The 262,599-nt window shown below is 39.4% G+C and overlaps 8 protein-coding genes, 2 long non-coding RNA genes, 3 other non-coding genes and 1 pseudogene across 25 annotated transcripts in view; 6 read left to right on the plus strand and 8 right to left on the minus strand.

Moving 5' to 3' along the window:
• Positions 1 to 465, minus strand: part of sec14l1 (SEC14-like lipid binding 1) — a 20,425-nt gene extending 19,960 nt beyond the window's left edge. Inside the window, exon 1 of one of the 3 annotated variants that reach the window (XM_042504717.2) lies at positions 119 to 465. The gene's annotated coding sequence lies outside the window, so the exon portion shown is untranslated. Of the gene's footprint in view, positions 88 to 118 lie in introns of those variants that run through there. The other 2 variants (XM_042504716.2, XM_042504718.2) reach the window with 2 other exon arrangements.
• A 20,464-nt stretch (positions 466 to 20,929) lies between these two features.
• On the minus strand, positions 20,930 to 119,321 carry mgat5b (alpha-1,6-mannosylglycoprotein 6-beta-N-acetylglucosaminyltransferase B). The gene is made up of 18 exons (XM_042504442.2): positions 118,913 to 119,321; positions 117,429 to 117,541; positions 93,169 to 93,313; positions 86,648 to 86,757; positions 82,902 to 82,975; positions 81,090 to 81,257; positions 77,134 to 77,298; positions 70,313 to 70,482; positions 42,413 to 42,544; positions 39,682 to 39,815; positions 37,785 to 37,915; positions 35,127 to 35,132; positions 32,291 to 32,446; positions 31,534 to 31,680; positions 31,309 to 31,425; positions 28,546 to 28,620; positions 22,835 to 23,100; positions 20,930 to 21,687 (listed from the first exon to the last, which is right to left on the minus strand). The coding sequence occupies exons 1-18, from the start codon at positions 118,978 to 118,980 to the stop codon at positions 21,489 to 21,491; spliced, it is 2,376 nt and encodes a 791-aa protein (XP_042360376.2). The 5' UTR covers positions 118,981 to 119,321; the 3' UTR covers positions 20,930 to 21,488.
• A 9,774-nt stretch (positions 119,322 to 129,095) lies between these two features.
• On the plus strand, positions 129,096 to 131,503 carry LOC121957153 (uncharacterized). The gene is made up of 4 exons (XM_042505675.2): positions 129,096 to 129,247; positions 129,336 to 129,429; positions 130,160 to 130,474; positions 130,551 to 131,503. The coding sequence occupies exons 1-4, from the start codon at positions 129,233 to 129,235 to the stop codon at positions 130,913 to 130,915; spliced, it is 789 nt and encodes a 262-aa protein (XP_042361609.2). The 5' UTR covers positions 129,096 to 129,232; the 3' UTR covers positions 130,916 to 131,503.
• A 20,604-nt stretch (positions 131,504 to 152,107) lies between these two features.
• LOC121957106 (GTP-binding protein Rhes pseudogene) lies at positions 152,108 to 153,982 on the plus strand (annotated as a pseudogene).
• A 2,599-nt stretch (positions 153,983 to 156,581) lies between these two features.
• Positions 156,582 to 171,627, minus strand: LOC121956303 (phosphoribosyl pyrophosphate synthase-associated protein 1). 2 transcript variants are annotated; one of them, XM_042504445.2, is made up of 11 exons: positions 171,189 to 171,627; positions 170,948 to 171,000; positions 169,703 to 169,769; positions 169,404 to 169,576; positions 169,122 to 169,237; positions 168,974 to 169,029; positions 168,035 to 168,180; positions 167,100 to 167,141; positions 163,877 to 163,947; positions 162,740 to 162,886; positions 156,582 to 160,577 (listed from the first exon to the last, which is right to left on the minus strand). In XM_042504445.2, the coding sequence occupies exons 1-11, from the start codon at positions 171,269 to 171,271 to the stop codon at positions 160,419 to 160,421; spliced, it is 1,113 nt and encodes a 370-aa protein (XP_042360379.1). In that variant the 5' UTR covers positions 171,272 to 171,627; the 3' UTR covers positions 156,582 to 160,418. The 2 variants fall into 2 exon arrangements, with proteins under 2 accessions (XP_042360379.1, XP_042360380.1); XM_042504446.2 differs by lacking the exon at positions 167,100 to 167,141 and having other exon boundaries at positions 171,189 to 171,625.
• A 2,674-nt stretch (positions 171,628 to 174,301) lies between these two features.
• Positions 174,302 to 180,120, plus strand: LOC121957050 (cytoglobin-1-like). Its single transcript, XM_042505555.2, has 4 exons — positions 174,302 to 174,439; positions 174,527 to 174,669; positions 178,971 to 179,202; positions 179,350 to 180,120. Exons 2-4 carry the CDS (start codon positions 174,527 to 174,529, stop codon positions 179,512 to 179,514), a joined length of 540 nt encoding a protein of 179 aa, XP_042361489.1. The 5' UTR covers positions 174,302 to 174,439; the 3' UTR covers positions 179,515 to 180,120.
• Positions 180,121 to 180,606: 486 nt separating this feature from the next.
• Positions 180,607 to 185,550, plus strand: LOC148186515 (uncharacterized). The gene is made up of 4 exons (XR_015774889.1): positions 180,607 to 180,775; positions 182,580 to 182,668; positions 184,740 to 184,807; positions 184,912 to 185,550. It is a non-coding gene; the product is annotated as an uncharacterized LOC148186515 (long non-coding RNA).
• Positions 185,551 to 187,335: 1,785 nt separating this feature from the next.
• fbf1 (Fas binding factor 1) lies at positions 187,336 to 200,494 on the plus strand. Of its 9 annotated transcripts, none has more exons than XM_042505515.2 (32): positions 187,336 to 187,796; positions 187,957 to 187,987; positions 188,709 to 188,756; positions 188,865 to 188,910; positions 188,990 to 189,059; positions 189,148 to 189,198; positions 189,303 to 189,444; positions 189,572 to 189,652; positions 189,763 to 189,810; positions 191,081 to 191,221; positions 191,317 to 191,443; positions 191,654 to 191,808; positions 191,903 to 191,996; positions 192,480 to 192,938; positions 193,025 to 193,090; positions 193,177 to 193,247; positions 194,204 to 194,578; positions 194,683 to 194,723; positions 194,808 to 194,855; positions 194,954 to 195,082; positions 195,186 to 195,286; positions 195,437 to 195,643; positions 196,606 to 196,713; positions 196,923 to 197,062; positions 197,214 to 197,332; positions 197,478 to 197,600; positions 197,681 to 197,857; positions 198,427 to 198,603; positions 198,690 to 198,827; positions 198,916 to 199,015; positions 199,123 to 199,253; positions 200,278 to 200,494. In XM_042505515.2, the coding sequence occupies exons 1-32, from the start codon at positions 187,794 to 187,796 to the stop codon at positions 200,359 to 200,361; spliced, it is 3,831 nt and encodes a 1,276-aa protein (XP_042361449.2). In that variant the 5' UTR covers positions 187,336 to 187,793; the 3' UTR covers positions 200,362 to 200,494. The 9 variants fall into 9 exon arrangements, with proteins under 9 accessions (XP_042361449.2, XP_042361453.2, XP_042361450.2 ...); XM_042505519.2 differs by having other exon boundaries at positions 194,372 to 194,578; XM_042505516.2 differs by having other exon boundaries at positions 193,180 to 193,247.
• LOC121957028 (uncharacterized) lies at positions 200,119 to 202,553 on the minus strand. Its single transcript, XR_006106731.2, has 5 exons — positions 202,400 to 202,553; positions 201,253 to 201,306; positions 200,999 to 201,061; positions 200,746 to 200,807; positions 200,119 to 200,561 (listed from the first exon to the last, which is right to left on the minus strand). It is a non-coding gene; the product is annotated as an uncharacterized LOC121957028 (long non-coding RNA).
• Positions 200,647 to 200,716, minus strand: LOC121957331 (small nucleolar RNA R38). Its single transcript, XR_006106749.2, has one exon. It is a non-coding gene; the product is annotated as a small nucleolar RNA R38 (small nucleolar RNA).
• LOC121957330 (small nucleolar RNA R38) lies at positions 200,895 to 200,964 on the minus strand. The gene has a single exon (XR_006106748.1). It is a non-coding gene; the product is annotated as a small nucleolar RNA R38 (small nucleolar RNA).
• On the minus strand, positions 201,138 to 201,211 carry LOC121957332 (small nucleolar RNA SNORD49). Its single transcript, XR_006106750.1, has one exon. It is a non-coding gene; the product is annotated as a small nucleolar RNA SNORD49 (small nucleolar RNA).
• A 1,509-nt stretch (positions 202,554 to 204,062) lies between the features above and the next one.
• sphk1 (sphingosine kinase 1) lies at positions 204,063 to 226,290 on the plus strand. Its single transcript, XM_042505691.2, has 5 exons — positions 204,063 to 204,864; positions 214,389 to 214,538; positions 218,604 to 218,698; positions 219,463 to 219,578; positions 220,860 to 226,290. Exons 1-5 carry the CDS (start codon positions 204,438 to 204,440, stop codon positions 221,767 to 221,769), a joined length of 1,698 nt encoding a protein of 565 aa, XP_042361625.1. The 5' UTR covers positions 204,063 to 204,437; the 3' UTR covers positions 221,770 to 226,290.
• Positions 226,291 to 237,422: 11,132 nt separating this feature from the next.
• LOC121956055 (uncharacterized) lies at positions 237,423 to 259,174 on the minus strand. Of its 2 annotated transcripts, XR_015779695.1 has the most exons (6): positions 258,424 to 259,174; positions 256,950 to 257,117; positions 247,271 to 247,395; positions 243,803 to 246,872; positions 239,068 to 240,562; positions 237,423 to 239,019 (listed from the first exon to the last, which is right to left on the minus strand). XR_015779695.1 is itself a non-coding variant. In XM_042504138.2 (5 exons), the coding sequence occupies exons 1-5, from the start codon at positions 258,874 to 258,876 to the stop codon at positions 239,945 to 239,947; spliced, it is 4,434 nt and encodes a 1,477-aa protein (XP_042360072.2). In that variant the 5' UTR covers positions 258,877 to 259,174; the 3' UTR covers positions 237,423 to 239,944. The 2 variants fall into 2 exon arrangements, 1 of the variants encoding a protein (XP_042360072.2); XM_042504138.2 differs by having other exon boundaries at positions 237,423 to 240,562.
• Positions 259,175 to 262,599: the final 3,425 nt, after the last annotated feature.

Here is a 262,599-nt window from a genome sequence, read left to right on the forward strand (position 1 = left end):
TTAAACAGCAGATAAACCGCGTAAGCAGAAAAAAAGGGCAACCAGAGCTGGTATCTATCAAGTACTCAAAGGGATAAAATCAGACTGAGTGTAAAAACAAAGCGAGCACATCACGTACTCAACAGCGGAAAAAACTCGACGAAGTTGACTCACAGCTGTCCTGAATCCTCGCCGCTAAATTTAAGATGCGTCGCTGTAGCTTTTCACAGTCTGTGTGTTGTCCATTTTGTCAGCTGACGGGGGGAAAGTCTAGTTTCCGTCCATGAAAACCCGAAAATCCGAAAACTACAAACGGGTCCGTTAATCTGTGGCACCAACTGTTAGCCCCGCCCCTTTCAAACAAACAGGAAGTACATGTGACGTTTGTTTGATTTTTTTTTTCAGTTGAGAGTTCTAGAAGCCGATGTTTTATTGTGAAAGGTCAACATTGTCAAATTTAAAAGTTTTCTTCTTTTTATTTGTTAACATCATTTTTTTCCAAATCCTCTTTCTTTTATAATACTGACGTTTAAAATTAAGTTTTTTTTGTTGTTTCAATTTTGCTTTGTCAAGCAAAATTGTTATATATGTTTGTAAAATGTTTGCATAAATATGCTAAATAAAGTTGGAGCTGAATTTACAAAACGCCCACAAGTTTTATTTTTATTTTTAATTTAATTTAATTTTACCTTTTTAATCTCTGGCATTTCTTTTGTTTTATTCTTTTGACTTTTATTGATGCATTTATAAATTTAACTGTTTTACAACTGCAATTTTTAGTCTGCACAATTTTATTCATTGTTGTTTATTTTTGTTTTAATTTATTGTTTTATGTTGATTCCATTTTTTGCTCTGCCAAGCACTTTTGGGTATGCGTTTGTCACATGTTTACATAATGATGCTGTACAAATAAAGTCAAGACAAGACCACCTAGCTACAAACCATGGATGTATTATTTAATGTTGCTTCAATTTTGAAGCAGGACTACATGTTTGTATGTCAGACACTAAAGCTGAGTTGAAGTTGAATTTACAAAAGTCTGCTTAGTGACTGATGGTTTGACATCATTCAAGAAAACGCTGATTGCAACAGAGGACTTATTATTCATACAAACAAATCTGACATATTATCATTAGAAAGCTTATGATAATATGATCACAATCATACATACCATTACAGGTATTCTAATTAAGATACTGATTGCTGAGGCTATTAACTGTTACATTAATGACTTTGCCAAGAAAGGCAATTATGGATGGATTAGGCCTCCCAAGCACATATGTAAATTAGTACTTTTACTCAAGTGCTGTGCTAAAGTAAAATAGTATGAAGATTTTATAAGGAATTATATTATTTATGCTGTCAGCTATGAGCGGGGAGGCTCCCTTTTTTTTTGTTTCTAGCATAACTGAGGTTTAGAGTTAATTTTAAACCAATAGTTGCACTTAAGAGTTAAAGTTGACCGGCAAAATTAAATTAAGATTTTAATTGACAATGACATAGATGACTGACTTAAGACTTAAGGGATATGTGTGTGACTTCTCAAAGCCAAATTAATTTTATTTTGTTGAATAGCTTCAGTCGGCACTGCAGCGTAACCCTGCAGGTGTTAGGGCTGGTATGTGATGGCTCAACTTTGCTGTTTATTTTTTCACATAATACATACATTTTTTGGTTTATTTACAGTTACAGCTTTCAGTTCTCGGCCTGATTCCTAATTCTCTGTCATAGGAATGTGTGGTATTATTTTTGTCACTGTTTAGTTTTTTTAATGATTCATCCTGCAAATGCACTGTGTTACACTGATCCTGCAGTCCTGTCCTTTACAGTGAGTACACACTGACAGCACTGCAGTGGAACAGGGACATGATCCTGTTAGAGGTATACACTGTCTCTTTACTGCCTCACATTAGCTGTTCCAGGGAGATGCAGCTGGTCCGACATTGAGACTCCTGAAGCACCATCTGTGGGGGGTTGGTGGTGGAGGGGTGGATTCAAAGCGTCTGGATCTGGCAGCCTACAAAAGGTACTGGAGTCCAGCAGGGGACATCCTGAGAGGGGGAAGTAGAGTTCAGATGAGCTCTTTTTTCTAATCAGCCTCAGGCACAAAGGAAAGTGTAACGATGAAACAAGCTGCACTCAGAAACTGTCTCTACACAATTTAGGAGGGAGAATTGTACCACCTTAGTGCAACTGCACAGTCACTCTGGTTTTAGGTTTGGGTTGATTTCTAAATCAATTATGGCACCAAACCAAGTGGTTATTTTGTGTTTTTCTAGCTTTTTGACCTTTTTAAGGTTTTGTCTTTCACAGTCGAGATGTAACTGCAATGGTGATGGTCAAATAAATCAAACCCCAAATTAAAAATGACAGAAATGACTGTCTATATAAAATGAAGCCATGGACGGACAGTGCGTCCTTTTCTGAAGTCCAGGGATACTCAACATGCTTTGTTTGGGGGCCACTTTTGCAAAATGACGGGAGACCAGGGGCCAGTAGCAGCAGCCCAGTACACGTTTCTAGGATTTTAGGACCTTTCTAGGATTTTAAAGCTTTTCTCAGATTTTAGGACATTTTTTGGATTATAAGACATTTCTCAGATTATAAAACATTTCTCGGATAAGACATTTCTTGGATTTTAGGACATTTCTGGGATTTTGAGACATTTGTATGGTTTTAGGACATTTTTAGAATTTAGCACATATCTAGGATTTTAGGACATTTTTCAGATTTTGGGGCGTGTCTAAGATTTTAGGAGGAATCTAGGATTTTAAGATATTACAACTCTGTCACAGGGTGTGGGGGATCCTCCACTGACACTTTTTGCTAATCAACAAGCTATATTTTGATGCTGTTTTATCTCTTCCTGCTTTTTTCCTGAGTGGGTGATTTTGGTTGTTTGTCACTGAGGGTATAAAAGTTCGGGGTGTCATTTTCATTTGCTACTCTAATTATGATCAAGGGCCATGCAAAGCATCCTTGACTCTATTACGACAACAGTGATTACTTTGAAATTCATATCCTGCCATATCCCAACGCCGAGTCGAAGCACATCAAAAACACAATGACTCATCTATTCCTTCTGATTTAAATAATCACCTATTCTCAGTTGTTTGTGGTAAATGTAGTCCAGCAAAGCAAAATGCAAACGTTGAATTTTACTGACCGTCTCCTCTCAGCTTGGCTCATCATCTCTCGGAGCTCATCATCCTTCCTTCGAATCCTCTTAGCGCTGCCGTCTAATTAACTCTTATAATGACTAAAGCATATTGGATGTATTTCTCTCCAGACTTCACAGTGACTCCACACGCCTCAGACGCCGCTGAACTGAAACCTCTGGCAAAAACTCTCATGGAGATTATGCAACCATGCAGTTTTTTTATTCATGCATTGGTACTCCAGAGCATAAATAAACCTCTTTTCATCCACTGTTCAGCTAAATAATAAAAAAAAGTGGACGTAAAGTAGGATTCGTTAAATAACAGGCTATTGTGCATTACACGCAATGGCTCATGAATGAAACCTCCAAATGAACTCCAGTTAGAGATCATTTAAAAGCAGCTGTCCACAAATATTTTACAAAATCAAAAATATTGTAGTTGTTTGTTTTCTCTTTGAATGTAACTTAAACACTTAATGAGTAAAATGTGAGGTAGCGATGCTGATTAGGTTGCTTGTGGCTATTCAGCTTGAGTGATTACAGTTTCATTTGGCTCCTAAAACTTTGCTGTTTTCCTCCTTCGTTTCTCTGGGGAGTGCACTTCAGGGAAGAAGTCAATTTGAATTAAAATGAGACCATCTCAGAAAAAAAAGACCAGGCTTTGAGGAATTTAAAATGATTTTCAGACGAGCACAGAATTTGTCCAGAAGCTGCAGAGTTAAGCACTATGAATTAGACCATTTAAAATTCAATTAAAAGTACCCTCTGACCCATTCTTACCCTGAAAGATTAAAGTGTGTCTGTCTGTGTCTGTAATTCTGTCCACTTAGAGTTGGTAACACTGAAGTTATTTTAGGACATAGCTACATGGCTACTCCTTACTGAAGTAACTCAAATAAACTCCAGAAACACGACTGAACAACACTGATTGTAATTTCATTAAAATTAATACAATATACAACTATTTCTGTCATGAAGGAAATTAAATATTACAAAGGATTACAAATTGTTTTGGCGCTGATCTAACTGAGCAAGTTCAACCAGTAAGCAACAGAAACAGTTGAATAATTAGTTAAAGGTAATGAATAAACAGTTGTAACAGTTAGCTTAAAGTATTGAGGAGGAAAAAAACAGTTAAAATAGATACGTAAATAAACTGTTAAAAAAGTTTGCTAAAAGTAACAGACAAACAGTTGACATACAGAAAATAGTTGGAATAGTTCACTAAAGGTAATAGAAAAACAGTTGAAAGAGATAGACAAAAGTAATGCATAAACAGTTGAAACAGCAAAAAGTAATAGATAAACAATTTAAATAGTTAGCTTAGTAAACAATTAAAATAATTAACCAAAAATAACTGATAGACAGTTGAAATAGTTAGCCAAGTAATTGAAATAGTTCACTAAAATTAGACTTAGACAGTTGAAATATTTAGCTAAAGGCACCAGATAAACTGTTACTAGTAAATAGTTGGAATAGTTGGCCAAAAGTAATGAGTAAACAGTTGAAATAGTTAACTTATGTTAATGGATAAACAAACTTTAGTAAACAACTGAAATAGTGAGCGAAAAGTAATTAAAACAATAAAAACAACAGTCAATAAGTTTGCTAAAGGTAATGAATAAACAGTGAACAGTGAGCTAAAAGCAATGGCTGAACAGTTAGAATAATTCCCCTGACATTTTCTTAAAACAGCCTGTTGATAAAGCTGTAATTTACCAGGAAAAAAAAGCCCTGTGGTTAATTTGGCTCATGAGGTTTGTGAGTTGATCTGCATATGTTGCTTTTTAAAGCAAAGTGTACTGAGGGAGCGACACAGAGAGCTCTGCTGCAATCAAATTCAAAAGCATCACAATGCTTGAGAAAAGTATTATAGGAGCTACTTCACTTGCCTTTATTTCTTGTTGAAGTAGGCTCAACGGATTCATAAGAAAAGCTCTCTTATCAAAGCTATTGCATTGTAATTCACACACACGTTCAGCTTGTCATGACGGTATTTAAGGGAATCTGTCAACCGGCTGCAAATGTAAAAGTCTGCGATGATGTCCGACATCAGATTTTTTTGAATAACAAATAAAAACAGCAGGCAGGACTCCAGCCTTGACTGATCCATTAGCTTTCAGGTTGATTGCTGCAATAATCTATCAGACTACTAGTTTGTTTAAACTACATTTGATTGTTGATCATGGTATTATTAGAGTGATATATTTACTAAGATGAAAATCATGAATTGTCCATGCAAATATGTATAAAGAGGAAAACAAAAATGGGAGGATGTAAAGGTCAAACTACAAGGTGCAAGCATGGGAAGTCTATTAGTGTGAGAGTGTGCATGTGTTTTTTATTTGAGTGGGAAGGTTATAGGTTACATAGGATGACAGCGGCTACAACGTCAAGGCAGATAAACACCATTAACATGTCATTTTTTCTCTTTCACATTTCTCTCACAAAGGGGGGTGCTGTTCATTAACTGTCCACTTGAGGTCCTCAGTCTATTAGCAATCATTGGAAAATGAAAAATAAAACAACAGGACACTGAATTTAACATGTACTATGTGAAAATAAATAAATAAGAATGACTGACAGAATCTATATTGGTAAAACCACATGCATATTGCACCAGGATTATCTTTATACCTCATGTCTTTCAGTGCCATGGACAACTTCCCTCCCTGCTGAGCTTCCTCCATCTCATCCACAAAGTCCAGTGTCAGATTAATATTGAAGTTCAGAGCACCTCCAGTGTGTCTCTGAAGTGCCATGTATTGTAAGACACTGATTTTAATAGCTTCTATTCTTGATCTGGATCCCAGCCGGATCCCTGTGGTAGTCTGAGGGTCAAAACAAACCCCTTAAAAAATGATTGTTTATATACCGTATGTTTGAATGACTTTGCTGTGTTGGTTTTATATGCATTCGAGAGACAGTGTTTTTATGCATGAGCTGTGTGAACCTGAAGGGATTCTTTTTGTTATTGGGTATCTTATTGAAGTGAATCATGTTACTCTTTAATTCAGCTGGTGCAATACAAATGAAATGGCTGCTTGTTTTTTTTCACGGTAAAACGATTTCCTCCCCTAGTCTATTCCACCCACATGCACTAACCCTGTGTATAAGCACTGTGGTTTTTCCTCATGAATCTGATCTTAAAGCATGCTGGTGAGGAAAAGCAACCAGCACAAGGTGATTTTTTGGACTTGGCTGATAACATTTGTTAATATTTTGACCTAATTAAAGGCATGGACCTGCTTTAGGTCCATGTCAGTGTGATATAAATGTTCTGACAGTTAGGGATTCAAACCTGAAGTGGTAAAGCCATACTGTTTTTGCTTTTACTCCTTTTTTTTCCCTTCAGAAATGTTTTTGCCAATTTCCCTAAGATGGTACATCATAGACACAATTTCCACCAATGACTAAAGCTGTGTGCAAATGCTGCTCAAAAAATGTGACATCAATTGGCAAGATGGGGGCGCTATAATTAAGGCCGAAAAAATAAACTTTGGAAATGCCATGTCACGGGCAACATTTGTTGGATTGACTTGAAATTTTACACACATATCTAGCTCAATGTGTTCTACAAATAGCCACAAAACCATTAAAGTCCCCCTTGAAAATTGTTTTGCAATTTTGAATTTTTGGAAAAACACATTTTTAACATCATTATTGGAACAAGCTTATTAAAAGTTATCAAAATCTTATTGGTATCTCATTACGTTTTGAAGAAAATGTCCAATTAACCGTAGAGGTGTTGTGGCTCAGCACATTAATAGACCTAACTCCAGAGCCGCTGAGCCAATCATGAAATAACTTTTAGGAAATGTCATCATAAGTAGGCTACCAGAAGCATACCCCAAAAGTCTCATTCAAATTGACCACTAGGGGGTGCCGCAAATGCAACACACTGCTCAATTATCACAAAACTTGTAAATTAAGTTATATAGTAAAGTTAAACCATGAGAGTAAACAACTTTTTGGAAACCCGCTATTGGGGGGGGGAAGACAAGTCAATCTGTTGCAAACAAGTGCACTGGCCAAGCCCAAAATCTGTTCATAAATGACAATGACAGTTTGTCCAAACTTAAACTATTCAAGTATTCTGCAATGGATCTATATTCTTATGGTCCATGCTGACTTGAATCCCAGAATCGCTGCCTGTGGCTGTATTTTGTTTCCTACACAGGATGCCTACGAGGTACAAATTTGCCTATGTGCACAAAGAAGGAGTTACAGTATTTAGTACTTTGACATTCTTCCAAAGTCAAAAGTATTAAAAGATGATGTATTCTGTCAGGGGGTATACTGTATATCCATCTTGCTGAAATTGGCACTACAGCACATAACATACATCCCATCCACCCCCTGTAAAACCCCACATCAAACCGTGCCAGCCTCAAGTGCACCCCCAAGGATAAAATTTGAAACAAGAAAAGAGAAATGAGGTGTGATTTATGAAATCCCATGCCTCTCATCTACGAAGGAAAAAAGGAGATTCTTGAAGTGCGTACTCGTTCAAAGAAACATCAAGCAGAGCAGGAAAACTTAAAATTAGCCCTCTAAAATCACTGTATGACAGAAAATCACATTATTGCCTGGGAGCGGGCTAAAGTAATTATGTCTGAGAGCAATATATTTCAACATTGGATTAAAGAGGATATGCAGGAAACAGACCCAGCAGACAGTGAAACGAGATGAGGGAGGCAACCAGCTACCTCGCACATACAATACTGTCCTGGAAACACTAAAACAGATGCCACACTCATGCTTCTTCCAGTCAAACGGGCATATTAGACCAGGATGCATACCTCACCACAACACCTGTGACATTTTTGGAGAAAGGCTGCAGACTTGAGAGCATGCCAAAACCGTCACGGTGTGTCAACACACATGGGCGCATGGCTAGTAGAGCAAAGCTAATAGGCGGGGTGCAGGTGTTGATAAGCAGACAGCTACAATTGCCAAAAAACATTCAGTATGTATGGATTTGGCACCAAGTTCTTATCCAGGTGTAACGATGAGCTCAGAATCACAAATTAGTAAATCTATACATGTTGGTCTTGTGATATAAAGACAGATTGCAAAGCGTTGGACTCTGAGGCACAACATGACAAATGACTCTTCCCTCAATCTGCTCAGAATCATTCATCATGATGTATGCTTCCCGTGCCCTTTCATATTCAAATGAAGAAGACGTTGGAGCGCACGGAGTCCGGGCAGCTGAGGAAGGAAGAACCCATTCAGGAGATTTAAAGGAGGGATCATCATCACTTATCAGTCATCTTGTCTTGGCTCTGTCGCTACATCCCAATTTAGGGCTTCCATTATTCAGTGTCCGTCAGTTCTATAATGGAGCTTCTAGACTAAATAAGTCAGGAAATATGTTAAAATGTTGAATTTACCAGAAGTTCATGTTCAGGTGGTCATCAGTACGTATCACAGGGATAAGACTATTGCAAGTTAGGCTTGAGTTCTTAGTTACATTTACTATTACCCTGGAACAATGTTAGAGAAAAAGTTAGACTTTTTGGTAAATATGTTTATTCCAACAAGCCGTTACACTTATATGGCCAAAGTGGGTGTTTATTTCTACCCTCAAATGACTCATTTAGGCCCAATGTTTGATATTTATATGGACACAGATGGAGCTTTCTGTAGCTTAGCTTAGCTTAATTTAGTGTAAAGACTGTAAACAATGCTGCTCGCGGTAACTTCTTCAAGCGTTGTCGAGATTTTGAGGTTCCTGGACAACCAGCAGTCTCCAGAAAGTCACTATGCCAGGTCATGAAATAGTCAAATACAAGTTCCCATAAAACTGTCAACTGTCCTATTTTCTTTGTTTTTGTTGCTGGCTGGAGCTTTGTATCTACCGTACAGATGTGAGAGTGATATCTATCTTATCGCCAGTCCCTTCAAGACAGTGAGAAAGAAATTTCCCATATGTCAAACTATTTCTTGTTGAGTAAATGACTCTTAGTTCATCTGTAGAGGTTCAGAGTTTAGTGATTGAGTCAGAGTAGTTTAAATCTATAATATAAAACATGGGTTTCCTTCAAGGTCTGTTTTAACTGACAATTCTCCAGCTTCCCGATACACACACACCTCTGGCTAAAAGTGTGTTATAATCACTGTGCGGCAACTAAAAAGCATTGCCTCCCCCTCTTTGACAACCATATTCTTTTCATACTCTGTAATTTCCAGTAAAGATATCACCATGCAGAATATTGCATAAGACATCCAGATATATATTCTGTATCAACATTCTTCAGTATGAGCAGACAGCCGACTGTGTGGGAGAAGATTCAATGCTGCTTTCAGCCGCTGACTATCTTCAAGCTTCACAGGTGACGTTAAGAAAGAGAAAACCAAACTGAAAACCTCAGGTGTGCAGACATTTTTTTGTTTAGTGCCAGAGGTAGCTCGACATCACATGATAGTGGTGACACATAATTAGGAAGCTCTGACAAGGCCAGGCAGCAGCTGAGTCCGTCAGTGCACGGGGAAGCCTTAACCAGCTCAAATGAGATCAATTAAGGCCAATCAAAGTGGCAGATTTTAGCGGGGAGATGTGACGGTAACATGCAACTCTGATTTGTTCACCCGAGTGCCATCCATGCACCAATCACCGCCTGTTATAACACACTAACACACACACCCTGCTTCAATTTAGTGTGATTACGAAGATGTAGCACCTCAAGGAAGCAATTCTCTTTAATTACATTGTCAACCTGTATGAAATGACTTGCATGTACAAGTGATTGGAATAAGTATCTCCTGCAGCTCCTTTCATTAGATTTCTCAAAATGTAGTGGATATACCATGCAGATTGTTGCATGCAAGACAATTATGTCGCTCTTAAATAATTTGTACTAACAGAAAATTAGGTTACTGTCTGGAGAAACTCAGAGAAAGATCCAAAGTTGCCTGCGAGCATCCTTGGTTGCCCCTGTTGACTCATTTGGAGAGATCAAACACAATCAAACACAGAGAGGTCAGACCAAGTGTCCCACAAGGCCACACACCAGCAAACACAACACTACATTATACAACCCTTAACTGAGTCATAGTTAAATCCACAGCAACAAACAGGAAGTCAGGGGAATTTATTAGCCGAGCGTTGAATCATTTATCAAGCACCATTTTTTTTGCCGGCTAACAGTGAGCAGAGGTACTCATCTGAAGCGTTTCGGGGAGAAACAGTGTCTTTAATCATGAGTAAACATCTTAATCATTTACCACACAGGATGTGCGCTTTGGCACGGGGCCATTTGCTGCTTACGGGACGTCATCTGTGACGGGAGTCTATGCAAAAGAAGCACAGTAAATCTCACAGAGATGTTTTCTAATTTCATAAATGTTCCAGATGAACGCAGAGGTACGCGGCGCTATGCTGGAAAAGCCTGAGACAGAAATTATGATCATGTAAAGATTTACACTCATGGACAGATCATGAGGCAATGGGCCCCTGGGGACAGACACCCCACCATCTCCTCTACATAGACTTTCTGTACATTTTTATTGCTGTTTTTTGTGTGCATTTTTGTAGTTGTCAGCATCTTGTTGTGGCTTTGTGAATCTTTGAGGTATTTTTGGTCATTTTGTGTCTCTTTGTAGTCACTCTGCATGTCTTTGTTGTAGTTTTGTGGCTCTTTAAAGGTCAATTTGTGTCTCTTTTGATCATTTTGTGTGTCTTTGTAGCTCCATTACATCTTTTTGTAGTCTTTTTGTCAGTCTTTGAAGTCATTTTGTATCTCTTCAAGGTATATTTTTGTCTTTTTTTCACTTTGTAGTTGTTTCGTGTCTTTTTGAGTCAATTTGGTGTCTTTTGGCTGTTTTGTATTTCTTTGTAGTCGTTATGTCTCATTGTAGCTCCTTTAGATGCCTTAATTGTCATTTTGGGTATCTTTAAAGGTTAATGTGCATCTCTTTGAGGTATATTTGTGTCTTTTTAGGTTCTTTTGTTTCTCCTCAAAGATGTTTTGTATCTCTTTGTCATTGTTAAAGGAGTTTTTTTTAAAAAATTAGTCCATTATTGAGAGAGACTGCTAAAGCAGACAAACTTGTACACACACTGCATTCTACTCTACTATTGTAGGAACATTACGGTTGCTGGCATGGAAAGAGCCAGTACTTTAAAGCTAAGGATCGATCTGTCCAACATAAAGAAATAGAGGACAGGCCACCGCCAGTCCTCTCATTCAGTGTTTGCCAGCAAATGTGAAAGCCAAAACACATGGCATTTTGCCTTGCTGTATTTGTTTTTCTAGGCATTTGCACAATTTTTGAGCTTCCTCTTGGATGCGTGCTGCTTACTGTCTGGCACCTGATTGCCACCTTTGTAAAGTCCCGACCTCAACTGTACACTGCTACTGGCTACGGCCACACACACAAATACTGTATGTCCCAAGTGTAGCAAGAAGAAGATAAGAAAATACAGTCAGTGAGCAGATTCTCTGCAAATAAATACATCACCTCACACCTCTAGTTGCCCATAAATGATGACTGAGAGGGATTACTTTTGAGTCTATACATTGTTTTTCAGGGAAATCCTGTATAGTATACTTCATCGACTACTCCCTCACCTTTCAAGTTTCAGGGACAAACTACAAGTTTTAATGCTTGAACAGCAGTTTCTTAACTCAGTCTCTCTCTGATCTGATTCAGAGCTCTCAGCTCTCTCACCTCCTGCATCAATCCATAGTTCACTGAATAACTCATAAGAACATGCAGCATGCTGGCTGTAAAACTGCACGACACCTTTGATCTCTCCAAAAAATTTTACATCAAGGTCCTAACAACATTGATCCAAGATAACATGTTTTTCTACGATCCCCTTTTGAGACCTCATGCCTTTTACTGTATATCCTTGGTATGGCGTTTGTAGAGGATCACTTTGAAGTTGCCCGGAGAAGCCCTAATAAAAACCGTCATATACACATGGCGCTTTTTCCTTTTCTGCCTTCTCTCTCACACTTGAGTCTCTCCAGACTTTTCTAAAAACCAGCCCCCGGCTTCTAATCCCTCTGCCTTGATTCTTATTCCTACTTTTCAATCATTTGTCTTCTCATCTATGTCCTCTTCCCCTCTTTTTCTCTGCAAAAAGCCCTTTTCCACATCTCTCCTCATCCGCCCACACCGTCTCAATCACTTCTATTACAGCTTGACAGTCCACTCAGACAACAGGGTCACAGGGAGGATGGACTGTCTATAAGGATGAGGATGTCTCTCTCTCTCATCCCTCTCCCTTCACTCTCTCAGCCTCCCTTATTTGTCAGGACTGAAGGTATGCAGTCACTGAGCCTCTCAGATCTACCTAAAATCTGCACCACAGACAGCCAGCCCCTCTCTTCTGTCAAAACCTGCCACACATGACTGTGGAGGATTGGTTCTTATATGTCTAGTGTGCTACACTCTCAGCTCTATAGATTCGGTAATGGAGTGGCCTTTGCAATTGTACAGAGGCTGACAGTGAGACAGCTGTGACAGATGCAGTCTGGGTGTCTGTTGCTGGAGCTGCCAGCTGGCAGTGGGAACCACGAATGAGGATGGCTCAGTAACAGAGAATGAATGTGGAGTAGCCTCTTGACTTTTCATTGTGCTCCACACTGCCACTCAGGACATGCATTATTGAGGAAATACATGCAGATAGGTCTACTGTGAAATGTGTCCATTCACTGTAAGAGGGTGGAATATCATGCAGAATGAGGGACTGCCTGGAGGCCATAACTCTGTCAGGAGGAGGCTGGAGATGGAACAAATGTCAAGCTGAAGACGTGTGAAAAAGGATTTCCCAGGACTCTTAACTTTGAGTCTCCTCTGACTTTAGGACAAAATTGAATTTAAGTGGAATGACCACAAAATATTCACACAAAAAGGCACTACCACCTGCTTTCCAGCCACACTGTGCTACTGCTGCAATTTAAAGGAGTTGGATGGATGGATGGATGGATGGATGGATGGATGGATGGATGCACAGAAAGACAGATAGATAGAGGAAGAGCGAGAGTTACGACACTTGTTTAAAAGCACCCAGTGTACCGACACTGACACAGCACCTCTCTTTATCTTCTTACAACAACCTAGCTGGCCACAAACGTTATTTGACATTGATATTTTGTTGATTTTAGGTTTTGACATCTGGCAACCAGAGAATTTGCCATTGCAGCTGCTGCTGAGTGTGAGCAAATTTTGAGAAAAGGGGCCCACAATCATCACATATATTGGCACATTTTGCAATGACTACTACAAAACCCCTTAAACCTCCCATAAAGACATTATAAAGTGCACTACCCCTGCCCCCAAAAACCCTGCTAAGTAGCTATCATATTACAGCTGGATACCCAATCAGCCAGCTACTTGTAACTTTCATACACACAATGTTAAGCGCAAATGTGGCAATGAGACGGGGCCTCTTTGGGCTTCTTTGCCTGGGGCCCCATGTGAATACTTTGGATGACAACACGTTGCCGTATCAGATGCCGAGGGGCGAATCCAAGAGTCTGTTTGTGATAACAGGTTGACTAAAACATAAAATTGCCTGTCACACAGTTAAACAATGAGCTGAAACTTTCTATGACGCTCTGTAAAGCCGAGGAAAGCTTCTGCATGTTTATGACTACAAGCGCCCCCTCTCACATTATCACTTTGTTTTGTCATTTGATCTAGTTTTATAATGAAAATATAGATAATAATAGTGTAACTTAGGAGGAAAAACCTCCATAGTATTTAAATAATGATGCCTCTTGCTGCAGAGTTTGCATTAATGATGTGATTTCTAGCAAACTTTACATGAAACAGCTTTTAACAGCATCCATGGGAGTTGCTGCAGATCAAATTCTAATGAGTACATTGTGTATCAGGTGTGTGTGTATAGTGGTTCTTCTCAGAGGGTGTGAAGCTGAAAAATCAACACGGACCTTTGCGATTCGATTTATTTGCTCTGTTTGCACTGCCCCCTCACACCTACCTGTGATGCCTGTGGTTCATTTGAAATGAAGCAGACTTCGCTGTGGTAGACAGCAGAGCCTTATCATACAGCAGCAGAGCTCTCTGTAAGTGCTGAGCGGTAACTGTTACCTCAGGTGCTACATACACATCCAGTCCTGCAAAAAACAGGCACTAAGACCTCCGGCAAGTTTCCATATCACTTATTCATGTTGTTAAGTGCAATCGAAATGTAACTTTGATCACAGTCAAACATGCTGAATGCAAAATGCACAAAAGAAGTGAAACAAATTAAATTTTCAAACCAGCCAATTAATCTGCATAATGAGCGAGAATCCAATTAGAAGAAAGTGTTTTCAGGGAACAAAGTGATATGAAAACAAGAGTAATCAGTTGTCTTTAACAGCTGTTGAACTTTACGTTCTAGTTTTCATTCATATGATGAAGGAGGAGGAGAGAAAAAGAAATTAAAGTGGCAGAAAGATAGATGATCATTTTTTTCCCATAATTTTTGAGCTATCATCTGAATCTGACTGAACAGCTTTTAGGGCTGGGCAGTTTAAGTAATTTCTATATTTGAGCACTCTCATTAAATCATTATAGACCACTTGGGTACATGTAAAGAAAACGTATTTAGGAACAGGAACGAAAACTGGCATACAATGGAAACCCGTGCAATTTGAAATTTAATTATTGAACAACCAAAAAACAGCTTCAGTGTGCAAAGGCGTTTACTCTAACGGCCTGAAGTCTAAACGAGTGCTCGTGTAGGCCTACGCAGGTCCTCATGCCCATCTTTAACAGCCTTTTTATCAACCTGCTGGAACTCCATCATTATAACTAATAAAACTACAACACATATTTGTAATATCCATCCTGGATACACATCTGTAACCCGGTGCACAATAGTTTACATAAAATGGTCTCAAATTGAGTAATATTTCCTCCACTCTACAGTTCTTTGGTCATAACAGGCGCACTCCATTAAATGTCAGTTTTTCAGGCAACTGTTATTACGGAGAAAGCATCTGCATACAGTGTGCACACACACAAAGAGCAGGGCACAGAGTCATTGTGTGTGATGCATTTATCTTTGGGGGAGGCAGCAGCGGTCTCCGCTCTGTCACCCATACTAAAGAGCCGAAGAGACGTGAGCGAGCGCGAGAGAGAATTGATTAGAAAGGAGTATCAAATACACGGCACTTGTGTAAAAGGAAGGTAATTGGTCACAAAGAAGGTTTCAGCGTCTAAAAAAAAAAATTTTAAAAAAATAATGAAATGATATTCATCTCGAGGAGATGAGATGAGGATTGAGTTTTGAAGAGAGTGAAAGAAGAGCCTGGAGGAAAATGAGAAACGCTAGAAGAAAAAACTAGAAGGAGCACAGAGGGCACTAGTGAGGAGCTGAGTGTGAGGCAGGCGGGATGAAGACGCCCGCTGTGTGTGGAAAAAAGTGATTAATCCTGGTCTATGTGACCTCTCGCTTAAAAAAAAGGCCTGCCATGCCATGAATCATAGTGTGTCATGTCTAATTCACTATTGGAGAAAAGCTTTCACGGTGTTGTGAAAGCTTTTCTGCTGCAGCACTGAAACGGTCATCACATGCCTAGTACAAGGTCAAAACATTATTTGTATCAGAGTCCATTCATGTGTGTGATTGTGACAAAGCCCTTGTTGTGTATTTGTGGAAATAGTTATTCTGTTTGTGTTAAAGAATAATTCTTCTCTGTTACACTCTGCAGCTGGTTTTCTATATTTCTATAAACTAGCGTTATGCTAACAGAAGTTATTGCTGAGATCTGTAAATTTGGGAGAATATCTACAACAGTCTTTTAACTGATACAAAAAAATTAATGTATTTTCTTAAGGAGGTAAAAGCTAAAAAGAGAGCATGTGTGGTGCTGCACTTTACTGTGTTTGCACGCAACAACTGCAAATATGTGAGTTGCTCTAATCTCTGAGGGATGTTCACAACCAACTCTTTTAAATAATTCTACAGATTATTCAGATTCTGTTATAGTTAGGAAAAGATCATGTTTTGGCTTCAAAACAACCACTTTAACTGCTGGAATAATTATTATATTAATAACTGCTGGAAATGCAGCGACAAAAGCAACTGGTATTGGTTATTGCTCTAGAGCAATGGTCTGCAAACTGGCAACCACCATATCGACCGCACCCTCAACCTCTTCATGACAGAGTCAGCTCATGTAATTACAATTGTGTCACTTTAGAAACATTGATATGAAATAAACAAATGTAGTGTATCAGTGGTTTGCAGAAACATAAGATGCGAACATTCTTCTGGCAACTGGGCTGTATTCTTCCCATGACTCTCTCAAATTATTTCTGTAATACTGTTTTTCAGACAGAAGAGATTTTCCACAGGAAGAGCAATAAAAGGCTTCCACAATGAACTTCTCTTCTGCCTCGCTTCACCGTGTTACCTGAAATAGTTGCCGCTGAGCTTTCTGGCACTCACAGTCTCTGTCTGTGGATGAAATCAACAGGTAGGACAAAAAACCTGCCATAGGAGCGCATTTTATCTGCATGATGTAAGACCATCATTGTGAGGTTTCTGCAGCATTTAGGTTCCTCACTGGTGCATTTCTTTCTTGCAAGGAAATTAATGAAAGTGGTGATAAACCGAAACAGAGGTAAGCTTTTTTTCTCAGTGAAAAAAGAGAAATACCTAACTGTGGATACAGAATTGTGGGTTTAACTCTGAAAAAACCCAGCACCTTTTCAGAAAACGCTGAAGTGGTATATTTATATTCTTTTTTCTTTACGTCTCAGAGGTTTTTGTTTAACACCTGAATTCACACCATGAAAGCCGTGAAAGATTCAAAGCCTCCCTGACTACTGCTACCACACACACACATATATCCTTTCTCCTTTGGTGTTTGAGCGAAAGTTCAATATTAGTTCAGAGATTATGAATTGGAGAGGAGAAATGGTATTGTGAAATGGTCCATACTATCAGTCAAAGAGACACCATCATTAAATGAAAACCGGCAAATTCCAACTCCGTCTTGTGAGGATGTCTCATTAAAATCCTCTTATCTTAGTGGAGGGTTTCGGCTTCAGTGGAGCAGCAGAGGCACGATAATGACTTTAGTTACGTTGCATTGTTTCTGTGTGTATTATAATGTCCATCTGTAAAGGTGATTTAAAATTCAACTTCATACACAAACAAAACCAAAAGCAGGGGGAGAAATGGATTACAATAGTAACATGCCTGAAAAGCTCCAGTCATAAAATGTAACCGTATACCTTTAGGAAAATAAAATTACACAGATTAGAAGACTAAAGTGATGTAGGTTAGGTTCAGGGTTGGAAATTAACTTTTTTGTCGACTTGCTACTGTGGCCAGTCAATTCCAAAATCTACCAGCCACTAAATAGATTACCATTGTTTTTTGGCTGCTGAGTGCAGCAAATCTAGGAGCCACTTTTACCAGCATTACCATATTTTATCAGCATTTGGCTGCTGGCTGGTGCTAATTTCCAACCCTGGTTAGCTTTGGGAAAGAAAAGTCATGCAGGTTAGATTTAGGAAAGTAAAATTACGTAGGTTAGCTTTATAAAAGTAAAGTTACGTAGGTTAGCTTTAGGAAAACATGTTTTAGGAAAAACATGGTGACAAAATACCTTAACTCGAAGTTCACTAGCTTTTTGCAGGACATGAACACTGGTCTCCTGGGGAAAGACAAGAAAGATAAGATATTAAGTGTAATTTGCACAGAAATTCATCTTGCATCCACATGCTATAAATGATAAACAGAATGACATAAAAACAGAACAAATAAAAAACATCTGTATGGTTGCCCTCCAGCATTTGTTTGACTAATCCACCACCCCAACCTGCCACCATTGACTTTCTATCTTTGCACAACTCCCTCTTTACTTAGGTCAGCGCTCAGGTCACGTGATTGCAGCCTTCTCTACTTCGTGGGTTATAAGCAAGCATTATTTTTTGCACAAACATATATATGGAGCAGTGTGCTTTCACTATGTGGTGCACAATGACTGATGGGGGCCATGCTGAGGTTTGAAATGAGTCCTATTGTACTCTATGGTACTAAATCTATAGGCCTTTTTCCAGCAGTCTTTAGTCATTAGACCCTGCTGCATTTTCTTGTAAGCCTCAGGTGATGTTCTCTTTTTTTTTTTTTTTTACCAGCCTAGGTTCACATATTTCCAAGTCTACCTTTATACAGAACTCTCATTCTCATTCATGCATTGACACAGTTTTTGGTTGCTGTGATCATCCCTCTTCGTCAAACTAGCCGTGAGGAGATTTCTTTCTACTGTAAGAGATGGGGAACAAAATCCACAGTCCTACTCTGTGCAGAAATATATTCTAAATGTCGGCTAAGGCTGATATGAGGCTTCAGCAGTCTTACTGTGATAAATCAAACAGGTATCTTGCAAAAGTAGTAATTTTTTAGTACAGAATTTCCTCTTTGTGTTACAGTCCCTGTGCAGCAGCTCAGCCAGAAAACGCTGTCTGGGGAAACATTTAGGAGGAAACGCTGTACTGAAAAGACTAAAATTGGAAGATGTCCTTCTCATTTATCTAACTTAGACTGCTAATGCCTCGTATGAGCTGCAGCTCAAGTTCAGAATTAATTTGCGCAGGATTAGGATTCTGTTCCTGATCACTTACAGCAGAATTATATTAAGAATGGATCTCTCCATATCCAGCGCAGGCAAGAGGAACAATAACAGTAACCAAAAACTGTTCCAAATTTACATATGGACATACGAGTATTATTTCAAGGTATGCATGACAGATATGTGAAGCTATACTTTAAACACTGTTCCCCTGTCTCTCTGCCAAACATAATACAGAAACTCAGACATGAGTGATGAACCAAAATAATATCTGTGTGTTAACAAACATAAGTCCCCGTACTGTAATCTTTTCCTATAGATGACAGCTATATGCACTATTTTTCAAGCCATTTCAGATAACAGAACACCTAAAACATTATACATAATTTGAGAAAAACATGATAGTTGCTAATTGGAAAAAAATCATCATATAGAGCCAACATCCTTTGTATAGGGTCCCGTTTACACCTGTTTTTAACATGTACCTTGGGTGACCCGATCACAGGGACAGCGCTTAATACAAGTGTAAAAAACCCACAAAGACACACTATAATCTGATCACTCAAACCGCATTTGACCACTTATCTTTTGTACATTATTGCATTCTGACTACATCATCAATGCAGGATGTGGTGGTTGTTTTGTTGACAGAGTGCTAATGCTAACTTACCCCTGTTATGACGAGTTGGATGAAGTGTTGCATGATCGTCCATTGTTTGACATCATTGAAGATGTGTTGAATTATGCTGCCGGTGATAAAGGGATCCCATGACTATGGAAAACCCAGAATAGTTAGGAATTACACAATCTCATTTTCCAGACCTGGAAAAGTCATGGAGTTAGTGAAAATCACTTAAAGTTGTGGAAAAGTCAGGGAATATTATTGTGTCTAATGAAATTAATTGTTTCAGTAATCTTCTGTGGATGCAAACAGTTTGCAAACAATGGGCTGTAGAAAAGTCATATTTGTGCAAAATCAGGTAATGTTACTGTACCTTGTCAGTTGACATGGTTCTTTGGCCTCTCATGTCTTTGCCAGCTCCACATCCCTCAGACTGTCAACAAATGCACGTTATCTCTGAGGGGGAGGAGTAACAGCACTATGTGTTTTACGACAGTGGTGTTGCACTCAGAGACTTTCGGTGGATGCCAACGCACACAGAACCGAATTGCTACATTATGTGGTTTTGTATCGTAGATTGTATATAAAGATGGACAATATTAAAGTTCCCTCAAAGTGAAGCCTCAACATCTAGATTGCCCCCTGGTGTCTGTCTGCAGTATAGGTTATAAAGCCCGCCCCTCAATGTTAGTAAATGGAACATAGACCAAACTAAAGACCTCCAGTTCACGCCAAATTAAATTTTTCCCAAAGATGGTCTCTGTCACTGAAGTTAGCTCTCATTGCTTGGGATTGGTTGGACGGTTGTTTTGGTGGGACCTCCTCCACCTTTGCTACTGTGCAGTCACCAGCGCAAGATGGCAACGCCCGTATCTCGGATATTTCAGCATCAAGTGGGGGGCACCTTGTCCATCTTCATATACAGTCTATGCTTTAAACCCATGCCATGAAAATCTGGGCAGCTTTAATTGCAAATCAAGGATCCTCGAGAATGATTAGTAAATGTGGTCCTCGGTAGTCTGAGTTAATTATCATTATGCCAAAAGGAGAACTTTTGGGGAAAAGCATAGTAGTGTTTAAAAACCTGAAGGATTTGTGGCTTTTGAGAAAACATTTGGTGCTGCAGGCTCAGAAACCATCCCTCGCTTCGCCTCTGGTAATGCTGCAGCTCATCTCTGTACACAAGGTCCATGTCTGCCTCCGTAAATCTCAGGACTGGTTCTGCTGTTAAAGAAAGTATGTTAGAAAAGACAACACAACATAGTTTTCTAAGGGTTGGAGAAAAACAGCACTGAGGAATAATGTCATATGAACAATTATTTGCTTCAGTTTGAGCAATGGCCAAGCCAAAAATATCCAAAACATTGGTGCAGGAATCTGCATACTTGATGAACACAAACACTTTTGTCACCTTGTATCCGAAGACTGCTTTATAAACAAATGAGTCTGCGCCCGCAGCCCTGTTAGCACATAAATCACGATCTGAAAGAAGTAATTAGGATATTTCCCCAAATGTTGCTTTGTGAAATTGACCATAAAAGATTAATGATGTCTTATAATTTACAAAGAATCTTCTAATTTAAAAGAAAATGAATTATAATAATTTCCACCCATATCCTATTATAAATTATGGCAACAACTTTTCCCCCTGTATTTTATTAAACAACACTTATGTACAAATATATTCATTACAGGACATGTAAAATAGTACATCTTAACATGGTGTAAATGGCTTTGGGTGCATCTAGTACAAATATCGAAACTCCACTATGATACTGTAGATTTTCACACAACACTGAGTAAACACACTTGTGAATTTCAAGCATTTGCAATATTTTTTTTTTTAATCAAAGCTTCCCTTTTGATTGCTCATGATTTTACTTCACTAATCTAACTGATCCATCAAATGACACAGTTCATCATGACTGTTGTAAAGACTGTGGTCCTAATGCAGCCATGTAAACCTTTTAAATAAGGCTTCAGACCCACCAGATTCAAAGTACAATCATGCAGTTCCCTGAGAGGTAATACCGTCTTACAATTTTGGCAGCCAGTTCCTGGTCAGAGGTAAAGGAGTAAAGTTTGTTTATTACAGTATTTCTCCTTTTTTTAAGAGATCTCAGGATCTCACCAAGAGTTAGAAAAGAGTCTCCATCCACAGATCCTCCTCTGGTCATAGGCAGTCTCTGCACAGTGCCACCTGGCCGTTACGAAAGTCCCTGCAGGGGCAAAGGCGCTGGTATTTGGCACTGGAGCCGGCGCAGCTGAACAGCAGCGGGTCCTGCTGCAGGCTGCATTCAGCATGCTCCACTGAGAAGGCAGGGAAGAGGTGGTTCATCTCAGACTCCAGTCCGTCACACTGGAAGTCCAGACTGGGAACAAAGACAGAGGAGAAGAAAGAGGGCACAAATTAGCCTTTTTTTCTCAAGCTGAAAGGGCATTTCAATCAGGAGAGATGGGTGAATGAAAAAAGATGATCGTTTAATACAGATTACAGGTGTGCAGATTAACTGATGATATGTAATGATTAAGAAAGAAAGACATTTAGACTCTAGAGGGAGATTTAATAATCGAGGGCCGTCTGCCCTGAGCAGCAGAGAGATAAATCCCCCCGTGGAGTCCAGACACTGGTGGTGATCATGGCTGACGACTCTGCTGAGGATGATGAATCTGGGTGATGATGGAGAGGTGGAGGGCGCACAACAGCAGCACGAACGTACTATAGGCAGAAAAAGAATAACATTTAAAATATGCTAACAATGAAGGTGTGTTGCCGTGCCACCGGATAAACATAATCAGCAAACAGAACAGCTGATATCCCATTTAACAGCCCCAGACAATGACAGCAGCAAATGATAAGTGAGCGTGCATGCAAGGGGAGACTGGCAGATGGTATGAGAAATAAATTACTTTACAGTCTTCCTGATTTAACTTTCACGAGAGCTTCATTAATTATCATTCCACAAATACAACACAGTAATATATTTTATATTAATCTTAGCAGCGGTGCCAGGAGGTGTTAATGATTATTCCAAACATACACAGTGACACGGTGAGCTAAAGTCTTCTTCAGTTCTTTGTGCTGCAGCATCATTTTGAAACTCAAAATGCAGATGAGGCATTGTTTTGATGAGCTCTTTGAGACACATTGTTTCCTATTCAAAAAGGTCCTGACAAGGCGTTATACATTTCACAGAGTCATCAGTAGTGTGGATGATGTATTGGGCGCAAACAGTTTCATTTTGTATTCAAAGAGGGTTAATGTACTGCATACTGCAATCATGGATAGAAAGCTGACATCCAGCGATCTGTGACACGTTTTTCACGTCATTGAAAACAATTATTGTTAAAAATATGAAAAACAGCAAGTGTTTTATCTGCACATTTAACTAATTTTTCCTCTAAAGCTGTGGTTGTTATAATTCAGTGTTATTTTTGTGTCAGCTAGAGCAAATGAAAAGATTTTGGGTCAAACTGCACCATCATTTAACAAATCATCCCAGTGAGGAAACATCTTACGCGTTGAAGGCCTCCTTAATGTTGATGAAACGGTACAAGGCAGGTTCGCAGATGAGTCCTGCACTCTGGCATGCCTTCACACATGACTGGCCCTCCAGCGAAGCCAACAGCCGGAGCGCGCTGAGCGGTGGCCAGGATGTGTAGGAGCTGGCGTTGGCGGCCCAGGTTAGGAAGCTGGAGTTAGGCAGGAGGATGAAAGGACTGGGAGGGCTGCTGAGCCAAGACGAGTTTACTGGAGGAAATGGAGCTTCAGGGGAACAAAAGTCCTGCAGGTGCAAAGATAAAGTGACCCAGATCAGTAATATGTTCAGCAATATATTGCAAACACTTTGACCTGTCAGGTGGAATAAACTCGACACCACTACAGAGCAGTGACAAATTATACATTCAGCTCTGCAACACATACATCCGGACAGCTGATAGAGGATATAATAAAGGAACTGTTAGGATACAAAGGTGCTTATCAGAGCTGACAAGTCCTCGTCAATCTTCCAGGAAATGATATGAATGCAGTTATGCCACCCTATAACAAATGAGGTTTGGAGGCAGAATTAGGCTGTGGCAAGAGCCCTGATTAGATTCCCCCTCCAGCTGGGCCTATTCATAAGACCCAGGTAATAACATTTCTCTGACATGTCCCACTGGCCTCCAGACCCGTTTATTAAACAGGCTCAGAGCGCTCGCAGGCAATAACAAGGCTTCCAATCTCTCCATCTCTGCTGCACTTCCACTCCTAAACACGGACATCTCTGACTGACACACAGCCACACACAGCTCATCATGAATGTAAGGAGGTATGTAAAGGGGCGAGGTTAAGAGACAGAGATGGATAGCAGGGGTTTATGGATATGTTACAATTTATAATTACATATCTTTTATTCACTGAGTTTCTTTCCATCTGTGCATGTATTTGTATGTGGGGCTTGTGAGAAATTTCCTAGGATTCTTATTTTTGTAATCATGTAATCCATTTTTGAAGAGGTTCTTCCAAACAAAATTATTATTATTATTAATAAATAAAGTCAAAATTACAATAAAATGACTATAAAGAGACAATTCAGCTACAAGGAGACATGAACAACCACAAGGAGACCCACAATAACTACAAAAATGGACAAAACAACCATGAAGAGACAGAGACACAAAACAACCACAAGAGACACAAAATTACTACAAGAATGGGCAAAACAGTCTTTAAGAGACACAAAATGAATACAAAGGGACACAAAACAATCACAATGACATGCAAAACAACCACAAGAAGATACAAAATTACCAAATAAAGACACAAAATGACCTTAATAAGACACAAAATTACCTCAAAGGGACTTAAATGACTAAAAAAAGAAACCAAACACCCATAAGGAGACACAAAATGATTACAAAGACACACCAAACCACAAAAAGTCGGCTAACAGCAAGTCTTTTTGTCTTGCTTCTATGTAGGAGAGGTGATGGGGCCTTTTGCATATATGTGTCCACGGTCCCACTGTCTCATAATCTGCTCACGAAACAAACCTGGGTCTGATTTTTGTAGATTTCAGAGTGTCTACAGGTGTAACACCCTTAAATTTAACTCTTTTGAAGATGATTTCAAGAATATTTTTAAATTTATGACAGATAAAAGATAAAAAGATAGTATTGGTTCAGGGGTAGGTTTTAAGATTTGTAACATCGTAAATGTGAAATTTTATGCAGAAGAATATTACTCAGTTTGACGAAAATAAATTAAAAGATGGATACATGAAATTATATCAAATCTAAGACTTTTTAATTACTTTTTTTTGTACTCCACAGCTCAACTGTTGCGATGTGGACGAGCAAAACATGCATAACCACACATGTCACAGGGACATTCAGCCTTGTCATGTACTGTACATATTATGTGCTTAATTAGGCAAGAACATGTAGGCGAGTCATTAACTAAACTGTCTGTTTTATTTATACATGAGACCTTGTTACGTCCTTATGTAACCACTTGCTGTAGTTGTGCACAATTTTTCTTATCTTATTTGCAGCTCATTTTATTGGTGTTTTTAGAGTAAATGATACAGTTGAATGGGGAGAGGTATTTTAATTACAAGTTTTCAGAGGACATTGAGAAATAAAATAGAAGAAAACAGGCATAAGAACAAACAAAACCAATCATTATGCAGGTGAATTATCGTGCGCACATGAGCAATACTTTATTTTATTGGCAATACGTTCAAGTGTAGACGTGCACAATTTTTCAGTGGAATGGATGACTATAATGGATGTTTTGGACAGTTCAGGAACCCTGAACCTAAAGCAGCTAAATGGAATTCAGCCATCATTAATCTTATGATTCACACCTGTACTTTTCCTGCTGTGACATGTCAAAATGACTTTGGTAAAATAGGCCGATACTAATGAACATCCATTTCATAAATCAAGCTTTTATATCGGCTATTAGCATTTATCCCATTTCACTGGAGCCACCATTTATTGTTGGTCTGTCGTATACTGGACAGTGGTGACAACTTGAGAAGGTTTCATGTTCATCCATTCAGGTATCTCAGATCTATGTTGTCGATAAATCTCCTGCTGCGAGGGACAGCTGGTCATTCTTATTCTGGACCACCACATGCCGATCGATGAACCCACAATCTATTTTAAAGCTGGAGTACGTGGCTTAATTCTGGCTTCATTGGGCAAATTTCCCATTATAAGCTTTGGGCATATTTTAATTCATTTAGACAACTAGAAAACTAGACATCTGCACCTCTTCGCTCTGTTTTAATGTTTTAAAAAACTTATCTTGTGACAGGAAACTTTGGCCAATCACAAGTCATTTTAAGGAGAAGGTATTCTTATTGGCTGTTCTGCAAACGCAGATGCCCGCCTCCTCCATGTTATTAAATGGGACATAGGCCAAACTAAAAAGTACACGCCAAATTTTTCCCAGAGATGGTTTCTGTACTTTAAGGTAGTTTTTTTTCACACAGATGTTTGTTCAAGTGATTGTTTTTCTGATAAGTTCAGTTTTAATTCTACAAAAAGGGGATTTTCAGAAATTATTGATAGCTGTGTATGCCAAGGTTAAATTCCCTTCAAAAACACTGGAAAATGGCAGTGAGAAAATTGCAAGAAATTGGTAAAAGGTGACAAGAAAACAACCAAGAAACAAACCACGAACAACAACAAGAAAATAAATGCATAGAAATTGTCAGAGACACATGTTAGAAAATATTTATGTAAAAATGTATATGTATAAATGTCCAGAAACTATATTTATGATTATCAGAATTCAAATATTCAAACTATGTTACCAAATGTATGTTTTTTCTTTTTTTTTTAGCACTTTTTAAAAAGTAATTTACTTGTTTGTATTTGACTTTCCTGTTCTTGATCATTTTTAGGTAGTGTTCTAGTAATTTTCTACTAGTTTCTTCTCAATTTTAAACCTTTTTCTTGGCAAACTCCTCCTCGCAATCTTACCATGTTTTCAAAGAAATCAAGGCAATTTGCTCAGGTTTAAAAGGGTTAATAACCACTATACTCTGCTTGGTTACCATCTACAAAGAAAACACACATCTTGGTCTGTTTCCTCTCTAAATGTGTGCGTGTGTGTGTGTGTGTGTGTGTGTGTGTGTGTGTGTGTGTGTGTGTGTGAGACCTCCGCCAGCATTAAATGAGAATCTGCCTTCACACAATCACACAGTGTTTACAGGAGAAGAGACTGAGCTGCCATAAGAGTACATTGTGTAAGGGTCAGAGTGGAGCTCTGCCAGCGGCTGGAGGTAAGAGTCGAAGTTATTGTGGGAGAAAACAAGAACGATAGAGGTTCAGCCAGACGGTAGAAAAACAAGTGTAAGAGCTGTGAGTGGCTCGGGAAGTTTGGAAACGGTGGAAGAGGAGGCTGAGAAAAGTGGAAGAAAAGAGAGGGAGGAGAGTCTGATTGGGAGTCTGACAATGTACAAGCCAGGCGGGCAGTCACAGTTTCAGCCAGTCACGGCACGCTGAGTGTGTGTGTGTGTGTGTGTGTGTGTGTGTGTGTGTGTGTGTGTGTGTGTGTGTGTTTGACAGCCTGGGAAGAGATGGTGTCAGCAGAGGCTAACACATTTCTTTAACCTGCCACTGCTAGAAACTATACAAACCATCACAACATGACGGATGTATCAGGGGGCAACAACATCCATTAACAGACAGTAAAGAAATGTGTGTGTATGCGTATAAATGGGCGTGTTTTGGGGCGTTTTGCTTTGGTTGTACTCCTCTCTAAGTACTCACTGTGGATTTCAGTAAAATGCACAATAACATCATGTCTTGATTACTGATGAATCCCCATTTTGATGTGTGTAAAAGGTTAGATAACAAGTCCATTTTTATGTATGAGCGTTGCTTTTCTCTTCCATCAATGTCCTCCAGGACCATCGTTGAAGAAAAATTAGTCACCGTGTTAGTCTATTAAGCTTGCAGCTGCAGCCTGCAAAGAATTTAATAGCTGACCAAGGCAGTGCAGCCGAGTAATAAATATTGTGGCTAAGCAACAAAGAAATCCCAGAAAAGGAACCTAGATGGGAAATAATAAAGGAATAACTTCAATTTATTAGTTGGGTTTAATGGTCATTTGTGAGCTTTAAAGAGAAGAAACCTTGAGCAGACTTTAAAAATCCAACTACTATTTTAGTTATTAAAGGGGCAGTTCACCCCAAATAAAAAACACATGACCCAGTTATTCAAAATAATTGGCAGACCTTGTTGTGAGCAGTTTCATGTTGGAACTATTTTCCCTCTACCCAACTACACCCACCAACCGTATCACTGCATAAAAGGAAACATGCGTCCACTCATGGACGAGAGGCTTGCTAGTGAGTTTTTCAAACTTAATTTTTTGCCGCTTTGTGCTCCACATGCCAAGTGCCATCCAGTTCCATTATATTGGAGAGAAGGCAGGCATCCCTATGGCCGATATCTCCAACACTCTGCAACTCACACTAAAACAAGATAGACTGATAAACAGCACGACAGGTAAGAGGTAAAAATGCATTTCTGATTTTGGTTTGAACTGCCCCTTTGAGCTAGTAACAGTCATTTACCCGTTTGACATTTCTTAAAACCAGAAGCTGGTAATAAATGCTTTCATCACCACACATTTGACCAAAAAATGCAACCGTCCAAGTAAACAGCAGGACAAAAGATTAAAACAAATGCAGAGGCTGAATACTGACTGGTTTAGATGGTGGGTAACTGCTCCAAGAGATGGACACGCGATAAACGACTAAAAACACTTCCTAAACAGTTGGCAAAGTGAGACGGCTTCTTTTTTTTGTTTACTAATTTTCAGGTTATATTCTTGTACTTTTTCCTAATGTCTGGCTAATTTTGAGATAATTTTCTTTCATAGCTCACTACCTTGCAAAACCATGTTTTGGAAAGAAATCAAGCAAATTTGCTCAGGTTTAGAGGGCTCATCTACACTCTTTGTATCAATGTTTACAATGTTATTTCATAACATTATGTATTAATCAAGCTGTATTAGATTCTGTAACAAATTACTGCTGGTCTTTCATCAACACAGGCTACTTTAGGTCATCGCGTCCTGCAAGAGCTACGGTAGTTGATCTTGTTTCTATTTATATGTTGTATTCACACCACAAAACTGTTACCGACCTAATCTGCTGGGAGGCAACATGTGCACCCACAAATAACTCCTGTCACATCATTATGACCTCACCCAGCATGCCCACCTGGTTCTGTATGTAGGCGTGAACTCTCTCAAGCATCCCCTCGCAGGTGTACTCATAGGGCAGGAACGGCTCCACCTGCAAACACAGATGTGCACACAGATGAAAAAACAACGGGGGAGTGTGTGTGCGTGCGTGTGTGTGTGTGTGTGTCCGCAGAAACCAAGCCATTGTAATTACAGGAAGCGAGCATCTGATGGTTAATCAAAGCTGACATATTCATTAGCGTAATTGTGAGAGGCTTATATCATGCCACAAGCCACACATGAAAATCAATGACCTCATGCATCACAGGTGACAGCTCTGAAAATTGATTTCATTATTTTTAGTGACGACTACATCAATATGTCAAACAATGGATTACAGTGACAGCGGACCACAGGTCAGCCAGCACCGAGAAGGGTTAAGGTTTTTGTACGTTCTGGGTCCTTTGGGTGCTGTTATCAGTGTCGCTGTTAAGGCCTGTCACTCAGTGTCTGACTCTCTGATTGCTGGAAAGTGACTCAAATTTACTCAGAGGACACGGATCAATAGCTTATTCTCTTCTTTTTTTAGTGTTTCAAGCTAACAGTGTTGATGCAGAAATTGCTACAGTTTGATGTCTTTGGAGATAAAGTTTATATTTCTGTAATTAGTGCATTTTTAAACCTATTGTATTTTTGATGATTTCAATAATTATGGGATATATCGGGACACATTGTCAGAGCAGAATGTAAATGTGCAGTGAAGATCTCCCACGGTAGCTAAAGTAAGATCTCAATGTTTACCATCAGCCCACTAAAGCACTCAGGCTTTTAAATTGATAAATGGTTCCTTTTAGTGTTGTGTTCCTTTTAGCACTCTCGTATTACTTTATTTCATCTGAGTTTAATGAAATGTATCTGGCACTTCATCAGATATTCTGCAATGCAATTTGCCTTTTGGGCATCTTTATATAATAGAATCTGAACGAGAGAGAGAGAGAGAGAGAGAAAAAAGCCTCATAGAGGGTGATTTGAATTCAGAAGCGGAAAACATTTTTTAAAATGACTGTGCAATTTATATGCCCTAAACTGATTGCATTGCTTGGCCACAAAATATGTGAGCAACAGTCATTATTTCATGCCATCATCGATGACGATAACATCAAACGTCCTCTGCGTCCCTGAGGTGAGTTATGCCGGCAGCAGCCGTGTCCTGGAACAGGCACACAAACGCAGCTGGTGGGAAAGATCGGGCAGGTGTCGCAGACATTTTAGTGCTTCTTTATCAGCTGCCTGTTTCCTCATTTCCATCATGCACTGTTGCCATGGTGCCATTAAAATGCGAGGCAACAGTGTGTCAGACAGGCAGGCAGCTCCTGAGTTCACTGAAGGAAGAAACTATCCGACATCAACAACATGAGCAGCAGCACTGCAAACAAACCTTATCCAAAATTGTGTGGAGTAACCACATCGTGGGATAAGCTCTAAATATGTGTACGTAAACTAGGATGCATTCTCATTAAAAACTGCATTGCATAAACTGGACCTCTATTATCCAGATACAGAATAAAATACAGGAGCAGTTTGACATTTTTTGGGAAATTTGCTTGTTTGGTGTCTTACAAAGAGTTAAATTAGGAAATGATGCCTCTTTCATATTTGTACGGTCAGTATGAAGCTACGCCAGTAGATGGTTAGCTTAGCTTAGCATAAAAACTGCAAGCAAAGGGAAACAGCTAACCCTAAACCTATCTGGACAATGCACAGACGAGCAGTATGTAAGAATGTCCAAATCAGCTGGAAAAGACACGAAACAGACTGCCAGCTCCCTAGTATAAACTTTGTGTAATGTTTGAGGCCATGTGTGAATAGAGCAGGCAAATGCAAAGAAAATTCACAGTGGGCATGTTGATGACATTTCTATCATGCAACCAAAGTACAAAACTGGAAGAATCAGGCTGCCAGGAAGTGCGATCGAGATTGAAAAGCTACACCTTTTGGGGAGCTAACATGTTGTCCATCTTTATATGCTCTTATGTTTTAACCACGATAACAAATGACAGATGGTATGGATTTTGTTTTTAACTGCGCCTGAATTAAATTCAGATGTGCGTATTCAGCATGCTCATCACGATCACTGAAAATAAAGCTGCACTTACTTTAATTTAATCTTTTAACTGTGAACTGAAACTTGCCCATTAAGCCTCTGTGATTAGTATGGGTTTTCCTTTCCCAAAGAATCTCTTTTTAAGTATTTACCAGCGCCACAACTGGTACTTCATTTTGCCTCTATCAGCAGGAAACACAAGGTCTATTTAACGCACCTGGCAGGTAGAGGCACACATGCATCTTGGCACTGCAAGAGGTTTGGCTGTGGCTCGGTGTTGCTCTGGTGACAGATTGAGCACAGCGTGATTGATTAATATGATCTGCCGCGGACAATGCTTTCTGCTTGTGGGGCTGGCCTCTGGAAGGCTGCCATGTAGACCCAGGTGTGGGCACAGTTTACCTACTGAGCCGCTCAATATCTCAAGCAATTAGCAGCGCGGAGAGCGGAGAGGGAGCCAGCTAAGCATTTTGCTGTAATGCAGGACGCTGTGATTAAGAGCTCTATTAAAGGCTGAGGGCTTCAGAAGTGGGTCAAAGCAGACGATAAAGCGTGCAGGAGCAAACTCTTATCATCATCATCATCATTATGCAGCAGCGTAAAGCGCAATGTGAAAGACTATAATATTAGAAGACCATTATTTTGTTGAATGAGTAGTGCTGAGTTTGGATGGCAAACACCATTAAATCAACATACATTGATCCTCATAATCTCGCGGATGGTCGCATCAAACTCTTCAGAGTTATTATAGTCGATGGTGATGACATGCGGCCTGCCGATATACTGCTCTGCATACGGATGCTGAGAGGACACCTGAGGGAGGAAGAGATGAGATATATTTACCATCACAATGCACAACAATTGAAGTCTGTGCACTCAGTGCATATTTATTTGCTGTTATATCATCACAAATGCGCCCACCTTCCTGGAAGTTGGCTTCCCTCTGAAGAAGTCATGATTGAGTGAGCTGTGAGGGGGATTAAACTTTGGTTGCAGGAAGATGCAGCCATTGGCTATGGCCTCCAAAGGAGCGGGACCTTCGTACGGGAAGCCAAATCCAATGAACAGCTTGACAGGAAAATAAAAAGGAGGAGGAGAGCACGAGTCATTACTCTGAACTGCTCATATCCAGGTCAACAGTTGTATAAGACTTAAAGGTCCAGTGTGAAACTGCCTCATTCAGTATTTTTATTGGTCAAAATCATCCAGTTTTGGAGAGGTGGAGAACTCTGTGGATAATTCGGCTCACAGTAAAAACCTCCTGAATGTCTGGATCAGAACAAAGGTGAGCACACGTTAGCAGGTGCTAGTCTAGCAGCCCGTCTCCAACATGGCAAACAGCATAATAGAAACATTGACTTGTAATGTGGAATTGTTTTTTTCTGTGTTTTCACTGGTTTAAATCACTGGATTCATTTATTTTGGGGGAGAAGAGACCCCTGCAGATAATTCGGCTCCTGGTATAAAAAATGAACAATTAACACTCAAGGATTTTTTTTACCGGGAGAAGTTTCAGATGGTTCAATCTACAATCCACACTGCTAGATGCAACTAAATCCACATAAATTTTACACACGTCTTTACCCTACAAATAAATAAATAAATGAAAAAAAACACTTTGTGTATGAAAATATCTGAGCATTTTGTAAAATCACGAAAGGCTCAGTGATGTTCCCACCTTGGCCTTTCTGAGGAGCTGCTGCAGCTCCTGCTGAGGCAGCAGACCGTGGTTCTTGACAAAGGCGGGCACCTCTGGAGGACGCTGCGTCTCATAGTACACTGTCCCGTGGATCTCCATGTGGCGATGCAGGATAGCCAGGAACTTCTCCTTTCCCTTTGAGACATACAGGTGCAAAATTAGTTAAAGGGAACTTCAGTATTTTTCAACCTGGACCCTATTCCACAATGTTTTGGTGTCAAAGTGACTAATGGGTACAATTTTTGAAAAGGGTCTTGTACTGAGTGAGAGTGCCTGCAGCTGCAGCAGCGAAAAATACTGCAATGAAATCCCGATGGGCAACTGTGCACTGTCAATTTACGTACACTACAAGTGTTTGTTGTGTTGACTACAGACAGTGTAGCTGGCTGCGTGAGCAGCATGCATCAATTGCAAAACCTTTTTGATTTCCACAGTTATAGTTTTTAGTCACTTGGACACAAAAACATGGAAAAATAGGGTCATGGTTGAAAAATACAGACGTTTCCCTTTAAAGCATATCATATTCCTATTGATTAGTTATATCCAGTGAATACTAACTTTATGTACAGCACAAATTGCCGTAGAGTTCCTGTTGACATATCCAGTAATAACTGACCTGCAGTTTTTCAGCACATTATTTATTATCTTTGTGGAGATGTAAGTTGTCTTTTATTGCTTTGAAAACTCACATATAGTGCGGCTCTCGATATCAGCTGACAAATGTTGCCAATACTAATTTAATCAAACATGAGCCATCTCTGAAGCAGCATTTGCCATTTGATTCAGTTCAAAGTTAAAGTCTGTTTTTTATGAAGTGATTGCCTTAACATGAAGCCAGCTGTCTCATTGGACTGCACAGACAGAATATCTGATTCCAGCTACGCTTTTATTTGCTGTTTCTTGTTTAAATAAACTTATTTCACACACTGCAGTTTCCCCTGCAGCACCATGACCAGTTGGATTAACTAAATAGACTCATCAGTATTACACACCACCACTCTTAAAAGGGCACAGGAGAAAAGTCCAAAGGTGTTTGGGAGGGGACGAGTATCACTCCAGCCTAAAGTAAAGTATTGGTTAATGGAAATGAGGCAGATCTAATGAGCTGAGTCTGCTCTTGTTAACACTAACATCCTCATCTTATCTGCTAACTATCCAGTACCTGTGAAGTTATGAAGAACTTCAATCAATGTATATCCTCTGTGTTGCTCTGTGGAGACAATTTGCTTGAATCACTTTACTGACGTGAAACTGAATTAGTTTATCTCTGAAAGTGTTTCTGGGGGAAGGTAATGAATTATTCACTCATGCGATGTCTTCAAGGCATAAATCATTTTTCATCTTGGGCCATGTTAATGTCTTCGAGCAACACACAGATGAAATCACAACTTTCTTCTACTTGAAGAAATATTCCTCCTAAAATCATTTGGATTGACATTCTTGGATTGATGTGGGATACAGTGAAATACAACTGGGGACCTATTTTGCTTTCCTGTGTTATATATATATATATAATCTCCTCTTTTTCCAACGTTTTTCCAGCTTTGACTACAAGATGGTGTCTCCAGGCATGCTACTGTAAATATTTACATTAAGTAGCCTTAGCCCGTTCTCACTCCAATTCCCAAATTCTGACGCTTTGTCAGATCTCGACGTCAGACCCCGACGCAAAGAAGCCCCTTATGTGACAGTGTGACATGCACAGGGCTCGTTACTTTTATAGACAGCAGGCAACAACCCAACTCGTCAAATACTGCCACTTTGTCAGTGGATGTCAGCATCAGACACGAATGCGCCAACGCACCTTTCAACTTGGAATGATGCCAAGTGGCCGGCAGCAGTTCGTAACACAGTCAGCTGCAGGAAAGTTGTGTTGGGAGGGCGGGAGTGGTGTTGGATGAGTCAAACAATCTCTGGACCCTAACCCGGGAGCCCGCCGTGTACTTCCTGTGTGCATTTTAGGCTGAACCATGATGTCTGTTTCTAGACCTAACCACGCGCGTTTGTTACCTAAACTGAGGAAAGTGTTGAGGAAAGTGAGGAAGTGTTTAACCTAACTTGTAAGTTTATTTTGAAAAAGTGTAAAAACAGTGTAAGTGTATTTAGAAAACACAATGCATGTAACAATCTTAAATTGACACACCCTCCGGGAACATGTAAAACAGATCCAGGAGTAGACCTACTGCATCGTATTGACAGTGCATGCCCTCTCATACTGGCGTCTGCCCAGCCCCACCGGTCACCTGTGTCCATCCTACAATCTCCCCTCCCCCTTCTGTACCAGCTCCACAGGTGGATGTTTTATTTACAAATTATACTGGAAATGGCTGATTCATATGAATAATAGTACTATAACTAAGTCATTCGCCGTTTTTGGGACGGGTGTTTAACGAGACAAGCACTAAAATGTGGCATTTTAGACAGAGACTGAATACAATTGTCCCAGCACAGACAGTATGAGGAAAATAAAGTTTTGTTTTGTTTTTTTTAACATTGATGCATGTAGATATGATGTAGAAGCAACCTTAAGTATGAATCTGAACATGAGCAAAATAGGTCATTTTTAAATATATTTTAAATTTTAACATGCTCCTTTTTGCACTGTTACAAAGGAAGTTTATATTCTATTAACAGACCTTCTACATATTTTAAGTCAACGGAAACGTCTGTTATTTTTTAATCTGATTTCCGAATGTTCAAAGGTTCAGCTCTGACATATGAAATCATGCCAACACAACTGAAATGGAAGATACAGGTCTTTTTTTTTTTGGTATTCGTAGAATCGATAATGCCAACGAAAAGCAGGTGTACTTACTTGAAGCTGTGTGAATCCCATCAATGATGCATCATGGGAGGATGGATACAGAACAATGCAGTGTGAGAACAGAAGTACGAAGTGGGGGGAAGTGGAGCAGAGAAAGGCAGGTGTATAGAGAAAAAGAGAGAATATGACATGAAGGATTAGTCATTTTTTCTCTCATAGGACCGTACAGATCCCAAATCTCTCATGTGAACCTCAAAACCTCAAAAGGAGGAGGAAGAGACTCTCAACGAGAGGGGATTCATTGTCTGGAGAGACCGCAGCACTACCGGCTTTTACGCTGCAATCTGTCAGATGCACAAATGTTACATCGCAGCTCAAGTTGTTCTCAGAAACAGGGAATGTAATGTCAGTGTAGGAACAAAGCTGCAGTCAGTGAAGTGAACCAAACCTTGTGGGAGGCTGCAGCACACTTCAAAGTTACAGTCGGAACGAGAACCCTCGCCAGCAGCTCGAAGGGAGAATTTACTCTAAACAAAAACAATTGTTCATCTACCATCACACTTCAGGCCAGATTCCTGGAGGAGTAACGTGTTTGGAGAAAATGTAACATCTAGTGGGTGTTTCACAGTACACGTTAAGGAGGTTTGATAAGTAAGTGATACTTAAAATTTCTCCAAACTTTACATTTTTCCTGATTTAATTTGATTCATAAAAAGTCCTGAATGCAACATTTATAACATTAAATCTGTGTGTTTGAGTCACTTGTCATGTGTAGGGGTGTAATGACTCTCCTACATCGAGGGTTTTCTCTGTGGGCCTCCCCTCAGACATAACCGGGACCACTGTGGAGCTTTGGAGGCGTATAAAGAATTATAATGATACCATATGAGCTAGCCTCAGTTCTATTTTTAGCCTGTATTTGTTTACATTTTAGCAAATTGAGAGATTTAAAAGTATGCTGAATCACATCCCATTGCTACAAGAAAATGTTGTTATTGTATGTTTCACCATGGATGCATTGCATCTGTGTATCTTCGCATCATACATATATTTCCAAAGTGACGTAATTCAGTTTACATCTTTGTTAAGCTGACTTTGTCATCAGGAGGTGGAGGGGATAGTGTGACCCCTAGACTAGAAACCTTCCAAGCTGCAGAAAACTGAGACCAACAAATGACAAAACAGGTGTTTTTTTTAGAGAGTCATTAGTGAATTTTAAGCAGGTTCTTAGCCACCACATGTGGCTGTTTTTTAGTGACCCGTCACTGTAGTTCCACTGGGGATAATGGTATAAAAAGCTAATGTTTTTATGGAGACATTGCTGTGTTTTCAGTCAGCATAGTGCCACAAAAAGCGCTTGTTTTTACTGAAAAATTGCAGCGTTTTCTGCTGTAATAGTTACATGATAAACCTTATTTTTGGTTTTCTAACCAACCCATCACTACATTTCCTGCTGGACTAATGCCACGAATAGCAGTTGTTGTTTACCGTGACATTACTGCATTTCCTTCAGGGAAAGTGCCATGAAAAACATTTTTCTGAAATATTACAACAATTTCTGCCTAGATAGAGCCAAGAATAGCAGTAGTTTTTTCACTAAGACATTGCTACGCTTCTTGCTGAGATAGTACCATGACAAGTGCATTGCTGCATTTCCAGCCAGGATAGCGCCAGAAAAAGAGGCTGTTTTTTTTAAAGAGACATTTCTGCATCTCCTGCCCCAGTAGTGCCAAGAATAGCGCTTGTTTTTATGGAGACATGTCTGCATTTTCTGTCAGGATAGTACAATGAATAGTGTTTGTTTTTTTATTGAGACATTGCTGCATTTCCTCATGGGACAGTGCGTCCAAACACACTTGTTTCAACATATATGCTGCATAATAATTACATAAATGTTGCAAGTTGTCCATGGTTTGCAGATACACAAAATGACAACGTTAATTGTGGCGATTGGGTTGCGAATTAGCTATTAGTAATGTCTTTTTTTAATGTAAGGATCGATATGCAAAAACCTGGACGACTTTGATCCTAAAAGAAAAATGTAAAAATGTTATTGCTGAGCATTTTCTGAATGTACAATAATTTCTCAATGGAGGCTTATATGTGATGGACGATGAATAATGGCATCATCTGGAGGTGTAAGTCACACTGTATCTAAAAATACATGTATAATGCGTGCATGTTCAGACTTGGCCTGACATTATGAAATTCACCTCATGTAGTATCTCTGCTTTGTAGGGAATAATACAATATCACACATGCACATGGCATCTTGAAAAAGGAATGGGACACGCTATCTCTTAAAAACCTTTTATGACTCATTTCAGAGGCTCAGCCTGTTCCAGTGAAACATGGTGAGAGGACATCTTCACAAGAGTCATTAGAGTCACTTGAAACCATTTAAGAGGTAGTACGAAGCCTCTCATGTGAGTTGTGAAATGTCCTGTTGCTCATTTTTATTTATGATCTGCCTGTTTGCACCCACAGTTACACAAAGTGGTATCAAACAGGATCATGTAGGGTTGATCTATTAAAGCCACATAGAGTAAGTGATATAAGTTCTTAAACTGCAAAAAAGCATTAAAGATCAGAGGTTCTCCGGTTGGAGTCTTAAAAGCTAACCTCTCTGTCTACTTATCTCAGAAATTAACTACAAATGTTTACTGAATTTATTGACAGTTTTTGTAGGGGTAATTGTGTGATACTGACCTTCCACATGCTGGCTTCTTTGCCGTACACAACTGCCATATTGTTAACCTTGTTCCGCTGAATGTTCAGTCGCTCCGTCTCATTCAACTCCTCCGCCACAAAACCCATAAAAGAGTTATCTGGAGTGTGGGCTGTCAAGGACAAACAAAGCAATTGGCAGCACAATGTTACAAGTCCAATTTCATGTCTCAAAAAATGTGATTAAAGTAAAAGGAGATGCTGTGGAGATTCGGACTGCTGTGCACGTAGACAAAACGCAACAAAAATAGAACGTGAGGATTCTGTAAAGCTGGAATTCAAAGTTTTATGACGAGTTATTATTGCATTTATTTGTTTGGCAGTGCTAACGTCATAAGTTAAACAAACAATATTGTGTATTTGCATTCAAATTTTTTTTATCTATCTATCTATCTAAATCACCTGACTGGTTGACTTTTATTGCATGCCAACAAAAATGTCAAACAATTTCAATTTCGTCACATTTGCTATAATTTTAACCTTCAAAGTGTTTTTGATTGCAGCTTTAATGTGCCACAGCTTACAACTTTCAGGACACAAAACAACACTGAGTGGTTGCTTACACAAAGGAAATCTACAACAGCAGGGAGATGTCAAGTGGGAAGCAGAGAGAAATAGTATTTTAGTCAATTTTCAAACCTTAGATGAAAGCTGACATCTTTCACGGTGTCAGGCTTTGTGATAACTGCAAGTATTTTGGAACTGCTGAATTAATTGGAGACTACACAAACAGTTTTTTCCATCACCAGTTTCACCAAATGTGCTGTTAATGCTTGTGGTTTTCTCTCTCTGTGTGTGTGTGTATGTGTGTGTGTGTGTGTGTGTGTGTGTGTGTGTGTGTGTGTGTGTGTGTGTGTGCGTGTGTGTGTGTGGCTGGTGGTGCTCGGTTGCAGCAGGTGGCTTTAGGCATCTGTTGGGGCACAGCTGCTCTGAACGGGTTCTCTGACCTGTTTGTGGCCCAAAGCCTTGCCTGTTACGGTCTGAAGACTTTATAAACTCACACAAGCTGCTCGTACTCTCAGTCACATAAACACAGACAAACACAAATCAAACACTTCATGTTTTTGATTTCGTCTGTAAGAGTTTATGCGGAGCATTTCCCATAAGCAGATGTGCTAACTCAGTAAGTAACTGTGTTAGATAAATTATAGTCTCACATAGCCAGACCTTTCTCCACAGCACTGTGTTGAGAGAAAAGTCTGGAATAACCATATTAGCATTCTGCTCTGGGGGAAAAAACTCTTTGAATTGTTTTTGTTTCTCTGAACCAATCACAGTCATCCTAGGTGGCGATAAGCCCAGGATACAGCGATGCTGCCCTCGCAAGATAGTGTCGGGGGAACACACACAGTAGCCCTTTTTACACAGAGATTGTGCTTTATCCCGCAACAAAATCCTTTCTTCATGCTATATTTTTACACAGAACCAAAAAACTGCTTCATCATGCCGCTCCAATGAGTGATTTTAAACAGTGTGCCAGCACTGTGAAAATAAAAGACGCCCAACATAAAATGTCTCAACTTTAGATATCGTTTGACTGGAGATGTTTTAAAAGATGTGGCGAATCAACTCTAACTGACCACGTCAAAAAACAGAGAGAACATTATACTTGAGAGTCCTGTAAGTTTCGGCTTTCCAAGGTGCGTTCACGAGTTGTTTTATTTGTTGTAGGTCTCTTCAACAATTTACCAAAACAATAAAGCAAGCATGCCTTATTCCACAATCAAAATCTTCGTACAAATTGCCATTTTCAGCATGTAGGTTGTTAGCTCGGAGGTTGTTGTTGTTTTAGGGGATATTTAAAATGTTTACATGCAGACAGCAAAAGATCACAGTTCAAATCTGGTGTATCAGAATAGAGAAATGAAAGTCCACATACGGAACATGGTCATGTACTGCTGGCCGTGGAGGTTCCAGTAGCCCCAGTTGGTTCTGTAGCCGTGCAGAGTGGCGTACTCCTCGTGGTTGTAAGCAGGCTCCGTGCCGAAGGTGTCAATCACTCGGATGTGGCACCTGGGACGAAATAAGAAACAGGCTGAGCTAAAATTAGATCAAAGTTGTCTCCTGCTTTCAAATAATACAGTCTCCAGTTGATTGAGTGAAACAAAAAGTGAAAAAAAAGGAAAAATTCTAACCATCTTTGTTTATTCCACCTAATGTAGCACATATATGCAGAGTCTGTCAACAACATGATGGAGAATTCTCATTTTGAGCTGTGAGGATTCATCCCAGAGCTATAACTGTCTTGTTGTGAGAGAGTTTGTAAAGCTGTCAGTGGTGATGGATATCCATGTCCCCTGCCAGTCCCCCCTCACTGAGCGGGGCTTACACGGACCTCAAGGTGAGACGTCTGAGACTTAAATCACAGCCTTGTTTCACAGCCACCACAGGGCCCTCTGCTGGGACAGATCACCACGCAACCTGGACAAATCTCACAGGAACACTATGACCAAAACTGTTCCCTGAAATGCATTTTAAGGAGATGTTAAACTCTTTTGCCGTGAGAAATACTCTTTATATTGACTGGAAAATGTTTAAAATTCTCTCTGATAACGTGAAGGCAACTATTTAACAGGGAATAGATTACACCCCTCATCCACACTCAAATCTGTTGTCTTCTCAGATCAAACTCAAACAGAAAAACCAGGGTGGAACAGAGGAGACGTAATCTGCTGGAGAGAAGAAGAAAATTACATCGCGCTTTATCAGCAGTGAATTTTCACTCTGGTACGTCCAAAAAATCAATTGATGTAATCCAATCTGAGATTCATCAATGCCTCGCATCTCTAATCAGTGTCGGGGCGGGAGGGTAAATTAAAGTATCGGCCTTTCTCTCTGTGACAGCTGAGGAGCGGTGGTCGATCAGCTGACCTTGGACTGAGGTCTTCACTCCCGCCCTGGATTATTACCTTCAAAACCTAGCACAATCAGGATGAATCATTGTGAAGAGTTTTTCTTAAAAATAATTATCTTCAACATTTTCATTCAAATAAATGTCTGTTATGTCACTGTCTTTCTATGAAGGAACACAATGGTGACTGACCCTTTGGCCCACTGATATAACTATTGTTCAAGGTTTATGCAGTTACTCGATGCTTTAATTTAATGCTTTTTTTAATACTTTCTAAATATAACATTTTTCAAGGAAAATTTAAAATGCAAATAATCCTCTTCTAATTCAAGCATTGCAGGTAATATAAAGGTAAGTACTATACATGTTGTCCTGCACAAAAGGTAGGTTTTATGCAGGAATACGGTCAGAGTAAATTCAATTAATGTCCATTTTGCGAAGCATTAAGTAAAAAACATTGTTGGTAAGTTACCAGTACATTCAGTGAGTTACGTGATTAAATTAAAAAATTAAAATAAATGTAATTCTCATTAGTGACAGTTACTGAGAAAAAAATGTATTCCAGTTACTAACCAATATGGTGATTACAAAAAGTTTGGATGAAGAATATAATCATTCTGTTGCTTTGCATTTTTTCACTTTACAAGAATGCCAGGTGTAAAACCAAAATCTGTGACCCATTAGATTCTGTGACACAGCATCCAGTACCCAGTTTCTGAGTAATAAAACAGTCAGGAGCAGCCACAGTGAGCTGTTGAATGAAGGCTGCACACCTCCAAGTTGGCGAGGTAACTAACTCCTTTCTGTGTCCTGCTGCCTGCAGACTCATGCAGAGTAAAGCCAGATCAGAGTTACTCACAGAATGATAGAAAATACCAATTATTGCCCAGCTTCTTTATATCAAAACAACAATTTGTTTTGCTGCTCCTAGAGCTCTGTGGCCTGTAGTGTTAAACCGCATTTTCTGACAACACCAGTCACTACAGGTGTCGCCAAACAGACCGGGACTAAAATCCTTGAGATTGCCACAAATGTACCATTTCATTCTCCTCTCGTGCATTCAGAGTAAAATTAGACAAATAAAAACAGACTACAATACAGCTACGTAATGTAATCTAATAACTGTTTCACACTGCTATAACTTGTTTTATTTTTAGTCCTTTTCTTGTACAGAAAAATATTTTCTTCCCTGAGTTGCATTAAATGTGTTTGTTTTTCCTTGTTTGGATAAAGAATAGAGGATTTGTTTCTACACTGTGACTGCTTCAGTGCTGCCCAGCTGGAACAAAAAAGACCAAAAAAAAAAAAAAAAGGAATTTTACAGCTAGAAAACAGCTTGGCTCTGAACTGTTTGTTTGAGCATTTACAAATACATGGGCTGGTTTTATTTTAGCACATAACCATGCACATGTGTTTAGGGATGCTCATTCATTTTAGGCAGACAGACGACTCCAACTTTCCTACAGTATGTGATGCATTTAAAGAGCAGCGTTTGTGGGGAAGGTGGCAACTTGATTGATCACTGTGTAAAGAGGAGGCTAAATTGGATCCCCCCCTAAAGGGAGATTTTTTGCTGATGCTCAGTGAAGTTACTGGCTCTGTGTACCAGCCTGTTACAGCGGCCAGTCAATAAGCCAATAGTGAAGTATTTCATCAGAAAGGCAATTACTGGTAACAAAAATGGATGCAACAAACAAACAAACACCGCACTTAGAGCTTACTGACACAAAGAAAGAAAGAGAGAGAGCAAAAGACTGACTTGTGCTTCCGCAGTGACAGACCCATGTGCTGCTTCATTTGCTGCAAGCCGTGATAGTCGGTGTAGATGAGGTCGAAGGGCAAAGGTCCTGTCAGAGGGCAGCTTCCTCTTCCTGGAGGGACCCCCAAAAACCTGTAAACAGTTGCGACTTTAGTGCTGAACTGAGCAAAACAGTGTGCATACTGAAAAACCCAAAACAAACATTTCAATCTTGAAGGAGACACGAAGCACACAAAACTAAGGGGGGTTGTTTCCTGAGAAAATATGAAGAATTTTACAGTATTGACAGATAATTCAATCAATCAGACTTTATTTGTATAGCACTTTTCATACAGATGAACTAGAACAGAAAGTGCTTTATACGTATTATCTGAGACACGCAGCATTCCCCATAAAAGAGCTGTAAAACAATACAAATCAGACCCTAACAACTGATCAGGTGACTTTTCATGGCTGCGCTGTTCAGTTTCTCCCATTTCTCTGCAGCCTTGACTTTGGTCAGGAGTGACAGGGGAATGAAAGAGCCCAGTTTCGTTGTGAAGCATGCCAGTGTTCTCAGCGAGACGGCTGAGCCATTCAACCAAACAATACAGAATTCAACGCCACCAGTCAGCGATGTCTCACAATGGGGAGTTGCCCCACTTCGACTGCACAACTTGTTCAGTCTCACACCTGAAAACACACATATTATCTGAGACATACAGCATGTTCGTTTAACCACACCTCTTTGACAGAAGCGGAGGGATGGTTGCTTTCAAGCGCTATTTCTGCTGAATCCGCCTTTGTAAGGATGCCATCCCAGCACTTACTGCATAAATATTGGCCTCCAGTGTACCACAATAGTGACTTTTTCATTGTATTTCTTCTCTCTTGCATTGATAGCTTTCTCATCAAAGGTTTTTTTTTTTTATTTATTTATTTTTTTTTTTAGCAATTTTAGTGGCACAATTATGGATGACAATGTCAATAGTCAGTTGGTCGATACATCACTTTGGTCCAGACTAAAATGTCTAAACTACTATGTGATTGCCACTACATTTAGTGCAGACATTCATGGTCCAGTAATAATGAGCAGATGTTAGCAGGCCAAACCACTAAACTAACACAGTGAACATGGTAAACAGTACACCCATTTCAAGGAGTGCAACGTTCATTGTTTTTCATTAATATAGCAGCACACCACTATTTGTAAAAATAAAGTTATGGTGAAGTAATGGTGTCCTAAACAGAGAATGAATTCATGCTACTACTGTTTGCGTTGTAATCCGAGCTTCTCTGTCCTTTGTTGTGGCAGACGGTCCAGCAACCTGTGTATGTTAGCGCATGTGGGACCCTGTGACCCTTTTTATAAAGAGAACCGAATGCAATGTTAGAGGTGAAAAACTGCTCACTGTTGCAAGAAGCCTGAAAAGTTTGACCTCCATGTGTAAAATCACACAGGTCTTTCGCATTGTGGTTCCCACTATGTGAACTACAGACTTTCGCCGGCCACGCAGCTAACATTCGCTTTAGCTTAACCCTTTGAAACCGGGATAGACATCAGTATTCTTGTGCTGCGTTCGGGCAGAAGAAGTTAGCAAAAGGTGACAATTACCTGAAAATTTGCTTTATAAAAGGAAGAGAGAGAGAGTTTTAGGAAAATAAACCAAAAATAAGTGGGGAAAATATCCATAGAACAACAATTATTATTTTAAATTCATACAGTATTTCAAATAATGCTGTTAATGTTTTTCTTTTTCTTTTAAATTTATTTTCAGTTCATTTCATTGTTTGTTTGTTTATATATATATATGTGTGTGTGTGTGTGTGTGTGTATATATATATATATGTATGTATGTATGTGTATATATATATATATATATATATATATATATATATAATTTTTTTTTTTACTTCAGGTAATTCCCTTATACGTTTTTGCCAATTTCTTGCAAATTTTGGTGTAAATTCTCTTTAAGTTGTTCCGAAATCAAGCCAGGTTTTTCTCAGGTTTTAAAGAGTTAATTCTAACTGCATAGGGATAAAATAATTTAATTGTGTTGCTCTTTTAGACTTCAAAAATGTTATGGGACTAAATCCTGATGGTGAAACCAGTCATTTTGCAGAAGTTCTAATGCTCAAAAAAATGTATCCACTGATTTACAGATGCCTCTTCAAAAATATAATTCTATGGGAAAAAGTATTTTTTGGGCCCCATGAAGTCTCATGAAGACCCAGAAGGTGGCGGCAATTCTTGGGATCTTGGTGTGGCCCGCTAGCTGGCTCATCTCTGCCTCTCTGCACTGCGCTCATACAACGGTTAAGCTGGTATCCGAAAAAATTAGACAAAGCCTATTTGATGGTTACAAAACATCACAAATTGACACATATTAGAGTGACGTATTGCCAACATCTACAGAAAATAAATCTGCCGTCATGTTACATAGCATGGAAGGTTATCGGCTGAAGATAAACGTAAAAATTTCATAACACACACACACACAACAAACTTCCATGACTTTTCCAAAACTTTCAAGAATTTTACCACTTCTATTACTTTTTCAGGCCTGGAAAACAAGATTGTGTAATTCCACGACTTCTCTAATTTTGGCTTCTTTAAAATGTGAGGCATTGTATTGTTGGCTTGTTAGCAGAAAGAAGTGTACATACTTTAGTTTGTACACTTTTTGATACAGATTGTGGACACTCAACTAAAGTGGCAGAGAGTATATGTAGTGCACTGTATAATTAATAGGGAGTGATTTGGGGCACAGCCATTGATTACAAGGCTGGTGTGGTAATTAATCTAGTTTTAGTATCTTTTTGATATTATTTTCCATGCAGGGCTCATGTGTGACTGACAGTAATATTCTCGCACAGTTATTATATAATTAATATTTGTGAGATTGCGAGTCAGTGTTGTATTGAAATAATTTGCCCTTGTTACTTACTGCTCCAGGCAGTGAACCAGACGGGCTTGATCAGTCATGATAAAGCATCTGCTGCCTGGAAAAATAAGGCATAAATAAAAACCAGATGAGAGCAGTAACAAAAGAGCCTTATGTTACCAAAAGCAGGAAAGACAGCAGATATAAATTTGTTGTCGGTTATGACAAAGTACAGCGCAGCTTCAGAGCGCACTGCTTTCAGTTGGGATCGAGGTAGCACTTTGTTTGAGAAAAAAATGTAATCAAGTGTGTCTGTTTTCATTACAACAGAAAGTGTTGCTTTGTCAGACTTTAGCAGTTCTAAAGAGCCACGCCACAGAACAAAAACAGTCCAGCTGAACAAGAGTAAGTGGATGTGCAGATCTGTACACATCGGGTACTAAATGCAGTTTACTGGCTGTCAGGAAAATGTGACATGAGGCCGTTTTAAAAACGTTTTTATAAATACAATAATGCAGCTCCGTGGGACTACCACACACACAAAAACATACACTTACACAACTATATTTGTGGGGACATTATATGCAGCAATGAGGAGCAGGGGAGAATTAAGACATCATACCTATGGACCAAACCTATGGGGGTGCGGGGCTTGCTTTAATCTCCAATATGTGCTGTATTTCAAGCTATTTGCAGAGTTCCTGCAGCTTAGGTAAAGGTAGATTTAAGACTTTTTAGGACTTTTTAAACACCAACTGGAATTTAAGTTTAAGACCAATTTACAAATAACCAAAATTGAAGAAGGGCAATTTATTTTTGCCCGAAAGTTTATTGTAACATAAAACACGACTTTAGTCAGTTAGATCATCAAGTTCATCAAGTTAGATCATCTACATCAAATGTTAAAAACATGACCCTTTTAGAGTGGAAGACAATGAAAATATTATATTATCATAAAAGTATCTATTTGGTTTACCAGCAGGAGTGGAAAATACCTGGCATTTCTGTGCAAATTTGTGTTTCTCAATCGGCATGTAAGATTCCACTGCTTGGATTTCCATTATGACGGCTTTAAATAAAAAAAATTATCAAATAATCTAAAAAATGGTGCCAATTATTTTGAGATTTGGGAAAAACATGATAGTCACCAAGGAAAGAAATCATCTTTTAGAGCCTATGTCCCATTTTGTATCTAATTGTTTTCCAACTGTCTTCATCCTTCTAAAACACAACAAATGTTGAGGATGACTAATTTTCACTTCTTCCACTCCCAGCTGACAAATCTGCTACATTTGAATCCATGCCATACAAATCTGGGCTGCTCTAATTACAAATCAAGGATCCCCAACAAAAGTAAATGTGGTCTTCAATACTCTGATGTGAGTCATGGGCAAACAGAAGAACATGTTCTCTTGAAAACAGAATAATAGAATAAACAACATGGACTTGTAACACACATATGCAGTGGTGGTTCTTGTTGCAGCCACTGTTGTAGGTTAAAGCTCTGAATCTCTGCTTGAGAATCGATTGAACCTGATCCTCGGGCTTGAATCAGGTCTGGTTCTTGTCAATTTACCAGTGTTGTTTTTTTGTTTTTATTTTTAAATATTTTTTTTTTAAATGACTCTGGCAGTTCTGGTGCATAAATGGCAGGATTTTTAATGGACTGAATTGAGAGGAAAAGAGATAAACAGGAGGGTAGAGCGGACTGCGACTGCGAGAGGGAAAGAGACGGACCAACGGAGCAACATAGTGGAGAACTGGGGGAGAAAGATAGAGCACGAGAGAAAGAGGAGGGCGGGGTGGTGACAGTGTTTGCTTCTGCCTCCCCAGTGGTACGGGAGATGTGCGTAACATCACCACAGACTACTGTGCACAGGGGAAAGTTGTCTAATTCCGGCACTTCACATGCACACACCCCACCTCCCCACCACCCACTGACACATACCCTTTTAGCCAACTGCCATGAACAAAAACACACACCTTTACACTCTACCTCCATGCAAAATTTCAGCCTCCTAGGGTGAAAACTGTGGCCCCAAAAGTGTTGGGAAATTTTTGAGTACCAAGCAACCAACTTACAGAGACAGACGTTAAACAGACATACTGAGTTATGGAGCTGTTGGTCCAGTCTTCGGTATAAGATCTTAAAGTCAAAAGCCACTTTGCACGTCTGCATGAAATACCACTCAACGGCATCAGCAGAGAACGCAGACGGACAGAACAGTTCACAGCACTGGTATACGTGCGACGGCCCCCTCCGCAGCAGCACGGGTAGCTTAAGACCGCAGCTGAACAGAACCTGTCGCGTCCACATGATACGCCGCTGAATGGCGTCAGGTTGAAACGCTACTTTAACGACGTATAGGGCTGGTGGGAGAGGTGGTGGATGGATCCAACTAACCGCTGCAATTCATGCGGGAGTCTGGTGTTCGCTTCGTGTCTGAATGTTTTTTTTCACACATGATGCAGCACATCATGTACACATGGAAATCCACTGACAAAGTGGCAATATGTGACAACTGTGGATGAGAGCATGCTGGTTGTTCGCAGCAAAAGACCTAAAAATTCCCCATGCCTTTGACAGAAAAATGTATCAAACGTGAAAAGCCATAGTTTCCAGCTAAATTTCCAGCTACATCTACTGTAGCTTTCTCATGTAATGTTTAACTGATATGAATAGATACCACAACCTATTTACTCGCAACAGAAAACAGAAAACAGACTGATGACAACTGAAAGATTAATATTTCATACTTGGAAAATTTAAACTTTCTGTGAGGGCACTGTCAAGGTTTCTGTTTGAGCATTATAAAGAAAAGCAAACCAATAGCGATGAAAACATCTTTGAAGAGGATAGAGATGATTAAACCTGCATATGAAGCAGTGGAGAAAGGACTGTTCACTCACTTTCTGTCGGAAAATGTGAAAGCTTTTAGTGTTGTCAAAACTGCATCCACTTCATGGAAGTTTTTGCAGCGCTAGTCACAGACACATGACCTTATACTCCCCCTTCCTCTCGCTACCTGGGTCAGAAACACATCCTGCACAACCCAGAGTCAACACACACACGCACGCACGCACGCACGCGCACACGCACGCACGCACACACACACACACACACACACACACACACACACACCCGCACACACACACACACACACACACACACACACACACACACACACACACACACACACACACACCTGCCAGACAGGAGCCTATCGATCTTTCTGTGGACAGTTAACATATTCAGTCAGCGCTGCTGCCTTGTGGAAACAGGCCGGTTCCCCTACAGCAGATGGGATAATGAGCAAGAGCGTGTCAGCCGACGGTGCTTTAAGCTGCAGTTTCATCAGTCAAAGGTACACAGCCTGGCAATTCACTGCTGACATAAACAAAAGTGCTCTTCACTTGAGCTGTACTTGTGTGATCTATAGTGTGTGTGTGCAGTGTGCCGCCAGGTGATACAATACAGTCCTGCTGCCAGGTTAGATCATAATACAGGCAACTGTTTTATATAGATTATAGATTAAGACCTTTACAGAACGCAAAAAGGAGATAAGCGAACAGATGATGAGTCAAAAGACAGTGTATAAATATATAAGTATAAAAACATGGACACTATTACATAATGTAAGATCAGGGAAAATAAAAATAAAGATTCAAGTATTTTATGTAATCTCATATCTTACACCTTTCTCTCTCACTTACTTTCTCAAATGTTCTTAAAATGACAATGCAAACATGCTGATGTTAAGCAGAGGGCTGTATCACGAAGCAGGATCAGCGTCTTAAGTGGGCTTTATTGAGTCTAAAGCCAGATTTTTTTTTTGTCTCACAAAAGTGGCTGTTATTTTTTTTTTAATTAAGGCTGACGAGTTTCTGTCTTTGCCCCTGCCTTTTATTAAATCAAATATTAATTAATTTTAGCTTGTTTCGTTTATCTTATCCCTAGCTCTGTAATTCAGTTTTTAATAGCATTTAAATATCCTTCTATTATATGTTTCTTTTGCACTATGTCTCTTAGGTCAAGCACTTTGAAAAAAGCGCTATATAAATAAACTTACCTTGCCTATATCGCATTTCAAACTTATGCCTTCTGGCAGCGTAAAAAACTTATGCCGGTGCCTTTTTGGGTTGGTGTCTGATACTGTCATCACTGACCAAGCTGTGGTGTTTGATGAATCAGGAATAAAAATGTGCAAAGTTGTGGACCAACGGACCAGCATTGCAATCCAAAGACCGCTAGCATGGCTAAAAACACTAAAATTAATGTTCGCACATCAAACTGAAATAACTTCTACACAAACAGTTCATACTCCCATGCTATGATGAGTTATGTGATATATTCAAATATAGGATATATCCCTAAGGCCCACCCTCAAACGCCATGAGCCAATCACAGTTTGTGCAGCTACACGATCTACTCGGACATCCTGCTCATAGACCTCCGTAGGAAAGCATCAGAAATTTAGATTTTCCTGCAGTTTTACTTAAATTTCTACAGTAATAACTTAAAAAAACGATGTACATGAAGTAATTGCAATCAAGATACAAGATAGTATATATAACCTTGCACATTATGTCAGCAACATCTTGTATAACCTCACTTTGCAGCAACTCTGAAGGTAACGTTACATTATGCTATGGCCAACTTCAGATTCATAACGTGAGCTCATCATGTCATCTGTTCAACTTAGTCTTAGTATTTTTTGTTCTTTGACAACCAAACAATAGTATTAATACACCCAGTACTTGCCAGTACTGGGTGTATATAGCATAAATGAGTGTGTGTGTGTGTGTGTGTGTGTGTGTGTGTGTGCGTGTGTGTGTGTGTGTGTGTGTGTGTGTCTGTGTGTGTGTTTAAGTTTAAATTATGGCCTGTATGGCCTCTCATAGTTTAATGCTGACGGGCATTAATGTGAGAGCAGATGTATTACAGTGACTGAGAGCAGAATCGTACGTGACTCCGCTCCTCACAGATCCACTGAAGCCGCTGCTGCTCAGAGGTTTAATTGGATATATGCAAATCCAGACAAACTTTAGGGAAGAGTAAAGGGATTAAAGTGCATTAAGGAGCCAGGAGTGTGGAAATGGGACTACGCACACACACTGTTTAACACACATGCACACACACCAATACAGTACAAAATGCACACACAACCAGGCACAAACAACTCTATCCCTCGTTCTGTCTTTATCTCCTTCACATTTGCACACAGACACGAGATTAAAGGATAAGGCTGGCATTATTTTATCTTTTTTATCATTATCAACAAATCCCATGAAAAGACCACAACCAACAATGAATGTGTCGCATTAACAAGTTCTGTCTGTGTAGCCAGAATCTGATACAGCCTCTGTGATTTACAGCTCCTTTGTCATCCAAAAAACTGTTAAAAAGACATAAAAGAGCCATACCAGTGCATAATGGGGATATTGTGCTTTACTGTGATGAACATCGTAAATGAAGTTTATTTCTCTGCGCTGCGTTAACACGTCCATGAGCATGCTCTTTGATGTGTACGACAGACAGCTGCTCCTCAAATATTGTAAATGCAATTACAGAGCAGACTCATAATAAATCACACTGGCTGGTCCATTGTAATAAAGGATTATGTCACTGTGTACAACTTTATGTTTCTAAATGTATTTTTAACAGGTTTTATATGACGGTGGCGTTGGCACACAGGCAGAAGGTATTTCGGGCTCCGGCTACACAGACAGTAATTCTGAGTAGAATAAATTCATCTTTTATATTTCATCCAATTAGAGAATGAAAGTAATCTCTGCACAAAGCCCAGAGGAAAAGAAATGTTCGCATTGTACTTTTCTGCAAACCACAAATATGTGGAAACAACGGTTCAAAACCATCAATCAACACCGACTTTTGGTGACCTTTTCAGCATTTCTACCAATGTTTGTCCACAGAACTTCGGTGTTTTAAGTGAAACTTTGCAGCATTTTGAACACACCAGACCTGAGTGTTTCTTACATGCATATCATAGCATTTGAGCCACCAAGCCTCTGTGTTTTTGTCATAACATCGTGGTGTTTCCAAGCTGTGTTGAGGCACCGAACCTGTTTCTTACTGAAGTTCAGTTGCATTTCCCAGCTGTGTTTGAACCTCCAAACCCAGGTGTTTTTTTACACATACATCATGACGTTTTCTAGCAGCGTTTGAGCTATGGAACTTGGCTGTATTTCACTGACTCATCCCTGCTTTTTTCAGCGATTTTAATACACAAAACCTTATCTCTTCCTAACCACAAACAAGTGTTTTTTGTGCCCAAACCTAACCACACCTTCACCACAGGGCTGTTAAAAGCATTCAGTTTGCATGTTCTGCCCATGTCAGCATACGTTCTCCGGCTTCTCCCCACAGTCCAAAAACATGCAGGTTAAAACAGTTTGAACGAGAGACTGAATACGAGAGAAGAAACCACTGAAACGTTTTCAGAGACCTCTGTTCCTGCTGCTCTTTGCCTGTTCTCTGGCCTGTCTGTGACGTCACACGGACACACCAAAGCCGACAGACTCGTGTGATGCAGCTGTGAGTTCACTGGTAGTGGGAATGCAGTATTTAGCAGGTTTACCCGTGCTTAAAAAAAACTGTGTGCACATGCTAATTGTGTTGGGAAAGGGGTATGTGTTAGCCCTGTGATAGTCTGGCCACCAGACCAGGGTGGACCCCGCCTCTCACCTAATATCAGCTGGGAGAGGCTCCATCTCCCTCACAGTCCTGAATAGGATAAGCAGTTACAGGTGATAGATGGATGGATGAAAGTTTTAACATATCTGCTACAAGACAATATACAAATGTAATATATATCTGTGGTTTTAAGAAATGTTGATTGGGTTACTATTAAAAAAAAAAAGAATGTGTTTTAATGGCCTGCTCAGACTTTAGAGGGGAGAACAAGTTGTGAAAGCACTGCAAAAGAGAAAGACAGCGAGATGAAGAAAAACGGTGCAAGACTTGCACAAATTTCCTGAAAATGCTTGACAACCACCATCGGGCACTATTTCTGTGTTTCACAGCTGGCCATTGGCACCATAGCAACTCCTCAGTTTGGGGGAAAGGGAGAGAGCCAGAGAGACAAAAGAGTGTTAGACAGTCCACAGTCACACCGCATTGCTTCTTAAAGGAAGGGTGCATACGTCCAGCAGTGAGGGGAATTGGCTGTGGCAGATTTCCAGGTGCATATGAGGAGGCTGAGGCTGGAGGCGAGGGGTTTACAGGCAGCTGCAGGGCGGCTGGAGGGAGAGCTCGCAGTGTGAAGGGAATGACATGGGCAGAGAGGAGAGCCGATGTGCCACTGTGTGTGAAAGCCGGCCTGCTAGAGGGAACAGAGGCTGGCATGCTAATCGACCACTTGATACTGCAGGATAACAAGAGGAGCAAAAAACTCAGATGTTGATGCTGTTGTGATCAGATACAGCTGATGTGCCACTTTGATGTTCAGAGTCTGGCTCAGATTTCATGTTGAAACAGCTTTTAAAAACCATCTCGGTGCACAAGCATCCTTCTTACTTTGTGTTGAGCATCTAAAGAGCTACGAGGGCTCATTATTTTCAGCTCTAATTGAAAAAGAAAAACTGGAAATATATTACTTTATCGGGAAAAAATATCAATAATCCAAACATCTGGGTGTTGTCTGATTTTAAACTTGTTCTGTTTTTCTCATTAGGGGGGACTGAGGTGCTAAATCAGCAGCTCATTTGTGTTCTCTGTGCATTTTTCTCTTCAGTTTCTACTCTGGAAGCAGTTTTAGAGCTGTCAACCTCACAAAAGCACTTCATTTTCTTACACTGAGATAAACAGAGTACTTGTACTGCAGAAGTGTAATAATTTTGGGTGTGTAGTGGAATCTGTGGAAAAACTGGTTTAAACCTCGGCGGTCATTAAAAAAAAATCTGTAAAAATCATGAGGTTTCTTTTATCAGTTATTAATGGCTGATGTGGAGGTGTCCGCAAAGACTTACACCATGGTCCCTTACTGAAGAAGTGAAAAGGGAGAATATTCATTTATATTTTGATGCTTTTGCATTTTGCTTTTAAAGTTTTTCTACAAGCCATAGCTTGGTTTCCCTGGTAACACCTAAGGGTTTACCTAATATCTGTCGTCCCATAAGGTTCTTATGCAACTGAAATGTTATTCACTGCTCCAGTAAATAGGACGAACCTCAGATATGACGTAGCGACAACAGATATCTCTAGTCGGCTCAGTTCATAGAGCCCTTTGTCTCAGCTATTTGCCAGTTTTTTTAACAACAGGACGAGCTAGCTATCCAGCCATGCATTGTCCCCAAATCAATATCGAGATTTTCAAAAACAAATGAATTGTTGGCCACAGTCTGAAGTAGTGAGTTGAACAGCGAGCGGGATCTGAAATGACTGCTTAAGTTCAGAGGGGCAGCGTGGTGCCTGCAGCGTGTGCTGTCTCCACCCTGTGGTGTACAGAGGATGAGGAACTGAAGGCCGACACTCAGTGTGATAAATAAATTGTAAACAGAAGCTTTGACTGTGTCCCTTACTCATATTAGATATAGGATGATAATATCTAGGCAGCACATTATTTCAGTCTGTTTCACCTGAACTACTAGGTAGGTTTCCATTATCAGTTTAAACAGACACTGGGCAGCGAATCAGAATTGGGTATTCACCCAGACCATGGAATTATCCAGATTGTTTTGAGTTGCGGAGGGTTGGAGATATCGGCCGTAGAGATGTCTGCATTCTCTCCAATATAATGAAACTAAATGGAGAAAAAAAATAAATCTAAAACTCATCAGCAATGTCTTTTTCCAAAAGTCATGACCCTGTTACTCAAGGTAATCCACAGACCTTGTTGTGAGCAGTTTCATGTAGGAACTATTTTCTTTCCACAGAACTACAAACACCAACCACATCACTGTGCAGAAGCAAGTGTGCATCTACTCATGAATGAGAGGCTCCTGCTCGTGACAGAGTGAAGCGTAGCATTAATGGCATCTTCTTCGGCTAAACTGTAACGTTAACTTGCTCATTGGTGCTCAACAAGTTAGCAGTAGATGCACGCGTCTTTCTGTGATACGTTTTTTTGGTTTTTATTGGCAATTTGAGCGCCACAATTCGAGTGCCATCTATTTCCATTATATTTGAGAGAAGGCAGACATCTCTATGGCCAATATCTCCAACACCCAGCAACTCCCACTTAAACAATCCAGATTGGTAATACAAGTAAGAGGAAAAAAATGTGGTTTGGGATTTTGTGGTGAACTGTCCCTTTAAGAGTAACATACTTAGAAACAGTGACCATAGTTGTATTTTAGGCTACCTAATGCTCCCATGATCAAAATTAAGGAATCACACACTGTTATCCTAAAACTCTGTCAACTCTGTTCTGAAGACTCTTACGACGTTATTTTTCCAATGGCCTACACTGGCTATTTTTATTAGTGCTGCTTTCGTTTCATCTCAAAGCACGGAAACAAAAGCACATCAATCAGACGGCTGCAGGGTGAGAGAGCATCAGCACTTATGGAAAGGCACAACCTGAGACTGGCAGCATAATAAGGCTCTTTGTAGGAGCTTTGAGTAAAAAGACAGCTTTGATTTCAAGTTTTATACACCTCAGAAGGCCCTGCACATGGCTGTCATTACTTCCACCGCTCAGCCAGCTGCATTACAGACAAAATTGACCCCGAGTTTGAAAGTTGTTGAATAATTTTTTAAGGTTACTGATCACACAATTCAGGCACGTCTGTGTGTTTGCAAGGAGAAACAAGGTGAAATTACCTGGTGACTGTGTTAATGTGCTCTGTCAAGTGAAACCCACTCGACATAATTGGTATATAACCACCATTGTTGTGCACAGCAGCACTCCGATCATGTTAAACCAGAGCCTGAGATACAATAATATGTAAGAACAGTAAAGATAGGTCAGCATGAGTAAGAAAGAGAAGGTAGAGAGTGTGAGAACCATCTCTGGATCAAAACTACTAGATTGCAGTGTGTGCATATATTACTTCTCCACTCTCCTGACAGATATCGCAAAACCTGACAGGCTGCAGCTTCCTCTGCCCTCCATATTCTCACCCTCCCCCTGTTTTCTCACTGCACCCCTTCCCACCCCCACCCCACCCCACCCCCATCCACTGCTCCTCAGGTGTTGTAACGCCATGCTCTGTCGCTGGCTAATTACCCGTGTCGCTCTGGGAGGGGATGAGATTCCCAAGCGGAAGTGACAGCTGTCTTTGCTGCTCTGCGAAAATGCCATAGGGCGGCTAGAGCCCTCCCCTGAGCGTGCGACAAGTGCCGAGTCTGACAGGAGCGATGCCACATCCACCGCTATTAAAGTAAACCCAGGACTGTATTTCTTCTCCTGTTCTTCTACGACTCTACATGATTCTTTCCTGTCTTCATAACTGAACTTCCTTTCAACAAACTTGAGTATTCAAGTCTATTCTGCTACTATTTTTCCATTTGTGAATAATGCTATCAGTTTAAAACAGTACACAGAGGATTAATGAATGAGAAATGATATTACATGAAGTGGTTATACTTTAAAATGTGTAAGTTTCAACCATAGACTGTATGTGAAGATGGACGACGCGTCCCCACTTACCCCTGCTCTGCTTATGTGAAGCTAAAATATCCTGGATATCCTGGCCCATGTCCCATTCACTAACATGGAGGGGCGGGCTTTATGACCTAAAGTCAGCCAGACACCAGGGGGCCATCGAGGTTGAAAAGCTACACTTCGGGGGAACTGTCATGTTGTCCATCTTTATATACAGTCTGTGGTTTCAACATATATTCGATTTTAAAGTGAGATGCACTTACTTTGACCACAAATTGCTGGCTTGCAGACCTTTGTTCAAACAACATATTGTACTTCCACATATTTGTATGGCAGCCACCACAGACAAAAATGCAAATGCAGGCAAACCTCACATGAAACTGTAAATATAGGCAGTGCTGATCTAATATAAACCAAGATTATCTTACTGTATTGCCTATTGCTTGCCTATGATGTCTTCAGTAACATATTTTAGCTTATCATTTTACTATAATTTAAGAATGTTTGTTACCAGCCTGTCACCATAAAGTTGCCACAGGAAAACAGCCAAGTTCACATAACACCGCTCACCAGTGAGAGCATTTATTGGGACACAGTGCATTATGGTAGTTGTAAGTTTTCTACCTCTTGAGCAAAATCACATATCCCAGTCCTTTTTCTATCATAAATCTGCTCAGGTGGCACCAATGTCAAAAGTATGTGTGTCTGTCTGCTGCACAGACAGTCCAGTTTTGTGAAAAGATCATCTTTCCAGCAGTGAAATACTTAAGATAGTTCACTCAAAACCACAATGTCAACTTTGCGGTGAAGAAAAGTCAGGGGGAAATACATCGTCTGGTAACCTTGAATGTCTGCACACAATTTAATGACTTCCATCCAAAAAATGTTGACATATTTCAGTGTGGATACTAACTGACCGTCACTGACATCGAAATAGAGTATAATATTAGAACAAAAGGCAGAGCTGATTCTACGATAAAAAATCTTGCTCTACCAGCAGCGACAGGAGAGTTAGCTCATCATCATTCATCATCATTCATCAAGAAGACATGTTTTACTGCTTTTGGATAAGATCTGAATGATTTACATGGACAGTTAGGCCAATGCATTTTGATTTCATCTGTCTTTTTGAGAAAACACTTGATAAACCCTTTTTGAGAGAAGTACTGCTTAACAGAAGTCAGTGTTGCAAAAGGCTGATGTAAAAGAATTAAATACAGCTATATAATAATTATAATAACATTAACTGAACAATTACAACTACAGTGCTCCCAGTAGTGTGTGAGTAGAGCATCCCCTGAGAACATTTTGCAGTGTGTGGAAAGAGAAAAGACTGGTACGTCTTTGTTCCTCAGTGGAGCATCTGCAGGATCTTGTGGAGAAAAGACTCTGGCTGCATGTGGGGGGGGTGTGAGCATAACTGATTTGTCTGAGCAGTACAGCAAAGGGAAGATGACGCCAGCCAAAGTGACTACTCACTAAAGCCACCAGAGAGCGCGGACGTTGCCAATTAGAGGTAATTATGTAATGCAAACCAACAGCTTGACTCCCACTGAAACTAAGCTCCCGATGTGGCTAATCTGTCTGTCGGCAAAAAACGCTAAACATATCAACAATTCTGTCCACGTTAAGAATCCACAGCAAGCCATTCAGTGATATTAAGCTCCTTTCCGAAGCCGGGGTGGGAAAGTGAAGAGCAGAAAGTGTAAATAGATACAAGCCTGAGGAAATCTGTGGAAGCACAACTCACATAACGATCTGTCAATTTGATAGCATGTGGGAGAGTAAGGGATGGAGAAATGTTGTATTTTCAATTCATTATTAGTCACAGAATGAGGGGGGGTTTAAGGATGTTCAGCATCTGCCATTAGCTGGCCAATTTAAGACAGCCATAAAAAGAGTGGGATGTGTAAACTGGGTTGTGTTTCGTGGGGAGAGGGAATACGGTTTGAGTCTGATAAATCCACTTGGCTTCAATTTTCGGCCCTCCATTATGTTTCCTCTAAGGCTGAACATTTAATTTCCTGATGAATAGAGACCGATATCAGCCCTAATGGAACGGCACTGCACACTTATATGAATGTACATATAACCATAAAATCTCTGCTGTGGCATAAAGACTCACTGCGCGCGCACACACACACACACGCATGCGCACGCACACGCACGCACACGCACACACACGCATACATGCGAACATGAATAATAGGGGACTATCTAAGTGTACTATCCAAGAGGGAACCTTTATTAGCAGTCATTTTAAAAATACAAAACTAGAATTGAAAATTTACTTTTGAGGTCTTCTTTCACAATATTACTGCAAATGTGATTTTTACAATTTTTTAAAGAAATTGCCAAGAGGGGACCTGAAGCCTTGAGCGACGTCTGCCTATCAAAGGGGGGACATCCATATACTGCAGTCAAACTGGTTTATCCTGGTTCTCTCACCTATAGAGTGCTTCTTTTTCACTAAAACTTCATTTGTATCTTTAAAAATGGGTATGTAAACTTTATTGCTTGCAATATATCAACATTTTTTGTGATAATAAATATTACAGAAATAATACTTGCCAAAGCAAAGTATATCTTTTAAAGAAGGCTCCCATAATCCTGTGAATTCAGTTTTATCTTACTTAGTATTTACTGTTAATAACTTTATTGTTGTCTTTATATATATATATATATATATATATATATATATATATATGTATATTTAGACCAGACCAATTGTAACTACCAATGTATCACCAAAAATTCAGAAAAATAAATCTATAAACGAGTAACATTATACATAAAATGATCAGCAATATAATTACTTATTTTAATAAATAATATATTTATTTTAATTAATTAATCACTATAAAATGATTTAACACAAGTCTGTGACTAGACCTTAAAAGCTGTTTGCTTCCAAAAGAAAGAAATCAAACTGTGACATGACAGTTGAGCTCAGGTCCAGAGAAGTCAGTGGTGTTTCTGGATTTTGTTGAATCTGGCTTTCACTTAGCATAGTAGAGTCTTAACTTGCATTTATAGATGCAGTGATGAACTGTGTTCACTGTCAGTGGTTTTCAGTGTCCCCAAGCTCATTTTGTGATATCATGTTGGTATTTAATGCAGTGCAGCTTTATGGGTCAAAGGTCATGGCCATTCATTTTTGGTTTTTAGCCCTGTCCCTTTTATGCAGAGATTTCTCAAGGTTCTCTAAATCATTTCATGCTATTATGGCAGATAGTTAATGGATTTGAACAGCAAATATCTTGTTTTGTAATGTATTCCTTTGTGTTCACATAGTTTTTCAGTGATGGATGAAACACCTGTGTTTGTTAGTGTATTTTAGCATTATCTAATCTAGACCCCATTCAAAGATGTTTGTTTTTAATGACTACAGTCTGTAACACATACTACACACACTGGCATGCAGCATTGTCACAGTGCACAGAGAGTGTGCGTGAAGTGAAAGGCACATAATAAATGTTACGATAAGTTCACAATGACACTCAGCTTTACAGGACTTTACATTCCAGTATTGTAAACTGAAACTTTTCTTTAGCACTTAAAGTTTAACTGGTATGTTAGTGTTTTTGATGGGCATTGAAATGGTGATGAGCCACCAACTACTCATCTCAAAACCATCACAACAGGATACACATCTATGAATGGGCCTTCATAAGACGACTTCTGTTTGTACTCTTTGAACTTTGCACTCTAAAAAAAGAAAAAATGTCCACACTCCATTTCCTTTTGTAAGAAAACTAAAAAGGAGTTTTAAATTAAAATTATGTAACATCAAACTTTGACTTGACCTTTAAAATTGTTCAATTTCCAAAATACTTACCTGACCAGTTTTCACAAGTAGTGAATGTCAATCAAGTTTTCAATATACTTGTGTTCTCAGTCTGTACTTAAAGAAATGCAACTTGTTTGTTGGTGCACATTACAGAAGAAGGTCCACCCTTGAGTAGGATATAATGACATGAGTCCACTGTTGGCTGGTACATAATGTCACAAGTTCCTTCTTAGATAGCACGGAGTGACGTTCACACTCAACCATGTAAAGCACATACAAACATATTTAATAATACTTGTGAAAAAAAATCTCATCTGAATAATGTTACATTTCTTCTTCAAATATGATTTGTTAGTATGTTTGTGTAACAGAATATAAAGGCTCAACTTTAGTGGCTGGCTTAACCTTTTTATGGCTTGATACTGTATTAATGGGAAATTATGCCCATTTCTAAAATACATACATATTATTTCTATGATCTAAGGCAGTCTAAAAACATTAGTAAACATGGGCAACTCGCTCCCATATCCAAAAACTGGAGTGCTTGTGATGTCATGTGATATAAAGTGTAGAGTTGCTCCATTGATATGAAATTGTGAAAGATTTTCTAGATGACACTGAGAACAGCCAGAACAATGTTATAAGTATATGGGAACATTTTCTGTTACAGAACTGACAACACCAATATAATAAAGTTCATTTGGGTTTAAGGGATAACAAACATTCTGTTGGTCCCCAAAATTAGGCTCTCGATGAGCAGAAGGAGCAGCTCCAGACTTTATACTTCATGACATTACAAGTCTGAGACTTCTTTCTCTAGTGTCTAGATCAGAGATATCACACATACTGGCTGATCCCTTGGCCATGAAAAAACATACTGGAATTCCTACTTTAGATGTTCACCTTTACAATGAAGGGTTTCCCAGAAAGGACCAAAACGATATAAAAGTCAGCAACAGTATTTGCTGATTAATCATAAAAATAGATTTATTATCAGACTTTTACTGGAAATTCCCATTAAGAGTTATTACAAACACAGGATCTCTTTTACAATGTATGTGCGTGCTTTCAATTTATATGCATAAGAATGCATTTTCTTTGTTGATCAACATTACAGAAAAAGGGCCACACATATAGAATAAAGCGACGGTGGTCCCAAGTTGGCTGGTACATAATGACACAAGTTCCCTTTTGGATAGGACAGAGTGATATTCACACTCCACCATAGATTAATGAAAAAGAAATAGAAAGGTGCATTTTGTAAAGAGAAAAATATCTAATACAAAAATGTATCTATTCAGTAAAGCTTCTCATTGTTTAGTAAATTGGCACCAGAAATGTTGCCATTGTAGCTTTTTAAAATAAAGGCCATACTGTGAACACAATTATAACTTGTCTTAATATTCACTGTGACGTGACAGATGAGCTCAGGTCCGGGGAAGTTGGCAGTGTTTCTGGATTTTGTTGATATCTGGCTTTCACTTTGCATAGTTAAGTCTTAATTTGCATTTATAGATACAGTGATAAACTGTGTCCACTGTCAGTGGTTTTTAGTGTCCCCGAGCTCATTTTGTGATATCCTTCAGTCATGTTGGTATTTAATGCAGTGCAGCTTTATGGGTCAAAGGTCATGGCCATTCATTTTTGGTTTTTAGCCTTGTCTCTTTTATGTATTTCTTAAGGTTCTCTGAATCTTTTCATGCTATTATGATAGTTCATGGATTTGAACACCAAATATCTTGTTTTGTAATGTGTTCCATTGTGTTCAAAATGAATAGTTTTTTAGTGATGGATGAAACACCTGTGTTTGTAAGTGTATTTTAGCATTATCTAATCTAGACCCCATTCAAAGATGTTTGTTTTTTAATGACTACAGTCTATAACATATACTACACACACTGACATGCAGCATTGTCACAGTGCACAAAGAGTGTGCATGAAGTGAAAGGCACATAATAAATAATATAATAATACTAAAACTAAAAAACTAAAACTAACTAAAACTAACTAAACTAAAACCTTTCTTTAGCACTTAAAGTTTAACTGGTATGTTAGTGTTTTTGATGGGCATTGAAATGGTGATGAGCCACCAACACCTCATCTCAAAACCATCACAGCAGGATACAAATCTATGAATGGGCCTTCACTAGTTGTGTTCTGTTGACCCCATTCAAAGAGGTTTGTGCAACCCAGAACTAAGTTTTTATTATTGTTATATCTATTTTTTGGTTGTTTTTGATAACTATAGTTGGTAACACATAGAGTTGTAAATTAGTTGGCAAATACAGGGCTGGTATACAGCACTGTCACTGCGGCACAGAGAGTGTGCATGAAGGCATGTGAGATTGCTAAAATAAGTTTACATTGACACTCAGCTTTACAGGTCTTTACATTCCAGTGTTGTCAACTGAAACAACTCTTTAGCACTTAAAGTTTAACTAATGTTAATGTGTTTCTGATGGCCATTGCATTAAAAATTCAGACAAACAGAGCCACTGAGAGCCAAGATGCCCTACTGCTTTAGAGGGCCACTTAATAAATAATTACCTTTCAATTATTTCAGTGATATTACATACATGTGGTTATTATGTCACTTCCCAGCAGATGTTTCTTCATGTGAAAAACATGTTTAACTCCTTTTTTTGAATAGATTGTAGTCAATTGTGCAATTGACGACAAATGTGGAATTCTGCTTGTATTTCTACTCTTTACAGTTTAACATTATCTTACCCAACATCCACTTGTTTAACACAGGACAGAGAAAAAAGCCATGTTTCAGTCAGATACAACATCTAGGATATGAGAAGTAAGCAACCCTGAAGCCCAATGTGTAATGTCCTCACGACCATAACGACCATCGTCAGCTAGAAGAAACCATCCCCCGCACTGCAGAGAATCAACGCCTGACAGATTTTCACAGGCTGACTTGCAGAGAATCAAACCCCTCACCCACTGCAGGTCACTCACTTCTCAGTGGCAGCAGTCTCCACTGTTCAACACTCAAAGTTAGGATCTGAGAATCATATGGGTGCTGGTCACTCCACCTCTTCAGTGTAGAAGAAATTACATATTTTTGTCCACTTCATCAACTGAAGGCCAAGTAAATATAAAATATATCTATAAAACTGTGTGTGAATGTAATAAAGACAAATTGCTTTCTAAAGAATGCACAAAGCCACTGAATCAAATGTACATAGATCATACAAAAAGAATAACATTTTTTTTCACACATATGAATACTCGGCCTCTTTTAGGGATGCATCTTACTCCATAAATGTGGTAATTTTACGTGTCGGTATCATCTTTCTGAAGCTGGCAATACTGTATTATAGGCATCATTAATAATTTGTTAACTGACTGTTAATTATACTTTTGTCAATACTCCTTGATAACCAATGAAGAAATGATAACTAATTAACTTTACCCATTATAAGTAATGTTATAGATTGTTATTTTATTAGTCAAATACCAAGACTTATACAGTCTTGTATAAAAACATAAACTAAGTATTAATGGTTTCCAACTAATTTGTAAACCTTTGTAAAAACAAAAAAAGTAAATTATACAATATAAATATCTCTTGGATATATAGACCAAATATTTATAACACTTTGTTAACTATTAATAGTTGGCTTGAAAACTGTTTATAAACATTGTTTGGATGGTTTCTATAAAGTTGCAACTGCTAATGGTAATAAACTGTTAAACTGTTAACAAATACCATGTAGCAGATCTTGAAATACTATTTGGAAGACCATTATAAAGTTGCAGTTGCTATTTAAATCTTTTGAGTCACTTAATAAATAATGTCTTTCTAAGCACTTTGTAAAGTATACATACACGTTTGCCCTTCATTAAATTTTTAATAGGTTACAAAAGTTGCAAAACAACAATAACCCACTACATTTATCTTTGGCTCAAAGTTGCATGTCAACATTGACTTTCTGTTCATATATGTGTTTAAAATGATAATCACACAATCAGGACACAAACATGTACTCTTTATGTAGCTCACCTATAAAACATTTAAAAGGGCCAAATTAGTTTTACTCCATACAATCAATAACCATTGACAACATTTTAACTATCTAAATAATGTTTGTAGATGCTTTACAGAGTATCTAATTCTGTAGTATTGTTTTACCTCTTTAGTTAAAACAGAACCTTTTATTATAATTAGAATAATGAAATGTAAACTTGAGGCAATAACCTGTGCAACATCAAAATGGTATGTCATGAAATAACAGATGTAATCATTAGGTAACTGAATATGTTCAACTACTTAAATATCCATAATAGTACAAGTTTTGAAAAAAAAAACAGCATTTAAAATGGGAATTAAAGTGGAGAATTGTATGTCCGTACAATTTCAGGGTGTTCTTCCCAATAATCCAGGGATGTTGTACTAACCAAGATAAGCAGTGGGTGCTACTTGTTAAACCCAGGATGGGGGAATAAGCCACGTTTCAGTCAGTCTAAATCAGATACAGCATCTTGGATATGAGAAGTTAGCAACCCCTTAGCTCAATGTGTCATGTGCTAACGACCATCGTCAGCTAGAAGAAACCATCCCCCGCACTGCAGGGAATCAAGGCCTGACTGATTTTCACAGGCTGACTTGCACAGAGTCAAACCCCTCACTCACTGCAGGTCACTCACTTCTCAGTGGCAGCAGTCTCCACTGTTCAACATTCAAAGTTAGGTTTTGAGAATCATATGGGTGCTGGTCACTCCACCTCTTCAGTGTAGAGGAAATTACATATTTTTGTCAGCTTCATCAACTGAAGGCTCATAAATCTAACAATATATCTATAACACCATGTGATTGCTTACTTAATAATGCAGAGCGCCACTGAATCAAATGTTTAACATCTTAGAGATGAACAACAATTTTTCACAAACAAATGAATATTTAACCTCCTTTAGGGATGCATTTCGCTCCATAAATGTGCTGGTAATTTTACATGTCAGTGTCATCTTTCCTAAGCTGGCTGTTAACAGACTGTTAATTTCACTTTTGTCAATACTACTTGATAACTAATAAATAAATTGCAACTACTGATGGTACGCTGATACACTGATACACTACTGATGGTATATTGTTAAACTGTTAAAAAATACCATGTAGTGGATCTTGACATATTATTTGGGAGGCCATTTTAAAGTTGCATTTGCTGTTTTAAATCTTACAGTCACTTAAAAAATGCTTTGTTTCTCAGTGCTGTGTTAAGCATGCATACACGTTTGCCCCCATTAAATGTTTTATAGGTTAGAAAACTATTTATTTTCATATATAAGTTCAAACTGATTTATGACCAAACCTTTTAAATTTATATCACTGCAGCTCAAATGAAAAGGGTTCAGGATGTGAAAAATGGACTACATAAATTCAACATTACAGATCAATAACAAAACCTATGTTACAAAACTACAATAATCCACCATGTTTTTCTTTGGCTCAATGTTGCATTCTGACATTTTATTTCTGTTTCCTGAATATGTTTAACATGATGATCAGACGATCACTCTTACTCTTTAGTTTTGTTTTACTCCTATAGTTAAAACCAAACCTTTTATTATGATTAGAACAATTACACGTTAACTTGGCACAATAAACTATGTAACATCACAATGGTTTGCCATGAAATTCATGTAATTATTAGGTGATTAAATATGTTCAAATATTTAACTATCCAGTAAAAAAAGTACAACTTTTGTATCAGTATTCAAGCTAGTGGGAATTTGAGTGGAGAATTATATGCCCAATCTGTAAACTTTTAGGATGTTATTCTAATAATCCAGAGATGTTGTACCAGCTAAATAAGCACTGTGTGCCACTTGCTTAACCCAGGACAGGGGACAGACCCATGTCTCAGGCAGTCAGAGTTGGATGTAACATTCTAGCTAATATAAATTAGCATCTCTGAAGCTTAATGTAGAATGGCCTATTGACCATCGTCAACAACAAAGAAACCAACCCCACACTGCAGAGAATCAAGGCTCATACAGAGCTGCACACGCTAATCCTCACCTCTCCAAGTCACTCACTTCTCAGAGGCAACCTTAAAGGCACATGGGTGCTGCAACACTCCACTCAGTCAATGTGGAGGATTGTTTAATGCTTACATCATAAACTAAAAACCCTTTTAAGGAATTTGAAATTCTTCATATAAACCAAAACTGTGTTGAATAATAATAAGTCCTCTGGTCACTGCAGCATGCACACAGAGAGATGGCAAATCATTTAATCCAATACAAAATGAGTAGTCAGCCTCTGTTAAAGACACAATCCATAAATGTGCTGGTAATTTTGCATGCCAGTACACCCATTTAAAAACTCTCAGTTCCTCTCCTACAACAGAAGACTTTAAAGGTCGTAGCAGACAATCCAATCCAAATCTCTCAGCTGCTATTTTTTTATTTTACTTGAAAGTGAATCCTATTTTGATTCTAGTTCTGCAGTTTTTGTATTGTTGGCTGTTTTGTATTTCTTTAGTTGTTTTAGTAGTTGTAGTTGTTTTGGTTTTCTTTGAGATCTAGTAATGTGTATATACAATTTTGTCTGTCTAATGCAGATTTAAGATTAATTTAAAACATTGGAGAAAATATAAAACAAAACAAAACAAGAAGTGTCATTTTGTACAGGCCAAGAGGGGACAAAGTGTGGACTGACTTTCCTTTTTTAGAATTTAAAGTTAAAGTACAGCCAAAAGTACAGCCAAAACCTATAGAATTTGAAATAGTTCATCTCAGCAGTTGAACAGAGGGTTTCAGAGGTTAATCATTCCTCTAACTGACTTATCCCTGTAACTGAGACAAACTGATTGCTCACAAAACCTCCCATATTATAAATACCATTAAAGATTGCTCTAGTCATTTATATCATGATGGTTGTCAATGTGTTTTCAACACAAGGTAAAAGGAGCACACTCTTAAACAGCAACTCAAAAACTTATTCAGGTGCACGATTCAAAAGCAATGTACGAAAAAACTAAAATGATATTTCTATCTCCAATTTCCTAAAAAAATAAATAATTTTATTATTACATTTTTGTAAGATTATTTTCTTTGAACAATAATGCATCTAACTTCTTTTTTTCCTATTCTTTGTCATTTATCCATGTTGAAATGGGAATGTCACTCTATACTATATATCTAAGATGGAACTTGTGTCATTATATACCAGCCAACAGTGGACTCCATGTCACTTTATACAACTCAAGTGTGGACCCTTTTCTGTAATGTGGAGCGATAAATAAATGGATTCCTATAGTTCGGCACACATACATTGGATTGCAACCATAACAATAAATGCCAAATTCAGCTGATTCCTGTGAATTCTGGGAGACCCTGCAATTTTGTCAAATTACTGCAACAATACAGAATCCTCAACTATTTAAACCAGTTAAAATCTGATTTTCACTGTACACCTGCCCACAACTAATCCACTCAGTTCCTCAGTCGCCTTCTAAGTATTTCTGACTGGCTCTGATGTTTTACAAAGAAAACTTTGGACCAGCAAAGCTATTTTTAAATTATTTGCTTCATTTTATGCGAATATTGGCTCTGAAAAGGCATCATTCAATGATGATGAAACTTTATTCCTTTTATTAAAAAAAATAATAACATTTTTGTTTTAATATTCTTTTCCCAATAGAAAAAAAAACTTTAAATCCTCAAAAATAAAACCTAAAACTTGCATGGCATTTCTTTGCTTGTAAAACTGTTAAATGGAAGTTTGATACGTCCATCCATATTCTCAAGTGATGCTAGCCACGCAAGATGTATGCAGATGTGCCTGGTGCTGTCGGGCTGTCTACTGACGATAATAACACGCCGCTTGGCTCTGTCCGCTATGTTCTCATCTCACATCATCCTGCCATGATCCAGATTGATGCAGGTATGCCAAAAGCACTGACAGAGGGAATGTATTTGAAAAAGTTAACAATGAGAATGGACTGGGTAGCCCCCTTTAAACACAGTGTCAAGCTATAAAATGGTAAAGACGCCCACAACGGCTGAGCCTTTATATTCAGTTACAAAAATACATACTTACAGATCCTTTTAGAAGCAAAAAAAAATACATGATTTAGTTTAGATATATTTACAAGTAACTTGTGTCATTATGTACCAGCCAACTGTGGACCCCTGTTGCTTTATACTACACAAGTGTGGACCTCTTTTGCCTGTAGAGTAGATCAGCCAGTTAAATGCATTCCTGTGATTATAGAGAAACAAAACATATGTACATTGTAAGATTGACGGAAATCTAGTGCTTCTAAAAACTCAAAGGGAGTTTTGGAGGATTGAGCTAATCTCAAGGTTAAGTTAAATTCTGAAAATAAACTAATTTAAGCAACTTCATTAAAATTAGTAAAGATCTTGCTGGTATTTTCTCTCCACATTTTCTTCCTACCATTATTATTATTATTATTATTATTATTATTATTATTGTTGTTGTTATTGTTATTTCTCCTTTCTTTAGATTTTAAAATATTTCCTTGCCCTCTGGGGAAGCCGTATTGTAAAACAGTGTCAAGCTAGATGGTTGTCATCCACTAAAACTGAGCCTTTATAGTTTGTTATAAATATTAGTTATAATTATAATAATCACAGTCATTGTAATCATAGTTGAGGAATATTTTGAATTATTTAGGTGAGATTCTTTTGTGTAAGTCTTATCTATCTCATTTTATTTATTCTTTACATGGTGGAGTGTGAACGTCACTCCATGCTATCCAAGAGGGAACTAATTGTCATTGTGTACCAGCCAACAGTGGACTCATGTTGCATTATCCATGTTTGGACATGTTTTCTATAATGTGCACCCACAAACAAATTACATTTCTATGAGTACAGACTGAGAGTGTATATTGAAGTATATTGAAAAACTGATTGACATTCAGTGCTCGTGAAAACTGGTCAGGTCAGTATCGGCTAGGACTGAACAACTTTAAAGGTTTCTAGTCAAGGTCTGATGTTACATCATTTTACATAATTAAACCTAAGAAGAAAAATCTTACTGCTGATCATTTTATGTAAAGGTTTATTCTGCTTGGATTATAGTTTTCTTGCTTTTTTAAGGCTCCTAAAATACTGATTTCTCCTGCCTTCTGGGTAGCCCTTTATTTTAATACAGTATAGAGCTTAAAACTTATGAAATCACCTAAAGCCAAGCTTCCTTGAATTTTAATGCAAAGACTAATAACAAATCACGTTTCAGGAGACTGCGTCTTTATTAACCTTATCATGCTATTTGTATCATATTTGATACATTACATTCTGTGGCCTTCATGTCACCCACATTAACATTACTAAAGCCTGTTTAACGGCCCATCTGCAGTCTGAAAGGCTGCTGGGGAGAGGAGTGTTAAAAGCGACGTGTGTGAATGGGTCGTTCAAATACCTGCTCCAACCAGGAGGGAGAGCTCTGAATATGGATATAAACACTCACACACTTTGGTCCCTCTTGGCAAAAATCTGAAAAATTTCACCAGAGGCCATAACATGATTTTATGATGATTTAGAGCATGTCCAAGTGACTTAAAATGTCCCCTGTTAGTTTTGCTGCTCCTTGTTGGTGACTGTGTAACGATGAGTATGTTCCTGTTATATATATGCTGAAAGTGCACGCACACACACACACACACACACACACACACACACACACACACACAGAGCTATATCCATCTTCTGGACAGCATTAGCCCCAGCCTTGGCCGTTGCGTCTTTGCGAGTCTTCTCTTTTAAAACATTTCTGTTGGTATATTCCCAATGGAGACAGACAGCAGTGATTCAATACACCGTGACACCAATTAGTGGGGTAAATAATGGCAAGGCAAGCAGAAGCATTCCCACTGCGGCATCTTCCCCACCTCACTGATCTCCCTAGCCTGTTCTTATCAAAGCAGCTTTTCTTCACAGCCTGAAATTTAAGATCAAAGGGCAGCTCTAACTCATCAATGCCCTCACCTCCTCTCTACAGCAATGGATACAGTGCTCAATAACAAGCGTGCGCATTACCATCAGCTCCTGTCTGGCTTCACACCACCCACTGGCAGAAAAGAATCGACAGCAAATCTCGTCTTGTACACAGTTATTTTCCTGAGCAGCCAGCGTGAAGCTGGAGAGATCACCCCACCAAGGAAATGTCCAAAGCAGGACTGGACCCGTCTGTGCTCCTCTCACTGCACCTTCACAATCAATAGTCTTATATTTTTAGATGAAACCATATGTCTGGTATAAGCTCTCGTGTTTGTGATGACGAGCGACAAGCACATTATCGCTCTGCAGTCAGTGAGCTGCAGCAGGAAGATGCACAAACTGTAGAGATGCTGTCAAGCCCCTTAGGCTGAGACGGCACTCTGCAGGAAGGAGAGATAGCTTATCTGTGTGTGGCCAAAGGTGATCGAAAACAGTGTGTGGGCAGCGGCAACGCGATAAAGCTGCTGATCACTTGCAGTCGAATCGACAACGAGGCATTTTCATTCAACAAACAAGAAGCTAAAAAAGGAATAAAACATAAAGCAACAGATGATTCCTGCACTGATGCCCCCAAAGAATCTCACATTAAATTTGGATGAGAGGCACAAAGCTGAGTGCTGTGCACTGACTGCAGCGTTTCTGCCTGCAGCTTGAGAAAATAACAGGATCAGAGAGTCAGATCTACACTTACCCGTGCAGCTCCTTGAGAGAAACCGAGATCTTGAGGTTGTGTCCCAGCACAAAGAGCGCTGTAAGGATGTCAGCCCATTGCACCATCTCACCCAGAGGACCCCCCTTTAGCACTTTGGGACTGAAGACGTCCCCAGACTCCTCCGTCAGAAAACCCACATGAACTAAAATCTGGAATACAAAAAGAAGAAAAGTCAGAGTTTTGTTAATGCAGTGTGTGCATTTTTGTCAAATCATTCCTGCACTGTTATTGTAGAGAACAAGTCATTATTCCCATCTTTTATTTTATTGTTACATGCAGACAATCTGCAGTCCTGCGTGGTGAATAATTGTGACTTTTGAGAGCAGTTTTCACAAATGCTTCAAAAGTATCGCCATATGAATAAATTCAGATATTAGGCTCGGATCGGCAATGTCAAATTTTTAAGAATAATTGAGCATCTAATCAAAGTGAGAAGCCAGAGTGACAGCACAGGCACACCAACGCAACTCCTAAGAAGTACAATCAGCTGTGCAGAGTTGGAATGAAAATTGACCTGCTGCGGGCTAATTAATATGCCGAACAATACATGAGCGGTCTAATTGCTGATGGGGAAGGATGGAATTTCCAGGCTGTTAAATATGTAATGAAATTAGATTTTTTTAACAGATGATAGCATTTAATTTTTTGTTTCTTTCAATTACTTTTGTCTTGAAAAAATGTTTCAATTTTATTATTCTACTAAACCAAACTTTGTCTCTTCACCTCTTATAGTAAATGCAAACATAATGTCTTTCGACACCTGCTTCGACAGATACACCAGTTGTCACATAGCCTTCAGTCTTAAAACTGGCAAAAAGAGAAGGCAGCTATGTTTTCAAATTTCCCCTGAACTATCCCCAAAGAGTTAGTTTCTGAGTAGAGCTGCAGATCCATGTTGCATGTCATATCAATTAGGCCTGCTTTAAAGAGATGTTGGCTGGTCCAGGACTTATCTGACTTAGTTAAATTGGTTTTCCAATGGGTGTTTTCCAGACTAAAATCTGAGGTAGGCTTAAATTTGGAAAGGCAAAAAACAGAAGCAGACTGTCAGTCAGATTGTGAAATGGTCCACTTGACTGATTGGTGAGACCCAGCTGAGGGCAGAGTTCCTGTATACCAGACAGTTACAGAGGATAGCCAGCTCCATGTCTAATGATGACTCACATCCTGCGCATGGGGAATTTCAGCCTCTACCCTCTGGTCAAAGGGTTACAGTCCCAAGGTGTAAAACAACAACGCCGCAGGAATAGTTTTATTACAGCTGCAATTGTTTATTTGAATAAGTCCTTGCAACATTTGCATATATGTATTTATTTATTTAGTGTCATATTGCAATTTTTGACCTTATCCCATTCTTCTGTTGATAGCAAAGCACAAAGCATCTGAGCACTCTTGTCATGGATGCCTCTTCTTTTTTAATGCAAAACAAATCTACCTATGGGAACCAGAGTTCATACAGCTTTAGGCGAGTTTGATTTTAAGACTTTTCAAGACTTTTTAAATGCCACTTGTAATGAAATTTAGGACCAATTTTACAACAATCAAAATGGACATCAATTGCTTCAGGACAATTTCGCCCAAATGGTTCATGTAACCATGAACCATGACTTTTATGGTGACATTTTGTAAGATGAATTGGGCAGATTACATATAATTAAAATGATAATAATAATAATAATAATAATAATAATAATAATAATAATAATAATAATAATAATAATAATAATAATAATAATAATAATAATAAAATATATTACCAGTTATTTTGAAATTTTACAATGCAACATCAGGAAAAAACTGGAGAAAAGCATTTCTTAAGACTTTTGAAAGACTTCTTTAAGACATTTTGATACCAATTAAAGCCTTATTTATTGATTAATTAATTCAATGCCATCTATGTCTGTAAGGTACAAATAAAGTAACCTGAACCTGAACCACAAATGGGACAATAATTAGCTGGCTAACCACCCCACAGTTCCTCCACTTTGCTCTCTTCCTGGAGGATTCTCCACCATTGAATTAGGCTTTCACCAAAGAGCATGTAGTGCATCTGTATCTGTATTTGCATAAGTCTATTTTTCACAGTGACCACTTGAATGAAAATATTCTCTAATAGTTAAGGGATTTTTGCCCAATGATGCCGAAATAAAACTGCCTACCCCAGCTTTATTTCTCATTACTAAAATGGCTCAATACCATTTTTTTCCACTTCTGATACTGATACCTATTGAGCGCAAAATTCCATCTCCTACTCTGCTGACACAGTGGATTTCCTCATGTGTGAGCCACAAAGCTGTTTAGCCTGCAGCTCTGCACACATGTATGTCAGATACAAAACTCCCCAACCGGAACAACCAAGCCAAATGTGGTCAGGCAGAAATCACCATTTGGTGAAGGAGGGGAAGGGAATTCATAGAGCAAAGAGTGAGAGACGACTCCTGAAGGTTTAGAGACCAAATAAAATCACATTTAGTCATCCGTTTTTGCAGGTGTTTGACTGACAGCAGCTGGCAGGCTGCAAACAAATCTTGTGTTGAAGTCTGTTTCCCCCTTGAATAGTGTCTAACACCTGTTAAAATTTTCCCCACATCGGCACCAGCAGGGGAACCAGAGGCAAAGTAAACAAACTTTCAATGCAGCTTAAGAGCCATAGGCAGACAGTATGTTGTTAGAGGAGGTAGAGTAAGGACACATCTAAATGAACAAAAAGTGACATTTGCAGCATGTTTACTGTACATGACGTCTGCAGTGCACTTTTCCCCGATGAATGTTTGTTCGTCATCATGGTCAAGCCATTGTGCTTCACAAAGACACACTGATGATTCATAACTCAATCACATGGATACCAAGTGAGGAGTTTTAAAGGGTAAAGTAGGGGATGAATATAGGCTGTTTACTCAAACCCCAAAAGAGCAGAGCACACTAAGAACAGCAGGATGGAAGAGGAAGCAGAAAAAACCAGAAATGTTGGCCAAAGTCGGTCCATAAAACATCACACTTCTCTGTCTGTTTCTGTTTTCTTAGCAGTACTCAGTGTTTCAGCGACGGGAGCCAAGCCTGCTGGTTAATGGACAGTAACTGTTACTGTCAAACACATCATTACAATAAACAAAGCCCAAAAAGCAGGCAATTTTGGAAGAGTGAATTGTCATTAACAGAGCAGGCTTTGATTTATCCAACTGAAAAACTGGCCGATGAAAGAAACTGATGAAAAACAATAAGAACACACACACACACACACACACAGACAGACAGACAGACACACACAAACACACACAGCTGAATGCCAGGATACTGTCAGCTCGTTTACAAAAAGCAAAACACTACAAATTAATGTCTTTCATTCCTCGTGTTTCATTTAAGCTTTTGGAGAATCGAGCCGCCTCTCAGCTACAGAGGGATTTGTTGTGAGCTGTCCGCATGTTCTAAATGAAACGATTTAGAGACAACAAGATTTACAGCCCCTCAGCCTCTTCATTATGAGAGGCAAACCTATAATGACACAGTGCTTTGTTAGTAATATGACACTCCTTACAGACATGCGTGTGTCACCGATGTCAGAGATGAATGGGGCTTCAGGCAAAAGAAACTTGAAATGTCCCGGGTAAGGTTGTCTTCAAGTTTTTATATTGAATCATTTCACGTGTGTACATTTTCTCCCTGCAGTGCTGTTTGTCAGCAGGTCAGTAAGCGGGACAGTGTCCTGGAGTTTCTCTCTTTGTTTACAGAGACCACATGAGAGAAATAATCAGACAAATAAAATAAAACGCACCCTCTGCGGATGCACCTGTCATACATTCAGGTGTGCAGAGATTCTCTTCAGCTTGTATGCGGTAACAAAATCACCAGACTCACTTGAGAAAAACACCAAACGGCCGAGTTGCTGATGCTTTACCGGCGTATCGATCAGCTGTGAGAATGTTCAAATAAAGTGTAAACTTAAACGGATACTGATTTTTTTAGGTGGCTAAAATAGCCACAGCAGTGCGTCGCTTAACCTGCATGCCGGTGATGCTGGACTGTAATTTATTTTTCAGAGGAGACTGGTGGCTGGGATTGTGACTTTACTATTTAAAATAAATATAAAATACTAACTTTCCTGGAGACCAGTAAACTGAACTTGATGTGTAAATTGGGTAGAGTGTCCCTTTAATTGACGATGGAAATACTGTTTATCTCATGAATATGAGTACTGCATATTCTCTGCTTTATACTGCATATACAGTACTTTCCACATATGTTCAACAGATGTGAAGGTCTTTTTATCTTTCAAGTAACTGTATGCTGTCATTTGCTGCTCACCTATTGCATGGATATGAAAATAGTGTTGCTACGAGTTGTGTGTGCCAAGATTTTCCTGTGTTAGTCATATGCTCATCAGTGTAAATGTACCCAGGATGTCAAGCAGCGATAAGGAACCTTATGTTGTAAATGCAGAGCAGATAAAGTAGAGAAAAGCTGCACATATTGTAGGGGGTTTATTTCAGACTATTTCATACTTCTTTTTTGTTTCTGTGGGTCTCAGACAAAGTGAAGTGATTGATTGGCTGAGAGTTTAACACTGGGTTATTTTTACCACTATATTCAGGGCCAAAAAAACTGAGTAGCTCAAAGCAAAGGAAAACTGCTGGCACCCCACTAGCAGCAAGACGAGAACATTTCAGCACCAAACAAATCGTCATGTGTCATCAACACATCAAACAGCCACAAAAAGGCAAAAAATAACTCTGCAATCAAGGGATGAAAGAGTAGCAGTTTGAAACACTGTGTGTGGGAAGTTCTGCACAATATAGTGTTATTTCAAGTAACATAAATCTTAGATTAATTTAGTGTATTTGACAAGAGTTCAAATACAGCAGTAAAAAACAGAATTAGCGCCTTGTGGTTGGATGTCTCCACGAACCAGTCAGGCTGCAGTCAGTTTACATCCATGTCTGTCCAGACTCATACGTATGTTGCCATGACAGACGACAGTGCTTCAAATATTGATGTTGCTGCAAAGAAGCTAAAAATTCTAAAATGTGGATGTGTCACACAATCAGCACATTTTCAACATAGACTCCAAAGATTAGTATCTCCAATTCAGTATCTGACCAAATGTCCCCCTTATGTTCCTGAGATATGACGCTGAATGATGGCCAGTGTTTTTGCAGAACATTACGAGGGCACAGAGAAGTTGACTTTTGTCCTTTTTGATATGAAATGCTGTTACTTCATCATTTTATCCTATTGGACATTTGTATGAAATTTGTCATGATCATTACATTAATTCTTAAGTAAAAACATGTTTTGTGAGGTCACAAAGTTCATTTAAGGCCTTCTTCATACATCTGGTTACGAGAATGAGACAGACCTAAGGTCACACTGACCTTAACCCTTGACAACCAAATTCTATGATTTTACTTGAGTCATCCACTTGGACATTGATAAACTGATTAGATTTTGGCGTTCAAAGGTGGAGGTCACTGTGACCTTAAGTCCGTCTCATGTATGGACGGACAACCGTAAAACATAATGCCACAACGGTCATGGCTGTCGCCGGTGCAGAGGCACAAAAAAGTGGAAGACTTATTTCCCTCTTGGTCCCTATGTTCTATCAAATCTTCACTTTGCAACAAGACGGAGAGAGACATACAACAACCAGAATGGAAAACATTCGACCACAACGTCCCACATCCCAACGCAGCAACCCAACCACAGATATATATGCCAATAAAAACCATCAACAGTGCACATATGTACATTCTCTTTCTTAAGAAAGGTGAATGCCTGTGAGAATGTGTTTCAGTGTGCAAAACGACCTTATGTTGGGATGCTATCAAGCAGCCTCTGTTTGACCATTTTCTTAAAGGCTTGTGGGCTCTTAATCTCCTTTATTGCGGGAGGCAGTTGGTTCCACTCCATTGCACTGGCACAAATAAAGAAAAGTTTGCCCATCATGATTTTAAACCTAGAAAGGGTAAAGTTAGCCACTCTAGCTCTGGTATTGTGATTGTGGACTTCTTCTAAGTTCTTAAAATAACTGTTGGGGTCTCTGCCACTATGATCCTGTGGACTATATTAACTTGGATATGTCATGCTCTATCCTCAACTGGCTCTGTTTCAAGGCTTTATGAAGACCCATGTTAGTGACAGACATTGATTATTTACAGTATGTTTCCACTGTAACACTTTTTCTGGGTTAATTCCTGACAAGTAATTGTATCTTGTAAAGGGTTTTCCTCCTAAGCCGGGGGGGATTTAATGTCATTTCATCAGACGTCAGCTGGCAGCTATCTTTGACACATCCCTGGAAACATCCCTGTAAATGTCAGTGATGAAAGTGCACTAAAGCCAATCGATTCCTGCAAGCAGTAACTCTGCATCATTATCTACGTATAACTCAACACTCTGCGATTCGCACAGAGAGGAGCTGAAGATAAAAGATGTTAGTCCAACAAACTAACAGCTGTTCTGGTAACGTAGCAGCTTAGCACGTGGGCATTAAAGGACAGTCTGCTTTCTGATGTTTGATCCAAAACATACTGTGCTAAGAGGTTTTTTTTTTCTTCTTTAAAGCCTAAACAGATTGATTCACATCAAATTACGGAGCTGAGAAATATGTTTCCAGAGTTACAGAAAAAAAACAAAATCTGTTGAGACTGAGAAAAGCACTTTTTTTTTACTGGCTCGTCATCTGCAGTCTGTTTGCAACAGCAATGCTTTGAAAAGATGAAACCACAACATAGACTTGTTCTCTCATCCTACACTTTCATCCTCCAGTGTGTGCAGAAGCATATCCGTGTGAGCCTCATATTCACCCTTTTCTGCTCTCTCCAGTGGTTGCGGAGCTTGTCATCCAGCCGTCGAGCAGCGGAGGCCCACTGTGCTGCCATTCTGCGTATGCGTCTCTTCATGAAGCTCAGTGATTCCTTCCCCGTGCCCACCTGCTCCAGCAGAGTCCCAATGTCGGACTGGAAAACAGCCTGGATGACAGGAGCAAAGAATAAATAAATAAATAAAAATCACTGATAAACATCACAAGTGCAAAGAACTTTTGATGTTTTCATAAGTCAGTGTCTCATTTCTTTATTTGGATCTTGTCCAGAAGTTGTACAACAGAAAATACTGAAGAACATTCTGGTATTAACATTTAAAACTCGACCTGAGGGAGAAAAGGTGAGATACTAAAAACCTTTATTACACTGTTCTCTACAAGTGGAAGTCTTTTTATTAGAGGAGACAGTACAGAGCACAGAAAGCCTGTCACACAGTGCTGCTAGAAAGTTTATGAACCCTTAAGAATTTTCTCTATTTCTTCATAAAAATGATCTCAAATATAATCAGATCTTCATCTAGGTCATAAAAGTGCATGAAGACTACGCAGGTTTTTTTTTTCACTTTTTAAAGAGCAAAGGTATCAAATATTACCTTTGTTGAGAAAAAAATGTGAGAACTATGGATATGGCTGGTTAACTGTTAATCGGTTAACTGCCAGGAATATTTTTGACTGATCAAGCATGTCAGTCTTTTTGCGACTCACATTGCTCATTAAGCAACAACCGACGCCATGAGTTGAGATGCCGTTGCTGTTAAAACATTGTGCCCACCATCGGACTCCCACCAAGTCGCCCCAGTGACTATGTGGCTCAATTCTGAGCCACACAATTTGATCATTTTACAGGTTTTAAAACATCTTGCCAAGGACTAAAACTGAAAATTAGCCAGCTGGCTAACACTGTCACATTTACAGGAATGTTGATTAATGTGTGTTGTCCATATAAATAAAACAAATCAGGGCTGTCAAACAGTTAATTTTTTCAAAGAAGAATTTCAATGTTTAATTTAGATAAATCACATTTTTTAATGCTGAGTTTTTAATTAAATTATTTTGCATTACAAAACAGTTATGAATCCCATATTGACAGGGTAAAGCCATTCTTGCCAGATTGTCTTAACTAGGAAGCAATTTACAGCAAAAAACTGCATTGGACAAGCATAAAGTGGGCATGTCTGCAAAGGACAGACTCATGAGACTTTGTCCTTGCCATCGGGAGCTGTGACACGTGAAGTAAAGCGGTTGTCTACCAAGTCTTGGCCACCAGTGTATAAATGTGTGAATGGTGCCTTTCTTGTAAAGCACTTTGAGTGGTTGCTAAGACGTTAAATGTGCTGTATAAATGCAGTCCATTTACCATCCTAAAATACACACCGTTTTTGTTCAGTGTTTGTCTGATGGTAGACTAATTTGCCAATGAAAGAAAGGTCTGTGGATACTTGATGTTACCCTTTAGTTTTTGAGAATGCCCTGAGTAGTACACGCCTCACTCAAAAGTGATTTTAGTCGAAGGAGGTTAACAATGGTATTGACTTTCTCCCATCAGTACACTATGTCCCTGATAGTGAGTGGATTGATGAAGGTCAAAATCATTGGAAATGTTTTTTTGACAATTTCTTTGTCAAAGCTCCACCGAAATCTCCTCTGATTGAGGCCTGGCACAAAGAACAGACTTTGATAGTACAGACTCAGGTTTATATTCTTTCAACAGGACTACTCAGACTCATCCCTGATTGTCATTCCAGTAATTCAAACATCTGACTCCAATGACCCCTTTTAGTCAACTGGTACTCCCAGAGATTCACATACTTTTTACAACAAAAACATAATTTTTGCTAAAAACCTGAAATACTGCCTGGGGTTTGTATGACTCAGCTAACCAGTCACACTGCACTTACATTTTACATCTATGTCTGTGAAAACACTGAATACCTCACACACATCATCTGCCTGGCAGCACAGAAGATCTATACAATCAGCAGATTCTCAAGGTGGACACCCAAGATTAGTTTGACCAATTCAGTATCTGACTACATGTCTACCATTACGTTTGTGTGTTATAGCATTGATTAATGCGTAGAGGTAAATGTCATCACTTCATTATCATATCCTAGTAGAAATTGTGTGTGAAATTTTGTCTTAATTAAGGAATGAATTCTAGTGTTGTGGCAAAAACATGTTAAGGGAGGTCACAGTGACCTTGACCTGTAACCTTTGACCACCAAATTCTAATTGGTTCAACATTACGCCAGAGCGAACGTTTGTGCCAAATTTGTAGAAATACCCTCGAGGTGCTATTGAGTTATCGCATTCAGGACGATAACTCACGGAGGTACACACGGCCACAGTGAACCTGACCTTTGATAACCAAAATCTAATAGGTTTATCATTAAGTCCAAGTAGACGTCTGTGCCAAATTTGAAGAAATTCACCCATGGAGTTCTTAAGATAATCATGTCCATATACACATACAGACAACCCAAAAACATAATGGTTCCAGCTTTGGCTGTCGATGGTGCAATGGTATTTAAATAAATAAAAAAACATATTTTTTACAATTAATTTTTAAATGGGTCCTATTGATCTAGTTGTTGGACTTGAATAAAACTAGATCATATTTTGGGTGACATTTTTATAGATGTAGAGAAAATGTGAAAGCATTTACAAACTCTCTGGCAACACTGTATCTTGTTATCTGCTGTGCCCTGGGCGAGGTCTCTCACATAGGTTGCCTGAAGGATTTCTTCGATCATCCTCATAAATAGACTACTCTCATTTTACATCTCCTCCTCTGCCCACTATAATCACTGCATCACAGTGCAATACCAGCATGAGAGTATTAATCAATCAAGTACCCGCACTGCACAGAGGAGTTAGAAATATATAGAAGAGAGAACTGGTGCACATAAACACAGACTGCCTGTCTCTCTCAAACACTGTAAAAGAAAGTGCGCCTCTCTTAAAGACAAAAATCAATATGCAAAGGTGTACTGTATTCTCACAATGCAGGTGAATTATTGCTCTCAAGAGCAACTTGTGTGCGGCACAGCAAAATGCAGAATACCCAAGGGAAGCCTTGGGATTAGTCTCAGTGAATACAGGCAGGCAATTAGAGCAGAAGGTAGACTGCAGAATGAATTCACATCAGGGCCCGGCTGCGCATTACTCTGGGGAGGAAGGCGGAGTGGGGATAGGGATGGAGGGGTGGAGGGGAGCAATTGGTGGGATAGACCTTGAGGAGTGGCTGTAAGCACAATGCATCATGTGTTGATGCTGAAAATAAAAACCAAATGATGCAGAAAGGCACACAGCAAATGACAACTGGGAATGACAGGCTGCACCCTGTGAGAGACGGCGCAGAGTATTCAGGTTCTCCCAGGAGCTATTGCTCAAAAATGAAGAGATAAATGCTCTGCCTGAACTTGGGAAATCAGTTAAAGGCACTCAGTGTCAAGCTACCAAATCTACAGTAGCAGTATTTTAACGGCACCTTGATGTACATCATTTGTCATTCTCAATTCTTTCCTCAGTATTCACATTTACGCCAGATTCCCTGTCACTCCTAAATGATTGACACCTTTGTGGGCATGTGAAGAGTGAAGACTACCACCTGTCTGCTCAAATGGCTCTGCAGTCGTCAGCTGGCTCTTTTCACTTGCAGCTGAAATTTTAACACAGAGTTTCATACTTCTTCTCTTCACACTAAACAGATGTGAGACTAACTGGCAGTCTCTTGTGCAGAGAGGAGAACATGCCACCTCGTTGTTTCCCACTTGAGAAGCGGGCTACTGTGACCATGACTGCTTGTGCATTCAGGGAAGTGAAGTCTCTGCAGTTATTATTATACCTCATTGTCAAACGGTAGCCCTGTGCTCTGTAATTTTTTCCCCCTTTGGCTAACTGTGTCAGTGTGGAATTCATATGGAAATGTTGTGTTACCTGTCTCTTGGGTGGAGGCTTTAAGGTCGGTGTAGCAGTCTGGTTCCTCCAGACCAGTGGAGGGCAAAACCACTCCACCTCACTCAGGTAGACGAGGAAGGAGCAATCAGAGCCGTCCACACCATAAAAGGCATAGCAAGGGTCTGAGGTCCAACGAGCACGCATCCACTGAAAGACAAAGACCCAAACTGTTGTCTCTTAAAAATGTATGTATTGTCGAGTATTGTTGTGGAAAAATGATTTAATATGAAAGTGTTGAATGTCACAGCGTGTAATAAAAGAAATTTTATGAATGTATCCATCTGTTCTGTAAGTTTTTAGTTTGTCTTTTTCAATGTACGTGCTGTAACAAAAGCTTCTCAGATCAGATTTATGTTGTCGTTAAATTCAGAAATTCAAGGAATATCAACTGAGGCTCATCAAGTTATTTTTCAATTATTCATTAAAATTAAGATTGAATACAAGTTTTCAAGAATTCTCACTCCAGACATTTGGTCAGTTGCCCTGCAGTTGAAATATGACACTCTAGGTACCCCTCCCACTTTAGTTTTTGATGCTCAGAGGTCAATTTACACTTGAGAGCCACTGACCAAGTGTTGTTATTTGACGAACTGGGGGTTAGACCAGGTTAGTATTCTTAGAGTACTGGTTAGCTATCAGTAAACCATTACATTTGACCAAAGGCTGGTTTAAAATGCTTCCCTTATGCTCTCTCATCATCTTGAACCTGAGTGGGCACTCTGCTGTCACTCATTTACGCTCACATTTTTAACTTTAACTTTAATGTGAGGCTTCTGGTCCTTTTTTGTGAGGTACATGCACAGAAAAAAACGGCCATCTGCTTTAGAAATAAGATTATTCGGGTTAAGTTGACTACATGAACCTCTGATACTTTGTGGTCAAGTACTGCAGATGATTGACAAAGTCTCTGTGGCTTCCCACACACAGGGGGAGTCATCAAAACAGTGTGACAAGGTCATCGTGCTTGGTAAAAATGATAAAAGATGTTAGAGAGGGGGCAGATTTTGTTTGAAACTTCTGGGTCAGCTAATTTTCCAACATACACTGCAAAGAGTTGTCCAGGGGAATGAAGCACACAGGATACTTAAATAGTGAAAAAGGCTGAACCAATATGAAGCTGGATGGCTTTCAAGAGGTGGCAGAGAACTACAGGAACATCCGAAACTATGAAGACATACTAATGCAGGGGCCTGTGCATGCCACATAACCTGGAACAGTCTCAAAACTGTACGTATTAAATGTGTATTCATATGTGTGTGGACCTGACTGGCATATTTATGGAGGCCTACTTCATGCATAAACATGATTGTGATACTATAAATAAACAATGCTGCACCGTGTACATACGTTTTTTCCATACATTTTGCTGTGTTTATTTGTATGTGTGAAGAAACCACTTACAACTAGATATTGACCAGAGGGTGCACATTTTTCACACATGTGCTAATAGAAAGAAGCACACTTTAGACATGCTGTATTGTTTATGCTTGTTTGCACACACTGCACTTCTCTGCGGTTACTGCTCCTCTTGGCTGTAATTTATTGGATGTAGTATATATTGTCACAATGTATGCAATGTGTTTATAAAAGCATCTTTTGTTTTATTACATTCTATATTTTGTTGTTCTTTGTCACTTATACAACACAGTTCTCCACAAGGAGCCTTTATCCATCCTCGCATCTTATTACACAAAATTTATGTTGCACCAAGGTGAGTCACCAAGAGAGGACAATGGGTTATTCGCTCTCTGTGTGATATTGTTTGGGCTTAAGTGAGATATGAAGACTTACATCCATCTTGCTGGGACAGTCCGGATAACGGGGATCTTTAGGAATCTCACACTGTCCTAATGTTCCATCCCTGACTGGAGAAAAAGAAAAACGCAGGGTATTTATCAAAGCCTGTACACACACACACACGCTCCGACAAAAGACCACACTCATCAGATACGGGCACAAATCAGCAGAAAAGCTGCATTGGTGTTTTTTTTAGGCAGCGCAAAGACACAAAAGTCAAACACAAAGAGGAAGGTGATGAAAAACATGCTGGCAAGTAAACTTAACATAACTGCAGTGCTTTTACATCTTTATTTGATAAAATCAAAGGATCTGTTTTATATTTCTGTTGACCTTCATTTAATTATCTGGGAATACTGTTGATATATCAGATTTAAATGGACACTTTCATGCTTTTCCATATTTTGTGTTCTATATATTGATAGATGTAGCCAAGGTTTCGGATAATGAAGTAAGTGTATGTAGAAGTAATCGCTGTGAAAAAAACCTCAAGTTTCCTACCAGGAAGGGAGTGGGCTAAAAGATGTTATGGCAGGGCCCTCAACACTTTTGATGAGTGTTACTCAACACTCGCGCGTCATTTTCATTGCATGCTTCAGCAAATAGTTTCAAGTCTTCTCCATGGTAACTAGAGACCCCCTGCGTTTGTTTTTTACAGTCCTGGTCCATTTCGGTGGCATTTAGTGGACAGCTGTTTAAATCACACAAATATGCCACTGTGTATGTGTTTTTAACTGTATAATCATTGATTAATCAGCTACCAGTCTTTCTGAGTGCGTCAGACTCCACTCACTTGCTGTAGTGGGCTGGGAAATAAACCAATGGATATTGATTGTCTTTTGAAAAGCCTGGAATGAAGAGTCTGGTTTTGTTTGCACATTTTTATTTAGTAAGTCATTGGTGCCAATACTAAATTAAAATGGATGGAATAAATCAGTTAAAAGACTGAACTTTGTGCAAAGAAATGTAGAAGCTCTCTAAGGCCGCTCTCACCCTTTAAGGCACGTAATGGTTTAGTCTGCCCCTGCACAAGACTGCTCTACACCAAGTGACTGCTGCTAGAGTACCAACTTACACAGTCACGTCTTTCCCTAAAAAAGGGAAATTCCAAAAAAAAGAAAACAAAAAAGATTGAAAGTAGAGCTAAAGACTGATTTTTAAAATATTTTTAAAAAGTGGAGTGCTATTGGAATATATCACCGTTATCTATTGACAGCTACTGATTGACAGTTATTGATTGCACCATACTCTTGGAGCACAGAACAGGCACAAACGGAGCAGCAGAATGCCAAACGCAGTTAAAATTACACTTCAATGGTCCCAGATCTAAAAGTCTAAAAGTATGCAGCAGCTGCTCCTCTCATCCATCGATCTGATCAGCTCTGACCAGATCGACAGATCAGTTATACACGGCTCACAAACTGCTGCTGAGGGAAAAAAGAACTCATGAGGAGATCCATATTTGCTGCGTTCACAGACACACAAAAAATTTAGAGTGGGAACAGAGAAGGAAAAAACATGATTGTCGTCAGCCACTGCCACACACATTTTCTAATTCTGTGGGAAACACTGAGATCAAGAGCGCCAATGTGAGATGCCCACAGAAAATGCCTAGGTACAGGGCCAAGAATACGGTTCTACACCCCTGATCATGTTTCAAGCCATAAATCAGGCACTGTAACTTCTGAAACCAAGAGTCAATACAGGTAGGCTTGGTTGGTATCACAGTATTACGGTATACCAGGGTGTTAAGAAATCCTGCAGGTATGTTTTTCATTACCGTAATAAATCTAGGTGCTCCTCTCTCTATTGAAATAAGTATATGTAGTGCACAGCACACACCACCAGAGCTCAGTCTCTTGGTTGGACAGGCAGCTGAGCTGTAAGAAAATGCAACACCTTGTGATGGAGGGATAGGTTACAGGACTGTAAACAGCCGGCAGCCAGCAACGGCGGGGAAAGGGGGGAATAGCAGCATTTAACTTGGTGACTTAAGTATTTATTTTGACCAAACTGGGGCTGTTCACTGTTGCAACAGTGGACTTACTGACTAGATTACTAGAAAGAGTGGCTGTATGTTGAGTTTGAATGACGTGTGTTTAATGATGAGCTGATGAGGCAATTAAGCTTTGCCAGTGTAAAAAGTTGAGAAAAGTTGAATTCAAAAGGTATACAGTTGTATTTCTCTGTTTAAAAAGTAAAATAGGTAGGATAATGTGACTTTTCTTAAAATTTTGTGCATTTCTATTGTGTATTTATTGTATATTTACACTTATACTGTCATATATTGTATACCCTGGTAAAATTTCAGGAATGTATAAAAGTATGAAATATTACATACCACCCAAGCCTAAATACAGGTGAAATTATGAGTAACAGTATGAGAAAAATAAGTGTTTTATGACCATTTAAGCATGTAAATACAGTATATTCTATTGGAAACATTGAATACAACTATCAACCTGAAAATAAGCATAATAGGTCCTCTTAAAGGTTTAATTTTGCAGTACAACATCCTGTTCCGTACACTTTACGGGTATAAATAGGTAGACTCATCACTTGCCTTGGATCTCTGAAGATTTAACATGGCTTATATTGATCAGACAGTTCTTTACAGCGCTTCCCCTGGGCATTAAGTATGTTTGTCTTTTCACATTACAGTATATCCTGCCTTTGGGATGAGCAGAGATAAATCAGAAAGTAGAACTGGCTAACAAGCTCACATAAAAGCTCGGCCTTCCCTGCTGAATGGCCAAGTCTCTGTTCCATCCCACTCACTGGATTTACTATAGATAGATCGCATTAGTGTGATTCATAAAAATCATAATCCCCCCTCCTCTTTCTTTCTCCCTTTTCATTCCCATCCCATCTTTCCTGTCTCTTTCTGCTCTTCCTTTTTCTCTCCTCTGCTTCCCTTTCCCTCCTCTCTTCCCCTTGAAGCCTTGCACTAGTGAGCCTAATTAAAGGAGCAGTTGCATCTCATCCGCCAGCATCCTGCCAAGCGTCCAAGAGCACAATCACAGGCAAATAATTGCCAGCCATTCTGTCAGATTATCATGATAACGGCAGACCTCTCACGATGAAAAGTGCTATTGCCTGCCACTGTCAAAACGTAGCCAGGTTCGCATCGGCCTTGTTTAAATGATACCAGACGTTATGACAACAGGCAAATTATCTGATACATTTTAATGAGACAGTGAGGTGAATCGTTTTCAGTTGTAAAGTCCAATGTAGCGGATACAAGAGTGGAATTGAAATGTGAATTAAATTGCGCTGTCTTATTTCTATTCTGCACCCAACAAAGAAATTAAGAGTGAAGGCTAATAAAGAAAGCTGACAGGCCCGGATCCCTTAAACTAAGCGGTAATTCATCATCGGGATTTAAACATCCTGCAGTCGTGCAGTTATGATATGGCAGCAACAATGGGGCACTGTACTGTGCTGCACAGAACACCAAGACACAAACAGTGGCCCGCTTTTTGAGGGGGTAATGTGCTGTGAATAATGTCCATCATGTTCTATATGATCAACCAGCATGTGCATGTTGGACATAAATTGTGCATTCAAGTGTTGGGCTGGATCCAGGCTTGACAGTTGGGCTTAAGTGGGCAGAGGGGGAAAAGTATCTTTAGATTGGATGGATTTGAAATGGACAGGTGGGATTTATCTCAAGGGCTGTGGCTATATTTGGTATTCTCCAGGTGTGTAAGTGGGTAGGTTGCGTGTGTTTTAAATCTTACCTCTGTTGCTGGCCATGCTGCGCTGTAGAATCTGCTCAACCCTCACAGCCATGTCCGACATGTTCTGGGCGATGGCCTGAATCCGCTCCACCAGCCCTATCGGCTGAATCCTGATCACAAGCACACAAAGAGAAAGAGAATAACTTTAAAATTGTTGCAGTGACAACCATCGTCTAATCACTCGAATTGTCTTCAAACTGCAATCAGCTGCCTTCAAAAGAAAGAGGACACTATATTTCTTTTATAGCTCCCTTCCATCCAACGGTATTTGTTGTTTTTCAAGCCTTCACAGTGAGTGTGAAGCAGTGGAAGAAATGCTAATTCTCTGGAACTTCAGGCGTGAAATCGAAAAAGCTCTTAAAACACTGACAGATAATTTATTTGTTAAGATAAAAAAAAAAAAAAGTACCTCGGCATATTAAAGCAGGTCCCCGGAGGGGAATGAAAACAGAAGACAATTAGGTTGTTAGCAAATGTGTTTCACTGCACTTGACCTCTATGGCCTAAAAGCTGTTGGCAAAACAATCAGGAACCAATATTTACAATGCAGGGGGAGAGATGGGGGACGAAAACGCAAAGAGAAAACAGACAAGGATTTGCAATATGCAGTCTCTGCAGTGTTAAAGTACTGAGAGATTTTATAAACGTGTCTATGGGACACAAAGCAACAGCATATTATCTGAAATGTTGGTTCAGCCCAGGACCTCAGTCTTATAGTTAAAGTTTCATCTCACCCCAGAGCCAAAGTTTATCAAAATATCATCAAGTATATCTGCTCTACAAGGTGCAAAGACCAAAGGAGGAGAGACATTTCAGCAAATGTTCTCTCTCTGTGTAAAAATAAACCTTCAAAGGAGAGAGGGCAAATGTTTTAGCATTTGGTGCAACACTTAAGGAATGCACTGCAACTACCTCCATTAATGGTTAATAGATTTATGCAGTGAATTATTAAATATTCTTGAGAAAGACCTCTGAGAAACAAAATACTTTTCCTACTGGTGTCCGGAAAAAAAAGTTAAAATTCAGGTTGACCCGGATTGTCAGATATCTTTTGTGTAATAACATGACGTTAGTGAAACTCTTTATGAAAGTAGTTGTGCCAAAGCCATTATTTTGATTTCTGATTAATCTGGTCATTTTTATCAAATTTAATGATTAAAGCTACAGTTGGTAACTTTTATGAAAGTAAATTTGTGTTAAATTTGCTTCAACCGTAACTATATTCTAAAAGAAGTACACAAGACTACATAAGTCCCTCCTACTGCCTCTGATGGCAATCACTGGAATCTACTGTGGTAAGGCAACAACAACCAATCAGAGCCGCAGAGTCTCTAAGTCAGCTGTCAATCATGTCAATCACTACTGGTGTACTGCAGTCAAATTGTCAAGGCAGTGCTGATAAAATATGAATCAAGATTCTGTTACTGCATTGCCTATTTCTCACCTCAAGTGTTTTCATGAAGATATTTCAGTGCACTGTTTAGCTGTTAAATGAGAAGTTGGTTCAGCCATTGGAAAGTGCTTGATCCACTGTATCCAACATGGCGGCTGGGTAACAAACCTTTACAGCAGTTATTTTGTCAGAGAATGGTGGAAAATGCCCAAATAGTTTAAACTAGCTTGTTTTGTCTGACTGACAGTCCAAAACTCTAAACTTTTTAATATACAAATAAAGGAAATCAGAAAGTGTTTGTGCTTGATAAATGATTATCATAATTGTTGATGACGAATTTTACTGTTGACTTATTAAAGAGCAGACGAACCTAATCATTTTCCTATATGGATTCCTTTTATCATGTTTTATTCCATATTATATAGTCATGCAGAGTTGGGGCACTTAGTTAATGATCGCTGTTTAGCGAGGAAGATAATTGTCATCTTATTATCTTCTTGACAGATGCTATTCACACCAGGTGTCTGTGGAAAACAATTCTATTTCCACACGTGCTATAAGTAGCCATTGTGACTAATTACACCCTGGCGTGTATTCCTGTGCGTCCTAGCAACGTTAAAATAATACACTAGAACAAACAGGTCCATTCAGCTATTCTCCTAAAGTTTATGTGCACAGTATGAATTAAGCAGCATTACACATCCAAAAAACTGAAATAATTAGTCATCTAAGGCTAAAACTAATAGACACAGGACTCTTTAAATGTGGATTAATGTACATTTTCCCCTCTAAAATAAATAAATTGCAAATTACTAAATCTGTCAATGTCAAAGTCTTGTGGTTGACATTCATCCACCATGTCACACTGCCTCCGTGGACTTTGTCACACAGCTGACTTTCTGTCAGTGCAGCTGTAGGTTTTTGTTTTTTTTCCTAAATTTACCACATTGAATATCTGAGATTGGCTAGTATTAGCCCTAACCATGACTTCTTTATCCTAACTGCTTCCAACCTTGATGAGTCAATGTGATGAGAATTAGCTTATCACAGCAGGCAAAGGGATCAATAATAACGTGTCATAGTGTGGATATGGTTGTAAATAGCCTAATAGCTGCAGTGGGAATATTCTCACAAGTGTGCAAATAGATGTGTTTCTTTATTATAATTTCGATTGTATGTGCTGCAAATACAGGCTGAACTTCGCAGTAAGTGTTCTGCACGAGGAAACTTTGTAAATACTTTGTTTTACGTTACTGGCAGATCCCATTAAGTCCTCTGCAGTGTAACCCTTTACTTGACATACATTCATACCCAGCGATTAACACCTTACATACAGCAACCGAAGAGAAAAAAAATCTTAATCTCAAGCTTTTGCACATCAACACATGACCTTAATGGTGCCTATATTATAAAGAACCCACATTTACTGATGAAACTACTGTATCACTATGCTGCTTTACAAACACATTAATGAAATATTTTAATGAGCTCTCTGGTTATGAAGCAGTATTTCTCAAATTTACATTGCTCATTAAAGAGCTTTGAACGTGTAAACTCCGGAAAACTCACAAAATCTAATGGAAGAGTGGTTCTGAGATCAAGCAGTAAAACGCACATTTCATTGAAGCAGCATGTACTTCTGTGTGTGTGCCAAGGGAAAGCAATCTAACCGCTTTTATATGCATAACTTAACATAATCCTAAACCCCAATTTTATTTTTACATGTGGTGCCCAGGAGGCAAGTGGTAGTCAAACCTTCTCGACTTTAGACTAGCAGGTCAGCATAAATTAATTGCCAATTACACAGACACACTGACATACAGCACAGTAAAATACACACACACAGTTATGGTTATTATTCAGTGGCACAGAGGCTTTCACTTTCTGCAGACAGACATTTATGGTCTCACTCAGAACCGTCCCATATTTATACAGCAGGGACTCTGACCCAGGAGGGACTATCAGCTGTCGAGGAGCAAGAGGACAACCTAATTACTTTTTTAACAAAATACCAGGTGGGAAAAGTTTTTCCCGCCTGAAGATCTTGCGCTAATCTCCAGGGTCAACCCCTGACCTTGAGCCATGCAGAGTTTTTTAATCACCTGAGTGAGGTGTAAAAATGAAGCCGAGATGTATCAGCATGAGATGTGTTTTTACCACCAAGTCAGTTTTCAAACTATTTGCCCTTTGTCATTGTAACATTTTCCAGTTTAGTCCCTGAGAGGCCAATTAAATGATTGTTAGAACTCTATGACAGAGTTAATCCACAGGGCATTTTGTAGAGAAAATTAAATTCTGTAAGTGCAATATAAAACAGCGGATAAAAATAAGTGAATGCAGCTTTTTTTGGCCAGAGTACAATAAATATTTTCCCCTAGGCAGGTCAGGTAAGGCGTCTCACCTCCACTGTTACTGTTCATCATTTGCAGTCGGCAGCAGTCCCACAGTGGCCAAACATACTGTTCATTTCAAATATTATTACAATGCCTTTTAATATATTAGGGTGGTTACATTATTGTGCGAGGCTCTATTGAAGTGGAGATATTTCCCCGGCCGTGAGGAAGAGGGAGGTGATGTCCAGGAGCGAAACGAACAGCAAAGGCAGAAAACAGGAGGGAGCTTCCTCTCCTCAAACCCTGAGCAGGTGCAGGCATGAGGAAAAAAGGTCTGTTGCCATAGTAACCACAGAGCACACACACAACTCAGAGTTGGTGGTTTCAACTTGTCCAGCTATATCCCTGCTCCTCCACTTTTTTCTGCTCTCTTTATATATATATATATATATATATATATGTATGGCAGTCTCTTTCATTTCTCCAGCTACCCAGGGTGAGGGATGGGGTTTGTTTTAACACATATCAACTCCTTTAACACCAGGTTTCCGAGGCACGAGGCTCTATTCTCAGCATGGATCTGCTCTACTGGGATGCCCCAGGGCTCCATACTTGCCCCTCTTCCTTTCTTTGCACTGTATCTCTCAGGTCTTCTTCAGCCTCCAAGCTTTTATCTTACCATTACTATGCTAATGAAATTCACCTTCAGCACACAGGTTGGAGCTGGAGAACTAGGAAGTAAAGTGCTCTGTGAAACACCTCTAAGTTAACCTTGACTGCCCTGAGCTGCTGCTCTTTCCAGGCCTATCACAGTATTTTTCTGTAACTACTGAAAACACTGCAGTGACCACCTCTAAATCTGGGGGAAAAAGTGCTTCACACCTGTACAAGCCATAGCACTGGTATATTCATTGACTACATACACACTTCTCAGCTTGTACTGCACACTTGAGTAGTGATTGAGAATAGCTGTATCACCAGCAGATCATTTAGACTAACAAAAGCAAAACAAAAAAGCACAAACATTTGTCAACTCATAATTACCTTAACCGATTAACTCATGATGAGTATTTTTGAATCAATTTACACTAATGCTGTGTTCATGTAATCAGGCAGTTGGGAGACAGCAGACAGACAAAACCTTCTGGACGGCATAGGAAAAAACAAAGTCCAACAAAACAGCAGGTCGGTAAAACAAAACATGCATGATGACATGTTTGGATGGTGATGCTTTATGTTTACAAAAATGGAAAGAATATTTTTTAATTAAATTATTTTATATTTACTTTTTTCATTAACTCTTCTAGTAATGTCCCTTAACTGCACAGTTTGATAGTGTTTTTCCCTTGGGTGAAGGAGCTATGTTACATTCGGTTGTAAATTACATCACAGAGGACAGCAAAAAGTAAAAATATTTTAACTTTGAATGGCAATGCCATTTATTATTTATTATTATTTCTTATACTGCCACTGCATAAGTGGAAGTTACACCAAGAAAGGTAACCACTCAAAACATGCAAGACTTTTAAACTGCTTTCACAAGTAAATAATAATAGTATTCAAGTACATCAGCCAAGTGACAACCAGATGTTCAATGCGTTGATGTGACATAAAACAGTATTTAAGTCTTCAATAACACATTTGGAGAAGACCAAACGGTTCAAACTTTATTTTCTAAGCAGTTTATGTGCAATACAACTAAGCAAATTCTGCTGGTGAGGATGATATGAATTGATTGAAAGTTTTTAAACAGCATCTGAATGGACCTTGTGGTGAGATTATTTTTTAAGCTCATGTTTACAGGGTCATTACTAAACTCTGAAGCTCAACAAACAAACTCAAATTCTCAGCATGGAATTTTACTCCATCACCACCTCGAGTGGTGCCCGAGGTACACAGTGACATTAGAGACATAGAAAATTCATCCAAATACACACCACCCCCACGCCATACCTCTAGCATGCCTTTTCTACTTAGTATGCCTGATATGCAGGTTTTGAAAATGTTCCTTAGGCTGAGATGAATTCATTTAATCTTAGCAAAAAAAAAAAAAAGCACCCTTTTCACCAGTCTACCTCAACTCCCTTAATGTGCACGTAACGTGCTGCCGTCCTTCCTAACTTTAAAAGCCAAAGGCGATCCCTACCTGTTTATGACAACATTTTGCATAAGCTGAATCTAGTGTAAAACCACAGACTGTGTAAAAAAATGGATGTGGCCAACATGACGTAACCCATTGGTTTGTTGACTCCTGTTTTGCAGCCTTGAGTTCGGCATTTTGGATGTTGCCAACTTGGACTTTTGAAGGCAATTTGGACAAGAGGGTGAGATCAAGAGCTTGGTTGGAACAGTGCATTTACAGTCTAGTGTTATCTGTGATAATGCTAATGCTATCTTTGCTGTTTAAAAACCATTAAAACAAATGTACTTACTGGAAAAACCAAACACAAACAAGAATTTTTCAGCCACCTAAATGTTAAAATTAACTTTCATAAACTGCAGACACACTGAAATAGCGATAGCTACAGTTACGCCTCTGTGAATCTGGGGTAATGGTTTGGTTATGTCACCTAACCAACGTTGCTGTGGTCGCGACTTTTCAACAGACGACACACCTGTCACTTAAAGTGTACATGGGTGAGTTACAAAGATTGATTTGCTCTTGGAGCCAGCCATTCAAGGAAGTACAGTTTTAGGCACATCCACGTTGGCTTCATTTTTCAGCCACTTGTGTAAAACACATTACATAGTTAGCACTAGCCACAAGAAATTCCTAAGAAACCAAGATGCTGTACCTGTCCAGGGCTGAGCTGAGCTCATCCAGCCTGTGGGCGTCCGTGGTATTACCCAGTTTAGACAGAGCATCCATCCTCTTCATAATGACCTCCAACATGTCACTGATTTTCCTCAGTACCCCACGAGATTCTTGACCGCCGAGCACTGAAAAAACACGCACAACACAGGAAGATAGTGTGAGACAAATATTAGTTCAATATCATATCTTTAGAAGTAAATCCTACAGATATGAGAGCGTTAGGATAAAGAGTAAAGGGGAGAAAAGTCATTTTTAACAGAGGAGCAAAATGAAGAGAGTGAGAGATAAATTAGGAAATGAAATAAATAAAATTCCAGGTAAAATGTCTCTCTATAAAAAGTAACATTTTATTAAACCACATTTGACTTTGAGTATTGCAGAAAACAAGGTCACAGAACAAACAAGGAACAAATCAAACCTGTTGTTTTGATTTCAAACACAATATATTTTTCTTCTCTGAAATGATTCAGTTTACCAGCAATCCACCAATGTCGCACAGACAGTCACGGTCAAATTTTAAATCCATTTATTTTATGTTCGTTCTACTTCAGTCTGGTTTCTACTTTCTTTTCTCCATTGTTACTAAAGCAGCAGCTCACCAAGAGCAAGCTTTCCAGCACACGCACACGCACACGCACACGCACACGCACACACATACACACACACAACACAAGAACAGGCAAATTAGTCTGATAGTATTGGTTTTGTCTTTCTGCTCGGCTCATATTATTAACGTCCTGACAGGTGGGAAACCAGAATGATGCTGTTAGCAACACCTAGTCAATTAATAAGCCTGCAGCTACAGACAATGAGGTCAAAGCAGGACTCAGACTATATCGCTTGTGAGTCAAGGTCCTGACCCTGCTCTGTTGTCTTTGATCGCTCGCTCCACGCGCAGCGCAGAGTAATTATTAACACAGCTTAAAGTCACCCAAAGGTTTGTGAAAATGCAGTTCTTATGAACAAAAAGTTGTTTCTGATGAAGAAAATCCAGAGAATCAGGATGACTAATGCCTCTCCTGGGAGTTGGGAGTGAATTATTTGCGGACTGGACCCCTGAAAAAAATACTAGAAACCAAAACAACAGCCTTATATTGTTCTCGGAGACTGAGCGAAAATAAAGCCTCACCTCTCAGTGTTCCCTCATCAATTGCATTAGGCTTTAGAAACTGCAATGTGGGCAGACTCACTTCTCCTGTCAGAGTTCATTTATCACTGCCCAAGCGAAAGTCACCTTTCTCTGAAAAGAAATTCTATTATATCACCACTAAATAAAATAAGGACTGAGAGAAAAACCACCCACTTCCACTGGTCTGTGTTGTTGAGGTTTTAAAAAAAGGAAGAGAAGAACTCGGCATCAGAAGCAAGAATTACAGAAATAAATCCAGAGCCCAGATATTCCACTAAATCTCTTCCCTTTATTGCCTGCACATATTTTCCTCTTTGGCTTTGTACTGTTTCAGTCATTTCTAGAATATCTTTGCTCGAACTGGCCTAAAAGACATCTCGCTTTGAATAATTCATCAGATTGACAACAATTTTTCCTTCCACAGAGAGAGAGATAGAGAGAGAGACTAAATGAATACCCATTCAGGTTTGCAACTTTAGAGCGGTAGTTTTAACGATACATTTGAAAATAAGAAATACACAGAATAGAAAAGGAGATGAGATACTACAAGGGATGCAGCATATATATCCGGCCGATAATGGAAAATTTCTATTATGTATTATTTCAACAATAAAATTGTAGCCAATAAATAACGCAGATATATGAAGCCAATTGCTTGCATTTACTCAAAACACCCTGATACAGTTGGTTGAAACCTGGGCATATTGGCTTGATTTTTTTGGTTTTTAAACAAAAAGAAGTCAGTGAGCAACTTACAGCATTAGCACACAGGAATAACCTGAAAAAACAACTAAAAAATTTGTCAATTATCAGAAAATTAGCACAAAAAAAGAATAGTAAAAGACAAACAAAAAATGACCTGAAAACTGCTTAAAAAATAACAATAATACAAAACACAATTTTAAATTATAAACATAATATATATAGTAAATATATGTATGAGCTGCTCTTCATCCATATTGTCTCACTACATCTTAGCCTTTCTTATTATCAGATGTGCATAAACTTCAGTTATAAACTTCCTTTAAGCTACAACTATTTTAAAGAATCAGTTATTTCATTGGTAACAACTGGTTAGCCTTATTGGCTGGAAAAAAAACATACCATACATAATACCATAAATATTGTACATATACTATACTGTTAAAGTACACACACTTTGCCCATTGTTGTCTACCAACTGTCTCAAACCTTCTTTGCACGTAAATGTAGGTCCAAACCTCAAGCACCAAAATACCAGAGCAATTATTTCACCATTCTTCCGTACATTTAGTTTTGTGGACTCGAGACTGTTTGCTAAGTTCAGAGCCTCCTCTATCAGCTCCAGTGTACTTGGCTGCACTAAATCCAAACAAAGCCGCTGGGCTAAAGTGTGGGAAGAACTCACATTTCTTCACAGTAATGCTCCTGGCACACATTGTGCTCGTAAATCACCATTACCGAGACCGAACACCCTTCCTACGCAGTACATTTTTAGAACTGAGCCTTGTATATGTTTGCAATCAGCAGTATCGGACTGCTTTTTACTCTTGCTTCCTGCTGCCTCTTGGGAAACAGTGGCTGCACAGTCCGGCTCGCTGACAGTGGTGTGGGAGGAGCTGACGGTATTTATGTGCTAATGTAGAGCTTCCTCTCTGTCATTCCTCATCTGCTGGTTAATAAAGGGCCGATTTAGCAGCAGCTAATCTCCTTTAACGACTCAATTTCGGAAGTGCCACAGCACAATCGATATTATGAACAAATTCCAATTAGATCGCCATTTGTACTGTAGTCTGCTGTGTGCAGTGCAAAAGACTGGCAAACCAGCTATAAACAACTGACCTCAGAGACTTACTGGCTACATGCACTGCAACACAGAAAAATAGTTTACTTTAACAGCTACTAAAATCTCAGCACTGAAGGTCCTGAAAAGGAGGACAAATGTAAATTATGGTAAATATAACCAGAGAATGTGTTTCCTTTGGAACATGCGTGTGGATGCTTAAAGCTGAACGGAATTCAAAACCATGGCTGAAAATTCAGAATTATATTACAAATAGATCTGAACATCTGAAAATTGGCAGAAATGAAATCTGAACTGCTTTAGGAAGAGACAGAGACAGACAGAGGCACAGATCTTTGACCTACAACCGCCACCTTATTGGTCAATGTTTTCATTACAAATTTAAAAAAGTCAAAAAGCCGTTAACTAAAATCATACAACCATCCCTGCACCCACCCAACCCACACACCCACACAAGATAACACAATAAAAGACAATTTTTTTGTACATTTTGTTTTGTTTGTTTGTCTAAAAAAGTGTAAGTGTAAGATTTTCATTTACTACATTACACAGGACTTGTCCAGCACCCCAAAATGAAACAAATTCTCCCAAGTCCGACACCATTTTGTGAAATGTGAACTTTATCTTTAACTGTGCAGCCACCAAACCCCTGAACATAAGCTCCACATCTGTAGATCCTGTGCCTTTCATTTTATTCCTCCTTGTGAGCCATATACTCATGTTAGCTTGCCCAAACAGAAACTATGAAGAACCGGCCACCCAGCACCACTTCCAACAGCCTTCCCAGAAGGTGCAGAGACTTGAAACCAGTATCCTGACTCAGTCTGGCAGCAGAGACAAAGAGAGAGTCATTTTTCAGTTCAGCCTCTGCTTTCCCTATAAATTTCATTTTGGCCAGCTTTACTGCCTTTTTTTTTACCAGCTTTTGAGCTTCCTTTTGTTGGTGAATGTCCCATTGGTGGAAAGCTTGCTTTTTCTGATTTACAATATTCTTGAGGGATTTACTGACCCAGGGATTATTATTTGGCTATTTTGTAATTTTCCTCTTGTGGATTATCATTTGCTCACAAAAGATACAACATATAACATTTGTCAGCTTGTCGAAATAAGTAAGTGTCTTAAAAATATTCCAGTTGGTACTGTGATAAATGCAATTCAGCTCCTCTGCCCACTTAGCAACCTCTTTGCGGCCTACTTTTTCTTTGTGGAGAGCCAGTTGATAGACAGGAGCTAGACAGACGAAGTCATGGTCAGAAGAGCCCGGTGACATAATTGCAAAAGATTTTGTATGCCCCTTTTATGGTGCCGCAGCATAAGCCCAGCACTTAACCATGTCTTGTTGGACAGGTTACAAACATACATAAAAGTGAGGGGGCTTTTAAAGACTGCAAGAGTTAAAATCACCAAGTATAAAATGTGGGGCATCACGGGAAATGCATAACAGACAGTGCACAAGTTTAACAACGGTGGAAGTTGCATCCGCCATGTTTAATATGAGCACTGCAAATGGATTCCCAGATAATAACCGTCTCACACCAGCGGTTGTTTACATACAGACACACGCACCCTTCCTGTGCTTTGCCGGTCAGCTGTGCGTCACGATTAAGCTGCATAAGCTTAAAAAATTCAACAATAATGAAATCCTGAAATCCTGATCGTTAAGTCAGGACAAAGTCAGTGCGATTACATAAAGGTTCTTGAACTCTGGTGTGCGCTTCATTCACAGGTGAAGCTCATCAATTTTATTCATCAGTGGCTGCCCATTTCTAATGATAACAGAGGGAAGTGGCAAGCGGTGCAGCCTGAGTTTGCGTAGCCTCTGACGCACCCCTCCTCTCCGGCCACACTTCCTCCCTCATACTGCTGCCTGCCGTTCTGTATGGCCACATCTACGTTTAAATCTCTGGCAGAATGCTGTCAGGTAAAATTCCAGCAAAAGAAGAGGAATTGCCACATTGGATTAAAAAATCACCGCTTTATTGGGGGCTGAAATGTGGGATGTTTTGGTGAAAGTTTATCAGAGTCCTAACAGCAACTATGTTCAGAAATTGAGCACATCTTTTATCTGTACTTAGTTAAAGGATGTTCAAGAAAAAAAAAACATCTGTACAACAGATTGGTTAAAATTTATATATGTGTGTGTGTGTGTGTGTGCCTTAAATTTGCCTTAAGATTCTTTCCTTTTAATGTATTTTTTATTCAACTTAAGTCTCCTGGCATTTTTAATGTTTTTTTTTTATTTATTTCTGCTGTCATAAGTAATGTAAACAATGGTATTTTTTTTGATAAAGTTTATCAAAAAAAACAACAAAAAAACAAAAAACAAGTCCAATGGGTGACATCACAGCTGACATCACATCACAGGTGACATCACAGCTGGCATCACATCACAGGTGACATCACATCACAGGTGACATCACTTAGCTGGGAACACTCTGATGTCAGACTTTATGACATCATAGCCTGTCTTTGATAGCTCATTCTATCGTCACATTCCGTGACACATTAGAACGTTTCCCTATATTGGCTGTTAGCTTGAGTGTTCAGGAGTTGAGGTCTTGTAAGGTCAGGTGTGTGCTCTACAGGGAAATTAGTGTTAGACTCAAACGTAGAAACACTTGCCATTTGTCTGCCTTGTTTGCGCAGTCTTTAAAAATCTTTATTAGACGTGTTATCAGAACAAAAACACCTAATCTAGTCAATTCCTAACATCTGCTGAAATGGATATATTTAGCATGATCAGGCGCGTGCCTCTTTTGGTCGGCAAGACTCTTTACAGAATCCCTAGTTCTGCTCTGAAAAAAAATCTTCCTAAAACAGAGCCATTACAGTATGTTAGCAAGAAACCAGAAACAGCTATAGTATTAAGCTCTGCAGGCAGTGCAAGAGTATCACCTCTCAGTTTAATGCTCCTAGAGGAAGTTAGGCCCCCAGGCAGACGCCCCGTTACTCACAGGTGGGCTTTGAGCATTAGATACGGTGTACGCAGGTTGCTGCAACAGAATGCTCCCAGAACTTCTGCCCTCGACTATATGCGTCAAGAAACTGAGCGAAGGAGACTAGAGCAGGATAGACAGCGATTATATCGTTGTATAATTAACAGGTGGAATTTGTACAACAAAAGGGGTGTGTTTCCTCCCTTACCCACTAGACCTATGGGCCGTTTAAGCCTAAGATATAAGAGAAGCGCGAAAAATTTTCAAACGCCTGACTCCGAGCCATCACATCCTGTTGGCACAGGAGCAGATGGAAGTTCTACTCCTCAGTCAAAGCTCCCCAAGTCAGTCAACCCAGCAGAACATGAGCCTGATGATTCAACTGCAGGTCTTTGGTCCCGAATGACAGCAAGAACTGCTGGTCTTTGGTCCCGAATGACAGCAAAAATTGCAGGTCTTCGGTCCCGAATGACAGCAAGAATTGCAGGTCTTCAGTCTCGAATGACAGCAAGAATTGTAGGTCTTTCTTCCAGAAGGGTTGACAGATTATTAAGGTGTCTCTTATTATTTTTATTATTATACAAATTATCTCGTCTAATTTACCATCATATGAGATATTAGTGAGCATGACTTAAACTTTATAGCATACAGGGTTTTCTCCGGGTGCTCCGGTTTCTCCCGAAATCCAATTAATTAATAAAAAAAAATTCATTAAATTTAAAAAAGCAATGTAATGTAATTTGTACAGAGGTCGTGTCCTGTTTATTTTTCCCAGTTAGTACATTTTGTTTTGATTCTGACCTTTTGCCCCGGAATGACAAGAGTGGGGTAAAGGAGCGAAGTGAAAGCTGCTGTCAGGAAGGAAAGGTCCAGCAGAGTAGTAGGAATGAGGCAGCAAGGCATCTGGATCAGAGGTGAACAAGCTGTGGAGAGGAAGATCTCCTGGGCTCTGGAGGTCAGAGCCACACTGCATCACACTCTCGGTCCAGTTTGTCCATGATGTCCTTCCTAGCCCATCCAACCTGCACTGCTGGGGCCTGGTTGAAACATCAGCATGCCCCCTGCACAAGAAGAAGGGAACACTTGAACACAATTTGGGCTGCTGTCTGAAGGCTTTGGGGAAAGGGCAGATAACAATGGCGGCATGATCAAGTGCTCAAAACCATCTCTGAGAGCATCTGTAGTGCAATGAACAACTGCCTCCTTTTGAAACCCAGAAGGTAACCATCAGCTTCATCAGAGCAGGGGAGAAGCAAGGAGTAGCATCTAAGGCTGTGTCCCAATTCAGGGTCTGCATCCTTCGGAAGACGCTGCCTACGTGGTCTACGGAGGCGACTCCTGTGACGTAATCGGCCTTCGAATGCAGCCTCCGAAGGATGCAGACCCTGAATTGGGACACAGTCTAAGTCAGCATTAGGGCTCCTGAACACAGCTCTGCACTGGTAGCTGTCAGTGGACTTGGGTTGGCAACTCAAGTTCTCCAAGCATGTTGCCAAGACCACCCTCAGATCAGACATTTTCCTGATATCAGAGGCACATTTGAGCACATCTTTTAACTGTACTTAGTTAAAGGATGTTCAAGAAAAAAAAAACATCTGTACAACAGATCGGTTAAAATTGGGTTAAAATCCACGGTAAAAACCATGTTGAAAACATATTAAAAGACAAAACAAAACAGAACTAACATACACAACTTCTGTTGCCTGTCATTACAGCAAGGGCAGTGCCGAGGATGGTATACATATTTAAAGAATATGCTATCAGCTCTCGTCTGTATTAGAAACAGTGATCGCATACTGTAGACATGCTCCTGGAGAAACTTTCAAAATGTCTGAGTTTTTCATCTATGGTGAAAGTGTGGAGCATCATCAAGTTTTTTAAGCGTTGTCAGGCTCTTCCTATAGAGCAGATTCCAGAGAGGGCAAGGCTCATCCCAAGACACAATCCGTCTGTCACCGTCAAAAGATATCTATCCATTCCTACTGAGCCTCCTGTCGCTGCCTGAAGAGCAGACCCGTGCTCGTAACAGAGTATCTCCAGTAGACAAATTCAGCTGATGTTGCCCCCTCCCCCATGCAAAATCGCCAAACTTGAAACTTCAAAACGGCAATTCATATACTAATGGCTTACATTCATAAGTGAAGTTAACAAACAAAGGACCCATTTTTACTTTTATTTTACAAAGATCTTGACAATTACAAAACTTCAGTTTAATTCTATACCAATAAAATATCCATAAAATCTGTACTGGCTTGTGTTAACTGTAAGATAAGTAATTGAAATTTGAGGAAAACTGTAATGAAGGAGTCAATATCTTGGAATTGTCATTGGACTTTACAATTTGGACTGGCTCAGAAAGGAGACAATTGTTTACATTTGCCAAGTGTGAAATGCTTATGTGTGATGTGATTCTTAAACAGGCTGTACTATTATAAATGTATACATTTATATATATATATACATACATACATACATACATATATACATACATGTGTGTGTGTGTGTGTGTGTGTGTGTGTGCGTGTGTGTGCATGCCCGCCTTAAATTTACCTTAAGATTCTTTCTTTTTAATATATTTTTTATTCAACTTAAGCCTCCTGGCATTTTTATGTTGTTTTTTTTAAATGTATTTCTGCTGTCATAACAAGTAATATAAACAATGGTAATTGTTTTGATAAAGTTTATCAAAAAAAAAAACAACAACAACCAGTCCAATGGGTGACATCACAGCTGACATCACATCACAGGTGACATCACAGCTGACATCACATCACAGGTGACATCACAGGTGACATCACTTAGCTGGGAACACTCTGATGTCAGACTTTATGACATCATAGCCTGTCTGATAGCTCATTCTATCGTCACATTCCGTGACACATTAGAACGTTTCCCTATATTGGCTGTTAGCTTGAGTGTTCAGGAGTTGAGGTCTTGTAAGGTCAGGTGTGTGCTCTACAGGGAAATTAGTGTTAGACTCAAACGTAGAAACACTTGCCATTTGTCTGCTTGGTTTGCGCAGTCTTTAAAAATCTTTACTTTGGACGTGTTATCAGAACAAAAACACCTAATCTAGTCAATTCCTATCATCTGCTGAAATGGATATATTTAGCATGATCAAGCGTGTGTCCCTTTTGGTCAGCAAGACTCTGCACAGAATCCCTGGTTCTGTTCTGAAACATACTCTTTCCAACACAGAGTCATTACAGTGTGTTAGCAAGAAACCAGAAACAGCTATAGTATTAACCTCTGCAGGCAGTGCAAGAGTATCACCTCTCAATTCAACGCTCCAAGAGCAGGTTAGGCCCCCAGTCAGCCGCCCCATTATTCACAGGTGGGCTTTGGCCATTAGATACGCTTTACGCGGGTTGCTGCAACAGAATGCTCCCAGAAATTCTGTCCTCAACTATGTGCGTCATGAAACTGAGCGAACGAGACTAGAGCAGGATAGACAGCGATTATATCGCTGTTTAATTAACAGGTGGAATTTGGACAACAACACGCTTGTGTTTCCTCCCTTATCCGCTAGATCTATGGGCCATTTTGGCCTGAGGTATAAGAGAGACACAAAAAATTATCAAATACCTGACCCCGAGCCATCACATCCTGTTGGCACAGTAGCAGATGGAAGTTCGACTCCTTACTCAAAGTTCCCTAAGTCAGTCAACCCAGCAGAACATGAGCCTGATGATTCAATTGCAGGTCTTTGGTCCCGAATGACAGCAAGAACTGCTGGTCTTTGGTCCCGAATGACAGCAAGAATTGTAGGTCTTTGTTCCAGAAGGGTTGACAGATTATTAAGGTGTCTCTTATTATTTTTATTATTATTCAAATTATCTCGTCTAACTTACCATCATATGAGATATTAGTGAGCATAACTTAAACTTTTATAGCATACAGGGTTTTCTCCGGGTGCTCCGGTTTCTCCCGAAATCTAATCAATTAATAAAAAAAAATTCATTAAATTTAAAAAAGCAATGTCATGTAATTTGTACAGAGGTCGTGTCCTGTTAATTTTTCCCAGTTAGTACATTTTGTTTTGATTCTGACCTTTCGCCCCGGAATGACAAGAGTGGGGTAAAGGAGCGACAGCGACTGGTCCAGAAAGAAGTGAAAGCTGCCGTCAGGAAGGAAAGGTCCAGCAGAGTAGTAGGAATGAGGCAGCAAGGCATCTGGATCAGAGGGGAACAAGCTGTGGAGAGGAAGATCTCCTGGGCTAACCTCCGGAGGTCAGAGCCACACTGCATCACACTCTCGGTCCAGTTTAACCATGATGTCCTTCCTAGCCCATCCAACCTGCACTGCTGGGGCCTGGTTGAAACATCAGCATGCCCCCTGCACAAGGAGAAGGGAACACTTGAACACAATTTGGGCTGCTGTCTGAAGGCTTTGGGGAAAGGGCAGATAACAATGGCGGCATGATCAAGTGCTCAAAACCATCTCTGAGAGCATCTGTAGTGCAATGAACAACTGCCTCCTTTTGAAACCCAGAAGGTAACCATCAGCTTCATCAGAGCAGGGGAGAAGCAAGGAGTAGCATCTAAGGCTGTGTCCCAATTCAGGGTCTGCATCCTTCGGAGTACGCTGCCTACGCAGTCTACGGAGGCGACTCCTTCGGGGGCACCTCCAAGGGCTGCATCTTTGGAGGATTTCCCGTTTGCATCACCAGATGTTCCCACCCTTACCCCAGCGTCAGTTGATTCCTGCTGTCAAGGCTCGCCAGTGAGAGAGAGAGGGGGAGAGAGAGAGAGAGAGAGGAGAGAGAAAGAGAGAGAGAGAAAGACAATTATTTTTGAAGATCGCAGGCGCACAAGGAATCTTGGGAAAAGGAAGGCTGCGAAGGATAGTAGTGATGTGTCCTCCAAAAGGAGGGAAAAGAAGGCCGCATTTGTGGGCTGCATAAGAAGGAGCCGTCGAATTGGGACGAAATGGGACAGCCTTAACGCAGCGCTGTGACGTAATCGGCCTTCGAATGCAGCCTCCGAAGGATGCAGGCCCTGAATTGGGACACAGCATCAGGGCTCCTGAGCACAGCTCTGCACTGGTAGCTGACAGTGGACTTGGGTTGGTAACTCAAGTTCTCCAAGCATGTTGCCAAGACCACCCTCAGATTTGACATTTTCCTGATATCAGAGGCAAGATGGTCATGCTGGAGCTAATGGTGACATGGGAAGACCGAATGGGGGGAGCTTTTCATGGAAGAGGAAGACGTACGAGGACCTGGTCAACGAGCTGAGTGCCACCTTGTTCCATTATATTCGAGGGAAGGCAGACATCTCTGCGACCAATATCTCCAACACTCACCAAAACAATTTGGACTGATAAATGGCATAACAGGTCAAAGAAAAAGTCGGTCTTTTTTCCATGAAAATTCATTGTTTAGTCTCCAAATCAGCTGTTTTCACGGACTTTCAGATAATTCTTGCTTTGTCATGGCTGCAGCCTTTTTACCAGTCCAATATGTCTGCAAGGAAATAATTCTCCTGTCTTCTCAGATCCCAACACTCTCTCCCCATTCAGCAGTGTCCCCAACACCTGATCCTCACACTCACACCTGCTCCAAACTTTCTCATCAGCCCAGTAGTAAACAGTATGTACCTGCCCTCTAGCCGTAGTTCTCCACCAGATCGTCAATCATGCCATCCCTGTCACAAGCGGTTTGTGCGACACAACAAGGGAAGGACCAAACTGCAGAGAATCCAGGCAGATAGGCACCGAATCAGAGATTCATTGACAAAGTGAAGGTGCATGTATATTTTCAAGCTCACGGGCAGGCAGGTAAAAGAATCATGAGGCAGGCAGGTGTGAATTGGGGAGGCAGGCCAAACAGGCAAACAAATCCAGAGAGTAAGGCTGGTGAGCAGGTAAGGGACAGGCAAAATGTCAAATGCTGCGTTAGAGACAACCCGTAACTCAAACATTTCCACCCTCTGACAAGAAAAAGCACAACAGAACATCACTTTTACGCCACTTGTAAACTAGGGGCAAATCCATCCAACCTCACTTCATAGAGACGCAGGTATCCAAGGTCACACAACAAAGGCAACACCTCTTGAATCGCACATTGTAAACAGTGAACCATCAGCTAAAAGACAACGTAAATTATATTTGCCTGTATTTAATTAAACTTATTTATACTATCTAGAGCTGCACAATATTGGATTTTCTTTGCCGATATGCAATATGTTGATGTGTAACAACTCATTTGGCCAATTACAATTAATTAATATACCTCTTTATCTGTATGCCTGTGCACCAGTTTGTCTCTGTGTTCATGTATTGTCATTTATTTACTTGTTTATTCTATCTCAGTTTAGAGTCAGTTTAAATTTTGTCATTTATATTCTTCATACCTACTTGTATCATACTTGTATATCTTTCAGATATGTTGTTTTGTTACCTGTGCTGTATTACTCACCTGATGTTTTGTACATGTTCACTTTGTCAATTTAACAAAAAAAAAAGAAATCTGTTTGTCATAGCAGCAGAAATCAGCATGTTGGCCAATTCTGATATTTTATCTTAAAGCCAATATCAGACAATAAAGATAATTAATAAAAGTGCTGATATTATGATACATCCTTTATACTATTATATATTCAAACCTGTTCTGCATGTAAATTAATGTCAAAATACAGTATATCACCAGTGTTTTCAGGTAGCTCGTTATGGTGAAGAATCTCTGAAAGTTATCTTCTCTTCACAAAAGTTATTCAGTAAAATGTTCAAAATGACAACAAAAATAAATTTAAATCATGAGGAAGCATACAACGCATGAACGCAAAAACGGATTGGAGTAGGTAGGGAGAGGATGAAGGGGGTGGTTTAGGAAAGTGCTCTAGTGAATGGCAATGAAACAGTTTAGGGAATTGGGAATGTAGCTGAAGGGAAGGACAGAATGTGAGCATCCCAGCAGCCTTAATGTCTGAGTCTTTTGTCTGAATTCAGCTCTGTCTGCGAATAATGCTTTTAAGTCCTCACCCAGTTTTACTGAGCCACTGCAGCTGAAGCATTTCACATGACTGACAGATTATTATTTTGTTAAACTTCAAAAGTTCCCCAGAGAACATCTGCTTGGATATAAGTGTTACAGGTCCAAGTCAAACAGCGAGAGGCGCCAGTGCTGTTATTGATCATTCCTTTTGTGGTTCATTTCAATATCAAAACTGATGTCACAGATCACTTTAAAGCAACACAACTGACTGAATATCTTGTATTAGTCATCACAGATTCTGTGGTTCAGTATATTTTATTCAAAGCTCAAAACAAAGTCAGAATCAGCAAGTCCTTCAACTGGAAGCTGAGTTTGGTGTTATGATAGTGGCACTCAATTGATTTATAGAGAGTCACAAATGAAGTCATATTTACAAGACAGAGTGGCAGTACATCTCACCACCTGGCCCTCATGCAGCGTGAGGAATTAGACGCTGCTTGACATTATCTCAGAGGGTGGCTCTGCACACAGTGTCTCACAACACTGGGCTTATTCTACCACCAGCAGCTCCGACATTCAGATGATGTGTTTAATCTCTGCACAAAGTTTGTCTCATCACTTCAACTGCAGGTGCTTAAAATAATGTCATTTATTCTCTTTTAAGATAAAAACCTGAATACCTGCTGAGTATGAGAAACATAGCATGCTGCTTTAATGAACATTTTTCTTTAAGTGAGGACAATGCAGCAGCGCTTGACTGGCATTCGCACACATAGCCTAGACACACACATACACACACACACACACACACACACACACACACACAACTATACAAAACTGCCAAAAGTACAACAAAATAATGGATGCAGGAAGGAAACAATACCATTGCTGCAACTGCATTGTCTCAAGGGGCCGTTCACCCTCAAATCAAAAATACAGATTTTTTTCTCTTGCCTTTAGAGTTATTAAATCCAAAGACCTTGTTGTTGGAAGTTTCATATACAAAGTATTTTCTTTTGACAGAATAACATCTGCAAACTATATCACCTCACAGAAGGAGAGGTGCATCTACTCATGGATGAGAGGCTCAGGCTCCTAACAGCATGGCATGTAAACATTAGTGGGCTCCTCCTCAGTGGTGCAAAGTGAGCTAGCAGAAGGTACAAGCTTCCTCTTGTGCAGTAATAGAGTTGGTATAGTTCAGTGGGAAGAAGATAATCACTACTAAGGTTGTTTCTAACAACGAATTTCCCTTTTATCTTTAAACTGAGTTTACACTTAAACTAGTTGACTAGACTTAAAGTAAGAAAACACTTTTACTAGAGAGAAGACAGACATCTGTACGGTCGATATCTCCAACACTCGGCAACTCCCACCAAAACAACATACTGTAGTTTATTAAAAAAAAACAACAGGTGAGAGGAAATATATGTATTTTTGACTTTGGGGAGAACTGTCCCTTTAAATCTGCAGAAAACTGAAATGTCCAACTTAACCAGAAAAAATCCCACACTAACATTGGCAAAAAGTGTAGGAGGGGGGTCTACTGTTAGATTAATGGAGACATTTTGGCAGTCAGCAGAATCCCGTCAAATTTATAGCTTTATAATACTTCACAGTACTTTTTTTTTAACAAGCTCAATAAAATGGAAATGCATTGTCTTTACATTTTATAATTTATTCATCAAAAATTGATTATAGCTGAGTGTCATGTTTGATTTATATTAATAAATATATTTCTCTTTCCCACTGGCATAATTCAGAGGCAAATAAATAAATCCTGTCATCCTTGATATGCATGTTGGCTGGCTAGTTTTCTCAGAGAGGGGCCTCAGGGTCACACCTCTCTGTCTAACCCATCACCAGGATAAATGTATGTATTTCCTCCTGCACTGCACTGCACTCACTCTCTCTCTCTCTCTCTCACACACACACACACACACACACACACACACACACAGACGTCCTTTCACTACCAAATTCATTACAGAGAAGACTGATTGAGATTGAGTTTCTCTCCTCCTTTTGGCATGGAGGCAAGTGACAGATCGAGGCGCTATTAGAGCAGAAAACCTCTGTCACTTCTCCTCTGTGCAGCTCCAGCCTCTTATTGCACCTGACAGCCTGAAAAAGGGAAAACTACCTGCACCATTTTTAAAAAAAAAACAAAAAACGTGGTTCTCTAGCTTCAATTCAAACCTAAATCAGTCTTTTTCTTTGGTTATCTCTACTGACCGTCCCCATAGTCTGCAGATGTAGACCAATGGGTTTAGTTAGAAGCATGGGGATGTTTTATTAAACTGCACACCAAAAAACTGCAGCCTTGATTCACCACAACTTTACACTCTGGTATTTCATACGAGCACACCTGGCAACTCAGAAGGTGAGCAAAGGCTGACTCAGGCTGCTAATATACCCTTATTAAAAACACACACTCCTCAATTCGCCCAGAACCACACGAGTGTCACAGCACGCAGTCATTTTCCAGGACGGGAGTTTAGTAGTTTTATTCTCTTTTAAGCTCTCACGGCTCAGACTGTGCAGGACCATAAAAATATGATGAGCATTTGCATAAACATATTTCCTGTTTGCACACAGACAATGCTTTCATGAATGCAAAAGAAACAACGAGAATAGAAAATGCAACCTAAACCAAGTCTGGAAGTGAACTTCCTGACCCAGTTTGCATTTCACCCTAAATAATGCCTGCTCAACAGTACAAGCACTCCAGAAGAGGCCAACACCAACCTGCCCAAAAAACCCACTTTGAATGTACCAATGTGTAGGATTTGGGGGGACATATTTGCAGAAATCAAATATAACCTAATAAATATGTTTTCTTTAATGCATAAATAATTACCTAACTCTACTACAGTAGACCAGAACAGACACCAAACACTAGCTCTGGATGGGTAATTTGCATTTTGGTGTTTTCGCATCAGCCAAAGTAGATACCAGCCCCTCCACAATGAGCAGTGTCGGAAAACCACTGATTTTTTAAAATGTGAAACTGCTTAATTCAGTGTTTTTGCCTGTCTAAATCACATCTGGAGATCAAGTTATCAGAGAAAAAAGGTGAGAGCTACAAGACATTGTTGACCAAGTGTGGGTCGATTCAAGTTTAAATACTGAGTAGACTATATGTTAAAGAAAACATGAACAAATTGACAGAAAATGGATTAATGGCAACTATTCTATTAATCCAGTAATAGTTTTAGTTATTCTGTGAGAATTTAATGATTTTCTTTGACATACATGATAATAAACTGAGTAGCTTTTGATTTTTGGACTGATGGTTGGATGAAACCTCTTAAGATGTCACACTTTGAGCGCTGACAAAATACACAGGGCAAATTTCACTATTTTCTGGCATTTGACGAGCCAAACAGAATAGGAGAAACACTGATTTGTAACTTTAATCTGCTTCATTCAGTGTTTTTTACAGATCTAAATCACCAGGTCCGTTTGTTGTAGAGAGGAGGAGACCTCTGTGGATAAATAGGTGTCTGGTAAAAATCTCCTGAACGTCTGGAGGTAAGCACACATAAATTCAGAGAGGGACAAAGAGTCTGTGATGTGCTAAACAGCATGGGTGAAAAACTGATTTGTAACATGGAATTTCTTTTTTCAGTGTTTTTACCAGTTTAAATCACCTGATCCATTTGTTTCAGAGAGGAAGAGACCTGCTGATAATTCTGTTTTACGTAAAAAACTCCTAAACAAAAACCAAAGAAAAAAATCCTCACCACTAGATGCCTCTAAGTCCCCCCTGAATTTGACACACTGGACCTTTAAGAGCACATTGTGTTGTCACTTTCGAAATAAGTCCCTGTGTTACTTTTGTATTGATTACTTTGAAAATAATTGCGTTTCTGTGTGTACTGCGTGTCCACACTTCATGACCACACTCAGATAAAGGTTATAACGTTGCAGCGGCTAATTTAAAGAAATAATCAAAACTCTAGTGCTTAATTTCCCACCGCTATCCCCAGGAGACAATTTAATCAACTGAGGTCTACTCCAACGATTCTGCACACAAGACCAACAGTTTTTTCTCAAGTCAATTCTGCAATAAGCAGCAGTGGTGACAACAAACAAAATACATAAGAAAAATCTATCTAGTCCAAAATGCGTTTATTGTAATGCTAAACAATAAGAGCAAAACCAGCCATGATGTAGCTCAGCCTCAGTCTTAAATGCCGATCAAATGATTCTTTGAATAAAAGATGCTAAATGCCACGAAGCCAAAAACAATAAAGCAATCTGAGCTGCAGACAACATGTTTGCAGTTAAAGCTGGTAACTGGTTATCTTGGTGAAAACAATCATTAAAACCCCTGTTGTCACAATCAAAGAGAAAATCACTGGTCTTTCCAGCAGCTGACAGGAGCAACTGGCAGTCATCTTTTATTCACGCCTCTTTTTTTTTTTTTTTGTCAAACGTAGAGCCAGGCATTCAGCAGCATATTCATTCCAACTCTTCTTAACTACCGTTGAAGTTGCATCTGTAGCAAAGGTCAGTTTGTTTTATTCATAACATCTACACGCGCTGCGGTCGAGCGCCTCTATTTCAGGCAGATTACTTATCCCATTTTTCATTCAAACAAAGTGGTGCAGTTCACAGCTTTGATAGACCCGCAAACGCCACACCCTTACAAAGAGCAATGTCAGAAAAAGACTCATGCATCACATAGTGGCGACTGCTGAGCCATGAAATAATTTTTAAAAAAAGTTCTGCCAGGGTATGTGAAAGGATCGGAGTGCACAGGATACTGCACACGATGCTCCTTCCACACCTGACGCTCTACTACATGACTCAGCGATGGATTAAAACTTTGTGGGTAAAGCAGGTTTACTTTTACATTTAATCCTGTCGAGTTTCAGCCATAAAAATGTAGTTGGAAGTAGTTGCTTTATTATACTTTCCAGAGCAAAAACACATTTGGGAGGAAATATTTATCAAACACAATATCTATAAAGGGGCAAATACTGGTTGAGATTAATGGTGTAGCACCAAATTCTTGGCCCCATGCATGAGCATGTCTCTCTCACCCACCTTTTGAATTATTATTTTTTACAAAGTCAGTTTGCTTTTTTTTCATTTCCTTTTTGTCTGTAGTTTTAGGGACCCCTTGTGCAAGGGTGGGCTAAACCATTTTGCGTCTTTAAAGGCCAGGTAAAGCATAGTCAGTGATTTCTTTCTAAACACATTCTAAATGTTAGAAAATACTTCGAAAACATGTGACTTGAAACTGTGTAGTACTGCATTGTGGAGTTAGACAGCTAAACTGTTTTCACCGTTTCTGTGTCCTGGATTTGTTTTTGGGGTGGGCCTAAAAGCATGCTCAATGACACGCCAGAGCCATGCTCAACTTAAATCCCTCCCCCACTAATGAAGAACGAGACGCCGTGCAGCTACACACTCTCTTCAGCAGCTTAACCAGTTCACAGTAACATACACACACAAACTGAAGAACAAAACTCTTGTTCAGCTGCCAAGAGCAACTAACGTCAGCACAAAGCGCACACTGATTTGAGCTAAAAAGACTGTAAGAAATGTTGGTGACAGATATTCTGCTTGTGTTTGTATCATTGTGGCATTTAACAGACTTGTTCATTCATGTAATTATCAGACTGTAAGAGCTGAGAGGGCTTGCAGTAAACTCCTCGCTCACACACAGGGTGAACAGAACAACACTAATAAAGTAAAACGTTACGACCTCTGATGTTGGTTCTAACCATAACGTAGTTTCAGCTCCCTCAGCAGATAAACCTCCAGTGTTTCAAAGCAGATACTACTGCTCACTTTGTTACGATTTGTAAACCTAGTTTTAAAGACCTTTTAGATTATAAATACTTTATTTATGATGGTTTTGTTTGTTAGGATAGTCCCTTCTCCATTTTATTTTGTAAATATTGTCTTGTTTTATTGTCTATGGACTCGTCTATGAGTCGCGTCTTGAATTGAATTGTATTGAATTGATATTTCAAATTTGGCTGTATGGTTAATAACACATTTTTCTGTGGTGTGACAGACTCATCACACATTTCTTTTTGCTTTGCCGAACTTTAAGGGGTGAGGGGGGCCTCAGAGAGCTTCCACTATTTTTTTTTTTTACATTTTTAGTTAAAATTATTTGTCAATTTTTAATTCAGAGCCAAAACCAAAGTTTCCATTCCAGCCTTTTTACGGGGCCCCCTCCCATTGGGACTCTGGACAATCAGCCAGGGCCCGGAGGGCGTACTACGATGCCGGTTCAAATTAAGGGGATGGCTTTGGAAAAAGGAGAACAGAAAGATGCAACACTTTGTTTGCCTGCAGCAAAACATATTTTCCCATCACTTAGAGAACTAAAAAAAGAGCTCAGGTAATGGAGCTTGCAGGTAGGAATAAAGAACGCATTAACATCTGAACCATTTAGTCTTGCTCCAACCAGGGTAAAACCTGAAAGCGTCCTAGGCCCATTTCTCCCTTTGTGGCAAAGCTGCAATAAGACCCCTGTGGTAACAGGACACACTGTGAAGGTGGTCTTCAAAGAGCTTATTAGAAAGCTACAGTAGACCTCTGGAGCCTTTAAGATATCTAGGATCAAACGCTTCCCACTTTCATGCCTCTCACTCTGGTAGAAATCCCTTCCCTCTGCCCCCCCCCACCTCTATTACTTCTCCTCCACATCATTAGCTTCCTGTACTTTCAAAAGGAAGTAATGAAGGAAATGCATGCATTTTAATACTGGATATATGGCTTGGTATCAAAATGCAACTCAGTAGTATTCTGGGCTGTAGAGTGTCAAAGAGTGCAGCACTGTTTTATACACAGAAATCTATAACTCTGCGGAAAATAGAGCATGTTTTTGACAGTGCAGACCTGAAAAGCAGCTATAAGCGTCTTTTTAAGGTGAGATTTTTGACAAATATAATACAAAAACAGGTAAGACAGACTGAGCTGGAAAAACATTAAAACAAAGAGGCAGAGGGAGACGGTAAGGCAGAGAGGGGAGCGAGAAACAGAAGGCAGCAAGACAATAATTACATATTTTTCTTCACACCTTTTGCTCTTCAGGCAATCGTTGCCAGTCACAGACGAGCAATAAACATGGGGGAGTGGGTTCTCTCAGCTCTGCCTGGCCATTTTGTTTACCTTTCAGATGCAAAACACTGTGCATGGTAAAGCGCCTCCACTATCTTTATGAGTTTTTTACATTTTCTCCATGTATGTTCCAGGTGCATGTGCACATGTACACGTGGGTTATATGGTCTTAGTACAATATCACCATATTTCAGGATATTTGTTGCAATATATGCACAAAATATGGAAAAATATCATATTATTAATTTCAAGAACAGGAAATTAATACAAAATAAGTGTTGTAGATTTATATGTCAGCATAAACATAACAGTTTGCCTAAAAATATTTAGCGAAACCTAAATCTCTCATTTACTTAGTTTGTAACAGTACCTGAGAGTGAGATTCAGAATCTGTATAAAATATAAATATTACAACAAATTAATCAACCACAAATTACACATCTAAGCAGTTGACAAAATAAATAAGTATCCTTGACTCTTATAAATAGTACACATATTGCGTGTGTCACGCAGCAATGACCATCAGACCTGGCCGCACACACACAGACCTGTATTTCTTTTGACAGGCTCTTAAGCTATAAAGACTATCAGAAATTCAAATATACATAGTTTTATGACAGGCTTTTAAGAAATTACCTGATGACCCCGATTACTGCATGCACACTGCGAGAGAACAGACACTATGCTGCTGCCAGAGGAGCCGCTGACTGAGTTTACTCTGAGCGTTAAGTCACTCAAGGAGCCTGAAAAGTCCGGAGCTGTTCATAAACCATTCTGGACGCCCAGGCCGAACAAAGTCACTCAGATACTAATAAAAAAAAACATGCTCTACCAAACATTTGATTTTGGCCTTCTATGGTAAAAACTGTGAAGCTAAGGAAGTTGAAATTGACTATTTGCTATTGCCGTTAAACAATACATTTAATGCTTTCTAATATAAATATATACAATGAAAACATTTCATAAGTATGATTTTTTACTGTCTAACAACAAGTTTTACCAAAGTTGTCCTTTTGTGGTAAAAATTGTGATGTTAAGATAATAAATTTGCATTTAAAAAAAAAACCACACAAAAAAACCCAGATGAATATTCACTGTTGCTAATACCATATATTTAATATTACTCCATCATACTGTATAATTGGTAAAAGAAATCATATTAACATGACTTTTTTCACAATTTCTGAGATGTTTTAAAAGTACTGTGATGATAAATATGCACAGAAATAATATTAGTCATGCTAATATTACTAATTCCATGGTCACAAATTGATATATGTTGGTATACTAGCACATTACAAGCATTATAAAAGTAAATGTTTTGTAATTTGGATATTTTCTTTTTGTTTCACCATTACAATGAATGGGCATCCTAACTGCATGGTAGAGGCCTATATTTAAAAAAAACTATGGAGTATGTTGAAAAAAAATAAAATTACAGCCCTATGGATATAACAGATGCCAAAGAAAAACAGTTCCACAGCTTTTTTTCTTGGGAAGGACTTTCAAGGGAAATTAATTTTTCTTATCATATTGAAAATTAGACCAGTATTACCATGACCAACATGATATGGTACAACCCTAGTCCACAGCACAGGCGGGATGGGTGTGTATTATCAAGTTGCTGCTCCGCTGAACAATTCATCCCTGCTCATTTATTACGCTAACTCTCCGTGCTGCTAATCCTCATTCCCAAACATGTTCACAAACACACGTACACACACACACAGGGTGAGAATTAACATGACTTGAGTCTCCCTGGTTAGCAGCGAGTCAGTGCTTAATGAGCTAGAGGCCGAATGCCTTCCCTTTACTGCAGCCCGTTAGCGGTTAATTAATCAGACAGCTCCCATTTCTTCACCCCCCCACCCCACCCCACCCCCGTATCTCTCTCCTTCACCCCAACCATCTTTGCATACACTATTTCATGAATGGTTGAAAGCCTTGAAATTGTCTCCCATGATGACACCTGCTGCACCTCGCTACAACACCCCTGCATTACTAGAGAATTACATGGATTTACCCCAGCAATGAGCCGATATTTCAATAATAACAGAGTACAATCAGGCAGGGAAGTCGGTCAAAAAATAATTCATCTTGCACAACAAACAACCACAGGGCGACATGCCGTTCACTGATTGGCCCAGAGATGGACTGCATTATTCAGGAGGGGATGAAATAATTACTGTCACCTCATTTGCATTGCTTCTTCCCGTGCCAGCTGGTATCCGTCACACACGATGACACGCAGTGTCAATGTTGTGCCAGGCGGCGATAAAAAGGTGAGAGACGAAAAGTCCAAAAGCTAACTCTGACTCTCCCAAATGGCTAGTGCTGTAGTGGTTTATATGCAGAGGCACAAAGCGCAAACACAGAGGACGTGCTGGGAAAGATAACAACTTCCTCTCAGGGAGGGTGTCTCTGCAATTGTTTGGATTGTTTTTTTTGATGTGGCTTTGATTGGTTTGATCTCTGCAAAGCCAAGGTCAGTGTTGCTGAATACATATGAGTCGCCATTTGGACTTTTTAAGATTAGATTTGTTAAAGGAAGTTACCAATCAGCTTTTTATCAAGGAAAACATGTTATATAACCAGAATACGATCACATGTGCTTTCTGACAGCTGTCGATAACAAACAAATGCAACACTGTTCCATGTTACATTTAACATCCGTAATTACTGCTTTACTGTCTTTTAGACATTTTATATACTATTAATACAGAAAAAACAGGCTAAGTACACCTGTGTGGCACTAACATTATTATAACACAGGACATTTGCCCCCGGTCATGGATGGATTATTGTACGAGCCGAATGGGCACGGTACCAAGGGCTCAAAGTGTCAGGGGCCCCCTGGCCTTCAACTGCAAAATGTCACTCATACTAACACATGCCAACCAGGCAAAGACACAGAATGACCACAAAGAGATGCAAGAAAACTATCTAGAGTCACAAATTTACTAAGAAAGAGTGCAAGTTAATGGTAAATGGACTGTACTTGTACAGTGCTTTTCTAGTTTTCTTGACGACTCAAAGCACTTCCACAATACATTGTCACATTCCTCCATTCACACACACATTCACACACTGGTGGCCGAGGCAACAGTACAAGGTGCCACCTGCTACTCAGTAATCATTCATACGCAGTCACACTCGGATGATGTGGCATTGGGAGCCATTTGGGGTTCAGTATCTTGCCCAAGGATACTTTGACATGTCACCCGGACGAGCCGAGGATTGAACCGTTGACCTTCCGGTTAGAGGACAACCCGCTCTACCTCTAAATCCCAGATTACCACAAAGAAACACAAAATGACCACAAGAAGACACAAAATGACCACAAGACAAAATGATGAAAAAAAGTCACAAAATGACTGAAGAAGACAGACAAAACCATTGCAAAGTCTGTGCCTTTTGCATGTCTGTGCCCAAGGGCCCATTGTCTAATAGTCTGCGCATGCCCTCAGTAACTGACATGCTGCTCTGTAGCAGTATGAAGCAGTGGAATCTCATGCGAACCATCAAATACATGGCATTCCTGGATTTAAAGCCCATTTTGTGAAGAAAGATTTTTCAGGACAATGCTCGTGTTACCACCCTTATTTGAAATGATTATTTTACAGATATTACAAGCAGCACTGTTGTCAGCGTTCTTAGTGAATGAAGGCATGCTTTGGACCATTTCTTTCTCTCTGCCATGACTCCTTCTTGCTGCAAGTTTCCGCAGCACACAAGCAACAGTTTGACATAATTTTTTTGCAATGTGCAACTGTCAGAAAAACATGCCAACAAAAATAAAAGGAAATTTCGTAAGCTCAATGGCACAAGATTCCCATAGATCGGACAATCTGGATCTGGTTCTCAATACCCATCCCTCATCCTTGCTGCCAGATTAAGTCATTTTTGCAGTATTACAGTTTTGCTTATTTCAGCTTTAAGGGGAATCCCACTGGTCAACAACTTCCTCTACATCATACTTTTAATATATCTGCATGAATGCATACAGCATTAACATAACCAACATGTTAGGATTCACAAAACGATAGCTTAAAACCCATCACAACCTCTAAAACTTTCAGCTGCTAGTACTACGACTAAAAATGAGTTCATGCGGGTCAGAACAAGGTCGTGTGGGCACTGAGCAGAGATGAAAGCAGGAGTAAAGAAAGATGGAGCCTCTCTGGGAGACATGTACCCCCCAACGCATTCATGATGAGCAAAGTGAGCAGGCCTGTCAGCCCCCTGGCAGCAATCAAGGAAGCCCCATGAAGCTCTCAGCATGTCTCCAGCCTGTTCATTACCAGCGCAGGGCACAGCCACCGGAGTCCGAGGCAACCAGAGCAGCACTGACGTGTAACTGCAGGCTTACCTTCGGCTCGCACCGTGAAGGGGGAATCTCCGGGTCGCTTGGCTGAGAACTGGCCCCCGAGAGAGGTCATCAGAAAGCACAGACTGAAGAAGCCAATCCCCACCACAAAGATCCTGTAGGACATAGACAGAGACGATTGGGGGATTAAATGACAAGAGCATGACAAGGTTAGAGCTCTTGAGAGAAAGAGTACAGAGGACAGAGGAGGGTGAGACAGGAGAGGGAGAAATTATGAAACAGGGCATGTATGACAGAGACTTCACTTCACAACTCTTAAGTCCTCTGTGAGGCTTCGTGGAGCGTGGACAGATTTCTTGTAAAGTTCATATTGTACCAATCAACTCACACAAAGGCGTTGTGTACTCGCTCAACTGTGTCATCTCAAATGAACCATTATATGGATGAGTTTTCACACTGTGCTCAGTGAGCTAACATCCAAAATAAAAAGCATTAAATTACAGGCAAATGGTTGCATTTTGGAGAACACACAGCAAACAAGTCACACAGTCTCTCCAGCTCTGGAAAACAAATGCTTTGGACCGATTAGCTCAAAACAGACCCGTCTGGCATGTTCCACGAGTCAAGCTGAGAAAATATTTTGGAGACAATCCTTTTTTTATAGCGAGGAACTGCAGGACAGATTGTCTCACTTCCATTCTGAGTACCAGGGCTTGCTTTCTTGAATTTTTATAAGGCTGAAATCTAACATCAGAGTGGCTGCAGCCACTCAGCTGGACCCTATGTGCGTGGAGGTGCCATATTATTATCCAATATGTGAGGTAATGGTGAAAAGCTGGGATTTTATGTGCAGGGAAGCATGCACAGTGGGAGAAAACATATGAGACCATCCACTGATCTGTGCAGCCTGTGAGTTACTCATCATAGTAAATCAGGTCTGGAGCCCTGACAGGGAGCATAATGTGGAACACCACTTTATTCACTCAGAAAGCTGTAAAACATCAGGCAACTTTACGCCTCAAAGAGTGACTCCCCATTCTGGCACGGACACCATCACTACAGTGGCTATTCCTAATTTCTTCATGCTAATGAGCCCTCCAGCTTGTTCACAACCTATCTGGTCAAACTGGGGAAGTTTTAATGAGTTTATAGCTGCTTGAGCTGCTTTCACTCCTCTCCAGCTGCTGCTGGTGTTGGAAGTTTTAGCTTTGTAAGCAAATGTTAATTATGGGCACAGCAGGCATCGCGTTGTTCCAATTAATGCCAATGGTGTGAACGTACAATGCTTTGCTCTACAGTAGAGCACAGCCATAAACCCAAAATGCATAAAATGTTTAGCAATTTGCAGCTTTACCTGAATTACTTTCAGTTTCATCATATGTTTGTTTCATTATTTTATGGTGCAGAATACAGAAAAATCGGCCATAACAATGTAAAAAAATAAAAAGAATCCAAAGCAGTCTATTGTTATCATTTATCATGCCACAAGATATAGAAAATGTTTAATAGATCCAACATGTTCTTACCTGAATGGTTTGAAAGTGAGAAGACATCTCCTCACCATAATGGAAAGCTCTCCGCTGGTTACGATCATTTTCCACACACGTAGAAAGCGCCGGGTCTCCTTACCATTGTGCGAGTCTGTGTGACAGCCAGCGTCAAAACCATAACTTTCAAACCAGTATGCTGAGGACTGACGGAGTGCGTGACGAAGCAGGCAACTTCCCAGACCGACAGCTGCCCGTGCTGCTGTGTGTCAACAACTTCAGCGGGAATCCCGCCGGTGCGTCCTGCAGAAGCAGCGGTAGTCCTCCTTCCCGGTTCTACAGAGGAAAAACGCAAAGAAAAAAATGTGTGACTGTTTTTAATCAATTAAATCCATGACACTTTTGGAGATACAGCGGCATCGGGCGCAACACCACATGACTGCTGAGTTCCTCGTATTCTTCTGAGTGGACGGCGCTCTGACTCTCCTCTCATGGTGAGAGTGACTCTATGGCTCGTTTGCTGATAGCGCCATCTAAAGACAGACTACTGGAAAATGAAACAATTGTTTTTGCGGATATTTTTCTCCAAAAGAAAGAGACCGTGGATGAAGAAACAGACGACAGGCCTGATAATGAAAGCGTCTTTGTCTAGTATAAGTAATTAAAATGTCTATATATATATATATATATATATATATATATATATATATATATATATATATATAAGGTCAAATTATTGCCCAATATTACTTCTTTACATGGCAGATTAATGGCAGTGAACTAATCATCGTGACATACATTGATCTAATATAGTGGCAGACTAGATCACTATCACTATTCATTTATTTATTTTATTGTTTTAGTTGTTCACTTATAGGCAAGACAGGGCAGCTTTTTTGAATAGCACATTTTGTACAACAGCGCAATTTCAAAGTGCTTTCCAGAGCAAAATACAAAACATAATCAATGATACAGATTTACTTTGAAAGAGTAAAGAGACAAGATGTAAAATGTAAAAATAATTACTTAATATTTTTTAAAAAGTTAAATAAAAAATCACAATTTAAAATAGCAAAAGTGCAAACAAGGGATGCAGAGATAAAAAGATTATTTAAAATTATATAAATCCAGTTTAAAAATAAGTTTGCAGTCATTAGTGGGTGGAGAAAGCAGTGTAAAAAAAAGACATGTATAGCATATATTAACGTATTGTTTCGTCCTTTCCTGTAGTAACTTCATTTTATTCATCTAGTATTCTTTGTTCTATGTTATCTGTAACTTATGTTGCTCCCTGTCTTTGCTAGGACACTTGAAAAAGAGACTTTAATTTCAACATTTCTTTCCGGTTAAATAAAGCATGCACAGTCTTTAAAAATACATTAAGCACCATTTTGATCGTAATATTGTAAAGTAATTGTACCTGTAGGGGTTTCAGGACACATTTCAGCACCGCGGACAGCTCCGGTGCTACAGCAGCTCAACAGCGACCCCCAGCGGCCTGAACACAGAACACACCGACAGCTAGTCTCAAACTCTAAAGGTTTAATAGAGTGCTTTTTTCGGTCAGAAAACGCCTCTTTAATCTTTATTTGTGGCTTTTAAAAGTAGGTCTCACAGATGAAAAGTGGCAGATTTCTTTCAAGATGGAGGTCTCTGTATGGAAAAGGGTTATTATACCAGACTTCATGATCTATTTAAGTATTCTGCCATGAAAAATTTACTGATCAACATGATATAACAACATTGGCTTTGATCAATTTGAACTTAATTTAAAGGGACATTTCATTGCATCAATGAAAAGTTAAGATTACAAAATTTAATAGATATCAGAGTTGCTATTGTGGTTAACTTGTTTAGCAATTTAAAGGAACAGTGAGTAAAATTTAGAGGGATTTGGTGGCTTAAGGAATGAGGATTGCAGATTGCAACTAGCCAAAACTTTTCCAACTTGCTGGCTGCCCAACAGGTTTAGTGTTCATTGTTCAGGTTTTTACCAGGAGCAGAATTATCCACAGAGGTCTCTTCCTCTTTAAAACAAATAAACCCAGTGATTTAAAGTGGTAAAACCCAAAATAGCTCAGTTTCATGTTACAAATCAGTGTTTCTCCTTTGTTGCTAGCCCAGCATCTACTACTTTTTTCTGACAACTTAAGGTCCACATGTTCAGGAGGTTTTCACCAGGAGCCAAATTACCCACAAAAGCCTCTTTCTTTAAAACAAACAGACCCAGTGTTTTGAACTGCTAAGAGCAGGGAATAAAGCTGTTCTTGTTTAAAAAGATGCTATTTTTTTCCTGAATATCTCATCATGGAGGGGTGTTAACTACAGTGACGAAAATGCGAATGATCCTAACTCGAGCAAGTGTTTGGTTTGTCCGCTCTGGGCTACTGTCGAAACATGGCGTGGCAAAATGGCACACGTATGTAGATATAAAAGGCTCATTCTAAGGTAACAAAAACACAATAATCCATAATTTCAGGTGATAATACACTAAAGAATCATACTTATTATATTATATTCCATTTATTTAATTTAAATCCTGCACATTGGACCTTAAATGAAGTCTGACACAACCACAAACGGACTCTTAGTCCCTTAGTTGTTGCTGTTTTCATTATTTGTCACTTGACCTCAGTATACCCAGTGTACCATTTTAAAGTAATCACGTAAAGAGTGACCATGAACTGACCATAAAAAGTAGTCCAGGGCCACATCCTAAAGGACAGCATCCTCTGTTGCCATGGAAACTGTTTTCACTCTTACTATGTTGGGCCTTGGCTCTATCTGTTGCTGGTATTGCCTCTTGGCTTGCAGCCCAGAGAGACCGGCTCTGCTGACACTACAAGCCAGGGCAGAGATTAAAAATGCACCAGTGGTCAGATCACATTCACTTACTGTAAAATGACAACAGGGCTGGTTTTTATCTGCGGGGCATCCTTACAGGACTGGGTGACAGAAACCTCAGCAGGAGACTCACTGAAAGACAGCAGATTGTGTGTGTGTGATATAAAAACTGACAGACACAAATTCCTTACTTATCCCCCCCACCCCCCATATTTAAAAGCCACCTGCATAAATGAGCAAAACACTCAAAGAGACGAGCAAGTGTTCACTGAATCTGAGATAAGCTCTCAAACCCTTTATATGAGAAGATGAATTATACCACCTGGAGAGAGTTAAACCAAGGACAATATCACCAGCAGCATCCTCTCAGGATACCTCTTATATTTTACTTTTTTATGTCATCTTTTTTTATTTCTATCCTCTATTTTTTTGCCTTCCTCCAGTCCTGAGTAATTCTTCTTGTCTATATCTTATTTTTCTCCTTGTTCTCAGTCGTCTTCTCTTCCTGCTTCATGATGGCCTCTCCACCACTGCATTATCCACAATGTTTGTTATCTTCCTGACCCATACTGCTTCACTGTCTGGGTCTCTATCTTTGTCTCCGCCCGTCTACTTGTCTCTTGAGTATCTCCTTCCACTGCAGTTTCTCTCTCCCTCCCACTGTTTGGTTTGGACTCCCTGTGCTTTACTGAGGATTCGCAGACGCCCAAGGACAAAGAACTCTTAAAAGCGTTCCCTTTATACTAAACACCATATTTGCATTTAACAGGGAAATACACATCTGGGAAAAGCAAGTGAGAAATGTGGGCTGATGTGTTACAAAATAGGAGGAAAATCAAACACACTGAGCATTGTAGATTTGATCAAAGTAGAAATAAACCCCAGTCATATTGAATCACTCGTACATCCGTTGTTTTTACTTTCGTTTGCCTGCCAGGAATTTGGGAGAAAATCAGGGACTGAATCCCAAGCAGGACAGTTCACATCACCTCAGCCCACATAACTTTCTTTTTCTTTGATGAGCTTCACCCAAAGTTGCTGAAAGACAAATGCAAAGTTTTTTCATGAAAAACGAGCATCTTCTTGTCTCCGGTGCCCTTCTTTGAACTCAACTGCCAGAACAGGAAAAAAAGTCTTTCAGTTTGCTTCAGGAAATTAGATATGTCTACAAACGTGTAAACGGCACACAGATGACTACCGCAGGACAAACAGTAAAACAATCATCCTTTATGATAACATTACTCACATTTCATTATTAGGTTAGAGTTAATATTCTGTTGTTTAGTGGTTCCCACTTTATTTTGACAAAACGTTATCCTTACGGCACTTTACAGATGAACTCAAGTACTGTTTATTTCTCACAAACTGTTAATTTTATTGATCTGGATGTTGATTAAGACTGTTGATTATATAAAACTGTATATTGTTTGTTGTGTACATTCATCATACAATGAACTGCGACTCTAATTTGATCTGTTAAAGATCATATTTGTGCCAGCTACTATCACAACAGCAGGAATCTTGATGCTAACCATTTTAGCCATTTTTCCGTTAATGTTACTTTTAGTTAGCTAATCATCTCAATCATGTATCTGTTACTTTTGACTTGCCATTTACCATTACTTTTAGCTAACAATCTCAACCATTTATCCATTACTTTCACCAGTTTCAACCGTTATCCATTATCTTGAGCTAACACTTTCAATTGTTAAACAATTACAATTAGCTCGCCAATAGTTTTTACTTTTAGCTAATTAATTTAAAGTTAAACATTATCTATTACTTTTAACTATTTCAAACATTAATCCATTACTTTTATCTAAAGTTTGTAACTAGCTAAAAAAAAAATAGTGGCCAGCGATAGCAAGTTTTTAGGTGTTACAGGTGACAAAATGGATGGCTTATTTAGTTATATTAAAAAAAATCATTATATCATTTTTTAATTTTTTTTTAGCTACTAAACAGTCTCAACTTAGCCCCTGGCAAATGTAGAGGTAGCATTTCTCCTGGTGTACAACAATTAGCTAGGTTTACTTTTCTTAGTAAATGTTGCATTTATTAGATCATTGTTCATATAAAATGTTACAGTACTGCTACCTGTTTTTTTTTTAGCAAATATATTGGTAAAAACTCTAGAAACACAGAAATCTGTGGCAAAGTGGTCCAACAATGAGCAGATAATTTCCTTGAATGCTGAGCAAATGACTATACATCCACAAATTACTTCACAGTAAAAGCTGAAATTACAAAATAAATAAATAAATAAACAAACAAACTATGAGTCTATTGCCTGTTAATATGCAATAGGCACTGCCTGTTTTAGCTTTGGCTACTCCTAGTAGCTGTTGAACTGCATCATTCAACATGTTTCAGGTAGAGAAACCAGTTTGTGTCATTCTTTTAAAAATGCAATCAACTGCTGGTCCCACACTGAGCCAGAAGAAAAAAAAATCATTGACTGACTCCAACCTTGCACACTCGAAAGAAAAGATTTTATTAAAATTCTTCATCCCTCTCTCCACCTTGCTGCACTCACCAGCTGCACATGACAAGTTATTTCTCACAGAGGAGCTCTCAGCAGATATGACTGCTTATGGATGGATCACCTGCTTTACGCTGCCATTAATGTCCAACATTACCATTACTGTTAACAGTGAGTGATGGCACAGCCCTTGTGACGCTGTAATGTTGGTGCTGATAATGTATAATGTTCATTTATACAGCTCCATCAAGATTCATATGCATTAAAACCTGAGTGGCAACAGTCTTCCTCCTCTATCTTCTCCCACTGCAGAGGCTTTCACACTTTACATAATATTTTAATAAAATATACACTGCCATATTTACATTGATTCATATTTAAAATGTATTCCTCTATCGACACAGTTACACAGAAAGAGTGCACAATGTATGTTTGTGACTGTACCTGCAGTGCAGCACCTCACAAGTAGCTTTCAGAGATTTTTTTCTGTCATCTTCACACCACCCTGCATAAAAAGAGATGCATCTGTCAAGATATGGAACTTACAGGTAGCTAACTTTATGTGTATATAAACAGATCATTGTGTAACAGCTGTGTGAAAGTCAAACTTTACAGAAAAGCTGGATACATTTACTTTTTTTGACGAGATTATCTGGAAAATCCCAGGTTTCAGGGGAGTTTTAGTTTTGCTGGCCAGGTGTCACAGTACCATATTTATCTGACAGCTGTACTTATAAGCTTCTATGCAGACAAATGTCCAGTGTTTAGGATTTAGGGGGATATATTGGAAGAGATGGAATATAACTACAATAAGTTCATTTTCTTTAGTGTTCAATCACCTGAAAATAAGAACTGTGTTTTTGTTATCTTACTTTATAATGAGCTTTTTATACCGCTATATTGCACCGCCATCTTTATACAGTAGCCCAGAATGGACAAATCAAACACTGGCTCTAGATAGGGCCATTGGCATTTTTTGTATTGGCTACCGTAGTTAGCAGCCCCACCGTGACAAGAGTGTTGGAAAAACACAGATTTTCTTATGTGAAACTGCATTATTGAGTGTTTTTGCCTGTTTAAATCATCAGGCTCATTTGTTTTTGGAGAGGAGACCTCTGCGGATAATTTGGCTACGGGTTAAAACATCTGGAGCATCTAGATCTTAAGGTATCAGAGAGAAAAAGTTAAGGCCACATGTATAAGTGTCCAGCTCATCAGCAACTTGCTGAACAGCATAGGAGAAACAATAAACAACAACAATAATAAACTGCTTTATTCAGTGAGTTTACCGGTTTTCGATCATCCAATCCAATTATTTTGGAGAGGAAGAGATCTCTGCAAATTAGGGTTGCAAATCGTAAACACTTTCCTGTAGCAATTATTGGTAAAATTAACTACCAACTAATTGATTAATTATTATTTGAAAAAAAAGTGCTTATGTCAAACAATCCCAAATGAATTTTTCCTTAATCAAAGCTCACAGCAACGTATTAATTACACTTTGACAGCATTGCATTCTATTAATAGATAAACTTTAACTTTTGATAAAATTCTCAACAACAGATTAATCGATCATTGATCAACTGTTTTCAGCCCAACTGCGGATAAATCGGCTCCTGGTAAAAAAAACTCCTGAACAACGAACACTGACAAAATTCCAACCAGGAGAAGTTTCAGCTGGTTGTAATATGCAATCTTCACCACTTGATGCCACTAAATCCCCCTAATTCTTGCACTGGAGAATGAAACACACCAGCTCAAACTCATGAAATACAATGCACATGTAGATATTGGTGAACATTACCCAGGCTATAAAATATAATCACAAGCAGTATGTACACTCATATCCAGGCTGTTCTTGACTGTCTTTGTACAGAATGACTCCGTCAGAGTAATCAAAGGTTTCACACCTTTAGCAGTGAGGTTAAAGACAGAGCACAAGTGGTGGTGACACTTTTAATGTATGCAACATCAGCTGTGATCTGGAAAATGACACCATCTCTTGTTCCTTAATCTTTAATTCATGTTATATGAAAATGAGCTGTTTTAAATATCAAGAGGAAAAGTAAATAAATGGATGCAGCCTTGGCAGCTACCCCAGTAAATTCCTGCAGGACAGCACTGTTTTCTGTTAACTGTCACCAGAAACAACGTGGCAAATAACGAGCAATTACAATATAAGGTTAGGTCTCACTGGTGTTCAGCATCTGCTCCAAAGTGTTAACCGATGTCCAGAGAAAAAAGCAGCAACATCACTTCGGCACACCTGAACCTTAAACTGTGTTTATCTCTCATGACATGGTGCGTAATCTCAAACTTGAGATGAGGAATAAGTTCATGATCAAGTGGTGCAAACAATGTCTCAATACAATTTACACAATATCTAATTCAACTTTGAAGGCAACTGAACTGAACTTTTTCTCAACTCAAATGAAGAAAAAGCACCTAAAAAAGTTAGTTAGGCCGCACCTGTGTGTGTTCAGACTTCATGCTGTGCTGAACAGGGAATGAAAACAGTGATTACAATGACCTCACGCAGAAAACTGAACACTAACAAAACAAAACTTTACATCTATCTTAAAAACAGTCTGGCCATTTTTCTGATACATCTTTATATTCAGAAATTAAAGCAAACTGTTTGACATCATAAACACTTTCCGTCTCTCTCTGTCTTTGTAAAGCTGATCTTGTTCAGACATTCCTCACCTGTCCACCAGGAATCTTTATTCCTGGTGCTCACCTGATTTCCCAGCAGCTCCACATTACTTATTACTTGCGTGTAAAGACCAGACACCCTGTTGGCAGTTAATCTGCCTATTCCTGCCAATTTTCTTCCACCAAAACCAGTTTTTCCCCTCCAAGTATAATTATAAAGATATTGTATCCAGATACAGATCATGTTAATACCAGGTGCAAATGGGGCCTATGTTCTTTAAATATAAACTTTAACTTTCAGGTTAACTTGTCATTTCATGCTTGCCTACCTTTTCATACACAGGATCACTGTGGTATTTGGAGATGTCTGGACAGATATTTTCACCAGTGTTTTTCCACCACTTTCTAGCTGATAGAAGCACTGGCTTTCACAATCAGGCCTCTCTTCTCCACACAATGCAGTTTGTTGTAAGACTAGAGAATGTGGGTTGGACTTCTCAGAAGTTTTCATAAGAAAAGCGAAAGTAATGACAAATCTAATACATCTTGGGTGCGACTGTTGCTGTGAGGAATAAAGAGACAAAATGTTTTCTATAAAATATTTACTGCAAAAAAAAGCCAAAACAACTGTCAGCAGGACTCACAAAAACACGGAGCTTGTGGATTTTGGAAATCAGCCCATCATTCTCTCCCTTAATTTATTTAATTACAGCCTACATCGTTTGTTCTTTTGGCATCTAACTGCTGGCAAATTTAACTGTTGCTATGACATGTAGCCTGCTACTGAAGCACATGGTAAATGTATCTCTTTTACACATGTTGCTCTTATTATAACTCAGTGATTAAATTAAATTGAAGCATTTCTAATAGAGCAGTCCTCAGGTAAGTAAGAGAGTTGTTAAAAGCAGCAGCAGGTTAAATATAATTCAGACAATACAATAAATTTAAGATATATAATAGTTATTTCTTTCTGCTGCTTGTTGACAAATGATTAGCTATGGCTAAAGGCATCTTAAAGACTACATTCACACTTGGTGTTAAAAATACAATGCTCCTTTTTCCACCAGTGGAAACTGCCAAATTGAATTGCTGTCAGCTGGCACTAAAATTCCCCTTTTTTTCCCTAGTTGCACACACACAAAACTGCATAAATTTCACAAAGTTAAATAAAAAAAAAAAAGTTGTCAAGAAGCCACGGGCATATAAAATGAACCTCACCTCAACTTGAAGAGAAAAAGTAGCAATAACAAAATCAGTAGAAAAAGTTTCAGTGGACATTAATCCAACTAAAACAAAAGATACAAAATTGAAACCATATTGAACAGCAGTTGGAGAAAAGAGGAAAAATATATATATATGTCGAGAAATAATTAGAAATCGTGATATAAATGTAATGACAAGTTCCTTTTTAAATTTTCTATGGGTAATAAGCTCTTGATGGAAAAAAAGGACACGTAGTCAGGTCAGGTTTGACCAAGATTCAAGTAGGATCGACATGTTGTGCTCCTTAAACGTGTGTGGCATGATGATGAAGACAAAAAGGGATGCAGCCTTCGTCAATTACACTCCAAAGATATGGAACACGCTACCTATAGATATCAGAGAAACCAGCTCACTAAATAATTTTTCATAGAAAGCTAAAAAGTAAAAGCATCTGTTCAATCTTGTTTTTAAATAGTTCTGACTTTCTGAAACTTTGAACACTTCAGACTGCTGTAATTCTTCTACAAATGTTGTATCTTTATTGACTTTATGAGTTATGGTTTATCTTATGATTCTAAGAACTTAAATTTTGTTTTAAACTGTTTTTTAATGTCCTCTTATGCTAAATTACTGTTTTGTGTTCATTCTGTCTGTTTTCATGTAAAGCACTCTGCGCTTATAATGCCCTTATTTTTGGTGCATATCTTGTTTAAAAAGTTGCTATATAGTATACTTACTATTATTATTAATAATAATAATAATAATACTGATGACAATGATAATAAATTATTATGCATATGAACTGGGAGTATGTTTGATCACAATACATTTATATTTGCTGAGATAAACACTCTACCACCTTTTTGGGTTAAACATAATAAAATAATATAAAGTAAAAAAAAAATTTTTTCATCCAGAATTAAGTGTAAGCTCGAGAAAAAATATCTTTACATTCAAAAACTAGGAAAATAGAATAATCTCTATGGTCCTTGGGCTTCCTTTAACAAAGGGTTAAATGCACCAAAATTTCCTCAGCAGGCATTCATTCCAGGACGTGTCTTCACCTGCACAAGTGAAAACCTGACACCACATGACTTGAGGCTTCCTTTAAACGCTGCGGCTGACTTTATACAATCGGTCCTTCGTAAATTTAGCAGCGCAGAGATCTACGTTGGATGAAAGAGTGTGTGGTGAGTGCAGACAAATTTGTATTATGTACCTCGTTAGCTCTCTGTGTGTAATTTCCATCTCATGTGCTTAACGTTGATTTTAACACAGATCAAAGTGATGGGTCTCTCCTCTGGTGCGTGGACACAGCATGTTTTCAGCCGAGTTACCGTCATCTGGTTCATGTCAGCAGTCGGCTGTGTTGGTGAGGCAACAATTTTGTAAACTGATTTAAAAGTTAGTGACTTATACAGATGTTTTACAAAGTATTTGCCCATCACTGTGGGACAGGTTTTTGTTTTTTTATGGCTTAAAGAAAAAGACAAGTTGTGGGTCTTTAAGAGAAAAATGCAAACAGGAGACTCCATTGGTAAAAGTCTAACACTGATTTTTTTTTTTTATTCAGTTTCTTTCCTATTTCTGGTAAACATCCTTAACCCTATTTATAGGATTTGAATGAATAATTTGACATTTTGGGAAACTAGCTAATTGTTTCTCTTACTGAGAGTCAGATGAGAAGATTAATAATACGTTCACACCAGTAAATATGCATTACCGCTACATAACTTAGCCAAGCCCATATGGTTCTGCTCAATTATAGCACCACACATAACCCCCTCTATTGTTTTTTTTTGGTTTTGGTATGAACTGAACAAACAAGATACAACGTCAGCTTTGGTTCTGTTTATAATATCCATCAGTTAGACACCTGCCTCCCAGAAACTAGAGTCTTATTCAAGTTTCTGGGAGTCAGATTTTGATGATTATAATAGTTTGAAACGAGTTTTTCTAGTGACGTCTAGAGAGACATTTTTTTAAAAGAAAAAAAGCTCAGTTAAACATTTGAATGATAAATGATGACAAAATTAGAATAAAGCGGTAAATGATTTGCAGTTATGTTCTTTAACCCATCATCCCTCTCTCTGATATTTCAGTCAGTCAAAGTCTGGAGCTCCACACCATTTCCCAGTTGTCTGCACAGTGTGGAGATAACCTGACATTGCCATGTGTTGCCAGCTCATCAGGCCAGTTGAAAATTATATCATTTGAATGGCTGAAAAACAAAAGCGTATGTCAATACAAAAATGGCAGTCATGACCCCAAGGTTCTGTGCAGCACAGCTGAGCCTCCTCAATACGGCCTCACTCTGACCGTCCTCAATGTGACGCCAAACGACCGGGGAACGTACCACTGCAAACTACGCTCCACTTCTGGAGTTAAGGATAAGACAACTGCTGTTACAGTAAAAGGTGAGTCAGAACTTTTTCTTAAACATTTTTTCTCACTGTCATCTGTTATCTTTCTAAAAGTCCTTCATCTTTACAGACTGTCTTAAAGATTCTGGCTCCAACTTCAGTGACTCGAATGCTAAGTGCTGGTTCACTGGAGTTTACCCCAGTGGCACTGTCCACTGGTCCCAGGGAGACCTTAACTTAACGGGCTTTGCCAGCACAGAGGAAACGGTGGACTCTCTTGAACTGTATGAGATCCGGAGTACGGTAGATGCACAGAAAGGAAACCTGAGCCAGCCGTATAATTGCTCACTGTGGATACCTTCTGCCGGGAAGTATCTCCACAGTCGACAGGTACATGTGACTGGAAAACAGACCAACGGGTCACCAGGAGATATGGTCAAACTGCAGTGGATCTGCATAATGGTGGAAATCATCATGTTGAAATTTCTGATATAACAAACAAGTATAATTCAAGCGTTGACTGAAAAGATTGATAAAAACAGAAATGAAACATGTATTAGGTGTAGTGGACTTTATGTTTAATAAGCCTGATAACATATCGCATGCTGTCTGTTATTGCTGAACACTGCTACTACTAAATGAGTATATATTTTGTTTATATAATCTTTTGTATTTGAGAGCCATGCAAAAAGGCCCTTTGGCAGATTAGACAATGCAGATTTTACCTTAAAATATGAAACTGCTACTTTACAGATAAGGCACTGTTTTTTTGTCTGTCATGTTTAACTGGTAGTTTTACTGTGACCAGTTAAATACTTTATCATGGCCACAGGGGGGCAGTCTTCCCATGCAAGAATGACAGCTGATTTACTGCTTTTACAGGCCTCTTGCGTATTATAAACAATGTAAAGGAGGGCTCAATCAGTATTCTGAATTCATAGCAAATACATGAACACTGAAGGAAAGGAAAGTAGTTGTCCAAAAAAGTTGGACAAATCCTTTAAGCAGACATGCTTCATGTGAATGGCTTAGCAGTTACCTGAGGGGCAATGAAAATAAAATGATATGACACATAAACCACAATATGCTGTGAAATTTCATTTCATTCATTTAACTACTGTTTTTTTCTGTTAACCAATTTGTTGTGATGTTTTTTTTAGTGTGTATTTAGGATTTCTTTTTTCTAAATTTACTTTGCAGGTATGCTATATAAAAAAAGTTTGAAATGTAATATATTGATATGTATTTTAAGGATCTGTACATGGTGTTCCTCGAAATTTCCTCTCCTGTGACTACGGGTCTGAAAGGTTGTTCAGATATACGAGTTTACACACGCATGCACTCCTAACTGCGCTTGACTGTAAATATAGTTGCTTCAGAGATGTTAAAATATGCAAATCTTCAGGCCAATTTAAGCAAGTGTGGCCTCAGTGTGTCGCAAAGCTTAAAAAACACAAACATGCTGCACAAAAAAATTTCTGCTTTAGTTGAACTAGCCTGGAAATTAAGTGAAATTCACAGCCTGTTGATTGTGCTTTTGTATTTCTGCCTCAGTTGTTGATCATTTATCTCAAATTATACCCAGGATTTAATTAGGTGGACAGTTAGGAGCAAAGTGTGTTTTTTGTGTGTTTACTGGTATACATTTCTGTTTTTTTTTTTTAAATGATAATAACACTTACTTTCAGAGGACCTCATGATGTCATTGGTAACAAAACATCCTCAATTCTGCACCAGTGCAGTAGATTTCGTTTAGTTAGTTTAGTTTAGTTCATTTAGTTTACATCCAGCAGGCAGAAAGAGACACAACTATGAGCTACTGAGATAAGATTACCATAAACATCAACAGTAGGTGAGCCAAGAGAGCAAGTGAGGACATGTGCAGGTAGTGTGTTGCACAATCGCGTTCTTTCATTAATCACAGCAGACATGGTTACACAAGCAGAGGCAAAGCCATTAGGTTAAACACCAGATAAACTTCAAGGTTTAAACGCCAATGCATCAGTGGAACTGGGACAAATGTGCTTCTCTGCTCAGCTGCTTCTCTTCAAAGTCAGAAAGTCAAAATAATTCTCTACAAATTGGTTAATCAAGCTCCCGGAGCAGGAAAGGCACTTAAGAGGCTAGATAGCAAGAACTCAGACGACCCTGCGAAGAGCAGCTATACACTGCAGATTAATCTCAGAAAAACCGGACACAGAGGAAACTGACTACCATCACAGTACAACATCTGTAACCACTAATCATTCAGGCCTAATATTTTAATGTGAGACTCGATACTACAAACACTGTTACACACACACTGTTACACACACAAACAGGTACTCGCTATCAGCAGATATTCAGTATTAAATAACTCAGATAAGGATTGTGGGCTAAAAAAAACACACTCGCTACAACGCTAATACAAAACACGTTATATCTTGCCTTTCATAACAGCAATACTGTCGTTGTGAACAGGCAGTTTTGAAAAAAAAAGTCAAGTTTATTTTAATGAGAAGAGTCAATTAATATTCCAACACTGTTATTTCAAAAGTCAAGTCAGAAATACTTAAATGCAAATTACTGGGTTTTTTTAAGTGGAAAATCCTGTTTATCTCCTGGTGTGTCAGAAATTAATAAATATGCTCGTAATTACAAGAGCCATGTGTAAGTGTCTGTTTGCAAAACAGTATCATCCACAAACTGAAACATAACAACACATATTATTTCATTTACAAAAAGAAAAAAAAATCTTTGCATTTTATCTGGCAGAGAAACATCTTTAAGCTGTTTTCAGGTGTTGCTGTTTACCTAAAGCTTTGGGTCTGCAAAGACTACAGGATTGAGATGATGTACTCCCATCTAGTTTAAAACACAGTTGCCATGGCAAACTGAAGCTGCTGAAGCCTTGCGTCAAAACAATATATTGGCTTTTCTCTGTTTTGTTGGTTTTCTTCTTGGTGCAGAAAATTAGATGAAAGACCAGCAATTACATAGGCTTAGCTTTAAAAGGCACAAAGGTTCAAGGAGCAATACGGCTTCAAAATAATATTAAAATATTTACAATACAATATATATCTCGATATTTTTAAATGTCCTTGAAACTAACGTTAACTACTAAAACGCAAAACTACTGAGTGAACCGCAGTTACAATAAAGTTAAATAAAGTAGCTATTGTCATATAATAAAGTTGTATACACCTCTGTTATAATAACATTTAGTAAAATACAGTTACAAGGAGGTTAAAAAAAGAACTGTCATAGTTAAATTTTTAAAAAGCATTGTTATAATTAAATAAATCAGAGCGAGACCCATGGTGGTTTTTATTTTTGAAGGACCTGTCTCGTCTCAATATATGACATTTTCAACCCCAGAGTTAACTTCTTTGGTGTCCAGTATGTCAGATTTTTCTCATCAGTCCTGTTCAGCACTTGTTGTTGGGACAGTCTTTCAAACGCTTCTCAGGTGGAAAAGTGTTACAGTGCGCAGTTCATTTTTGGAAAATATTACATTAGTGATTACATGTATTTCTCACTCGAGGCATTCCCCTTGTCCGAGCACAGAGTTTACTTGCTCTGAATATGCGTAAATGTCGAGCTATGTGACAGGAAAAAAAAGCTTTTGGTGGACACACTGAAAGGACCTATGATCACAAACCGCTCAGATGCTCATTAGCGGCTTTTTGTGGTAGACTACATTCAGTACTCATATGTAACAAACCATTCAGCTGCAATTATTTCCCACATTCTTTGTTCTGTTGGACAGATTTCTTTTAACCTGAGATGTACGAGCACAATACAGGCTACTCAGTGGTGCACGTGTCCCCAGCTGCTAAAGAGGCAGGATTAGATTACATTAAAATGGTCACAGGGCTGAATGAACCCAGACTCGAGTTCACAGCTCTCTCTTGCTGTAATTGTCACGTGAATGGAAATGGATTCTCAGAATAAGACACTTCTCTATATCCTTAAGTGGGGTTGTTACTTTTCACTCAATTTATTTTTTCACACACACAAATACATTATATGAGTAATGTCCATTACATATATATATATATATATATATATACACACGTAGCCTTTACAGGCAGAGACATGTGAGCATATACTTAAGATGAAAGTAACACCTATTGTTAATGTCCTGCATCTTTGCTGCACATGTCTGTCACAATTTATCAGTTGTATGCAATGCTGTTATATTTTTTAAATGTATGTTTTCAAAACCTCCTACTGGCATCTGCAGCAGGATTTAGCCGTGATAAAGGAACGCGTGCTCCAAAATAGGAGTACACAATGGCTACATCTCTTTATGAATAGATCTAATTTCCTTGGTATTCAACCTATAAAGTGCCAGTCACGAAATTTTGTTCTGACAGAGCACAAAACAAGTTTCTGCTTTACGTCACTCACACAGATTTGATTGCTTGTGTTTATTTGCCACAAAAAGCCAGTGACCCAACTGTGCATTAGTTGTAATTAATTATGCATAACTTTAAGCCCAAATAAAATGAAACTATACCACATATAGTTTACATAAATGGGAAATTTAACTAGCTACCAAAAGCATTTTTAGTACCAGGCAAAAACATGTGTTTTTCTGCAGCAAAGTTGGGAGTATTAAAATAAGGGCTATAAGGTTCTACAGCGGGGATGACAATTTTGGGGGATTTTTTTTTGGGGGGGGGGCTTTTTCATATTTTCATTGGATAGGACAGCTGAAGCCTGAAAGGGCGAGAGAAAGGGGATAAAATGCAGGAAAAGGGCCACACGTTGGAATCAAAACTGCAGCCACTGCAGTTATACATAGCCTTTGTACATGGGGCACCCGCTCTACCAGGTGAGCTACTGGGTTCCCAAGGGATGACGTTTTTTATGGGCCGACCCTTAAGTTAGCACTGCCCTGGTTCCCTCAACTAGGGGTTGCAGCGATATACCAGTTTTAAGGTTTACTGTGATATGACAGTGAAGGGTTATCATACTGTGTACATTTGCTTTTCTACAACATTGAAAAAGCAACTCAACTGGACAGAAAATCTCACCTTTAAATTATTTTCAAAAGGGAGACTCTTTACACATACTTCCATTAAGAAATGCTTTCAAGCTTTAATTAAAGTGATAAAACATTTGTTCAACCAAGACTAACCCTTCTGTTTTCATTCTTTCAAGGGTAATTCTGACTGATAATATTAATAATTCTGTACAACCATGAATTAGTGATGTTTTCTGAGGTGGTTATTGTACCATGGAAATCTCATATTGTTGCAACCCTACCTTTGACACTAGTCTGCTTTTTTTCCCCACAGATTCAACATGTTGATTCAACATGTTGAATCTGTGTCAGAGACAGCAGAGCCCATTTGTGAATGAAATCGCTCTGATCAGCAGTTCTGTGCATGAGAAGAGAAACGGAAGTAAGGAATGTAAACAAAGGGGTAAATTCAAGAGGGAGTGAGATATAAACAAACTTGTTATTGTAATTTCATGGTACTATTTTTGCACCTTGCTTTTTATTATACTTGGCACCTTGTTTTTTACTAATCAATATATTTTTTTATATATTTTATATTATCTTTTACTATTGTATTGTATTATTGTAACAATGCAAATTTCCCCAGTGTGGGACTATTAAATGACTATCTTATCTTATTTGTATTTTTAAGTCATTGAGCTCTTTAGCAGAAAGGATTCATAACTGTTTGAGTTTTTGTTCCCTAGAACATGGTCTCCCTTTTTTAAGGGCCATTACAGACTACTGTCACCTGCTGGTATGAAGAGTTATTTCCTCTCACGCAGGCGCTGAATGTACATGGTCGTTGGCCCTTGGCTGTAGTCCTTACAGTCTGTTTAAGTGCAACATTTTGGTTGAGACACAGGTGACATGAGGCAACCAACAGCGGCATTCATTACTTCTTTAAAGTGGGTTTGTTGTGTCTGGGCCTTTAAACAGTATCTATCAAGATTTAGGTCAGATATTATATCAAATGTAATCCATGTTACATCTTTTACTCTTCAAACAGTGTGCTCTGAAAAAGGTCAGTGTATCAGTAGTGCCAATGTCTGACATAACAGAACTTTTTTTTTCCACCAAAACCTGTTGTGCTCGTTAGAGAAACTGCTCGTTTGACCCACTCCACCAGCGAAATCCATCATTTCACTTCAGCTTCTACCAGAAATAAACTTGATAATCATTAGAGGCACTTTTTGTCAGTGACAGACTTGTATGTGGGAAGACCAAATGTAACCTCCAATCATTACATTTTTTTTAATTAATAGCGATAGTGGAGCTCTGCCGCAAGAGCACGATAAAAAACATCTTACATCAAACATTGAACAGTTATATAAGCTTCCAATTATTTTATGTAACTGGTTGTTCTGGCTCCTCCCTCTCGCTCTGATACCCTGTTATTCTTCCAGCTGTGGATACCGAGCACTGTCATTCACATACATCCACAACACTTATTGCGTACACATTCACAAAGTCTGCAGCTAGTGGAAGATGCAGCAATACAGGCAAAAGTAATAAAGACGGTGACCTGGAATAGTTAAACATCTGTATTAAAATTAACATTTTTTTACATTAAGTTAACTATCTACAACGAAGAGTATGAGACAATGGGCCCCTGGGCACAGATATACAAAAGGCCCCACCACCTCTCGTATATGAAGATGCACAGAAAGACTTTGTGGGGAGTGTTGTTGTTGCTGAATCTCTTTGTGGTCATTGTACATCTCTTTATTGTTGTTTTGCCCCTTTTTTGTAGTTATTTTGTGGCTCTTTGCAGTTCCTTAGCGTCTCTTTCTGGTCATATGTTAAGTTGTGTGACATTTTGCCGGTGAGGGCCTAGAGGGCCAGGAGGGCCCGTTAAGTTATCTCTCCACGGCATCAATATATTACTTTGCAAAATTTACATTGTATTTACATAAGGAGGCCCAAATGAACAGTTAAAATGTATGTGTAAAGCAATATATTTCCATTAATTTCGAAAAATGTACAGTCATTAATTTGAGGGTTTTATTGCTCATGTTTTACTGTCCATTGCTCTCTTTCAAGTTTGGCTTTGATGCTTTTTTATTAAGTCGGCTGTAGTGGTGACTGTAATTGTACAGTATTTCTAACTGTATGTATTGTCACACCTTGTTTTTCCAAACTTTCTGGTGGCGCAGTCCAAAATCTGCTGAAGGTGAAGCTTATTATTTTTCAGCATACTTAAAGTAAATTTTGGAGAAGTTTTGCAAACCCACTGAAGGTGACAGAGATTCTCACAGGAATTAATGGACTTTTGGTTTACTCACATACACACTCAAAGGAATGTGGAAATGAGGTATTACTGCAAACATATATTGATTGTTTATTTTTGGTGCATACCCATATGTTGCCATAGTAACAACTTATGAGGACCCAAACAATAAATTCTATGAAAACAATTTTAGTCTTCACTTAATCTTAATGTCTGCTGAGATGAAACTTGATATTCAGTGGTGATAATGATACAGAAGACAAATATTGACAAAATTACAATTTCTTAAACATATTAGGCATCAAACTATTGGGATGCTATTCAAGCTTAAACTTTAATCAAATGGTCTCATGGGCACATCATGACTAGTGCGTTAAAAACATTATTAACAGGAAGGTTATTTGCATTTCATTAAGTCTGTGTCTGCTTGTTGAGAGCTACTTTTGCTTATTTCAACAACATTTATGTTTTCCTTAAAACAATGCATAGACTTACATCATCTATTTGGTATATTTATATAAAATAAAACTGAAACTGCTGCTTCCCCCGTGAGTAACACTATCAGAGGAAAACCAGGCGTGCTGTGTCCGCTGGAGTCTACAGTCGCCCTATTGGCAGACATGGCTGGTCACATTACTATCCATTATCTCGCTGCATTACACAGGCAAACAAAACCTCGGCTCATGGTGGAACCCAAACAGAAACCGATCAACTGCGCCTTCTTGATGAGGTTCATGACACTCAAGATTTTTCCCACTTCCGCCTCGGAGACAGAGTGCAATGTGTGTGTGTGTGTGTGTGTGTGTGTGTGTGTGTGTGTGTGTGTGTGTGTGTGTGGGTGGGTGGGTGTGTGTGTGTGTGTGTGTGTGTCATGTTTATGACGGAGTGTGTGTGTTTGCAGTCTACAGCTGGCAGTACACTAACATTAGGACCTACAATGAGAAATCAGGCAAGAGCTCAGCGTAGCTGAACTCAATGACTGGTGAGGAGGAACACGTCACTGCTGATTCAACACAATCAGCTCTGTGTACAAACAGTGGATCTCAGGCTGGTGTGTGTTCAGAAATAAACAATTACAACAGACATTGTGACATAAGTAATCCTAGAAATGTATTGCTTGAAATATATCAGCTATATGGACAACAGTTTGTGAAAAAACTGAATTACTTATTAAAAATAATAATTATTATGAAAGTTATTACTTTCTGATATCACTTGTAGACAGGGGTGTTGTCCCTGCTTCGTAAAGGCTGATCTATGGTGGCAGTCTTGACATTTGATGAGTGTTAGACCACAGAAGGAGTTTCAAATTATGCGTCAGTGAAAGGTTTCATTTGTCTCCATGGTAGCAAGACACTATCCTCCAGCTGTTTTTTTTAGTTAAATGAAATCATGAAATCATCCCACATTTCTGTGTTTGTGCTACTTGGTATCTTTTTGCATGGTCATAATGGAGGAAATCAGTGAGTTTGAAGAGGAAGATTACGATTTCATATATAATTTATAAATTACTGTTTCATTTATTTCTGTCACTTGACTTATATAATTATTTTACAGTTGATCATTTATTAATTTAATGTTGGACACTTTGGGGTTTCATATCATTGCTGTTGTTAATGTAAATAACCGTAACGACAGCAGCACTCAAAGATGAATCAGCAATGTGGTAATGGTGAAACTTAATTCTTTTTTATTATCATTTAAAATGTCATATAAGGTAAGAAAAATTGTCAGTGTTAGCGGTACCTTCCTCCATTTAATTACGCTGATGCAAATTTCACCAAGGTTGTTGCACGCCTGAAGATATCTACAGGGCTTAAAGAATGAGTTAACCTTGAAGGTCTTGAGAGGGAAAAACAACAAATAAAAACCTTAAAACAAGATGATATGTTTATCTTGCACGGGGCAGAATGCGCCTGGAGATGGAAAACAGACATATCTATGTTATAATTCTCAGCAGGTCCCTATGTGATTTATTATTCAACTTCCCCTGAAGTAGCATGTTGCATAAGTTGTTGATGACTAAATCATTCGTATCCTGAAAGTATCGCAAAAGTATCACAAAAGTCTCGTTTCCATATTTTTTTTGCAGCTTACCACCATTTTTCCTGTCTATAAGAAGGCTGTAATAAATTCTCTCCTTGGACTTCTGTTCTACAAGAATATACAATTTAAACAAAATGTTGCTTGCTTAGATACAGTCTTTGTCTATTGTAGGTGGAGTGTGATCAGCAAGGGGAAAGACAACTTTTTGTACCAAAATAGAATGCTGGGAGAAAAAAAATTACAATCTGACAGTTTGTTGTCCACATAATGAATGATCCAATTAAATGGCACAAATAGACATGATAGATACTATCATATAAACTTATCATAACATTCCTATCCTACAGCGATTAACAAGAGAGTTACTTGTTCACCTCTCCCTGGATGAGTAAATGAAGTGTGTTTGTGTAAGTAAGCATGTGAGGAGATGACACAGACACGAGTCACATGTAAACACTGACTGACACTGAGAAGAATGACCTACATGTTCAGCACCAACCCATGAAGGAAATTACCTTCCCACTTTATGATTTTTCTAACAGAGCAGGGTCTTTGTTGTCTGATATATTTTCATATCCACCCTGCTGACGGCTGAATCTTTTAAAGCCTCAAAGAACACACTGACAGATTGATTCATGACAAGAATAATGTGCGTTAAACCACTTTTCCCCCATGAGATTATATTCAATGCATGGTTCAGCCCACGCATATCAAGTAGCTACACCTGAACTAGGGAGACACTCATCACCAGGGAGACTCAACTTGCTTTACTTAGGGGCCAATTTTGCAAAATGACAGAAGGCCAGGGGCCAGTCGCAGCAGCCCGATACATGTTTCTAGGATTTTAGGATGTTTCCTGAATATAAGGACATTTCTAGGATTTTAGAACATTTCTGGGTTTTAGGATGTTTTGAGGATTTTAGTATGCTTCTAGGATTTTAGGATGTTTCTAGGATTTTAGGATGTTTCTTGAATATTAAGACATTTCTAGGATTTCAGGATACTTTGGTATTTTAGGACGTTTCTTGGGTTTTTGGATGTTTCTCGGATTTTAGGAATAAATACTACAATAGGACTTTAAAAAACACTTTTAAAGTGTTAAAACAAATACACACTAAACAATCAGGCACTCTCTCTTCATCTGAGTGAATGTGAAACATCTGTGAAGACCTGATAAGCGCACAATAAAAACTGGCAGCGGGTAGGTCATCTATATGTCACAGCAACAGCAGCAGCAGCGCTATCTTATTTTATGCAAATTCTATGCTGATTTAATTTGCATTTGCTGTTCATGCTCTTTCACTAAAGAGAGACAAAACTAAAAAGGTTAAAGACGTGGATTCAACAGACTTATTTTCATTATAAACTACATGTAACACTAGATGGTAATTTCACAAGCTTTTGGACCACTGTACATAATATAATTTCAGACTGGTGTAGGGTGGAAATTAAGTTTTTAATTATTGAATTTAATCATGATTAAATTTGACATTATGTTTCACTGGTGGGGGCTAATCAAAAGGCAGAGAAAGAACCACTAGTATGCCATGTGGCATAAAGCTTCATTATTAAGACAATATTTTCTTCATTAAAACAGTGTAATTTATTACATTTGATTACGCTGAACACGTTTTTGAGCAGTAAAGCTGAAAAATGTCTAGGTATAGGCTGTGCCTACATTTGTTTGTGTCTAAATTTAAGCTTTTTACATACACACTGTGTATGTCTGCAGTGAGCACATACATAGACTACTAAACCAGCAAAAAAGCAATATGAAAAAAACTTGAGGGCAAAAACTTTCTGTGTAAACTTGTGTGGAAAAAGTGGAACAGTTGAAAATGGAAAATTGGGTCAAGTTAAAAGAAACAGCAATAATTACGAGCAGCAACAACTTCAAGCTTCAAGGAATATATCCAGCAGGGGAAAAATACTAGTCAGACTTTGAATATAATTGTGCATTTTCACCTTGGTGTTAATCCAATATAATACTGTGAAAATAAAACCACAATTTTGAGAAACCCAGTTTGCCCTTTGGGTCTCCCTCTCTTTACACTCAGTAGCACCATAATAATATTAAATCACCGGAGGGAAAGATAGCAGTTCTCTGTCAAACTATAATAACATTTATTTTAAAAGATAATGATGCTAGAGGTGTCAGAGAGGTGCAAAGAGGCTGCCCTTGTCTTGTTTTAGTTTTATATAGCAGCTCCTCGATACGCAACACCTTTCACCAAGGAAACTACAAACCAAGCAATCAATCACAGAGCCTGCAGATAGAAACCAGCAAACCGCTGCACAAATTAAAAAGATGTTCCCGATGGGTTGGACAACAACTGATAGCAGGCTTGGGAGCGCTTAACCTCGCAGTAATGAGCACAGAGAAGCACATAACGTCTGTAATAGTATGTGAGGATGTTGGAAGCTCTCTCAAGGCTATTGCTATTGTTGAGAACATGGCCTCACGGCGCAATTTGCAGTTAAGTGTGCTCTGCTCACAGTGTCGGGAATGTGCCAAATGCACTTTTGACCAATTGATGCTTTTTTTTTTTTTGAGGGAAACTGGCTTAAATATCACAGGTATCGTTGATAGAAAATATCAAATATACAGGTGAAAATAGATACTGTTTATCATACCTCTCTGACTAAGGATCAACAATAATTAGGGTTGGGTACCAAAACCCGTTGCAATATTGGTAAATGCTTCTATACCAGTGGTACCTCCACGAATGAATAATGATTTCGGCGCCTCAATTTGGTGCCACATTGTGTGTGTGTGTGCAGCAAGTGTGCAGCAGAGGGACAAAGAGAGAGAGCATGTGTCTGCTAGTATGTGCCAGTGAGGCTGCTGCGACCGGAGCAGCGAGTAATAAGAAAAATACAAAACCAGAGGCGTCCGGTGGCTCAGTGGATAAAGCAGCGTCCTTGCCGCAGCGGCCGTGGGTTCAATTCCAGCCCATAGCCCTTTGCTGCATGTCAACCCCTCTCTCTCCCCATTTCATGCTATTAATCATCTGTCCTATCTAATAAAGGCAAAAATACCAAAAAAAAAAAAAATCTTTTTAATCTAATCTCTTATTATTGTAAATCTGTATCTTTTGTTATGTTTTCATATTTTATTGCCTTGTAATTTGCCTGTTGTATGAAATGAGCTTTCCAAGTAAAGCTGCCTTGCCTAAATGCTACAACTCCTTAAGACCCAGGAAAAGCTCCTGTGTCATTCTTGCCACCTGCTGAATACAGTGAAGGAGCTTATCACTAAAGTTAGGAAACAAAGTTGGCTGCAACTTTTATTGAGTATATAAACACTGTTGTTGGTTTAGTTTTTATTGATTATGTAAGTGTGTTATGTGAAAATCTGATTTGACCTGCAAAATTCTGAGTCAGCTCTTTAGTGTTTTGTATTCATTCATATTTATATATCTAAGCGTACTTTATGCTGCATATATATTCAAAATCAAGTTCAAAATGGCCTTTGCAATTAAAAAAAGCCATTCTTTCACATTGTTGACCATCGTCTAGTGTTTTATTTAGACAAAAATATCGATTCAGGCACTGTTAAGGCACTGGTATCATTTAAAAAGTATCAATTTGGCACCGATATGGGGAAAAACCCAAAGAATATCCAACCCTAACATTAATATTGGCACGTCATCGGTATCAACATATATTGGCTTCAAAAATAAAATATCAGACCAAAGTGAACTTGTACAAAACATCAGGCCTGAGTTAAAATATTTTTCTTATTTTGCACAATGAATGATTATGACAGACTTTGAAGCGCATTGTATTTTATGTCTCCATCTGCTGGTGGGCCATCTCAATAAGAGTATGTATTAAATGACTACAGAAGAGACTTGACGATCACTAAAATTAGGTGGAGAAAAAAAGAGGATATATAAATATTGGTATATCTTATCTGCCAAATGAGCCGTTATTTATCGGCATATTGAATATCAGCGAAAAAATCCAATATCATGTATCCCTATCCCTGACATTTAACTCAAACCCAAAATAAACACCCGCTGCTTTTTGTCACAGCTGCCTTTCAAGGCCGCAGGTTGCATAACAAAATCCTCGAACACCCAGTCCAAACTGTTTTTTAGCTTCATCATGGGATGTTCTGATTGAATGTGTGTATGTGTGTGTCTCCTACCTCTGCTGGGCTTCTCTAATGTTTGCTGAGCGCTGCAGATCTCTAATGCACACAAAGACTTCTCTTCAAGCATCATTGAACCTGGACACAAAAAAGAAGTTGCCAGAGTTTTCCTGTCACATGTTTCTTGACCCTGAAAAAAAGACGATAGAGGAGACTGAGCTGTATTGATTGCTGCTAATCACATTATTTGAGTATGTTTATATAGAAAATGTATAGGAGGACACACATATACACATACACACACACACACACACACACACACACACATATATATACATATAATGCATATCACTTTTATTGTGCTGTGTACAGATGTCTTTGAAAGATGAGTCTGACGTTAATCTTTTAAAAGAAAAAAAAAAGGAAAATCATCAAACAAAAATTTGGCTGACCCTGCAGAGACTCTGAGGACCCCCCAGGGCAGTGATACTCAACTTTCTTTGCTCGGGGCCACTTTGACAAAAGGACAGGAGGCCAGGGGCCAGTCCCCCCATACATGTCTTAGGACATTTCTAAGATCCTATGTCATTTCTAGTATTTTAAGCCTTTCTGGGATTTTAGTACATTACAAGGATTTTAGGGCATTTAATGTATTTTAACATGTTTCTAGGATTTTAGGACATTTCTAGGATTTCAGAACATTTCTTGGATTTCATGAGATTTCTAGGATTTCACAACATTTCTAGGATTTAAGGACATTTCTAGGGTGTTGGGACATTTAGGACATTTCTAGGATTTTAGAACATTTCAAGGATTTTAGGATATTTCTAGGATTTAAAAAAAATAATAATAAATTTCAGAACAAAGATTTAAGATTTTAGAGCTTCTCGGATTTTTAGACATTTCTATGATTTAGGGACATTAAGACCTTTGCTAGGACTTCTGTCTGGGGATTGAGAGGGTCCCACACTGACATGTTTTTTGATTAACAAGCTCTATTTTGATGCTATTTTATGTACTCTGACACCTTATATATACGAAAAGTAGCAACAAAAACAATTCCCAGTGTGATTCGCTATATTTTTATGTGAATCGGAAAGTTGTTAATGGGCCACCCAGCACCCAAATAACTTAAACGTTTGTAGTATCATTTTATTCACACTCGTTTTGCAACCATTATGGAAACAAAACCAGTTAGGCCCAGAAATATGTAACCGTTACTGTTACTGTGTTACAGTCTATGTAAACTTACCTCACAGCACTGTCCTGTCCATGCCAGTAAATCCAAATGATTTCTCATGATGTCCTTCACGAAAAAACGCAGTAACCGGTCCCAAAAAACAATGTCCAAAGACCCAGTCCCGCAGGAGTGCGTTAACGCAAACGGCTAAACTAGCTAACGTTAAATGTTAGCAAGTCCTCGGCAGTTATTAGCTGCTTAACTAGCTAGCTAGATGCTAATAGGCTAAACAGTTGACACGGTAGTCCCGACACGGCGCTGAGTAAAAACGTCTCTCACAGTCAGGACAGGCTGTATGCTCCGCTTTATAGTCAATCCTTGTCGGCTGACTTTCTTTAAAAAACAAAAACAAAAAACGCCGCTTTCCCTCCCCAAGCTAACCTCTGACTCCATGGCTAACTTCCTGTTTACTTCTCCCGGCCTCGTGATTGGCTGAAACCTTAACAAGCAAATTACCACCCAATCAACTTGAACTCTAATAAGATATATTAATTTTCTACAAACTGCGACAAAGTAAAATAACACCCTTAGTAAAACAAAAGGATGTAAATAACTATTTTAATGAGGCTATTTAGATTTTAAAGGTATTTTTTAATGTATATAAATCAGACACCTCATGAAATACTAGCACTGCACAGTGCAAGTACAAATACACAGTCTCAACACTTTGAAACCTGAGCAAATTGGCCTTGGTTTCAAAAACATGGGAAGAATTCAATAAGCAACAAAGAAAAAAAAAATCCCCCAAAATTAGCAAGAAATTAGAAAAAAAGAAAATTTAAAATTAGTGGGCCTATAACAAAATAAGACAAACAAACAAGGAAAATGACCTGGAAAAAGTGCTTAATCTGTAAAATAATAATTACTTAACATAATTGTGTTATAATTATAGTCATTAATTATAGAAATTGTAAATATAGCTTTTCACTATTTTCCTTATTTTTCTCCAGACATGTTTTTCTAATTAAAAAAATCATGTCTAAATCTACCAATTTCTTACAATTTTTGAAATATTCATCACTAAGATGCTTAATTCCCCCTTTTTTTTAAGACATTGCACCAATGTGCTTAGGGTTTAAATGTTTAAATACTTGTGAAAGATACTGAAAGCAAGAAAAGTAATGTCGCTCAAGGTTTCAAAGGGTTAAACCAGGGTATCAACTGTATATAATGATTCAGACACAAAACATTAAAGGTCCAGTGTGTAAAATTTATAGGGATTTAGTTGGATCTAGCAGAACCAGCGGAAACTTCTCCCAGGTAGAATTCCTTCAGTATTCATTGTTCAGGAGGTTTTTATCGGGAGCTGAATGACCCGCAGAAGTGTCTTTCTCACCAAAATAAGTGGACCATGTGATAAAAATAATTTAAAACACTGAATAAAGCAGTTTCAAGTTACAAACTGATGTTTCTCTAATGTTGTTTGGCATATCGCAGACAGGGCCGCTCGCCCAGAACCTGTTGATTTGTGCTTACTTTATTATTGATCCAGACATTCAGGATATTGAACTATTATTGAACTGAGCCGAATTATCCGCAGAGGTCTCCTCCTCTCCAAAACAAACTGAGCCAGTGATTTAAACCGGTAAAAACAATGAATAAAGCAGTTTCATAATAAAAATTTATATATATATATCTAGCTTTAGGGGCTTGTATGGTGGCTGAAACAAAAAAATGACCCTATTCTGAGCCAGTGTTTGATTTCATGTTTTGGGTAACTGTAAAAACACGGCCACAGATGATGACCCACTTCCTTCCTATATAACAGCTCATTCTAAGGTCACAAAATCTCAATGAATTATATTTTCAGGGGATTATGCGCAAAAGAAAACATACGTATAATATTATTTTCCATCTCTGCCAATATATCCCTCTAAATCTCCCATTCTGGACCATTAAATCGCTGCTGTTTGTTTCATAATGGTTAATATCTACATTTAAAATAGAGCCTTCTAACTCAAAACAGCTCGGATAATGCCTCCTCAAACAGAGAGAACAACCTCTGAAGCAGCGTAATAACTGTCACCTATCTGTTGTTCCTGCTGCCCCTCACCACTACTGCTGCACCTCTCATTATCCAGGACATGATGTTCCAGAGCCAAAGGACAAAGTCAGAGGACCTGTAGCCAAACTTGGCAGGGAGCAGATTTGAGTACACACTCGTGAGAGCGACCTGCATGTGCGCTTTCACAAAGCCACCGAAAGAAAGGGATGGATTAGGAGAAATTAGTGAGCTGGTGTCAGTGGGCTTTTGTGGTCTGTACTTGTTGTTGACATACATGTAAAGAGGTGTGTGTAATCTAAAGGACGAGATGTGTTTGAGTAAAAAGAAGAACAAGACAAACAGTAAAGTTCTGGTTTTATTACCGATTTTTAGCATTGCATATAACTTTTTTTGGGACAGAAACTGATAAAAGCAGAAAAAACTAAATCAAGCTGCTCCTTCCCACGACTCTAAATCCTGATACAACACAAATCCAATTTGTAACCACGCTTGGCTAAAACTGATCACTGGTAAATCAGCAGTTGTGAATTCTGGTCTTTCATTAGCTTCATTTTTTATCTGTTTCTCAGCAGGGTAACAGAAAAACTCCTGGCCTGATTTTCATCAAACTTGGTGGAGGGGTAAAGCATGGGCCAGGGAAAAAACAATAATTTTTGGAGTGGATCTAAATGACAGGGCAGATACAGAAATGATTTGATATTACTCAGTCCTACACATTGTTCCTTTAAGGAAAATTGTCCAAAGTTTACGCTTCACGAGAAAAGCATTAATGACCATGGAGTTTGTGGATTTCAACCATGTGTGAGTCTATCTCCTAGTTCTAACAGTTTTAGAAATACAACCAGATGTAATATATAAAGCACATGCACATTTGCATCTCACTGAAGACTGGTCTCCTGGTGTTGGTGGAGGTCTGCACTCTTCAAGTGCCCTTCTAGTTTAAAAAGTAATTCTAATGGCTGCTGTCTCCACGGGGAGGAATCCATCCAAAAAATGTGCTGTCAGATCTGCTCCCTCGCTCCGGCCATTATGTATGTGTCACGCTGTGTCTCGAGCGAGACGTAATGATGGAGTAGTCTACAGAATCAGACCGCGCTGTTACATCTATGTCAAGTGATGCAACCAAAATAATGAGGCAGTCCATCAAAGTCAAGCTTATTTAGCCCGAAACCCTCCTGCAGTTAATGGAAGGAGCATTTTTACCCTTTAAAATGCAAATGTTTGACATGTGGTTTACTAAATCAGCCAATAAAATCCTGTTATGTAGGGCCTAATAAAATAAATGAGAACAAACTGTACTCTTGCTCTGCTCTATACTAGCCAATTTAATGGGATTATTAGCGTACTGAAGCACTCGACCTCACCTTTACTCCATCAGCAAACAAAGTGGGCAGATCCTGTGTCTGTTCAGACTTCATCATACCCTCCACTGGAGTGCAGAGCCCTTAAATTGCCCACTTAGCTCAGCTGTAAAGATCAAATGACTTTACAGCATGCTGTGGGGTTTCTGGGTCAGCCTCTGTGAAAGCTTATATTACATCTGTGTCTGTTTATGCCATATTAGACATAGAGAATTTTATGTGGAACTTGCACGCCCAATGGTAAATATTAGGAGCGGTTTGTTTTGAATTTTAAGCTCCTGAATGCAAACTTTAAATTCCAAGAGAAACCTTTTCACTTAGATATTGGCGGCACTTGGTCAACAAAGTCTGACAGGACTTAATACAACTCCTCACTCAAAATGAAACATCACTGTTTGACTGACGGGCCGGGCCGCCGTTTGCACCAACACACCCTGCTGAATACACAAGCACAGAAACCAACCCAGATAAAATTACATTCTCCTCCAGCTTCTGCATTTTATTATCAGAACTCGTCCAACTCTATTATTAGCTAATCAAACAGTACTGTGTAACTAAAGTAAATGTCATCAGGTACCACCTCCTTCTACTTTTTTCTTGGAGTTTGTCTGGGACACTGAAAAACATCCTTCTCTTTCATAAGACACTGGCCAGCAGAAATAATACTTGATCAACAGATTAGAGCACCGGATCCTGGTAGTGCCCCCCCCCAGTTGCTCAAAGATAAAACCTTGTGCTCTAAGAACAGCTTGTTCCTCCCATTACCACAGCCAGTCATCATCACAGACTATCACCTCTGAGCCGTGAGGGCGACCAGCAGCAGCTCGATACTGCAGCGCAGCTCAGGATAAAGCCTGCTGCTGCACAATCTCAGTAGTTATTAATGTAACTGCAAAAGTGATGAGGTTATTACATCCCTTTGTTTTTCTTTTTTTTTTCTACTTTTTCACATTTAGTTTTTAAATTAAGCTTCATTTATCTATGTTTTAGATTAGTGATGGATCGAGTGTGTAACGTGAAAGGGGTGGCGTGTAGTGAAGAATCCACAGATAATTAATATCTGCATTTTGGGGTTTTTCAGCCCATTGTTTTGGTTTTACAACCCACAACTTTATCATTTTAGTTGAGTCCCACAGCTCTCGTCAGCCTTGTTATGAGCAATAGCAAAAGGTTTTAGTCTGTAGCTGCCCAGCATGTTTTCCATGTTGTGTTCACAGATTGTTTTGCCAAGCCCAAGTGGCCAGAAAATCAATGAATATGTTAACTTTATCTTACACCAAGTACTGATAAGCCCTCCGTGTAATTTAAGTCCTCAAAGTTTAACGTTTTTTGCCCTTTAAGCTGTTCACACATTGACCTTTAAGGAAACTACAGAAAAAAAGAAATGGGCTCCCATGCTGGCCCTCTTGCTGTGTGTTTAATGAGGTGAAAAACCTGAGGGATGGAGCTGAATTGCTCAGGGGCCTTGAGCTTTAGTTTTAGTTTCAGTTTTGTCTCCAGGGAATGGAGGAGGCAGAGGTCAGGAGGTCAGGAGTCAACATCTCACAGTCCCTTGCTGGGAGTTTATGAAATGCACCATGTGACAGCTACCACTAGGAGATGTGCTTCAATTGTGATACAAGCAGAGATTTATTTTCAAAGACAAAAGAGTCTCTGCTGCATTACCAGCTGTATCTCCTAGAAATTATGTTTATGTATGACTAATGTTAAACAGCAAATATGTACTGAGGCAATCATAAGTTTTTACATTAAACCAAAAAAATGGCTACATAAACCAAAAAGTGTTTTTTTTCCCATAAACCTGAGATAGGAGTGTAAACACGAACCTGGTGTCCTGGTGTCACAGCCAGTCATCCTCCACAACGGCCTCTCTGCAAAGTCTGCCTAGTACATGAATGTACTGCTTTTTAACCAGAAAGAAACATCTCTGAACACAATCCAAGCAGTTATTTCTTTCATTAAGAAAACATCATAAAAATCGTGACACTAATTTCTTGTCCTGAGACCTGGTTGTCATTATTGCAAAATGTTTGTTTTCTCAGCAGAAAATGAGATTGAAGCACATCCAAAATATGATAACATTACAGGGACACACTTCAGTGTTTAAATATTTACATTTTGGCACAGACATGGTCCAATCCAATCTGAACAGACTAAGAGGGACTCACATGTAGAAACCAATACGAGTTCATTCTCCAAATAATTTACCCGAGCTACTACAACAAAGTTTGACATAGCAAGAATATAATGTGACCATAATTCTAAATCACATATCAGGGTGTTCGGCCAGTGAAACATAGTGATAAGAAATGTGCTCTCAATTTGCCTAATTAGCCAATGTACCCCATTACTGACCATCACCATTCTCCAGAGTGAGCAGTGAATGAGTGAATGACAGCACTAATAAGGTGCAAATTTCTGCTCCTAAATCGCTTTCAGATAATGCTCGGGTAATGGCTTTGGTGGTATCATAGCAACAAGTCACAAGCTCTGGGCATGGGGAGCATGTGAGAGATCTCAGTATGATAATAATAACTGTAATTTTATATTATTTTTCTACTTTGTCTGAATTGAATGCAACGCATGATGCTTCCGACGCATTTTAATTCTAGCAGCGCAGTGATGAACACAATTGTATTGAACACCCTTTTTAGAGAGATTACATAATTCTGAGGTAATAGATTCGCTAAAACATGTAAGCTACACACTTAATGTAAAAGAGGTTGTAATGAAGCCACTGAGATGAAAACTACAGCGTCAAACATGTTCAAAACATGACTCAAAACAGAGGTCCGTTCGCCTCTTCAGTCTCTGTCTCAATAACAATGAGACGTCTCGCTCTGTGATAAGTTGACATAATGCAAACAAACCAGCGGGTGCCAGAGAAGTATCCACTGAACATCTATTCTATATATGAAAGAAAGAAAAGAAAAAAGAAACTAAGATCACACTGCAAGAATATGTCTGTACATGAAATAAAATGACAAAGGACAAGGGTCTGAATTTGCATTTTATTTGTTTTGGAGAGGACAGTACCACAAGCATTTACATCATCCATTTTTAATAGCTTGTTTGCAGCACATGATCCCGATGACACATGAAAGTCTGATGGGGTGAAGAGGTGAAGAACATCAGTTGGGAATCGTTGGGAATGAGATAGATGGGCCTGCGTGCAGCAGGTATCATTAGAAAATTTCTGCACTCACTGGATATGATCCCTACACTTTATGGAAAATTGATTTTTCCCACAGGTTGACTGATTTGCATGGTCATTAATACAAATTACTTAGTCCTGCAGACCTCCTGCTACACAGCTAGCCAAGTTAAGGTGCACAAGACTCATTAAGCCTATAGCTCAACAGAACATTGCATCTCTTTGCTGTTTTTGTGGCTCAAATCTGAAATGCAGATTTATCATTAAAAAAATGTCATGATGTTTTCTGCTTTTCTATCACGAACACACACTGCAGCATCTCTGATCCTCTGCTGCAGCAATCACAAACTTACCACCACTCTCTGCTGGAAATGTTTTCTGTACTGCACAAAGAACTTTAAAATCATGTCTGTCACCTTTTTTTTCCTCTGCTTACTCTTTTTGATTTGCATGAGTGTCTGTGATTGGCTGCTATAATGAGAGGGAGATACTGTCCTCGCCTGACTGGCTGGGAGCAGAAGGGGGCAGGTGCTATGTGTGAACATAAATACAGAGTGCAGCCTCAACAGACACACATGCATCTGCTGTCAGCATCCTCTTCTGCAGAACTGCATCCACTTCCATCACTGACAGCACTACAGTTTTCAGTCAAGGATCCACAAGCAACGAAGAAGAGATAAGAGATTCTTTCAAGTGGTATTTTGGAGAAAAAGAGCAGCAGAAACATGTCTTTAGAAGTGAAGGAGAAGACTGAGGTGCGTCTGGTGTTTTTAGGAGCAGCTGGAGTGGGGAAGACCGCCCTCATCCAACGCTTCCTCCAAGACACTTTTGAGCCAAAGCACCGGCGCACGGTGGAGGAGCTCCACAGGAAGGAGTACGAGGTGGCAGGTGTCAAAGTCACCATCACCATCATGGACACCAGCGGCAGCTACTCCTTCCCCGCCATGCGCAAGCTCTCCATCCAGAGCAGCGACGCCTTCGCCCTGGTCTACGCCGTGGATGACCCTGAATCCCTGGAGGCGGTGAAAAGTCTGCGAGAGGAAATCCTGGAGGTCAAAGAGGACAAGTACACGCCTATCGTGGTGATAGGCAACAAGATAGACCGCCACAACGAACGACAGGTGTCCAGCAAGGACGTGCTGTCCACGGTGGAGCTGGACTGGAACCACAGCTTCCTGGAGTCCTCCGCCAAAGACAACGTCAACGTGCTGGAGGCTTTCAGAGAGCTGCTCCAGCAGGCCAACCTCCCAAGTCGGCTCAGCCCGGCGCTGTGCCGCAGACGGGAAACCTTCCCCAAGGAGAGCAACAAACGACCTCCAATGAACAAGGCCAACAGCTGCATCATCTCATAATGATGTGGAGCAGCTCCGAAGGCAACAACACCAAAAAAGACTAAGAAAAAACTGCCCAAAAGAGACTGAAAGGGCTTTTTAAGTGTTAAATGTGTCCAGACTCTAACAAAACAAAGAAATGATGATGTGCTTAAAAGCATTGCATCTGTCACTGCAACAGTGCTAGAGGCACAGAGATACCACAGTGAGGACGGACGTGTAACCATGAGAACACCTTTAAGACGTGAAAGAATGTGGTTGAACAACTGTTTGAACACTGAAAAAAAAAGAAAGAAACAGTGCACAGACACTGCTTTCTGTGAATGTCAACAATGATGGCGTTATAAATTGTGTAGAAGCAGCTTTCTGTATCATATGCTAAGTTTTCACTCAAATGTTAACGTGAGGTTTCAGGTTTAGGTTCTTGTGCTACTGGTGTTAAAAGTGCAATAACTGTGATGTGATGGGTATTTATGCAAAAGTCTGTTTACATATGAGAAAGACCAAGAGAAGAGGGCTTTATATTTTTGATAGCAACACATTAAACATTATGTTGTGAATTCTTGTGCAGCCTGTCCTGCTTTTTTGACATTTTGAAATACATACCAAGTGGTGATTTTTCTCTCCTTCTCTTTCTTTTTGTCTGACTGATACATTCAGGAGAGTTTAACAAGTGTTTGAAAATGACCCTGAATCATCATGACAGCACAAAGGTGATGTTCAATGTTTTCACTCAGAGCTTATTCTAAGCTGAATAAAACACCTTATCTCATCCACCTTTTGGATATTAATTAGCTTTTTTTTTGCAGATTATACTGATAAGAATATTCTTGGCATGACAGCAAACAAAAGTAAGTGTGTGGTATGGTGTAGGCATGTAGACATTGTAAAAAGACATTTTACAGCTCAAACCGAAAAACAGTAAAAGTAAAATAAAGTTTACACCACATGCTTATCGAAGATACAAATATTGTGCACCGTCCCACAATCACAGTTTGGATCTACAGACTTAAAAACAGTTTTGTTCTCTGAATTGTAAAAATCTAAATAATTCTGTCACTGCAGAGGTATTTGTTATTTAAATGGTGTATTAAATGACTGTAACTGTACTCCAAGTCTCATTGTGTTGACTTAAGGACAGCGCTGGTCTGACCAGAAATGTAAGTTCTGAAAAGATTGAAAACAATAAGTGCTGCACTGAATGAACAATCAGTCAGTGTTGAAAGTGATTGGTGTTAATTGAAATGTTTTACCCCCAAACAAAACAAAAAGCAGTTTGCAAAAATGGAAAGCAGTATGCAAACTGTGTGTGGGTTATCTGAGTGGATTATCTTGGCTAAATAAACTAAATTATGGACTTGCATTGTTCTAATATGCACACACACACGCATGCATGCACACATACATACACACGCGCACACGCAATCCTATGATCTCTCTGCTGTGTTTCATCTCCCTCTGGTGGTCATAATTTACGAACAACACAACTCTGTAGGACAATATGAGGAAGCAGGTCTTTTCAAGTGTATCAAATGAGATTAAAAAGGAACAAAAAGAAAAAACAGAAAATGCCTCATCAACTTCTGTCTCCAGTGAATGTCACGATACATGAGACAAAGTTAAAAACAAAGAAAACAACACAAACAAAACAAAACAGAGGCTACAAATACACTTGGATGCATACATGTTTGTGTTGCTATCATATAAGTTAATATGGGATGCTACAAATATTCAAAGACACAATTAAAACAGTATTTAGTGACTGATTTCCCTCACCTATTTCTCTGTTCATTCTGTTTTTTTAAAAAATATTTTTACTTAATTTCTGTATTTACTTTTCAAGTTCATTTACTATTTTCCCTTTTTACATGAAATAAAGTTTTACATGTTCATCAAGTTGTGTATTTTGTTTTTATATGTTCAAATAAACTAATCTCAAGAGAATTACCCAAAAAAGTATTTAGTAGTCTGAGTTTTTAAAAATACACTTCCCACCGGCCATTAAATATGATGGTTGGTTAAATGAATAAGTTAATGTTACCAGCTTTTCTAATTTATTGAAGAACACTTCATATGTGCTGCTATCATTTACCGACTGCTAAAAGGCCACACAGGCCCAGAGATGCAGAGCAAAAGGTATTCTTCCTCTTTCAAAAAACGCTCAGAGACAAGGTGCATTGTTTCCCCAGAATCAGACGAGGAAGTGACCTGCGTTTATCAGATCTCTGGTTCCCCTTTGTGTTCTGTTTAAACTCACTTTAATTTTCAGTTGGTGCACAACGGCACGCAAACTCGTTTCAGAACACAGACGGACGCAGAGAGGATGATCTTCGCTTTAAAGCTCAGGTGTGAATTTAACTTTTATTCAGGTTGTAGTGAGAACAGGCTTTAGAAAATGTTAATCATTTCAATAATTCACATGTAACAGGTAGAGATTAGTTTCGGAGAATGACTGAAGCCTCATTTTTAAATTTCTGTGGTTTGAAATTTCTGGGTTTGTCTCTGCTCCTGGACTTGGTCAAAGCTCCTCAGTGTTGTGAAGATATCTGAGAAGTTTTGAACAAGTTTAGGATCTCTGACCGTCACTACATCAGGTGTTTGATGATGTGTTGAGGTGATTTATGACTTTCTGTAGTACTGTATGTCAAAATTAAAGGTAGGCCTTCTCATTGACCAAAACACTGGTTTGTTTCAAACAATATGAACAATATGAAGGGAGAAATATCAAAAAGTAACTAGACTCAAATATTACAGTTTCTTATAGGAATGCTTCACTCACATAATGATGATTTGTTTATCAGTTACTCCCCCAGTGTTACACTAAATTCTGTAAGAAATCTTTCTTTTATTTGTATGCCTCAACAGAGAACAGAAGAACTCAAGAACAGTGAAAATACTTGATGAATTGAAGCTAATGGGCTCCACGTTAAACAACAGCAAAGCTACATCGAAACATCGGTTTGCAAACTCACACACAATTTGCACAGTTTCACGCGTGTTTCGTTTATCCAGTCGTGCGCTCTGCACTTCCCAAACACACACATGCTAAAACTAATATTTTAACAATTCAATATAAAGAGTCTCAGGCAAGGACGAGAGGCACGCCTGCCGGCAACTCAACGAGCAGAGTTTAAATGCACGTGCTTGCCCAGGCGCATTACTCGTACAGGGAAGTGTTTAAAACCTTAAACTTAAATTGTAAATGCTGCCACTTTTTACTCCAATACATCAAGAATTTTCTCTGTTTTTTGATTCTTTGTTCACCATGGAGACATTCAAGAAGTTTTCTTCACAAATTCAAGGTAGCACCAGTAAAGTAATTAATATACAAATTATGATTTTGTGATTCCAGTATCCATTAACCAACACCTATAATGTATCAATGAAGCTAATTTCTCTGCAGATATGAAACCTTTAGACTTCACTTTTTTTCTAAAATCCTGATCAAAATCAACATTTTAAAGGTATATGTAAAAAATACAGTAATGTTTAAAGATTTAACTATTAAAAAGCTGTCTTCTGTCAAGTTAATCCAAAATATCTACCTAGACTTTACAGAAAGATGCTGGTTTAGATCCTGATTCCAAACTAAAGCTAGATAAAATTTAACTTTACGGTCATAAATCACATAAAACAGTTGAAGTCTTATGCCCATAAGGCCATTCACCAAAGCAATACATTATGGTTCCTGATTTATTAGAGACAATGTACAGCAAGAGGCAACTGTTTTATTCTCATACACATTGACAAACGCCACAGAGCTGGACAGAAGGGTGTCAGTGTCTAAATCGCCCTCAGCGTCACAGACAGGTCAGAGAAACAGTGAATACAGAGAAGACATAATGAAATACACTAACGACAGACCACATTTTAGCCTGCATAGCAACAGCGTGTGCATCTAGATCTCAAACACCCACCCAGAGAAATACAGTTTCTATGACAAAACTAAACAGATAACGTGTTCAGCACTGCTGTGTGGAAGACATACTTTTATCAACATGTGAAACAGAAAAAACATCAAAACAAAACATCAAATAGGTGTGCATTGGTTTATTAAGTGTATTTCTCTGACCAAATAGGTCCGTCACAATAGAAATACACATTTCCTCTTACGCATCACTTGGAAATTTACTCAAAGAGTGCAAAAAGGTGCTTTGAAACCACAGGTTTTTATGGGGAAACATCACAGTTTATAAATCATACTGATTTTTGCCAATTTACTAAAAATGCACATACCTTTACACTAACTGCTGGCTATTTTTCTTTTTTTAGTGCACATTTCCAGGTGGTAATTGGTTTCCATTCATGTTCACCATTCAAGTAGCCCACCATGTTGAATTATGTAAGCCTTCTTTTAAAGTGAAGTCATTTTAAAGCTTTGATAAATTCAAGGTCCACTTATCTGGTACATTCATGTGCTTGAATAACTCAAGTATCAAGACTTAAAAAGGTGCCAAAAAAAAAAAAAAGCACTAAAGCAGATGAAAAATCTGGCTGCTGCTTTCACTTAAAGAGATAATGGACTTAGTGTTAATTAGTGTTAAAAACCTCCAACTAGGAGAACAACGTTTCCAACACAAAGGTGCAGTAGCACATAACAAGAGTCGCCTAAAACGCTGAACCGGGTATCGCTGAGTACGTAAGTCTGCACTGATCCAATTCCATGTCATTTCTGAATAAACTTTGAATTTGTTTACATGGAAATCAATTCTTCTTTGCTGATCTAAAACAGTAGCCTTCACACCGGAAACTCCTGTTTTACAGCAGTGAAGAAGAACTGATTCCTGCTAAATAATGTTAGCCGGTAGCAAAATATCAGGCAATATTTTACAATCTATTAAAGAAGGGTCTATGGCATTCATTTTATTTATGTATTTGTTCATGTTTAACAAAGGGTTTAACCCTTTGAAACCTGGATCAACATCAGTTTTCTTGTGCTGCGTTCAGACACCTTTTACTGTCATTTAGATGATAGAAAGGTAAGTAAACTGTTTTTATTTCTTAAAGAAACATGATAAAAAAGGCAATCAGCAAGGTGGCATGAATTATTTCTCAAATAGCAAAAATGTAATCGGAGATGACAAGAAAATGACCTGGAAAAAATATATAAATAAAATAAAACAAATAAGCGTGAGAGAGAGTCATTTGAAATTATCAAAAAAATCTGGAAAAATCTGAAGAAAACTATATTTATAATTAAATATTTAAAATTAGGTTACAGGATATATACAGATACATGTATTTATTATTATTTCAGCACTTTTTCCAGGTCATTTTCTGTTTTAGTTCTTTTACCTTTTTATTTATTTATTTATTTTAAAAATTGTAGGTAATTTTATAGTACATTTTTACTTATTTCAGTCACTTTTTTTTTCAAGCTGCTCTTTGCCTTCTTTCCATGTTTTTAAAAGAGTTCAGGGCAATTTGATCAGGTTTCAACTGGGTAACAGCAATAATGAGAGTAATCATTTCACATTCATACAGGGTTAATAGTGTCTTTTAAATCTTTTAAATCAACGGTATTGGATCAGTACTTTGTATCTGCCGATACACAAGCTCGGTTAACAGAATCGTTAACATCTCTGTGGATAAGCCCATCAGACAAGCAGATTTTTTCATCATATCACCAGATAATGAAAGTGCAGAGCGATAAAAGGACAAACCAGCAGTCGGTTCACTACGATCGGTAATGTTCCCAATCTTTTCTGTGCTTTGAAAAACAGTCAGCAGTAATATTTTGAGTAAAGGTTTGTAGTTAATTGGCTACATCAATTTCAGTTCTTTATGAATTTACATGCAACGTGATTTCAAATCACAGCCATTCAAATAAGCACTGTATGTTCAGTCTACTGCTAGAGAGTATATTAAAGGGTCAGTACAGACTATTAACAGTAAAATAATTCTAATAATGAAAAGCTAGAGCCAGCAGGAAGCGTCGCTTTTTTACTGCTTTTACCAGAGTCAAAGATTAGCGTACTTCTTCCACCACTGCTCCAATTTAACTCTTCGAAACCTGGAACAACATCAGTTTTCTCGTGCTGCATTTAGATTTTTTTGGCTAAATTTTAGGTTATTTTCCTTTAACTCTAAACCTGTAAATTCTTTCAGTGTTTTTAAAAGAGAGATCAAGTCAATTTGCTCAGGTTTCAAAGAGTTAATATCATGTGTGGACACTACTTCAACTTTATTTCTCACCTAATCTCCACAGCTGTGGCTCACCGGGCAATATCGTTTACGCTATTGTCTTTATAATGACAGGATTGTGGGTCATATTTAGATATTTCTCGACCTCATCTATGACTCTCACCTCATCCTTTCTTTCAGACACACGAGAAAGACAGCGACAGTAAAGGTGAGACAAGAAGTCAAGCTGCCGTGGGAGCAGAGAAGAAGAGCTGCAGTGGAAGCCAAGGCGTAACTAGCAGCCACCAGTGTGTGGTTGTACACAGACAATAATAGCTGCGCCTGTTTTGACACGTGCCGTTCGGCGTGTGTTTGGCCTTAAGACTACTGCTAAAGGCACAATATAATGGAAGTGAATGGAATTTTATTAATGTAGTACATATCTTTTAAATACTTGGCTTTCCAGAAATAATGTCCAAGGTACTTAATTAATCTGCAGTTTATCCTGCGTTTTTCAAATATAATCTTTAAATTCTTTGAGGACCACATCTCACCTTTTTAAACGTAGTATAATTAAACTTTGACGACCAGGAATAAAGTTAAATTAACCTCCATTGTAATGTGGTAACAGCAGGGACCACAGAAGCAGATTCCTCAAAGCAGCTAGACAGAAGTAAGAGTAAGAAGGGAAAATATTTTTTTTTTTGTTATTTAGTTTTACTGACCCCCGAATATACACAACATATAATCATGATCCATGACTTTCTACAGATGCTGAGAAACTTCTTGCGTGACATCGTCACACCAGACATCCCCACAAATAGTGCAAAAAAAAAAAAAGCTGCATAAAAATATATTTTGGTCACCAATAAGGAGTTTGTCTGTGTGGTTAGAAACAACAAACCGCATCAAATGCAAAGACATCACAGTGCTGAGCGGCCCTGATCATGCGGGCCAGCAAGAGCGTCTGGAAATCGGGTAGAAAAGCATAAAGTCCTGTTAATGGAGACATTTCTCTGTTCTCTTTTGCAGCTGAAGCTTAGTCATTAAGTTTGAGGTACCGCAGTGTATGACAAAATAATTTCTTTTAAATACAAAGCATCTTTTGTTCAAGTCGGAAAAGCAAGAAGAGCAGCAAGGTGAGGGGAGACTTCAAAGTATGACTAAACGCATCAAAAGTGAAAGTCACTTTTTTGCTATTTTATCATCTTTACAGAATAAATACATTTTTAAACCTCTGCATAAGCAGTTAAATAACTTCGGGTAGCTCCTGCTATATAAGTTTCTTTCAATGAATTCAGATACATGTAATCCCTACATATAACACGTGGAACATGGCATTAGCATGCTTTTACAGCACTGCGAGGGAGTGCACCTGCCTTCAGTCACTTTCACACCCACCTCACCCTCTCCGACGCTCTTTTAGTCGTCCACGGTGATGTTGCGGAACAAGTAGGCCATGGACTCTCCGTTGTGGATACGGCGGATGGCCTCTGCCAGTATCATGCTGACATCCACAGTCTTGATTTTGGGACACTGTAGCTTCTGCACTTCATGGGGGACCGTGTTAGTCACCACAACCTGAGGGTCGAATAATAAAAGAGATTTAGACTTATGCCTAACAACAACTAAAAGACTTTGGAAAGACTTTTAAAAGATCAAAGTCTGACACCCTCTCAAATCTTAAGAGTATGTGAGCTTTTAGTCACAAGATTTTGCAAAGACTGGGCATCTTGCAGAGTAATTATTTGCAAGATCAGACTAGAGTGGCAGAAATTTAAACGTAACCCTTTTCCCCAAAGTTTTTTTCATGCACTCAATAGATACATTTCTCTAAAATTTTGGTGGCAAATTTGGTAAAATCAGTATTAGTGAGCACAAATTTATGACCAAAGTTTGAGAAAAATATATATATAATAAAAAATGTTGGCTCTCTTACTAAAACATGCGTAAAATGGGAGCAAAAACTAAAGTGTTGCGTTTGCTAATTTACACCAAACTCCCTTTAAGACATAGAGAAATGAGACATATTAAAAATTCCTTAAGTTTCTGTAAACTCTAGAAACAGAAGATAAAAGGCGCCTTATGTTGACAGTATTCTTGTCAATTCGGCATAAATATAACACATAAAGACAAACTGTGTTTGCAGAGAATTTTACATTTTGGGATTTTTCCTCTCCACTTGCCACCAGCCTCTGTTGGTTAGCTGTGCTATTTTAGTGAGAGGAAATATTGTGGAAATTAGAGCCGAACCTTTTCAAAAAAAGGTGTAAAAGTTGTAAAAAAAATATTGCCACAAAGTCTTCTTGCACCTCCGCTGAGTTCGCTCCGTGTTTACCGTCTACCCGGTTTTCTGCTTCTTGTTTGATGCTGGAGAGAGTGCATATACTGGCTGTTGACAGTGTTCACGTCATTGAACTTCCATATTTGCATGAGCTAAGACCGAAAGGTTTACAATAACATTAAACATGTTTGATTTTGTCAGAATGTAAAGGTGAGAAAAAGACTAACTTGGAGTGAGCTTTATGACCAAGCTACCATGATCACGAGAACGCACAGCAACTGAGTTAAGCTCTCATGATTTTATCCCGACACTGGAAATTTATCTGTGACAGCGAAATTGCTAGAGAGGTTGCGCGTGTGAGGCAGGCATTAATGACACCGTTTGATTTTAAGTTAAAAAGCACGTGTACAGTAAAGTTTTTGGTTTCAATTTCATGAAAAGTGTTTGCACCAATGCCAATCTTCTTTTAAAAGATACCAACATTTGGTGACAAGGAAAACTACTCTTTTATTAAAACTACAATTGTGCACTCATTTGTGCAAAAAAACCCCCAAAACAACAAACAGATAAAATGAGTTCTAATTTACCAGATTTCACTCAGAAGTGAAAGTGTTTTTTTCTAAATACAGGCTTCTAAGACTTTTTTTCCCCCCAATTGCTACGGGACAATTTAGCCCAATTTTGTTGTTGTAACATAAAAATGACTTTTTTGGTGAAGTTTGTGAAAGGGATTTGGCAGATTTTATATTTTCATAATAATAAGAATAATAATAATAATAATAATAATAATAATAATAATAATAATAATAATAAAAGATGTTACCAGTTATTTTTAAATTCTAAAAAGCAACGTCAGAAAAACAAAATCCATTTTGCATGTCTCAGCATTTTAAAGACTTCTTAAAGATGAATTTAAAACATTTAATTCCAATTAAAACATTATTTTTGGATTAATTAATTAAATGCCTTTTAAGACTTTTTAAGGATCTCCGGGTATCCTGTAAATAAAACTAATATTACAAACCTGAATCATATTTTTAAATTTCATCAATACATTGTAAATACATCCTAAATCTAAACTGTAACCATTGTTTTCTGGGCCCTGGATAGTTCAGAGGAAGTGAAAATTGAAACTACTCTTTTACAGAAATGCATCTGTTGGATATAATGATCCTTTCCGTGTTCTAGTTACAGATGTTTTCGTGCTGCAACATTCATTCGAAAAACAATCTGTTAGAAGGAAGTATCTTTTCGTTATCTTTTTTTACATTGTGTTTATAGAGAACACATGTGAGTTAAATGAGAACATATTATGATGATATTAAAACAGTATGGCATTTTCTTCCTCCCCTGTTGCTTTAGCTTCCTTGTTAACATTGTACAGGTCAAATACACAGCGTTTTCACTCCCACTCAACAACTTTTACTGATTACTGAGTATTGAGTTCAGGTGTCCTCACCTCATCAATGGCGGATTCCTCTATGAGGCGCGGAGCATCAGCAGACAGTAAGCCATGTGTAGCCATGATATATATCTTATAGGCTCCTCTCTCTTTCAGGATCTCAGCAGCTGCAACAAAGTCTCCGACATCATCTATAATGTCGTCCTGAAAGAAGAAAGAAAGAAGAAAAATCCAGCCTGTAGCAAAGACTGAACAGTCGCATCCCTGTCTGTTTTTCTCTGTCATTGTGTCTCCGATCAGTGCAACAGTATCAGTGAGAGGCTGAGGCCAAAACTTACAAGTCGGTGAATTGACTCCATAATTTGTTATGCATATACATTTTCTGACACCATAGTCATATCAAATTTTGTTTACTCACTGAACTACTGATTGACTTAGTTCAAGTTTTATTTATGCTATATTTCAGGCTTTATTTTAACTTGCACTACTTTATATCCTATATCTTTTATCTAGATTATCTCTTTGTTTCGACTTGAATTTTGTTGTAATTATTATTTTTAATTATTATTATTATTATTATTATTAACTGTTATAATTTATTTACTACTATTATTATTTCCTTTAATTTTTTGATTAATTTGGTTTTAAATTGCATTTTTATTACACTTGTTTTTTGTTGACAAAATCTAGGACACATCTTTAAAGGGACAATATTTTCATAAAAATATTTTTAAAACAAAGAGTAGTAGTAATAGTACATATTAACACCAATGTGATCAGTGCATGCTGTTAGTTTTAGATTTTAAAGGCTTTTTTCATAAATCTTATGTATTTCATATGTATAAATCCCTCAAAAATAACATTTCATTCCAGAAAAAGAATTAGTGTGTTGACAAGTTATATTTTTAAGTTTTTTTGTTTTGTTTTGTTTTTTTTGTTAGGACATGATTTGTGCTAATTCTTAAGAATGGGTGATCATGAAGTTCACAAGTTATATTTCTAAATCATACTGTCAGTGATAAGAGGCTCTTATTGTGGTAGTGAATTCATTAATTTAAAAATGCAAACCACTTTAAATGCTCTGAAAGGTTGCAAATAAGAACTTTAAAAGAGTTATAATCAAAAGATGGCCGAGCAGCTGAAAAAGACAGCTCAACCATGTAGGCTATAAAAAGTGCATTCACAGCATCTTACCACAATGATGGCAATTCTCCCTCCCACGTCTCCGACTACAGTTATGGGAGGTTTCTCTTTGGCCATCATTACTGCAAAGGAAAGCAGAAACTGTTACCGGTGAGAGCACCCAGAGGTGGTTGTGTGAATTGTATTTCACCTAATCAAAAATAAATCTCAGTAGATTGGGTAAAATGGGTTGAGAAAATGTTTTGTAATTTGGGTAAATCTGCCCCCTGTATCATGGAGTCATTATTGGATGATGTGAATGATTTGTAGAAATTCTGTTAGAGTAATATGATGCTGTAATAAATTTACGACGGCAATCAGTGGTTTAAATTTTTCCCCCCATTGTACCCCACCTACCCCTAGGAGATTAAACTGAAATGCCAAACTTAGTACAGCACATGCCATGCAAAATCAAATGACAGGGTTTTCTGCCCAGGATACCCAATCAGAAGGCAACTGCCTGGACACACACAACCTCAGGCCCAGGCTGTGGCAGGCACATGGCAGCAGTCTGCATATGAACCAATATGCACCAGACAATCTTATTTCACACAGGACAAGAGTGGTTGACAAGCACTGATGAGGGTTTCTTCATACACACTTGCCAATGTTCAGGGGTCAGTCCTCAGTCGAACATCACTGCTGCCAGCGACTACTTTTACACACACACAATAATCCCGCTGCATCTCACATGACGATAACAGGAGATGCAACAGCTGCATTTTTGAGCCAATATAAAACAATAAAGAATGTGTAATTTAGTTACTGATATCTGCGCAGCTTCCTTTGTCATTGTGAGTGCATCTGAGCCATATTGCTGGTTATATTATAATATGGGCTCATTCATTAATTTAAATGTCTCCACCTCCAGGCTCCAGGCAGCACTGATCACTTTGCTCCTTACAATCTGTAAACATCCTTGTGTCATGATATATGGATTAAATTACAATCATTAATCTTTTCAGTCTACTAGCGGTATGGAAACTGTCCAATAAAGGTTAACTCGGAAAATTACAACATAACATGTAAAAGACAACAGAAATTATAGGGATAGTTCAGATTTTTTAAAGTGGGGTTGTATGAGGTGCTTACTCATCGTCAGTATATTATATACAGTAGATGTTTGTCAGCACGCCCTCAGTTTGGGGAGGAGCAGGCAGGAGTACCACCATGGCAGCTAAGCAGTGTGGTTTCTGTGGTGGTTGTGGGCTGGCAACATTACATACTATCTCAACAACCTACGAAAAAAAGTTTCAGGGTATGCTGCAGTAAGAGTATCTTACTACTAGTACCAAACCACGTCATTACACCGTCATGTGACTTTTTCCCATTGACTTACATAGCGAAAATTACATCTGTGAATCAGTGGATATTTTTTTGAGCATCATTGCAAAATGACTGATTTCAGTATAAGGATTTATCCATTCGTTCTCTAGTCGAGTCTGGAAGAGCTGCAAGACTCAGTCATTTTATCCAAATTTGAGTTAACGCAGGGCTAGACTGCAAGTAGGTGTTTTTTTCTGGTGGAAGTCTCTAGTGCGCCTGCTCTATGGGCCGCACACAGTGCGAACGCAGCGTCGATCATCCTGGTCATTTTATATGTGGCAGTTGAACCATTTGGGCCATTTTATGCTCTTGTCAAAGCCACCAGACTGAGTAAGTGTTATTGTGTGACTTTGATGAATCCGAGCTGATCCCTTTAAATGCCAAAGTCACACAACAACACAAACAAATTAACTGATTAAGGCAGCGGTAGACAAGAAACTCAGTGATGTTTTCTCACTGGAGTCTGGCTTTGAAGAGATAACAGTTTCAGTTCCCTGTCAAAAACTGCTTTCTGAATACACCGACTATGAATACTCTGACTATAAGTACCTCATACAGACCCACTTCACAATCTCCAAACTATCCCTTCAATAATACAATATATGTGCCTAACCTACAACTAAAATAAATTGCTTGTGAATTGAAATTAAACTGGGATTCGATTCAGAGTAGCATATTTAAATGACTACCCATTAAATATATTTTTGGATAGATAACTTAATTTTTTTTTTTTTTTTTTGAAACAGCTGCATTTGAAGTATTGTTGTGTATGTAAATGTAGTCATTCAGAGGGTATAAGGAAACAATCAACTGGTAAACAATCAGCCAGCCAAGCCGATTGTGAAGGAAAAAGTACAAAGAAGCAGAGACAGGAAGAGCATGCCTTGCAGAACACTTTACTGAATACCGTGAGTTCCCACAGCATCAGAAAACCTGGCAGTGTCACATTCAGACTTTTATCACTATTAACCAAAAAAAAAAAAACAGCAAAAGCCATGTTGTTAGCAGTACACACACTTCTCAAAAAAGATGTTTGCAGCTTGCTGAGATACTGCAACAAGCTACCTGAGAAATGTTTGGTCAGAGATCTTGAAATTAATTTAACATGAAATACTAGAATCCATCCATTTCATTATCCTGTTAGATTTGATTAGCTTAAATGATTTTACGGACAAATTTTAACAACAGGTTGGCACTGCATTACAGAAACGTCAACTATAGAGATAAAAGTGTTAACTAAATGTCATTGTTGATAAAATAAATTCTGGTATTATTACTGAAATAAAAAACTAAAACTTTTTTTCTTATTTGATGCTTAAACAACCAACAAATTCCATTTGTAATGTTTCTTCTTCCCATCATCAGATGTTAGGTTTTAAAAGCATGCTTTGTTGTTATCATCACATGCAGTTATGACCAAAAGTTAATCAGGTTTTAGAGAGCAGGTTTAATATGGGTGCACCATGTGTTGATTGGCAAGATGAGTCCAGATATTTAAGTAAAAAATAAAAATAAATAAAACAAAAAAGAAAATGTTTGGCATGGTTCTGGTTTGATTTATGAATTTCAAAATAAAATCAGAACACAACAAAAAGAAGAGCTTGGCCATCTTGTAGAACAACTGTCTGGAATCGTAGAAAGGTGCGATACAACGTGTCAGCTGTTGATTTCAAGTCAAACATGCCATGCAAATAGCATAAAGTTAGGAGCGTACTGTAGCTGACTGGACTGAAAAAGTTTTGTCGATGCAAATCTGAGCGATAAGAAATCAGTTTGTGCACCTCCTGAATCCAGACTGTATTTTCACAAGATGCAACACAAACCCTTTTGTCTACACATGCACCAATTGAGTAACCATTTGAAGAGGAATCATTTCATAGTCAGATGTAAGTTATGTTTACGGTCGTACTTGGGAGCTCTATGCCAGGGAACGGAGCTTGTTGTTTGCCTGCTATTACCAACAAATAAACACCACGTTAACACAAATGCACAAATATTTGACATGACAAACACATGATGCCAAGACTTGGAAAATCCTCGCGCTGGGTCGACAGAAATGTAAAATATTTCAATCAACAAATCAGACTTATTTTGCTCATTTTTTTTTTTTAGTTTTCTTATGGTTGAGGGTAAGTTATTGTTCCAAAAGGAGGATTTTTTAAGTCAAGGGTGAGAATTAAAACACAAGTAAGAATAGATTTTTTTTTTTTTTTTTTTTTTAACTAAATAATAAAGTGAATACTGGACGCAAATACGTCGGAGTCATTTGCCAATGACACAATCATTTGATATTTTCTCAAACTGAACCATTAAAATGGCCTTACCAGGAATTAACACTGCAAATATGTTGAGAACTATACTCCAGAGTTACATTAGTATTTCTCACCAAATATAAAAATTTTAAAATTAAAGTATATGCTAAGAAATAGGCATGGTTCTATGATTATTAAGCACGTCACTCTTTGTAAGTTAGGAGTAGCAGCTTGCGGAGGATGCAGCATGAGTAGAAGTAGTGTATCTGTGGAATCAAAACATGCAGTGACACAGAAAATCAACTTCTTGGAGTATGGTTGATGGTATGAGTGAGAAACAGCAGAATCATCAGCTCGAAACAGGTTAGCACAAATAAGAGCTGCATTGGGTTTTCGGCAGAATTTACATTATTAAAAAGCACTGAGGAGTTAAACTATCAAAAATTATAAGATATGACTTTCTGAATTTGACCACAGTGTGAGAAATAAAAAAAGAATATAACTGTGAGAAACAATAAAATCTATCAAGCGTTGACTAATCTGCAAAGAAAACCAGCAAAAAAGCTAAACAAACAAAAATGGGTGTTCTTACAAGGAAGCTCCAGTCCCGTGTGTCCCGTGGTGTTGCGTACACATGGCGGGGAGTGTCTTCCGTCAGCCATGTCGGACTCTGAACACTGAGCCTCACCGTGAATCACAGCCAGACCCAAACGCAGACGCTCCGCATAGGACTGAGCCCTAAAAACAATATATATATATATATATAAAACCTGATTATGTACACATATTTAGACACATAAAAAATATTTGTATTATTATTTACTTATGGTATAATGAAATGTTTTCATTTTGAGTACATTAAGGGAGCAGTGTGCAGGATTTGATGACATCTAGCGCTAAGAATTGCAGATTGCAGCACGCTGAAACGTCTCATGATTTGAATTCCTTCAGTGTTCATTGTTCAGGAGGTTTTTACCGGGAGCCAATTATCCGCAGAGGTCTCTTGCTCTCCAAAACAAAAAGATCAGGTGATTAAAAACACTAAAAATCCTTAATAAATAAGTTTCACGTTACAAATCAGTGTTTCTCTAACACTGTTCAGCACCTAACAGATGGGCTGCTGTTCCCAGCACCTGCTATTGTGCACAAACCTTTTTTTCTCTGAAAACTTAATGTGTGTTCACCTTTCTCTCTGATAATTTAAGATCCAGATTATCAGAATGTTTTTAACGAGAGCTGAGTCACTGACAGAGGTCTCGCACTCTCAAAACAAACAGACTTGGCAAATTAAACCAACTAAAACACTCAACAAAGCAATCTTGGCTCATTCTAAGATAACAAAAACAAAATTATTCTTATTTTCAGGTGATTTTACTCTAGAGAAAGCACACTTGTAATATTTTATTTATTTTCTGCCAAAATATCCCCTTAAATCTTAGCCACTGAACCTTCGAAATTTTATTTTATCATATAAATGCTAACAGAAGAGAACAAGCAGAGGAGAAAGTGTGTATTATTATCAATCAGTTACCTTTTAGCTGCTGCTGGGGACTTTGCCACAATGATGGCATTTCTGTAATCAGGAATCTGACAGACAAAGGAAAAAAAAGAGGTCGATGCTCATGTCAGATTGATTAAATGATAAGGTTTATCAGTACACGCTGAAATGGGATTATCACCTCTTCTTGGATGTACTGAATCAAGAAAGGGGAGGCGCGCAAGTTGTCCACTGGAAAGCTGAAGAAGCCCTGGATCTCCTTCTGATGTAAATCCATGGTGATGATGTGTGTTAATCCTTTGGGGTCAAACACAAATAAACACAATAAAAACAATATTTTCAACAATAAAACTCCTCTGTAAGAACATGAAATTTAATCCCTGCAGACACAACACCACTGATGGTGAGGGATCACGAAACTAAAACAAAAATTAAACTTTATGATTCATTTTGTTATCTGTACCTGCTTTCGCCAACATTGAAGCTAACAACTTGCTCACTATTGAGCCCCTCTTTCTCATCTTGCACTGTTTGCTGTACGGAAAATAAGGGATGACTCCAATGATGTTCTTTGCACAAGAGGTCTTGAGGGCGTAGGCCATAACCAGCAGCTCCATGATGGCCGTGTTGACATCTCTGGATGCACAGAAATAAAGAATAAAAAGGGCATGTAAACTTTAGCATGTGATTATCATAAAAACTTTGCAACAAGATCTCACTTGCAGGTGAGGATTTGTCCATTTGTTCAGACATTATACTCACCGTGGTATGGTCTGGATGATGAAGATAGTTTGTCCACGAACTGATTCTTTCACATCAACTCTAGTTTCTAGTGTCAAGAAAAAAATGACATTAGATAATTTGGGAAAGCTGCATCTTTAAAGTTCTTATTCTATTAACTTTTTTGGTTATTGTATCCCGTCACCGTGCATGTACCAGTCATTGTCAAACACTGACAGAGATAAAGCATGTATAAACAGATAAGAGAGTGTTTGTTGCCATCAATCTGTGTAATGTATAGTGCAGTATATCAGGATGAAAAAAAAGAATGATGCAACATTTAGACGGAGTGAAGCAACATTCACACTAAACATAAGGTGCAAACAAAACAAGATGCAAAACAAGGTTTCAAACTGGAGTTCAGGTGGTTAGACAGGCTATGAAAACCAATAAAGTGAGGTAAGCTACACGGTAACGAGTGCAGTGTGAGCTTGAAGTTAAATAAGATTTTTGGTAGCCTTCTCGAATAATTTCATTTATTTCTTTTTCAGTCCACTAGAAATATCTTGCAGAAAAAAAAGGCAGGGAGAGGAAAATCCAGACGCTTTCTCAAAAAATAAATCAACAAATAAAAATAGATGGTCTGTCCGTCAGTTATTTGGCAGTCAGTACTTACAGAAAAATGACAGAGAGAGACAGAAAAGAACCTCCAACCTACATCAAAAAACATTACCTGGCAACTTCATATTGTCTCATTATTTTCTCCTTATATACATATATTTGAAGTGAAAGATATTGGTATCACCCTTTAAACATCATATTCTCTAAAAAAAATTCCACAGAAATACACATTTGCTTTAAAACAGTTTGTGCATACTGGTGTTTAAAAATAAATTTCCTTCTATGATCCTCGTTCTCTGAACTAAAAATTAATTTTATGGTAATACTCTTTTGCCCTAAATACAACTAACAAAGTCTGTGATTCAACTATATCTTCAAATTTCCTGACTTGACAAACACACCATTGGTGTGTTATCTTGAATCCACTTTATGTATAATTCGTACAGCTCTTCTCTGTAAAATAAAGAATTACTGTATGTGAGTACAGAAATCTCATTGCCTTATAACCAAACACATACTTTACTTTCTGCAGAACAGGAATATCCTTGGACACCAGTTTTTTTCATAGGATTTCCACGTTAGTTAGAATAAAGCAACAAATCATTACTAGTCCCCTTTGTAGGTGCATTTGTCATTTTTCCTGTGAAGCCATCATATCTTTCTCACCTCTGTTAGACTCCTGAAAGACCACAGACTTCCCCAGTTCAACTCCCAGCCGCCTGTGAAACACAATTTAGCTAATTGTGAGATAATGATCACAACAACATGAGACATGATTTAACACAATGTTCATTCATTGATTCATTCATACATGGCCATGCAGACTCTCGCTGGCTCAAACAGCTGTTCTTCGACATGAATACTCAGTAACGTGGAGAAAATGTCAGAAATGATTTATTATACTCACTCTGTTATCTTCTTAGCCAGTTCTGTGCATGCCACGGAGGAGTTTGCGGAAAAGACGCGATAACCACTTTTAGCGACATTCATCCTGGCACTGCTGGTGGGTTTATTTCCCAGAAAAAGACAGCAGCGGGGCCTTTTTTTTCAACTGACCACCGCGTTTGTTTCCGATTTTCCTCTTGTGACGTTTTCGTTAGCTAACAAGGTGGCTAGCTAGCTAGCTAACACAAATTAGCCTGCTAGCTAAGTGAGCTAATGACACGAAATTACCTTCAGTGTGTTACGTACACGTAGTTATAACATAGCTACAAAAAAATATTATTGTCTATAATCTTAAAATTTGTCCAACTGTACGCAGACAAGCGGCTGGTACCTGTCGCTTAACTTAGGTAGCACTATTGCTAACAACTGTCTTCGCGTAGAAGTACGGAACGCCCTTTGGGTCAAACCTAATAGCTACGCTTTTGTGTGAGTCATATTGGTGAGTCATTTACAAAATGCAACAGAGCATCAAATAAAATACAGTGTCTGAAATAAATACAAATTGCCTAGTAATAATAATACTTAAAAGTAAAAGTATCAAAAAACATTGCACATTCATATGAAATAATTTTTTTATATAATCTTATAATTAGGCTGCTCTCGTCTTAATTAGCAGGATGATATCTAAATAAAAGAATCATACTGTTTATTTGTGGATTAGTCACATTTTAAAGGTTAACTTAGGTACTTCAACCTGGCTCCTATTTTTCCATGTTTTCGTGTCTAAGTAGTAGCAAGATGAAGACAAATGTTTTTGAGACAGAAATAAGCAAGACTGCTGCAGCCACAAGCAGTGAAGCATGCTGCAATATACCTAACCACAATACATCTAATCACTCAGGGCTATTGTGTACCGTCACCTCATGTCCACTAAAAGTGAGTATTTTTGCACTGATCAGATTGTTATTTTAAGTGTCTGACATTATTATGGAAATTATAATAAATAATTTTATCATTGTAAAACGCACTTCATTCAGAGTTGAAAGAAGCTAAATAAAAATCATAAAAGCTGCCTCGTTTAATTTTTTTCACTGTTACATCAATCACCAACTCTGGTTTGGTTGAAATAAACCCCTACTTTACCCTGTTGGGTGAGAAAATATGCGGGTTTTATACACGGTAAAATTACTGTTTCTTTAAATGTGGTCTGGTGGGTTTGGCAATGGCAATTTTGGGGCTGTTTCTGGTTGAACAAAGGGGATCTTATTCTTTAATAAAAAAGTCGATTTCTTTAAGGATGCTTTCAAAAGGTTGGTTGACACTTTGAATAAATGGGAAAATGAGCCTGTCAATGACAAAAACACTTTTAGAGGACGTACACTGAAGGTGCCAAACTGCCCACATGGATACAGAGCAACCTGTATCGCTGCTTGCTGCAGCCTTTTTGCTCAATATTGGATCTTCTTCAAAAACTGTTTTCCTTAACTTAGACATAAAAACATGGGAAATAAGGTTCAGGTTGGAAAATACCAAAGTTACCCTTTAAGTGTCAGTGATTAGACTAAATAAAATCAGATTTTATGTAGCAAAAACCTGTGAGCAGAATTTTTGCCTTCAGTTTTGGACGGGGGGGGGGGATTCTCATAAATAATTAGGTCCTAATAAATGACATCTAGTATAAAAAACATACATAAACTCTCCACATTTCGCTCTTCTCACATAATGCATTTCTGATGGCACCTGAAAAGCAGTATTACTCCAACTGTCCACTAGATGTCATTACTCATTAGCCCTTGACCTGCTGAGTAAAGTCATGCCTTTGAGTGAACACTGAATCTTTGTTTTTCTGATCAGAGTGGGTTAAGGGTATAAAATGATTAATATAAACTAGTTTGAATTTGCTATGCTATTTGCTATTTGCTTTGTTTCTTTGTGTTAAGATAAAGCAATACAAGGAGTGTGCTGAGCTACAATCATTGGCAAAGTCTGTTTGTCTGATCATCAGCAACCTAATCTGACCTCCACTATCTGATCCTAGACAATCAAACCAGTTAGACAATCATAAACCTGTGCAGTGAGAAGGTTTATATACGGACTCTGATTTTATTGGTTTTAATTGGGAGCGCCTGACATGAACTTTCATTCAAAGTTAAAATGTTTACAATGTGACTACCTATCATAATTTTAACTCTACTATTGTGGAAGCTGGCACATGTGCCTGCAAAGGTTATTTTTTAAAAATATTTGAGACATGATAATTCCCACAACTATGAGATGTGTCTACCTTAAGCACATTTTGTTCACCAACTTGATTGTTAATGGTATACTCTCAAGGAGTCTGTCAATATTTAACATGGAGCCATACGTTGTTGACACCTAATGTACATTGTACCTCCCTTGTCAGGCAGTAAATATCACTTTAATCTTAGCTTTTCTTGCAATATTTGATTACTGTTAACTACTCCTGTGTTTGCTCTCCTTTGACAGATTCCTGGCTAATTGGCCTCATTTGCCTGACTCGCCCTAAAACTTGAATAAAGACATTGTCAAGTTTTTAGCTGTGACAACACAAGCCAGATATGCATTCCCGCTGATAACCTCTGTCACAACCAAGGTGGAAAATGCATGCATTTGAGAGATCGCAACGTGTGGCTCTCCAGAGGGTGTGTGCATATAATGAAAAGGGTAAAGCAATGACAAACTAGACGCTCATATAATCTGAATCTTGTCAGAAGTGCAGAACAAACAAATGAATCGACGCATGCCCTATTTCTGATGGACGTCACACTGTTTAATTTGTCTTTCTACATTTACGTCTGCAGGGCTTTGTGACAAATTCATTATTACAGGTTAATCTCCTGAATAGTCTGGAAGGGTGGAGGTAAAAGGTCAGAGTGTGTGCTCCTTTATCTTATTCCCACGTCATAATCTTACATCGCATCTATTGCATGTATTACATATCTGACGCTCTTATTGAGGATTTGTTTCCTATCTCATCATGTTTTCATCAAACACCACCTACAAAGGTGAGGTGGGTAGAGGAAGAAAGAAAGAGAGAGAGAGAGGGAGAGTGTAAAAGAGAGTACAGAGGCTCCTCCTTATTTGCTGCGTGTGTTTCTTGTGTTTTTTCCGCCTGTTCTTCACTCACACTCTTGCTCAGCTGAGATTCAGAGGTGGAGAGGAAAGATTCTCACTGGGGAAAAGAGAGGGGGGGAAGGGAAAACAGATTTTCTTTCTCTCTCATCAAAAAAAAGACCCAAACAAGACATAAAGGTATTTTTGAGGGAGTGGGGGTGTACTCATCATCATCAGCCCTGCCTTCCTCTGCACGTGCTCATCTCTGCACTACTGTGTTACCAGATGGAGAGGATGCAGGGAGAGGGAGAGGTGGACCACCTGGAGCGACCGAGCCCGCTGACTGACAAGGAGAGGGTGATGATCCAGGACTCCTGGGCAAAAGTCTACCAGAACTGTGATGATGTCGGGGTGGCCATACTAGTCAGGTATTTCTTTTTTCTCAGTTTTATGTTTGAAGATATAATAATGGTTAAGAGGGATATAAATGCTGAGAGTAATTAGGAGGAAGAGGACTGATCAGTGGTTGCATGTCACACAAAACTGCATATGCTTATATTGGGACTTTTCATCAATTTTCTCCTCATTTCTGCAACTTGAATTAGTTCACCACTGATAAGGTCAAATTTGCATTAACCCCCCCCCCCAGTAATATAACTGCACCTGCTGGAGCCACTGATGCTTTTCTTCAACAGAAAACTGCAAATATATCTATCTAAATCAACACAAATCCTCCCTCAGCTGCTAAATTCAAGACTTTACAAGTTGCAGTCTCTCCACAGGAACTCAGTCGTATTTCTGTGCATGATATTCTCACCTCTCCTCCTTTTTCTTAATCCTATTTATGAAATAGTGGAGGCAAAGGATAAACATTATAATCCATCAGTCAGACAGCTTTGGCACCCTCAGGGTTTCCTCCCTCAAGTAATGTTTTGAATGCCTGTATAAAGGGCCTGGGGCCACCTACAGCAGCAGCATCAGACCTTAAAAACATCCCTCTTTTCCCTTCAACCACAGTTTTATTGCAATGTCTATCACTGCAAGTGTTGCAGAACATTCTTCATTAGTCATTTATACATTTCAAGGCAAGCATGTGATCCTAATGGAGGGCTCCTGCCGTTGTTATCACCCCTGTTGTTATCTCTCTGTAATGTTTACTCTGAAATCAGCGAGAAGTAACGGTTCTAAAAACAGCCATCTGCAGGGATTCGGGAAATGTTGGTGTGAAGGCTTTGACGGTCTTTCACGTGTGACGAGATTCGCTGCATGACACAGCGTGGTTTTATAATCCTTTCTGATTGCAGGGCGTGAAAGTTGAGAGGGAGGTTAGCAAAAATGCACTATGCAATGTACCTGTACAGCAAACATCAGTGGGATAATGTTTGTTTTTTTAGATTATATAGTTATATAAGTTATATAACATTTCCTAAAAATAAGCCACCAAAAAAGTAAATAAATAAAAACTAATAATAATAACATTGAAATAAAAAAAATAAGAAAATGACCTTTAAAAATGCTAAAAAAAAGTTTTCATTATATATTTTTTCTGTGGCATAATTTTAAGTATAAAACTATTATAACTGTAAGTAAAGATTTCTGTTCATTTTTCCCCTTTTTTGATCATTTTTCTTGTCACTAATTTCTTGCAGTTTGTGGGACATTTCTTACTAAGTTGCCTCCACCCCAAATTTTAGAAAGAATTCAAACCCATTAGCTCAGGTTTCAAAGGGTCCAATAGCTTGTGAAAAGGCATCTGAACGCAGAAAACAGATGCTGACTCAGGTTTCAAAGGGTTAACAAAACAAATCAATATCCTGCTTCTCATTTTTCTATGATAAATTTGTTAAAACCCAATTTAACTCAATTTCCCCTGATTTTCTACTTCCACATTCCTTCACAAAGACCTCACGACCTTCAAGAATTTGAGGAATGAGGGTTGATCGATAAGCAGGACCGTTTTAAATTCTCCTTTTAGCAGTAAAGAGCAGATTGCTGTCACTCTCCTGAACCTCAATGTCACCTTAAATCCCTCAGACTAAATGTCCTTTAGATTTAAAGATCCAAAGTAGCAAATTATGATGCCGTCTGAAATTAGAAACTTTGTCTGGAATCAGCTCTTCAGTTGAAGAACAGATAAGGAGGGATTAAGAGTCCATATGAAATACTAATGAGGCTATTTATATGCAACCACAGGTCATGCAATTACAAGAAAAAAAGATTAAACACGACGGTTCCTCATACTTTGCTCCTGCTCTTGCAAAAGCCTTTCACCCAGTGGTGACAGATTAAGACACCATCTTCCATCTCCTCTCTTCTCAGACATTTAAACTGACATGTGAAACTAATATCAAGCCATATGCTTTAGAGCTGACAGAGAAATATTTGCTTCCTTTTTGTGCAAGTTGTTGCAGAGACATTGGGAGATGGGACATCAGATTGAGACAGCCAGCAACCAGATGCATTGGCCCTCTTCCCAGACTGTGGGAGGGGGGAGTTTTTAGGCTCCTCTTTGCTAATTCTTTATGATACCTCTGAGGGTCAAACCAGGATATAAATCAAAGGAAATGTCTTTGAACTGAGTATTTGTTCTCAGAAAGCGCAAGATGTGCAAAGAAATAAGACTAGAACTCGATACAAAAATAATATTTATGCCAAATGAAACATACAGTATTAGCTGCCTTTGCAGTAATAATGATTCTCAACTGTACAGTGAAAAGAAAAGCAGCTTCAAGAGTGCTCATGATAGCCTGAGGAGTCATTTTCTTCATCTCGCCCTCTCTAATTAGCATGTTTCACCTTTTGTTAGATCCTGGGCCCATAGAACCAGACAGACGCCTGAGCCCACAGCTTCACTAGTGGGGACCACATATAGTAACAAGGAGGATTGTGTGAATCCAAAGGCTAAAAGATATGCTTTTATATAAATACTGTGCTCATTTACACAAAGTGCAGAGTTGCAAAAGATGTTATTTTTGTAAACCTGCTTTAGTGACTTTAGTTTCTAAACCTTTAGTTACGACCATCAACTATACAGCTGGTTGTATCGGCTGGTCCAGTCTGGTCTCACTCCCAGGGCGTCCAAAAAATGTCCCCCAGGCAGTGATCCACAGCATCTGATGCTCATTATTTGACACCTTTAGAGCAACTGACGTAGTATAAAGAGTGCAAAAATCTGCTTAAATGGACAGTTTACCCCTAATTCAAAAATACCTTTTTTCCCTCCTACCTGTAGTGCTATTTGTCAATCTAGATTGTTTTGGAGTGAGTTGCAGAGTGTTGGAGATACCTGCTGTAGAGATGTCTGTCGTCTCTCCAATATAATGGAACTAAACGGCGCTCGGCTTGTGGTGCTGAAACCACGAAAAAATACATTTTTTTGTTGTGAGCAGTTTCACGTAGGAACAATTTTTTTTTCTCCTGAACTACACTGGCCAATACTACCACCACACAGAACTAGGAGTGCATCTGTTCATGGACGAGAGGCTCATGCTTGTGACACGACAAGATGTAAACATCAACGGCGTCCTCCTCTGCTCTGTTGTAACATTTGCAAGCTCAGTGGTGCTAGGTGAGGTAGCAGTAGATGCATGCCTCCTCCTAAGGCTGGCAGGCGTTGTTTACAACTAGGTATGTGGATTATCTTGTGTAACTGCATTATTATTTATGGAAAGAGACATTGCTGTTTAGTCATTCAAATGTTTTTTTTTCTTGGCACTTTAAGCACCACAAGCCAATTGCTATATAGCTATATAGGCAGACATTTCTACAGCCGATATCTCCAACACTCAGCAACTCACACCAAAACAATCTAGACTGATTAATAGCACTACAGGTAAGAGGAAAAATATGTGTTTTTGATTGTGGGATGATATGTCTGTTTAAGGTGGATGGGAGAGGAGGGGGATTGGTCCAGCAAGCACAGGACACTAACCCAGGGAACTGGTGTTTGTGTCCCATGTAAAACCAAAAGTTGACATGTTATTTTGTCATGTCAGTCTTTAGCCACTTAATAGTCAGTTGATCATGTTCAGAAGCCATGAGTTATTAGTCTCGCCAATGCTGATCTTGTTGCCTAATCCTTACCACTGACACCCTGTGTCAAGACACAATGTACAAGGCTGCCCCTGACATGAGCCAAAAGATAGCTGATGAACTGCTTATGCCAACAGGCAAAAAGGGGCAACATGTGAATGCACATGTGCAAGGGCGTAAGTTTCGTCTTCACTTTTGGGTGGACACACGACTAGGCGTCTTTGGAGGTCCTCCACCAGAAACTTTAGAGCATCAAACACTTAATTTCCTGCATTGTGGTGATGTTTTTGCACCGACTTCTGCCTTTTCTGTATCAGTTTGTCATAAAAGTCCTCTGCTACTTTGATGTTGTCATTGGGGGATACAAATACATATGCTTTGAATATGTTGAAGGGGTTGTATCCCTCCCGAAATCTGTACCTAAGCCTTGTTTTTCCTTTACTTTTTAAATTCTTTTCAAATGTATGTAATACACACAGTACCAAGATATTAGCTTAAAGCAAACATTTAACGGGGAAAATATGCAGCAGTCTCATGTCAGTACTGATATTTACTCACGCTATCTTGGCAGCTCCAAAAAAAATGAACGTGGGTTTTCAGGACTGAGCTGGTGCAGGCTGAAGGGCGATGAGATTAGCAGAGCTTCACAACAGCTGCTCATATCTCTCATTTACTCTGACTCCCCTTCTTTTTGCAGGCTGTTTGTGAACTTCCCCTCATCCAAGCAATACTTCAGCCAGTTCAAGCACATCGAGGAGCCGGAGGAGCTGGAGAGGAGCGCCCAGTTTAGGAAGCATGCTCACAGAGTCATGAACGCCCTCAACACGCTGGTGGAGAGCCTCGAAAACGCAGATAAGGTGGCCTCAGTGCTTAAGCTGGTGGGCAAGGCTCACGCACTGCGACACAAGGTGGAACCTGTGTACTTTAAGGTAAAGCATGTGTGAATGTAAGTGACACAAACAAACACTCAGACATTAGCTTGAAAGGTTAGTAAAAGAAATAATAAATATTATTTAGTTAATGCGACCTGTGACCTCAAAGTGTCTCACTTGCTGCATTTTCTTTTGTCTCACCAGATCCTGAATGGTGTAATACTGGAAGTCCTAGGAGAAGAGTTTTCAGAGGTCGTGACACCAGAGGTGGCTGCAGCGTGGACCAAACTCTTCGCTACGGCTTACTGCGGCATCACAGCCGTCTATGAGGAAGTGGGCTGGACTAAGCACTCAACCTCGACTGGGTGAGGCTTTAAATCTGGATTTATTGGACCACAAACTCTCAGACACTTCTCATTTTGGGGCCTCATAAGACGTTTGAAGGGAAGCAATGTATCTGGGGAAAACAGTTTAGTATAATCTAAGATAATTGTGAGCTATGGGACATACAGTATGATAAGTACAGGTGTGGTGCCCTTTTTATGGCTAACTGGTTTTGTGTGTGTGTGTGTGTGTGTGTGTGTGTGTGTGTGTGTGTGAGTGAGAAAGAGAGAGAGAGAGAGAAAGAAAGTCTTAAAGTTCTTACAATACTCTTGTGAAGGACCAAACTGTTAAAAGGACCTAGCAAAGATGCACATATAAACCTAACAGTGGACAAGAGGTCACATTTGACTCGGATGTGCCTTCTTCCAAATGTGTATATCTGGAAACTGCCATGTAAATACTTTCTAAATATCATGTGATATTTCCTTTTATCAGCCTGTACCCTTGTGTTCACTTATTGGGATATTAAGAGGACATTTTTACATTTTTAACAGTTAATTGTGATGATTGTACTTTTTTTTCATTAAAACTCACCTTTATATCTGTATTTAACCCAATTTTTAAATAAAAAATACAAAGATAACCCAGTGATTTCACTTCCACGATGTTCAATCCTTTTAAACTTACATCTGCTCTGATCTGATTCCCCTGCGTTTCTGTGTAGACATAATTAGACCTTTCCTCTGTCTCGCTTGGCCTACTGGTCCCTTATTCTCTCTTTGAGTCAGCAGTGCTAAGTATAAGCTGCTGGAAGTCACTATTTTTACACACATTTATCCCACTATGCTCTTACATTTTGTTATATACTAAATAAACACTATACTAGTTTGATCCAGATTTACGACACTTTCATTGGTATCTATCAGTTAATACTGAAAAGACACGCTACCCACAATATCGAGGCTGATTTTGCGCCTTGGCTTGGGGGCGAGGTGGGTTGAATTCAGAATAGAAACACACAGCATGCTCTGTTTACCTCCTAGTCCTGCCTTGATCCTAGCTAATCCTTTGAGCTAATCTCCCCAATCATGAGTGGGAGCCAAGAGGAAAGACAGAAATAGTCAGATTGTTACACCACACCTTTTACCATTCGAGCCTTTCAATGGAAGGAGAAGTCTCAGTGCTCTGAACCACCATCGGTCCTGAGGCAGGGGATCTTCGGAGGTGGGACCATGTGTACCACTTTGGCGGTCCTCACCACCATCGCTCTCATCCTGCGGCAGCATTTCTCCAACAAAATCAAACCGTGAGTATTGATCCAGCAGCAGACAGCAGCAGCAGACCACTGTTCAAGACCAGCAAAAGTGGTCAGAAAGTGTATATAGTGACCAAACTGGGTATTTTTTAATGAGCGTTCAGGATATTTCCAGTACATTTTGAAGTAACAAAAGTGGGTGTTCTTTAATCAAAGTTTGGGACATTTCCAGTTGTATTTGTAGCAACAAAAGAAGGTCTTTCTTAACAAGAGGTCGAGACATCTCCAGCCATCTTTGTAGAGACAAGAGTGGGTGTTTTTTTCTTACAAGAGTCTGGGCCATTTCAAGCCATATATGTAGCAACAAAAGCAGGTGTTTTGCAGATGAAGTTTGGGAAATTCCCAGTCATGTTTGTACAAATTAGGTATTTCATAACAAGAGTTTGTGTTGTTTTTTAACCACGGTTGGAACATTTCTATGTTTGTAGCAACAAAAGTGGGTATCTTTAAACAAGAGTTTGAGATCTTTCCAGCCATGTTTGCAGCAACAAAAGGTATTACTTAGGACGAGATTAAGACATCGCCAGCAATCTCTGTAGTGACAAAAGTGGGTGTTTTTCATGAGTTTGTAATATTTCCATTATTGTTTGTAACCACAAAAATGGATGTTTTATAACTAAATCTTATTACATTTGCAGTCATGTTTGTACAAATTGGGTTATTTTTTTTTTCTTGAGATCGGGATATTTCCAATCTTTTGTAGCATCAAAAAGAAATGGTTTTTAACAGAGGTCAGGTCATTTCCAGCTATGTTTGTAGTGACAAAAGCTGGTTTCTTTTCTTCCAGCCATGGCTGTGGCGACCAAATCAAATATTTTTTTAAAAACATTTTGGGACATTTCCAACCATGTCTGAAGCAACAAAAGTGGGTATTTTTGACGACAGTTTGGGATATTTTCAGCCATGTTTATAGCAACAAAAGCAGGTAATTTCAATGAGAGTCTGTGACATGTCCAGCCATGTTGTCACAACCTAAAACTGAAAATTTAAACTTAGAATTTCAACATATCTGCTACATATGAAACATACAAATGTCACATGTCCTTTGTTTGTAGAGATGTACAGTGTCAACATTTATTATGGTGACTGGGTTGACTGACTTTAGTTTTTAGTAGGCACGAAAGAACAGTGGTCATTAGAAAATCTGTCTGTGTTTTCAATTATGAAACAGAGACTACTTTTTGACAAGATTTGGTTTCAGACAGCCGTACATGACAAAAAAGACAAAATCAACAGCTTGAGGCCTGTGAGAAAAGCATTAAATACTTCATAAAATAAATACAAGTAAAATATTTCTATTTCCACAAAATAAGATACAAAAAAACATAAAGTGCAAGTCTGTTTCGTGTCAGGGGAAGTGGAGGGAGATAGGGTGAGACTTATCTGCATCATTGATTTGAAATCACTCCGGTGATTATTTTAGGGTATGCCTTGAGCAACAGTGTGCGGGTTAAGTGGCTCGATACATAACAACAGTGTATTCCAGGTTTTCTTTTTTAATGGAGGGATGAAAAGAGGGGAACGCATCAGAGCTCTTGAGCTCATGGCTGCTAATTGACTCAAAGTGCAATCTTCTCAGCCCTCCCGGCTCTGCTCAGCCACTCACACAGCAACGGCAAACAATGCCAGGAGGCTCCAGCACTGCACAGCACGGCAACAGCTTGCTTACACAATTATGAGCTAATAAACAGAAAATCTCTGTTTCTAATTGGTTCCTTTACCAAACTGTTTGCAGATATTTGTGCTCAAGAAGGCACGAAGGAGCATTTAATACTGAGTATTATGTGTTTCACAGGCAGAAAGAGGCCATTGAGAAAGACGTGGCATATACAAAGAGCAATGGAGCAGCAGAAACCCAAAAATGACAACAGTGAGCATCACGGGGTAAGGACACACAAGCAATAAAGTCAATGAAAACAGACTGAGCAAATGTACTATACAGCCACAGGGGCCTTAAAGGGGTGCTTGCGTGATTTTAGCACTGCACTTCCAAGCAGCAGAGGCCAAGACAGCCTGACTTTAAGTGCCTAGTGTGTCCAAAAACAGTGGCACTGACAACATGCAACTTGATAGCATTATCTGCCTGTTAAACTCACATGTTCTCCAAACTCCAGGATATTAAACAGGATTTTTAATGACACATTTATTTTGTTTGTTTGTTTTTAATGGATCTTATTCAGTAATTTCTTTAACAAATAAAATATGATTTGTGACAGTGTTTAACTTTCACTACATTAACTCCAATGGCTTGCTTGTTTGAATATTTGAATCAGTGTAAAATGGTCATCTGAACACCACATATAAAAGATTATTTTTAAAATAAAGTTTAAATTAATAATCAGCTGCTATAGACTTGTTTTTTTTAATGTAGTGTTTTTAAGGAAGTTCCTCTGAAACTCAACATCTGCTTTTAGACTCAGGACAACAATCTCAACCCAGACAACTGTTTCAGAGCTTGTGACTATTTACAACCAATTTATATAGTTCTTTCCCGAAAACCACTACAGGAATTATCAGGAAATAGTGGGCCTGTTAGATAAAGCATTATTGCTATTTGTCAAAAAGCTCCAGGCCCCAGCTGAGATAACCTCATCCTCAGATAAGAACACTAGTATTGGGTGATTCAGACTACATTCAGTAAGCATTTCTGTGGAGCAAGCTACTTCATGTGTTAGCACTGAACATATGTACTGGACATAAATGGCAAGATGGGAACTGTCAAGTCAACGTTTATACACCCTGACATAACAAAATAGGCTGTACATCAAAGAAAAACAACAATAAACAGACCTATTAAATTCCAATGACATCTCTGAAGATTTTCCTTTTTTTTTTGGTTTTATCTTCTTACCTACGTATTTTTTGAATATACTTATCTATCACATTATGAGCAAAAAAAAAAAAAAGAATTCCACAGTAGTACACATATTTTCATGCTACAGTAGATCACTGTGTAAACCTGTAAAAAAATAGTAATAATAATAAAAATAATATAAAAAATATATAAAAATATAAAAGTTAAATAAATATATATATGCAACATGAAAGTATAGCATAATACAGCAGTTTGAAGTATGCACATATTAACTTCTGTATAGTCATACCTGGATTCAGGTGAAAAAAACATGGATGTCTAGCATGGATTGTAAAGGGGTATCTTCTAGCACATGACAAAGCTCCTCCAGAGCCACAAAAGACATTATACAACCAATGACGAGTGAGTGACTGATTGTTGATATTCATATGTAAAACCAGAGTACCCATTTGAGAAGAAAAACTTTGCACTTCACCATCAACAAACTTATTTTAGACAAGCAGTGTTTGTGTTTTAGGCAGTGTTTTAGCAAGAATGCAGGCTAAAAAAATAGAATTTAAAATTGAATCCTGGTGTAAATTCAAAACAAAATTACTGCCAGAACTCTGAATTACTGCAGGCAACAGAAGAGAGAGAAAAACATCCAGATGGACAAAGACAGTTAACGTGGAAATGTGTGTGTGTGTGTGTGTGTGTGTGTGTGTGTGTGAGTGTGAGTGTGAGTGTGTTAGGGGAGGTTTACAGAGGAGGCTACAAGACAAGGGGAGAAAGTGGAGCAGTGGAGCATGTCACAGAGGCACAGATGCATAAAGAGCTAAGATGCCTGCCCCACATTTAGCTTTTAAGTATTTACGTCTATGCTGCTAATGCTAAATGATTCAGAGGCACAACAACAATCCATCATCTCTTTGGAGGGTTATTATAAATACATTACCTCCACACAACCACATTGCTTAATGCACCAACAAGATCTTACTATAAAGTCATAAACTATCTGAACATTGGACCAAACTGCGGCATGCAGATCACTTTGATGTGCTATCTTTCACTTGCTGTCTGAATCATATTTATGGAGAAAAGTGCATTCAGCTGAGTCATGGTGATTTATTCTTTTGTGATTATTTCCCTAATTTATGACAGGTTGACTTTTTTGCTCTATCCCCTGAAGACGTGACTAGAGTCATCATCTCGAGTCTGGTGAGCATCAGGTGAGCTCTGTCGTTTACTATATTTAGAATAAACCAAAAAACAAATGACAAAAAAAAGTGTATTTACAGCACAAACCCTGATTAATTTTCCTTTTTCTTCTCAGCGGTGGCCTCTGCTATCAAGACTTATTGCCCTGGCTATAGCACAGAGAGATTTCAGGAAATGTTTTTTGTTGCTTTCTGTCATTGATCAGACTATCATTTATCTGCACTTGACAGCTTATGCCAAGACTCCCACGATTTTTCTATGAAAACAGAAACGCCTGTTTTGATCATGGCCTCCCCCTATCTGTCCTGCAGATGCTCTAATCAGTGAAACAGGAAACAGCAAATGAGTAAATTCTGGAGTCAATTCCAGCTTGGAACATGAAGCCTGACAAAAGTCATTAAAACTGAATTTATACTACAGTCACTTCAAAGTTATGATCAGAATATAAAGTGATTAACATGTTATATGTGCCTCTGCATAAAAAACAAGCAGTATTCATTTCTTTGATTTCCTGTTTTGCTTGCTTTAAAATAATGAAATGATTTGTGTTAAATGTGTGTATGACGACACAATGAGCTTTGACTGGATGTTTCTTAAAGAGTAGCTTCTCTTAAGATCTCCTAAGTGACCTAATTTCTTATTTAAAAAAAAGGGGCAGGAGTCATATGACAAAGCACTCTGTAAACCCTCAGAGGTTTTTGTTGTTCTCACAGGAGAAGCCCACTGATTAAATAAAGCAATGGGATGCATTTGATTTGTGTGCAGTTGTGTATTTCTGAATAGACGTTACTATTTTGCAAGTCACAAGTAAGTCTCAAGTCGTTTTACTCAAGTCTCGGGTCAAGCTTGACAAGTCCTAAACACTGAGTTTCGAGCCCTACAAAAGTCATAATGTACTGATCACCAATTGTTATGCCATTTTCAGTAGGAACAAATTAAACCCCTAAACCACTTTTTTTCAGTTGAAAAGCAATATATATGGGTATTAAATGGAGGTGCTGATTGATGCACATTTAACTCTTAACATCTGCGTGCAAGGAATTCAAATTCTACATATTGTGTTTTAAATATGCACAGTAACTGCCCTCTAAAGGTGAAACCTGGCTATTGCAATTGAATTTTGCTATCGGCTGATCTTGGTAGCAGGAGCCTGCTTTCATCACGAACTGAGCCCCCTGTTGCAGCCCCATCACCGCCCTCTCATCAAACCACTACTTTGTGTTTGTGCAGAGAGGTGCTGTGGATCGAGAGGTGGCACGATTGGGAAACTGGACATGCCATTACATTTCTATTGTAACAACAATAGTGAAATATTTTCCTTTCCTTTTTTTTTGTAGTTTTCGCTGATCATTTTGTTTCTTGATGATTCATACTTGGTTGAATAGTTGTTATCATCCTATGCGGTTAGCAATGCCTTTTGCCTCAAAAGAGTACATACATCTTTCAGTTTACATAGTATGTAGACTGACATTACAGTGAACGTCAAAGTATACATAAATTTTGCCCACACTTTTGCTTTACAATCAATTTGCTCTATAAACACTGGAGTTGTATTTTTCAGCTGTTTCTTCTTTGATCAAGTAAAAGGATTAACTTCCTCTTCACGGTCTTCAGTGCACTCTAAATAAGCTCTACATATTGATATAAAGCATGACACAAAAAAGCTCTCCCTCATCATAGTTATCCACAAAACATCAGAATATTCCTGCATGCACAAACAGGTTACTGCATTTATCGTGTTCATGAAACAAGTGTCTGATAGAAGTGGGGAATAAAAATCACATCATGTTGGCATGCATGTGCAATCCTTACTGTTGAACACCTGAAAAAGGCAGAAGTCTCATAGTAACAGCGTTATAACCTTGACTCTGAGAAATGTGCTCACTGGCTGTCATTGTGCTGATTAAGAGTGCAACATCAGGCCCAGACCTCACTGAATTAAACATGGGCTTCAGAGGATAAATTATTCAGCTCTTCAGTTTTGTAGGAACTGATTTGCTTTGGCTAATTTTCTGAGCTCTGACACCACCTGGCGGTTAAACTGTTTGGTAGATTTCACAAAGTACTTTTGTTGACGGGGTAGTTCAAAACAAAACAGAGCCCAAAGCAAACAGTGTTTCTGAATCATGTTTTTTAAAGGGATAGTGTAGACTTTTTGGAGTGGGGTTGTTCAGGGAACGTATTAATAATCAGTATATTACGTACAGTAGATGTTGGTCGACATGCTCCCAGTTTGGAGAGGCAGCTTAAAGGCCAACAGAAGCTACGCAATGTGCTTCAATGGGGTCAGCAACAAAAGGTTTTGCAGCCACCTAAAATAAATATTATTTACTTAATAAATAAATACACACATATTATTTATTCAATAATTGAATATTTATCTATTTAACATTATCAGTTTTTTCCCGATTATCAAGTCAATTTTCGTCTTACAAAATGGTCATACAACTCCACTTTAAAAAAAAAATCTGAACTATCCCTTTAAAGGATGCTCTAAAAACTACCCTACCCATAGTGCAACGCAAACTGTAAACAGGAAGCGTCCGTCTCGCGCCAGTTGTGCTAATGTTACTGCACTAAAATGCTTCTGCTTTGACTTTTGCTGAATGCACAGCTCAAAGCAAAAACTTTATAATGATAAGAATTAAGTTTTTATCAGAAGACTGAATCAGCGTAACGGTAATTGTGCTAATGTTTTTTGTTTACGTAGCAACATCTAAAGCTGAGCGTACGTTAACGGCGACGTGATTCGCTTCAAATGTTAACTAACTTCAAGTTAACTGCGCAATTTTAAAATGCTAAACGACCGAAACGTCGTATTTAAACGTGAAACAATACGACGTGAAACCATGTTAACGAATTACAATCGTGTAATGTGTCGATATCATGAAAACTCAACGGTGTAACGACGTGGTTACCAATGGAGACGGGAGACGCCTAATCAGATTTAGCTAACGTTAGCTAGCTCGCTATCTACTCTGGGATTAACGCTTCAATATGGTGAGTAATTCTGCTGCCAATATAACATTTTCACGATTTATCAGTGTTAAATTGTTTCTTCAAAAGGTTAAAGGCATGTTTTGAGTCGCTTTGTATTAAAGTAGAGCTGATTTAATCTGACGTTAATCGGTAAAATAACTAATTTTATTGTTATTTACAGGCTACAAAGCTGAAAGGCAAATCGTCCAAAAGTAAGTTCCTCGATTTTTTTGATACTGTTTCATATTGTTATGCATACTGTATTATTGTAACAGAGAAACAGATAATCATACAACTAAGAACTTTTCAGTAGTAATGCTGGGGGGAAAAATCAGGTAATTTGGGACATCAAGTAAATTGAGACGCATAAGGTTTTACATATTTGGCTTTGAAATATAAACAGACAAATGTTATTGCACTGCTACAACTAAAATGCTAAAGTAGCCTACTAATTTTTTTGAAAGAGAAATTGCATTGGCTCTCTGTTAACTAGCGAATCGATTGATCTGAACTTTTATACCTCTGTGTACCTGCATGTAACCTTAGATTATTCGACAAAAATCTACTAATAGCCCAAAGGTCTAGGCTTACAAGTAAAGGACACTGGTTTTGTTGTCAGGGTATTATTTTGGACATGTGTTTTGTATAATATGTGATGCACTTTTTAACAATGTTTTGAAAGGTGCTATATTAAGAATGCTGCAGCGAAAACAATAAAGGTGTAACAACAAAAACGTTTATATGATGTTGAATTTAATTAATTATTTGGTAATCTACCATGTCATAAATTCACCCTACAAAATACCAATAATTCATAATATCAGAAACAGTTTTCAACCAAAGCAAATCAGGGCTGCTGGTAGTATATTCATATACTATATAAAGAATAATCTCAAGCTTGTGTAAAAGTATGTCCCATCACTGTTTTCTCAGGTTTATTTGGAGATGACGATTTACTTGACAGCTTATTTGATGATGAAAGTAAGTGAGCAGTTTTAAACCAAGTAGTAGTGTCATTATTATTACTATTGTATTATTACGGAAAGTTTTGAGTGTTAAAGTATTTTCTCTAAACATTTTTCTCACCAGAATTCCCAGTAAAGGGGAAAGGAACTCGCAGTGGACCATTGAATCGGTAAATTTTAAAAGATTTTAGAGCCACACACCACCAGTTATGAATCATAAGTGTTTGTGATGTACATTTTCTTTTGCAGCTCATCTGCCACTGATAACATCTTCAGTATGCTAGCGGAGGAAGTAAAGAGGGATGGCGGGGAATCTGAGGTATGTAGACAGAGATGTAAAAAGACGTGCATGAGCTCAGTCTGATATTTTTAGCTTTATTTTGTTACTATTTTCTATTCTGTCCAAGGACTCCGATGTCTCAGCTGCAGATCCCAACGACATACTGAAGAACATGAAGGTAGCTCATTATAAATTGAAAAAGCAGAGACAAAGTTCAGCTTTGTAGTTTCATGATTTCAGGTTCACTCAGAGTGCCTGTTGTTTTTCTGTATCCTTGTACAGGACATGGACGATATGGATGCTGACCTTTTTGCATCAAAGAAAAAGCCGAGTTCAGCTCCCGCGCAAACAAAGCCGTTCAGTAACGGAGGGCCAAAGAAAGACTCTTCCACGTTTGAAAGTAAAATAAAACCAGAGGGAGCAGGTAATTCAGTGTGGAGTGTTCTCGCATAAATTACTTTCTCATTATTAACTTCCCATTATTACCGGCTTTGAAGTTTGCATTAATAGTAGTAATCAGAAAGCGAGTGTGTCTCCCCTTCTTCACTCAGATGAACCCACCACAGGAGGGAGGAAGCCAAACTCTGCACCTCCGTCTACAGCTCATAACTACAAGAAGTTAATTTTTTCTGGTAAGTGAGCCTCCCCGTCCCATCCGTCTCTGACACCAAGCTTTATATAACTCAGCAGATGTTTGCTAATGTTTTTGCTTTGTTTTTCTCAAACTGCTGCTTTAATTTAGACAGTGGTGGTGATGATGAAGGTCTTGGTCAGACACCCCACATTAAAGGTACATTAGTACAGATATGTGTTTGGCCTTTTTACTTGTAGATGAATATTATCTGTGTGTAGTTTGACAGGATCCTCGCCGATCCTTAAAAAGTCTTAAAGGCACTGAATACAGCCCTAAAATGGCATTAAAATGTCTTAAATCAGTCTTTCAGAAGTATAAAAAATGCTCGGAGGTAGGATTTGTATTCATCTTTTTTTCTGACATTGCATTGAAAGAGATCAAGATATGGCTAGCATTAAAAATAATGATGCAAATTTACAATATCAACAAGAGTCAAGTTTTACATTACAATAAATATTTGAAAAATAAAATGAAATTCCCCCTAACCTTAAGTGATGAATGTCGGTACATGTTTTTTTTGTTTCCTTCAGTATTCGCTACTGTTAAATTGATCTTTAATTTCTTCCCAAGTGGCATTAAAATGTCTTAAAAAGGCTCATATCCCACTTGCTCTAAGCTGTAGGAACCCTGGTTTGAACAGGAGAAGTACACAAAAAATAAAGTGACAATAAATGTACAAATCTGGAGGTAGATAACTATTGCTATATGCTGCAATTTCACCCTAGGGATCAATAAAGTGTTTCTGATTCTGGTTAATGTGTTACCGTATAGTTAGTTACTTGTGCAAGTTAAAGTCAGTGTCCCAGTAAAGCGTATGCACAAGTATACGGTGTATATTCACCTCTTTTTCTGGCTGTTTACCGTAAACCCACCTTTCAGTCATGCTAGGTTTAGGGAGCACTGCACTGAATTTTCATTGTGTTTTTATAAGGCTGTTGTGATCTTTTGAAATAATTTGGCTGTTGTTTGACAACATTATTATGCTAGAGCCCTAATTCTTCTTTACAGTGATTGCAATTGGCAAACTCATTGGAATATGCAATAAATAAAACCAGTGTGTGTTATCGAGTAGTGGCATTAAAATGTGCCACGCGCCACCAACTTTGGGTTTTTACCACCAAAAATTTTCTTTTACCAACCCAGCTGGCTACTTTTTCCCATTGGCTGACTACTCCATAAAAACCCCCTTTTGTGTTTTGTTTGTGCATGTAAATGGTAAATACTTCTTTTCCTCCTCCCTCCATTCTTTCTCCAAAGCCCCGAACACATTTCAGGTGCAGAAATTTCACTTGCTTTAAGCCCTATATTGAAAAAATGCAACATAAGGTAGTCTATGCATATATGGCATCTCCCTATCATTTATCAAGTTACAGTCTGGTGTTCAAAAAAAGTATACAAAATGTAAAAAGTCTGATTTTCTCTTCAGATCCAGATGACCTCCTTGCTGATTTAGATGACCTGCTTCCAGATGAAACCAAGCCCGAACCGAAATCTAGCAGACAGCCGGCCAAACCTGAAAAATCTGCACCATCTCCCTCAGCATCTCCTATCCTAAAGACTGAAACATGTGAGCCTTAGATGATCCATAATCCTTAACTTTCAAACTTCAAACAAACAAACACTAAAGTGCTGTTTTGTGTTTGTGTATTCTTTGTTCATCAGCAAAAAAACGAAGGGATCTCACATTTGATGACGATGATAAGGATGACCTAATGGATGCCCTCGGATTTGACAGCGATAAAAACACTTCAAAGAAAAAAGACAGTTTGCTTTGGTCCAACAAGGAAAGGTAACAGCTCTGTTCTCACTCGTACTCTTACTGTTGTTGTTGTCCTTATTTTTAGTGCTCCAATGATGAATAATTACTGCTTTAGAGCTTTGAGCTTTGGGCTTAGGGGTGCCGCTAAAAACAAAGCCAGAATCAGGCAACTTTCCGCTTCCTCCCTTTGAATCTTAACATAATCTTACCTTTTCCTATGTTGTGTCCCCCTGTCCTCAGGAGTGGGACCCCTCAGAGACCTCTTACGGCAGTTGATGGGATTCTGGAGAGCTTGACTTCATCTCGTCTCCTGGAGCGACCTCCTACGGGCGAAAAGAAAGACCAGCCTCAGTCTCAAGAAAAGCAGCAAAAAGAGAAGACCTCTGCTGTGAAAGGTAATAGAGCGCACTGATCCTCTGCTCTCCTAATGAGGAGAAAAGGACTGTTTTTAAAGAACAACATGTTTTAACACTTTTTCCCATTTTTCAGAATCACTTTTTGAAGATGACCTCACATTTGGCTCCTACCAGCCCACATTGGGATCCACATCTGAAGGACGCATGTCCCGCAGACAGTCTGTCAGGTGTGTGTTATACAGTATCTAATCTAGGTGTTTGACAGCAGCAGTTTTTCCCAGTAAACTGAACACTAGATTTTTGTGGCTTCGTGCTAGTGATAACCATGATCCAAATCATTATATTTGCAGGTTGTCCACCCAATTCTTGTGAATGTGATATTTCAAAAACACCATGAGGGAATTTCTTCTTCTTTTTCTTCTCTTTGTTGGTCATAGGTCAAGGTCACTGTGACCTTGTCTGTCTCATTCTCATGAATACAATATCTCCAGAACACGTTGAAGGAATTTCCTTGAATTTGGCACAAACGTCCACTTGGACCAAACAATGAACTGGTGGTCAAAGTTCAATGTCATCGTGACCTTTTTTCAATTTCATTGGCTTACTTTGAAGCAATATTACCAGAACACCTTGAGGAAGTTACCTCAAATTTGGCACAAACGTCTACCTTGACCCAAGAATGAACTTGAACTAGTTTTTCTTACCATCAGATTTTCTACAGAGGATGTCAGTCCCTCTACCCCAGAAAAGAGAACAAAACCTGCCACCCCCTCCTTACGACACCGCAACTCAGCTGACTGGCTCGGCCTCAAGACCAATGACGACCTCACCTTTCTAGAGGGTGATACCAAAGAAAACAAGACTTCATCGGAGACTCCAAAGGCTCCTGGATCTCCTTCATTAGAGAGAAGACCCTCTCTGACGGGTAGCAATGCCACGTCTGCTGCGAAAATAGCAGCAGATAACCCAGCCCCGACTGATAAAATCACCAAACAAACCAAACCAGAGGTCTCTAAAAGCCAGAAGAGAGAAGAGGAGGAGGACGACTGGTTAGCAGGAGCACTGAGCAGGAAGAAGACTCTGTCAGTGCCAAAGTCTGATTCAAAAACATCCAAGCAGGAAGACTCTCTGGGCCTAGGAGAAGAAGTGGATGTGGAGTCAATATTAAGGTAGACATCAAAGGAAATACACTGACGCGTACAATGACAGAATGCTTGTTTCGCAGTATTGAATGATAACCTGCTCTTGTTTTTAGTAAACAAGTCACTTCACAAGCTCCCAGGGGCAGAGAGGAGTCTCTTCCATCTGTCAAGGAAACCAGGTAAGATATTTTTATTTAAATTCTCTAAACCTGTGAACTGTAAGTGAATATTTGTTTGCTATTTTTGTCATTCTGCTTTTGTGCAGCAGCACTTTTCTTGGACAGCCCAGCCCTGCTGCTCACTCCACTCCTGTCAGAGAGACAAGAACCAAGCAAGGTATTTATCCAAATAAACTACCACTTCAATAACATTTTATAATAAAATGATGACTTCATTCATCAATTAGCCTTAATCGCTTTTCCTGTTAACATGGGTAGCCCATCCCAGCTGAAATAAAGCGAGAGGCAAGGGTACATCCTGGACAGGTTGCCAGACTATCACAGGGCTGACACTTATGTAGAGACAGACAACCTTTTATGCTCACATTCACACCTATTCCAATTCAGATTCAACAATTAACCTGCATATCTTTGGACTGTGGGATGAAGCTTGAGACCTCAGAATAAACCCATGCTGACACAGGGAGAACATGCAAACTCTGCAAAGAAGGGGCCTCCCAACTCGGGTTTGAACCCGGGACCCTCTTACTATGAGGTGACAGTGCTAAACACTGCAACACTGTGCTGCATTTTTTGCAGTCTTCATATCCATTGTTCTCAAAAAGGAGAGCGATGCCATCGTGGGAAGCAAGCGTTCCCAAGTGCCTGTTTTTTAGGATGCAATGGCTACGCCCTGAGATAAACAAAGCAGCAATGAGCACTGCATGTCATGTGACGTACAGTCGGTGGATGTCTTTCTTTTCTTCTGTAAATATCAGTCAATGATAAATATGGAGAAGAGGTTAATCACAAGGCTACACAAGCTTTTCTTCTGTCCAACAGACAACATTTTAGGCCAGTTAAATGTTAAGAGGCAACACAGAGAAGAAGATCAGCTCCAAAATCTGATTTTTTTTATAAGTAGGCTATGATATGGTGCTGATTATGGCTTTGCAACTTAAAGCGTAACCTGCCTCCATGCCCTTGAAAGCTGGCACAGAGTAGGCACAAGAGCAGCACCCAGCACCCAGACCTTGTGTTTTCCATTTGGTTAAAGACGTGTCATGTGTCTCGACCCTCATTCTGCCTTGTGTCACATCATGCTCATGACATTCTGCTCCTCCTCTCATACAGATACCATTCCTACTTCCCCCTCAACTCCACCACAGTCCCCTTCTTTCATTAGAGAGCACACACCCACCACTCAACCGCAGCTCCCCTCAACCCTAACATCCTCCTCAGCAACCGCTCCGCGTGCTAAATTAGACCTCGGACAAACTCTGCATTCGTCTCCTCCTTCAGATTTCCCTCCTCAAGTTACTGGTCCTTTGTCGGCCTCTGCTGCTAGTGTTAGCCTCACCCAACCCCAGCCTCAGTCCCCACCCCACCATCTATCATCCAACAAGGGATCCGGGGTGCCGATTGGACCCGGTCAAGCTTCGACTGAAACCATGCAACAGCTTTCGTCTCTCAACCCCATCTCTGCTATACTGCCTGGCTCAGTGTGGCGTATGTAATCTTGGGGAATCTGTCAAATACAGTATTCACTATTGCTTTAATATCTAATGTGAGCAGGTCTCTATGATCATTTCTCATGGTTGTTCTCTTTGCAGCTGCTCCACAGCAAAACATATCAACTGCTGTCCAACAACAGGTATTTATTCTTTTCTGCAACGAGTTTTTCATACTTAGGGTGATCACATTTTTTTTAAAAATCCTTTCCATATTTTGTAAAAAGGTGACACTGTCAGGAGACAGTCTGCAGCAGCTGCTTCTACAACAGCAGGTTAGGATCATAAAAGTCTCCACGTGAAGATTTATTAAAAATGTAAGAACACATTTGCCACCTGGTTTGTTCTTGACTTGTTTACTGTTCTCCTAAAGATGATGCAGTCTCAGCTGCTGGGTCTCGGGGGTGTTGTGGACACAGGCGTCCTGCAGAGACTCAAAGACAAAGAGCAGCCACCTGATTATCAAGTGTTACAGGCTCGGATCATCCAGCTGGAGGGACAGGTACAGTAACGCTGTTAAAGTAATGAGAGGAATAATAACCTTCCTCGCTTCTCCAAAATCCATGTCCCTTCACAGCCTGAAACTCCTGTGTGTTATTGTTCAGGTAAAGACGCTGCAGCTGGAGCGAGACCAAAGCCAAATGTTGCTAGAGTGTGTCCAACAGCGGCATAAACAAGATATGGAACTCATGGAGAACACACACAAGTATATTCTTGGACCACACACACACATACATGTAACACAAATGTGCAGCGCTTGTGTACATGTTTATCATACATTATGCATAATGCCCAGCACTTTAAGCAGCATCTGTGTGCCCATGCGCTTATTGTCAGAATTTCTGTGCACATCTAGGACTCGAGTGAAGCTTCTCGAGGAATCAGCAGCCCAGAGGGAGACACAAGCGCGACAGGAGTGCGAAGATCTAATGGAACGCGTGGCCGCAGTGACACGATCGGCCGAGCAGGAACGCTCAGAGCTGCAGGCTCAGTACCAACGCAAACTGGCCCAGGCCCAGCAAGACAGAGACCGAGAGGTGGAGAGACTCAGAGAACTCCAGAGGTACACCAAGGAAGCTTCTTCTACACTAATAGATACATTCTATATCAATATAGCAATTACCACACGTGTGGACTCGAATCACAGATTTGAAGACTCTAGACTAAACTTGACAAAATCAAAAAATGACTTGCAACCTCGACTTAAACTTGAACACCTATGATTCATGATTTTACTTGGACATGAGTCTTTTGACTTGAAAGTACCTCCTCCAAGCCTTAAGATTTAAAAGTTTGTTATTTAAAATGTGCGCCACCGCACAATTCATTCACCATCATTCCCTGAGGAAAAACTAATGTTATATCACTCAGTGCCAGTTGGAAAAAACAATACCAAAGAAAATTTGGTTTGCATACAAAACGAAGCAGTGGTCAACAAAAAAATGACAAACAGAATGCAAAACATGCAGGCTGAAAATTACAGATGGAGAACAAAGTTTGACATTTGAAATTGCACAATAATAGCCTAGACTTACTGGTCTTTGTCCAGTTTCAAATGTCAAACTTTGTTCTGGGTAATTGTGGCTAATTGTGGTACTGGTAAAATAGAGCTGTATGCTATGAAAGTGCAATCTCAACACTACTTTTTTTCAAAAAGCAGTCATGATATTTGTAAATGTAATATGTTATGACTCTGTTAATGTGGCATTACATTTGTTGAGGAACTCATTACGGTTTGTTTAGGACTTAAAATTCAAAGTTTGGGACTCAGGTCTTGTCTGTCTTGACTTAGGACTCAAATGGAAAAACTTAAGACTTACTTGTGACCTGCAAAACAGTGACGTGGACCTACCTCAGCACTGCATCATCAGTACTAATCTATGCTATTCTCTAAAGAAATCTAATCTAATTGAGTAAATGTTCTTTTGTTGGCCTAATGTACAACTCATGTGAGCATATAGAATCTAATGATTAAGTCATGACTTTACCACATAGTTGTTGTATTTGTACTACTCTGCCATCAAGGAAATCTATCTTGGAGATGAAGAAAGACCACGAGGACCACATTGAGAGACTGAAGAAACTGAAGGAGGAGGAAATTTACGCAGTTACAAGCGCAACGTCTCAGACCAGGTACAATGTTCTCAAATTACACCAGTTTCATTTGCAATTATACTAATAACTTTGAATACTAGAAGTATGTTCTGTTTAAAAAAGCAAACTGCAACTGTAAAATATTTTAATTCTAACAGTGAGTCTGTAATTATTGTTTTCTGTTATTTTTCAGTATCCAAACATTATCTGTATCTACTAGCATGTCTGTATTTTTATTTTTTGTCCAGATCTCTTAAAGTAGTGATCGAGCAGATGGAGCAGTTCTCTTCTCGGCTGGGGGATCTTTCGTCTCGGGTGGAGAGCACACATGAACACACGGCTCACGGCCTGGAGGAGGGGGCACGGCACAGAGATGAGCAGCTTCGAAGTACCTCCCACACACACACACACACACACACACACACACATGCATGCACACACTTTGTACAATTAGGTCAAGGTACAAGTTGTCTAATAGCATACTTCAGTTGATATCACATGCAGTTGGGTTAAGATCATTCTCTACATGCACGTTGCAGGGATGCAGGACCGTCTGACCCAGCAGCAGAAAGCCATGGCTGAGGAAAGAGCGTACCTGAAGGAAATCATTTCCAGGATGGACACTCAGCTCAACGAGCAGCAGAGACAGCTCGAGAAGGTCTGGGTCAAATCTGACTTTTTAAAAAAGACTATTTTTAGGATTTCTGAATGTGCTTTGGCTGAGCAGGACGCAACTTTATCTACAATGAAGACTGATGTTTTTCCCCTCAAAAGACCAAAAAACCTTTCTTTGTATGCCTCAGGAGCGCTGGAAGATGACAGCAGAGCAGGCCAAGGCAGAGTCTACCCAAAGAAGCCTGGAGGGAGAGCGAAACGCCTTCAGCATGCAGATCAGCATGGAAAGAGAGGAGCTGGAGAGAGCTAAGGTGAGGCTGACAAACATTTGCATCTATCTAGATTCCACGTGTCTCCCCTTACCTCTCCTGCCGGTCTCTGTTCACATCAGAGTGCACTGCTGGAGGAGCAGAAGTCGGTGATGCAGCACTGTGCAGAGGAGAGGAGGAAGCTGGCAGCTGAGTGGGCCCACTTCCACGCGATGGAGAAACAGAGGCATGAGAGGGCTGAACGGGAGGTCAGCAGCCTCTTAGAGAAGAGAGAAGGCTCCATAATCAGTCTGGCACAGGTGAGCGTAACAAGAGAGAGGAGGGGCAGTCATGCTTTGTGGTCTTAAAGGTACAGTTCATCCCAAAATCAAAATTAAGTATTTCTCCTCGTTTGTGCTGCTACAGTATTTATCAGTCTTGTTTTGATGTGAGTTGCAGTGTGTTGGCGATTTCGGCTGTAGAGATGTCTGCCTTCTCTCCAGTATAATGAAACCATATGGCACTCGACTTGTGGTGCTCAAAGCGCCAAAATTAACAACCTGGTCATGATTTCTGGAAAGAGACATTGCTGTTGAGTTTTTGTGTAAAATATATTTTTTGGCACTTTGAGCACCACAAGCTGAGTGCCATCTAGTTCCATTATATTGGAGAGAACGCAAATATATCTGCGTACAATATCGCCACCACTTTAGATTGATAAATACTGTTCCTTCAATCATCTTTTTAAGTAAATGTTAATGGTTGCTGTAATGGCTATATTAACATCACTTAATATAAAGGAATGTCTTTAAAAAGTAAATTTTATTTAGCTCTCCCAGACACAGGGGCCACAAATGATCAAAGAAATGGACTTTTCTCTCTGTTTTAGGAACAAGCCGACTTAAAGCTCCACACTGCAGAGCTGAAACAGAAGGAGATGGCTGTGGCTCAGGAGAGAGAGACTCTGGACAGACTGAGAGAAGACGTGGACAGAGAGAAAGAGAGAATAAGCAGCACGGCTGTGAGACTCAAGACACGAGCCCAGGAGGTGGAGGCCTTCAGCAAGGTAAACTCACACCACGCAGACCCCTACATGTAGTGCAGTAAACAATAAGTCATATCTGAGTTTTGACCACGCTGTGCTCTTTGCAGCTCGCTGCAGAGAAGTACGAGGAAGGAGAACGAGCGTTGCAGGAGGCGAAACGTGTGGAGGCTGAGCACGAGGCACGGCTCAGAAATATCCATGCTCAGACTGAGCGGCTGAGGCAGCAAGAACAGCGAATCCTTCAGGTGAAAGCGCTCTTCAGATTGGGCTTCTTTTTGACAAAGAAATATGAGCAGCACATAACGTTAACTGTGTAATAAACACTTGTTACAGGAGCGAATGCGGTTAAATCATCTTCAGGAGGACACAGAGAGGCTGAGACCAGTCGCTCCAATTTCCTCTTTACCAAAAACAATTCCACCTATTTTACCAGGTGATGTCAATTCTGGTTATTCGACAAAAAGTAGTAGCTCATAAAAGTAAAAAACAAACCCATTTAATATTAAACGTGTAACTCTCTTTTCTTATATTTGTCTGTAGATGCAGGTTCGGTGTTGCCAAACCCAGAGCTGACATCAACCCTGAATGTTACTCCGACTACTTTTAGTGCCAACTCTCAGTCCATGGCTCTTCAGGCCAGTCTGGCTCTGTGGAGGTACACTGCAGAAAAGGTAACCAGCGGAAACACAACTTATACACACATTTTCTAACTACTTGCAACTTCAAATGCATTCCGGTTTTTAACTTTTCCAAAAAATAGTCATTTGATCGTTTTGATTGGTGCATGACCGAGCACTAAGGATGGCAAACCTTCAAAAAGCTGTTTGATGAACGATAGCTATCTTGGTATGAGTTACTGTCAGACTTATCAGGCTTGTTTGAAATGAACTGCACCTCACTTGGTAGGTAGACGAGATCAGGCGGCAGCAGCAGGGGGAGGTGAATAAAACCTACAGCTAATTCAAACAGGAGCCTTTGAAGAAATTTACCAGAATTCTTAGAAATAGTTTACATCCATCTGTAGGCTATCTGTAGTTAGCAAACTACATTATAACCTTTATATTATTGTAAACCACACAAGATGTGTTTGAGATTAAACCCTCATTGCACAACATAGTGTCAAGTATGATAATTACACAAACGAGGATTTTTTTTCCCCTTGGTGAGGCAGCACCTTAGTGTTTCCCATCATGCTCTGAGTCTTGCAGTCAGTGGAGAGCAACCGCAGTGACTGGCTCTAAAAAAAAAAAACAAAAAAAACTGCCTGCCTCAAATCTCACTAGTTGTTAATTTCAAAGTGAGCATGACATCAGAGCAAGTAATGATTTAAAATCAGTGCATCTCAGTCACCCAAGAGCTGTTTTGCAATAATCTATTCTACATTAAATCTACATTGTCAACTCACTGATGTTCCAGTGGTTGTAAAGCTTTTGCTGGAATTGCTTAACATACCTTTTAAAAAACAAAACTTTACCTATAGGAGGTGATTATTGGACACTGAATTCAGATTCCTTAAAAATTAAAGAACACAAGTCATTACTGTAAAGGTTTTTAATGTAAGTATCAAAGTGAAACAGGCTTATTACATTACAATGACAGCATCCATCAAACAAGATGCATAACACTTAAGACCACTGTCTTGAAACATTTCAGTATCGGTTCCTGTTCCTAATTACTTTCCCTTGCCTCCCGCAGGACCGTGAATACCTCGAAGAACAGCAGACCTTCTTGGAGAATTTGAAGAAGAAATCTTACAGATCCACTTTCAACACAGATTGACCAAAACATGCTGGGTGCTCCCAGTAAGATTTGGGTTAATTTCATGTACAGAATAGTTAAAATGTGCCATTATGCTTGATTTTTTAATACACATCATAATTTTATTAAACATGTTTTAGCTCAAATTAACAAATCTACTGCATTTAATATACAGTGGCATCTGACCCAAGCTGATGTGTCCGCATCCCCGTTGATTTGATCTGCAAGATACAAAAATCAGATTAAGCTTTTACACTAATATAACACAAACTACTTTAGTCAGCCAAAGATATATCGGTTCTGCATTCAAGCCTCAGGTTACCATGACTCCACACTTAAGTTCAGACAGGGATAACATGTATCATCACTGGCTTAACTTTATCAAGTTTCTCACAGTATATTTACCTGTTCAACTCTTTTCCACAGCCGTGTGGTCTCATAGTCCCGTTTTGCAGAATGTTAAGACCCTTTGGGGAGAAATTTTACAGTTTAGATCATCTACACCAATGTAATCAAAACTACTGATTGATAATATGCTTGTTCTGAGTCTGCAGTCAAGCCTCAGGTTACCATGACTCCACACTTAAGTTCAGACAGGGATAACATGTATCATCACCGGCTTGACTTGAACACCAAATGTCAGTCATGCAGCATTTACCTGTTCAACTTTTCTCTGCACCCGTGTGTCCTCTCAGCCTCTCGTTCTGCAGATTGCTTCGACCTGCGGGGAAAAATTTTACATCTAGATCACCAAGTCTTCAGATTTGCGCACCATAAGGAAACAAAGTGGAAAAAATTCTCAGAACAGCTATTGCCATCGTCAGTTATCGCATCAGACGGCACTTCCTATGCAGCAGTTTTCATCACTGAATCGTTGGTAATGTGGATCACAATAAGTAAAGCGGTACACACCTTTTCACCAGACCTCCTCATGGTGCCAGTTAATGTCAAGTGGGACAGGTGAACCTGCAAAAACAGTTAATTACTGCTTGTTAATCACCACATTTTATTCAAACAAAATCATACTTCTTGCAAATCAGACATAATTTTATTGTGTTTTCAGACAGGGTACAAAATATCCACCGCTTAAAGTAAGAAATAAAACAGGATTCCTACAGCTTGAGGCAAATTAAATTTAAGACTTTTACAGACTCTTTTTAACGCCACTCTGGATAAAATTTGAGATGACTTTTACACTAACCTGAAAATAATAAAATTCTTAATACTGCTTTTTTTTTTTTTTAACAGTTGTAAACAATTTTGCCCAAACATAAAATATATTGATCAGGTGAAATAGTCAGATCTAGTAAAACTTGGGAAATACCTGGTATTTATTTGTGTTTTTTAATTCTAACTGCGTGTTTCTCATTCTGTAATATGGGATTATTCAACTGTTTTCAGTCCCTTTATTTAGAGTCTAAGAGGAATACAGTAAATAATTAAGATACATTAATGCTACTCATTTTATGATTTTACACACAAAAAGGAATTCATAACATCCTACTTCCAATGTTTTTATATTATAGACCTTTAAAAAGACTTAAAGATTGAAGACATTTTAATACCAATTTAGGCTTTATTTTTGGATGAATAAATTCAGTGCCTTTTCAGACTTGTTTAAGATTCGCGGGAACCCTTTAAAAGTCATAATTCATTATCAGTTTTACCATTCATCACAATGAAAGACCTTGCCTTTGTTGGCAGGTAGATGATAAAATATGAAATAAATCAGATATTTCGGCAAACCTCAAATCAAAGACAGAAGCTGGGGACCGCATGAAGGCCACGTTTCTGACAATCCTCTAATATTACACGATGTAACGTTAAATAAACATTAATGTTTTCATCCCGTATTATTATATACACCAGAGGATTTGATCAATGTTCTCTGTTTGTCTTCAAACACCCACTTAAAGCCTCTTTCCTAACTTTTGCCCAACATGGTCCTCTTGCACGTGTTAGCTAACAGCTAGCAGCACGCTAGCACAATCAATAATATGAAACCGCCTCCAAACAAAAACACGCTTAATACGGATACAATGTACTCATTAAATATTACCTGTTCACGGCGGATCGTCAGTAATAAACTCCATATTTACACTTAAATGCCACATGACATAAAAATGCTGTCCTCGAGAGTCAGGCTCCCGCACCGCCAGTGAAGGAGATCGAGGACGTAAATCTCGCGTGATAACGCTTTTATATGTCGTGAACGTCACGTCCCACGTGATAACTGACAGGGTGTGGCGAAAGTTCAACTTACAGTCAATTTACTTGCGAAACAGACAGAGAAAAGTAGGTTACTATTCTATAATTGGATTCAATAAAAATTCAACTTATAATTTAAGCCATTTTAATTTAATTTCATAATGTAATGTGCGTTTCCTGTTTTTATTGTTTTCATATCTATTGTATTTATCTATCTATTTTATTATTTCGTACGCCATGGCGACAGTACGCGACATTTATTGATTTAATAAAGGCGTCATTAATGCAATTATAATGATAATATAAATAAATAATATAGACAATAGTAGCCTAACTATAATTTAACAATAGATATGTATCCTATGTTATAAAGGACTGTAGAACCTGTAATAACACAAATACGACAAATATGCAGGAAAAATACAACGTAAATTGGTCTGATAATAATTAAATAATTATCTTGTTTAGGATGTTGATAGAACAATGTTAATTAGCCTAGCCTATTTGTTTAGTTTCAGGCTAAGTATTCAATAAACCGCTATAGTCCACCATCCTTGCAGAAATACGAAAATTTTTATTCTAACAAGCTCAGCTGAAATACATCACATATTGTCATTGAAGAAAACAACGCCTTTGATTACAAAAATGTTACTATTTCACTCTGATCTGATGGGAAATACCATAGCCTTTATATTAAGTAAGAAGTGTGTCAACAGGTAAAATAGCTCCTATAACTGAAACTTAGATCGAAGAGGCAAATTTGGAGTGCATTTTTGTATGAATTAATGTTTCAGGGTGTGAAATGGAGCCATAGTCAAAATGAAAAAGAGTGGTGCAAAGTCCACCAGCTTTTAAACTATTTCACAAGGAGACTGAGGCTGATAATTGGGATCACATTCAACAAAATGTTTGAAAATCCCCTTTAGAGGACATTCAGAGGACGCATACTGCCAGTGTATCTAAATATTTAATAGACAAATTATTATGTGATGGAAAAATTGATAGAGATTTGCAGCCTGGGGAAAATAATAATTGAGGGGAACTAATTTATTTTACAAAGTCAACATGCCCCTACAGTTTCACTATTTGAAATAAGTTTTTTAACAGGGAGACAACTGCAAATAAAAGATAAAACTGTCTCAACTCAAGAATCACTTGACAAGAAGTGTTCCACAAATTGCAGAAAATTATCAGATTTGGAAATTCTTTTTATTATTATTATTATTATTATTATTATTGTCATCATCATTATTATTATTAGTAGTAGTAGTAGTTGGCAAATGATGCCTAAAACAATATTTGTAACAATCATAATTATCAAATTATTTTAATGAATTCTTATTATATTTTTAAGAACATTTTTCCAGGTAATTTCTTTGTTTATCGTCGTTGTTTTTATTTATTTACTTTTTTTTTCAATTTCCAGTTTATTTTCTTGTACTTTTTTTGCCAAATTTTCGAGTCATTTCTCCTAAAGTTTCTTGTTGCATTATCCCCATGTTTTTGAAAAGAAAAAAAAGGCTCATTTACTCATGTTTTAAAGGGTTAAAGTGGTGGATATGCAGGCACTGAGGCAATAATTGTTCTCTAAACGATTGTAAACAGGCCTAAGTAGAGGTTTGAAATTGCCTAACTGGTTTGTTAGGCACAGTTAAAATGTTGCAGGTGATCTGGTTTCCTGTGTCTCCTCAGGAGCGCGTGGACACGAGCTGCGCTCCTCGAGCTCCATCAGTGCCATTCCCCTTTCAGTCACTAGGGAGAGACTCTGAACTACGAAAGCTGCTGTGATCTCACTCAAAGGGTCCCACAGCAGGCTGACAGGAGCAGAGTCTGCACCGCACCGCCATCCGCACACCGGCCTCCGGGACGCGTCGCTCTCTCCGTCCGGGATGGAGAAAGGCGCCTCTGAACCGGACCCATCCCGCCAGCGGAACGGGGTCGTGGGCGCGCTGTACGGGGAGTTCACCGACACGCTCAACGACCGGGTCCGGTACTCGGTGAGCTTGACGGAGAGCGCACTGACCGTCCAGAGGATCTCCTCGTCACCCGGCCGGACTAAGGTGGTTTTTAACTTGATGGACTGTGTGGGCTGCCGGGCGTTCAGAGGGCCGGACGGCGCGGACGTCGGCGCCTACTTTACAGCCTATTTCTACCCGTTCAAGAGGCGCTGGATGAGCGCCGGAGTGGCCCGGCAGAGAGTGGAGCAGTGCTTCAGGGTCGCGCTGGTCCAGGACCCGCTCGCCAACCTCCAGGAGGCTGAGAGGTGGGCTCGAGCCATCAGGGATGCTTCTGTGCTGCAGGCGCCCCGGAGAGACGGTGAGCTCTGTGGGGAACATGGGTTTGAAAAAGCATGAGAATAAACATGCAACTTTATATTACAGGCCTGTATTTAACAACAGGAGACACACATCAGATATTATTTTGATGTCAAGATGATAACACACCATCAAGTGCACAATAAGCTCAGTCACATGGTGCAGGAATATTCTGCTGCTTTTTATATGACAAAAGTGAACCTTTGAGGGGCCATTTTAACCCTTTAACACCTGGACTGACATCAGTTTTCCTGTACTGCGTTCAGACACCTTTGATGAGCATTTAAACCTCTTAAACTTGAGAAAAAATGTTTGATTTCCTTGGAAAATATGAAAGAAAAGATAATGAGCAACTTTGCAAGAATTGTCCCGCAAATTGCAATAAATAAATAAATAAGTAAAAGGTGACAAGGACGTTACCTAATGGGGGGATTATTAGATATTATCAAAAACTAGGGAAAAATGTCCAGAAAACAATGTTTAGGCTATAATTCTCATAATTATATATTTAAAATTATATTAAGGAAAAAATATTATTTTTGGGACTTTAAGGTATGTTTTTTGTTGTTTTTTTGTGATTTTATTTATTTCTGTAATTTATTGGCTTATTATTGTGTCATTTTCTAATTGTCAGCCCATTTCTTAAGTTGCTCATTGCCTTCAAAGGTTTTAACTCTAAATAGACTGGCCTGACTCTCATAAAGCCCCACGTGAAATCTCAACCACAGCACACATTTCTATTTCCAAAAACAGGTTTGGCAGAGAGGATGCACATTCCACCTGCTCTCAGTAACCTGCTCTACCTGCCGAGAAAGGTGATCCACCTGCCAGCAGCAATTACAGCTGCCTCATTCATTCAAACAGCCCATGAGAGGCGTGGTTCTGGAGCCCGCTGTGAACTCACACACACACACACACACACACACATACACACTCACACACACAAAACTGATCACTTAAGTAGTTAGATTTTCTACTGATCCTCTGTCTGCAGAGACTTTATAGCCGCTGCTGCTCAGGCTTCATTATTCCCGCTCAGTAAATTCCCACTGAGAGTTTATTGTTGACGGGTGGAAAAAAATCACATCAAAACAAAGCCTGTTTTTCATCCCACTTTTGCAGCAGCTACATCTAATTAGGTCTCGTCATGTCTCGCTCTGTTTAAAATGCAGTCTGTCCTCAGGTTCCTTTGTCTTCCAATCTCATTAGCGTCCCTTTGCTCCATCCTGCTACACAATGAGACAGTCATTAACATGAATACTATATGAGAAGTGTTTATGCAGCTAATTACCCCTATCACTCATTTGGGAGGAAGTGCTGATGATGAGACAAAGCTGTTTGCGAACGGTTCATCATTTGGGAGCAAATTCAGAATCCAGCTTGTCGGGTCAGGTAATATCCTCTTCCTCATATAGAAATATTTAGCAGTTTAAAATATAAAGCAGGCATGTGCTTCTGGGCAGTTTCAAAGAGGACGCGGATATTTGACTTGACGGTGACTAATTTGGAATGTTGGTTGCCAAAGATGGAGTGTTAGTAGGATAAGGAATGAGGTGGCCTCCTGTTCACAGCCTCAGGTGTACACTGAAATTTTGGGGTGTTTTTTAGGATTTGAGGACACAGGATGCCTATGTGCACCAGCCAAGTTGTACTTAGTTTACATCCATATCTGTTAAAACTAATCAATGAATAAAAAATGCAAAGAAAGTGTTAGCATGGGAGGTAAAATCTCAGGGTGCTATGTTTATTTATTTATGTTTTATTTAAATTTTCACTCGACTTTATAAAAAAAAAGATGCTGTGAACTTTTCTGTATATGATATTGAAAGTTTCAGTTTTGATTAAACATTTGCTAAAGGCAGTTTATTATATTCCAAATTCAAAATTTTGACAAAATTTATCGCTGGATTTTCAAATTTCCATCAGTGCTTGGACACATCAAGTGGGACAAACGCCTCCATCAGAATAAAGAAAAATCATATCTGAGAATCAAATCTGAGTATAAAATAGCGATATTTCATCAAAATCACTTTATTCTGAGTCTTATTTAAGAAAAAACGTTTTCACGAACAAACCAGCATACGCAACAATGATTTCATCTTCAACTTTTAACTTTTAACTTTCAAACATCAAAGGCTCTTTTTTTAAAAAATCTGACAACTAATTCATGTGGTGGAGGCTCAAAAAAGAAAAAACACCCACAGAATTAAGTCACACCACAGAAACCCCCCTTCTCTGATAAATAAAGAGCAGTCCCTTACTTTTGAAATTTATACAGCCTATAAATTTAGATCCCCGGCTATTTATAAAACATTCGGGACTGAAGCTTCGGACGTCCAGGCCTACTGACGCCACTGCTGCAAAAACAGAGGTCAATACATAAAGCGAGAGACTGGGCTTCTGTGTGATGAGCAACATCACCTCCCTCTGGTCCGCAGCCAGTGTGGAGTTTGGGTTTCAGCCCTGGATGCCAGGCAGGCAGGCAGATGGTAACCTGAGAGGTAACTGCCCCTCCTGTCACCATCCTCTCACTGGACTCATCAAAGAGCTCCAGCTTGGGAGGTTTTCAAATCACACATACTAATGAACCAGCTCAGACATCTAACACTTCTCTAACATGCTCTCTCATCCCGTTTTTTTTTTTTTGCCTCTTTTGAACGCAGCGTCTCAGCGATGATGTGATCATATCATTAATTTATAAGCTTGTTTTAGCATTCCGGATCCAGGCCAGCCAATAATACAGTATTTAACAGAATATGATATGTGATTTAAATGAGTAATGTTGTGGTAATAGATGCAGCAGAATTGCTGCTTCGTTGGAGAGGGTGTGTGAAGGTCAGCGTGATTCACTAATCCCTTATAGTGTTTTTAAGTTAATTGCGTGTCATCTCATCTGGTATTGCAGATGGAAAGGTTGGATTAAAAGTGCAATCGCAGCACAAGATTGGTATTTAGTCCGAGTGACGCACTTTCACTGGAGCAGATAAACACTTTATTGAACATGTGAAGGTGTAGTTTACGCTGAGGTCGTAGCGCTACTCATTGACTCTAATTCATTTTGGGTGATGGCCCCAATACTCTCAGAGGGTTTTTACTCACTGCAGGTTCATTGGAATGAATGAGCCGTAAATAATGAAGTGCACACACTATGATACAGTCCTGCACACGCTAATGGTCCGCTTCAGTATTTCCCCTGCTTAGAGGAGCCTCAGTTAGATTGCATGCTAAGGAGTGAGATGATGGTTACTGGCTTTGACTTTCTCCAAGCCCACTTGAAGTGGCTGCCGTCATTGCTGCTGGCTGTATCCTTTATTCTGCTTTTCAAACGGCTTGCAGGAGGTCAGTTACATATTTAACATTTATATAATGTTGGATTTTTTATTCTTTGGATTCCGTTTGTGCTACAGTGTTATGATGGCAGTGTGTGTTGTTGACATTTTCCCAAACTTCTGTGTGTGACTCCTGTGCATCTTTTAAAGGAGCAGAGTGTAGGATCTAGTGGCATCTAGCAGCGAGGACTGCAGATTGCAACCAGATGAAACTTCTCCCGTGTGCCAAGTGTGAACTCAGTTAGGATTCCCTTAGTGTTCATTGATCTGGAGGTTTTCACCAGGAGCCGAACTATCTGCAGAGATCTCTCCCTTGCCAAAACAAAAGGGACAGGACAGTGATGCCTCGGGTCCACATAGCATAGCTCTGTGTACGTATGCAAGTCAAGTGGAAATCAGTGAATTTCTACGAGAACTCCTTCCATCTATTTTTTTCGAAATTGGCTTGAGTGGTACGTTAAAAAATCAAACTTTTGCAACAGATTTCAGACAGGCCGTATGCACGGTGCCACAAGAAGTTAGCAAAAAACACTCTCGCACTAACTAACTTTTCTGCCAGTTTCTGCATTTTTATTAATCTGTAAAGAGATGCACCTCCTTGCATTGGATTAGTGCTTCGCTAACTTAAATGTGGATAAAACAATTAAATCGTACAGCTCTCTCAGACTTTCTGAATGTCATCGGATTGAATGGATCAAATCTTGAGTCATTTTGCAGGTATTGTGTCGCTTAAACAATGTATTCACTGATCTACAGACATCTCTTTCATAATATAAGATAATGGAAAAGCCTTTTTGGGCCCCGTGGCATCACGTGGTAAACCTGGAAGTTGTAATTCCACATTTTGCCTCCATGAAAATTGGCTTCAAAGCCTTGCACTTTTGCTGGGGACTTGGGCGAAACTCCAATGTCAAGGACCAGCTCCTTCTGAGGATATACATTTCAAGGTAGCAAAAACACGACAAAATTCTTATTTTTAGGTGATTATACATAAAAGAAAAAACATACTTATTCAATTATATTCCATTTCTGATAATATATCCTAAATCCTGCACAGTGGACCTTTTAAATTAAAAATTCTTATGAGCTATTTTGGTGCAAACTTGACTATGATCCTTGCACTGACTGTTGGGGTAAAGACTGAAGAGCTGTGGTCCGTTCCCACAAAAGCGACCGTTTTTTAGCAGCCGCAGGGTCAGGTGTGTGTCTGTCAGTGTGTGATCTCTCTTCCCATGGGACTCTGCATGCTGAAGCCATCGTCGCCTCCTCAGTGAAGGAGACAAGGGCTAAAATGCGTCACTGGTCGACCTCTCACCCTGACCAACATTTTGGTCCCTCTGGAGCTTTTGTCTCCTGCTCCGTGACACGTGGCTGTGATGGCCTGTCAGCGCACCCCCTTCCCAACCCGCCGCCAGCCTGGTGATGCCTCAGTGGGCAGTTGTGTTTGTGCCCTTTGGTCCTCCTCCCCTCCTCTCCAGCAAACACTCACCCAGCCCTGGAATGCAGCTTGTTTGCAGACACATCAGTCCAGTCTGGATATAGAGCTCCTCCCGAACAAGACGGCTTTCACTGAATAGCCCACATATTTGTCTCTGCTCCAAGAGTTTTCTTCAGTAGTGTCATGGTTTAACAATTCCCACCTGTACTGCAGCATTAGATACTGTGGATACTTTGCATCTTTATATCGTATTTTTTAACATCGGGATACACTTGTGGTAACGAGATGATAACTCTTCTCAATCAGCTCACTTGTCAGAGCTGTCACATCCTGTCTCATGGCTGCCTGTGTGTGTGTGTTTACCCGCTTGTACCCGTGAAATACACACACTGCAGCTGAAAGTTTGCTTGCTGGTGTGATGGGCAGGATGTGCCTGCAGGTATCTCACTTCACATGGCAGGCAGATTTCACATACACCCTCACACCCTGCATCTGTTTTCCTGTCACACACACACACACAGATACACAGGCACAGCCCAGGGGGAATGTCTGGGAAAAACTGTCAGAGAAACTGGGGGCAGCACATTGAAAAATACTGGACAATCATGAATTTATCCACGTTGCATTGAGCTGTCTTTATATTGGGAGTCTTTATGTCTGTAAAGACATCAAGTCATTTAAAGCAGTGGTTCCCAAATGTTTGTGACTTGTGATCCCTTAAAAACAATGCACTCATTGGTGGTTGCATATGTCTTCTGATAATGATCAGTTTAGCCATGGAATGATTTTTTTTCATTTGCAGAGGCCGGGGACTGAAAATATATTCAATAATTCACTAGAAAAAGAGGCACAGATTAGAGAAACTCTTAAAAATATATAAATAATTTTGTGTTGCAGAGAGACATTTTTATGTTAATAATCTGGTGACCCCTCCGATTTATCATATGACCCATTATTGTCGCCCCAGACCCCCAGTTAGGGCTCATTCATGCTCAACGTTAGATACAAAGATACAAATAGATGGAGCACAGATGGAGCCTTTTTGTCCGTGCATTCATTTAATTTATACTTGTGCATATTTTTCGAAGGCTTATGGATACGGATGAAACACAGCAGTTGTAGCCGCCTGCTGTTCCTTTAATACATAGATTCACTTGCATGACAAGTGATTTTAGGAAAGCCCTTTAGAATAAAGCAGAATAGGTCTGAAGGTGTAGCAAGATAATCAAACTGAATTTCAATTTTTCTTCACTGCATTCATTCAGTATTCTGTTTGAATGGCTGAAACCATCAGAGATGTGAGCAGTGATTCATGCAGGCTACTGAAGGTGCTGGCCACGACATTGAAACCTTTCTCCACTTTTGTCTGTGCTTACAGTATCATGAATTCCAGTGTCAGAGTTTCCAGAGGAGGATGCTGATCTGTATTTGTTTAGGTTTGACCTTTTGTTTGTGTCTGTGGGTTTATTAAGGGTATGTTATTCAGCTCGGCACACTTGAGTGCAAAACATGATTCTAAAGCTCTTTCATCGTCAAAAGCCAGTTTCCACTATATTCTGGAAGTGCAGAGAGGACCTTTTGTGCCTGAAAGCTGCATTGTGCTGTGACACAAGTCAAAAAACAATGGTAACCCTGTGTGGATGAATGGAGGCAGAGTTTGGCATGTGCCTGTGTGTTTTCGCACTCGCTCTCCTCACTTCCTGGTGGGTTTACACCTCGTTCACTGAGATATTTTTGTACCTCCGCCGAGTCCTATCATCACGGGCCAAATGGGGGCGGTGGCGACCGCAGCGATGCAACACAGGTCACAGTTTTGGAAATTGAGGCTCAGACAGCTCAGACAAGGTAGACAGATGTTAGTGAGTCACAACATTGCATTTGGCATTTTACTGCAACTCTTTTGATTCATTTCTCTGATAAGCGATAGGTGGTGGAATTTAACCACCCATCACATTTTGTGCTGCTGGTAATTTTGTCTGCCTGGTACCAAAGTCAGCACCTGCAACCGAATCATTTTGGTGGAATCTGATAGGGAAGTTTCTGACTCCACACCCCGAAATGGATTGTACTTTTTTGTCCTCTCTGAATCACCTGATATGGTCTCCAGTGAGTCTGTGTCTGCTTTAAAGGTCAAGGACATCTACTGAAAAATCCACAAAGCTTCTCTCTGAATTCACTTTAAAAAGCTGCAAACTCTTTGAGTGGCAGCCAGCATCCCAACTGAGTGGCTAAACCTGAACTATGTAAATATAGATTCAAATGGAAAAGCAACTTAATGAGGTCAAAATAATATTTCCTCATAGGGTGGGTGATATGGCCCTAAAATAATATCATGATCATTCAGGGTATTTTTGTAATAGCAATACCGTGAGCTACTTGGCAAACAACAAGGGAACACTGTCCAGAGAACTTTATTTAAAATTATTATAACTATATATATATATATATATATATATATATATATATATATATATATATATATATATATATATATTATGTTACAGAATTGTAATTATTTTTGCCCTGTTTCAGGTAATTTCCTTGTTAGTGTTTGTTTTTGTCCGAAATTTCTTTTTTTGTTGCTATTTTTCAGGTAACTGCCTTTTACTTTTACTGATTTTTTGCACATTTTTGGGTTATTTCTTAAGTTACTCATTGCCTTTATCCTGTTTTTAAAAGACAACTTGCTCAGGTAAGTAACATTTTAATGATTAAATTTGATTTATTTGTTTAAAAAATGGATTTAATGAAATAATGTATAATGTATTTAATCTAAAAAATCACTTTTAACAGCAATTATTGAACTGGGGATTTTGTTGGATTGAAGGATTTTACATTTTCTTTAGGGTGATGATGATATTACAATATATAACACCAGACATTCAATGTCTCATTTGAAAACCTCAATAGAAGCTTCAAATGTTAAAAAAAATGACATCGGGTACAGCCCTAAATAAATCTTCAACACATCACACTACATTGAAACCATTTAACAATTGTTAACCAACCAACTCTTGATATTTTAGATACAGCCGTCCTCATACACATCATTTATAGGCTCTTTTTTAACCCCTCTGTCATGTGGTGTGGTGGACCCCAACCCCAGAGACTGCAGCCAACAGGAACTCAGAAAAATCCCTTTTTATGAAAAACAAAACACCTGGAGATCACAAAACAATCCAACAAAGACTGAACCACAAGGGCTTTAAATACAAACTAGTCTGACGAGGGGATGAAGTGCAGGTGGAGAAAAGGCAGAGAAGCTCAGGTGAGGGGAATAAGGTGATTAAGAGCTGATTGGCTGAGAAAAACTCTGGAGCAGGGAAGGACTAACGAGGCTGATGCAGAGCAGGTGTGTATATGGGTAATGAGAAAAGGCAGCAGGAGGTGAAGAACACCATAAACAAACCCCCCTCAAAAGCCCAGAAAACCGCCACCATTCCTCTTAATGATAAACCCGTGCAGTGAACAAAAACCGACACAAATTAATACAGAAAATATACATGATCATATGATCTAAAGCAGAAACAACTCAGTCCAGTCCTCCCAAAAAGTCTCATGGCATCAGAACACCATTGTCAGCCATTCTCTGAATTTTAAAGCAATAGTTCAACATTTTGGGGAAATACGCTTATTTCCTGTGTTGCTGAGAGTTAGATGTGAGGATTCATACCAAACCTTTACTTGCACTGTGAATATGCAGCTGCAGGCAGCGTGCAGTTATCATACGATACGATACGATACGATACGATACGATACGATACGATACGATACGATACGATACGATACGATACGATACGATGGTACTTTATTGAAATTTGTCTTGCTTCTACAAGCTCTCAACAATCAATAGAATAGCATAAAAGACAATGAAAAAACACATTCAAACATTTGTACAGTTGCCCTCCAGCAGTCACCCAAAAGACATACAGAGCATAAAAAGCGGAAACACATAATATAGCATTTGTTTATTCTTTGCAGAAACCAAAATGTAAAAATTGGCTGTTTTATGGACGTTATATACTGGATTAGTTCCAGGCTGGTACCTGTAACTTCTTCGAATTTTCACTGTTTGTCTTGCAGCTGCTACTGGATTAAACAAATGAGATATAAATGTTAATAAGTGAGCTTTCCAGGTGCTGGTAGGTGAATTTTGCTCACTTTGGACAGAGTCAAGCAAGCCATTTTCTTGTGTCCAGTCTTTATGCTGACAAAATATCAAACTATTCCATTATGAGACAAAAAGAGAACAAGTGACTTCCCCCCTCCCTTATTTTCTCAATATCTTTATTTTTTTTTTAACTTCTTTACACATCAGTTAGCTGACATCTAACTCCTTTAGTTTTATTTCAAATTATTTAAATTATTATCTTCAAAAAGACAGTTGAAACATCCATTTTGCAAGGTGCTGATTCCCTGCCAACCCCTGGGTAATGAAACGTATTCACTCTTCCCTTGAGACACATAAGCAACAGGAGGATTTCCTTGCAGGGATTAATAAAATGTCACAGAATTGCTATAAATAATCGGCACCTGTAAGCCCTCTCTGCTTGAAGAAAGAAGCATGTCACATTAACATGAAGCATCATCTATCTGAATGCCGTCACAGCCCCTGACTTCACCGTTTCATGCTCTTTTCTTTCCCCTCGGGGACGAGCCTGTCCTTATACATTCTCTTAAATATTTGATCATGCATAAGAAGACCTTCTCTCTTGTCTTCTTCACTCACATCCACTTCTCTCTGTCTCCTGCCTCCAGGTGTGGCGTACGCGGAGGTGCGTCGGCCCTGCAGAGTCATGATTCTGGTGAACCCTCACAGCGGGCGCGGCCAGGCTCTCCAGCTCTTTACCGGCCACATTCAGGGCATGCTCACTGAGGCCGCTGTGCCCTACACGCTCGTCATCACAGGTCAGTGGCGCCAAGGTCACCCTGACATTATATAGATTTGGATTAAACCTTTAACCCCGGCATAGGACAATTACAATAATAGCTCTCACTAAGCTCGCCATAACCACACCGTAAGAAACAGCTGTAAATATCTGGCCAAATTCAAACAGTAATGCAGAGTTTTTTCAAAATACAGTAAAACGCTTGAAATCCTTAGTGCTTTTTAGGGCCAATATTACACTTTAAATCTCATATTCTATTGTAAAACAGTCTTATAAGTGTTAAGTGTTAATTACTGTAAGTTAACAGTAATATAATGTTTAAGTATTTTATGGTTTTGACACCCTAAAAGAACGATCCAATGCTGGAAATTACATATCATTCAGCAGAAATCTGCACTGTAACAAATTGCTTTAAAAGAACAGCTATATAAAAAAACAGTTATGTACAATTTTTTTTCAAAATGCAGTAAAACACTGTAAATCTAGATGATTTTTTTGGAGCCAATGTAACTGCTGTAAAAATACGGCCAAATAGAAACAGTAATGTAAAGTTCTTCTTTCTAGTTACAGTAAAATCCTGTAAAACCTGATGCTTTTTGAGACTGATATTACACCGTAAATCTCATATTCTACCGTAAAATTCTGTTATAAATGTAATGGTAATGTAATATTGAAGTAATTTACGGTATTGACACTGTAAAATCAGGGACGAATGCTGGGAACTACATTCATACACTACATTCAGCAGAAATCTACAGTGTAACAAATTGCTGCAAAGAAAAGGCCATATTCAAACAGTAATGTACATATTTTTCAAACTATAGTAAAAGACTGTAAATCTAGATGCTTTTTGCAGCCAATATTACACTGTAAATCTCATATTACACTATAAAATACTGTTAAATATTCAAAGGTAACATAATGTTAATGTAATTTCTGGTATTCACACTATAATATAATGCTAGGGTGCTGGCAACTGCAGCTGCCAGTAGTTTACTGTAATTTTACAGAAACATTTGTTACAGTGCACAGTATAAACAAACTTTTATTTTAAGTGGCAGTTTCCACTCTCTGCAGTTATGATGCATTATTTGTGTAGTCCTAAATTTGCAGGCCACATCTGCGAGTGCTCGAGCACTGATACACATTCAATTCTCGTTGCAGCCGCTGCAGCTGCTCCACATTCTGTGTGAGTTGCTGGTGGCTTTTTGTGACCTTAAACAGTGCCATGTGTTGGGTACTGACATCAGAGGCTCTGAACTTCAAGTGACCTCTCTTTGAATACCAAGGAGCTGCTGGGAAACAGGGAAAAGGCTTTAAAGAAAAAACATCATGCACAGTGCATCATTTAGCCTCACATCCAGCCTCCACTCTGTTTGGCAGGAGTTGACAGGTAAAAATTAGCAGTCTCTCCCTGCATTGGCTTGGTGGTGCATCAGCTGAATTTCTGATACAGCTCAAAGTGAGATTGAATATGACAGCAAAGACAGGGGAAAGAAGGGAAAAACTGTTTGTTTATTTGAGAAAGAGTGCCGATGCGCATGCAGGCTCTTTGTGCTGACTCCTGGGACTTAAAGAAAGGTCAGCAGCTGGATGGTGATGTTAAAAGACAGAGTAATTACTGACGTCGACCCCGGCCAAGCAGAATGGGGATGGAGGAGGGCGGGGTGGGAATGTGGGTCGCCGAGGGCCTTCAGTGGTGGGATACGGTAGCCAGTCAGAAGCGACCACGAGTGGATTAACCGGCACAACCCATTTTCCCAGCACGCAGCTCCTTGATGAATGTATCACACAGCCTTTGCCCGAGGAAGGACAAGAACCAATGGAGGCGCCTCTTGTGTCAGCATGTACCTTTTACATACTGTATGAAGCATTCAGTGTACCGAGCTTTATCTTTACCCTGGTTAACCTCACAAGAAGGCGATAGAGTGGGACACGGGAAGGGAAACATTGTATTTAAAGTGAAACAACTGGAATTAGGGCCAGCTCAATGTCATGTTTTCAATACATGATCATCATGGCCCAAAGATAACAATGTTTTTGCGATATCTATAGATCTTTGAAAAAAAGCCATCAGTCAAATTCATGTTTAACTTTCTTCTTTGTGCGTTTTGTCACTTTTTGTTGGCAAGTAAATTTCACTTAAAATATGAGTTTAGGGAAGTTGAGAGTCTGCAACAAAAACTGTACAAAATCATACAAAAAGAACAATTGATCTTAAAGCTGGGGTAGGCAGTTGAATTTTTGCCTCATTAGGCAAAAATCACATAATAAATTTTGAGCATACTTTAATTCAAGTGGACTGAGAGAAAACTAGACTTCTGCACCTTCTTTTGGCTCTGTTTTCATGCTTTAGCAAATCTAACCCATGATGGGAGACTTTGGCCAATCACAGATAACACCCACAGAGAGAGGGTGTTCCCATTGGCTGTTCTACAAATGCAGATGCAGATGCACATCGCTTCAATAAAAACCTGATGCAAGGGCGGAGAATCCTGCAGAGAATGTTGCTATTCCAGCATCGGCAGCAACTGCCTACACTGCAAAGTGACCCAAAAAGGAAGGTGAACTTAAAAAAAAAAGTCTAAAAGAGAGTCACGAACGAAACAAAATAAAATGCATGTTAGTATTAGCAAAGCGCTTCAAAGACTGAGAGAAAATGTTGCAAATAGTTTAGCAGCAGCTGCAGGTTCGATTCCAACCTCGGCCCTTCGCTGCATGTCATTCCCTCACCCTCTTTCATGCTGTAACTGTCCTGTCGATTAAAGGGCAAAAAGCCCCCCCAAAAAATCCTAAAAAGAAGAATGTCGAGCTCATGTTATCAGGATGGCCTTACCAGGCTAACTGGCAGAGCGTGACAAAGCAACAACAGAAAGAAAAAGAAAAATATGTAAGAGGCGAGGGGTTATTTACACAATGCTTTCATATGTGGATTAGCAACAGGATAGCAATATTTAATTTATAAATATCATAGTTATCTATGTCGGTATATAACGACACTCCTAACCCCTAATACCTGTGATTTCAAGTGTGTCATGTGTTGCCTAAACAGTATAATTATCGGCCATAATCTGTGCAGCTCAAAAGAAGAATCAATAATGAACATGACAGCTGGATTCAGACACAGGCTGCTGTGTGTGTTTGGCTGTGACCCCGTGAATAAGGAAGTGGCTGGGAAGTAAAGCATCACTCAGATCCCTGGCAGCTGTAAAGTGCTGAGTCAGCTGTGCAGTGCAGTTACTCTCTAACTGCCTCTGTCTGTCAACACAGCACTGCATCACCGCCTCCAGCCTCCACTGCACACGCCAAACAAACAGCAGCAGCAGCGCGGGGCGAACCGCTGGGAGAGAGAGGCCCAGGAGAGTGTTGAAAGAAGGGGACAGGTAGAGGTTGAGCAAAGTTAACAGGAAGCAGAGGGCAGCTGTTTTTATTTCAGTTGCAGCCTGGATCGATAGTGTAGCTGGAGCGGAAAAATATTTCCTTCATGATGGCAGTGCATCAATACTTGCTAACTTCTTTGCTGTCTGCGTTCTTTGCTCTCTCACGCACACACAAACACACACCGCTTCACTGGGGAGTCTCGGCTGGTAGGACTGTAGACTTTAATGCTGGTGGGATGAGCCCACAGAGAGCCCCTGCGGAGGGACCCACTCAAGGACGCTGCCAATAAAACTAGGCTGAACAAATAGCTCAGTCCTCCGCCGGCGCATTAACCAACACTCACATGCACACACACACACACACACACACACACACACACACATACTGAGCACATGCGTCCAATGATTGCACACACAAACACACACACATGCAGATATTTGTCAGTCACAGATGTTTGCATGGCGGCTAAGCTGCCTTGGAGCTGTTGAGTAGCCGCTGGATGGGCTAATGTGATATGTTTGGCCCGATAAGGGGAAATTGAATCTCTTTTCTGCTTAATCTCCCTGATCCCACCCCAGAGGCTGGACATGAAGGCAGCATGTCTCTTTCTCTGCCCTTGCCCTTGTTTTTATTTTTGTCAGTTTGCCCAACACTTTTTCTGTTTTGTCTCTTTTTCTCTGCTTTACACTTGTTTGTTCTTCAGAGCATCAGAACCATGCACGAGAGGTGGTGAGGAAGGCGGATTTGTCACAATGGGACGCCCTGGTGATCATGTCTGGAGACGGGCTGCTGTTTGAGGTGCAAATCAAATTGTGAAATATGTTACACATTAGGTGGGTTTCCATTACAGATTTGCGCAAAACTCACATCTTCTCGTGATAACATTTCAAGAGGGATGGCGATAGATGTTCAAAACATTAACAGGTTTATTTCTATTGCAGCCATCGCACTAAGCTACTAAGAAGCGCGTAATCATACCATCATGGCTTTTTTGAATCACCTGAAATACCACCTTATGCAAGCGTTAAAAGTTTTTTTTAGAAGTCTTTTTTCTTTATTAATTGAAGTGTTTCCATTAGACATATTTTATATTTGTAATTTTGATTTGTGCAATTTGAGCGTTAATGGAAACCCGCCTATTGTTATATGTATTTTCTTAGTAATTGTCATATAAAGGTCTAGTGTGTAAGATTTAGTGACATCTAGTGAATGAAAACATTAAAGCAAGAATGGCCCAGTTAGAGCCACTATTTAGCTATTTCGTTATGGGTTACTGTAAAACTACACGGTGAGCCCCATAGCAGGGGATCTGCTCTGTAAGAGTCCTCATTCATAAAACAAGTTTTTATTATGTGATTCAGTGATTATATAGTCAACAAATAAATAGATATGCAATACATATTGCAATATGTTTTACATCATTTCTTTGTTTGACTGTGCTTATTTGAGCATTGAACTATCAAAGAAACACATTTTTATCACAACTTAGTTGTGCACAAACACTGCTTTCTCTTTAGGACCATGCACTGATTCTGTTTTTGTGTTTGTTCTTGTTCACTCAGGTGATAAATGGTCTGATGGAGCGAGAGGACTGGCAAGAGGCCATCCAGACCCCTCTGGGTATTCTACCAGGTGGCTCAGGCAACGCCCTGGCCGCCTCTGTCCACCACTACTCACAGTGAGTCAGTCCATTAATGAGTCATTTAAATGCATGGACCAACAGTACAGAAGAAGAAGAACCTTCCTCAGCCTAAAAAAGAACGATTTATCTCCTTTCGGTGTAATTATGCCAAAGGCTGACTGGGCACATCATTTCTCAGGAGGGGGGAGAGACAGCGGAGCGGACTGGAACTGCTTCGCTGTGCGGCAGAGGTCATTTCAGGCTGCTGATAATTCTCAGAGGAATGATGTGATGGGTTTAGAAACTTGCACATTATGAGCGATTACGGTCCACAGTGCAGCTGTGGAACCAGCCGACCCAGCACATGTCCGGGGTGTCATCTCCATCTGCTGGTTGGCCGAGGGCACAACTTCAAAGGAAAAAATATATTTGTCATTCCAAGGTTGTAACTTGTGCTGTGCTGCAAACTGCATTTGTGAACAAGGCTGTAGCTGGGATTTTTTCATGAATCCAGGTGCCCCCCTTCGTTGTTGTTGTAACTGTGACAGAAAGACAGTCGCTCCGGGATTTCATTGACTTTTGTTTAAGGATTGTTGTGGCCTGAAATGCTTGATTTTAGACAGCTTTTCTGTTGCAGTGTTTTAAGAAGGTTTTTTTTTTGTTCCAGCGAGTATAAAAGCACATGTTTTGAGTTTGTGATTTATTCTACACAAACATTACTACTAACCATGCATATTTTATCTCACTCATCTTGAGTCTTTCTAAGTATTGCAACTGATCTGGATACAACAGCCTGTGTCATGGTGATTTTTCTCGCCTGTCCACGTATTTCAGCCATTCTGCAGGTGTGTTTTGGAGTAGAAAGATCACTCTCTCCAGGATTTCGCTGGCTGTCTGGCTTACGATTGCTGCAGCCTGAAATGCCTGATTTCACAGCAGCTTTTCTAAAAAAAAATGCAATGCTGATGTTTATAAGCATTTTTTGTTTGTATTCTTGCTATTTAATTGTGGGGGGCAAGTGAAAATTGCAAAAATCCAGCGATCAGCTTTTGCAACCATTTGAAGCAGCTCTGAAGGACCGTCTACATGAGCTGATCTCCTCCTGATCTCTCTGCCCAGTTAGTACAAGCGAACACAGCAGCGGCGTCAAAGACCTGACGCCAAGCCAGTAACAGTCCTAACCGTGTCACACTGACACAGAAATGGCTCTGTCATTAAACGCATCAGTAACTCCTGGCTAAAGTTAGACATGTGATGCTAACAGTTAGTCCTGTCACTGTGTGGGTGTGACTATGCTATGATTGCTTCTAACTCTCGATGTGTGTCTCCGTCTCTCAGGTCACCTCCAGCGTGGAACGAGGAGCTGCTTTTGAGCTGCGGTTTCATGCTGTGCAAAGGTCTGGTCGTCTCCATGGACCTGGTGTCGATCCACCTGGCCTCTCGGCAGCATCTCTTCTCCTTCCTCTCCCTGGCTTGGGGCTTCGTGGCTGACGTCGACATCGAGAGCGAGAAGTACCGCCATGTCGGAGCAATCCGCTTCCTGATGGGCACCCTGGTGCGTCTTGCCACCCTCAGAGTCTACCAGGGCAGGTTAGCGTATCTGCCTGTTAAGGAGGCGCCAAAACATCCAAAAGGGAGCATCAAATCTAACCACCCTCCCTCCACACCTCAGCACCCCTCGCTTTGTTCCTCGCTCCCCTGTCGGCTCCTCCCCAACACCTCTCCAAACCAGAACTCTCGTTACAATCACAACAGCACAAACTCCAACCACAACACCATCACTAACTCCTCCAACAACGCCATCACCACCAAGAGACCTGAGACGCAGAGTGATGGCAAGACCAGAGCACCAGAGGACTCTCTGCTCCCTGGCTTGGACCAGCCAGTCCCAGAGAGCTGGACGGTGGTTAAGGAAGAGGACTTTGTCTTGGTTTTGGCTATTTACCAGTCCCACCTGGCTGAGGACCTGTGGACAGCCCCCGGCGCGGTGGCAGACGACGGAGTGATTCATCTGTTCTATGTGACAGCAGGAATCTCCCGTCCTGCACTCTTGCGCCTTTTCCTCGCCATGGAGAAGGGTGGTCACTTGGCGTGTGGTTGCCCCCACCTGGTGTACGAGAAGGTGAAGGCTCTGCGGCTGGAGCCCGTCTCTCCGCAGGGCATGATCACTGTGGACGGGGAGATGGTGGAGTACGGGCCCGTTCAGGCTCAAATCCATCCAGGACTGGCCAGACTCATTTGTGGATGAACTTGGATTATTTTAATCTTTTCTGGCTGTAGAGCTTTCTAGTTTGGCCTTTTATACTCAGTGTCGATTTCTTTCTGTATGCTGTGTTTTCAGAAGTGCCAAAGACATTTTATCAGCCTCTGGAAATTCCTCTATTTTTCTACAGAAAGAATTTGTCCTATTTTTATCAGCCCTCCCCCTGTCCCCTCTTTCTCTCAATGTTTGATTCAGGGTCAAAGCCATGGATGGTTGTTCTTGCTGCTGGCTGGTCCCAGCTTAGAGAAATGGATAGAGATTTTGTGTGTGTGTGTGTGTGTGTGTGTGTGTGTGTGTGTGTGTGTGTGTGTGTGTGTGTGTGTGTGTGTGTGTGTGTGTGTGTGTGTGTGTGTGCATAAGCTAGCCAGACCTTTATGTATGTTTGTGTGCACTTGTGTGTGTATGTGTGAGATTGTGCACGCGGAGCTTTGGCGCGGAGCCGTGCAGCGGCTGAGGAGTGCATTGTGCACTCCGCTGTCGGACCTCATAAGCACGACACACGTGAAGAGAAGCACATTTTCCCATCCTGGGAGGCTCGTGAAGAAACCACGCCTCTTGTCCCACTCTACTGCCCCCAGGCCGACAATCTCCCTCCTGGGCAACCGCTCTGACAGCATCGCCTCCCCCTCAGCCTGGTAAAGAGGAGCTTTCTTGCTGAGGAGATATAAATCCCCCGGGGGATTTGATGTTGAAAAATCTTTAATCTTTGCATAGCTTATATAAACTCGAACAATACCAGATCCAGTCACACTAAGCAGTAGTCAGTCTCCCTTTTTTTTTTCTGGGTGTGAAAACTTCCTCCAGCTGCTGGTGGAGCAGAGAGAAACCTGACCAACTGATACTTCCTGTCCTGTCTGTCCTCTCACCCCGCTTCATCTGCAACCATCATCAAACTGTAGCCTCCACTCACACATAAACACACTTTCTTCTCCCCATCCCCCCCTCCTCCTATGCACAGCTCCTCACTGTACACACACACATTCCCTTGCATCTCTGCAGCACTTAGTGAGGGGGAGGGGCATGGTCTGCTACTGTGCATATGATCCCCTCTCCTCTTGCCATCTTAAGATTGTACTCTCCCTCCCTCCTTTGGTTAATGAGCCATCAGCACCTAATGTGTCCTTAATACGAAGCTTTAAATCTGCAAAGGTGTGCAAAATAGAGTTTTTAAAAAGCTTTTAAATGAGTTTCGGCGCTTAACACTTATTAGACTGGTTGAGGCTAACTAAAGTGGAGAGGTTTCACACCGGGGTCAGTCAGCGGTGCATATTGAGAGGCATACAATCAATGAGAGCTGGAGGGAGTCAAATGCTCGTCTGTTGTGTGGCCTTTGCGCTAGTGATGAGCATTAGTGTACGGGAGCATAGGGCAGTGCAAATGTTAGAATTATCATCAGTGCCCACACTCACACACACACCAGTTTATTTCAGGTCATGACGACCGCACCAGAACTGTTACACCCACAGGTATGCAGCAGCTGAATATCATCAGCTGTCTGTCCTGACCTTAAAAAAAATCATATTCTTCAATTTGAAAAAACACAATGTCAACAGGGTAAAAGAGACGTTGCTATGAGTGCTAATGCATCTGATAACAACAAAATCACCTCTCGTGCTGAAAGTAAAATGTTGACAGGCTAATGGGGTTCAAAGAAATGCTGATTCTAAGCTTTTTAATGTTTTGATGCGCACATCACTGTCATCCTGAGTGCAATACAGTCAATGCAGTGAGCTGATAGCGCACATTGTTTTGCTGCTGCTGTTTTCAGAGCTTTTGAAAGGAGGAAAGTGTTTGGTTTCCGCCGGACGAAGCGTAAATTTTCAAATTTCTTTACATAATGCAAACAGAAGGAAAGTCTCTTTAGGGACTGTATGAAAATTATTCCAGTGTGGAGGAGGGCTGAATCTCATATTTTATTCCTTGCCCAACATAATAGTTTCTTTGGAGGCTCCCTTTGACACAGAGAAAAATGGCTTAAGTGTCTTTATAGGCACATTAGGGCTGATTGATATTGCCCCAAAATAAAATCTCTCTTTTTTTCTTCATGTGCAAGATAGCATTGAGTGTTAATGATTTAACAAATCCTGCACTACCTGCATTATGCACATTGAAAATACACAGGTTATCCCACACAGCTATGAGCTAAGCAGGCGTCCACTTTAATGATCTGTTCCTGCAGAGATAGAGAAGAAAAATCTGCAGTCCCTTGACAAGACTTCAACCTGACATCTGGAGACAGGTGCATGCTAGCGTTAGCTGCCCAGCAGGTAAAGATAAAGAAGAATAAAGTAGATTTTACACACTGATCTCTCAACTTCTTTGTAGTTGCTGTATATGACATTCTGAGCATTAATATAGCCACATTTAGACATTTACTATTTAAAACTAGTGTGGAGCAATGGTTTGCTGAGCAGAGAATGAAATCACTTTCCATTATCGCTCACATAACACACCTACGTTGGCATTTACTGGAAATAATGGCGGCTAGTGAGGTGGCTGCAATAGAAATAAACCTGCTGATGTTTTGAACATCCATGGCTATGCTTCTAAGAATTTTGTCACGAGAGGAGATGTCGCTTAACATCACTCAAGGGAAACGCAGCCATCTCGCAATTGTGCTTTACTGACATTTCAAAAATGTTGCTAACGTATTGTGCAAATTTGTAATGGCCACCTGCCTACTGTGAGCTTAACTCTTGTATATCACAACAACACGTAAAGAAGGCTCCACCTTGTGGTGCTGGTTAGCATTGCAGTAATACCACAACTGGCTGTCACTCTGTGTATCCCCCTGGCTTGCAAATTGCCGCTGCTTCACACTGTGGTCATATTGCACTTAGTGCTGAAACACTGTGCCACCCCACAGTGGCAGAATGATCTTGTTGAGGAAGCGTAGCGCCCACCCTGCTATTCCCTATTAGGAGTTCTGTCAACACTCTTACCTTTGTTAGCACTGTCAGCAATGTTAGCATCATTAGCTGTTTGCCATCAGCTCAGCTACCTCCATGTTGAGAGCCATGTGGAGGCAATCCTGACTCAGACTCGGAGCCACAGAAATTTTGTGAATGTCATATACAACACCTTTAAAATATTTTTTGTGCACATTTAAAAAAAATTAAATTAAATTAAACATACTTTTTGAGATTTATACATTTTACATATTGTGCAAAAGCAAAAATTTGAATGATCCAACATATATTGCTAAGCTTTGCAACACATTAACTGTACTGTAATGAACTGTACTGTACTGCTGGGAGCTGCTGTAGGCCAATATAAAATGACTCCCTGCTGATATGTTTAGTCACAAATAACTGCAAATACAAAGCCACAAAATTCTGCCTCTTAATACTGACATATTGACCCTGTTTGCCACAAGTCAATATTTGTTAAATTTGTTGTAAATTAAAGACAAAATGCAAAGATAAGATTTTTTTCCCTATACATACAGAAAATGCTCCACTATGATGACGGTGTTCACAAGAATCACCTTTTTGATCCAACCTATTTGGCCCCCTCCCTTAATGAACCATAACATACTTGAAGCTGACCTCTTCCATTCTCCATCTTCACTGCAGTGCCGATTTTTTGCCTATACTTGATTTTTACATTTACATATACTGTGTGATAGTCATGGCTACAACTCCTGTACAACATACTGTACCTTCTACCTTCATCAGAGTTATCCAGGTGCTTTGAATGCGTTATCATGCTCTGCAGGCTGCGCTCATGAACTTGCAGGTGCCCATGTGCACTGTTCATGACTAAATGTAAAAAGGACATCTCATCGGGGTAGAGATAAGCTATGCAAATGCCTTGTCATGGCTGCAGATATTTGGAGTGACGGGGCCCTCTGGTGGACCGCTCATATACACTCATTGAACGATTCCTGAAATATTATATCATACAATGCAATCTCTTTTGACTGCCACCTCTTTTCTGCTTCTTGTCATGAATGAATCGATATTAAGCTGCAGGAGACATACGATTCTACAAACAAATCTCGCCAACATCCATGTTATTGTAATTTACCATTGGGGAAATTTACTTGATACTTGCGTAGAAACACGGCTGCAAATAATAATCAATGTCAACATGTTGGAGTAGGGCGTTGTTACACTACTGTTAAATTATGGTACTATACTGTTAAATTGTTTATTCCAGTGGATACTTTAATGTAACAGCAGTTTTTTTAATGTTAATACTTGTCTTTGTCAATATTGTTATGGCATTTTATAAATGAGTTAAGAAAGTTGTGTCACAAAAGTGTGAAGCGAAATGAGACCCAATTATGTTTTTATGATCCTCTAAGAATCTGAATACGTTTTGCTTTCTATACAATGTACACTCGATTTATGGAGAGGCGATGAATGTTTAATTCATTGTTTTGTTATTTACTGTAGTGGTATTGAACTGGTTTTCAGTGCAGTAGATCAGGGGATCCATGTGGTATGGCTGAATGTGTTATTTTGTCCATGTTAATCAAAAAAGTAAATTTCGTGCCACATATTTGCAGTTTGTTTATTTTTTACTTAAGTGCAAATAAGGAAAAAAAGTTTTTTCAGAGTGCCTTAGCCATTGCCCCAGACGGCAGAAAGGTGGTGCACAGAAAACAAAAAGAATAAAGGAGGGGAAAAATGTTCTTTGAGAAACAAATTCTTTACTTTATCACGTGAAATTCTCATATTTTATTATTGTGAAGGACAATTATTTGGTATGAACCAGAGTGTATACAATGATTCTCTATTATAGACCTGTATTATCTGTGAAGCTTTCTGGAAGAGGGGTTGACTGGTTTTTAAGTTTTAAAATCCATATAAGGTTGTTATTTAATACTTTGAACTGGCTTTTGACAACCAGGTATTCATCATCTCCTTTCATTTTCTGGTAATTCTGTTTATAGACTTCTTTTTTTAAAGACCAATAAACGTATTCATGTAGAAAAATGACTTCTGTTTTTGTGCTGATTATTAACAATATGACCTAAATATAGCAGGAGTTGTAGCTGAGCTTTGGCATCAGACTTTCAGTGAGCAGTGTGTAGGATTTAGTGGCAGTTAGCAGTGAGGATTGCAGATTGCAACCAGCTGAAACTTCTCTCAAGTGCCAAGCGTGAACTCCCAGTTAAAATTCCTTCAATGTTCATTGTTCAGGAGGTTTGTTTGTTTTTTGTTATTCACAGAGTTGATCAAAATGTAAATACAAACATTATTTAAGTAAAATTTGACATGTGAAATGGGACAACCTGATAAGCTATTCAAAGCTTGTAAATAGGGGCCGCGACATTAAAAAACATCAAATTTCATTGTGATTGTGTGTGTGATTTCAACCAGTTATATTCCATTTCTGCCAGTATATGCCCCTATATCCTACAGACTGACCCTTTAACATCTAGAAAAAAAAAACAGTTGGAGAACTACATCAGTACAGCTTCTGGAAACAAAAAATATGATGGTACTACTATATTGAAAGGATCTTTTTAAAGTAAAGTGCGTAATTACTTAGCAGGCGTACTACTTTGCAGGCTTTTTGATCATATATATATATATATATATATATATATATATATATATACACATATATTTATATATTCTGATATATTTAGTATTGTAAAAGACATCACAATATAGTTGCTGGTGAACACAATTAAAAACAGCTATTTTTAAATCCACACAGGTGGTCACTGTAGTGCACTTCTTTCTCCACCAGAGAGAGCCAGAGGCTTTGTCTGAACTCTAACTTACTGCACCGAACAAACATTTAAACCTAACACTTGTTTTTGCTTCAATTTTCACTATCGGTGGATACATTTTTGCAAATATTGGTCACACATTTCTTAAAAATTCTTGTTAGTGATCACTTCTCCTTCCCAAGATAATCCAGCCACCTGGCAGGTGTGGCATATCAACATGCTAATTAAACAGCTTGACTATTACACACTTTTGGATGGTCGCAATGAAAGGCTACTCTAAAATCAGTTTGATCACACAACAAAATGCCACAGATGTTGCAAGTTTTGAGGGATTGTGCTTTTGGCTTGTCCACCAGAGCTGTTACCCTTAAACTGAATGTGAATTGTGGGTTTCTGGTACAGACAACCAAACAGAGGTGCACCTTATTGATGGCAGTTTGAATGCACAGAGACCGTGATAAGATCCTGAGACATGCTATTTATCTGCTGCAGCAGGATAATGCATTGTCCCGTGTTGAAAGGATCAGTACACAATGCCTGGAAGCTAAAAACATTCCAGTTCTTGCATGACCTGCATGTCACATGTTCACCATTAAGCATGTTTGGATTGACATGTACAATAACATGTTTCAGTTCCTGCCTTTATCCAGCAACTTTGCACAGCCATTAAAGAGTTTCACAGGCCACAATCAGCAACCTGATCAACTCAATGTGAAGGAAATGTGTTGCACTGCATGAGACAAATGGTGGTCACACTAGAGACTGACAAAAGCTTTGTAAACAAAAAAAAGCATTTCTGTTGTACTAACACATGTGAAATCAAACTGCAGCTTTTAGGGTGGCCTTTTATTGTGACCATCCTAAGACACAGCTGTGTAGTAACGATGCTGTTTAATCAGCATCTTGATTTGCCACACCTGTCGGATAGATCATGTTTGAGAAGAAGTGCTCACTAACACATATTTTTCAATAAATTTGTGACCAAAATAGGAGAGAAATATATCAATTGAGTTGAATTTAAATTATGAATGCAAAATTTTGTACTATATAGTTGAAGGCTCACAGTTTTGGAGGTGGGTTTGAGGTGTTATGGAAAATACAACCTTCAAATTTACCATAAAGTCAAATCAATACCTCTCATTCATTTTAACATTTATGAAGGTTTTGATTTATCCCCGGGCTGTTGTATTAGACTGAAATATTCTAGCAAACTCTCATAAACTGGCAGCTGACAAACATTTCCAGCCTCAAAATCCATTAAACTTGATGGCCTGCAGATGGCAATATAGTCTAAGTAGTAATTTTTGATTTAAGCGGGGAAAACGGGGACTGTGTATGTGTGTGTGTGCGCATGTGTGTGTGTATGCGTGCATGTGTGCATTCAATTTGGCGGCCCTGAGCAGTTGTTAGAAAGGCTGCAGAAGTATTGTTCCACAGGAAGCCACACGACACTGTGGCGTGTCCTGTCTTTGTCTCTGGTGTGTGCTGCTCTGCGCCTGCTGTCACTGACTCCTGACAGCCATAAACATGAGTCACACTGAAGGTCACCTCTACGCTGCTCGTGCCTAAACCATGTAAATCCGTAAACAGGATGGAGTATGGGCCAACTTTTAATCACATTATGGACAAGTTTAAGTGGCACTAAGTGATGTATGACTCTTGAAGTCTCCTTCCACACATTTCAAAGTATACTCTGCTGTAATTAATCATTTTTTAAACATGGTTTTAGCACATAACTAAAAAATAATAATAATAAAAAAAAAAAAACTGAAAAGGGGCCATAAGCACATCTACTCTTTCTCCCACAGTGAGAAATTCTGAATCTGACCTCTATGCCACCCACCCCCACCACATTTTGCGGTAGGTTTCGCTTTCCGCATTGTGAAGTGTGTGAACATAGATGTAGCTATAGCAGACTGCTGCTAGGTTGATTGGTGATGCAGCGTACGGTGGCCAGTGTTAGAGGAAACACTACAAAGATTTAGCAAATCGGTTTGAGCCTCAGTCAGGCCCAGATAACCTGTTGTGCATGTCATCCCTGTTCGTCATATTTTGCCATTTGGGAGGAGGCGTTTTGTTGTATCATAAGGCAGAAGCGGTCGGCGATGAGAAGCGGTTGGCATTTAGATTTAGGCAATAAAGTTAGGTCATGGTTAGGAAAATATTGCTTTGGTGGTAAGAAGAAGTTGATGTTTGGGGTTAGGTAAGAAAAAACTTGGTTATAGTTAAAAAAAGATTGTAGTTGTTGCTAAAAAAAAACACCCAGCCTTAATGCATGCGGCTAGAAAAGGCAGTCATGTGTCACTACAGAACAACTGGCTTTGAGTAGTACAAATGGATATTGTTTATTACTCCTCAGTCTAAGTCCAGTGTTCTGCATATGTTAAAGCCATCCACCGACCCTCCCATCCACCCTTAGCGGACTTTGACACTCTTCAGACTACGTATGTTGCTCTAAGTGTCTAATAGTGGCACAGATGGAGTTGGCAGACAAGAATAGCCTTCAGCAAACATAACTTCAGCAGCAGCGTGACATCATTGTATATTCAACAGTCCATGTTGAATCTCTCTCTCTAACTCTCCTCTGCAGGGTCTTTAGTAGTATCTGCGTCACAACAATGCCACTTAGTGGTATAAAGTAGCAAGCATATAATGATAGAGCACAACAAAGTGCACAGACATGGATCTCTCCAGTGGAGGACTGTGAAAACACCTCTTTAGAGGTAAACTTTGAAAAGATGTCAGTATAGTCAAAGTCAGACATTTGGGGGACATAAACAGAAGAATAACACAATTTCAGTTTTAGGGATCTTTAACTTCTGCCTGCTCTGCTCTGCGTACCTCACTTCATGACAGGCACCTGAAATTGACTTAAACAAGCTGGTTTATTAGAGTGCAGATTCATCAGAGGAAGTAAACCACTGTCTGTCGTGTCAGTCCCGCTTTTTCATTCATGTTTTGTCTTAACACACACAGGCTCAAATGTCTCCAGATGCAGCTCCTGAATCATTAAACTCCAGTGGGTCTGGAAAATATCTTTCACAAGACAGAGAGCTCAGATCCTGATGAGTAAATTAACGACCTTAGCGGCCCCTGCAGATACAGCGTTCATGTCATCTCTGGCACGGAGCAATAAAAACCTCCACTCCTCAAAGACTCATCTAAAAAAACATGAAGCTCTTCTCTTTTCACCTCCAATCACACTGTGCTGAGGATGTTTCATTGAGCCCCGTTCACAACAAGTCTCCTCCTGCGCCTCTCTGCGGGGGTTGAATACCTTGCTCAAGGGCTTGATAATAGCTGCAAAGGGAGGGGATCCACATTCAAGCAACTGGGTTTGAAGCAGCGACCTGAAACGGATCCAGACCATAAATGCTGTAGACTTTTAATGGCATGCTGCAGATTTACAGCATATCTAAAAGTTTATAACACCTCAATCACTTATACAGACCTTTGCTTTTTAGCATGCAAACACAGTTTAAATGAAGCCAAATAGGTGTTCAGGTAAATTCAGCTGTCTGCGGAGTGAAGCGAAACTAAATTGCTTTGGTGAAATTGTGTTTTTCAGTCGAGAAATGGAGCGCCTTACAGAGTCTCTCCCTCTGTCAGTGTCTTTAATTTTGCTCCCTCCCCGCTTAACTCCTTTTCCTTAACCTTTTCTGACAGGATTAATTAAATGCCACTCCAACAATCAGCTGCATGCCAGAAGAGGGAGTGGTCTGGAGGATGGTGTGAATGTGTGTGTCTGACCTTATACTCTTTTTTAGCCCTTCTTTTTCAGGACCCTCCCTGCTGCTCTGCCTCAACACACCCAAAATCACTGTCTGTCTGTCTGTCTGTCTCTGTGTGTGTCTGTCTGTGTATCTGTCTGTTCTGATTGGTTGCAGGGCAGCCTTCAGAGCTCAGATGTCCCATCTGCTGCATGACTGGGGTTAAAATATCATCTTACAACATCACACTTTCAATAATACAACAATAAAGATAATCTCAAGTGCCTTTCAAAATGTGCCAGTTAGCCCCGAGCAAGTCTCTAGATGTCAGAGCGGGCTTCCTCTCCATCCTCTGAAACCAGGTGTGGCCAAAAGTGCCACTGTGACTTTTATTCAGCTGAAAGCTGACGTGTTAGTCACATGGCTTTTGAGATGCAATAAATCATCTTTAATAATACATTTTGCTTCATCAAATTCCCACCATGACGAATTTCTTTTCTTTTTTCTTCAGGTTTTACACTACTTTAGTTTTTTTTATTTTAATTATATTAAGGCCTATGTAAAATTTAGTTTTAACAAGGTACTATGTGCACTCACAGTTATAGATAATTTTTCATTTGATAAAAACAATATAGTTAATGAAGTGAAATTGAACTGGATTTTACCATTTTAATCAAAAAGCATCTTGATTCACAGGACTCCTGCTTTCTAACAGCTGAGGTTAATTTCCTCTGAATTCACGACCATATAGAGATTGTGATTTTAAGAGGTAAATGGAATTCTAATGATGAAACAAATGATCGTGCATTAGATACGACATTTAAAAGACAAACAGCCAAAGTTGGCACCACACTCTGAACTTTAGAAGACTTCTAACAAGCCCATGCACCTGACCGCCCTGTGAAATATGTAAACCGCCTCTCACGCTCTTCCCCCTTGCAGATCCAGACATATAATTCACCTTGCTGAGATGCTGCTTGGTCACACTGCTTAAAAATCCATTTCATTACCTCAGCAAGGACTGTGGTCTATTTTTTAACCCAACAAAAATGCACTTTACAAGTTTCGGGAACTCTGGAGGGTTGAAACACCATTCTTCCAAAATGTATTCCCTCATTTTGTGTTTTTGATGATGGAAAACGCATTCTCACATGTCTGTTTGAATTCTTGATTTAAAAAAAAATCATAATCAACTAGGGCTGCTCCGAATTTTTATGCCACTGAGCATGATTGGATGTTAATTGCTTAATTGTACCATGCAGTGCACCTGCGTGGAAGCATCTGCATTCATTATGTTTCTCATTTATTCAGGTTTTTTCTTTCATTTGTCACCCGTCTTCTGTATTCTTCCTCTAAGTCTATTGGACATCCTGTCAGCTGGTGTTATAAACTGCAGGGCCTCCAGTGAGACCGTGAGAGAGTTGTTTCTCACAAAGTCTGTGTATTCAGCGTCCAAATCCACACTGCTTTGTACTCGTTGCTCCCAGAAGACAAACTGCACCTACAGCCAGGTGATCAAGCTATTGTACAGTAATGTAGTTGTGTAACAGGGCGAGACCCGCTGCTTCTGCAAGCTGACACCATGAATTTTAGCGCCTTGGTTTTTCCACCTAGATGATAAAATTTGCTGCTTAAGTGATTTCTCTGCTGTCTCGCCTTTCTTCCCACCAGATCGCAACAACTGATGACCAATCAGTTCATTATTTAATATTCAAAGCTGTTCTGTTATTGTTCACAAGCATTTTTCCCACATTTACTGTTGCAAGCTGTCTGTGTGTGGATTCTTTTAAACTATACATGTTTGGTTTAGGAACCAGAAAGCTCACTCATCTAGTCAGTCTTTAATTTATGTTATCAATACTTCGTCTTGCATCAGGTGACGCAAAACATATTTTCCGAGCATTTCATTGCCACTTTGTTAAGAATTGACATGACTGAATTTGAGCATGCTGCTGCTCGTCCAACGTCATCGTCCATCATGTGATCATATGTCCCCTAACAGCGACATTTTATGGACACACAAAAGCTTTTGACGATACAGTGACATAAAATTGTGTACACAGCTGCTGCTCAGAAAAGTTAAATTTGACTTTATTCTCATCAGAAACCATACAAGTAGCTGGTCTCTGGCAGTTTAAAGGACCACAGGTTTTAATTCCTCCTCAGTCACATGAACAATGCTTCAGTGAGCACAGGAAGAAGTGAATGTGACACTGAAAGTCTTCATCTTCCGCCATCGCCCAGTGTCACATACAGAAATCTGAGCGGACACGTGTGTCCTTAATCAAGTCCAAACAGGCTAATGGGACACTTCATTACCCAGAGGACCATCTGAGCATGAAAACTCACTAATTAAAGAATGACTCACGTCTTGTGTCAGAATCGGTTGACATCAGAGGATGTCTTGACTAAACCAAGTTCCACCTCCACCTCCACCTTCCCTACACACACACACACACACACACACACACACACACACACACACAGACCTCTCTTTTATTTCTCTGCAACTGCAAGGCAACCAGTGTCTATATTTAAGTGCACATGTATGTGTGTGTGTGTGTGTGTGAGCAGCTTGGCAGTTGAAGGACCCAAAGGGCTGTCCACAAAGCAGAGAGACCCAAAAGAGGGCTGAGTCACTGCTTTGTGTGTATGTGTGTGTGTGTGTGAGCCCATTGTGTCATCCTTGTCTGTATTGAGACCCCTGAGGCTGAGTGGAAGTCTGGCATTATCATTTATGATGAGGTTGGAGGGCTCAGCTGAATGGATGATGCTGAGATGAGCCCTATGAGCCACTTCGTGCTGTGTGTGTGTGTGTGTGTGTGTGTGCGCGTGGTAACCAAGTCTCTCATCTCCATATAAATGGCCGCAGGGAGAGGGGATGGTTTCTATTTAAATGTGAGTGTTTGTGTGTGTATAGTGTGCTATTCTGGGATCAAGCCACCACTATGATACAGTCCAATCATCCACAAAAACAACACAACCATCACAAGACTTCCTTGACCGCCAGAATGTGTGTTTGTGTGCGTGCGTGTGTGTGTGTGTGAGTGTGTGTTTCACTGTTAAAGAGATTTGCATGATGTTTGAGATGATGAGGTAACAAAGCCTCGCAGTGTGTTGCCGCTGAGTTCCGGTTAACCTTGCACGGCTCGCTGACTGTACAGGTTTGACAGCGCAGGTTACCTGAGTCTGGCACATGTTCACACTACAGATGGCTTCTTTTTTTTTTTTCCTTTCAGGTTGTTGCTTGTCTGTCCCACCTAAATACCATCCAAGCTCCACCCAAGATTATAATAGATAAGATAACGGCAAGCACTAAACTCCAGGAAAGAAAATATTTACAAGGAGGTGATAAGACGGATGTAACACGGGTCATTCCTAACAATAAGAACATGTCTTCTGTTTGTGAATTTTTCTATGCTGCTACAACCGGTAATTAAGTCAGCAAAAGTTTTCAGTAATTTTAAGTGAACCCAGTGTTTTGTGTTCACAAGCATGTCGGCTTATTTACAGAGCTTTAAAAGGTTGGTGATGTTCCACATTCCTCCAAAACCAGAACATGTGACATATTCTTTCATGGGCGAAGCACGGACGCTGTTATTTATGCTCAGTCCCACACGGAGCTGTTGCTGCAAATAATTCATTACAGCACCCATTGTTATGTTAACCAACACATACCCATAAAATGTTAAATGCCTCCTATTTAAGGAGCTGCCACATAGTACCCAGCTTTTTAACCCTTTGACACCTTGATTGATATCAGTTTTCTTGTGCTGCATCCAGACGCCTTTCACAAGCATTTAAACCTCTGACACCTAAGATTATTGTTTATTTTTTCTCTTTTGAATACACAGGGGAAAATAAATGCACAACCTGCCAAGAAAAGTTTTAAAAAAAAAAACCCAGAAAACTGTATTTAGAATTATTATATTCATTTTGTTGTTACTTTTTGAATTTTTTGTTGTTTTTTGTTTTGAGGATATTGTCTTTTTTTTAAAAAATAATTTCTTCCTATGTTTTTTCTGGCCATCACCCTTTTAGAAGCTCATTGCTCAATAACAAAAAGATAAAAACAAGGAGACAGCATTTTAAAATTATATACAAAAAAACCAACCTTTTAACAGGAGATGAAGTGTAGGATTGTAGATTGTGACCAGCTGAACTATGGTGGCTGACACAAAAATGCAAAAAAAAATGCAAAATGCCTAAATGCAAAATGCAAATGGCCTGAAGCCAGCTTGATTTGTCTGTTCTGAGTTACTGTTGAAAAAATATGGTGGACTCTGGACCTGATCCTGCCTTCCCACCCTCTAACTATTTAATCAAGTTAAGTGAAAGAGTTTTTTTTTTCAATGAAAATTTGTAAGTATCTGTTATGCTCATTTTCAGCTTTTCCACTAGAAAATATTTACATGCCTTGATAATATAAAACTTTTAGGCAGGGAAGTTATGTTGTATGAGGTGTACTTATTTATTGTTGCATAGCACACTTACAGGGAAAAGCTAAAAGGTAAACTGGTGAAGGAGCCTGTCCGTGGATGCTGAAGTCAGCGGTCTATTTAGCAGATCTCATGTTGCTGTGTCTCTGGCTGTATATCTGTTTCTCCATCTTTCCCTGCCTCATGCTTTATTCGCAGTTTCTCTCTGTTCCTCGCCTTTTGCCTCTCAGTCTCTTCAGATAAGGAGGAGGGATTTTCTGTTCTATCTCTCCGCTTTCTGCATCTCAATCACTGCTCCTCTCTTCCCTCCCGTATCCTCCTTGTGTGATATGAGTCTCTCAGTGTGTCTGACTCATTCTAAATCTGGATGTGTGACCCAGAAAACTATTCATAAAGCATATTTCATCTCGTGTCTGAATGACTATATGAATTTAGTTTTGTTCCAGCCTCTGTCACTCTTGCGTCTTACAGTGGAGGCAAAAAGACCCACATTAACACCTTACTTATGTAGTGATGCGTCATTGAAATTTTTGGCATATGGAAAATATATAATCTCAAATGAATCTCTGCAGTTTTTTGGTCTCTTTAGAGTGCTGTTTTATATAGTTTTGAAATGTTTTAATATCAAAATTCTGATCAAACAATCTAATAATTAATCATCACATGGAATAATACAACATACAACTCCAGTGAAATATGATCCCATCAGTCCCTTTAAGTGCTCTGTAATTTTGTCCTTTTTTGCATCTTCTTACATTGCTTGCTACTGCTTTATAATTGTGTTTCTGGATGGTTCTGGTCATCCATGGTTTCTGGTTGTGGAGTTTATATGTCGACACATACCAACCTCAACAAGATGGCCACATGGTTGCTCGTTCAGCAACATGGGCAGCGACTCACTCTATTTTCCAGCTTTTATGTTTATTTCTGCGGTATTCCAACACGTTCTTATCCCAAGTCATCACATTTTGCCCCTTTGTAGTGGATTTCTGTGTCTATATATTACGCTCAAGGTATACGTCGGTGTCTGCCATTGACATTTCAGGATGCCTCTACTGGGAAAGCAACAAATGCTTATGGTGGGATGATGCTGCACGTGGTTATGTTTAGGCAACACGAGCGCATGGCAACCAATGACGGGACATCAACAAAAGCACATGTACAAGAGGCACATGGTGAGATGTAGACAAAAAACATCACATTCAGACAGAAAACAAACACTGGTCTCCTACATGTTCTATTTACTATTCGAAATTTGATAACAACTCACAACCATGTCCAACATGGCTAACAGTTGATATTTGCAGAATTGCAAAGATGACTGAAGCATCGTGAGACTGTACACTACCTTTGCTCACATCTCTCTGATATTTTTTTGTTTTTGGCAGGAGTGATGTGAGAGGAGATACACTGAGATAAATCAGATGTTTAGTGTATCTCGGACGGCATGCAGAGCAGCCTTTCACAGCTCCAAAGGGCAGCCATCCATGATTCATAATCTACTGTATATTTCATAAAAAAATCTAGTTTGCACTAGGAGAAAACATTTTTATCTGGATGCCTGCCTTAACAAGAGATTGGGAAATCCAACCCAAAACAAAATGAGCACAAGCACTCTCAGAGCCAAGCAGTAATGTGGGGATTCACATAAAGCTGGTTTAGAAGTAAAGACGCAAACAAACATTGAGCAAGTGCACAAACTTATTGTCTGTCTCCCAAACAGGATGATACAGTGGAGATTTTCTCGTCTCAAAACATTTTTTTTTCTGTCTAAAATGTGAATTATGTGCACATCAGCCATTTCATTAATGTCATCTATACAAGTTTATTTTTCATGCAAACAGTACCTCTGCACAAACCCATTTTCCTTCAGAAAAACTCAAGGGCACTATTTCATACACTGCTTTTATAATCTGCAGGACATCTGCATCTGTCTTCGGAGTAACGAGTCTGTCCTGCGCGGTGTTTATTGTGCTCGTCTCTGCAGATAACTTCTGTTTTGTTGGGGCACAGTTGCTGTGACTTTGTCTTCCAGGCAAAAAACATTCTGAATGTAAATGGCACTTGGTGTAAACAAAGAATAAATCAATTACCTGACCCCTTTAGTCTTTCCATGTACAACACACAATGAAAGAATACAAAATAACCAAAATAAAGGTCTGAGACATAAAAAAACAACAACAATATTATTCTGCATCAACAGTTTCGGCATTCATATTTGTACCGTAAACACTTAAATGTACATTAGAGGAAAAACTAGGCTTGTTATAATACAAATGTGGGACATATGCTCCCACTCAGCTCATTTAAACACAATTCAAACAGCTGCTGTCATGAGGTTAGCTATTTGAACATTTACTTATTTGTCTGCTTACAGAATTTAAAGTAGTGTTAGAGATTAAGAAATCTCTGCAGCACCAGGAAGAAGCAGTCAGTGACATTCAGTAGTTTTCAGCATAGTTCACCATAGCACAAAATACAGCACATCTGCACATACAACATGTGTGTCCACATTGTTGGCTTTCATCACAGATGTAATAGTACCAGGCCTGTCACAATAACTATTTTTTTGGGTGAGATATTGTTCCAGAAGTAAATGATATAGTCATTTTAAGGCCATTTTATGCCACTGATAAAGCATAAAAATGAAAGTACGTTCTTTAGGAGAAATAAACTTCGAATTCTGAAGGAAATCGAGACATTGGAAATGGAGGTTGACAAAAAAAAGAAAGAAAAAACAAACAAACAAAACAAAAACGAAACACAAATAACCAGAAATGAGACCAATATGTGTCTCAGCACAGTTTTTTTCATGCTCATTTGGCTTAGGTGCTGTGAAAAACGCTTAGACGCTGCGTCCAAGTCTTATTATTCTGGCTAAAATGCTGGTGATACTCTTATCTAAACAAACTTGTATGTAAACACAAGGGCAATATTGTACAATATGGACACGACTTTGATGGCTTTTGGCTGATATAAATAATAATTTAAAAAAAAAAAAAAAATGTAATTACTGTGACAGGCCTAACTAGTACCCATTTCAAACGTAATTAATGTGCACTGTAATGACTCCCACTCACTCAAACTGTATATTGGAAGCACAAATTCACATTCAGACTGCACAAACCAAAGATCCCATATTACTGCCAGAAAAAAAATCTACCAAGTTTTGATGGTCATATAAACAGCTTCAATATTTAATATCCAATTTTTCATGTGAAAATAGTTTTAAAAGCCCCTCTTTTATTAATCTATTCAATAACTGGCCTGGTGGGTGGACAAGCAACAAGAAAACCATTCTAGACCATGTTATAATTTAGAAGAGGCAGCTATGGTTCAGCTCCAGATGTCCAGGCCACTGACGGCATCAGAGGTCACGACCACCTAAAGCTCAAAGCTCTGAGTTCAGTCAGAAAAAGCAGGTGGATTTTTCGACATGAAAGACATTTCTAGAAATGACAATCCAAGAGAAAAAAAACTACCCATCCAGTCACTCTTTGTTTGGTCCAGCAATGAGCAACATCATGCACAGAAGCATTTTCATTCTGTCATGTGGCAGACGACTTAAAGTGGGTCCTCTGTCAGATGAGACAGGAGCAGGCCAATCCCACAATTCATGAGTCACAGGTCAAAGTTCAGACCTTCACTAAAAACGTCAGCAAGAAGTAACCCGAGGGTGAAAAAAAGGTGCTGTAGAGCCAAGTCTTTGATGTGCTCACAGGAGGGACGCTCTGAAAACAGTTATTTCTGGCATTTCTCACAGTAAACAAAACTGGTCAAAGGAGACAGTTTTTTCTACCTTAAAAGGACAGTTCACCCGAAACTAAGAAAAACATATGTTTTTTCTTACCTGTTGTTCTGTTAATCAGTCTAGATTGTTTTGGTGTAAGTCAAGTGTTGGAGATATTGGCCGTAGAAATGTCTACCTTCTCTTAAATACAATGAAACAAATGGCACCTGGCTTGTGATGCTCAAAGCACCAAAAAAGACATATGACAAATGCAACAGCAATGTCCATAAATTATGACCTGTTGATACAAGATAATCCACAGACTTTATTGTGAGCAGTTTCATGTAGGAACTATTTTCTTTCCATGTGCCAACCATATCAAAGCACAGAAGGAAGTGTGCATCTACTGCTAGCTCACCGAGCACTACTGAGCTCACTAAAGTTACAGCTCAGCCGAGGTGAACGCTATTCATGTTTACATTGATTTGGGGGTGAACTGTTCCTTTAATTCTTTTGCATTGCATTTCCTCTGGCTTGATGCGATACAGTAACATAAAAAAAAATCGATGCCAGGATGACTGACAGTATCAGACTAGCTCGTGCTCTTGCGTCCCTGGCCGTGAGAGCTGGCGCTGCCTCTCTTGCTATGTGCTGGCAGCTTGTTCATCTTATCCTTTAGGCCCTTCAGGTTGTACAGCCTGCTAAAAGTGAAGCTAAATGGACCCTTTCCTTCTTCCTGCCAACGTGGTTCTTGCTGTGATACCATCTGGTTGTGGAACCGAGGATGGAGTTGCACCTCTCTGCTTGAGTGTGTGTGCAGAAACGAGACCTGGGGTTTCGGGTAGGGATGTTGATTCTGCATCTGTCCAGCTCTCATCCTGCTCTGCGATGATAGAGGCTGTCGAGAGAGGAAGGTCTGCTGGCTGTGGGGGGCTTCTGCCTGCTTCCGTCCTGCAGCAGATCCAACGGCACCTGCTGCTGCTGGAGGAGGTGGTCTGAATGGTGGTCTGCGAGGAGATGAGTTATTATCCTGGGAATTACCTTGGAGCCCTTTGCTCTCTGCCTGGTTCTGTTGACGGCTTTCCAAGGAATGGGGCTCCAAGGCCTGGCTGCCTGAGAGTGGTTGTGGGGGTCTGGTTGGTCGGGAAGGGGAGGATGATCCACTGTCATGCTTCTGTCCTCGTGCAACTTTGGGAAGAGTATGCAAAACCTAGCGAAAGATAAAGAGTGGAAATAAGGAGAAATGTATGATGGATACATGGAGTATCACGTTAAGACAGGGAAGTAATACGCACATCACGTAGGTGCACAGCTATCAAAAACAGCGTACATCAAGAAAATAGTAACGCCTGCACACTTCCTCCATGCCACACAAGTTTAATGAAGACAATGTTTCAATCCTACTTGGATGTTAGTCAATTTAAAATGTTGGAAAGATTAAACCACACCTATATTTATACATAATGCACACCAATAGGCTGAGTAGCCCTATGGTGGCAGGTGTGGTTAATTATCCGAACCACTCAGGGTAGCGAAACAACTGACAATCAACAGTTCTCTAATTTACATAGAAAACACATAGAAGACATACACAGGGACAGAAAAACAGTGATGTCAAGGCCACAATACAAAACATCAAATGTATCTCAATTATTAATTCATATCAAAGGTGAAAAAACAGAAGTAATCTCCAAATTATATAAACAAAAGACGGACATCTAAAAAACGGATAAAAATACATTGAAGGAAAAAAGGTCAAATTCTAATAAAGGAATAAAATTCCGATAGCACAGACTTGTTATAATAACAAGCAAACCTGCTATATTAATAATAAAAAAAAGTCAGTTATACTTGTAGGTTATAGTTTAGAAAAACACACAATAAATGCCCTCACAACATAACCACTATCATTTATTTTGGAGAGAATATTTGATCTCATACTCTTACTTTAAACCTCTGGGTGAAGGAGTTTGTAGAGTGAAAATATATAAACTCTCTGGAGTTAGAGTGTATTGAAATCGCCTCCTTCTCTGCATGAGGTATCAATACATCTGACTAGGGTTTATTAAAACACCCGTTTCTCACATTGTATTCTGTAAGTGTGCTGGCAACTTTACCATGCAGTATAAAAATTCTGCACTCATAAATGCAGTGCTGAGTATCATAAAAGCTTTGCTGTAAATGGAAAAGAGAGATACTTGAGTGCATATGTGAGATCTGTTTTATTGTCACTCCTGTTAATATTACATGACAGAAGTGAATTCAATCATGCCGCAACACCTCACTGACTTGAAAGGACTATTGTTAGATAAAGAGCCACGACTCGGGTCATCGGTGAGTGAGCTGAACCACCATCAATAAATGTGAAACTATCAATCTTTTACTGTTTCATCAATATTGCATCAGCATGAAGGCACGCCGTGCTTCATTAAATGTATGTCACTTTAATTTGCACACAGTCTCCTTGTTCAATAATGAACAAGTGTCGTGCGTTTCAACTTAGCAGCGCTCTGCTGGTGCATATTCAATAGACCTTGACACACAAGAACAGACATTTTGTATAGTGCACTGCATACACAGTAGACTGATAGATTGATAAATATATAGGTAGCAATAAGTTGCATTACACACAACTGTGAAATATTTGACACATATTTAAAAAGCAGACCTTGGAGCTGACTGAGCACTAACAGATCAGAGCTAATTACTGTAACACCTTAGTGAAAGTTCATGACTTCAGCAGTCCTAAATTTTGTAACAGGACATTAAATTTTGTCCACACCAACTGCTGATGCTGTGTTGGCGTCGTCTGTTTAGCATGATAAAGTAATTTCGATTAATACAGTGAAGCAAAAAGTGATTAATATTTATATTTACCTCATAATTAAATATTAACAATACAGTTTTAAACATGAGCCAAACTTGTCACATAAGTCACGTAAGCCTTCAAGGTACATTAGAGGATAAGCTTGATAATTGAGAAATTATCTTTTTCAGTTTCTGTAACTCACACGATAACCCATCATATCTTTGTTGTTTCAACTTAAAGTGAAAAATCCTTCTAACGGATCAAAAAACACACATTATGTTGACTTGACAAAAAAACATCTAAATATGTACGTTCTTCTTCAAGTCCCATTTGTTTGTGTATCATGATGTAACGCTGTCTTGGACCAAACAGGGGCTTGAGATGCAGCTGCTGAGTGGAAATAGTCTGTTTGGAGACCCATTACAAGGAAATGGACATGCATGTTTTGATAAAAACATAAGTAAACATCATGTAACGTGTGTTTTTTAGTCTGATGAAAGGATTCTTCAGTCACAACTAAAAGAGCAAAGATATGATGGGTTATAGTGATATTCTGTGGTCGCCCCATTGACATTGAAAGAACTGGCACCAAAGTCTAGAACGCTGTCACTGACTCATGACCTCTCCTGCTATTATTTTTTCCTTGGTCGGTGAGGTTACTCTGAATCAGAAATTTGACTTTAGGGGGCGTACCAGTTTAAATTTCCAAATGGGAATTGGAAATTCTGACCAGTGCAAATGGAATGCACCCATAGTCTGGTATGTAGAATGGGGCTCGCTGTTTCCTGTGTTTCCAGTCTCTGTGCTAAGCTAAGTTAGCTGGCCGGTAGAAGTAGCTTCTGAACTGCCAATCAGAGTAATTGTGAGGGCTGATGAAGGCCAACAGTGTTGCATACGCTGCAAAGACTCGGGTGACAGACGCTCACAGACGACCCAACATTGACCGAGAGCCAGTTATTGGCTAGGTGTTTCAGGGCCTGAATGAATCCACAACACAAATAGGAGAGAACAAATACTTTTGTCTTCCTTTAACCTATTTAGAGTACTTCCATTTGCACTTTTTATGAGATAAGGCTGGAAAAACGTCCAACATGTTGCCTGAAAAAGAGGGTAAACTGTGCTTACCCTTTGTGTCAATTAAACAAAACGCTGTCCTTATTAAAGGATCCAATGGAGACAGGTTTAGTCGCAAGCCTTTTAAAATATATTTCATTGGTTGAGAAATGGTAAAACCCACTGATAGATGCAGAGGGGGACCAATAAAATTAATTTCAGAAAAAAAAAATAGTGAAATGTGGAGGTATGAGGTTTGCGCCTGACAACCATGACATTTAACATTTTGATTAACACTGTGGCGCTTTAATAGTTTTATCTTTTATTATGTTTTATCTTTTATCTTCTTGTCATGTTTTATCCTGCATGTTGTCTTTGGTGTCTGACAACTGGATGCCTTTATTTTATACTGCAAACCAAGTCTACTTACGGGTACAAACAAAGTAACTTGAATCTGAACTTGAACCTTTATGTCGCCAGTGCACGCTGACCAAAATTAAACATTAAAAAGTACACAACTTTATTTAGACTATCCAAAACAGTGGCTTTAAAAGTAGTATTGTGTGATGAGGAAGAATTATTTCTTACCTTCTGTCCATCTGTCTCCCTGGTTGTCCGGGGCCTGTCTCTTCTCTCCAAGCTGCTGGGTCTTACTGCCACTTTGTCTTTGTCTGATCGCTTTCCCTCAGAGGTCTTCTTTGGTTGGAGGTCACCTGTGGATCGTCGCCTTGACTCTGTTCTCTCATTGGTTAATTCTCCTGGAGTCACTCCTCCCTCAGCCGTTGCTGATTGGTTTATCACCTTCTTTCTCTTCGGGGCTTGGGGTTGGACTTCCTGTTTTTTTTCTTCTGTCTCTGTTGAATCTTCACCTTGTTTTAAATGGTCTGCTGTCCTCTTAGCTTCTTCATTGCCTCTCCTCTCCGTCCCCTGGTGATCTCCCTCTGTCCTCTCAGCCACACCCCCATTTTCTTCCTCTTCTTTACCATTTTCTTCAAAAGCGGTTTCCTTTTCCACCAACATTTCCTTCTCAAGTAAAGGAGAAGAAGAAGAGACTCCAGTAGGCCCAGATAAACTCGGTGTTTCACTGCTGGAGGTCTTCCCGTCTGTGGTGCCTAATGTAGCAGCACGAGTGTTAGAATTTTTGCATGCAGGACTGGTGGCGATCGCTGTCACGTTAGAAGTATTATTGAGCATTGGGCCAACATGATCCTCCGTCGCCTCGTCATTGCGGGAAGCTGCTCTTTCTAAAGCAAGCTCATGGGAAGGAGAGTCGCTACATTCGTAATAATCCTCTGAGGTGTTGGAGAGAGCGGAGGTGTACCCGTCGGGTGTTGGAGTTCGATAGTCTGGAGTGTATGCCCGCGGATCCGGCGTATGTGTTCGTGAGTCTGGGGTGGGCGGCAGATGTCCTTCTGGTGTCGGAGTGCGCACGAGAGCCGTGAGCAACCGCGATTCTCTGTCAGGCGTCGGTGAACGAAAGTCGGGCGTGTGGATGTCGGAGAGAGGCAAGCGCAGGGGTCTTTCGGGTGTGTGTGTGCTTCCTCGAGCTTTTGGATTTTGTTCTTGGACGGAGGCGTGTGTGTTATGTTTTGCGGTATTTGGCATGCTGTCCATGTGGTGTGGCGGTATGAAACTTGGGTTATCTTGCTGGCCTTGTGTGTCTGCGGCTGCACTGTCTTTGGATATGTGTGTTGGAGATTTTAAAAATTCTACATCCACATCTTGTGGAGTCAACTCAGAATATGATATCCTCTGAGGTACATGTGATCTCGCAAGGTATGTTTTGTGCTCTGTCACGTTCTCACTTTTTTCATTTGGCACTTGAGTCAGCTCACAATCTGTTAGCGTTTTTTCTGGAGCCTTTATCTCTGTCTCGACTGCTGCGCCACCGTCTATCTGTGTGCAGTCTATTGATGTCAAAGTCTTTGGCTCAACATCTTTTGGAATTATTTCTTGAATACTTTCACTCTCTTCCTTCGGCATATCTGTAATCAAAACATCTGACTTGGCTTCCAGGTTATTTCCAACGACTGACTGCATTCCTGCACTTTCATCAGGCTGTTCAACTGCATCCTCATTCTTTGTCTCTTGGGAGGTCAAACTTTGCCTTGGAGATTTTACTGCATCTTTCTGTGCTCCTGTCGTGCTTTCACTGTTGTCCTGCAGTTCTGGGACAGTCTCTGGCACTTTTTCTGGCGCCACAGTTGCTACGTTGTGGACCTCAGGTCTCTTGACAACACTGAACTCTGGCAGCTTCTGACCATCGCCACTGATGCCGCCTTTGATAACGAGCTGGACAGTACGAGGTTTAGGGACAGGGGGGGTTGAAGTTGAAGACAGGGATGCTAAGGAAGAAGGGAGGGGTGGATTGGGAGTTGTAGAAGATGAAATTAGAGGAGGACTGGAGGAAGAGGAGCTGATGGAGGACAAAGGAGAAGAGGTGCTTGTAGTCGTGCTTGTGGTGATGGAGACATGATTGTTTTCAGAGCTGACAGAAGTAGGAGACGAAGATGTGCAGCTGTTGGGTGCAATTTCAGAGGAGTTTTGTGGCTGCGTGTGAACAGTCACCTCTGTGTGTGAGTCTGTGTCATCAGCAGGACTATGCAGGTGTGCAGCCTTTGTACCGCTTGTCTCCAGGGCATGCGACTTGTGGACAACAGCATGTGGTGTGTTTGAATCAGTTTCTTTTTTACTGTTCAGTCCGGGGAGGGTGTTGGTAGTGCCCGTGTTAGGAGTGGATGCTTTGTTGTTGGATTGTTGAGGTGTGTGTGCATTGAGCTGAGGTGTGGTGTTTTGGCCTACATCTTTGTTAGTGTGTGTGTTTGAATGCACTACATTCTCCGTGTTGAGAGTCTTTGTTGTGTCTTTTTTGGATTCACACTTTGGCTCAGATGCAGGTGATTTCTCTCCAGGTGTTTCTGCTTTAGTTTTGATGTCACCAGGTGCTGCATCGGATTGTGCTGGCTGAGCTCTGCCTGCCACAGACTCCTCAGCTTTGGTTTTATTTTGTGCTGGTTGGAGTTTATTCATCTCCCCATGTTTGGCAGTGAACTGTCTGGGCTTGGCTACCTCTGGAAGGATTTCCTTTGGCATGTTAAATGGACTGCTGAACCTGATCGCTTGGCTTTTTTCAAACATCTCAGATCTCTGTAGATGGACCTGAGTCTGCTTTTTGGAGTCACGAACGTTAATAAACCCGATTACATCACTTGAGGGGTCAGGCTCAGGCCAGGTGGGAAGGTATGGTATCAAGCATGCTTTCTCGAGATCAGCGAGTCCGGGGTGGATGGGAGCTTCCTGTATGGCTCCTTTACTCGCCCCCCTCCGCCTCCGCTTCTTGGTTTCTGGGCTCTTGGGTTCCTCTGGATTATGGGTCTCTTTGGGTTCCTCTGAAGGGGTGGGGCTCGGGTTGCCTAAAGCAACCAGTGCATATTTGGGGTTGTACAGTTTTCTAACAACCTCAGCAGAAGGAGGGGCTACTGGGGCTGGCTGTGGAAGGGGCTCCGGCTCAGGTTCAGGCTCTGTGGCGACCTGCCGGAGGTCTACCGAGGAGGAGGTCGCGTAAAGGATGCGAAACAGCGTGTCGAAGGTTTCCACTGCCTGTCCTGTAGTCACGGTGATGAGATTTCGGTCAAGCCGCGACGACATCCAAGTGAAACTACAGAACATAAAGCAAATAAAATGTTAGATTACTTCTAAGTACACCAATATGTTACAAAACAAACACCTCTTGATTGAAAAGTGAACAGCAATAACTGTACCAGGCAGACTCCAAACTGTAGTGAGAGCCAAATGTAAATGCATCATTGTCCAGTTACTTAGTGACTGCACTCTACATGCATTTGTTTCTCTTGTGCACTGGATACATTTACAACCAGTTTGTCTAGTATGCAGAGAATGCTGAAACAGACAGAGTGCTTTCTTTATTTGTATCTTTCCATGTCACACACATAAAGACAAACACAGGTGGAACACACAGAGATAAATTGTTTATTTCACCATGTCTCCCTCTGTCTCACACTCTCACGGACAAACACACACATTAAGCGCACCAACCTGTACGACCCTGACACTGCTTTGTCTCCATCGATGAACATGAATCTGTGCCCCATTCTCCCTCTGACCTTGGTGCAGGACCGAGTGTAAAACTCTGCTCCGTCTGTGCAGCGTACACGCAGGTTCTGTAACACACACACACACACACACACACACACACACACACACACACACACACACACACACAAGTATAGATGTTATACCTTTTAAAGTTTCAGACTAAACTTTATAAACTCATGGCCTGAGGGATGTAAGACTGTAAAACAATGATAACTTCATTTTGTACTTTCATTTAACTTTGTGGCATTCTAAATTTTAACCGAGAAAAAAAACTGGACTTCTGCACCTCTTCTCAGCTCTTTTTTCAGGCTTTAAAAAAATCTAACCCGTGAGGGGAGACTTTTCGAATTACAGGTGAGTGCGTTCCTATTGGCTGTTTCACAGAAGAAGATCTGCATACACATCCATTTGGGGAAAGCCTGATTCAATAAAAGAGAATCCTGCAGAGAAGGTTTCTTTCCCAGCAGTGGTGCAAAGCAACCAAAAAAAGGAGGGAAAATATTGGAAATAGTTTAGCTTTCTGCTGACTGTATCCAAATGCTCATAGCTGCAGCTTCAAGTTCACGATTAAGTAGCTAACATTAGCTTGAACCACGAATCACAGTGTCCTCATGTCTTCTGCCTCAGTCCCCGCTGCTACAGACTACCTCTCTGGGAAGAGAGCAGGCCGCAGCTCTGATTAACAGATCCCCTGACAGTAGCCACAGCAAACAAAATGCAGCCAGTGCAAACCCCAGCTCCAGGGCATCGGAAAGCCCCGACTCCCTGCTCAGCAGACTTTCTGCTGCTGTTTACACAGGTTAGACTGGCGCTGCCGCTGTCCACCAGCAGGCTGTGACACCTGGTGCTGCGGGGTTTGTACTAGCCGAATTCGAGCCACTACAGCTGCCAGACAAAGGTCATTCTCCCTATCAGCTGCCTACTCTCATCCCTGGGGACACAGTAGGGATGGTGGGGCAGTGATGGCGAAATAAGACTAAACAAATCACTGCATGGGAAGCTCTTGGTTACTGCATGATGCACATGCATCATGGGGGGAGCTGCAGGAGGAGGATGCATTTTCTTCTTCAGATTTCTGCCTACCTCATCTTTAACCCGAAATTACAGTCAAAAGAACTATTAATAGCATGAAGTATCAAGAACAAAAAACACGTTGTTTTTATGATTTTATGAGATGACCTTATCTTTTCCTTTCATTTCCTTTCATTGATTTGTTAGCTGATTGATGGCCACTGGATGCTGATAAATTATATCAAAAAGGCAGGTATATAGGTAAGAAACTTGTATCAAACTTGTTGGTCTCACCAACACTATCCTTTAACTACTGTAATGCAATTAAAACACGAATGCAAGCTCACATAATCATGCTCACAATCTGTAAAGCACGTCATGTCGAGAGATACTAATCAAACCAGTTTTCTTGAACTATGATTGAAGTTTTTCATGTGCATATTCAACAGTATCAAAAAGATGTTTAAACAAACTGAAGTCTTTAAATGTGACTCACAGCACTTGTTAGACATAGACTTTATAATAAAAAAAACCCTACAGCCACACATACAGTAGAAGCAGTAATCTACACTTGACACTTTTCTTTGAAGTAAATTGCTCTACTTTTTCAAACTGCTGAGCAAATATACCACATCTTATGTGATTAAATCTGACACAACCAACATCATGTTAATTGCCATAGGTCCTGATTTAATCTCTTTCTTGTCTTTACTTGATGCTTTATGTGCAGCACTTGACACCATGGACCAAACCATTCTCCTAGATAACCTTGACTGAGTTTGCTGGTCTTTGTTGCAACTTGCCTGTTTTGCCCATCTCTGTCTAAAAACACATGGTATACGGTAGAAAATACTTGAATCTGGTGTCCCACAGGGCTCTGTTTTCTGCCCACTTGTTTTTTTGTTATTTTGTTGTTTGGTCCAGTAAGATGAGGTTGCCTTTGAAAATGTTTTTATATACCTTAATAGTGGCACAATCGATCAACTATATCAAAATGTAGCAGCTATGCTTCTCACTGATTTAAACAGACAACATCGAATCACTCCAAACCTGGCTTCTCTCCATTTGCTTCATGTTTGATTTAGAATAGATTTTAAGATGATCATTTTTAAAGCTGGTCTGGGTCCAGCCCCGGGCTACATAGCAGCTACATTTACCCTATTTATACTGACATTTTGCATCTTGCATTTTTTATCATCTTGTTTTAATTTTATCTTAACTTATCCTTGATTTTTTTTAGCTTTTAATCACTACATTTACCTTCTCAGTATCCTGTTTCTGCTTTTGCTTTTTCTCATAACTCTCTGTAAACTCTGTTTTTAAAGGTGCTGTATAAAATTATTACAGTTGTTATAATTGCATAGTCATACAGTGAAGAATTTAGTATATGTTTTTTTTGTCACATTGTGCACATGTAAACACAGCCACTCTCACAGGCTTAAAGGTGTGACTGTATAGCTGTAAAGCAATATATTCAATGAGTGCTGCCAACATTTAACTATGATAATTAATGGGAGGTGCAGTATATGGTGCTGTAGTCATAAAAACATTTCAGAGAAGAGATAACACATGAAAGGGAGCTCAAGCTAAACACTTTCTCTATCTCGTCTTTCTCAGTTTTCCTACTCTGACTCATCCCTTGTTTGCTTGTCTTTTCTTCTTTTCTTTCTTTGGAACAGACATGCCGACCAGCATCTGTTCTTAAAGGTATACTATGCCAGGATTACCTTCAAAACAATGTATGGACTCATACAAACTAATCCTGCACAATCATCATTTATGAGGCATTAGAAGTGTGTCATGGTGTATTTTTCTGCAGAGACCTTGCTCTCTGCCTGTATTTTCTGTGTTCTGGACATGTAGACGACAGCCAATGACAGCACACAAGTGAGGTCAGGACTTAATAAAGCAACAAAAAACGCTCCTTCCAAAACAAGAGTTAATCTCAGATTAACTTTGACTTTTACTTTTGTAGGCAAGCATGGAAAGAGAGGATGGGGATGAACAAAGGTTAAGTTGATGTTAAGATGAAGTTTTGCAGAATTGGCCTGTTCTGTTGGACAGGTGCCAATGGTCAGCTCAGTTAGCCTGCTAAAATATCAACTTCTCTATTAGTTTGGATGTTGCTTTCACAAACAGTTAACATATTTTGCATAGTATCCCTTAAATGAATGTTAGAAATACAAAAACTGCATCATACTGTTGGCATGGACATATGTAACTTTTTTAACGTAATTTGAAAGACATCTACTGCAGCTCTTGGTATCCCAAAATCCAGAGTTTGTTTGTCCTCAGGAGTGTTTAGGTGTTGGAAGCAGTCAGGAAATATCATGTAATGCAGGTGTTTGGTTTATGTTGGTGATCAGTCAATGGTAGATACAGCAGCTTTGCAAGGTGTTAATAATGGGCCATAAAGGGGCTGTATGCATCATACAGAATATTTATATAATTTAATGATAATGAGTCTGAGGTGGGATTGTCTACACACTGTTCTCAACATGGAGGTGGCTAAGCTGGTGGCTAACAGCTAGTTGTGTGAACATAAATAGCACTAACAACAGCAATAGTGCTGGCAGAGCAAACATTATTAACCTCGGGCAAAACCGTGGGACTGACGCTTCTGTGATGACAACATATAACATATGACATATGAGCAACATATGAGCAACATATGAGCAACAAATGCCTTGTGAGAACAGTGCATAGTAACATCGAAGAGTTAGCTAGGGAGACACAATCACAGGGACTCACATACGCTAGCATACATGTACAATTAAACTGCAACAAAGAACAGAGAAGCTCACAGAGAAGCTCACAGAGATAGCATGACTTCACTTTCTTCTCAGGGTGCCATTATTCCGCTATAGCTATGTGGCAAATAATGGTTGAATGCTACATTAATGCTCTGAGTGTTGCATAGGACTTCTTTAGACATAGGGTATATTTGATCCATTGTTTCAAAGAAATGTGGGATAACAAGGTGTCCAACAAAAACTGCAACCTATGCCTAGTACAGTTACGCAATATGGCAAAGAGCCACGATGTGGTTCCTCATGCATATGAGAAATGTGACTTGCAGCTTTCGTGTGACTGTTGTCTTTCAAAAATTGTTAACAGATGTCTAGCTGTTTGTAAGCTGTTGCCATTACTTTTGTTGTTGTGAGTTAAGATCTCGACTATCTGATTTGGGGACGAAACATCATGTGCCACACATGTCTGAGGGGGGCAGGTCCTGAACTCAGGGTCATGTAGCCAAAACATTATATAACCAGTTATCTTGATGCGCCAGATTATTCCTGGTGTGTCTCACAGTAGAGACACTTGTTTTCCTCCCTCCTTTGGTCCCACCCTTAACTCTACTTTCCCTCAGTGCATTCCTTTGGCTACTGATTTGATCAAATCAGCAAATTCCAGTCTGTGTGCAAACTCAGCTCTAAACTGTAAAAGATGAGTGCTTAAACTGTCCTTGAAAGGAATTTACATGGAAATATTACCACCAAACAAGGTTTAATTGCACAGTGCACAGTAGCTTTCACAAAAAGATACTCTCAGTCCTCATCTAGCAGGTCAAAAGGTCACTGTTATGGAGTTGTAACATGCCCAGAAACCCCTTCAGATGACTGAGGAGTAAGAAGTATCTAAGAATCTGGCACCTCTTTGTCTACATACTCATCCCGCAACTCATCTGCTCCACCTCCCATCCTGTCTATCCGCTTCTCCACCTACTCCTCTTGTCACTTACAGAGAACAGTGATAACTCAAGCTGTCCACAAGCTGTCACACCTGTCCTCTGCTCTTCCTGCCAATCACCCTCTCAATTCAGCAGCCCAGACTCGGCTCCCCAATGGTGTGGGAGATTTTACGTTAGCTGCTCATCACTTTTACTGGCCATAACTGCCACTTGGACAGCTGCACCCTGGGCTAACAGTTTTTTCTGGGATGCCACATAGTAAGCACAGTCATAGGAGTCTGTCAAAAGCTTACAGTGAAGGATACAGATCCCAGCCTAGACAGAGTATACGACCAAGATACAGACACATAGAATTGTTTTGGCCAATTGTGCTCCAAGTATGCCAGCTGAAAAACACCTCATTGAGCTCCATTAAAACAAAGGATCCATTTGTCGAGAGCGAGTGAACCACACAGTGGCATAGACAAAACAAAACAGCCAGCTATTTCAATTATTCACAATAAACGTCAATGTGTGATGCCAGCAGGGTCGGTTAAGGTTGAAATAATGATTGCTTCACATGTGGTTCTGCAACATTTCTCAGGTGTCAGTGCCGGAGTGGTTCACTTGTGCTACTGTTGGTTGATAACTGCATGTGAACTTCAGTCCTGCTCAAAGTTTACTGTGATAACACATCCACACTGACACTTGATTGAAAACACTTTGCAAAATAAGAAACCATAAAGGAAAACTGCGACATAGGCTGTGTTTTCTAAATGCAGCCTTTTTGTGATCAAACAGTTGACTCAGTTAAATGTGGGGCAGCTTGAGGCTGACAGTGCACTATACAGCTGTATTACTGAGGACAGGTTTGCACGCTGAGTTTAGATTTGAGGCCCAAAACATAAATGACCCATCATTAAGACTTTAGGTAAAAACAACAAAATGCTAGATATTTCAATAAGCAAGTCGTTGCTATGAGAACTAGAAAAGTGCACTGCAGATCTCGGGGGGTGACCGCAGCCACTCTAGACAGTTCTTGTAAAGAAGACATATTGTAGACTGGTAGCTTTTACATAATATTTGTGCTTCTACCAGAGGTACGTCAGCTATGTGTGGGTTCTTTATTGGACTAATTGTTGTTACTTCCTACTTTATTATAGCCTACAGGCAGAGTTAATATCATATAAAGTCTGGTGATGAGCGACATGGATCATAGATTTGTAGCTGTGTTTTAGTTGTTAAAAATACATTAATCCTCATAGTTATATTGTATCTTTATTTCACAGACAATGCCTGAAGCGGGAAAACTATTTGTTCTGTGTGATGCATTTCAGCTCTGTCAAAAATAGACAAGGTGTGTATTTTTCTCAGCTTCTACGGTGCTGTGCTGTGTCTGCTGGAATTACACTCCCAATGTGGAATGAGACGCTGGTTTGGTGCTGCGCATTTACACAATGCACAGCACCAAACAAACATGGAGGAACTGAAAAGCGATACTGAATGTGGGGGTTCAGCATGAGACACTGACACCGACCCCCCTACTCAAAACAAGGAAGAGCTCGTTTCCAAAAGAGGGGCTACTTCTGCTGCTTGGACGTGGTTTGGGTATGCAAAGTCAGAAAAAGTGTCTAACTTTAGTGGACAATAGCATATCATGGTTGGAATTAATCTGCAGATGCTTTGGTTTAAAGTAATAAAGTGAGACCAAACTTTTTTTCATATGTCAGGTTTTTAGCAATGACAAAGGCCAAAATATGGTCTGCAACAGACAGTGAAGCTTGTTGTTTTTAGCCAAGTCGATTGCAAGAAAATTTGTGGGGCCTCACCAGCTAGCTGAAGACCTTGACACACTAAGCCAAGTGTTGGCAGTCGGTCAATGTTGGGCCGTAAGTGACCGTCTGTTACTCTAGTTGCCGTAGCGTATTGTGCACCGTTTAGCCTTGTCAACCCTCGTCTGCTTTTTGTTCAATCAGTGTCTGCAACGGCGATGCCTGTTGGTGAATGAGATCACTCTCACTGGCGTTTCAGCTCAGTAGAGGACAAAATGGACGTGAGGAAAGTAAACAAAGACCTAAAGTCAAGAGGGAGTGAGGTCGAAACAAACCTGTTTTATAAGTTAAGTTGTTTGTCTTTAGCCATTGAGCTCTTCAAAGAAATGTTTTCTAGTGCTTCGTTTTATTGTTCACTGGCACACACTAACTATGCCTTGTTCCTTCAACATTGGATGTTGTGGTTAATGTGCTAACTGGCTAACTAGCATCGAGACTATCTTCCAGTTTCCCTTTCTGAGTAAAGATTACAGGCTACTGTCGTCTACTGGAGGGGTATCTCCTCTCATGCAGGTGCAGAACGTACATGCTGGTTGGTCCATCAGTTTGGTGTGTTCATGTGCACCTTTTGGCTGAGACACGGCAATTTGAGGCAACGCAGCATAGGGCTTTTGTTTCTGCTAGTTCTTTGATGTTGGTTTGGTGTGACTGGGCCTTAAGAAGACTGAGGAGTCAACAGTCGATGATGGTTTAAAACAGTCCATAAAACAAGTTTCTCAACAATTGGGAGTCACCGAAACCTTGAGAGGTCCTTGAGCATAGTCCAGTACTTTGCAAGCTTGCCTGTGGACAGAAAGATGGAGACCTTGACAGACAAATGCATACACACACATGCATGCACGCACGCACGCACGCATGCACACACACACACACAAGCACAAAAGACCGAATGCATGCGTCCCTCCAGGCTTAAGCCTAAGGTAGATAACAACCAGGTAGAAAACAGCTGAAAAACATTGTCAATCATTTGTCATGTGTCAGTGTCCTGTGTTTACATCTGTAAAGTACAAACTGACAATTGACACTGTAAAATATCTGCTGCCTCATTTAAAATCCAGATACAGATGGTACTGAGGCCGTACCTTTGCATTGCACTTTTATTCCTCCAAGATATACACTGGCTCTGTGTGTGTGTGTGTGTGTGTGTGTGTGTGTGTGTGTGTGTGTGTGTGTGTGTTTGTGTGTGTGTAGGCCTGTTCTTGTATATCTGCAGGATATGTAGGTGTTTGTGTCAATATTTCTGTCAACACATGCACATGCATTTGTGTCCACACCCAGTGTGCAAATGCATTGTGCTCATGTGTGCGTTTCTCTTGAGGTCTCGTAACCACGGCTTTCTGCATCTTCAATATCTCACATCCGCCTGCCAAATACTAATCTAAAACATTTTATATCTCATGTCACTTTGAACTTAATTAGCACATTGGGAGCCTTTGTGGAAATTTTCCAGCCCTGCTTCTTCTGTATGTTGGATTATCAACATGATCCCTCTTTAGAAAGGAGGAACAAAGTGGTCGCACTGAAGCAAGCAAGTAAAAAGTCTGACTCCTACCTGCCAAATACTGCAGTACTAGATGCTCACCAAACTCATTTACAGTGATGCTCTTATAGGCTGACTTGGCAGTTTGATTAAAAGATTTATGTCTTACTGAAGAAACAGTTGTATTTTCCCCGTAACTCAATTTTACATGTCCCAGCATGACCCAGATGTGTTTTCTAGCGTGTGTTTTTCATGGTAGCCAGCCAATTACAGAATAAAACAGTCAAAGTAGACACAGCAAGGTAAAGGATTCGTCTATGATGCAGTGCCAGGTGGGAGGGTTTGCTGGTTGTTATTTGAGATCTGGTGAGTGTGTGTGAACGAGAAAGAGAGGGAGAGAAGAGAGGAATGGCATGTGCTTTCACTTATCTGTGCATAACGAAAACCTCTTGACTTCAATTGCTCATCTTTTTTTTTTGAAATGATACTTTGTATTCATTGCGTTATACAGCAGCGCCTTAAAGATCTCAAAATGAGCTGATTATTTTCTGCGTGTCCGAACATCTGGAAATTCCTACAACCACTATCCAAAGCTCAAAGATTCACACATAATTAGTACTCACGATGAAGGAACTACGACATTTTGTCCTCACACAGTTAATAATGAGCTTTTGTTTTCTGTCAGCTTAGTATTCTGGTGATCATGACCTTTGACACAGTTGGTCTAGAGAAAAATATAGCCAGGCTGCCATGAAATGAGAAGCTGAAAGTTAGGGGGATACTTCACCATTTTAAAACAGCTTTGTATTAAAACAATGTGGGCAGTATGTGTAGCTGAACTGTGGTAAATTTCCCTCAGTCTAACAGTACCTAGATAAGAGTATATTAGTGCATCAAGAGACAGACCCACTCTCTTTGTCTCTCAAACTCAGACCAAAGTCCGATCAAACAGTACAACTAGGCTGTGCTGATCAAACATAAATTAAGATTGCCTATTTCTGGCCTACAATGTTTTTAGAAACACATTTAATTGTTTAGCTGTAATAGCGAGAGTTTGTGAACAGGAAGTGGGCGCCATATGCTTCCTACACAGTGAAAACAGGGACCGAAAAACGGAAATCAAACAGTAAAACTGGGCAGCGCTGATCAAACTAAAATTCTGTTTTTTTCCAGAAACATATTTTGGCTTACTGTTTTACTTTAACATGAGATTGTTTCTTGCTGGCCAGCCGCCATTATTTCTCTCATACAAATTTGCATTACGTCACACACCAGTGGGAGTGTTTTCTGGCATTTGAAAGTTTTCTACTTCTTGAGCAAGAGCAATACTAAAGTCCTTTTTCTGTTTTCTCATCGAACACCAATTTCAAAACTATTTTCGTCTCTCTATTGCATAGACAGTCTAGTTGTACTGAAAACCCATCATTCCAGCGTTAACCCACTTCTTTAGTGTTTTCAGCCATCAGGTCACAATTTTCATTTTCAGGTGGCAAAAAATCTAATTAGAAAATTGCCATGGACTTTTATTGAGCACGTATTTACTCCCCAGATGGATAATTATTTTTTAATTTTTACTTGTTCTAACTTAACTAAGCCTTGCTCTTTGATACTAAACCGCTGACTCACCTTGAGGTGTCCGGCATGCATGTCAGCCCTCTGACACATGGACTGAAAATGAGGTAGCATTGTGCGTTCCAACAGGATGTAGACCGAAACCTTCCTCCTGAAGCCAGCATCTATCAAATCTCTGAAAATGTCGACATCAGTGAACACATCCATCACCACTGCGATTACCTGCAGACAAACACAGACCAAAACTACATAAGACACGCGACAGACATTCTTGCACATATGCATGCATACATAGTTTATGCTTACAAGTAGCTTGAGGTTAATGCGAGCATACATGTACATGCAAACATTACAGTGTTTGCCCTTCTCTGCCAAAACAAATAAGATTCAAGTTGCTCCACAGGTTTGAGTAAAATATGACCTCATATGTTTTTTATGTGCAAAAGAAAACTCTCCAGGCGATAATTCAATGTATGCATGCTCTCCCAGCTCTCCACAGATTGTATATGACCAATATTTTTTTCTGTCAGAAGCTCATAATGAAAATGCCCATGGGATGTTTCAGTTGAGTAACATGCTACTGAGAACAGCTGCTGGGAAATAAAACATGTCACAGTGCCTTCGAATGAGTCAGCTGCAAGAACAGAGAGTAGCACACTAATAGGCGATGCTACCCGGAATCATGCAAATATCAAACATCACACACATGCTGCCATGTTACAGTTTGCAGCACTAGACCCTGATAAAGCAGTCTAATCGGGTTGCACTTTACTCTTGGTTGTCTCACTTGGTCATCATCAGTCTGTACTCTGACCTCATACTGACTGAGAGGCATGGCTGCTCACGGTAAGTGTCACCAGCAGGTCACCATCTTAGACATTCATTAATGTATATGTAACACAGGAGAGCACAGAAACACAGAAATACAGATCAACTGTTGGCTAATAGGTCTTACAGAGCTAAACAAAAAGTAAATATTTTCAAAAAATATATTTTATATACGGCAAAACACCCTAAACTGTTTATATGTTTAATTGGAGGTTGTTTTATTGCTTTATGCTGCTGACATGTGGAATGAGTTAACTTCAATTTATCACTCAGATTAATGTGTTGAACAGACAGGGACTCAAAATGACCACAGAGAAACATGAGACTTCAGACAGACACAAAACGAAAGAGAAAAGAGATCCAAAACTGCTGCAGAAAGACACAGACTCACAACAACTATGAAAAGGGGCAAAACATCCACAAAGAAACACAAAAAGCTATGCAAGAAACTACAACTCAAACTGACTACAAAGAGACATAAAAATGACCATTGAGACTCAAATGACCCCAAAGAAATACAAAATGACTACAAAGAGACACAATAAAACCGCAGAGATTCAAAACAGTAACAAAGAGGCACAAAACAGCTGCAAAGAGACAGAGTAAGTATCTGTTTCTTGATAGAAGAGGTGGAGAGGGCGTCTGTATGTTTGTGCCCAGGAGCCCATCACTCAAAATTCACCCATGGCTATTAACATACCTTTTGCGCCTGCGCAATCATCTTCCTGACCACCTCTTTGATGTGCACCTGGTCCTCGAGCGGTGGCTGCGTGTACACAGTAGTGCGCGTCACCCCCCGAAAAGAGATGCTCTCCGGCCAGCCCAGGTCCATCTGCGGGATGGACATGTCCGACAGGTCGGGCCAGTAGTGCTCTGACAGCGGGGGCTCGTCCTCCTCGGCATCTTCCGGGAAGAGCTCCGCGCCCGGGTCATAGGGCTCCACCGCCCCGGCAAGAGTCTCCAGCTCCGGGTCCGAGAGGAAGCCACGCAGGCCACGAGCCCCCAGGTACTTAACAAACCCCTCGCGACCATCCCGCAGGAAAGCCTCGAGCGCGAGCCGCTGGTCCTCGCAGTACAGGAACTCCGGTTTGGACTCGTGTGTCCGCGGGTTCACGTGGTTATCGTCCAGGCATATTATTTGGGACAGAGCCATGTCTCGAGCTCAAAAGTAAAGTAAAACTTTAAAAGTAATCCGAGTTTAACCTGATTGTCCCTCTCCTTAAACTTTGGTCAAAGAAAGCTCCTTAAAAATGTTATGTTTGGTCCTCTGTTGTTTGAACAGCTGAGCAGTTCAGCTCCAGACTTGTTACACATCACCTCATGTGGTCTCCTGCTGCGGCTGTAAGTCCTGTGACCGGCCATAGCGCACTAACACTCCGCCATTGTCATTTCCAGTTGCAAATGAAGCACTTGACCGGCTGGAGACAGAGCGAGAGACTGAGTGACACCCCGCCGACGGCAGCGCCTGACAGGTGTGACCCTGACAGGCGCAACACCCACCCACACACACAGAAACATGCGCACCTTTGTCACGTGACCTGCACGGCTTTCCGACAGTGTGTGTTTGTGTGCTGTGGACTGAGAAATACCAGAGGTGGATAAAGTACCTGAAAGTCATACTTGAGTAAAAGTACAGATATCTTACCAGAAAATTACTCTGGAAAAAGGTAAAATCACCCATTAGAATATTACTTGAGTAAAATTCTCAAAGTAGCTGATATTTACTATACTTAAGTATTAAAAGTAAATGTATCATATTAAATGTACTCAAGCATTGAATGTATAAAACTACAAGTAAATGCTAATATTACAAAGCTAAGAATTTTGTGAATTTGCTTGAATAAAGCAATAATTACTAGTCTCCTTTGTTTAAAAGTACAGATATCTTTCCACAAAATGACTTTGGTAAAAGTTAAAGTCCCTTTATTAGAATATTTTTTGGGTTAAAGTATTGAAGTATCTGATATTTACTTTTTGTTAAATATCAAAAGTCATTTCATCATATTAAATTTAGTAGTATTTAGTACATTTAGTAATTAAGTATTGAAAATAAAAGTACAAGGAAACGCTGTTCATAAAAACGAAAGCGCAAGTTTATTTCTTTGTATGACCTTAAAAAAGAAGTGTACGTAAACTTCAAGAAAAACAAGGTACTCTTTTCCAACATAAAGGACTGAAAGAACAAAACCCATTTTTTCCTTCCCTCTCATTCCTTCAGTAGTCCGTCCATCTGTCCATCCTCCTCAGTTTCTTCCCTATTTTGTAGAAAGTTACTAAAATGCTAAGAGGAAATGTAAAGTAAAAGTTTACATGTTATTAAGGAAATGTAGTGGAGTAAAGTGAAAGTTGAAGAAAACTTATAAACTTCAGTAAAGTACAGATAGTCTGAAAAAACCCCCAATTTAAGTACTTAACCACAACCACAAAAGTATAACCACTGTGTAACAGTACTCCACTGAGAGGAGAGATGCCGGTATGTGCGTTTGAATTTTACTGGATAATGAAGTGATTAACGTCTCAATCCCTCCCTTTTCAACTTCTCGTTAAATCATTAGAGTGCCAGTTCCTCAAACAGATGAGACATCGCCTGAAAATCATCAGCAGATCATACATAACTGAGCCGTGCCCGTTTTACCTGTTCTGTCATGTTTCCCAACTCCCCTGCCAGCATGAGAGAGCCGCACAAGGTATTTTCAAAAGACCAAAATGAACCACATAATTACTTTATAGAAAGGCAAAAACAAGATGAAGAGATTAGGATCTGATTGATGTGATCTAAAAACAATAACTGCAGGGAACAGACCATATAGACTGTATATTAAATAAACATTTATCATTGAAAATAACCATTATCAAGAACAGCGTCGTAATTCTTTGAAACCTGTAGCAAAATCACTTTTCTTGCGCTGCTTTCAGACGTCTATCACAAGTATGGAAACCTTTGAATTTTCAGCACATTTGTGCATTTTCTATAAAAAAAATATGGGGAAAAAGGCAATGAGCAACTTGGTATGAAATGAAAAACATATTTAAGGAAAATAGTAGATTTAGAAAATTGTTTTAAAAAAACAAGTGAAAAAAATTTAAGGGAACAAAAGACAAAAGCTAGGGAAAGAGTATATTATGATTATCATAGTTACATTTTTAAAACTATGTAACCGAATATTATATTTTCTTTTAATTGTTTCTTTTCTTTTTTCCCTCCTATTTTAAAACTAATTTTCTGTGAGTTTTCTCGTACTTTTTAGTAATTTCTTGCTAAATTTTTGGCAATTTCTTTTTTTATCGCTCGTTGCTGTGAATAATGTGTATATTTTATTGCGTTCTATTTAATGATAATTTTTAACTGACGTAAAGTGTCTTATCAGCGCCATTAAAAGCACATTATTATAATTATTATATTGCCCTTTGTAAGAATTCAAATCTATTTGCTCCAGTTTCAAAGGGTTAAACCAAAAACTACATGATCACCTACCATTTTAACCAAGGGCGTAAGTTTAGGTTAAAAACAGGGGGGTGTTCGAGCATCAAACTCTTAATTTACTGCAATCTGATGAATTTTTATGCACCATTTTATGCAATTCTGCATCGATTTTATGGTGTAAATGTCTTTAATTTTGTCAAAATTAAAGTCCTCTGCTACTTTCATTTAGGGGGGCATGTCCCCTGCGTCCCCCTGAAATCTATACCTATAATCTTTAGTCGTCTGATGTTTTGTAAGAACCGAGGTACGTTCAACAAGAGTTTTCTGAGACTTGACAATACCAAGAAGTTAATTACAGTTGGATTTACGCAACCCTTCACAATAAAAGACAACAAGGACGGCTGCCAAATCAAACACACAGCCTCAAGGTTAGAAGTCATTTTTTTAATAACCTCATTTAAACTGGAAACTACAAAGAACCTGATTATCAGTAAATTACAGTCACATGATGCAGCCTGCATTGATCTGTGCAGCTTGGGTGTGATGCAGCGTTATTACGAGTCATTAGATACTCTATAAAAAAGTCGGACAAAGGGAGAGTGCAGTAAAGGCTGAAGGGCAGCCTGGCTATTACTCTGCAGGAGGATGATATTATAACGTGCTCTCTGTGTGAAGAACTCATCATTTAATATGTACATGTAGGGGAGACCGGGGACGGTTGTAACACAGGATGTTTTGTAAGACTTTCAGTTTCTCCAATCAGAAACGAGCTACGAATCACCTCATTCACTGCACATGCTCAGTTTAGTCCTTGCTCGTGTGGGGAATTAGCATTAGCTAAAATGTCCCCAGTAGTTACATGGCGGTGTTTTCTTTTTGTTGCTGGCTGTAGCACTCTCGCTCATCACTGGACCAGTTTAAAAAACTGTTCCCATTAGTCACTTAGACACAAGAACATGGAAAAGTTGAAAGATCCAGAAGTTTCTCTTTAAGTAGACGATTAGAGTCCACTCACAGGGTTACAGTATCTGCACGTCAGTGTTGGGGTCGACAGATTATCGGCCTGGCTAATTATTGGGGTCAGTATTTGGCATTTTGCTTATTATCTGTACCTGTGTTTTATTGTAATAATCGCTGGTAAAATGAATCAGTTAAAAAGTGCAAAGAAACTGTTATCATGAGAGGAACTTGTAAAACCTCAGTGAGCTATTTTTTTATATTCATTTTTTTATTTAAATTTTCACTTGACTTAAAAAAAGTTCCGGGGAATTTGCTGTATATGACGTTGAAAGTTTCAGTTTTGGTTAAACGTTTGTTGAAGGCATTTAATCAAAGTTTTGTGTTGGAGTTTGTTATATTCCAAATTCTAAATATTGACAGATTTTCGCTGTTACTGTAAATGTATATCGACTCCAATATATCGGTTATCAGTCATTAACTACTAATAATTGG

The sequence above is a fragment of the Plectropomus leopardus genome, chromosome 18 (assembly GCF_026936395.1).
Source record: "Plectropomus leopardus strain MGB_pleo_1.0 chromosome 18, ASM2693639v1, whole genome shotgun sequence".
NCBI classification, from domain to species: Eukaryota; Metazoa; Chordata; class Actinopteri; order Perciformes; family Serranidae; genus Plectropomus; species Plectropomus leopardus.

Excerpts from the sequence above, each read along its gene's own strand:
- LOC121957050 (XM_042505555.2), top strand. The coding sequence starts at position 174,527 with ATGGAGAGGATGCAGGGAGAGGGAGAGGTGGACCACCTGGAGCGACCG. Across the intron at positions 174,670-178,970 it reads GGGGTGGCCATACTAGTCAG|GCTGTTTGTGAACTTCCCCT; the intron begins GTATTTCTTTTT and ends TTCTTTTTGCAG. Across the intron at positions 179,203-179,349 it reads TGGAACCTGTGTACTTTAAG|ATCCTGAATGGTGTAATACT; the intron begins GTAAAGCATGTG and ends TTGTCTCACCAG.
- LOC121956303 (XM_042504445.2), bottom strand. The coding sequence starts at position 171,271 with ATGAATGTCGCTAAAAGTGGTTATCGCGTCTTTTCCGCAAACTCCTCC. Across the intron at positions 171,001-171,188 it reads CTGGCTAAGAAGATAACAGA|GCGGCTGGGAGTTGAACTGG; the intron begins GTGAGTATAATA and ends TGTGTTTCACAG. Across the intron at positions 169,030-169,121 it reads TTCAGTACATCCAAGAAGAG|ATTCCTGATTACAGAAATGC; the intron begins GTGATAATCCCA and ends TTTGTCTGTCAG.
- LOC121957153 (XM_042505675.2), top strand. Across the intron at positions 129,430-130,159 it reads GTCAGCAGTCGGCTGTGTTG|TCAGTCAAAGTCTGGAGCTC; the intron begins GTGAGGCAACAA and ends CTGATATTTCAG. Across the intron at positions 130,475-130,550 it reads AACTGCTGTTACAGTAAAAG|ACTGTCTTAAAGATTCTGGC; the intron begins GTGAGTCAGAAC and ends TCATCTTTACAG.
- fbf1 (XM_042505515.2), top strand. Across the intron at positions 189,060-189,147 it reads GGGATGGCGGGGAATCTGAG|GACTCCGATGTCTCAGCTGC; the intron begins GTATGTAGACAG and ends ATTCTGTCCAAG. Across the intron at positions 199,016-199,122 it reads AATTCCACCTATTTTACCAG|ATGCAGGTTCGGTGTTGCCA; the intron begins GTGATGTCAATT and ends ATTTGTCTGTAG.
- sphk1 (XM_042505691.2), top strand. The coding sequence starts at position 204,438 with ATGGAGAAAGGCGCCTCTGAACCGGACCCATCCCGCCAGCGGAACGGG. Across the intron at positions 204,865-214,388 it reads GCAGGCGCCCCGGAGAGACG|GTGTGGCGTACGCGGAGGTG; the intron begins GTGAGCTCTGTG and ends TCCTGCCTCCAG. Across the intron at positions 218,699-219,462 it reads GAGACGGGCTGCTGTTTGAG|GTGATAAATGGTCTGATGGA; the intron begins GTGCAAATCAAA and ends TTGTTCACTCAG.
- mgat5b (XM_042504442.2), bottom strand. The coding sequence starts at position 118,980 with ATGATCGTAACCAGCGGAGAGCTTTCCATTATGGTGAGGAGATGTCTT. Across the intron at positions 23,101-28,545 it reads ACGCCTACATACAGAACCAG|GACTTTTGTTCCCCTGAAGC; the intron begins GTGGGCATGCTG and ends TTGCACCTGCAG. Across the intron at positions 21,688-22,834 it reads ATTAAGGAGGCCTTCAACGC|TCTGGACTTCCAGTGTGACG; the intron begins GTAAGATGTTTC and ends CTTTGTTCCCAG.
- LOC121956055 (XM_042504138.2), bottom strand. The coding sequence starts at position 258,876 with ATGGCTCTGTCCCAAATAATATGCCTGGACGATAACCACGTGAACCCG. Across the intron at positions 246,873-247,270 it reads GCAGTGTCAGGGTCGTACAG|TTTCACTTGGATGTCGTCGC; the intron begins GTTGGTGCGCTT and ends TATGTTCTGTAG. Across the intron at positions 240,563-243,802 it reads GGGAGACAGATGGACAGAAG|GTTTTGCATACTCTTCCCAA; the intron begins GTAAGAAATAAT and ends ATCTTTCGCTAG.